The sequence below is a fragment of the Acartia tonsa genome, chromosome 12, assembly GCF_053477335.1.
Source record: "Acartia tonsa isolate MP-2025a chromosome 12, ASM5347733v1, whole genome shotgun sequence".
NCBI classification, from domain to species: Eukaryota; Metazoa; Arthropoda; class Copepoda; order Calanoida; family Acartiidae; genus Acartia; species Acartia tonsa.
Genome location: NC_137271.1, coordinates 25,260,832 through 25,513,547, shown reverse-complemented (window position 1 = coordinate 25,513,547; position 252,716 = coordinate 25,260,832). Strand labels below are relative to the sequence as shown.

Below are 252,716 nucleotides of genomic sequence, written 5' to 3'. Positions count from 1 at the left end.
TATACATACAGCCCCATCAATGTGAAACTTCCCTAAAATGGAGAAGTCAATCGGTTCAGTAGTTATTAATATCTAAAGCTTTAAACAAAAAAATCTTACTACTTTATATTATAGGATTTAACTTTTGTCTATTTGGACACAACCATTCTTGTTAGCATTAGTGATAAGAAAATTATAAAAAGATGTTATTCTAAATTTCAAAGGAGTGAAGCTAATCCATAATTAAAAGAAACATGATATGTGTCTGTGTGTGTTTCTGTCTATATAAAAAGATCTCGTTAACCACGCACTGGACCGATTGGGTTCTCAGCTCTTCTATGAAGAAGTTACCACTGAAAAAATCTGTACATTCCCAACGACGGATGGGCTGGAAAAGAAAAATCACCATTTAAAAACATAATCAAAATCATATAAGCTGCACTCACTTTATTTGTTTAATTCTTGTTGATTTTATTATTTATGCTTTTGTACATTATAACTCGCACCTGTATTATTTATTAGTAGCGAAGCCACTACATAACTTATATTGTCTTTGGCATCAAAGATTATTACACAATTGGGGTTTCTCCTTTGATTCTTCTTTGATTTCAATTGATCATTTAGAGAACCAAAGGGTAAAAATAATGGGATGCAATACACTAACGCCCAATGGTTGATATTAGGTTAATTAACATCCAATAGTTAACCAACCCTTTGACCTTTGTCTGAGAAATCCTAATTGTACATGGTAATGAGTTGTGCCTGTTTATGGGCCAAGGCATTCCCTATACTCTAACTATTTATATCGAGCACCTGACATACCAGCAGTAGGAAACAATTTTATTGTCTTTAGTTATGACGCAGTGTCGGACCGAGATTCGAACCTCCCTGACGACGAGCGGATGCACTACGTGTTGAGTTGAGCCACGGTCGCGGGTAAGCATCAAAGATACTATATTCTCTTATAACGGGACATTTTTATTTACTTGGATATCAAGCATAGATTTTTGTGTGCAAATTCTCATGAGCATTGAGTAATGAACATCTACTCACTATTTGGTCTGTCGGTCTATCTGTGATGCTCCGTGGGATAATGTGTTTTCTCAGTGCTATTTAATATTTACTGAAATTTTTAGTGATTTTTTTTATGACCACGAGCATCTTTTATATAACATTTTACGTTCGTTTGTTCGACTTTACGTTAAACATGGAGTTGAATTATTAAACTAATTTCTCGGCTGCTATCAAAGACAGATGTCTTAAATTTCGTGTAAAGATTCCATGATCGACCAATATAATTAATTATAAATTTAAACTATCTAATTATCGATTTTGTCGTCCTTGTTTTTATTTATTTAAATTTTTTACAAAGATTATATTTGAAATTATGTCAGAGCAAATTAAAATAAATGACAGGTTGTTTGTTTACACAAGGTCAATTATGTCCATAAATAGTATTATAATTAATGCCTCCATTTTATACAGATTGTATGGCAAGATATATATGTAAACAAAGATTGCAAAATGTATCTGGGATGATTATTACTACTTTAAATTTGTCTACTCCCATTCTCGATGATGAATTTGTAATGATTTAAAGCAAATTCTACCATGTGCTCCCATCATCTTTTCTAATGCTACTATGTCTATGATTGACAATAAAAGAATCATACATGATGTGTTTCCTGCAATTATGATCAAATTTAAGATTTTTCAAGATTTGTCTTATGATGAAGCTGTCCAAGCTGTTTAAAGCAACAAAGTTACTGGGGTTACTCAAAGGTACAAAGCACAATCAGGATTGTCCAAAAGTAGTGAGCCCACTTTTGATTCTCCAGGTAAAACAATTTCTAAATTTGGAGCAAAGTTTGATTTACAAAGTTCTATTCCAATTTTACTGACATTTTTGCTAAGTTTTATTAGTATTCATCTGGCTTCAAGTTCTTGGGAATCATATAAGACTAGCTGGATTTCGTTTTTCGACTTTGTTAAGCATAGAGGATAAACAGTATCTCTGCCAGTCTCTTCTCAAATACTTAATGGATATGTTAATTATTTAAAGAATTGGAAGTTGTTGAAAGCAAGTACAATTAAATCATATTTATCTGGATTGAAGAAACTCCATATACTTAATTACCGTTCTACTATTGCTTTTGAAGATCCTATTTTATATTCCTACCTCAAAGGTATTGAAAATTTTAAAGCCTGTAAAAATGAATTATGTCTTCAACGCAATGTAATTACTTTCCCCATTTTGAAAGAAAATTATTTAAGGTTTAAAATAAACACCTGTTCAAAGAACATGTTTGTCAAACATGGATAATAGACTATAAAAGTTTAAAAGAATTTTAATCAATATAATAGATTTGAAATCTGCATAAAATTTTAAGGTTTTTTTTTATAAAATTCGTTTTTTTATATAATTCTTTATTTAACGGCGCAAATACGATTTAAGTTAATTTATTTTGACCAATAGGAAAGCTAGATTGAAACCTACCCGCGCTCTAATTGGTTGAATGATGTACGACACTTAAGCTTCTCCAATCAGAGCGCAGATAGTTTTCAATCCACCAATCACAGATGTCAAAATTAATTAACTTAAATCGTATTTGCGCCTTTAAATAAAGAATTATATAAAAAACGAATTTTATAAAAAAAAACCTTAAAATTTTATGCAGATTTCAAATCTATTATATTGATTAAAATTCTTTTAAACTTTTATAGTCTATTATCCATGTTTGACAAACATGTTCTTTGAACAGGTGTTTATTTTAAACCTTAAATAATTTTCTTGGTGTTGTATTTGGGTTTTTTCCTTACATAATTGATTTCAATAAATTTTTTTTTCTTTTCTGCATAATTTAAAACAAAATTTTTATTCTTAAGAAGTTTTATTTATAAGCTGAGTAGGTACTTATTAAAGTTTATTTGAAATTTTTATTTCTCTCCAAGTAATAATAACTTTAAAGTTTTAGAATATTTAATATGGTACACCGACAAACGTCCTACTACGACAAACGTCCTAATGCGACAAACATCCTAATCCGACAAACCTCCTAAATGACAAACCTCCTAAGTGACAAACCTCCTAAACAACAAACCTTCCTAATGCAACATCTTTTAAGTAAAACCCCCTAAAAACTTTTCAAGTGATATCACTTTTATTAAGTGTGAGGTAAGGGTCGATATTTTAAATGCAAGGTTGTATCAGGTTCAAAACCATGCCGTTGGGTAGCCAACACAGACTTTAGGACAACTGTTGGACGGATTTTTAATTTTCACCCTGTGGACAAAGTTATTTAAGAAAGAAATTTCGGTTTTAAATTTTGCCCCTGTGTGTTTTATCGCCATATTGGATTTTATTGTTCAACTTTTTTAACAGCAGTGGTGGATTTTGTCCTTAAATTTTGGAAGATTTTTATATTTTTTAACTTTTGAAAAATTTTAGGACGTTTTACTTAAGAAATGTCGCATTAGGATGTTTGTCCCTTTAGGTGGTTTGTCGCATTAAGGGGTATGTCGTTTAGGAAATTTTTCGCATTAGGATGTATGTCGCATTATGAGGTTTAGGACGTTTGTCGCATTAGGACGTTAGTCCCTTTAGGAGGTTTGTCGGTGTACCTTTAATATAAGTTTAAAATAATATTTCTTAGTGAGTCTTACTGCTTTTTGGTTAGCAAGCCGTCTAGGCAAAATTTTAAGTTCAAATATCTCATCAATGGATTCTATAAGAATTTTAACATGGGAAAAAAAAAATTGTTTCAAACGATCAGTTATCTATTATGATTCTCCTTCCTAAAGTCACTGAAATAAAAAGTCCTAGTGGATCTGTTCTTGATTTATTTTCCTATGAAGATAAACGCTATTGCCCTGTAAATTATATGTTAAAACTTCATGAACTCTGTTGGTAGAAGAGAAAAGGATTTAATTATAATAATATTTTTCAGTGGGAATCTGGAAAATTAGTTACTATTTCTGTTGTAAATAATTATTTACGTGAATGGCTTCAACCAAGATTTTCGGATTTACAATCTAAATTTTCTGCACATTCATTTAGAGAAGGGTTGCTAAGCATGATGGCAACCTGCCCTGACGAATTTTCTGAGGAGGATTGCCAATTGGCAGGATGGTGGCGATCCAATACTGTCCGTAGATAAACTAGGCAACATGGTGTAGCCCAAGCCAAAATTATAAAAAAGTTTCAAAGTTTTCTTTAAAAACACTGAAATTATTGTTCTATTTTATCATGATTAAAATTTTAATTTTATAAGTTTTATCTTGGTTTTATGTATAGTTATGATTATTATTTATGTATTTAAGTAGTTTATTTATATTAAGATCTTCCAACATTGAGTTCGGATGAATTAAATGGTTCTTTATACAAAGCAAGGACGGACATTAATAATGAGAATGTTCATAACACAAAGACAAACAAAATTTCCACGCATGAAACTCTTCCAGAAGCCAGAGCTTGCATGAGTAATAATAAAATTTAAAATCATTAGTAATCCAACAAAAGAATGGTGATGAAAATACTTCCCAGGTCACAAACAAAGATCCATCTTTTAATTTGATTTCTTCCTTGGTTTCAAAGATACATGATGTTAACAATGATGATGAAAAGATTCAGATTTCAAATACTGAATTAGCTAAACTTCTTTCTATGATACATAAATCAGATATGAACACTGGCCAAGCTAAAACCCTTCTTTCCGGTATTTAAAGTTATCATGGTTGGCCCTAGAGGAATTTTCTGCAAAAACTAGGTTGTATAATCAACCTCATACTATTCAAGATAAACTTGAACTAAATAATAAGAAAGTTCAGGTTTTAAAGAAGTGGGATACGGATTATGATGACTTAAACAATACTCTTCATCCTATTCATTTTGAACACACCCCTATAACTCCTGCTACAAAGTTGTTTACCATGGCTGAGAGTAGAATACCACACCAACAGGGATAATTATATATATATATACATATTGGGGGGGGGGGGGATTATTTATTTATATTTTTGAAATTTGAATAGATATGATTATTTGAATTATGGGTTTTATTTCATTGGCAATCATAAATCTTTTAAAAAGTATAATTCAAAATTTTAGCCTTTCTACATTTGATGAAAAGTTGACTTTATTATATCAGTATTTAGGTAATTTAGGAATCTTAATTTTGAATACGTGTGCGTTTATAAATGATTCACTATATATACATATATTCATTCATGTAAGCACATTCATCAAATTAGTACTGCGGCCTATATAGAGGCACATAACGGTTTTCAATCATTTAAAATTGTGGAAAAACAAAATTCTGAAGGTGCAGATATACAATCTGGATCTGTTTTATCCCAAGTTAAGTCAATGTCTGAGTTCCATCAAGCCTTTTTTTGGGCCGCGAAATTGACAAGAAAAGTTTTTCCTTTGGATGAGTCATTTGATGCTTTGTTTTACTTTCTCATTGAGAGTGTTTTTTTCGAGGCCCCATGTAATGGAGATGGTTATGGTCGTGGTTCCCTCAGCCAGGGTTCTTTCTGCGCGAATTTTTGTGATTACCTCATCAGGAAAGCTTTAAACTTGACATTTTATGTTTTATGTTTCATGTAAAATATTTCTACTTTAAGATTTTTATCTTGGTTTCTAATTTATTTTCATTAATTTCTATGTTAATTAGGATTATATAAATATTTCTATGGTTAAGTTTTACATTTTATTTTTTTCTTTTCAAATTATATTTTTTGGTTTATGATTTTGTTTTGTTCATCTAGTTTTACTTACTAAGATCATGTTGATAATGTCATGTTTAAGTTTTTACAACTTTAAGGATAAACAATGATAGATTCGCCAAGAAGTTGCCTTTTGTCACTACAGAAGAAATGTTATCTGTGTATGTCAATTTCTGTTGCAGTGATAACTGTTTTTGTGATCACCGTTTTGAAGCATCCGCAACAATGCCAGTCTTTGCATTCCCAACAACCACAGATTTCGCAACAATCTTCTTCAGCAAGAAATAAGACTTGCAAATATTTTAATTCATCTACTCATACTTGTTAGCGTAAACAACTTGATGACAGCTCTGCTTGTACTGACAAGGGTGGAATACAATGGAGACATGTCTGTTCCAAAGTTCTTTCTGGTGGAAATTTTTGTGGTCAAGCTCATCCAAAATACGATCATCCTACTGTTTGATGATTTTACCTACGTTTTATTATTATAATGAAAAGGATATTCTTTCATGATGGATGTTGAATGTTTTATTATGTTTTATTAAATGAACATCCCACTGATGATGTTGTTTTTTCGCATTTGTAGTTGTGCCGAATATGACTTTTTACAAATATCCTACTACTTCATGTGTTTGTCCTCAGTTATATGATACTCCAGCTGAATTTTTGAGATTATCAATGTTTTATGTTATGTGTTTTATTTATGATGTTCATACAGATGTATTTTATGATGTTAATAAAAATGTATTTTTAAAAAAATTTTGTTTCTTTCTTAATTTTGCTACTTATAGTTTACTTGTTTGTTTTTTAGTTTTTCTTTTCCTTTTCATAAATTAAATTCCTGGTAAATTTTTTGAATTTTGACTATTAAGTTCAAATTAAGTTTCTTTTTCGAGGTATAAAATAGAAATATTATTTTTCATTGTTTTCAAAGTGGATTTTAAGTGCAAAAATATTAGTATCGTTTTTGTTTCCAGGATAAATTTTCAACTATTGAGGTTTGAAGTTGGTTATATAAATTTTGGTTATAATTATTATAATTGAATTTTTGTTTTTTTTAAGCGTAAATTCTACTATGCTTGGTTTTTCTTGTTCATCTTGTTTAACGGAATGGTTAAGAAAAGGCGTTTATGATAAAGAAATTATGGTTCCTCCGAGCAAACCTAAGAAAATAAAAAATCCCAAAATACCTGTGTTAAAGGCATGTAACAAATAAATTAATAGGATGACAACATTATGTTTTAATAAGTTTTCACGGCAAGTTTCAAATTATATTTTTAAATTTCAGTTAAGTAAGTTTTCTTTATGTTTGTTTCTAAAGTTAGAGTTAAAATAAGTTTTATTATTTGTTACTTTTCTGTTAGGATTATAGTTGTTCTCCGTCTTCGTCATTTTGGTCAGTTTTTCCTTTATGTAACTTACCTCAAGTGAATGATAAAAATACTCCAATTGATGTTGATGTCCTAGCGGATGAAATTCTGGCTGTTCATGATAAATTAGACGATGCTCAAAAGTTTAATATGAGACGTACTTTGGATAATATGCGTTTTGGTGCTGATGCTTTAATTGATATGTCAAAAGTTTCTCCTATGGTTGATCAAAATGGTAAAAGTGTTTTACAACCTGAAGTGGCCTGTTATTATACTGATCAGCTACCATGGTGAAAAATAAATTTGTTGCTGGTCCTTTTGATTCCAGTCCCATTCCTAATCTACGGATCAACAGTTTATTTGCGATAAATCAAAGTGATAAGTATCGTACGATACTTAATTTATCTACACTAGAAGGAAATAGTTATAACAAAGCCATTATACCTCATAAAATGCGTAAGGTTACTATGTCTACTGCTAGACAATTTGCTGATACTTTGTATAATACTGGCAAAGGTTCTTATATTAGTAAGCTAGATCATGTTTCGGCCTATAAATTGGTACAGCTAAGGCCGACCAGTTTTACTTAAAAGGTTTTATGTGGCTTGGAAAGATTTTCATTGAGCCCCGTCAAACTTTCGGTGCTAGATCATCTGTTCCTAATTATGATGATTTACATCAAACTGTGAGTGATTTGGTTAAGATAAAATCAAATACAGATCGCCAATATCTACACCGAACCCTTGATGATCAAATCACTGTTACACCCAATCTTCAAGAAAACATGGCTTTTAGAGAAACTTATTTGGAGTTAGCAAAGAAAATAAAGCTACCTTTAGCAGATACATCTGGCCAAGATAAAGCTTTCTTGTATCGTATGAAAGGAACAGTGTAGGGTGTTGTGTTTGATACAAACAAGATGTCTTGGTCCTATAATGCATCTATGAGACTAACTCATATGAAGATCCTACAGACTGCTTTATTCATGCCTAAGGTTACCCTAAAATGATGCAAAAAGTTTCAGGTGTAATTAACACCTTTTTAATGTGCCCTTTATTGAGTCTTTTGAGGGCCCCTATTATTGCACAACTGTCTGATGCTTATTCAACATCTCCCATATTTCTGGGTTCGGCCTCTGCTCGTTTTTTGAATTTATGGATGCATATTTCTGAAGAGTTAGAAGATGGTTTTCCTGTGGCGAATATTACCCGTTTTCCTCCTGCAATAGTTAAAACATTTGTATCTGATGCTGCTGGTCTTCCTGACATTAACAAAGACCTAGAATACGATATTGGTGTCGGAGCCGCTGGTTATTGTGGTCCTTTATCCAAGATTTTTTTGTAGGCCAAGCTTTATGGCCACTGACTTTTCTTAAATGAAGTGATGGTTCAAACAAGTACTTTGGAAGGAAAACCACTTTGCTTGAAGCCATTGGTCTCCTGGTTCCCTTTTACCATAATATTCAACATTTCATTAATTGTAATGTTGTTTTAATGGTTGATAACCTTGGCACTGTCTGGGCCTATGAAAAAGGACGTTCCAAGGAAGATATGTATACCAGTGTGATTATGTTTGCCCTGAATCTTTTGGCAATTCATTTCAGTTGCAGGTTGTATGTGCAACATTGTCCTCGTTTGTCCTCTGAGGCAGCTGTTATTGCATATCTCTTATCACGAACCAATCCTCAAGGCCTTGCTTGTGTTCAATGCAAACAATCTGACATTAGGAAGGGATGGCCTCCCTTCCTTCTTAAATGGATGGACGAACCTACTTTGGTCTCTCTCTGGTGAAAGATTTTAAAGAGAACTTCTAGGTAGGTTTTCCTTTTTCCCTTTTTGGTGGTTTTGAGTTCTATTTTTCCCTTTTTGGCCGGCTTTGGTACCTAGGACTAAATTTTAACATTTAAAGATAGTTTGTTTTCAATGTTTTTCTCTATGTTTTCTCCATGTATTTATATAACTATGTATTTAAAGGTCTTTAAATGTTAAATTTCTAGTTGTAGATTATGGGACTCATCCCCTACCGGAAAAAGGAAACCTTTCTTATAATTTAGGTTTGCATGAGAGACCCTGACTGGTTTTGGATTCTGGAACGGCAGCCAATTTTCCATAAAAAGAAAGTTTGCTTTTTATCAGGGATCTAAAAGGATATGACAATGGCCGATAAATAGATGTACATTCCCAATAGTTAAAAATGATAAAAATTTGTGGTTGAAACGTTTGAACACTCAACTTAATTAATCAACAAATCAAAATTCACTAAAGCCCCCAAAGTTGTTAAGATAACGCGTATAAGAAAACTGTATCATAGAACTTTGGGGAGTAGTGCAATAAATAGTCCATTGTCCCCTCTCTCTCACAGTTGCTGTGCCACTAGGCTCTAGGAACTCTATTGTGATGTATAGTCCCTTTCTTCCTGACTTGAGAGCAATGTATGTATTTTGTATATTAGCTTTTAGTTCTGGTATCCACGGTTTCGGAGCAAGTCATTGCTCTGCAACAGGATACGAACATAAAGTGAACAGTTGTCTTAATATTAATGTTATTATTGTATGTTAACCTTGTATTGAATTAATACACTTTATAAGAATATTTAGCTGTTTGTTCTTGCTATTACTATACGTCATTTTGGCGCAGTAGTGTAGTACGAATCTATAGCTCAGATTTTCTTTTAATTGTATTATTTCTTTGCTTTTGGTTTTTGTTCAGGATGTTTGCAGTGACCAGGATGGACATTGCTGAGTGGAGGAAGATGTCTCAGGAGGATAAGGATGTGTATATGGTTCATGCGATTAATGCTCTTAGGACTAAAATTGATAATGTGGCGGTGGAGCTGGGTGGGCGTATAGCGCCACTGGAGACGAAAATTCAAGAGTTGACGGATAATGTTGATACTGATGTTGCTGCGGTTACTGGACTGGCTACTCGGATGGACGATTTAGAAGATCGTCTTAATAAGGTGGTGGAGCCTAGTGTTGATAATGATATCAAGACTGAGAATGTGACTGTTGTGGATGAGTTTATGACTGGCCAGCAGCGAATTCTTGAAAAGATTGCCCAGCAGAATAGTTTGAATGACCAGCAGAATGGTTCGAATACCCAGCAGAATGGGTCGAATTACCAGCAGAATACCCAGCAGAATGGGTCGAATAACCAGCAGAATACCCAGCAGAATGGGTCGAATAACCAGCAGAATGGTTTAAATACCTCTATGCCGTGGCAGAGGACGGCTGGTGGATCTGGAGGATTTGGAGGATCAGAAGAGAGGCCTAAATTGTTTGCTAGTGGTTCTCGAACTATTTTTGGTGAAATGCAAGATCATGAAGATAAGATCGAAGCTCGAACTGCTAATGAAAAATTTTGTTTCCTTGAACAAGAAAGTTTGGTGGTGTTGCCAACACTTTCTATGGACAATTTCAAAGCTCCAATTGCTAATGAAAAATTTTGTTTCCTTGAACAAGAAAGTTTGGTGGTGTTGCCAAACAGGTTAGGGGGGGGAGAGTGTATAGGTGGAGAGGACCAGGTAACAGTCAAGGAGATGGTGAACCAGGTCGAACCTCTGGAGGAGGAGAGACATGTGATGCTGGACCAGGTCGAACCTCTGGAGGAGGAGAGACATGTGATGCTGGACCAGGTCGAACCTCTGGAGGAGGAGAGACATGTGATGCTGGACCAGGTCGAATTCCTGGACCAGTTATGCTTAAAGAATGGAGAGAGGGTGAACCAGGTCGAACCCCTGGTGAAAGAGAGATATGTGATGGTTAAGAACACCATGTCACCATTCTGTCCATTGAAGGACACCACGACACCATCCTGTCTAGTGAAGGACAACATGTGGGTGGAGGACACCAACATAATGTCCAGGGAAAGATATGTGCCGCCCTGGACATGTACTATGTTGGTGGAGGACACCATGAAAGGGGAAAAGGTGCCGCCATGGACATTGCAGGACAACATGTTGGTGGAGGACACCATGAAAGGGGAAAAGGTGCCGCCCTGGACATGTATCAGCAGGGAGAGAAGGATAGACATGTGTTGTTAAAAAATTATCCTTTTATAGTTTGTTTCTACAGGGAGACAGTTGAGTATTGTTAAAAATTGTTAAAAATGTATTCTCTCTATCCTTTTATAGTTTGTTTCTACAGGGAGACAGTTGAGTATTGTTAAAAATTGTTAAAAATGTATTCTCTCTATCCTTTTATAGTTTGTTTCTACAGGGAGACAGTTGAGTATTGTTAAAAATTGTTAAAAATGTATTCTCTCTACAGTTTATTCCTTTCTACAATTTGCAGGGAAGCAAGGATTACATGTATTTCTTTCTATAGCTTATTCAGGACAGACGTGTATTGATTAAACGAGTATTTCTTTCTACAATTTGCAGGGAAGAAGGATTTTCTCTACAGTTTTGGATTGTATCAACAGGATATACATGTACTACGGCCTACGGCGATTTGACGGCGGTGTGGCGGCGATCGATTTTTGTAGTTTTGCAATTAAGATATCTATAATTGAATAAGTATTGTATCTGATAGATTTGACGGCTTATAAAAATGTATAGAAGTTGTGCTTCTGGAAGTATTTCTATTTAGGAAATAAAACTCGCAGATGTTATGTTGACATACAAATCATAGATTATTTGTGGAGCAACTTTTTCTAGAATGAACGAAAATTTATCTGCTATTGTTATATCACTGTATATTACTGATCTTACTCGATTTTTTTGGGAATGAACGTCAATTTATTTTCCATTGTTGTATCCATTGCTAATAAATGTAGATCTCTGATATTATTCGAATTAGTGGGATAAATGTTAATTTATCTGCCATTGTGGTGTCCATGCATAAGGTTAGAATGTATAACATATAATTTGGAAAGCGCTGACATTGTTTAAATAATAAGAAGAGAAACGAAGCAACTCTATAAAGTTGTGATGGAAAATAATTTGATTTATGGTAATTATTTGAATTCTGGAAATATAACATTTTGTTAACTATTGAATACGAGTTTATGAGATTATGTTATTATGAAAATCAAAATATATGCATTTATTTTTTTTTGTGTTTTGTTACACTGGAATTGGATATATTTATTTTTGTTTCAGACTATTGTGGTGTCTAACAGAGATAAGAATAAAAAAAATGGAAGATGGATTAATTTCAACGAAAATAGGAATACAATTTTGTAAAATTGTTAATGGAAGAAAATTGATTTTATTAAATGTTAATATCGTGATTTTATGAAAATTGGATAAAAATTTGAAATTAGATACTTTAAAAAGTATTAGAATTTTGATGAAAGGCTGTAAATTGTTTTAAAAGTTGAGTCAGTTATTATGGTTCTAAGTATTTAATTTTAAAACAATTATATTGCGGTTTATGTATAAATAAGAGTAAAGCTACTTTTAAGCTTATATGAATGGAAACAAAATATTTTGAATATGGTTAAAATGTGCTATGAATAATAACGATTGTACTTGCGTGAAGATAGATATGTGATCTTTGATCTGTGATATATTATTCATAGTACGAAATTTCTATTATAGATAGAACAGAAATTTTGTTTGTTTTGTTTTTGAATTTACGTTGATTTGGATTGATACATACTTGTCATCATGATCAGTAGAATGTGATATTTGATATTTGATATTTGATTAATGGGCGGAATTTTTGTGGATTTAACTAGATTTATTTTAAACAATTAAATGGCGATTTAAGATTGGAATGCATAACTCAGCAAAAAATTTTTAATGAAGCAAAAATAGTTATTCAGTATTTGATTATGATGTGAGATAGAGAGAGAGAGAGAGAGAGAGAGAGAAAGAGAGAGAGAGAGTGAGAGAGATGATATGTGTGCAAAATTGAAATGTATAATGGACATATTATATATATATGAATTATGAATGATTATTGGAAATATTTGTATGGAGAGAAGAGAAAACTTGTTGATGTGTGTACAATGGATATATTATTTATGGATGTTTGTTGAAAATAAATCGGAAATATTTGTATAGTAGGAAATGAATGTTATTGGAAATATTTGTATGGAGAGAAGAGAACACTTGTTGATGTGTGTACAATGGATATATTATTTATGGATGTTTGTTGAAAATAAAACTTTGTGCAAGTTTTGACAATAGATCTAGTATATATAGGATTGTGTAGGGAAGAGATGTCTATTGTGTATATCTATATCCAATGATGGGTGATGCAATATAGATTAATACTAAATGTGTTGTTTAGACTTGGTGGTTAAATGTTGCAAGTTTAGTTTGACCTATATATGACTTCTATTGAAACGTTTTCGAATATGATGTATAAACCAAGGATATTAATATTAACTGAAAAAATAAGTGCATAAGAGTCGATGTAAAATTGTAAGTAAATGTGTTAAAAAAGAACTGATTGAAACAGATTGATGTTTTACTTACATTTTATGAACTTGCTTATAGAGTGGCTTCGCTTATAAACCGCTTAACACGTAGCACATCTACTTGTTGTTGGGTAGGTGATAGGTTTGAATCTCGGTCTGACACTGAGTCATAACTAACAAAGTTAAAAATGGTTCCTACTGCTACTATGTGAGATGTGTGACGTTAAAGTTAGAGTGGGGAAATGTTTTCTTGAAAAAGGTTGTGCATCTCAGAGTGTTGGTTGTCTGAAGGGTGATTGGATGCTTGACACTGTAATCATAAAGTATTGTACTTTGTTGTCCCAGGAATCAATATACATCAAATCAATCGGATAATTAGATCATATGAAATTATTGACATCGCAATCATAAAGTATTGTGCTTTATTGTCCCAGGAATCAATATACATCGAATCAATCGGATAATTAGATCATATAAAATTATTGGATAATTAGATATTTTAACTGCTTCGATTATAATGTTGAATTTTGTTGTTCCCGGAATTAGTATACAATCGGATAATTAGATCATAGAAATTTGTGGTCAAATCAACATGTTTACAAATGGAAGTACGGACGTCATAGAAATGATTATAGTGTTGCTACGTTTTTTAAATTGTACCTACCTGCTGCAGAAATCACCATGAAAAGTTCGAAATACAAAAAGTAGATAGATGCAAAGTATGGATGGGCGGACCGAATCTAATTATAGAAAAAAACAAATATATCAATAACACAGGGTGGTGAATCAAAATGGTCGTATGGATGGGCGGACCAAACCTAATTATAGGAGAAGAATTATATAAATAACACAGGGTGGTGAATCAAATTGCACTCAAACTTGAAATTGAAACATTATGTGTTGCTCAATTTTGGATGAATCAAATTAACGTGAATAGATGTGGGCGGATTTCAATCTATTTAAAAACTTGGAATATAATGAACGTATTGCGAAAGTTCTGGTGGATCAGAATAAAATGGAAAATATTGAGGGGTGGATTGAAATCTACTAAAACTTGGAATCATAATGGATGTGTTAAGTTTTTGTTTAAGCTTAAATTTTATTAAGGACACTCGATATAGAATAGTATATATTGCGATTTAGTGATGTTGATTCAGCAAAATTATTTATGAAGCTTAGAATTTCATGAAGCAAAATTGTTATAATGCATTAGATATTTGAGTGGAGCTGTCTCTCTTCATGGAGAAGGGGGGTGGGCAATAATTTGGCAAGGAAAGTTTGCACTGTCTCTCGGAGTTGGTATGCGCAAGATGGGGTGGTGCAGAGAGGTAGCTGCAATGATGAGCAGGAGTTGGGCGTTGTATGCGCAAAAGTTGAGCTGCGCAAGAAAGTGCTCTCAGGTATAGAGCAAAATAGTTAGTTGTGCTTCAACTTCCAAGATTCTAATACATAAAAATAGTTGTGGATGATATAAGTTATTATTCAGATATTTCATTGAATAATTAGGTAAATTTTTTACTGTATTAGACTAATATATTGTATTAAGAATTATTTTTATGTTGCTCGATTATTGACAAACATTTGATTAATATTATATTTCTTAATACATTTTTAAGAAGACATGTTGAAATTTTATTTGTTAAGTGATAACATTTAAGTATGGCATCTAAAATAATTGTATTATGTTTTAGATTGGTCGAAAAGAGGAGTAGTTGTGGTGGTTGAGATACAGTATTACCTGTTGGTGAGTTTTAGTTTGTTAAGATTTTAATGATGTTCAATATTGATATACATTTGATTAATGTTATATATACTAATACATGTTAAAGAAATTATTTTATTTTGTTGAGTGAAAATAAAATATGTATTAAATAAGTTTTGGCATCTAAAATGATTGTATTTTGTTTTAGATCGGCCGCAAGAGAAGTAGTTGGTGGTGACTGAAATTTAGTTTTGAATTTGGCCATTGTTTTGTGTTGACATTGATATTATTTGAGAGTGGAGGCTGGTACATGATACACTTTGATCTGACCGATTATATGTTGAATTAAATGTTGATGGAGAGAGAGTGGAGGCACATGATACACTTTGCTCTGACCGATTATATGTTGAATTGCTGCTGGAGAATCTGTTTATAGATTAGATGTGAAGTCTGTTGAAGTTCAGAATGCTAAACAGGAAGCTAAACAGGAAGCTAAACAGGATGCTAAAACTGTTCTCAATAATGCGGTCAAGAAGCTTGGAGTATCACCAGGAAGGTAGATATCAAGTTCAAGGTTCCTGTATTCTCTGGCAACTATAAGGAGATTTAGTGATCATGAAAAGTACCTGAAGCTAACAACTGAGTGCTTGCACAAAACTCCAAAGGAAGCCTGTGCTGGATTGACAACATATTTGGAATGTATGGAGCTGCTGTTTATGGATTTACTAATATTCTGTCTATTGTGCAACAAAATATGTTTCCTCATGATGTACTAGAGCTGATGATGTTACAGATTAAATACTTGCAAACAATGATTGATGAAGCTATCTTTGAGCTTGAATATGATATCTTGCAAACAATGATTGATGAAGCTATCTTTGAGCTTGAATATGATATCTCTATATATGGGAAGACTATTACTGATCTTGGCAAGAAGAGTCTTAAATCAACCAGTAGTGGCAAATCATATGCAACTAATGATAGTACTGGTGATAGTGATGATCATAATCCTACTGAAGCAAGTCAATCTGTTGGTACTGGTGATAGTGATAATCATAATCCTACTGAAGCAAGTCAATCTGTTGATACTGTTGTTGCAACCCTTTCTCAACCTGTTATAAGTACTCCAATCAACAGTCCAACTGCTGCCAAGGAGAAGAAAAGTAATTTAGATTTATAGATTGCTAGATTTATAATAACTGTTGAAAAGTTTTGAAGACTTGGAGGTGTTAAATTTAAGCATTTAAGCAACAGTTGTGGATAATAAGACGTCGGAGAGTAGTTTTGAAGCTTAATTTGAAAATTGAGGATTCGTATGTCAAGGATAATGAAATAACATTGAGTTAAATGAAATATGTTGATATTTATTTTGAACAGATGTGCACAGTGTGTCAGGATGATGCAAATAAATGCACAGTGTGTCAGGATGATGCAAATAAATGCACAGTGAGTCAGGTAGCTACAAAGAGACGTATTTACAGTTGTCAAAATGAGAAGTATTTAGTTGATAGATAATGATATACAGAGATATACACCATGGGCTAGAAGCTATTGTGAAGTTGTGCAGAATTTTAAAATAGCATGCATTGTATCTTAAATATATTTATGACTGATAAAACGGATATTTGTAAGTTGTTAATACAGTGGGCAGTCAAAGTATAATGCTGGTTAGTGAAATTTTAGCTGTTCTAAAGAAGGCGGGGCTTAAAGTTGATGTGGCTGTTGTAGATTTGACTGCCAGGTTGGATATCTTACTTGTCAATAGCTGGTGTGTTTGTCGATAGTTAGTATTGAAAAACAAAATGGATCAGATTTCGAATCAATCTATGGCGAAGGTTTTGGTTGCTTTTGTTCGGCTGCAGTTTTCTCTGTGTTTGTTGTTTCTGTTCATTGTTTTCAACGTTATCATTGGTTGGAGTGTCGACAGTAGCATCATTGTTAATAACGAAAATCATTGGCAGTTTCTGTATTTTGAATGACATGTCGATTTTTGGAATCTAACAGAGATGTTAATAGCAGTTATTGTGGTTGTCATTATTAGGCTTAAGTCATGCCTGACTATGCAATAGATATAATCTCCTGGATGATAAATGTGAACAGCAGTTCTGATTTTTGATCTGAGACCTCAAACATTTGGCAGGTTTGGTTACTAGTATGGTTGAGTTAGATGCTCGGTTGGCTAACCTGCAGGATCAGCAACGTATTTTGAATCAGGAAAGGGTGAATTTTGGGAAGTAGTTAGAGTCGATGCTAGAAAGGATTTGATCCCAATTTTTTGAAGAGATTGGAGGCTTCTTGTGGTGGAGGTGAATGGCTGTTGTGTTGTTTGAGAAAATCACAGTTGCTAAGTGGAAACCAGTTTATAACTAAGCTAAGGTCAACTGGTATAGTTATATCGTCTGTGGTGTTGTAGCATTGGTATGGTTATGTCATTTGTGAGATGTTGATGGATTGATGGATAATGATGGATTGATGGATATGAATGATACTACTATGGTTGGTATGGTTATATCATTTGTGAGATGTTGATGGATTGATGGATAATGATGGATTGATGGATATGAATGATACTACTATTATCAAGAAAAATCTGGCAAAAGAAAATGAATATTATGATCAAGAATAATTATAGTTTTACTGTGTATTAATTCATATTTTATTTTATTTTTATGTATTAATGTTTAAGTATTTGTTGAGGCAGTAGTAGTCTCGAAAGGTTTAATATTAATGCTTTTATAACAATGCATCTCTAATGACATGTTTTTAAATCAATGCATTCTGATGGTTATATGTTAATCAGTGTTTTTATTTATCATGCATTTATAATAACTATGTTAATCAATGCATTTCCAATGTTTATGTGTTAATCAATGCATTATATGTTAATCAATGCATTTTTCAATGATTATATGTTAATCAATGTTTTTTTTAAAAAAAAATAAAAAAAAAAGAAAAAAAAAAACACATAAAAAAAAAAGGAACATATAAAAAACATAAAAGAGTTCTAAGGAACCAAAACAAAAAGAAAAAAAAAATGTATATGAAATGTTTAAAGATCTGGAAATAAAATAAAAAAAAAAAAAATTATGGCAGGTGTCATACCAGATCAATTATTATCTATTTAATAAGCATTCAATGCTACTTATAATATATATGATAATTAACATGTAATAAACATATTGTTATATTCAATCTGAAATATTACAGTTTTGAAATCCATGTTCCTGTTAAAGCCAGGGAGAAATGTGATGTATAGTCCCTTTCTTCCTGACTTGAGAGCAATGTATGTATTTTGTATATTAGCTTTTAGTTCTGGTATCCACGGTTTCGGAGCAAGTCATTGCTCTGCAACAGGATACGAACATAAAGTGAACAGTTGTCTTAATATTAATGTTATTATTGTATGTTAACCTTGTATTGAATTAATACACTTTATAAGAATATTTAGCTGTTTGTTCTTGCTATTACTATACGTCACTATCTTTGGAGAGGAAAGAAGTTGCAGAAAATAGCCTAGAACCATGTGAATAAAATTGCATAAAACTATCACAGGACTTATGTAAAGCTTTCTTAATTGAAAGAACTCAATCAGTTCTGTCGTTATTGAGCTCCTAAGCTCAGAAAGAAACTTACTATTTTATATAACAGAACTAGCGGCTGCACCCCTAAACATCTAGAGGCTCTATATTCGAAGGGCAGAAAAATACCCTAAAACCATACCCAGACTTTTTAAAAAAAAATTATTATTAATTATCAAAGAAGGCCTCTTAACTTTTTATTTTATAGCTAGCCGGTGCTTTTAGTAAGTAGTAGATGTAAAATTTTTCATTGAATTCAGATATGCAATCGGTTTTGTTGTAGACCTCTTATTTTTTAAGTAATTTAAGTTTTTTTAAAAAATTAAGTCGATTTTAAGGTACTAAAATGCAACAAAAAAAAGAAAGAAAATGGCCATTATGAACAAAAATAGTAAGATCTTTAATTTGACACCTTACTTTTTGAATTTTGTCAGGTAATTATTGAAAAAATAGATTTTTTTAAACCCACGAGAATAAAAACTGTGAACTTAATTTTATCATTACACAGGTAAAAAAATATGGGTTCATATATACCTTTAGAATCAGAAAAATATTATGAATCCATTGTAAGCAATCCCTCTTCATCCCCTCTTTACCCCCTTCCCATTTTTATTCTCAATTCAAGAAATAATATGGTTCCCTGTATAATATAATATAATATATTCATATAATTCCTTTTATTGTAGTTTATTTAATACTTATATTTGCGATTACTTTTATTTAATGAAATCTTCCAATTTTTAACATTTACAAAACGGCCTGCTGTATTGCATCAAGATCCATGACAGATCTATATAGGAAATAAATGTCTATAAACAAACTCAAGTTTTCCAAAGGTCAGATGTTAAAAACTCATACTGGTTCAATAATCAATAATAAACTCTCAATGACCAGAACGATAAGACCCATTATTTTACTCTATGAAGAATAAATTAATTTTTTTTATTTCATGTTGCTATTCAAATTATATTGAAGTATTAAATTTCTATTCATAAAATAGAAAATTTAAGTTTATAATATAGTAAATCAAGGAAAACTAAGTTTTAATGTAATATGATACTAGCGACTCGCCCGAATGTGTTCAGATATTAAACTAAAATTTAACATTTAGCTAAATAGTTTAACCCTTTCAGGACGATAATTTTAAACAAAAAACATTAGGATCCTAAAATATTTTAAAGAAAGAGAGACAAAATTATAAATACGGTTTTAAATAAAAATAATGAAATGAAAATAAAGACGGAAGAAAAGGGAAGTGAGAGAGAGGGACATTAAATATTTAAAAAATGATGAATAAACGAAACTATAAAAGTCGTAGTAATCTTTATGATTAACTTGATTTGTAGTACGGTTCGGAGAGAGAGAGAGAGATTTAGGGATAGGTCAATGGAAGAAATAAGATTAATAGTCGGGGATAGGTCAATGGAAGAAATAAGATTAATAGTCGGGGATAGGTCAATGGAAGAAAAATGATTAATAGTCGGGGATAGGTCAATGGAAGAAAAATGATTAATAGTCAGGGATAGGTTAATGGAAGAAAAATTATTAAACTGTTTTTAACCTATTTTTAAAACGTATATAAAAAATATACTATGACACCAGTAGAATCAGACTGCAGAGCCTAAATTTGAATTAAATCCCCAATAAACTTTTTTGAGGGGATTTAAATATTAATTTTTACTGTTGCCGTGATCATTTTGACCGAAGCGAAACGTGTTTTTTTTATTTGGGTAAAATTCGTAGCTTTTAGAGTGTTTTGCTTCATAAATATTGTATTCTGGTATAGAGTAAAATTAGGCCTTATGATTTTACTATAAAAATTCACTAAAAAGTTAATTCTTTATATTATATCAACGAATTAACATTAACATGTTTGTGTTCTCTCACTTATTTTAAAAACAAAAAAAATGGCTGTAAAGGGTTAAATGACAACAAATGTTTATGCAATGCAACAAATTTATTTTTGTCACATATACAAATGCGTTATAAAATAAGATTATTCAAACTTATTTTTTAAAATAATTTTAAAAAGAATGTTTCTTTTATGTGTATGGTTTTCATTCTTTTCATTTAATTAAATAAAAATTATTTAACTACATTGGAAATAAGTCACTTTGTGAAAACACTCTTTTTATGAATTGTTAGGAATTGAAATAAAACAAGACTTCTTATTGGTTAGATTTCAGAATTATTTGTTTTATTGTAAATGTTAGATTTTTCAATGAAATTAATTGTTTTGGAAAAAAAATTATTTCCAATGAACAGAGTAATGTTTTTTTTATTGTATCAATATAAAGTGAATTATATAAAAATGTTCTGTAAGCCACAATATTACCCGAAGTAAAAAAAGAGCTTTTGCTCCAATCAAAATGATTACAGCAACACTAAAAATTAATTTTTAAATCCCCCCAAAAAAGTTTATTGGGGACTTAATTCAAATTTGGGCTCTACAGTCTGATTCTATAGGTGTCCTAGTATATTTTTGACCCCCCATTCAAAAATAGGTTAAAAACAGTTTAATAGTCGGGGATAGGTCAATGGAAGAAAAAAAGTTAATAGTCGGGGATAGGTCAATGGAAGAAAAAAAGTTAATAGTCGGGGATAGGTCAATGGAAGAAAAAAAGTTAATAGTCGGGGATAGGTCAATGGAAGAAAAAAATTAATAGTCGGGGATAGGTCAATGGAAGAAAAAAAGTTAATAGTCGGGGATAGGTCAATGGAAGAAAAAAGTTAAAAGTCGGGGATTGTCAGGAATAGGTCAATGGAAGAAAAAAAGTTAATAGTCGGGGATAGGTCAATGGAAGAAAAATGATTAATATTCGGGGATAGGTCAATGGAAGAAAAAAAGTTAATAGTCAGGGATAGGTCAATGGAAGAATAGGGTTAATATTCAGAAGTGAGATAACGTAGAATATAATATTTAGGTGCAAAACGTACAAAAAATAGCCTAAAACTTAGCTAAAACCATATTTTTGAAAAGATATTTTTCAAGATCTCAGGATGAAGGGCTAGACCTTACCCTTTGAATATCCTAAAACTCAGGGATCTAAAGGGATAAGACAAAGAACAATAATGTACATCCCTGATGTGATGTTCAACAAAATTACCATTTACAATTATCATTTGAAAAGTTTGGACACTTCTTTCGTTTGGAACCAACCAATTACAATTAAATAAAAGTACCAAAATCAATCTGCATCATGCAATTTGACTTGGACTTCTTTACCTTTATTTTTTGTTTTGGAGGCATTTTTTGCGTGAAAAGCACAAACTAATCGGTTGAAGAATTAGCAAGATATTAAGGAACTAATAAACATATGAAAGAAAAGACAGACGGACATCATTTGTGTAATAGATATTTGCCAAAAATAATTATAACTATCCTAGTATACTATATTGTAAACTTTTTATTTCAATTTTGCTTAGAATGGATTTGTAATATTTTTCTCATTCTAACAGTATATATAATGCCTATTTCTTATGCCTGGGTAATAATAAAATTAAGTTCAAAGTTTTTATTCTTGTGGGTTTAAAAAAATCGATTTTTTCAATAATTATCTGACAGAATTGAAAAAGTAAGGTGTCAAATTAAAGATCTTACTGTTTTTGTTCATGATGGCCATTTTCTTTCTTTTTTTTTGTTGCATTTTAGTACCTTAAAATCGACTTAATTTTAAAAAAAACAACTTATATTACTTAAAAAATAAGAGGTCTACAAAAAAAAAAACGATTGCATATCTGAATTCTATGGAAAAATTTACATCTACTACTTACTATAAGCACCGGCTAGCTATAAAAAAAAGTTAAGACGCCTTCTTTCAAAATTTTTTTTTTTTAACAATACCTTTCAAACTTCAACAGTTTACTTAGTTCACACCCAAATAAATATATATAATTATTAGTTGTTAATACTGCGCCAATACAAGACATTATTTTTCTTGCTGGTTGTTTTCGTGTGGTACCGAGCAGGGACATAAAGGGATAAGACAAATTACCTATCCTGTTAGTGGTTGAAACGTTTGGGCACTAAACTTATTGCACCAACCAATTAAAGTCCCAAAAAATTTTAAGCCAATAATAACAAAAATATTATAAAACTTTGAAGACTTGTGTAATAAACAGGTAATGCCCCTCCCTCCCTGGGTACCGAAATCTTCTGGTTGGTGTAACACACCTTAAATTTCTAAAACGCAAATACCTAAATTTTGCAGGGAGTGAGGGAGGGGACAATGGGCAATTAGTTCAATTTAAGAGTTTTCACTGAAAAGCAATGAAAGCCAGATTTATCAAAAAAATTTGACCAAAATTATACAGAGATCATGGTAATATAATTGAGAACAAATTTAGTTCTAAGAAAAAAATCATTTACTTGAAAATTTCACAATGCAGTAAACATTATGTAATTAATCACTAGAAAAATCACCCTTAGAATTTCGTCAACCCTTCTCATATATTTTTAACTGCTACCTAAATTCAAGGGGTTCTTAGATCGTTTAATACATAAATATCACAGTAGAGTTTCTATACATGAAATGACATTTTCTTGGGAAAAATATTTGTTAAAACCAGTCATCTTAGGAAAAATTTTTCTGTCTGCTTTATTCAAAACTAACTCAGCTAGTTAATGGGGCATTGGTGCGCTAGTACCCAAAGTCAGTCAGAAACTGCTGAATTCTTGCACATTCCTTTTAAGCCAGTACCCAAAGTCTGAGACTCTTAAAAATTGAATATTCGATCCATTGTCCCCTCCCTTACTCCCTGTAAATTTTGTATTGCCTCAGACAAAAGTTTACTTTGTACTCTTAAATTAGTTGTCTAAAAAAAACAGAATTAATTTTTGAAAAAGAAAAATATTTTTGAAGTTAATGTTTCATTTTTAGGTTATGTTAGTTCAATAAGGGGTTATATTTGAAAAACTAATATTTTACACATCAATTTATAAAACAATTTAATAAAAAAATTTTATTTGAACATAAAATACAACTAACATATTGATAGACAGACATATAGATATTTAGATATCTGCTTTTCCAGTATGACTTCGAAACCGATTAATTTCTGCTGGATTAAAACTGTTTCTAAGCCATAATCATGTGTCTTATCGTATTATATCCAGTTTCCGACGTCTATAAAAATGCAAAATCATAATATTAAAAGCAGTTTTGATTACAAGTGCATCTCAGAACTAACAAACTTGTTTTAATATTATTATTGTACATTTTTATATCTGCTGATTATCCGCGGATAGCTGTCTATAACATAAAGCGATAAATAGCTATCAATTATTAGGTTTACATTGAATAGTTTGAAGGAGAATAATGAAATATGTTAGAACCGCACCAAGGGTAGCAGTCAAGGTTTCTCGGTCAACACTGAAAAATGAAAACATGAAAAAATGGTGTAACATCCAGGTAATAATATATCCATTACTAAAAAGAACAAGTATAAATATTTGCATGGTACAGCAATAACAAGCAGTTGTTGTTTTTAAAACTCATTCTATTCTATTATTCGTGGAAAATAGTCTGTAATACTTGATTTTTCAGCAAAGCTGAGAACCGGTTTAATCCAGCGGATATTAATCGGTTTTAAAGCCATACTGGAAAATGATTTATTGATTGATTAAAATATATTTTTTAAATACCTGAAAAACCTTAGAGCTGTAAACGGTTGTAAGTTCTCTAATTCCTTAAAGATAATAATAGTAATTATCAAGTTACAAGTTACGAAACATAAATTAATGATAAAAACAAGGATGACAACATACATAAGTAGCAAATCACAAGAAAATCCAAAGATAATATTCTGTGAATGATTTAATGAGAAGATGTTATTGGGAAACAAAACCCATTCACAAGTACTTTTATAGATAGATAGTTATATGTATATTTTAACATAAAAATAAAAATTTTTAATAAAAATGATATTATTACAAAATTTATACATGGTTTGGTACTTTCATAATCTGGGTTGGCCGTTGCAAAAGCTGAAAATAACTTATATTTATAGTTTATACCATGACTGACAGACAGACAGATAAAGTAAATTACATCTGGGTGCTCATTTTTATAGACAATATTCACAAAAAAATTCAGCAGTATATCTTGGATAGCAGACGAGAAAATCCCATTTCCCCCTTAGTCTTACGGATGGGCTTTGGAATTATGGAGTAGCTTTGCTACTAAATATCATAGCTACCTGAATAAGAATAAGAACATCAATTTTCTTGCAAAAATCTACATTGGTTACAGTATGCCTAAATGATATAAACGAGGATGTAAACATACATAAAAGCGAAGCTCAAAAATCAAACAGTAGGACAAACGAACATTGATACTTTTAGTGTTTCACCATTTTATAACCAGAATATCAATTTATAAGTCTAAACAAAAGTGTATGCATATTTGTTGAAGATTGTTTACATACATGATGCTGTTTAAAGACATACTTATATTTTTAAGATTTGATTGTAGAGATGCTTTGCTTATATCCTGGTACCTTGTTGACCTAGGAATCGAAATTTCATAAATTTGAATCAAAAATTGAAAAGAACAATTAAAGTGTGTTGGCTTTTTATAGGTTTCATCATTATTTGGCCACAACTTGGTCAAAAATGCTCACAAATCAAACCTTTTTCGACCGAAGATACTCAAATGGAGGGATGGGTCATTTTTCTCGGGTGAGTTATTTTTGGAGTGAGGTGATAACCCCCCTCCCCCCTTAAAAAAACCTCAAACCTTCCCAGGAACTATGAGAAGGTATATTTTAAAAGAGAACCATGTCGGTATAGCGGTTATAGCCTTTATCCTTTGGTACAGACCGAAGGAGATCCTGTTGTTTTAAAACAAGGATGACAACATCTATAAGAATAATATATGGAGGAAAAGGTAAAAATATAAAAATAGCCAAAAACCTGCAAAAATGCAGTCTGACCGTCATTGTTGTTTTCTCCAAACGACGGAAAATTAAATTTTGATATCTTTAACTGAAAAGATTTTGAAAATCGTATCATAAACACCAAAGATATTGGAAAAATGTGGAAAATTAAAAAATAGCCTAAAACCTGATAAAAAGCCGTCCAACCACCATTGATGTTTAATAGTTAATTGTGCTCCTTAATGATGGGAATGTTGTCGAAAAATTTCAGCATTCCATCTTTTATAGGAGCTGAGTAAATCCCATTTCCCCCATAGCGTTACGGACGGACTGACGGACAAACAAAGTGAATTATAGAGTAGCTTCGCTACTAATAAGAATGAAAATATTTCTTATGATTCTGAAAGACAAAAGTACATGCAAATATTTATATTATATAGTAACTGCACTATTTATACTACCTTAGGACAGCTAGAAGACTTTTAACATGAGTAGTACTTCTATCGAGAACCATTCCAACATATAAAATCTTTCCAACTAATTACAAATAAATCCAAAATGTGAAAAGGAAAAAACTTAAATTGACAAATATTTTGGCTTCTATTCAAGATGAAAGGCTGATTTTGTAGCATGACAAGGTGTCTCAAAGATCAGCCATGTGACGTCATAAAAATGAGGGAGATGAGAGGAGAAGTAAGAAAGAAAACCATAAGATGATGTATGATGCCTCATTTTTATGACGTCACATGTCTGATTTTTGAGAGACTTTGTCTGAATTTTTTGTGAAGATTCCACACATCATTGAGCTGAGCATTTATATTTTACTTGGTCCGTCGGTCTGTTAGTTATAATCTGACGGGCGGACGGTCACTTCTCAGGGGAATATTTATTTATCGCGTCGTATTATAAACAGCTTTCCGTGGTTATCGAAAAAATACGACCAGTTTTTTGTTAGCCCGTAGACGACGGGCTAACAAAACTGATATTAATTTTTAGGATTTTTATTTTATTATTCCTTGAAAATTGTCTGTTAAATACGATGCTATACATAATTTTTTTAGTATGACTGAAAAACGGTTCCAATACAGAGGATATTAATCGGATCCGAAGCCATACTAGAGATGTGTTTACTCTATTACTATTTGTGTTAAAATGCTGTTTTTATTTTTTTTTTAAGTTATGTACACTACATTATAAATAACCTATCAATACTGGTCTTGAATACATTAAATTTTTACAGAAAATATATCTTTGAACTATCAAAGAAAGATTGTCGAAATTATATTTGTAGGTTCATTTGACCAATAAGCATTAACTTTACAACTAATTTTGTATGTCCATCTGTTATTGTTGCTCAACTTCATCAAAACATGAGTGTCCATTAGTTCTTAGATCTTTTTTTCCTGTAACTGCAAAGAATATTCCGTTTTCAACACTATAATCATATAGAGATATGACAATGGACGATAAATTAATCTTTGTTAAATTCTGCCTATAATGCAGGGATCTAAAGGGATAAGACAATGGCCGATAAATTGATGTACAGTACGACCCCAATGATGATACTCAAAATTACCTCTTTTGTAGATTAGAATTAGTAATTGAAATGTTTGGATACTCAACTCAATGAACCAATAAATAAAAATTCCATAAAGTTTCTAAAGTTATTAAGCCAACAAAAAATAAAATGTTTTTAATAAACTTTGGGTACTAATATAATAAACAGCCCAATGTCCTATCCCTCCCTGCTATAAAGGAATATGAAAATTTTATGAGGAAATGACCTTATATTCCCCGTCCATGTCCACTCCCTCCCTGATCATAATATCTCCATAAGGCATAGGTTCAAACAGCATTGAGAAGCAGCCATTGGCAATAATTGCCACTCCGTACAAGATAACAGTTGCCACCAGGGTGTTGCCACAATACGTCACAAAAAGTAAAGAGCTGGGGGGAGATATGGCACCTATCGTGAACTTTTCTGCCATTCATTAGACGTTCAATTTTAATTTGTATATATAATAATTGATGTTAACTATTTGGCATCACTCAGGGATCAAATAGACGATAGATGATATTCCTCCCAATGATAGCAAACAAAATTATCCCTTCTGCAGATTGAAATAATTGGTTAAAAAGATTGGACAACCCTAACTTGGAAACAAAAAATACAAATTTCATAAAAGTACCCAAAGTTTTTAAGCAAAAGTGTAAACTACAGTACAATGCTTCTCCTCCCTGCATTTACTAAATCTTTCCGCAGATATTAAATAAAAATTATAAGATAGTCACGAGTGGCCGAAGGCCTTAGCTATCAAAACTTGTATTATTTTTTTGTTTTTATTTTAATATTCGTAAAATTGACTGTATTGCAATGCTATACACGATTTTTCAGTATAGCTGAGAACTGGTACTAATCCACTGGATATTAATCGGTTTCGAAGCCATGCAGGTATAGTTTTTCTGCAGGTGCGATATCAAATCCTGGATAGTTTATTAAGCTTGTTATAACACTCAATGATTTCAGATACTTCACATAAAATTTCATCTGTGTTTCTTGCAGATTTTTGCACATTCGTTGATTTTTTGCAAAGATACGCTGATACCGAGCCTGCATAGTAGATATATTTTTAGCAACTCTATAATTTGGAATGTCCATCCGTTTGTCCGTCTGTGATAAAAGTGATATTCTTAATTGCTATTCAAGATTGATTTTTTTTGAAAATTTTGGCAAAAATTCCGTATGCCATTCAATATGTAATTTACTTTGTTCGTTTGTTTGTCCATCTACAATTTTAGTTTTAAAGATACTTTTTTGACGGGAGGGGCTTTTTTCTATGGGCGATTTATCTTATAACCTTTACCTTAAAACCTTTACTGGACCCATGAGAAGCTACATTTTAAAAGTGAACTATATCGGTCAAGTGGTTAGCTACATCCTTTACTACACACACAAAAAAAAACACTTTATATAATAGAATATAATAACATAAATATATCATTCCTATGATGAGAAAAGGTAAAAAATCCACAAGACAAGCCATAAAAGTGCCAATACTTAAAAGGATGACAGCATATAACTTTCCAGTAAAACCTTACAATTAAAGATTATATTTAAAAAGATATAGATTTCTAGTATTAATGACTCTTGAGATTTATACATATATCAGTCAAACAAGATAAGTTTCTAATCAAAGTGTTCTTAAATGCATTTGATTTGACAACCTGTGTCTAACTTTGAATACTATTTAGTTGCGCCTTTTTATGGCCCATGTTTTCCCATGCTTATAACCTATCCTTATATTTTTGTCACTTGACCGATATGGTTTTCCATTACAGTGAAGTTTCTTATGCGTCTAAATAGGTTCATAACTATTTTTGGGTAGGAAACTTCAACCCTCCTAAAATTATTTACCTTTTCTTTTAATAGCTAAAATCAAAATTTAAAGGTCAACTTCCCCCCCCCCCCTTCCTTGAAAAAAAACCAATTGTTATCTTTAATCTTTATACATAACCCTGTAGAATACACGTAAAAGCTAAAACAAAACAGTCAAGAGAGTAAAAAGTCACAAACAGTCCAAAATAATCTGGCACATATAGCTGATCACTAGGTTATCATAAGGATATGGTACCTCACAAAAGACTATTTGGCCTCCCTTTTTCCCGAAGTAAAATAAAGGGTACACAGAAAACCTACTAAAGGGTCAAACGTACAATTGGGACAGACGTACTAAAGGATAAAGGTACTAAGGGGACATATTTTAGGAAAACGTACTAGGATTTATAAAAGATTAGTCAAAATTTAAAAATTTTAAAAATCTTTCAAAATTTGAAAGTGGGGAGTAAATTGGGTAAAGGGGGTATCGTTATTTTAGCCCTCTGCAAGTTTCACTTTATAAGAGAACATGGAATTCTGGTATAACATCCAGAAAATAATAAATCCATTTCAACAAAATACTTTGATGAAAAGATAGAGGACAACTAATTTTTCTTCTGGGTACCATATCCCTTGGTAACTGTTTAACCAAATCTGTATAAAGATTTCTTGTTTTGGTGAAATTGAATGATTTGATGGCAAATGTGATTATAGACATGGCAGCAAATACTATTGTCACGAGTGGGTTGATTTTAGTTTTCATATTCAGTTCTGCTGGGTTCAGTATTGGTCCTGTTAAACAAATAATATCCATATTATAACCAAAGATAGAGGAACAGAAAGAACGATATATAATAAAAAAATATAAAATTATTTTTTAGTTTCAACAAAATTGCAATAAATTTGTTGAAAAACTGTTTAATGCAGTGTGTACTGTTAAAAGGGCACACTTACATTTTTAGAACTTGATTCTAGAGATGCTTTGCTTATACTATTGTACTTTGTTGTTCTAGGAATCAGTAAAATAGATTGATAGGATATTTATATCACATAAAATTAGTTGTCAAAAAAGTAAAAAATGGACATGATTGACAAGTAAACATTCTAGTAACGATTGAAAATTTGCTAATATTTCTAATTCGTACTTAACTGTTATTGAAATCATCATGCAAAGTTTATGATAGGACAATCCTAACATGTCTAAATTAACGTAAAGAGATAAACGTTACGGACAGACCCAAATTATAGAAAAGCTTCGCTTTTAAAAATCACAAAACCCTCATTAAATTTATGTAGTGAAGATAGTCTAACCAAAAGATCTATCCGAAGTAATTAACAACTACATCTTTAGATTTAAGTACATTAAGTAGATAAATTTCTTCCTTGTTTATTTGTTCTTCTTACTAAGCTTACAGATTTGTCCTCCAGTGGTTTATTTACACCTAAACTGTGTTATTGCTACGCTACGCCTGTTTATATAAAAATGCTTAAAACTGTCCTTGTTATCATATATATATTAAGGATATAATTTTCCTAGATTTAAGAGCAACATAAACACTGCATATGTAAAATTAACTGGTCTTATAAATAGTTTAAATTTGCTATACAGGTTCAGTAATCTGGAAACTTTGGTTGGTCTTTTGGGTAACTCTGTAACAAATTGGACATATTAGATTTAATTTTCTTGTTTCAAGAATAAATCTATAAATCTAGATGTATAACCGGACAACTACCTGGATCCCCCCGTTTTGGGACATTTTTCGTCAGCTACCAAATTACTTTTTGCTGTTTTGTAGCGACTTGGTGGTGTTAATATTCCCAACGCTATTGGTTGATTTTCAAGGACCCAATTGAAAGTCAAACAGGGTCCGTACAGTCATTTAACCCCTTCCCCATCTATGGTTTTATTCTAATATTTGATTCACTTGATTTCAAATGTAGGGATTATTTCGCCTGATGCTTTCAATTACAAATTCAACAAGTTGCAATTTTTAACAAAAACAAAAAAAGGATGATAACAGCCATAAGTAGCGAAGTATAAAAAAACTTATGGATGAGCAATCGGACAAATGTTTCTGGGTCACAAAATAGATTAAAAGAGAAAAAAAAATTGAAAAGACAGACCAAATAAGTTGTTTAATGGATGCTTTTTGGAAAAGGTTATCTTTAAACAAAAAAAATCAGCAGTCTATCTTAATTAGCAGCCAAGAAAGTCACATTTCCTCCATAGCGTTACTGAGGGACAGACAGACAAAGTGAATAATAGAGTAGCGTCGCAAATTTAAATATCTAAAAGAGAAAAAAAGAAAGTTGTTATTTATGTGAAAGGGGAAAACACAGATGTTTGTTACTGACAAACAGATAGATCAAGGAGAGAGAGGGGACAATGGACTATTTATTATTAATGTCCCAAAAGTTTTATGATAACTTTTTCTTTTTCGTTGACTAAACAACTTTTGGGACTTTAGGGAATTTTAATTGGTTGTTTTATTAAGCTGAGTGTTCTAACGTTTCAACCACTCGTCGTACGCTACAGAAGGGATAACTTTGTGCATCAGCTTTGGGGATATACATTGTACATTAATTTATCTGCCTTTGTCTTATCCCTTTATATCCATGCAGATAGACACTATGTCCATTTTCCTAATATTTGTAACTCTTCCATGATAGATAGACAAAGTTATTTGAAATACTGAATAACTATTTTGTTATATTTTTGTATTTTATTGTATATGTTCGATGTTGTTATACAAAAGTATTGCCAAACGAGCTTACACTTCTTAAAAGTATGTTTGTATATGATTTTCAATACGAATATTGTCAATTGTTTTAAAGATGTTAACTTTTTGAAACATTATTTTATTGTTCACTGTAATATGTCAAAAATAAATTATTATAACTTTGACAAAAAAAAGTATTTGACGAATTTTTAACGATTTCCAAATATCGTTATGTAAAAAAAATTTTAAAACGCTCTGCGGTTTTAAAATATGTTACTACACTTACATAAAGGTAAATAGTATCTTTTTCTCTGTTTGATTTGTTTTTATTGTATGTGTAATTATGTATGTAAAGTAAACCTGTGGCGTGCTCAGCGGTTTACCAAGGGGTGTAAATCCATTAGGGGTAAAAAAAAGGGCTAGGCAGGCGAATCAATTATCAACAGGATTATTGATTTTTTATGGACAAGCTTGTTACATATCTGTCTCGGCAGTTGGCCGAATAGATCTTAAGCTGCCTGCTAAACAGCGACGGAAGACAAAGCACCATAGCTCCCCAATGAAGTGATAGGACAGAGTTTATGAATACTATTTTATTGATAGTATGAAAACATACAGCTTAAAATAAAAGAACAAAATTAGCATAATCAAATATATAATGTAATACTAGTGATTAAAATTCTTTTTAAAGGATTTGTTTTCAAGTGAAATATAAGAGGTTTTGTGATCTCCTTGTTCTTTTGACTTTGGCAATTTAAGATTAAATTAAGCTCAAATGATGAAAAACGTTACTGAAATTGAATTGATTTGGCATGGATGGAGAGATCCCAATAACAGTTTACTATTAACGATATAACATATTATATAAATAATATTGGTCTTTGATAAAATAAATGATTGAAAAGAATACATGGACTTTTACTTCAAATAAAAGCTTAAACATTCTATAATTAGGTCCCATATACTTACGCATGAACAAAAGTTGTACCTGGTCTCGCATCCGTGCAAGCAGGGTAGCATAGAGGTGAATTTAAACACAAATGCATGATTCTTTTACAGAAGACAATATACACATCGCACATCTTTCATTTTCTGACCCAAATAAAAGAAAGCTCTCGGAGCGCGCGTTATTAAAAACAATGCCGCAACAAAACATCCCACAAATAGGAAGGATGGTCATCATCAAAACCAATAATAAGGAAATTAATTTATCACTAGGAGTGAACAACAAGAAAAACACAAAGCAGAATTACTGCCGGTACAATATCCTAAATACATAAGAAAGGCATGGCTTCATACCTAGCCTATGCCTTTGAATAAAATGGATTTTACCCCGCAAACAAATGTCCTCTCCCCCTTCTCTAGCGATTTGTGGTGACGGTTCTGAGAAGCCGCAATGTATAAAGAAAAATGAGATAAACTATAGATTACTTTATTGGCTACATATGAATGTTATCATTCTTGTTTTTATTTGGACTTATTAAAACTATAATTCATGTCACAACCCCCAAATCCCGCCTCACTAAAGCAACTAAGTCTAACAATGTTATGGCATTGGCCAAGGCAGGATTCTCCTTCGATTCTAGAGAATCCTATGTAATTGGATGAGTTAACAGCCAAGGATTATAGGTTAAGGAACATCCATCAGACAACTAACCCTTTGATTGCACAATCTTTGTCTGGATGTCCAAACTGTGCATGGTAATGAGTTGCGCCTGTTTATTGGCATGGGTATTCCCCCTACTCTCAATATAGTGTTAAGTGCTAGACATAGCAACAGTAGGCACCATTTTTAACGTTTCTAGTATGACACATTGTGGACAAGACTCAAAACCGACATCTTTCCGACTATCATTATTGCTAATGCCGCTCAGACAATCAAAAAAGGGATTTATAGATCATTAATCAGGGAAATTTTCAAATGGAGTCATAATTCTTAAAATTTTGAATTGGTGTGAAAGGTTAAATCTGTATACCTTTTCACTAGTGTACTAACAAAAGCTTAGTTATTAAAAAAAAGAAAATTTCAAAATATTTATTATCAAATTATTATAAATATTAAAAAAAAACTATTTTTAAACATCGATATAGCTGCACCTTTTTCCTGCTTTTCCATTGACCTGTAAAAATATAAATATTATTTAACAAAAATTAATTAAGGGGGGGAAGTTTTGACACATTTGCGTAAACCTGGCACCTAGGCTTTATCTTTGGACTGAGAGGATAGGTTATTAGTGATAAAATCATTCTTATATGATGAATTTCACAAAGTTTTAAGATTTTTTTGATAGGCCTCCAGGTTCCGGAGCTCCAGGCCTCCAGGTGGTCTCTGTACAGGTAAAAATGAAAAAAAAAATTTTTTTTTTAAAGTTACAGGTCAACTTATAAAACAAAATATGCATCTTTTTTAATATTATTCACATATTAGAAGAAAAAAGATGCATATTTTGTTTTATAAGTTGATTTGTAACATTAAAAAAAATTTATTTTTTTTATTTTTACCGGTATTATGCCCAGTTCACAAACAACTTTTAGAGGTATACCGATCTATTCTGTAGGTCAACCTAAACAAGTACAACTAACAAATGCCTTTATAAAATCGGTCAACCTAAAGCTTCTTTAGGTCAACCTAAAATTTCCAGAGGTCGACCTATGTCTTTTGTGAACTAGGCTTTAATCTTATGCTTTTTCATTTTAATATTATTAGAAAATTTTCATAATACGATACAGGATTTTTCAGTATGGCAGAGAACCGGTTCTAATACAGAGGATTTTAATCAGTTTAGACGTCATACTGGAAAATAGTTACCTTGTGTAAAATGGCCGTCAATGATTTGCCGGGTCCACATTCGTAGGTGTACGGATAAATGTCGTCGTTTCCCAAATTATACAGAGAACTAAAAGTATAAAAATATATTTTAACCTGATACAGATATGGCTCTATTAAAAAAATATTGTATAGTCCCTTTCGTAACAATTCTCTTAAGGGGCGTTGTCACGAAAAGGATTATACCCAAAAAATTCATGCTTTAAATAATAAAGTATGTTTAATATGGTCGTACTTTACATCGTTGTAAATATATCCTCATAAAATTGTGCCATATTATCGCACCGTATTATAGACAGCTTTCTGGGGAAATTAAAATAAAACGTTTAAGATTAAAACCAGTTTTGATAGACCTAAGGGACCGCAGACACGAGCTAAATAAAACTAATATTAATTTCAAAATTTTTAATTTCATAAAAGTAGAAAAATTGTCTGTAATACGACGCTATACATGATTTTTAAGTATGACTGAGAACCGGTTCTAATCCACCGGATACTAATCAGTTTCTAAGCCGAACTAGAAAAAGTATTATTACCTCATAGAACTTTCCCATTTAACTGAGTGTGTTAATTGTCTTGGCAGATATCTTATGATCTAAAACAAATTTTAATTCGTTTCAAATAAATCATTTTCTATCAGTTATTTATTAAAACAAAATTAAACATAAATGAATATTTACATCTCATAGCGTTATTGAATGACTGACGGACTGTCTGACAGACAGACACAGTAATTAAAAGTAGCTTCACTACTAATACAGAAATGTTTAATATAGATAGATGAGACAATGGGCTGTTTAATACACTAGTCCCCAAAGTTTTATAATAACGTTTGATTCGTTGGCTTAACAACTTTGGGGACTTTAGTAAATTTTGATTGGTTAATTAAGTTGAGGGTTCGAACAATTCAACACTAATTTTAATCTACAGAAGGGTTAATTTTGTGCATTATCATTAGGGATGTACATCAATTAATCGGCCATTGTCTTATCCCTTTAAATCCCTAAATGTTTAACCTGATCAGGTTTGGTATATATCTGATTCTTAACATTGCTGTACACGGGGATCCTGGGAGCCGACAGCCGCATCATCTTCAGAGCCTCGCGGAAGGGGTCAACCGCGGGCTCCATCAGCTTCGTGTGGAACGCGCCGCTGCAAAAATAATTTCACATTAGACTAAAGATTTAAAGATTTAATTATCTACCTATTCTTTCCTTGTACCTAGCTTCTGGTAACCTACCCTTGAGTAAAAAACAAACTAATAAAAAAAAACATCTTTTTATCAAAAAAAAAAAAGAGGAGGGGTTCTTTTAGGGAAACCGCCACAATGCCTTACCTGACAGGCAGTCTTTTTGTTCGTCTAATTTTGAAATCATTTTTATTTCTCTCCAAAAAGTCCAGGGCTTCAATATTTCCACCAACAACTTTGGCTCCGCAGTACAGATGATTAGCAATCTGTAATAACAAATATTATATAGGAGGTTATTCCATGGACGTCTAAAGGATGGGCACGCTTTTCCTCAACAGTTTAGCGGATTTAAAACCGACACGCAACTAGCGGCCAATGGATCCTATAAATAGACACATTTGCTGAAGCAAAACTGGTTTTACCTAAATTGTATCTGTTCCTTCTTCGCGATTATAGAATTTCAAAGATTTTAACAAAAAATGCGTGATGATTTGACTTTAAAATGGCCTTTGATGTAAAATATACATGCTGTATATTACCCTTAACACATGAAAGCAGTAGTTGTTTTAAAAACCTTTTTTTGTAGATTAATTATAACTTATAAAATTGTCGGCGGGATAACTTCTGACTTTATCTAATGCTTGTTTTTCTTCAAATTACCTTGAAATTTTAAACTTAGAAAGTAAAAACAGTAATAAAAAATAAACATATCATTTAACTAAAAATACTGGCACAATTGATTTACAACATATACTTTTTTTAAATTGAAGCTTTTCTACAATTGGGGTCGGTTAGTCTGTCCGTCCGTCAGTAACAGTTAGCTTTTTAGGTGGAACAATTACCTTTTTCATTAACTTGGACATGTTAGAATTTTCCTATCGATTTCAAACTTTGCAAGGTTATTCCTGTACTAATTAAATACGGTTTAGAAAGCGTATCAATTCTATAATCATTACCAGAATGTCCATACGCCCATTTTTAATATGTTGATTTTAACTTTTTTTAGCAACAAATTTTTATGTGTAAAAATGATCTAATTGATCTGATTTTTGGAATACTGATTCCTAGGACAACAAAGTTCAATGTTTAAAGCAAAGCATCTTTATAATCAAGTCCTAAAATGTAATTATGTCCTTTAACATTAACCTGTATTTAAACAGTTTTTTTAATTACAAACAATTAAACAAATTTACTTACACATTTGTTCCGACTTTTATAACTTTATATTCTGATTATTCACTTCTTAAACTGCACAATGATAATGTCAGTTTGTCCTATGGTTTCATAGCTTCGCTTTAAAGATGTTGTCATCCTTGTTTATATAGAAACAATTAGCATTGCCACTCGAATTTTGTATGTAAAAAAGACACGATAGTATTAAGTTATCAACCACATAAACAATAGATTGTTGAAGACATTAGGCCTTTAATTGATTATATCGATCAAAGGACTGTTATTAATAAGTATACCTAGTCAAATTAGTTAACAACTTAATAGTTCATTATACATTAAATAACAAGGATGATAATTTCCATAAAAGTGAATCTATGAAAGGGTAGGACAAAAAAACATTAACATTTGTAGAGTGTCATAACTGAATAAGCAAATATACATATATGTATATGTATAAGTCTAAAAAAATGTAAGTAAATTTGTTGCAAAATATAGGATACTGTTTAAGGACATTCCTACATTTTTGATATGCTTTGTTTATAACATTCTACCTTTTTGTAGTAGGAATATAAAAAATGTTTCAAATCAACTTTTTGTAAAAAGACAACGATTGTAGAATTGCTACGCTTTCTAAATCGTACCTTACTATTACTACAGAAATAACCAACCATGCCAAGTATAAAATCAATAGGACAATTATAAAATGCCTAAATTAACGATAAGATCTATCCTTTATGGACAGACAGACGAACACTAAATATAGAAAACCTTTACATGTAAAGGTTTTCTAATCTAACCTAAAGACTAACCTTTATTAGTTTGTTAACGTAAAATCCTCCATTATTAAAGATACTTGTTGTATGTATATGCTTCTATCCTTTATTCTTTATCTTGAAAGAGTCTTGTTTTTAAAAAAATATAATTATAGATCAACAAGGACCAAAATCTTTGACCTATTTAGATTATGATCACATTTTGAAAAAGGTTTTGCCATGTCTTAAATAAGATACAAAATTAAATAATAATCGTTTTCAATTGCTAAATAATCTTAAATACACAAGACAATAATTTGGTGTTTAATGAAGATATACTAGCTCAATATAAAAAAATAGCGATTGTGCCTATCGATTTCAAACTTTGCATGGTCATTCCTGTAGTAGTTTGGTACGATTGTAAAGCGTAGCAACTCTATATTCATTACCAGAATGTCCGTACGTTCATTTAAAACATGTTGATAACTTAACAACTTTTTTAACAACAAATTTTTTATGTGATCTAATTCTCCGTTTGATCTGATTTTTGGTATATAGATTCCTAGGACAACAAAGTACAGTATTATAAGCGATGCAACTCTATAATCAAGTCCTAAAAATGTAAGTATGTCCATAGACATTATCCTGTATCAAGCAGATTTTTTTAACAAATTTACTTACAATTTTGCTTCGACTCTTGTACTTTTATATTCTGATTATTGAGTTCTGACAAGTGTTTATGTCCGTTTGTCCTACCGTTTCATTGCTTCGTTTTTATGGATGTTGTCATCCTTGTTCATTATATCAATTATTTTATCCATATAAAATTCAAAATGGTTTAGAACAAAAATATTTACTTTTGTGTAATAAACGGCAAAGGATCTAAACAATTAGAATTAATAATTAAAAAGTACTTTTGATATGACTTTTTATATCACTCATAATGCATAAAATAACCATATTGTTATAAATCCTAAATATGCAGTGTTGAATTGTCTCTAGAAATATTGTTTTAAAACCTCAACAAATATGACAAACTTATATTAATAAGCCATGAACATTAAGATTAAATGCTATTTTAAAGTCAAATCATCGCACATTTTTGGTTAAAATCTTTGAAATTATATAATCCTGAAGAAGGAACAGATACAATTTAGGTAAAACCAGTTTTGATTCAGCAAATATGTCTATTTATAGGATCCATTGACCGCTTGTTGCGTGTTGGATTTAAAACCGCTAAACTGTTGAGGAAAAGTGTGTGGGGGGGAGTAACGGGTTGATAAACCCCCCCCCCCTGAAAAATTTGTGGGAAATTGTCCGTAATACGATGCTATACATGATTTTTCAGTATTGCTGAAAACCGGTTCTTATTCAGCAGATATCAATCGGTATGGAAGCCATATTGGAATTTGGAAATATGTTTAACCCAGAGGGATCTCAAGCGAAAGACAATGGCGGAAAAATTGATGTACATCCCAAATGATGATACACAAAATTACTCCTTCTGTAGATAATATTAAAATTAGTGGTTGACACGTATGAACACTTAATTTAATGAATCAACCATTCAGAATTAACTAAAGTGCCCAAAGTTGTTAAGCCAACGAATAAGAAAACTTTAAAAACTTTGGGGACTATGTATCACCTCACAAACAGGATTCTGAACATCATGTTCACGTCTACACCACTCCTCTGCAACCTGCAAACAATGAATATATAATACAGTGGATATTGTGACAGTGGAATTTTTGTCGCAAATTTAGGTTGCTAGTATAGTCTTAAGATATAGATCAATACATTCCTCCATGGTCAGGGGATGGGATGGGGTAAAAGTCATAAAATGGTTGGGTATAATTATATTAGCCAGCTGGAAAAAACACTTTATCGGGGTAAATGAGAATCTCATAGAAGTTACAATATCCATGTATTTAAATCTTTTCCAGTGGCAATAAAAAATACCTTTTTATTTATATTTTTTTTAATATCAGTGGATGTTTAATTTTAAACAGGGGTAAAAACACTTATTATTAGTAGTGAAACTATAATTCATTATGTATGACCGTTGAAACGATTAAAATAAACGGAATACTTTACCAACATAGAAATAAAATAAAATAAAAGGTATACTTTATCAACATAGAAATAAAATAAAATAAAAGGTATACTTTATCAACATAGAAATAAAATAAAAGGAATGCTTTATCAACATAGAAATAAAATAAAAAGAATACTTTATGAACATAGAAATTTTGTAATTTATAAGTGAAAATGAAACCTGTAGACCAAAATGAAGTTTATTATCCGCTCCTATGAAAACAGACATCATCCCAGATCTAAAAAAAAGTAAAAAATTTATTTATACTCAGGGGATGCAAAATTAATCTTGATCCCAAAGATTCTACTTATACGTATCAATCCTAACAACGTAGTGTAGGCCTTTATAGTAGGTCCCAGGTCACTAACACTATCGTAGACAATCAATCTATGATTGAATGACTTTCGTATGGAAGTACTTACTGTGCGCCTCTTTTGGGCCACGGCATTAATAATATTTAGTTGGCACGGAATCGCGGCCCCTCGGGTCTAATAAAACTTAAAATTTTTTTATTTTACTATGCCCGGAAAGCTGTCCATATAAAATTAGAATAAATGTTACCTAACAATCTCAGATGCCATTTTCATTGCTTCACCTCGAATTTTCACCAGACCAATACCCTAAATATTTTTTATCATATGTCTAGGTTACTTGCAGCTACGCCCCTAGAGGCTTCTAGGGACACCTGGTGTGAGGGGGTAAGTCGACCCATCTCTCCCCCGTTTTCAATTTTAGTTTCACAAAGAAAAGTAAAGAAGGTCTATTTGAAAGTGGGTAACATTACTAGGGGTGACTTTTCTTCGGAGGTTTGTGGTACCTTAACCGAAATTAGTTATAAAACAATCCCAGGACATCGGACTTCGGAGAATCTACATTGTAAAGAAGAACCATGTCGGTTCAGCGGTTAGCATGATCCTTCGGTACAGATAGACATACTGTTACTTTTACATAAGGATATGATATATACAGAAAACAAAATAATTTGAGTATTTTAGAATTAAGTAAAGAATTATATTTATAAACAGTATTAGTTACTATTATATAAACCACTGATATTTAATTCTAATCAGCGGCTAAGCCCCTAAAATTTAGAGGGAGAAGGGTAGTAAAATAGCTCCAAACCATCCGAAGACTTATATTCATAACTAAATTAGCCTAGAATCATTCCAGGACCTATGAGAATGGAGAACTTAAACGGTTCGATGGTTAATGAGATCTTAATAGACAAACATAAAAACTATACTACTTTATAGGATTAAATATCTATTATTAAATGTTGAAATTATTTTTACCTCCGAAAATGAAATAGCACCAGAAAAAATGAGGGCGGTTATTTCACCAACTGAAAATCCAGCAACAGCCGTACAGTTCTCAACAGCTGACGGCTAAAAATCAAACATTGAAAACTAGAAGTCATTTGTTAGATAAAAAACTTTGGGGTTCTAGTTTGATTTATGATTGGTCTGACCAAAGCAACTAACCCAACAATAGTTCTAATTTTCATAAGGGTAATTTTGTTTCTCATAATTGAAAAGTTGATTAACTTGATTGACGTACGGGCTTACAAATGTCAAGATGCTGACGTCCGTAGACCCCAATGTTGTTGAGCCAACAAATAAGAAAACGTTATTATAAAACTTTGTGAACTAAAGTAAACAAGGATGACAACATCCTTAAAAGCGAAGCACTGAAACGGTAGGACAAACGGACATTAACACCTATATAGTGTCAGAACTGAATAATCAGAATATAAATGTATAAAAGTCGAAGCAAAATTGTAAGTAAATTTGTTGAAAAACTGCTTAATACAGGATAATGTATATGGACATACTTACATTTTTAGGACTTTATTATAGAGTTGCTTCGCTTATAACATTATACTTTGTTATCCCAGGAATCAACATACCAAAAATCAGATCAATCGGATGATTAGATTACATAAAAATTTGTTGTTAAAAAAGTAAAAAAATCAACATGTTTAAAATGGACGTACGGACATTCTTGTAATGATTATAGAGTTGCTACGCTTAATAAATTGTATCTAACTACTAAAGGAATCACCATGCAAAGTTTGAAATCGATAGGACAATTCTAACATGCCTAAATTAACGGGAAAAGGCTATCCGTTTGTGACGGACGTACGGACCGACCCTAATTATAGAAAAACTTCGCTATTAAAAATATACATAATCTCTCTCTGCCAAAGAACATACAAATCATATGACAAATAAGCACTAAATCTATTTTGATTTGGTGAAAGAAGTGAAAAATACATACATTGTTTAAACAAAGGCATAAAAATAAGTATTACATTATCGTGATGAAGCATTTCAACCGCTGCTAAACTAGTAACCACTGTTGCGGCTTGGCAAAATTCTGTAGAATCTAAATAGACAGGTAGCTGGGTAAATTTGAATAGTTATTTATCGCACCGTATAATAGACAGGCTTCCGCGTATAGTAACATGAAAACTAATTAGATTAATTTGAGTTTAGTTTGCTGGGAAGAGGCCAAAGATTCTTGCCTACTAAACTGGTATTGTCTTTAAGATTTTATTTTCATTATTCGGAGAAAATTGATATATGATTTTTCTGAACAACTCAGAACTGCTTCTAATCCAGCGGATAATAATCAGTTTCGAAGAAATACTGAGAAAAATAAGATGAAAATCGACCAAAATGCAACAGAAATTTAAGGTGTGACGGACAAACATTATTTTAGAGGTCCTTGGGTGGGGGACGCGGAAATGACGAGAAGGTATTTTTTTAAACTACAATTTGTGAGAAGAAAAAAAATACATATATTTAATAATTTATGGATAAAAAAAATTAAATATTGTACCTAGCACAGATTGAGGTCCCTCTAAACATAACTTTAGCAGATCGTAATTCAATATATTACTGAAAAAAATAATGGCATCAACATTACAATTTTCGGGAATAGTCCCTTTCGTGGCAACGCCCCTTAAGGGGCGATTAGTCGTATTTTGAAAATGGCTTTTTATAGGTTATTTTAGGTTAGGCTAGGTTATATTGGGTTAGGTGATTGCCCCACAGGGTTAGGCAATTGGCCCCGCAGGAGCTAGAAATAGGAGAAAAGCTATTGTGAAAAATACGAAGGTGCGTTGCCACGAAAGGGACTATATAATACCCCAATTTTCTCGATAATTTTCCATTCTAACTTTTGCTTTTTACCTTTATACTTTTTAATATAAAATGTAAAACAAATGATTTAATCTACTTCATGAAAAACTAATAAACAGGGATAACAACATCCATAAAAGCGAAGTTCTAAAAAATCAGTTAGGACTAACGAACATTAACACCTTAAAATAATCATTTGTAAGTCTAAATAAAATTGTGAGTAATATTTTTGCGAAACTGCTTAACTACAGGATTCGGCATAATGACGTACTAACATTTTTAGGACTCGATTATAGAGATAATTCGCTTATATTACAATTGCACTTTGCTGTCCTAGGAATCAGTATTCCATAAATCAGATGAATGGGATACTTAAATTCTTTCACCAAAAAAATTGTGGTCCAAAAAGTGAAAAATTTACATGTTTTATAAGAACGTACGGACATTCTGGTAACGATTAACGAGTTGGTACGCTTTCCAAATCGTACCTAATTATTACCGATATCTTCATGTCCAGTTCTAACAATTCTAGGAAAATTCTAACATGTTTAAATTAACGATCAGGAGCTATTGGTTAAAGTAGGACGGACTGACCTTAATTATATAAAGCTTAGCTTTTAAAAATCTATGTATTTTTTCTTTACCTTGCATCATTATAAAGCTCTTTAACGGCAGGTACACCTAAAAAGGAAAAAAGTATTAACGACGAGACATTGGTACAATTTTTTAAATTCATATTTTGAAAGTCTTTGCCAACAGAACAATTAAATGAAATTTCCAGTATGGCTTAGAAACCGGATAATATCCGTTGGATTAGAGCAGGTTCTCTGCCATACCGAAAAACCATGTATAGCATCGTAATTCAGACAATTTTCCACGAATAATGAAATAAAAATCTTAAAATAAATACCAGTTTTGTTTGCCTTCGGCCTCTAGGTTCTAACAAAACTGGTTTTCATTTTATAATTTTTCACTTTAATATCCGCGGAAAGCTGTCTATAGTACTATTCCTTTAAGTCTTACCTAAAAGTTTCTTGCCCATGCCAACAAATTGCATACCCTGGCCGGGAAATAATATCACGGATTTATCGCTCAAATCTGATCAAACAAAAACTTAAATAATATTAAACAAGAATGACAACAACCACCAAAGCTAAGTTAGGAAACCAGGCGATTGAACAAACAAACATGAATATTTGTAGAGTATCAAAACATAATTAGCAGAATATTGATTTAAAGTTAGTATGTTTTTCAACCTATTAAAAAAATACACTATTCTAAGACATGAAGATATAAATATTTCGATTTTAGCAATCATTTTCAATTCATTTTGTCTCTTGTAGAAGTGAATCAAGCAATATTAAAAGTATAAACCAAATTTCACATAAACTTGCTGAATACAGGTATCTGTTCAAGGACATACTTATATTTTAGGAATTGATATACTTGATAAATCTAACCTAATTGCTACAGGAATCAACACTTTGAAATCGATAAAAAAAAATCGCACAGGCCCTAGTTATGGAAAAGCTTTACTTTAAAAAACAGGAATTAAATTAATCCACAACCCTTTCATCTCCCTGAATACAACAGACAGATATGATCTCAAAATTAATGAAAAAATGTTGATACAAAATAATTAAAAAGCATAACTCAATAGGTATTAAAATTAAAATACTCAATTTTAGTGGCAAAGCTACTTTAAGATTCACTTTGTCTTCGTCCGTCAGTTAGTCAGTCCGTAACGCTATAGGGAAAATATGATTCCCTCATCTGCTGTCCATGATATATGACAGGTTTTTTTGTGAAGATTTCTTTATTAGTAAGCATCCATGTAATTTACATTGTCCTTCAGTTTGTCAATCATCTTACAAAATATAAATATCGAATATTAATATACGAGAAAAAGGTTTAGTGATTTTTTCTGCAATAAATATTATTTATAGTGTTTCCTTGAACTGGTGGACCCTTTTTCTTTTCTGGATGTCTTGGCTTTCTTTTCTTTTCTCCTTCAAATATAAAAATCTATAATACAAAGTTGTACGATCTTTGTTTGTCCGTCGGAAGCTTAAAATCTCGGTAACCCTATAATCAATTAGGTTGCGCTTCACAGGGTATATACCTAAAAACTGGTCCTGTGGACAGGGGCGTCCAAGCTTTTTATTTTGGGGGGGGGGGTAAATTTTTTTAGTGGGGGGGGTAATTCGTTTTCGGGGGGGGGGGGGGGGGTAAAATGGCGCGCGAAGCGCGCCGCAAATTCCCCCCCCCCCCCAAAAAAAAAAAAAAAATTTTACCCCGGGGGTAAAATTTGTTGGCAGGGGTAAATTTAGTTTACCCCCCCCAAAATTTACCCCGGGGGTAAAATTTTTGGGGGGAGTAATTTAAATTTTATTAAATATCTATGCAGTATTAAAAATGAGCGCGAAGCGCGCAAAAATTTTTTTTATTAGAGATTTTTTATTTTGGGGGAGGGGGGGGGATTTACCCCCCCAAAATTGTTTGGGGGGGGTAAATACCCCCTCCTAAATGGTTGGGGGTGCCTACGGCACCCCCAGGGTAGGAGTAAATTTTAAATGGGGGGGTAATCGCCCCATTACCCCCCTCCTTGGACGTCTATGCCTGTGGGGTTTTGCCTGTGCCTTGTACATACTTCAACTTTAGATTAGAACCGCCTGACTCGCGTTCAACTACTGTTCACACGAAACCTTTCTCCACTTCGACTATCCAATCCCTCCTTGGATTATTCGCTACTTCCACCTCAGGGTGCCGGAGCCGTATAATTTTGATGCGGCTCCGGCTCCGGCTCCGCGGAGCCGTATTTGGAAATACGGCTCCCGGCTCCGGCTCCAGCTCCGGCTCCGGCTCCTACCTTAAAATTAATATATCAATTTTTTTTCATTGTTGAATTTGATAAAATAAAATAAATAATATAAAATATTTTGCTTTTATTTGATTAAAGCTATATAAAAGTAGAAGGATGTGTGTCTATTTGTTAAGTAACAATAGTTTTTCAGTTTATTACATGGAAATAGACCGTTGCCAAATTATAATATTACTTTAAAAAATCATTTTTAGCTAGTCCGGAGCCGGAGCCGTTTTTAACGAAAAATACGGCTCCGGATCCGGCTCCGGCTCCACCAAAAATGTTGCTGCTCCCGGCTCCCGGCTCCCGGCTCCGGCTCCGGCTCCGGCTCCAGAACACTGGACTTTTCATAAAGGCAAATATTTACTTTAAAAAATTATTACAACATATCAAAAAAAATTTGTTGTTTGTTGTAATATTAAAATTGATTTTTATTTTATGAGAGTTTAAAGTTTAATCAAACCTGCATTTGAATCTTCAGATAAAGTTGAGTCCTTAAAAAATAATACAATAAATAAATATTTCCCACAAAGTATGCAATTATAAGCATTACCAAAAAAAATTGCATTTTTGCAAAACATGTTTTTTTTAAAGTTGGTAAGTAGCTATTTTATAAAATATTAATATAAAACCTGTAAAAGCGAAGAAATTTGCTCCTTTTCTAAATTTTCGTCATTAAAACCAGAGTTACTAAAAAAAAACAAGATTTTATGTTACAGACAAGATAAATTGAAGAAGTCCTTAAAAATTATCTTAAAATTTCCTTTTTTTTGCAAATTCCCTCAGTCGAACACAGACTCCCCATCCCCTTCACCACTCCTTATCTGGAAATAAATAGAAAATTCGGGGATTGAGATTATTTATCGCAGTATTAGCCTTCCTAATTTTTCCAAATTAGCAAACAATAATTCCGAATTAATAATGATAAAAAAAAAAATTTTTTGTGAAGTTTATTGTAGGTGTGTGAAAAGGCCCTTTTTTGATATTTTCAACTAAAAGCTATATAAAATGTTCTGTAGAGTAGCTTCGCTACTAAAATATTATACCTTGATAAAAATTTGGCGCCTTTAATATATTTTGATATATTAGTTCTTTGAGGTAGAAGTCTGACAGATAACATTTTAAATTTCTTTTAAAATCTTCTGAAAAATGTTTTTCTAGTTGTATTTTCTATAATATTATTTTATCAAATGTAATAGTTATTTATCGTATCGTATTAAAGACAGCTTTCCACGAATATAGAAAGATTATACAAGTAAAACCTGTTTTATTAATCCCGAGGGGACAAAGACCCAAGCTGACACAACTAATATCAATTTTATGATTATTCGTGGGAAGTTGTCTACAATAAAATACGAAATATGATTTTTCAGTATGGTTTGGGACCGGTTCTAATCCAGCGGATATTAATCGGTTTCATAGCCATACTGGATCAGGAAGATGCATTAATATCATTGTCAGGGGCGTCCAAGCTTTTTATTTTTTTTGTGGGGGGAGGGGTAAAAAAATTTTAGGGGGGGGGGGGGTAAAATTTGCTTGGGGGGGGTAATTACCCCCCCTGAAATCTGTTGGCAGGGGTAAATTTAGTTTACCCCCCCCCCAAAATTTACCCCCGGGGTAAAATTTTTGGGGGGGGTAATTTAAATTTTATTAAATATATAGTATAAAAAAATTTTTTTACTAGAGATTTTTTATTTTGGGGGGGGTATTATTATTTGGTGGGGTAAATACCCCCTCCTAAATGGTTGGGGGTGCCTACGGCAACCCAAGGGTAGGGGTAAATTTTAAATGGGGGGGGGTAAAATGAAAATATTTTTTTGGGGGGTAATCGCCCTATTACCCCCCCCCTCCCCTTGGACGTCTATGATCATTGTCTATGAACTTTTCTCAAGTGTCTCTTCAAAGCACTCCTAAATGTGAAAGTTCTGCTGCAGACTTCACATTGAAAAGTGACATCAGTGTTGTGTGTCAACATGTGGTTTCTCAGGGTCACAGGACGGTTGTAGGATTTATCACATTGGTTGCATTTGTATGGCGTCTCTCCTGAAATTCAACAAGAACAAATTATAAGAAGACAGTGGCAGGGAGGGAGTGTACATTGGACTGTAAAGTACACTGGTACCCGAAGTTTTATCACCACATTATCTTATTGCTTTGGGACCTTTTTAAAATTCCGTTTGTTTGGTTTCATACTAGGAGTGTGCATTCTTTTCAACCAAAATATTTTATCTATAGAAGGGGTAATTTTGTTTATTATTATTAAGGATGTGTATCAGTTTATTGTCCGTTGTCTTAAATCTTAAGAACCCTGGATGGTAGGGAGGGGGGGTTGGAGTTAGGTTGATAGCTAAACAACAAGCCAAAACGGCCATTTCCCAAAAGTGTACAAACTTCCTCCCCCTCCCCCATCTTGATGAGAGCTTTCCCCATATCAAGAGGTATAAAGTTAGGTCAGTGATATGACAATGGTAAATAGTTTGATCTTACATACAAGTTAAATCCAGCATGATACTTCTATCAACAAGGCAAAAACACCATGCAAAAAAGCAGTGCTCAACAAATCAGACATATGTATACTACCCCGTCCCGGATTTGAAAAATTTTGTTAAAATTTTTGCCCCCAGCCAAAATATGGTTGATTTATGCATAAAAATGACCCATGCAAAATATTTTTTCTTTAATGCAAAAATTGCGACGGTACAAGCACTGCAAAGTTTTTAAAATCTGCAAAAAAACCCTGTTTTTATGGCATTTTTGGGGCTTTTGTACCATCCCAATTTTAAAGATTTTTACAAAATTTCAATTCAAGTGAGTTGATATATACCTGAAATTTACCAAAAAAAATGGGGGCAGTCTCAATTATAACATATGAAGGTGTAGCAAGTAATCTTCCAAATACAAAATTGTCAAATTGCATACATATATAATAGGATTGGGCCGGATACTTTTTTGGATGGATACTTGATATCTGGCTGATTTATAATGCCGGATATCCGGCAAATATATGTTATTTGGCCGGATATCCAGTTATTCGACCGGATATCCGGTTATTTGGCCGTATATCCGGTTATTCGGCCAGATATCCGGTTATTCGGCCGATGTTCTTTTATTTGGCCAGATATCCAGTAATTTGCCATATAACGATTATCTGTCATTAGAAATCAACCGGATATCCGGTATCCAGCCAAAAAAGTATCGGCCCAACCCTATTATATATGTATACAATTGTTTCTTCTTTACAGTAAAGTTACTGATAGATCCAGGGAATGTTTCAGTTATTACCACTTAAATAAATTAGAGGATCAACCCTTCTCTCAGGTGCCCAAGAGTCCTTTAGGAGCGATACCGCTAGAAAGTACTATGGAGAAGCTCTTCTTGTGAAAATTAGATAATTTTTAACATTATCTTTTTATGTGTCATTATTCATTGTTTATCTCTGTTAATTTTGTATTGACTTAATGAAAAAAGATGTCTTACCTTATAAAAGATGTTCGGTGCTTTCCCTCAAAGTGTCTTTTGATCACTGACAACCCCTTCCTCCTTATATTAACTTGCAAGGGTTCTTGGTACCCAATATAAACTATCCTAACCTGACCTTATATGATTAAGAAACAAACTAGAAAATATCCCTTCCTTTTTTCAAGGTCGGAAGATGGGGGGGTGACGTATGTGCTCGACTTGGCACTTGAGAAACTGGCAATAATTTGCATTAAACTTATGTCTTCAATATATCAAAAACTAAAGCTATAAAGCAAAAGTACCGATTGCAGAGTTGCTACACTTTCTAAACCCTTATTGTTACACGAATCATCAACCAAAATTTTAACTTGCTTAGATTAAATAAATGAACTAACCTTTACGGAGTTCGTTCAGACTCATATTATAGAAAAGATTTGCATTTAATAAGTATCAGAAATAGGTTGGACAAAATAGGCCGTTTAATACACTAGTCCCAAAAGTTTGAAAATAACCTTTAAAAAATCCCTCTCAGTTTACTTTTAACATCCAACTAAACTCAAGGTTGATCATATTATTTTCTTCTTTTTTTAGCAACATTTTCTGCCTTTATAGTTCTACAAATTTCTTTATTTTTACCTATCTTTTAATATGTAAATTAAATTAATATGATTTATGTCATTTAGACTGAAGAGGGTGCAATGTCCACCAAAATATATTTCAATAAATAGCTGGGAAGTATCAAAGACTTTTTCACTCAGTGAATTTATCACCTTTTCTTATTCGTTGACTTAATAACTTTGAGGACTTTCAAAAAACTTTGATGGATTGGTTTATTAATTTGAGTGTTCAATCGTTTCTATCACTAATTTTAATCTACAGAAGGGTTAATTTTGTGTATTATTAATGGGGATGTACATCAATTCATTAGCCATAGTCTTATCCCTTAGATCCTTCAGTAACATGTTATTTCTTGTTATGTAATATAAATGAGTGTTCTAGTTATTATTAGACTTTGAGGACAGGGATCTAGAGGGATAAGACAATGGCTTTTAAATTTATTTGTATATCCCTTGATGATACACAAACTGACCCTTTTTTGTTGATTACATAGTGGTTGAAACGTTTGATCACTAAACCTAATGAACCAACCAATTAAAATTCAATAAAAGTCTCCAAAGTTGTTGAGCCAAGAAATAAAAAAAAATGTTATTATAAACCTTCCGGGACTAGTGTATTAAACAGCCCTATGACCACTCCCTCCCTAGTTATTATTAGACTTGTGATACACTCTTGTATAGTTCAGGGAGGGAGGGGACATTGAGCTGTTTATTAAATTAGTCCCCAAAGTGTTATAACGGTGTTTTCTTATATTTGGGTTAAAACATTGGGGAAATTCAGTAAATTTTATTTGGTTGATTTATTAAGTTAAGTGTTTAAAAGTTTCAACTTCTAGTCTTAATCTACAGAGGGGATATTTTTTTGTATCATTATTGGGGATGTACATCAATTTATTAGACATTGTCTTATCCCTTTAGATTCTTGAATAACATGTTATTTCTTGTTATGTAATAAAAATGAGTGTTCTAGTTATTATTAGACTTTGGGTACAGGGATCTAGATAGAGAAGACAATGGCTGATAAATGGTCGTGTATACCCCATGATTATACACAAACTTACCCTTTCTGTTTACAATAGGTGGTAGGAACGTCTTATTAAACCAATTAAAATTTCAAACAATCTAAAAAGTTGTTGAGCAAACAAATGAAAAAGTTTTTAAAACTTCGGGGACTAGTGTAATTAACAGCCAATTGTGCTCTGCCTCCCTAGTTATTATTAGACTTTTGGTACACTCTGGTATAATTCAGAGAGGGAGGGGAAATTGGACTGTTTATTTCACTTGTCCCCAAAGTTTTATAATTGTTTTTCTAATTCATTAGGTTAACAACTTTTGAGAATTTTATTGAATTTTGATTGGTTGGTTTATTAAGTTAAGTGTATAAACGTTTCAACCGCTAAGTTTAATCTACAGAAGGGATAGCTTTGTGTATCAAACAAATTTCATACTTATATAATAGAGGTAGGCCGGATACTTTTTTGGCCGGATGATTTATAATGTAACATATTTGGTATCCGGCAAATTACCGGATATCCGGCCGAATAACCAGATATCCGGCCAAATTACCAGATATTTGCTAGATATCTGGCCAGATGTCGGATATACGGCATTATAAATCAGCCAGATATCCAATATCCGTCCAAAAAAATATCCGGCCAAACCCCATTATATATGGATGCAATTTGACAATTTTGTAATTGGAAGATTACTTGCTACACCTTAATATGTTAAAATTGAGACTGCCCCCATTTTTTTTGGTAAATTTCAGGTATATATCAACACACTTGAATTGAAATTTTGTAAAAATCTTTAAAATTGGGATGGTACAAAAGCCCCAAAAATGCCATAAAAACAGGGTTTTTTTCAGATTTTAAAAACTTTGCAGTGCTTGTACCATCACAATTTTTGCATCACAGAAAAAATATTTTGCATGGGTCATTTTTATGCATAAATCAACCATATTTTGGCTGGGGGCAAAAATTTTAACAAAATTTTTCAAATCCGGGACGGGGTAATGTATACATTACAAATAACCAATTATGACTTACCTACCATTTTAAAGAGCCTAAATAATTACTGTTATATAACAGGATTGGAAAGGACATTTTAAAAATATGTCTACCTGTATGGCGATTCATGTGAAACTTTAAGAGTTCCATTCTTTTGTAGGCCGCACTGCAAAGATCACATTTATATCTAAAATGAACATTTTTAAACAAAATTTCCAAAATATTTGCAAAAATCCTTTAAATTGTTTTTTTTTTGCTTTAGTTTTATGTTTACATCTGAATAGAGGAAATATGCTCGAAACAATTTTTAATGTCTGAATAGATATGTAACATTTATATTTTGTTTGTGAGTTAACCTCTTATATAATGAATATGGAGATGATTTTAAAAAGAACTAGCGGATACTAAACGCCACTCCGTATTTTGGGGTAGAGAGGGGCAAGAAAAAGGGCCAAATATAAAAATAAAAAGCCTAAATTCACCACAGGTCCTACGTGAAGCCTACCTAAATTAGAGAACCCATTGTTTTTAGTACTACTTGAGATCTTAAGCTAAAGACAAAACAACATGTTACTTTATGTAATAGGATATTTAAGTCTTGGCCATATAGTTTAGGAGTACAACAAAAATTATTAAAAAGTGATTAAACTTATTTTAAAAGATTTAATACTAGCGGATACACCCTAAAGGCCTCTACGGGCACTACAGGGAAGAGAGGCCTCTCCATTTTCAATAACAAGGATGACAACATCCATAAGTAGGAAAGCACAAAAACAATGGATAAAGTGATTTATAGAGCAGATGTTGAGTTGTCATAAAAAAAGTTGAGATATTATGCAAAAAATCCCTATATCTTTCGAAAATAAGTAATTTTGCCTCTAACAGCATGAACGACAGACATTCATTAAAAAAACAATGTAAAAACTAGATGCGCACAGGTTATAGGAATCTTCACTAAATATTTGAGATGTCTTTCTTCAATGGTAACCGAGAAAATCACATTTACCCCATATGATTACGGATTGAATGACGGACAAACAAAGTGAATTATATAGTAGCTTCTCTACTAAAAAATTACCTTTTTTCATGATTATGCACAAGATAAATATGATCACTCAGACTAATCACGTTCTTTCCACAAGTTGGACAGCTTTTCAAACTAAATAAAAATTGTTTCATACAAGTAGAAACAACAACATTGGATATATCATAATTTGGATGATAAACCAGATTTTCAGGTTCTCTAATAAAGTGAACCAAATGAACTCCTATTAGATGAACAAACTGGCCAATATGCAACCTAAATTGATGACTAATTCTATATCCATTACAACAACCTTTTGTACAAAAAATAAATCCTCTTGAAACTTCTAATTACAGACAAACAAAGATACAGAGAATTTGATAGATGATAATTTACCAAGGAAAAGTTTTAACGTATATCTCATATAGGAGTCGAGTAAATGGCATTTACATTTTAAAAAGACCATCCTTTTTAGTGCTAAAGACTGACAGAAATGTTATAAAAAAAATAAGTAGGTAGAAAATCTTTTCAATAACTTAGCCGCTGATTAAATGAAATTTTTTCCATTGAGTCACGGACAGATGGCAACAGAGGGATTTTGTAAGTTACAGAGAAGCGTTGCTATTTAAAAAAAAATCGAAATAGTTTGATCAATCTTTTACTTTTTCTCTTTAGTATGAGTTCTATAGTGATACTTCAATGACCTCTCCACTGCAAAACATTTCTTACACACATCACATTGAAATGGTTTCACAGTACTATGTTGCTCAACGTGCAGCTCAAAATCTTTTTTGGTTTTGTATTTTTTGCCGCATGTAGGGCATACTCGAAGATTTACTGTGGAAAATAATATTTTATGTCCTTAAAACATAAGGACTGTTACGTATTTAGGGTATTTTAGGCTATTTTTCTGTACATTCTTACCCCTATCAATACACAGAAGCTAGGGGTGTAGCCGCTAGTGTAGGATTGAAGTAAAAAACATATGCTTTATAAGCGCCTAATAGAACATTTTTGACTACTTTTTGTTTATGAGAAAAATAAGCCATCTGTAAATAAAATATTATTTTCCTAAATGGATAAGTTGAATGTGAACTCTAAGTCTTTTCTGGCTTTTAAATTCCTTGTTACACTAAAAAGAAACTTTTTTTTATGGAAATTAATCTTTTATCTATTAGTGAGTATTACACAATCATTTCTCAATCTTTTTCAACTTTATCCTTATATAAAAGTAACAGGATCTTTGTCTGTCTGTATGTATGAAGTGTACAAAAAGGATCTCGCTGAAAGCTATACAGATATGATTCTCCTTTCCATTGTAGGTTCTAATAGGTCTTGAGAAGGTCTATAGCTATATATTTTGGGTTGAGGGTACCACCACATTTGCAAGAAAACAAATGACCCCCACAACATAATTTGTTTATACTTTTATTTTTAAAATCAAAAGTGCCCCTGAAAGTCTCTAGGGGCGTAGCCACTAGTATAGTTTAAAGGAGAGAAGCAGACTAAAGAACTGTTGCTTCAGATTATTTCATGAAGACATAGAAAAAAAGTTTCTTTCCTGTTTGCAAGTGTAAATTTGGCCGGGATGTTCAGTATCACAGTGGTTTTCTAGAAGCTTCTGCAAGCTAAATGCCGCGCTGCACACTGAACACACGTGAGTTGGCGCATTTTCGGAAACTTCATTTTCACCTTAAATATTGTAGTTTAAATGTTCTTTTTTTATTTAGAAACAATAATATTAATATTTCTATTGGCAAATAAAAAATGCAAGAAAATTCTGAAATAGGTGACATACGTAGAATTTTATCTTTTTTATTTTTTGTTATTATAATTACCTACCTAAAGATATAGCAAAAATGTTATATTAAGAAATTTGCAATGAAAAAAAAAATTAATTCTTGAAAATATTAGGAGATAATTTAATGGAGAAAGGGGTAATTTTACTGACATTGGTTAATTGAAGAGTAATAATGTTGTTAAAATACAATACAGTGTGTTTTTATTTAAAGTAACAAAAGTATTGCTTAATTTAACCCAATTACCATTGACTGAAATTAATGATCAATATCTTATCCTATTATATAAAGTAGTAAGCGTTTTTTGTCTGTCCCGAAGGATCTCGCTAACCGCTGAACCGATATTGTTCTCCTTTACAGTGCAGCTTCTTATAGGTCCTTGGAATGGTTTAAACTATTTTTGGAGAGGGTGTATTCACCCCCTTCCTCCCCCCCCCATTAAAAATTTTTTTTCTCACACTTTTGAAACTCAAATTTAAAATGGGATGAGGTCGACTTTTCCCCCTCCTACCTTAAGTGCCCCTAGAGGCTTCTAGGGGGCGTAGCCGCTAGTATTATAAAAAGTACCTGGATGTGATGACATTGTGTTTTCTTTCTTCTTTAATAAACTTTGCCCTTTTCTTTTGATAGTTTTTACTTCCTTTTTGATAGATATTTTGTTCAAACTTTCGGAATTTGCATTAGGTTTAATTAAAGTATCATATTTAAGTTTTATTTCTTTGTTTGTTTTATCATTTATTTCAACATACACTGTTTTGACCTCTGCGGTTTCTGTTAGTTCATCATTTCCTAGACAAAAAAAAACATAGAAAACAGATAAAGTAAATTAAAATTGTCAATAACTTAAATATTACCTTCTTGATTTGCATCAACAGCAAGTGCATCACAGTCATCTGTTTTTAATTCACAATCAGTTTCTCTTTTGATGTCATCATTAATTTCAATAATTCCAAAAGTAGTTTCTTCATGGTCAAAACTCATTTCTTGTACAACAATATCATCATCATTGAAAGCCTTTTCGTTGTCACTTGTATAATTTGTACTGAGATTATCCTTTAGGTCTTCAGTATGATCACTTTTACAATATACTGATATCAATTTGTTTTCATGCATTTCAGGAGGTTTATCGTCATTTTCATGTACATTAAAAGTATCAAGATCAACTTTAATATCATCTTCATGCATGAAATAATTATGAAAATTACAACTATTCAAAATATCCACCACATCATTTACCTTTTTTGATGTATCCTTATCATTATTGTTTGATATATTTTTGATAATATCATTGTATAAATAATTGTTGTATGCAATTAATTGACAACATTTGTCAATGGCACTGGATGAGATCTGAAGAAGTGTTATGAAAATATCGGGTATATTTAGATTTTGAGCTTTGTCTTCGTGAATTTTTAACTGCATCTAAGAAAGCAAAAATATGATTAAACAAAATTCGTAAGTATGAATCACTGGTCGCCAAATGTGTTTTTCAGATGTAGGAAAAAATATCTCAGTTTTTCTTTGGGCTAGTAACATGTATTGGCATGTCAGAAATGTAAAAACTAAAAACAAAGAAATTTGGACTGTTTCCTCATAAGATGAGAAATAACCAATTTAAGTTAATTGATTATCTGCATCTTGTCTGATATTGGTATGCTGTGGTTTTTAAAGTCACAATATTTAGTAGAAAAGGTTGTCATCTTTGAAATTCATAAGAATCACCTGAATATTGGCCAAGAAACTGTAAAGTTCTTTTAAGAAATCATTTCGTATATTGTCCATTTTTTTAATTAGCTTTCCCTTTATTCTGAAATAATATACATAATATTTAATTTTAAAGTAAAAATGCAAATTTTTATTTTCAATAAGGTTTTAATAAGATATAAAATTAACAAGCAGGTAACAACTAGTAAAGAAGCTCCTGTTTATAAAATTAAAATGAATAAAAAAATATACAGTAAAGGTACTAAAAAAAAGTTAACAAACAATTTTAGGTACTTTGTTATTTTTTCATTTGATTCCACCCGATTGAAGTAACAAAATATTATTTTGTTTTCTTATGAACCCGTTGATAGTGCCTCTTCAAAGCAGACATAAAGCTAAATGATCTTGTGCAAATATCACATCTAAAATGTTCCGCCTTGTTGTGGATATTCTTGTGCTTGTCCAAAGTTTGTTTATCCTTGAAAGCTTTTCCACAAACATCACAAGAGTATGGTCTCTCATCAGAGTGGTGGTACATTTTGTGCTTTTGTAAACCATTTGGCCTTAAAAATAAAAAGTAAAAACAATTAAAATAAAAAATTAAAGGTTACATAAAAACATACATACTTTAGTTTCAATATCATAATCAAAATTATTGTCTATAACTCCAAGTCTTTATTTGAAAGCCAATAATCACCAGGGATCTAAGGGATAATACAATGACCGAAAACAGGGGCGTCCAAGCTTTTTATTTTGGGGGGGGTAAAATGGCCGCAAATTTTTTTTACCCCCCCCAAAATTTTTACCCCGGGGGGTAAAATTTGCTTGGGGGGGGGGGGGGGGGTAATTACCCCCCCTGAAATCTGTTGGCAGGGGTAAAATTTGTTTACCCCCCCCAAAATTTACCCCCGGGGTAAAATTTTTTGGGGGGGGTAATTTAAATTTTATCAAAAATTTAGTATTAAAAATGCGCGCGAAGCGCGCAAAAATTTTTTTTGTTAGAGATTTTCTATTTTGGGGGGGGTATTTACTCCCCCAAAATTGTTTGGGGGGGGGGTAAATACCCCCTCCTAAATGGTTGGGGGTGCCGTAGGCACCCCCAGGGTAGGGGTAAATTTTAAATGAGGGGGGTAATCGCCCCATTACCCCCCCCCTTGGACGCCTATGACCGAAAAATTGATGTACCATGTACATTAAGAGATATAAGTTTTCCGGAATTTTAATGTAGGGAGTAGATTTGAAATCTGCATCAAAGGGGGGGGGGGGGCGAAAGTGACACTTTTTGAAACCAAAACTAAAAGTCAAAGGAACTCAACTAAAAAAAGTGTTACAGGTCTGACATTTTGCATGGCAGTTGCTTTATAGGGGTACAATATGGAACTGTGAAGAAACGGCGGCGCAACCGCCGAAAACCGCCGAGAAAAGGCAACAAAAATTACGGCGGGAAACGGCGGTTTTCGGCGGTTGCGCCGCCGTTTCTTCACAGTTCCATATTGTACCCCTATAAAGCAACTGCCATGCAAAATCTCAGACCTGTAACCCTTTTTTTAGTTCAGTTCCTTTGTTGACTCTTAGTTTTGGTTTCAAAAAGTGTCACTTTCGCCCCCCCCCTTTTAAGGATTTTTTATAAAATTCGTTTTTTTGTAAAATTCTTTATCTAAAAGCGAAAATACATTTTAAGTTAATTAATTTTGACCAATAGGATAGGTGGATTTTAAACTACCTGCGCTCTAATTGGTTGAATGATGTACGACATCCAATCAGAGCGTAGATTTTTTAAATCCACCAATCACAGATGCCAAAATTAATTAACTTAATTTGTATTTCCGCTTTTAGATAAAGAATTATACAAAAAACGAATTTTATAAAAAATCCTTAAAATTTGATGCAGATTTCAAATCTACTCCCTACATTACAATTCCGGAAAACTTATATATCTTAATGTACATCCCTGATGATGATAATACTCAAAACTACCCCTTCAGTACATTAAAATTAGTTATTGAAACGTTTGAACGATTAGCTTAATGAAGCAACCAATCAAAAAGTTGTTTAGCCAACCAATAAGAAAACATTATTATAAAACTTTGGGGAGTAGTGTAATAAACAGCACATTGTCCCCTCTTCTGCATAATCACATGCAATGAACTTTGAAAAAAAAGAACCAATTAAGTTTAGCAATATTCTTACTATAAAAATGTTATAATCTGGATAGAAATAAAGATAGCAAGACAGCTAGATACCTTCTGAATGTCTGTCCACAGTGTTCACAGCTGTATGCCCTCTCTTCAGAGTGTGTTACCATGTGGTATTTCAAATATCTCTCATGCTTCACCACCTGCATTAGTTGAAATTGTAAATTGAATTTATTGCCTTTAAGAAAATGGCCTAAAACCATCCAGGGATCTATATGATGCTTGCATAAAATGAAGAACTCCATTAATTCAGTAGTTATCGAAATCTTAAGCTAAAGACAAAAAATTAAATAATAGGATAATATGAATTTGAATAGTCTTCACTTAGCTGGTTATTTAATTATAATAAATCAAACAAACTTACTAAAGAGTGATATACATACTAAAATTGGTTTACCTTTCCGCACACCGTACAGGAAACAGGCTTCTCCCCATGTACCATTTCCTTAAAAAGTGCCATTTTATAAAAATACCAGCGACTACGCCCCTAGAGGTATCTAGCGGAACCTCAAATGTTTTTTTTTTTATGTTAAGATCAGTTGTTTACCAAAAATATTTTCTCAGCCATTAGATGGGGTTAGTTAGTTTTTTTTGTAATTTCTCTTGTGAGGGTGGTTTTACCCTCCCTCAAAATAGTAATAAACCATCCCAGGACTATGAGAAGCTACCATGTGAAGAAGAACCATATCAGTTCAGTGGTAGGCGAGATCCTTCGTTACAGACAGACAGAGATCCTGTTACTTTATTATAAGGATTGAATAATTTACAAATAGAAATATTTTAATCAAAAAGAGATGATTTTTACCTTGTGCTTTTTGTCATAGTTCTCTGATTTAAAACTTATCCCACACAGATCACAGGAATAAGGTTTCTCATCTGAATGGCATTTCAAATGTCGCTCATGTGCCTTTTTTCTATAGAAACTTTTACCACAAGTTTCACATGTATACTTATCATGCACAAAAGTTTCTTGGTGTTTGATCAAGTTTTCTTCTTCGCGAAACAGAACACTGCATATGTCACATTTGAATTTCTTTTCAGTTTTGAATAACTTTGTTTTCTCACACATGCCTCGTTCAATATGCCTGTCAAGCGACAGCTGATTTAATAGTTTCTTTCCGCAGTTGGAACATTCTGTTGTTTTTGGAATTGTTCATTATAATTTTTATTTTAAGGGCTCATAAAATGACCTTTATTAGAGCAATTGGTTAAAAGTTATTCGAAAAAAAGTAAAAAAAAAGTTGGCTACATTTGATTTAGCTGTTTTTGCAGTGGCTTCTACAAAGTATCCAAAATTTTTAAAAAGCTGTCATTTTAACCCAAAGATATAAAAAATAATATTAATAACAGAAATAAAAAATATTATATGGATAATTCCAAACCTAACTTTTTTCGTGGGCCATGAATTTTAATGTGTCTTGTCAAGTCAATTCTTCGGCTAAAGCTTTTAGCACAAATATCACATGAATATGGTTTTTCGCCAGAGTGAAGCTTCTTGTGAGTCGGAAGATTGTTTTTGGTGATATATTTACCACAAATATTGCATTTTCCCATAACAGCTCTGTTAGAAATATCAATATTATACTCTATCATGAAAATGTAATAACTTTTATTTGGATACCATTTCTTATTAATTTAGGTCCTACCTACATATTACAGCAGAAACTAGAAGTACCACAGATCTAGTAAATTCCAGAAGTTAACACTTTTCCCTACATTATCCTTGTTTTTGATAAGGTCTCCAAGCTTGTATATAATACCAGAGAAAGAAGGGAATTTGGGCAGTTTAATACACCAGTCCTTAAAGTTTTGCATAAAAAAATAACATTTTATTATTTGTTGGCTCAACAACTTTGGGGACTTTTAGCGATTTTTGATTGTTTGGGTCATTAAGTTTAGTTTCAAAGCATTACAATCACAAATTTAAATTTAAATAAGGAGTAATTTTGTGTATCATCATTTGGGATGTACATCAATTTATCAGCCAATGTCTTATCCCTTAATTACCCTGGTATAATACACACATTTAAAAGCCAACTGTAGATGCAGTGGTACCATTTATGACACTGAATTGTAATTCTGTATGTTTTTTAGATGCCCTCCAGTCACCTACACATAATCATATATTTATGTTCTAGGGATTTCAAAATTCTAACATGTTTACATAATAAAATTTAAAATAAAGATCTTAGTTTTTTAAGTCAATGACATGTAATATCTAACATTCCTGTTGTTTGGAACATCCGCTTTGCTCTCTGAAACCTCCTCATCCTTGTCTGATAAATAATAAATTAATTAAAAGAAATTACCTACACAAGAAAATTATTTGTTATACTATATTTGTACGCGGTATGGTTACTTTAATCAGTATAACCTCAATTCATACTTTAACTTACTTCCTAAATAAATATAGAACGACCAGCCTAGAAGTTTACTAGATCTTAATGGGCATATTTTGACATCCAATTATATAATCTGTAAGATGTAGTTTATCCAATCCTTTTCATTAATTATGTTTGATTTGTAATTGATAAGATATTATTTTCATTATTACTTTCCTGTTTTTACTAAATCATCTTCAGCAACAATAGGATCATCTAGAAACTCATCATCTTGTTCAATATCATCATCAAAGTTATTATCCTCAACATATTCAACTTTTAGTTCATCATCTTCTACTTTCACATTGTCTTCTAATGTGTCAAGATTAGGCTCAACTATAGTTATAGAACTGACTAGAGTGTCTTTGGTATGGGAAAAATCTCCAGGATTATTGTCAGATAATGGATCTTTTAAATCTGAAAAATAAATTCATGTCATTAGAATTGCAAAGAAAATCTGGCAATAAAATGAAAAAGTAGCACAAAATTCAATTCACTTAACCTAACCTAATTTGAGAACAAAGAGATGAATATAAATGTAATCAAATCATCCCTGTATTCAAAATATACCTGTATCAAAAGAAGTTGTACTTTGGCATAAAATTTGTTTGTATTCTTGTGTAATATGACTTGTTTCTCCATAGATAACAGAATTATTTTGATTTATCAACAAAGTTACACTAATATCATTTAAATTTATAATTTCTTTATTAACTTGTTTTGTTTTATAAATTAAGTTTTTGGTTGTGTTTATTAATGCATTACTTGCTTTACTCAGGTTTAGTTTGTCTTCTTTATCTAGATCAAATTTTTTATCATTTTTCAGTTTATAGATTTGACTTTCCAAAGCCAAGACAATTAACAGACATTCCTTGTACATGTTAGTTTTGTCCATTCTCATTTTATTGATTCATATTAATCTGAAATAAGTTTTACGTTTCATACAAAAAAAATACAGAAAACAGGGACAATCTTAAAGAAGAATAAAAACTTGTCATTATTTAGGATTTATCAAAATTGAATATAGTATTTAGTGAATTAATATTATCCCTTTAAATATAAACAGAAAATGCATACTTTTGGGTCACAATTCTTTAAGTTTACTTTTTGTTAAGCTTTCCTTTTCAAGTTTATGAACCCTTATACAATGTCTATTCAAAGCTGATTGAAAACTAAACGTCCTTGAACAGAGTTCACATTTAAAATACAAATCCTTATTATGAATGATTTTATGGTTTTGTAATGTTGCTTTCTCTTTAAATGACTTATTACAGATATTACATGAAAATGGCATCTCGTCAGAATGATACTTTTTGTGCTTCAGCAATCCATTGGGCCAACGAAATGATTTCCCGCACAATTCACATGAGAATCTTTTCCCAGCCGAGTGTCCAATCATGTGATCTTTCAGGTACCTCTCATTCTTCAATACTTTTCCACATACTTCGCAAGAGATTGTCTTATCTTCATGTACAGATGTTTTGTGTAACCTAAAAATTAAAAAAATTATAAATGTTCTTATTTTAGATGACCAGAGGCACATCCATGAAAAGCAAAGCAAGTCTGAATAAATTGTTTCATTCCTGAGCATACCCCCCCCCCAAAAAAATTTTTTTTTTCCCAATTACTTAAAGTCTTGTACTTTAAAATAATACAAAATGATAGAATCTTAAAGCTCAGAATTAGAACAGTTTTTTTTCACATCTTTTTCTTATACTTTTTTTCTACTAAAGACTAAAATGAGTAGATAGTTGTAAAGCTACCTTACAAGGGCTTTAAGACAGTAGGATGAATTATCTGATTAATGAGGTTAGACATTATCAGGAAATATTTATCCCTGACATAGTTTAATGGGTTAAAGACAGCATTACCGTTAAAAAAGTATTTTTTTAGGGATTTCAGCCTTTTTTTGATGAATTATTAAAAGGTACTTGTTCACTATACATCTTTTACTAAAATATATAAAAAAATTATTTTTTTACATAAATTAAATGGGTTAAAGGATGCTTTTGAAAATTTAAAAAAAGTAGCTCTAGGTTTTATAATAATACTAGCACAAAATATAGATTATTTGCATGAATCTTATTTGGTGATTTAACATACAAAAATTATTGGTTGAAACGTTTGACATTTAACTTAATGAATCAATCAATTAAAATTCTTTAAAATTTCCCAAAGTTGTTAAGCCAACGAATATGAAAAGACTATTAAAAACTTTAGGGACTAGTGTAATTAACAGCCCATTGTCCCCTTTCTTCCTAAATAGGGTCAAATTTTACCTGACACTATGCTTCCACTTGAAAGTAACGCCACATATATCACATGAGAAAGGTTTTTCTGTTGTGTGAGATTTCTTGTGCCGCTCATACTTTTTCTTGTGTAAAAAGGATTTTCCACACTAAAAAGTTTTTAAATATAATTGATCAAAATAAAATCTTAATGTAAGTGTTTTTAGTTAAGTCTATTAAAGTAGCTATATTATTTCTAATTTTATAAAGATAAGAAATTTATTAGGTAATTAGTTTAACCAATTAAAATTTCTAAAATCTTGAAGTATGTGTCAAATTTATAAAAGGCATAAAACCTGATCACAAGTTGATTTTTCGTGTACGAAAGTTAATTTGTGTTTCTGCAGGGCATCATCAGTTCGAAATAAACAGTAACAAATTACACACTAAAATAATAAAATACTTTGTTTAAAACAAAAATTTTTAGCTCAATTTTAAAAACTTAAAACTAACCTTAAAATTCTTGTCTTTTGCAGCAATAAGTTTGGTTTGGCATCTTTCTTTCTTTAGGTGGTTTGATAGTGTTGATCTATTTAAAAACACTTTATTACATATATCACATGAAAATTGTTTATTTTCTTGTTTTTCACTTGTTAAATCTTCTGTAGCAAGTAACTTATCATTAATTTTATTATATTTATGTGTTGTCTCTATATTAGCAAAATTTTCAGTGCATTCAACTTTTATTTCTTCAAATTTTACCTTACATTTTTCATACGATAGATTTTTATAACTAGAATTTTCATTCAAATCATGATTTTCTTCATTGGAACAATCATTTTTAGATTCTGCTGGGTTATCTATATTAACATAATTATAATGCTTTACCTTAGTATTTACATTATAATTATTGGTTTTGTAGTCAATGGAAAAACCTTTATCAAAATTGAGTGTTTGTGCGATTTTTGATGGATCATAGAAGATTTTTGTCTCAATTTGTATTAATGAACTTTGAAAATCTACTACATTTAATTTAATATCATTTCTGCATTCATCTAGCAATTCTTTTATTTTGTTTAGGTTGGGTAGAATGTTTGGACTGATTTTGAGTAAGTTAGAAAAACTTTCAATCAAGCTTTCAATCTGAAATAATGAAAAAATGAAGTATAATGAAGCGGCTTAGCCTAAAGTAAGGGTGGTATTACTTTACCCATGTACTTTTATATGAATATAAGATAGAGTTGTTGTTTTTCCTATCAAAATGACCATTATCAATATGTTGGTTTTAGACAGACAGTAAAAAAATCAGGGGTGTACACACTTTTCCTCAACAGTTTAGCGGATTTAAAACCAACACGCAACAAGCGGTCAATGGATCCTATAAATAGACATATTTGCTGAATCAAAACTGGTTTTACCTAAATTGTATCTGTTCCTTCTTCAGGATAATAGAATTTCAAAGATTTTAACCAAAAATGTGCGATGATTTGACTTTAAAATAGCATTTAACTTTAATGTTCATGGCTTATTAATATAAGTTTGTCATTTTTGTTGAGGTTTAAAAACAATATTTCTTTAGACAATTCAACACTGCATATTTAGGATTTATAACAATGGTTATTTTATGCATTATGAGTGATATAAAAAGTCATATCAAGAGTACTTTTGATATATTAATTCTGATTGTTTTGATACTTTGCCGTTTATTACACAAAAGTAAATATTTTTGTTCTAAACCATTTTGAATTTTATATGGATAAAATAATTGATATAATGAACAAGGATGACAACATCCATAAAAGCGAAGCAACGAAACCGTAGGACAACGGACATAAACACTTGTATAGTGTCAGATCTCAATAATCAGAATATAAAAGTACAAGAGTCGAAGCAAAATTGTAAGTAAATTTGTTTTAAAAAACTGCTTGATACAGGATAATGTTTACGGACATACTTACATTTGTAGGACTTGATTATAGAGGTGCATCGCTTATAATATTGTACTTAAAAAGTACAAGAGTCGAAGCAAAATTGTAAGTAAATTTGTTTTAAAAAACTGCTTGATACAGGATAATGTTTATGGACATACTTACATTTGTAGGACTTGATTATAGAGTTGCATCGCTTATAATATTGTACTTTGTTGTCCCAGGAATCTATATACCAAAAATCAGATCAAACGGAGAATTAGATCACATAAAAATTTGTTGTTAAACAAGGATGACAACATCCATAAAAGTGAAGCACTGAAACGGTAGGACAAACGGACATTAACACTTGAATAGTGTCAGAACTGAATAATCATAATATAAATTCATAAGGGTCAAAGCAAAATTGTGAGTAAATTTGTTAAAAAACTGCTTGATTCAGGATAACGTTTATGGACATACTTACATTTTTAGGACTTAATTATAGAGTTGCTTCGCTTATTACAATATACTTTGTTGTCCCAGGAATTAATATACCAAAAATCAGATCAATCAGATGATTAGTTCACATAAAAATTTGTTAAAAAAGTAAAAAAAATCAACATGTTTAAAATGGACGTAAGGACATTTTGATAATGATTATAGAGTTGCTACGCTTTCTAAATCGTACCAAACTACTAAAGGAATCACCATGCAAAATTTGAAATCGATAGGACAATTCTAACATGCCTAAATTAATGAAAAAAGCTATCCGTTACGGACGGACGGACGTACAGACGTATGGACGGACCGACCCTATTTATAGAAAAGCTTCGCTTTTAAAAAGTTGTTAAGTTATCAACATGTTTTAAATGAACGTACGGACATTCTGGTAATGATTATAGAGTTGCTACGCTTTATAATCGTACCAAACTACTACAGGAATGACCATGCAAAGTTTGAAATCGATAGGCACAATCGCTATTTTTTATATTGAGCTAATTATATATCTTAATTAAACACCAAATTATTGTCTTGTGTATTTAAGATTATTTAGCAATTGAAAACAATTATTATTTAATTTTGTATGGAATAATACACGGCATTACACATTAATTTTGTATCTTATTTAAGACATGGCAAAACCTTTTTCAAAATGTGATCATAATCTAAATAGGTCAAAAATTTTGGTCCTTGTTGATCTATAATTATATTTTTTAAAACAAGACTCTTTCTAGATAAAGGATAAAGGATAGAAGCATATACATACAACAAGTATCTTTAATAATGCAGGATTTTACGTTAACAAACTAATAAAGGTTAGTCTTTAGGTTAGATTAGAAAACCTTTACATGTAAAGGTTTTCTATATTTATTGTTCGTCTGTCTGTCCATAAAGGATAGATCTTATCGTTAATTTAAGCATTTTATAATTGTCCTATTGATTTTATACTTGGCATGGTTGGTTATTTCTGTAGTAGTAGTAAGGTACGATTTAGAAAGCATAGCAATTCTACAATCGTTGTTTATTTACAAAAAGTTGACTTGAAACATTTTTTATATTCCTACTACAAAAAGGTAGAATGTTATAAACAAAGCATATAAAAAATGTAGGAATGTCCTTAAACAGTATCCTATATTTTGCAACAAATTTACTTACATTTTTTTTAGACTTATACATATACATATATGTATATTTGCTTATTCAGTTATGACACTCTACAATTGTTAATGTTTTTTTGTCCTACCCTTTCAAAGATTAACTTTTATGGAAATTGTCATCCTTGTTATTTAATGTATAATGAACTATTAAGTTGTTAACTAATTTGACTAGGTATACTTATTAATAACAGTCCTTTGATATAATCAATTAAAGGCCTAATGTCTTCAACAATCTATTGTTTATGTGGTTGATAACTTAATACTATCGTGTCTTTTTTACATACAAAATTCGAGTGTCAATGCTAATTGTTTCTATATAAACAAGGATGACAACATCTATAAAAGCGAAGCTATGAAACCGTAGGACAAACTGACATTATCATTGTGCAGTTTAAGAAGTGAATAATTAGAATATAAAGTTATAAAAGTCGGAACAAATGTGTAAGTAAATTTGTTTAATTGTTTGTAATTAAAAAAACTGTTTAAATACAGGATAATGTTAAAGGACATAAATACATTTTAGGACTTGATTATAAAGATGCTTTGCTTTAAACATTGAACTTTGTTGTCCTAGGAATCAGTATTCCAAAAATCAGATCAATTAGATAATTTTTACACATAAAAATTTGTTGTTAAAAAAAGTTAAAATCAACATATTAAAAATGGGCGTATGGACATTCTGGTAATGATTATAGAATTGATACGCTTTCTAAACCGTATCTAATTAGTACAGGAATAACCTTGCAAAGTTTGAAATCGATTGGAAAATTCTAACATGTCCAAGTTAATGAAAAGGTAATTGTTCCACCTAAAAAGCTAACTGTTACTGACGGAAGGACAGACTAACCGACCCCAATTGTAGAAAAGCTTCAATTTTTAAAAAAGTATATGTTGTAAATCAATTGTGCCAGTATTTTTAGTTAAATGATATGTTTATTTTTTATTACTGTTTTTACTTTCTAAGTTTAAAATTTCAAGGTAATTTGAAGAAAAACAAGAATTAATTAAAGTCAGAAGTTACCCCCGTCGACAATTTTATAAGTTATAATTAATCTACAAAAAAAGGTTTTTAAAACAACTACTGCTTTCATGTGTTAAGGGTAATATACAGCATATATATTTTACATCAAAGTCCATTTTAAAGTCAAATCATCACACATTTTTTGTTAAAATCTTTGAAATTCTCTAATCGCGAAGAAGGAACAGATACAATTTAGGTAAAACTAGTTTTGATTCAGCAAATGTGTCTATTTATAGGATCCATTGGCCGCTTGTTGCGTGTCGGTTTTAAATCCGCTAAACTGTTGAGGAAAAGCGTGTGTATATTCTGCACCAGATTCATTTTTTTTCCCTTCTTCAAATTTCTTTTATTTTTAGTTTTTTTTAAAGCAAGGAAGGGATAAAATGGAAAAATATTTTTAAAGTTCTTTATTTTATTCATATTATCCCCCACTCCACATATTCATTTAATTTTTTTCGCCAAAGAGGAGAGAAAAATGAAAAAAAAAATGCTGGATCATGGAAAGAAAACAAAGTCATTCCTTAATTAGGACAGAAGTCACCTTCCTAGGAAGGACATAAGTAGCTTCCCTTATGTGAGAATTTGTTAGATGAAGGGCATAACTTGTCTCCCTTAACAAAGATTTTGCAAGATGAAGGACATAAGTAGCCTCCCTTCACCACACAAAACCTAGCTTTTTGGTCCTTCACATAGCAAAATCTTGCATAAAATAGTTTATCTGTCCTTCACATAGCAAATTCTTGCAAAACATAGCATTTATGTCCTTCACATAGCAAATTCTTGCAAAACATAGCAAATTCTTGCAAAACATAGCAAATTCTTGCAAAACATAGCAAATTCTTGCAAAACATAGCAAATTCTTGCAAAACATAGCATTTATGTCCTTCACATAGCAAAATCTTGCAAAACATAGCATTTATGTCCTTCACATAGCAAATTCTTGCAAAACATAGCATTTATGTCCTTCACATAGCAAATTCTTGCAAAACATAGCAAATTCTTGCAAAACATAGCATTTCTGTCCTTCACATAGCAAATACTTGCAAAACATAGCAAATTCTTGGAAAACTTAGCATTTCTGTCCTTAACATAGCATTTTGGTCCTTCACATAGCAAAATCTCACAAAACATAGGTTTTTCTGACCTTTTTCTACCAGGAGATCAGAACTAAATCAGAACACACATAACAAGAGTTTTTACATAAAACATTAAGATTATCAATTAAGCATTTAACTCTGCATAAATTATGATAATTCATTATTATTACCCCTCCCCCCCCCCCCAATTTAAAATTTACCCCTGCATAAATTATGATAATTTATGCTGAGTTAAATGTACTGTTTGAACTTCTATCTAACAGGATATGAGAACTTAATCAGAACACACATAACAAGAGTGTTTACATAGTACATTCAGATTAACAATTATTTAATTGGCCCCTTTTCAGTCCATCCTATAACTTGGGAAGGAGGTTGAGGAGCATTTTATGCAGCCTAAATTCCACTATGCTATGCCACTTTTCCTAAAAGGCGTCATAGCTGGCCTCTTTTGTGTCCATCATATGACATGGGAGGTGGTGCCATGTAGGAAAAGTGGCATTGCATTCTTGGGAATTTAGACTGCATAAAATTATCCTCAACCTCCTTCCCATGTCATATGATGGACTGAAAAGGGGCCAGCTATGACGCTTTTTAGGCCCTAGAATGCAATGCCACTTTTCCTACATGGCACCATAGCTGGCCTCTTTTGTTATGTGTGTTCTGATTAAGTTCTCATATCCTGTTAGATAGAAGTTCAAACAGTACATTTAACTCAGCATAAATTATCATAATTTATGCAGGGGTAAATTTTAAATAGGGGGGGGGGGAGGGGTAATAATAATGAATTATCATAATTTATGCAGAGTTAAATGCATAATTGATAATCTTAATGTATTATGTAAAAACTCTTGTTATGTGTGTTCTGATTTAGTTCTGATCTCCTGGTAGAAAAAGGTCAGAAAAACCTATGTTTTGTGAGATTTTGCTATGTGAAGGACCAAAATGCTATGTTAAGGACAGAAATGCTAAGTTTTCCAAGAATTTGCTATGTTTTGCAAGAATTTGCTATGTGAAGGACAGAAATGCTATGTTTTGCAAGAATTTGCTATGTTTTGCAAGAATTTGCTATGTGAAGGACATAAATGCTATGTTTTGCAAGAATTTGCTATGTTTTGCAAGAATTTGCTATGTGAAGGACATAAATGCTATGTTTTGCAAGAATTTGCTATGTTTTGCAAGAATTTGCTGTGTTTTGCAAGAATTTGCTATGTTTTGCAAGAATTTGCTATGTGAAGGACATAAATGCTATGTTTTGCAAGAATTTGCTATGTTTTGCAAGAATTTGCTATGTTTTGCAAGAATTTGCTATGTGAAGGACATAAATGCTATGTTTTGCAAGAATTGCTATGTTTTGCAAGAATTTGCTATGTGAATGACAGAAATGCTATGTTTTGTGAGGTTTTGCTATGTGAAGGACAGAAAAGCTAAGTTTTGCAACTTGAAGGACATAAGCAGCCTTCCTAATGTAAGAATTTGTCAGACAAAGGACATAAGTCACCTCCCTTAAGTTAGATTTTGTTAGATGAAGGACATAAGTAGCCTTCCTTAGACCAATTTCCAGTGACTTCTGTCCTAATTAGGAATGACTTTGTTTTCTTTCCATGATCCAAAATGCTTTCATTTCTCTTAATTTTTACATTTGTCCACCCACATACTTTTTTTACCCCCCCCCCCCCCCCCAACCCGGTCAAATTTGCAGAATATAGACCCCTGAATCAATTAAAATTAAGATGCTAAGACATGGAGGAAAAAATAAACTTACATGAGATTCCGCAGCAATCAGATTTGCATAAAAATTTTTATGTTCTGCTTCGACCATTTTAGGACTAAGATTTAGTTAACATAATATCTAGCAATCTGTAAATAGTAAAAATTAAAGGATTATTTGTACTTAAGGAGTAAACAAATAGTTATTTAATAATGTAGAGTGTTATTGATTGATTTCTGAGTATTTCTTAACAGCTTTATGAATTCTTCTTATATGTTTCTGCAGAGCACTCTTAAAGCTAAATAATTTTCCACAATCTTCGCACTAAAATAAAAATAATTTTTATTTAGAAATGTTATTGGTTTAATATTTATTTTATTAAAAAAATAAAAGATTAAAGTAAAAATCTAACCTTAAAGAAATCATCTTTATTATGCTTTCTAATTTGGTTACCCAAAATTTCTTTATGCTTAAAACTTTTGCTACAAATATTACAGGAAAATGGTCGCTCATCAGAATGTGTCTTTTTGTGCTTTTTCAAAGATGAAGCAACGAAGAAGCTTTTACCACATTGCTCACATGAATATGCTCTTTCTCTATCTTCACTAGGATAGCAATTTATATTTTTATTTTGTAAGAATTATATTTTCACAAATGACGCTTTTCTATAATTAAGGTCCGTCCGTCGGTAACGGTTAGCAATTTTCATGAAACAGTTAGCTCTTTCTGTTAATCTAGACATGTTAGAATTGTCCTATCAATTTCAAACTTTACATGTTGATTTCTATAACAGTTAGGTACGATTTAGAAAGCGTAGCAACTCTAAAATTGTTACCAGAAAGTCCGTACGTCCATTTAAAACATATTGATTTTTAACCTTTTTGACATTATTTTCTTATCTGAATATTTAGTTCTGACACTCTAAATGTGTTACCGTTTCAGAGCTTTATTTTTATGGAGTTCATCCTTGATTTTGAAAACAATTTAAGAGCAGGAATCAAATATTGAACATGAAAAAATATATTCCTATGTGTCAGCATGTGTTGTTTCAGTGTATTCTCTCCTTTAATAGATGCTCCACAAATATAACACGTGCGGATATCAAGATGTGAACACTTATTATGTCGTTCCAGTTCTCCTTCCGTTCTGTACTTTCTGTCAAATAGGAAACAACAATTTTAGAATCATTCATACTTTGAGCATATCAAAGTTGGCTAGCTCACTACGCCATGATACAGTTTAAGTCCATGGATCGAAAGGGATAAGACAATTGCCGATAAATTGATGTACATCCCCAGTGATGATTCACAAAATTACTCTGTAGATTACAATTTGTGGATAAAACGTTTAGACACTCAACTAAATGAACAAACCAATCAAAATTCAACTAAAGTTAAGCCAAAGAATAAAAAAAGTTATTTTAAAACTTTGGGGACTAGTGTAATAAACAGCCCAATGTCCCCTAACTTTCTGGTTAAGTCTCCTTATAATAATACACTTAGTTGACGTTAATGATATCATTAATGATTAAGCCTCGACCAATTACCATTTGTTCTCAAGATTCCTATCATTTGATAAAGAAAGCTTCTCCCTTGGTAGTTAATTCTATTATATAAAGTTGTTATTGTCTGTCCGTTAAGATATCGATAACGAACGACCGAACCAATAGAGCTCTTCCTTTTAGGAAAGCTTCACATAGGTTCGATTAATATTATACTATTCAATTTCTCAATTAAATTTTGTTATGTGACTTGGCCAAGCCACTATTTATTCTAGTAAAAAAATATATAAAAAATTGTGGTTATATTTTGCCTGTTGCAAATTTGACAAGTGTAGATATATGGTCTCATATGTATTCTCATGTGGTCAGAGTGATTCTTTCTGCCGTTGCATACTTTGCCACACACCTCACACTGAACCTAATCAAACAAGGATGACAACATCCATAAAAGCGAAGCTCTTAAACAGAGGACAAACGCACATTAACACTTGTAGAGTGTCATAACTGAATAATCAGAATATAAAATTAAAAAATAAAATTTTGAGTAAATTTGTTGAAAAACTGCAGGATAGTGTTTATGGACATGCTTACATTTTTAGGACTTGGTTATAGAGATGCTTCGTTTATAACATAGTACTTTGTTGTCCTAAGAATCAGTATTCCAAATCAGATCAATCGAATAACTCTATCATTTTAAAATTTGCTGTTAAAAATAGTTAAAAAATCAACATGTTTAAAATGGACGTACGGACATTCTGGTAACGATTATAGAGTTGCTACGCATTCTTATTTGTGATTGACTACTACAAAAATCACCAGGCAAAGTTTGAAATCGATAGGACAACTCTAATATGCCTAAATTAACCTAAAGAGCTAACCGTTACGAACGGATGGACCGACCATAATTATAGAAAAGCTTCGCTTTTAATAAAAAGACTATAAAAAATCATGGAAGAAACGAAGAAAAAGAATGGTCGTATTTTCACAGTAGCTTTAGATAGGTTATTTTAGGTTAGATAAATGTTAATGATTGCCCCGCAGGGTTGGGAAATTTGTACCGCAGGGGCTAGAAATAAAAGAAGAGCTACTGTGAAAAAACGACAAAAACCCGCTACTTCGTTCTCTTTCCATGATCCGCTTTTGTTACTACCGATAAAAAAATAATAAAAACCTTATAAAAAAGTAACAGGATCTCTGTGTGTTTGTTTCTGTTTGTACCGAAGGATCTCGCTTACCACTGAGCCGATATGGTTCTCCTTTGTAATGTAGCTTTTCTTTGGACCTGGAGAGGTTTATAACAATATAGGGGGAGGATATCCCCCAATCTAAAGAGAAATCGCCCCAATAAAAATGAACCACCTCCAAAAACAATATTTTTTTTACTTTAACAACTAAAATAAAAAAAAAGGGGGAGGAGTCTAATAAACCCCTACCCCCTCAAGTGACTCTAGGCATCTAGGAGGCGTAGCCGCTGGTAATAAACAAAACTCTACCTTTATTGGTCGACAGGATTCAAAATGATGAGAAAATACTTCCGAAGGAAAACTTTTGTAACAATGCCGACATTGTTGCTTTAAAACTAGGTATCAATTTTAATGTCAAAATGTTTGTTGAAACTAAAGAAATGTTGTATGAATCAAGCAATAAAAGAATTTTTTCTTTAGTAATGGATAGAAAAGTAAAGATGATTTGTAATTACGTCCTAAAATTATATTTTTGTATAGCTAGGATTTAATGGTATAACTTATGATTTGCAGAAAATTGTCTAAAATCTACCTATTCCTGTAAGGATCTCGCTAACCACTGAACCGATATGGTTCACCTTTACTACAAGGTAGCTTCTATTAGGTTCTAGGAATGTTTATAACTATTTTGGGGGAGGGTACCATAACTCTTCCAAGAGATATAGCCCCTTAAAAAAAGTGGGTGCTGAATCCCCTTGAGGCATCGAGGAACATAGCCGCTCGTAATTATTATATAGAGACATTCCTTTGGTGGATTTATGTTTTTCTTCTTTATGTTTCTTCATTTCAAAATTTCTAACTGCTTCATCACAAAAGTTACAGTTAGATTTTCTGTTACAAGAATTAAATCAATGTTAAACTAAATTACTTGGGTTGCTTTGGCTTTATAGGAAGCTAGCGGCTGCGCCCCTAGCATCTAGGAGCTCTATATTTAAAGGGGTATGAAAAGGCAGAAATATAGCCTAAAACCATCTTATGACCTATAAAAAGCCTAATTGTAAAGGAGAACCCTTATCGGTTCAGAGCTTAGCAAGATCTTTCGCTACAGACAAAGAAGAAGCTTACTATTTTATATTTATAACTAGCGGCTTCGCCCCTAGCCTCTAGGGGCTTTGCCCCAAGAGGTGATAAAAAAAATTAAGGCGAAATTCGTTAAAGGACCAAGGAAATCTTCAGCAAAAAAAAAAAAAAAAAAAAAAAAAAATGGGGGGGGGATTTTTTTGTTTTTGGGGGGTTGGGGGTGTCCCACCCCCCAAGAAAATAGCTTAAAACCACCACAGGACCAATAGGTATATACCCTGAAGAGTAGAATCCGATCGGTTCAGTGGTTACCGAGATCTTAAGGGACAGACAGACAGACGGACAGACAGACAGACGGACAGACAGACATCGTTCTACTTTGTATTATAGATAGGATATCCCATTTTAAAGCAGAATAAATAAAATAAAGTAACATTGTGGGTGGGCGGTCGGGGTATGAAGGAAATTAAGCTAAACAGAAATAATGGGTGTACATTTCCTCCCTCCATCCCTATCCAATAAATCTTAAAATAAGATTTTTAAGATTATGATAGAAATAATACTATCACTGCCAAATCCATCTTAACTGGAACGAGATTTTGGGAGTTTCCCTCATATTAATCTGGACCACAAACACAACCTTTGTAAGAAGAAATTATGATGCTTATAATAGGTCAAATTAATTTGAGATTAGAGGAGCTTTGCAAGGTCAAAGCCCAGAACAACATTTAATAAAAAAGTAGAAATAAAAATTGGTCTAGAAATACAAACAACATAGATTTCTAAAGGAAAGAAAAGGAAACACATTGATTTCTTTCCTTTTATGAAAATTAACATGATTTACAATCTGATTTTTATTTGTTTTTCTTTTGCCACAGATTATACAGATAAAACTTGATTCACCATTTTCAAGAGTATTTTCTTTTAAAAATAATTTCACATCTTCTTCAATATCTTCTGATTCTAAACAAGTTAAAAACAAGTTCTTTTATAGAAATAGGACTAAAGAAAAACAAGGATGACAACAAAGCAAAGCAAACAAAATCATGGAATGGACAAACAGACAAAGATAATATATAAAAAAAAGTTTTATTTCTTTTGAAGCATGAATGACTGACAGATTGAAAAAAAAACAATGTATAGAATAAATGTGCAAATGTCATATGAATCTAAACTAGAAATTTCACCTGTCTGTCTTTAATAGTAGCCGAGAAGCTCACATTTTCTATTTATGGCTACGGAATAACTGACGGACGGATAGGCAAAGTTAATTATAGAGTAGCTTCGCTATTAAAAGACATACATTGCATACAGATTGACAGAGGAAAAGAATAAACTATTTACCATTTCTTAAGTTAAAATCTTTTGATTCTTGTTTTAAATTTTGCTTTAAGTTTGTATCGCTCTCTTTTCTAAATAAACAAGGATGACAACATCTATAAAACCGAAGCTCTAAAATCAAACAAACAATCATTTACAATTTTAGAGTGTCAGAACTTAATAAGCAAAATACCCTTTTATGAGTCTAAACAAAGATTGATATTAAATTGTTGCAAAATTACTTAAAGAAAGGATTCTGTTTCAGGACATGCTTACATTTTTAAGACTTGATTATATAGATATGCTTTGCTTATATATATAGTACCTTAATGTTTTAGAAACCATTATTACAAAAATGAAATGAATAGAATAACTATATCATACAATAAATATTTTTTTTCAAGCTAAAAAAAATTCTAAAAGTTGCACCTGAAATCTCCTTCAGTTTCAGATAGTTCTTCAATTTCGTCTATCTCTATCTTGGCTTCAATATCAATACTAAAAATAGGGTGTATTTTACCAAAGTACCGGTTGAGCATTGATTAACTCAGGAAATACCAAAAAAGACATCTAATGTAATTTGTATTTGTTACAGAAGGTAATTAAATAAAAAAATAAAATAAAATTTAGTACCTCGATTCAATATCAATACTAATTCCTTCTTTAGTTTCATTTTTAAATTCATCTTTTATATTTTCGAAATTATTATCAGTAGTAGGATGTTCAAGGTTTTTAATATTGTTATTTTCTTTGAAGATTGATATATTTGGATCATGGTGTTTATAGTTAATATGTGTTTCATTTTGAGTTATTTCAGGTACTTTGGAATCTTGTTGTAATATCAGTTCTTGAATATTCTTTAATTTATGAGAGTATGTTAGTTATTTATCGCATCGTATTATAGACAGCTTCTAACGGATATTAAAATTTAAAATCATAAAATCAATACCAGTTTTGTTTTCCCGGGCCTTCGGTACATCGCTGTTAACAAAACTAGTTTTAATATTATGATTTTTATTTTAGTATTTGTGGAAAATTGTCCTTAATACGATGTCAAACATAATTTTTCAGTAATGCTGAGAACCGGTTCTAATCCTGCGGATATTAGTCGGTTTCGAAGCCATACTGGAATATGTTATTGAAATATTTTAATTGTATTCAATAAACTCTCTAAATAAAGACCTAAATGAACTTTACATTGTATGAGAGATGTTTTGGCTCCTAGTAGATTTTCTTCTATTTTGTTTGATAGATCCAGAACTTTAGCTAGGCTACAGAGCTCCTCAATTTTAGTTACAACAGAAAACAAACTGAAAATTTACTTCTTAAATGAATGGATATTTGATTAAAAGAAAAGTTCTTTTTAAAGGATTAGAAAATATAATTCACAATTAAATGTGGAACTTTTTAATAAAAAAAAGTTGACAAAAGTACACTTTCTATACCTATTACTAAATATTATCAGATTGTCATTCATCTTCATCTATATGTTGTTTCTTTATTATGGAATATATCATTTTGATTTCATTCTGAAAGAGATATATTCTAGGCTTTACATCGATTTTATTGTTGTAAATTTTCATGTTTTCCTTTTATGTGCTCTTAAAGGGAAGAAGGAATTTTATATCTTTTACAGCAATTGCGTACATTGTATGTAAAAGTTGTTTCTTTATTAGATAATTTATTACGTTGCTATGAAAGTTTAAAAAATAAAATTTAATTAAAATACATTTAAAACAGGAAAAAATTTAAGCTAAGAAAATACTTTAGTTTCTTATTTGGCACAAAAATAATAGATATAAAAATAAAGTATCAAAATTTTATCAAATACTAGTTATGACTTCTCATATGTTTCTGCAAGGTACTCCTGTATTTATAAGTTTTACTACAAACAGAACATGAAAATGGCAGAGCATCAGCATGAACCATTTCATGTTGTTTCAATAGAGCTTTTCTGCTAAAACTTTTACCACAACTCTGACATGAAAATATTTTCTCTTCATTATGGCTTTCTAAATGTGTCTTTAAAAGTTGTGGTTTATAGAAACTTTTTCCACATGTTTCACATGAATATGGTCTTTCTCTATTTTCTTCATGGGTCTTAATATGATCTTTTAAAGCCCCTTTCCCTCCCCTAATGCTAGCCCCACAAATATCACAAGTTCTTAAATCAATATGGGAAGACTTTTTGTGCTTCAACAAGTCTTTTTCTGTCCTATATTTCTTTTCACATATTTCACATGAAAATTGTTTGTCGGTATGTGTGTGTAAAATCATGTGGTCATTTAATTTCTTTTTGTTGCTTAATAGTTTACCACATTCACTGCACTGAGCCTTCTTAGGTTTACAAATCTCTTTATGTTTTGAAAATTCGTCTTCAGAAATCTTTTTGAAGCAATTCCAACATTTTTTCTTATTAACTTTTTGATGATTTCTCTTATCACAAATATTATTCTTTGAATCAATATTGCTATCTATAATATCATTTGATTTCCAATCAGTTTCTTTATCTTTTAAAATACGTTTTTTGCTCTTTAACTTGGTGCTCGTTACGGGACATTTTATACTGAAAAAAAAGAGTAATGGTCAATTACATTGACATCAAAACTAAATAGATCATATGTTGTAGTAATTAAGAATTAAAAGCAAAGCCCAAGCACAACTTTTAAGAGAAAGGGTCAAGCGATGGAGAGTTGTTTACTTACTTGGTTGTAAAAAAAACTATAAATATAAGAATACAAACCTTGTTTCTTCATTAATATCCAACAGCTTCAATTCTTCTGAGTCCTCAATTTCAATCTTTGCTTCAACTACTTCTAGGGCAAGTGTATCAACAATTTTGGTGTCACTTGTAGCGTCATCAATACAATTTGTATTTTCAACAAGATCAGTAGTCAGTGTTTTATCATCAACTTCATCTTTAATTGTCACATTATAAGCAATTATAGAATTTTCTTTACTATTTGAAATTTGTTCTGTTATGGCAGTGTTGTTTTCTGTCTGAAGATCTTCACAATTGATGAAAATATGTTTTACCAATATTCTATCAAGTTACAAGTAACTTGTTTGTTGTGTGTCCTTTAAAAAAAGTCGATAACCAGGACATCCAAAAATTAAATTCAAACAGGGGGAAGAGCCCATTGTTTTATCAAGGTGAATCATTACGAGAAATATTAAAATTCTATCCAATATAGCAGCCTAGTAATTTCTGTTTCTTTCATAGCAGTTCGGACAGGGAACAGTTAAAAAGACATACAAAGTAAGCTATAAAGTTGGTAGCAAGATTAGAGTAAAACATTATTGGTAGAAAGGGTTAAATGATTGCAGGAATAAGGTATAACCAACAAGGGAAATAAATCTAAAATAATATTTGGGGGGCAAATGGAGAGGTCTTCAATTTTACGATATGTTGCCCCCCAACGACAGCTAAAAAACACGTATAGGTTTCGTGACTTTTTTTCAGAATTAATTTCGTTATTGGTATAAGCTGAAATGATTGTATCTCCCCATCACAATGTACTTGTGCCGGCTCTCAATTGGGTCATTGAAAATTGACCAATGCTGTTGGGAATATTAACACAGCTAAGTAGCAGAAAACAATTTGATAGCAGTCAAAAAAGGTCATTGAAAAAGGGAGGAGGCTAGTTATCTGTATGTAAATATATACTATAGATCTGTTGTAGCAAGATATGGTAATGGTTTCAAAATATAAAATGATGAAAAGAAAGCATAAAGGGGTGCTCTTGCTTTTAGAGTAAAAGATATTGTTATTCTGTTTTTAAAGTAGTAATGTTGTTTTTATCTAAAGCTGAAGATTTCAATAACTACTAAACCACAGTGTGATCCAGTGGGACATCCAAAAAATTTAAAATCGACTTTTATCTATCCTAGGACCTAATAATAGCTATAAGTAGACAGCTAGAAAATTTTTAAAAACAAGGATGACAACATCCATAAAAGCGAAGCTCTGAAACGGTAGGACAAACGGACATTAACACTTGTATAATGTCAGAACTGAATAATCAGAATGCGAATGTATAAGAGTCAAAGCAAAATTGTAAGTAAATTTGTTGAAAAACTGCTTGATACAGGATAATGATTATGGGCATACTTACATTTTTAGGACTTGATTATAGAGTTGCTTCGCTTATAATATTGTACTTTGTTGTCCCAGGAATCAGTATACCAAAAATCAGACCAATCGGATAATTAGGTCACATACAAATTTGTTGTTAAAAATGTAAAAAAAATCAACATGTTTAAAATGGACGTACGGACATTCTGGTAATGATTATAGAGTTGCTACGCTTTCTAACTCGTACCTAACTATTACAGGAATCACCATGCAAAATTTGAAATCAATAGGACAATTCTAACATGCCTAAATTAACGAAAAAAGCTATTTAAAAAGTAAAAAAATCAACATGTTTAAAATGGACGTACGGACATTTTGGTAATGATTATAGAGTTGCTACGCTTTCTAAATCGTACCTAACTACTAAAGGAATCACCATGCAAAATTTGAAATCGATAGGATAATTCTAACATGTCTAAATTAACGAAAAAAGCTATCCGTGACGGACGGACGGACGGACGGACGTACGGACGGACGGACCGACCCTAATTATAGAAAAGCTTCGCTTTTAAAAATATATAAATTTTTGGCGGATTTATGCCATTTTTAAAAAAGGTAGTGGAAAACTTCTTTTCAGTTTTGATGATTTTCCAGATTATTGTGGATCAGTAATATTTGACATAATATCATTTCACATAAATTCATTTCACATAAAACATTTGACATAAAATCACTTCACATAAAGGTACATTTGACATAAAAACATTTGACATAAAGGTACATTTGCCATAAAGGTACACTTCACATAAAAACGTTTCACATAAAGGTACATTTGGCATAAAGGTACATATGATATAAAGGTACATTTGACATAAAGGTACATTTGACATAAAGGTACACTTGACATAAAGGTACATTTGACATAAAGGTACACTTGGCATAAAACGTTTCACATAAAGATACATTTCAAAGTCTACCCGAGGTTGTCATTTTTTTCCCCGAGCATGGCAACCGGTGAACAGAACCTCAGTTCTGCACCACAAGCCTCGCACGACTCAAGTTCCCATGTCTATACAGTCATATTTATATGAAAATATTTTTAGAAGATTTTTGAATTTTTTTTTGAAGATTTTAGAAATTTTTATTTATTATTAAAAGAAAATCTTCAAAAAAAATTCAAAAATCTTCTAAAAATATTTTCATATAAATATGACTGTATAGACATGGGAACTTCAGTCGTGCGAGGCTTGTGGTGCAGAACTGAGAAACTGTTCACCGGTTGCCATGCTCGGGGTACCTTTATGTGAAATGTACCTTTATGTCAAGTGTACCTTTATGTGAAATGTACCTTTATGTCAAGTGTACCTTTATGTCAAATGTACCTTTATGTCAAGTATACCTTTATATGAAATGTATCTTTATGCCAAATGAGTTTATGTGAAACGTTTTTATGTCAAATGTACCTTTATGTGAAATGAGTTTATGTCAAATGATACTTTATGTAAAATGTTTTATGTGAAATGAATTTATGTGAAGTGATTTTATGTCAAATATTACTGATCCACACCCATTTTTTTCAAAGCAACAAAAAATACATTTAGCTTATGCAAATAATTTTTGATTGAGGTACTTTTCAGATACCTGTAATAATGTCTAATTAAAAACCGTTTCGCCGTTATTTGTCGCGGTTTTAATGTACATTTAAGGGTTAAAGGAGTCGTTAAATAAAGATAACTTATAATTACTTTCATTTTAGCAATTGAATTTGCTAAATTTCATATTTTCTAGAAAAAATTGTATTTCTAACTGGTTTCGGTCCAGCCGAAATTCAAATTTGGGGATTTTTATAATATTTGCTAAAACCTTATAATATATGCGTGTGTGAGAGAGAGAGAACAATATGCGTGTGAGAATAATATAAGTAATTATGTTTATATTCTTTTACAAACTTTAAATGAAGATAGCTAGACTTAGAATAAAGCTATTAACACAAAATCAAAAGTTCTAAAAAAAATATGTTAGGTATTATTGTTTATATCTGTAAAAAAAATATTTAAAATATGCCTTATAAGTGTCCTATTTTACTTATACTGGACCTACCTAAAAATGCCGGGACTCGAACTTGGTGCACCTGACGCTATATTCTTGTTCAAAAACATTGTTTGCATTGAAGAAATATTCTAGACGTTTATTTTGTTAAAATATTCCTATCCTAACTAAAGTTATGAAGGTTTATAGATTTTTTAAAAATAGGGTAGCTTCGCTCCTCAAAAACAACAAGACGTACTTACATAATGCACATTAGAAGTTAACAGAGGCAAAATTTAAGTCATTTTCTGACTAAAGCAAAAAAATTACATAATTTCTTCAAATACAAGCCTATTTATGGAAGTTTACTTTTGTCTACTCTTAATGTCCCGATTTTTGGCAAAAGATCGCACTGTGTGAACCATTGAGTTCTCCATTTATGGAAGTTAACATAGGCAAATGAATGGTTTTAGTCCGTTTTATTTTTAGATTTCAGTCTGAAGATGGTTTTAAGCTATTTTTTGCTACCCTTTCATACCCCAACCAATACAGAGCAAAAAAATTCCGTGGGCGCAGCTGCTATTAAGAAATTAAAATGAAACATATTTTATCCCTGATGATTCTTGAAGCATTAAAACTTGAATTAAAGTATTAGTTTGAGCCAATGAACTCTTAGCAGCAAACAGACTATTAGTAATCTCTTTAGAAAGATTAAGATCCAGAGATAAAGAATAAACAGACGCCATTTTGGAGGCAAGTGCTGACACACTTTCACAAAAACTTTTCAGTCTTAAATCCATGGTACACATCTCTGTCGAATTAGGTTAGCCTTTTAACATAAAAAGTTCTCAAACATATTTAATTTAATTCTGAAATTATTCAAATTTGCTTTCTAATTCTAAAACAACAAAATTTTAGTATATTATAAATGTACAACAACAATTTACATTAATTTGAACAGTGTTGTAGAAATATCACAGGTAATTTAAGTATCATATCAAAAATGTGTTGATTATAATGAAATTCTACTATAGTTTGTTTTTGTATTTCTTTTTCATTTATCTTGATTGACCCTCTTTTTGACTGAAGAAGTAATCTTTCTTTCACAAGTATCATTCTAAAAATAAAATCAAGATTTCAACACATAAAATTTCAAGATGCAAATACCGGTTAAAATATCCAGTGTTTCACAATTTTTAACCAACGTTTAAAAAAAGCGTTATATATGGGGAAAATTTTAACAATATAAAAATAACCAAAAACCTGCTAAGTTCTATATTAAGCAGACCGAACGCCACGGATGTTGTATAGTTAATTATGCTCCATAATGTTGAGAATATTGACACGAAGTTTAAGCCTTCTATCCGAAATAATTGCATAAACCCCAATAGCTTTACAGATTGACGGACGGACGGAAGGTCAGACATAGTGAATTATAAAGTAGCTTCGCTACTAGAAATCCTCTAGTGTAAAAATATAATTCTAACTGAAGTTGATAAAAGGATAATAGACATTTATCGCACCGTATTATAGACAGCTTTTCGCAGATATTAAAATGAAGAATCATAAGATTAAAACCAGTCTTGATAGCCCTGAGGGGCCGAAAGATGGGACTAACAACACTGGTATAAATTTTATGATTTTTTACTTTAATATTAATGGACAACAGCGTTGGTCTGTTGGGCACTTTGAGCGATAACGGGCGGCCCAATTGCCCAAAAGTGGTTTTGGGCACATTAGATAATAATGACAATAAAGAACCTCCCAGTTAATCAAGATGTAATATAGATTGGAAAATGGAGCCTGGATAAGTATTTACAGGGGTGTATATTTTTTTCCCCTGCTGCGGATATTAATCGGCTTCGAAGCCATACTGGAAATACCTTTACGTGTCGTCTGAGGTTGGATATTTGGGAGAAATACCTGCCACATGTAGTACAAGTCTAAAAAATATATCTAATGAAACCAGTTTAATTGAGTTTAAATGAAGTTTTGAAGTACCACTTGTTTAGTGATTTAGCAATGAAAGAATTTTGTTGAGATCTTACCAAAAATTCATTTATATCCGGTTTATGATTTTTCAATTGCTGAATGTATGCTTCACAATATCTAAAATTGATATTTAAAATTTAATTAAAACTTATTAAAATTATTCATAGAGCAGCAATAACTATGATACAAGATTGCTCTCTAATAATAATATCATTTTGCACAGGAATCTAAAGGGATAAGGCTATATAATTACTTTGTTTTGATAAAAATAATCAAACCTTAATTTACATCTTTTCTTGTGTTGACAATTCTAAAACATAAAGTAATATTTTTTTTCACGATAAAAATTTAGAAATTTTTTAAAAACTAATACTAATATAATATCTAGGTACCTAGTAATATTTCAGTTTCAAATAATTTGGTTAAAAATACGTTTTAAATGTATAAAAATGTTAAAAATCTTGTAATCATTATTTACCGTACAATTTTTGCAGTTAGGTCTGTTACAAATCTCACAATCAGAGCGGCAAAAATTGTTGATATATTTTCTTTTTCTTTTAATACTTTTTGCTTCTTTAACATTTTCTTTGGCAAGTATATCTTTAACTGGGATAAATATTTCTTTAACTCTAATATTAGTGATATCTAGTGTATCACTATCAAGGGGAGTCTCATGAGCTGCAGAACTATTGGATGCTTTTTCATAAGTTTCAAGGTTTTTGACATTGGTTTCATTAGTACTTTTTTTCATTGGAAATTTTTTTCCTTCAGTCTCATTTTTATGTTGTTTGATGTGTCTAAAATTATTTTTAAAATTAATATAAATAAACATTGAATAACCGTAGCAAACATTAATTTTTTTTTTAGTTAGACAAGATAAAAAATAATCGAAATAATCACTCCAGTCTTTAAATCATCGCCAATCTACCTTCTCCCTATTTTAGGATAAGAAGAAGATGATTTATATATTAATGACGACAACAAGAGGGATATGTTAATTGAAGATAAATAAGAAGATTAATAAGAAGAATGCTGGATATGAGGTCATATATTTAGATCTAATTTCTGTGATGTTATCTTGCTGTCTATGTCAATGTGCAATCCAATAAGAATACTAATGGTCTGATGTGTTTCAGAGTGGATCAAACTTGTAATGCCCCAAGAAAGGTGAGCACCATTCTTTACGTGGTGGCAGCGAGGTCGAGCCCCGGAACCCCGAGGAGACGCTACCTGGAGTGATCAAATCAGTGATATAAACATTCCTTTTTATCTATCCTTATCGGATTTTTATCTTTTATCTCATTTTAAAAACATTTTATTTATTTTATTCATTGGAAAATTTTCCTCTGCACCCCCCCGGATTTTATCCTCTTTAAACAAAAAAAAAACTTGGAAAAATAGTGTTAACAGTGAAAACAATTTTATGAAAGTCCCCCCCCCCCTTTTTAATTTAAAAAAAGAAAAGATTTTTTATCTGAAACACAGTTGCACATTGACATAGACTATAAAGTGATAACATTGCAATGGCGACCATCAAGATCTATCCCCAACAACAGCTGCCAGCCGAAGGAGTTACTGATGTCCAATTCAAAATATGGACAGAGGAGCTGGAGGTGTATTTGGACATCGACGACCGCTTCCAAAAATTTCTTCCCGGCGGCCGATATGACAACTGGCTAGCCGCAGAATCTAATCCAGACAGATTGATCGCAGCTAAAGCTCCAGACAGGGATGATGTTCTTCCAAAATTCAGAAGAGAGTTGAGACAAATGTTAACCATCATTGCAAAACTTATTCACACTGACTATTATAATCCTATCCTTCGACAAAGTACGAGCTTACAATGGATATACACCCGTCTACGTCAAGATTATGACATCCTACAGCAAGGTGTATATACTAGATGTCAAGTATGACATCACAGCCTCTACAACACCAACTGGTCTATACAACAACTACAGAAGCTTAATTATGGGCAGCTTAGGTAAGAAAGGAGACAAAATAGGATGGCAGAACAAAGAATTATCACAGGATGAAAATTTATCTCCTACTTTTGAGGATCTGATCCTCTTAAATGTACTTAACATTCTCCATCCTCGCCTACCTGCCTATGTAAAAGACCAGTATGCCCATAAAATTGGTGAAACTAGGAGAATCATGGATTACAAAGTTGAAATTCTAACAAAGGCAAAACAATATATTGAAGAAATCAAATCAATTGAATCTCAACCAATAAGTGTGAACAATCATGTTGAAGTAGGTGAAGACCCACAAGAACCAGATATTAACTACATCAGTACACGTGGCAGACAAAGAGACAGATATCAAAGATCTAACTATCGGCCGAGGAGATTCCAACAATCAAACCAACGCCAACAACCCAACAGAAGCAGTCTTCCACCATACTGTAGACTTTGTCAACTCTCAGGCCAACCAAGATCTACCTTTTCGAGCCACTATGTTGGAGATGAAAGTTGTCCATCAATGTCAGACAGAGACAGATCTCAACTAATTGAAAGGGTATCCTCCCAACTGTCAAATGTGCAACTACAAGAAGAACCTGACCTGGAAGCCGAATATGGTTATGCCTCCATCTATCATCAACATGAACAGGTGGACAATGCATTTTTAAAAAATAATGATAATCTGAAATCTGATAATAATTGTAATTTTAATTATTTCAGTGATTCCAAACTAAACTTCATCAAACCAGTTCCTTCTCAAATATTAACTGTACAAGATGCCAATGGTTTAAATGTACACCTAGACCTGGACACTGGTGCTACCTGTTCTTATGTAAAATATGATGCCGCAAAAAAACACAACTTTAAAATAATGCCAAATACTCAAACAAGCAAACTAGCAGACGGCGTTACAAAAATGTCAGCCGTCGGGGAAATTAATGAAATCTTTTATAGAAATGGATGGGAAGTAAAATTCTGCGCAATTGTAACAAGAGAACTTCATACAAATTTTGTAGCTGGTAACAATTTTTTCAAGAAAATGAAGTCACTCAAGATATTAGCAACAAATCAATTACAGTACACAAAAAATATACTGTACCTGAAACCAATAAACTACTAATTCTACCAACCTCTGCAAACAACACCATCCTGCACAACAATCACATGAACATGGTTCTTCCTGGACAATCTGTATCTTATCCTACCCAACAACAAGAGGATCAAGTTTTAGCAGTACAACCATGTCCACAATCAAAATCAGGATCCTGGCCTCCACCACAACTCTGCAAGGTTTCATTCATGTTGTTAATAATACTGATGAAGTTTTCACTTTAAAAAAAGCCAATAACAAGATTACAGCTCGTACATTAGATTCTGCCTCTAATCCTGAAAACAAATGTCTTCTTTCAAATGTCTCTATGCCAATTGTCCAAAATGATAACTATAAAAACGTCCAAATTAATTGTACCAATATTGATAAACAAGTTGTGGATTATGTCAAGTCTGTCAATGAAAAATTTAAAGATGTTTTTAATGATGATTTGCAGCAAGGTTATAATATGAAATTCGGTCGCCACGTCTGTTCTCTGAACTGGGCCAATGACACAAGACCACCTGCAAATAAGGTACACAATATAAATTATGACCACAGCACTAAAGTCCTACTTCAACAGGTCATTGATGAATTTACACAATCTGAGGTCTTAGGCATCCCTCAAGATCATAATATTCATATTCAGCATGTTAGTCCTGTTTTTTTAGTCCGTAAGCAAAGAGCAAAAAATAAGCCAAAAAATGAATTGACCTCTAGGGATGTAAGAATGGTAGTAAACTTTGGAAATATTAATGAACACCTTAAAAATATTCCCACCCCCATCACAAAACCTAAAGACATTTTTACACACCTAGGACGTTGGAAATATGTTATTTCTATGGATTTATTTCAGGGATTTTTCCAAAATCATATCAACCCAAATGATAGCCAATGGTGGACTCAGATTCATGAGAAGAAGCGGCCAAGGACTCTTGGGACAATCAGAAGAACTGGATGAACTACTTTCTAAGGTATTATGTAATGAAATGAAGCTAGGAATTGTCGCCAGAATTGCAGATGATATTTTCGTGGGAGGAGCGACCCCTTTAGAAACAGCTCAAAATTATAAAATGTCCTTGAAAAACTTCATGCAGCCAATTTAAAAGTCTCTGCTGATAAAACAAAAATTTTCCTTGAATCCATAGATGTCTTAGGTTGGGTGTGGAAACATGGTGGTTTCATTTCTCCATCCCCCCATAGGGTCAATTCACTTAAAAACACATGCCACAATGATATTACATGTGTTAAAGACATGCGCTCTTGGATAGGACTATTTAAAACTTTATTACCTGCCACTAAGAATCTAACTATGCTATTAGACCCGTTTGACAAAGCCGTTGCTGACAAACAGTCTAAAGAACCCATTCAATGGGACGAATCCTTAAAAATTAGTTTTAACAAAGCAAAGGAAGCCATTGATTCCATTCAAACATTGTATTTGCCACATCCGAATGACCAACTAATGATTGTCGTTGATGCAGCTAAAGCCAAACCAGGTCTAGGCCACATTCTTTATGCAATTAAAGATAATCATAAATTGCCCGTCTCACTTCACTCAACAAAATTGAGTGAAAATCATTCTAAGTGGCACAGCTGTGAACTTGAAGCTTTGGCCTTTGCTACGGCCATAACAGCTGAATATAATATTCTTAAGGAAAGCACTAAACCCATCCTGATCACCCCTGACAGCAAAGCAGTCGCAGATGCTGTAAATTTGATTAAAAAAGGCAAACACAGCTCCAGCCCTAGAATACAAGCTCTTATGACCAATGTTAATAGGCTTCCATTAATTGTACAATTAGCAAATGGTAAAAATAACCTAAACAATTGTGCAGATTTCCAATCAAGAAATCCTTCAACTTGCCTTGTAGAACATTGCACTATTTGCAATTTTGTAAATGAAATGTCTGAAAATACAATAAACCCACATGCTATCAACGCCATAAATGATCATATGCTTGACAATAAATTGGCCTGGAAAAAAATCCAAGATGAAAGTAAATCTTGCACTCAAGCCAAATTTCATATTACAACTGGCAAAACACCCTCTAAAGTTAGTGGAAAATTACATTCTGAAGTAAGAAGACTTACATCTGTAGCTACTAATAGCAAAGATGGTCTATTGGTAGTTTTGTCCAAACCAACGTCATTTTCATCTAAAACAAATGAACTTATAGTCATACCTTCCTCACATTTACCAGCAGTATTATGGCAAATACATAATTCTTTACATCATCCAACAAAGAGTCAGTTAAAAAGTCAATTTGAAAAATCTTTTTACTCTGTTGGTTTACATCCTGAACTTGACAAACTTTACAATGATTGTCATTTTTGTGTAACACAAAAAAAATACCATCCATTGTTCCACATTATACCAAAGATGACTCAAATGTCCCAGGGGTGAATTTTCATGCTGATATAATCAAAAGACGCACTCAATGTATTCTTACTATAAGAGACAACTTTTCATCATACACAGTTGCCAAAATTGTAAGATCTGAGCAAAGCAAAGACTTAAAATCAGGCATAATTGACCTCCTAACCCCCATTAAATTGGCGGGAAATATTACAGTAAAAGTTGATAATTGTTCTGGATTCAAACCTATTCTTGATGGAAAAGACCAAGATCTCAATAAATTAGGCATTCTTGTTATTGCAACAGATGTATTCAATATCAACGCTAATTCTGTCGTTGATCGTGCTTGTCAAGAACTAGAGCAAGAATTAGTAAGATTAGAGCCTGATGGCCGACAAATTAGTAACACAACTTTACAAATAGCAGTTCAGCTATTAAATAGCAAACTTAGGAGAAATGGAAAAATTAGTGCATTTGAAATTTATTTTAATAGAGATCTCAAATCTGGCGACAATTTAAACTTGAATTATCAGAAAATTAAAGACCAACAAACAGCCAGCAGAGAATACCATAATATCAAACACAATGATAAAGTCAAACTGCCTATAATTACTCCTCTAAAAACAGGCTACATTGTAACTGTTAAGACTCATAAGCATGACAAGCATAAAGCCAAAGATATTTACATGGTAACATCTGAAAACAAAGATAATGTGAAAATCCAAAGGGTGATCCACTCATTTAACAGTAACTCATCTATTAGATCTAAAACCTACACTACTTCCAGAGACAGATTACATGTTGTAAAAAGTAATCTTCAATACAACCTCAGACCAAGAAAAAATATTCTGAAAACCTCAACAGAATGGAATCCTATTCGTGAATATCAAGATTCTGATGATGAAGATAATTATGTTGTTCCACCTGTTACAGTTTCTAAAACTTCATCATCATCATATCCTACATCCACATTGACACAATATCAACCAGAAATCATTCATGATTCCTCGGCAAATGATGATAACCTAGTTCCAACACATACCATAGAAACTGCCGACGATCGTCCACAACTTTATCAACAACTTGATAATTGGTTAAACAATCAGAGACTTCAAGCAACACAACAATTAACAGCATTAAATCAATCTGTAAATGAACATTCAGACTCAGACAGTCCCTCAGAAACAGATGCTACAGACAAACGTTCCATTATCAAAGCCAGAGCTAAACAGAGAATAGCAGCCACTTATCATAAAAACATTCCTCAAGTAGATGGTCATGTAACCGATAATTCAAATCCACCATCTGTTGTACCTTCTGCTGCTACTTCTGTAAATCCTACTCCTGATACCAGTCCGGTTAAACCAGTCATACCGCCAGCTTTTTTGGATCAGCTTAGAGAATATCATTCTTCACTTGAATGGGATTATCAAGACGTGGACGTTCTTGAAAATGCAGCTGATCTTGATGATGTTTTTGATCTGCCCTATGCTGACGTGGATTTCATGGCGCGTCATGCCTCCATTTAACCTCCTGTTCTCACTTCAAAGAGGGGGGACGCCAATCTACCTTATCCCTATTTTAGGATAAGAAGAAGATGATTTATATATTAATGACGACAACAAGAGGGATATGTTAATTGAAGATAAATAAGAAGATTAATAAGAAGAATGCTGGATATGAAGTCATATAGATCTAATTTCTGTGATGTTATCATGCTGTCTATGTCAATGTGCAATCCAATAAGAATACTAATGGTCTGATGTGTTTCAGAGTGGATCAAGCTTGTAATGCCCCAAGAAAGGTGAGCACCATTCTTTACGCATTTATTTGTTTAAAAAAGGGCTATAATATGTTCTATAATAGTTTCCTATTTTTCCTTATTATAGAAGATTTAAATAATTTTTTGTTTTAATTTGATTAGGTATTTTTCATAAAAGTAATATAATTACCTTTTAATATTATTTGGTAAATACATCAGGGGACATTTTAAACACCTACACAAGGAAATTTTAAAATAATTTTCAGTTTTTAAATTATCATTTCCAAAATTATTCATTTAAACCCAAAAAAATGGTGTTAGCTTCTATTCTTATATAAAAGTTAGGAAGTGAGTGTCTGTATTTCGGTGTGTACTGGTAGATCCTGCGCTAACCGCAGGACTAATCTGTGAAGCTTCATTTAGGTCCTAGGAAGGATTTAAAACTATTTTGAAAGAGAGTATCTCAACTATCCCAAGATAAAACGCCTATAGAAATTTTTCCTTAACAAACTTATTTCTTAGTATCAACACTAAGCTGAAAGTTATTATTGCCAGCCCCCCTCCCTTTATTTAAAAAACTTCTCGAGTTCCTTGCTGCTAGCTTATTTATAAAATAAAGCTGTCAATTTTCTTACTTGTATTTGAATTTTTTGTGCTGAGGATTTGTAGAAAACTTGTGCTTCCTGAATTCTAAATTAAATTAAAAAATTTTTACAATTATTTACAAAACATTTTACAGTTGATTATTGCCAATCCATAAATTAAAATGTCTTGCGACCTATTAAACATAAAAGACATTTTGTACTAGTCAATATAGGACATTAGGTTATAAGAATAAGTCAAATTTCGTTTTAGCCTGCATTGCAAATATAATATTTCAATGGATATAGAATATGCGTGGATATATTAACATGAGAAAATTTGTCATCAATTTAGCCTGCTTATACAGACCTCATTTATTGGTAAGTTCGTTCAACGATAAGGAGAGGAGTGGATGGAGTAAAAGGGGTGGATTGGGGGGTATAATTATTTTAGCAAGTTGTGAGTTTCACTTTATCAAAGCACATGAAAATCTGGTGCAACATCCAAGAAATAATATATTGATTAATAATTCTACATTAATATTAAAAAGATTATAAAAAATGGCAATTTAATCTTTACTCCCCCTCCCCTCTTCAAAAATAAACTTTGAAATATTTTTACCATCAAAATTTTGAAATGATCTGGTGTCGCAATTATCTTCTACACAAACAACTGGATGCTTCTTATACATTTGAGCTTCTTTGTAACAGCTCCCCTTCTAAATAATATAAAAATGATAAGTTTATGAAAACATTATCGGCTTTTTTGATTTACAATAATGCAAGTCACAGTGGTGTGTAATCTGTCAGTTTTCCCCGGTTCCAAGAAGTAAATCTGTGATTTTCTTAATTCAATATATAGATCCTCGTCAAATAAAAAGTTCTATCTTAATATAATTCTTACCATTTTGTGTCTTTTTAAAGACGGTGTACTAGAAAATGCTTGGTTACACTCATAGCAAATCTAAAAATACAAGATCAAGAGCGATGAACATGTAAGCAATGAAGAATTTCAGCAAGGAGAAGAGAGACTAAACTAGTCGGATTTCCAAATGGTAAAATAATAGAACATAATAACCGCATCTTTTAAGTTGTGTAAAAATCAAATTCTTTAAGTGATACTTAGTACTTTGAAAATTTAAGCAGTTTTCTAACCAGAACATACATATATCCAATGCCAATTTAGATATCAAATTGAAATAATATACACAAACATAAATATTTCACTTACTCTTTGTGTTTGTGCTCTGATCATTTCTGTGTATTTCTCACAATATCTATTTAAAATAATAAGAGGTACATTACTATTTTCAATAATAAGTGATATATTATCAAAATTTTCCTTATCCTAACATTCAATGAAATAGCACTGCCTTAAGCCTAAATGTTTAGTGCTACTCAATAAATATCAAACCCGTAGTTCTATTCAAAAAAACAATCACCAAAAATATTTATGGAAGTTAGCTTTATAATATTTGTTCTACTTAAAGAATACCTACTCACTTTTATTAAACATAAATAAATTCAATACTTTTTTACCTTTCAATACATCGTTTGCGACTCAAACATTTCTAAAAATAACAAGAAAATTACAGCTTTAGGACTTTATAGAGCTAGGAAAGGCCTAAATGGTCTAAGTGGAGACGTTGGTCTATGATAAATGAAGAAAGTGAACTCTTGTGTTTTATGCTGACCCTCAGTCTAATGTGTGAGTGTCTTAGCAAGACTTTTAAGTTTCATTATGTTGTTCCGCGCGTGCGTAAGTCAGAGGGTTGTGTACATCGTTAGAAATTCTTTCTGCCTAAGAAGCACATCTTCATATACCATTTACTTAGAATAAAGAGAAAGAATGACGCAAGTATCTGTCGTTGTTTGTCTTTGAGAGAAAGCAACGTTTAGCTTGGGCGGGACTCAAAGCCAAATGTCTTGAACTGTGGAAAAGTTATAAACTTATTATTACCTTACATTTTCTGCATGGTGGTTTAAGGCAATTATCACAGCTAGGCCCACAAACCTTTAGTTTCATATTTATTTCAGGTACAGGAATGTCTACAATTATTATCATCATAACTACATCAATATGAATGATATAAAAAGTTAAGCTACTTTAGCAATAATCTTAAATTTTACCAATCCAGCCTTTTAATGATATTTTGCTTGATTTTTTATTTTCATCAGGAGTCAGCTATTGAGAGGGTGATGAATAAATTTTAAAAATAGCCTAAAACCACCGATTTGAAAACTGTAATTCACTTAAAGCAAATCAGATATGTATTTGCCCAAATTATATATTTTAGTTTTTTTCTTGTGAAATTCAGAGATATTTAAAAAAAATATTATTACCTTCAATATCATTGGCAAAAGTAAATGATTCTTCATCATTTATTTTCTCATCTAGCATCTCTTCATTGTCACTTTGTAAATCCTCATTATAACTTTGAGATTCATCATTTAATCCTTCAAAATAAACTTCTTCACCATCAAATATTTGATCATAATCAACTTCTTCGACATTTTTATTGATAAGCTCATTTATTTCATTTTCAGAATTAAATTCATGCTTGATATCTATTTGTTCATTATTTTCTAATTCTTCATTTGGAAGTTCTGTGTTGTTTTGGTCTATTGTTTCCAGAGAAGATTTATAATTCAAATTGTTTATAGAATTAAAACTTTCTGAATGGATTGATTTCTCAATTTTTTCTAGGTTCCATGGGATTTTTTCAATATTTACTGAACATTTTTGCATTTTAGCTTTCTTCTCATGATCCTTTATGTGTCTAAAAGAAAATACCTGGAGAGATGTGCTGTACTTAAAAAATTTTTATTGAATAAAAAGAAAACCCTTATTTTCTTTAGGTAGGTAATGCAATAAATAAGTGTTCTAACCTTGAAATGTTATTCGGTTTTATGAATTTCTCGCATGTCATAAGCATTGGACACCTGAAGTAATTATTTTTTTAGATTTTTTTTGTTGGGGTGGGGGGGGGGGAGGAATCTCTAAATAATCGTGTAAGGAAGAATTATCTAAAATTAATCTTCCACCTTTACACATCATTGATGTGGTTAATTTTTTTTGTTATGAAAACTAAATAAATTTCTTTAATACTAGCAATGCTTTACTAAGAAACTCACACACTATATAACTTCGAGACGTCATATTACTTTTTTTTTGTCAAATAGTAAAATTGACTTACCTAACACTGTACCGTATCTTCCCACTGTGGGTAATGTTGGTGTGGATAATAAGGTCTAGGAAAAACAACATCCATAAGTTGCAAAGTAAAAATTAAAGTAAAGGAAAACATATATGAAAGGATAAGCATGATATAAATTAGGAGGACATGCTCGTTAGACAGTCATCTAATAAAAGCATCTGGGAAATCAAATTGCCTGTCATTCCAAAGACTATCAAAAAATAATAATTTCTTGGCGTTACCCCCCCCCCCCCCCCCGAAAACAACGAACAACTATTTTAGGTTAGGTTAGGTTTTAGGCTAGGTAGCCGAGCGATGCGGCCAGAGTTCATAGTTCGCTGTCGGGGCCGGAAGAGGGGGGGGGGGGGGGACTAAAATTTTCAAAATTGAAAAAAAAAATTTCTAAGAGGATAATACCAATTTTTTTAATACTTACGTGCATGGTTCTCGAACAACGGTGTCTCTAAACACAACAGACACTTGTGGGGAAGATTGCCCCATTTTTTGGCAAGCCTCCCACAGCTGGATTTGGCCTATAAAAAAACTGGATCAACTGTAGTTCTAGGTAAAGTATTCCTAGTAAAAAATATTTCAAAAAATCTATGAATTTTAAAGGCTGCTAGCCGCCAAACGGCTGAACGTAGCAGCCTATAAAATTCATATTTGTTACCAGGAATACTTTACATTGAACTACAATTGATACAAAAACTTATTTGATTGCAAAAAGGTGATGTTATTTATTTACCATAGTATAGGAATTATGGAAAAAACAGGGGTACTTTAATTCAATTCAAATTTGATTTGTAGTTCTGACTTTTAGGACAATAAATGCTTCTAAATGAAAACGCTATAGCTTCTTTTATACTCTGCCCCCCAAAATAACATACATGTTGCACATTGATAATTAGTAAATGTGCATATTATTCTTTTTCTCCTTACCTCATGACGTGACAGTGAACCATGGGAAGAAAAAGTCCGATGGCACTTGTTGCACTTCTTAACAAATAAATTACAATCACTCATTTTTATATCTAATCTTATTAAATGTGAAGCTTTTCTATAAGGGGCAGGGCTGTGCAAAACCCGGGTTTTTTAAAAATACCCCGGGGTCGTGGAAAATAGGGGTTTTACCCGGGTTTTAGGGGTTTCTTGGGGGTTTTTGGGGTATTTTGGGTTTTTATAGTTTTTATACTGTAATAGCTTGAATAATATATTATATATAATTATATAATATGTAATAGACGATTCTTTCTATGGCGCAGCGAGTTTCATAGTATTTTCACAGTAGCTTTTCTCTTATTTCTACCCCTGCGAATCAATCATTACCCCTTAACTAACCTAACCTATTAATAGCTACTATAAAAATACAAAGAAAACCACTGTGCCATGAAACCAATTAGGTCCATTCTTTTAATATTTAGAAACAGGCTAGGACATAAGAAAGATGAAAGTTGGCTGCTATTTACAGGAAAAACAGAAAAAATGCAAAAATCTAAAGATCCTAACACTGTACGTGCTTTTCTTGCTGGCATATCTCTTCCTGAGCCCGTGACAATGGCAAAATCAAGCACAGCAGTCTATTCCTTTGTTAAATACATGCAAGGGGTCAATGAAAAACATATTTTTTTGTATATAAACAATGAAAAATAAACTTTTTTAAAAAACAATTTTACTTTTTTTTAATAAAACCCCAAAAACCTAAAACCCCTTAGGTTTTTTAAGGTGGGTTAAAGGGCAAAAAACCCGGGTGGGTTTTGGGGTGGGTTTTTTTTATCTGCCAACCCTGATAAGGGGGGGGGGGAGTTCTGACACATTTGCGTAAACCTGGTGTATAGGCTTTATCTTTGGACTGAGAGGATAGGTTATTAGGGATAAAATCATTGTTATATGATGAATTTCCCCCAGATTTAAGATTTTTTGGATAGGCCTCCAGGTTCCGGAGCTCCAGGCCTCCAGGTGGTCTCTGTACAGGTAAAAATTAAAAATAAGATTTTTTTTTGAAGAGTTAGGTAGAGGTTAACTTATAAAACAAAATATGCTTCTTTTTGATTGTTATTCAAATATTTGAAGAAAAAACATACATATTTTGTCTCATAAGCTGAAATCTAACTCTTAAAAAAATTTTTTTTTTTCATTTTTACCTGTACAGAGACCACCTGGAGGCCTGGAGCTCCGGAACCTGGAGGTCTATCCAAAAAATCTTAAATTTGGGGGAAATTCATCATATAACAATGATTTTATCCCTAATAACCTATCCTCTCAGTCCAAAGATAAAGCCTATACACCAGGTTTACGCAAACGTGTCAGAACTTCCCCCCCCCCTTATGGTCAGTCTGTCATCCTTCTTTCTTTGTTTCTATGAAGGATTTTGCAAACCGCTGAACCGATATGGTTTATCCAAATCATATTGTGGTGAGGGATATCTATAATACAAAGTAGCTTGATGTCTGTCCGTCTGTCTGTCTTTCAGTCTGAAGCTTAAGACCTCAGTAACCGCTGAACCGATTGGGCTCTACTCCTCAAGAAATATATACCTACTAGTCTTGTGATGGTTTTAAGCTATTTAATGGGGGGGGGGGGAGGGGGACACCCCCAACCCTAGATATACCACACTTTTCTGGGATCTTACTGTGTCAAGTATCAACTGTGGGGAATACCAAAGGATGACTCCATGCAAAATTTGAGCCAAATCCGGCCAAAACAGGCCGTGAATTTTATAATTATAATTATAATCTTTACACAGAAAAATGGCACGAGGTGAGGGTTAGAGGGGGCAAAATGAGCCGACCAGCGATTTTTGACGGCGCGCAGCGACGTCGTGCTTCATCCAATCCGGGATTTTATTTCTCTCAGACCTCACAAATAACCAGACTTAGGTTGTGCAAAAGGTCCCGTGAGATTATCTCAAACCGTTTGGGCGTGGCGGACCGAAAACCGCAAAAAATGGCCTAAAAATTGACCAGCCTGTCATTTCATCAAAGAAATCCATCAAAAAATCACAATTTGAAATTTTAATTAATTAATAACTTTTTTCTCATAAGAGATAATGACTCAAGACTTTTACTTGGTGAAAATTCAGCATTGTGGGCCGACTAGACTTTATATTTGGTGACCCTGGGGTGGCGGGTTCAGTGCCCCCCACACCCACAAAATGGCATACTTTTGAAAATCACGTTTTTTTCAGTTTTTTCCCTTAAAGGAGGGGAAGGAGTCGTTTTAGAGACTTCAAGCATCTCATTGATGTTGAATACCTTTTTGAGGCAGACATTTCTTTACTTATGTTTTATTCGCCTCTGGCTGACCGTTAAGCCGTTATTCGCCGCCGAAGGCGTGATTTTTGGCGATTTTTGCCGTTTCTGAGGTTTTAATGGACATTTAGGAGGGGAAAGAGTTGTCCAATCAAGTTGATGATGAAGTACATTTTTATAGGCAATTGCATTGGCTAAATTTCATGTGAAGTAAAATTTTTTGTACCTCCAACCAGTTTTACTCCAGCTGAATCGATTTACAGATACCCTCTCAAAACCGGAAAAAAACCGTTTTTTTTAATAAAATTCACGGCCGGTTTTGGCTGGATTTGGCTCAAATTTTGCATGGAGTCATCCTTTGGTATTCAACACAGTTGATACTTGACTTGGCAAGATCCCAGAAAAGTGTGGTATATCTACCCAACCCCCCAAAAACTAAAAAAAAACACCTCCCTAAAAAAAATTTATTACATTTTTTGTAAAATCTCAGTAACCGCTGAACCGATAGGGCTCTACTCTTCAGGGAATATACCTACTGGTCCTCTGGTGGTTTAAAGCTATTTTCTTGGGGGGTGAGACACCCCAACCTCCCCAAAAATTAAAAAATCCCACTTCCAAATTTTTTATTTTCTTTTATTGTCGTAAACAAAACCAGTAATTGGGGTGGGGAAACAATGACTTTATCTAAATTCTATTTATAACCCGCTTCTCATGATAACAAAAGGCAAATAAAACAGGGTAGGAGCGTAGCTATTCTGGGAAGAGTAGTGCCCAATTGGATAAGCGGTTAGTCTGAGATCTTAAGCTTATGACAGACAGACATACAGACATTGTTCTACTTTGTATTATAGATAATATACTGTTTTGTAATCCTTTTTGTAAAACATATACAAATATTTTTTATAATAATTGGTTCTTTTTCTTTAAAAAAACGTATATATAGATGCACAGAAGGAACTCAGAGATTAGCGCATTGTACCATAAACATTTTCCTGGACAAAAATTCTAAAAGGACTTTCCCTCGTGTAATTTAACCACGTTAGATAAAGACCATATACAATCTAAGGTTTATAAATTTTCTCTCCACTCATGCTACTAAACTGTTGGACAATATTGCCGCCTCCATTTTGTGTTCGCCTCCGCCCAATCTATCCATCTTTTGCCGCCGTCGTCGCATTCATCGACTTTCACCGCTGCTACTCTCCTATTCATTGCGCTACGTCGCTCGCACAACACCCCCAGCCTCTATTTAATTTCTGAACAAGGAGGAGGGGAGCATGTATTAAAAAGCGATGAATAGCGGAGTAGCAGCGGTGAAAGGCGACGACGGTGGCAAAAATAGCAGCTAAAACTCAATAAAGGAGCACAAATTAAATGGCGGGAGGATTCACTTAAAGGAGGTCAAAAATTTCAAAGGGCTTTGATCGCGATGCCACAAAAACAAAAAATGTCTATAATTAAACAGAGAATAATAATTTCAGGTTAGATTTTTTAAAAACAAATATAAATTTTCCTGTGGAGAGTCTTTTTAAGAGAAAAAAATAAGCTTTTTTAATAACTGACTCAGACGTTCAGACCCTTGTTACATAGTAGCCTGCGCTACTAAAATATAAATTTACTCACATTTTTCTCCATGGTTGTTTTACTATTTGCTTTCACAATCTCATTGTATTTTTCACAATACCTAGATATATTTCTTTTTAAATTTTAATTCATAAAATTATGCCTTTGCTACTTGTGAAATTTGATCCTGTTAAAAATATATATTCATTGAAAAAAAAACTATATTTATTTACCTTTCTTTGCATCTCCTTTTATTCTTACAATTCTAAAATAAAATAAAAAATCAGTTAAAGAAAATGAAAAATTAATATCTAACATTTTTATTTATAAAATACCGCCTAAATTGCCTAGTTATTAAATCAACACAGATTTAGTAGTGAAGCTTTTTTTCTATAATTCTTTGAGCATATAATATAACGTTGGGTCAGACCTGTTCAATTCTAACATCCAAACTATTGTAGACAATCAAACCTATTTATTGCAAGACTTTTGTCTGGAAATACTAGCTATATACATAACAATAGTTAAGCTTGTTATGGGCCAAGGCCTTCCCACCAGGTATTAGATTGTATTCTGACATACCAGCAGTAAGTATCCACTTTTAAAGTATTAAGATACTACTTGGTAAAGGTCGAGATTTGAACCAATCACAACGTTCAATGCAACGGTTTTTGCTGCACTACTTAAGTATATCCTTATACTAAAGTAACAGGATGTTTGTCTGTCTGTCTGTCTGTGTGTACCGAAGGATCTCGCTAACCGCTAAACCGATCGGGTTGTCCTTAACAGGGTAGCTTCTCATAAGTCCCGGGAAGGTTTATAACTATTTTCTTGGGGGGTGGGACACCCTCAACCCCCCCAAAAATGAAAAATATCCCCCCCCCAAAAAATTTTTTTTTAAATTTTTTAACTAAAATTAAAAATAAGAAATTGGGTTATCAAATTCGACTCTCCCCTCCTCAAGTGCCCCTAGAGGCCTCTAGGGGCGTAGCCGCTAGTAAATAATATAGCATTGCTTTCTTTGAGTAATTACCGAACAATTTCTGCAAACAGGTCTCAGGCAAGCACCACAACCAGGTCCACAAATTCTCTTTTTCTTTTTATGGCTTGGTTTTCCTATAATAATAATATAATTGGATATTTTACTTCAGTTTATCTTTATTTCACAAGATGCTCTATAACTCCAACAACGTTTGAATACGTTAGACAAATAAAATATTGAAGTTTCCTTGTTTATTGACGGATTTAACAGTAAAAATAATATATTGCAGTAAATTAAGTCATTATTTTTACAAAATAGTCAAATGAAGTGGTTAATTTAAATATTTCTTGATTAATGGGTGATTTTTAGTAGGTATTGGAGCTACTTTATAATTCCCGTTGTCAGGCCGTCCGTAACTCTATGGGGGATATGCGATTTTCTCGGCTGCTATTGAAAATAGACGGCTGAAAGTGTATAATTTACTTTGTCCGTCAGTCTGTCGGTCTTGCATAAAAGGCATTGAAATTTTTTTATTAATATTACAGAAAGGTTTCATGATTTCTAAGAATTATTGCTCATTTATTAACTGAACATCTTCTCTATAACTCATGTTGTATGTTAGTCCTTACATGAATTCAGAGTGCTTCGCTAAAAAGGGATGTTGTCATCCTTGTTTTGTCAGCAAATTGTATTATCATTATCTGAGGAAAATGTTTACCTGCTATATTACTTGCAAACACAAATGAGTCTACCTCAATTAATTCATCATCTATCTCTTCTTTAATATTAGCTTCAGATATTTCATTCTTTACATTACAACTATCTTCAGTTTCAACGTTTCCATTGGTATTTATAAGTTCTATTGTAGGTACATTCACCGGCAAGTTATCAATGCTTTCATGTTGATGTTTAATTGATTTATGCTGTGAAAATTCAAAATCTATCCAGCTTTTAAACTCGATCAATGCTTCTCTAACAAGTTGAAGCTTTGATTTTGCTTCATTAGACAAATCATTATGGTTAATTTTCTTACAAAGAATATCTACTTTGTTTATTATTAACCTTGTTCTCTTTAGAATGTTTTGATGTTTCATTTTATATTATTCAATTTTATTATACTTAATCTGAAAGGTCATTCATGAATTAATACTGTTTGTTGTATTTAAATACATTTTTAAAATCTGCAATACATCACATAAAATGTTAAATTTTTCTTAATATTTAAACAAAACATGAGAAATAAAAAATAAATGTCGAAATACAAAATGATTTTTATTTAAAATAACATTAATTGATAAGGTTAATTAAGTATTCATGTCCTCCACTTTCTGCTCTTTGATTGTGTGATATCTTTTCATGTGTTTGGAGTGGAGATCCTTCATGCTAAAAGTCTTGTCACATACCTCGCACTAAAAAAGTACAATTTCTCAGGAATCTGAAGGGGTAAGACAATAGCCATTAAATTGATATACATTCCTAATGATGATTTACAAAATCGCCCGTTTTGTGGATTACATTTAGTTATTAAAACGTTTGGACAATCAACTTATGAACCAACCAATGAGAATTTATTAAAAGTCCCCAAAGTTATTAAGCCAACGAATAAGAAAACTAGTGTAACAAACAGCGCCCTCCCTCCTTGATAATAAAGAATTTCATATATAAATAATAAATCTATAATAATACCTTATAAGTATTTTTACCCATGAGAACACCATGCGTATTTTCTTTGTGCTTTTTCAGTGAACAATCAACCTTAAATGATAGAGTACACATGTCACATTGATAAGGTCTTTCTGAAGTGTGCTTCACTAATTTGTGCTTTCGCAAATGATTCTCCCTGAAGAAGGATTGTCCACAAATGTCACAAGACTTGGTTCGCTCTCTATATTTGGATATGTTCTTTATTTTCAGAGATTAAAAAACACCATTGAAATTGTTTACTTCTGCTAGTAAGTAAGAAGCTTTACATTAATAAAAAAAAACAGGAACAAAAAGCATAACACGACAAATACAAAGAGTTGGTACTAAGTAGTCAGTCGAAAGCAGAATAAAAATTTTAAGAGGATAACGCCAAATTTTATTTGTTGCTTCGCCCCTAGCCTGTAGGGCAGGGCGAATATTATATTAGGGAAAATAGCCTAAAACCACCCAATGACATGAAAAGTGCAATCAATTTGGATCATGAGTTTCCGAGATTTTTAGCTTCAGACAAAACAACCCTACTACTTGATATCATTTTTATTATTTATTTATTTTAATGTTTCTTATAAAAGTTTGTTATTAGACACTTGTTATTTTTGCTAAGAATCATTTACCCCTTTTAGAATCAAACTAATCAAAATTACATATCCATTCCTATTAGCATCATGCGTCTTCATGTGATACTTAAAATTGTTATTAGTTCCTTTGATAACCATTCCACAAATGTGACATGTCTGATTTCTATGGGTCATCTTGTGCGCCGCTAGTTCAGCCATGTTGGCCAATTCTTTGTAGCATATATCACAGGAGATTCCGGGTGTTTGGGTGTGATATCTTCTGTTGTGCTTTAAAAGCATGCTTCTGTTCTTCATTGTGGCGTCACATAAACTAAATAATTATCAAATGAAATTATTTTTTTTGTAACTTTTAAACATTAAGAAACACGACAAAATAAATCATGCTGTATGATTTATAAATATAATATCTTACTAAGCATTTGACTCCTGTCCATTTTTATTTCAATTTAAAGGAAAAGTTGAAAAAGTAGAGGGTGGGGGGTCAATTTTTCTAGGTGAGATTTGTCTTTGGGGGTTGGTGATTAATACCCTCCCTAAGAATAATAGTTACATTGTAAAGGAGAATCATATCGGTTCTAAGGTTAGCGAGGTCCTTTGGTACAAACAGATATACCCACAAAGACAGACAACAGTCATCCTTTTACTTTTATATAAGGATAGACTTACAAACCCTTCATAATAAATAGAAAAGTTTACTAAACCTTTTAGGAGATTTTGTATAGGTGGTCATATTTTAATATACATAAAAAATATTGCGTTAGGTATAGTTTTAAAAAAAGAAAAATCATATAGTTTAATATAAGCAATTTATGTGATTTTTTTGTAATTCTAATTTCACTTTATACATTCCTGCATTGAACAGGTCCTCCATTGCGACATCTCAGCTGGTGTGCTTCATAATTTCTTTTCAAAAATAAAAACTTGCATCCAGTACACTGAATTTTATCCTTCTTTTTTCTGTCCGGCGCTTCTCCTTGCAATTCACCATCACTATTTTCATCATCGCTGCCATCATTATGTTCAACTTTGTTGACTACATTATAATTAGGGTTGGTTGCAAGATCTTCATTGTAATTAAAATTATCCTCACTCTTTACAACGATGTCTTCAATTTCATACTTTGCAAAGATATTCTTGCAATCATCAGCAGAATCGTTATCAATGCTAGAAAGGTGTTTACTTTCTGTTTTGACATCACAGTTAAGTTCACTTTTTATTGGCTTGTCAAATATGTTATTAGGTGTAAATAATTCATCATCTAAAATATTTTTGAATTCTGTAAGCGCCTGTCTTGCTATTTTAAACTTTTCTAAGGAATCAGTTGATAGACTTAGTTCCTTAATAACCTCATGGATTGATTCTATTTTCAACAGAGTGACGTACAATTTGTTTTGAAGTGATTTCAACTTGTTTTTCATTTTTGCTATCTAAGTTTAGATTTTTTACATATGTAAATTAATCTGAAATTTTCATATTATTAATATAAGTATAAAAAATGACATAAAAAAGTTTAATTAAATTGTAAATAACAACATCTAAATAACAATGTAAAAAGTATTATTTATAATGGAAGATCATAATTACAATTAATTTTTTCAGGTACTCTTAAGTTATACTAGTTGCTTCGCCCCTAGCTCCCTAGCGAGGAAGGTCAGGAAAAATAGCCTGAAACTATCCCGAGACATTTATATAGCTTTCCTGAAAAAAAAAAACATTTTAACCAACTATTTTTGAGATCTTTACTTAAGATAAAAATCCCTTACTTATTGTATAAATATTATGTACAATTCTTAAGGTATTTACGTATATGGATGTAAATTTTCCATAGTGTATATTTTCTATATATAAAAATATATCTATACATTTTCAACTCCTGTTTTATTTTGTAAATAATCAGAAAACTTTTTGAAAACAATTTGATGAATCCTTTTCAAATGCTTGGTAAGGGCTGATTTGAAGCTGAAAGTTTTTCCACATTCGCCACACTGAAATGAAAAACAATTTTTAAGTATAAGTTTTTCTGAATTTTGCAGGCATTAGCTAAATGATAAAGGAGAGAAGGATTCTTGGGCTGTTTTTTTTGCTAGTGTCCCCAAAGTCTTACAATAAGTTACTAACGTTTTCTTATTTGTTGGCTTTAAAACCTTGGGGACTTTAATTAAATTTTGATCAAGGGATAATTTCTGTATCACCTTCCTTTAAGGATATTGGCTATTGTCTTATCTCTTTAGATCACTGTAAAATGATTCATTCTTGTTTAATATCTTAGGTAAGTGTTTAGTTTAGATAATTATTTGGTAGGCGTATAAGTTAAAATCTTATAAGCACCAACACCAAGGAAATTACAGTATCAATAATACTACTATTAAACTAATTTGTAGCAACACAATCAAAGACGAAGGAACGGCAGACAAACTCTAGTTGTAGAGTGGCTGAGTTGTTATTAATAATTTACACTAGAAAGAGGGAAGTCATTTTCTAGTAAATCCCGTAAAGGTGTGTGTTATAAGGCCTAAAAATAGTAGTAGAACGATAAGGTGCTCTATATATTTGTATTCCCTATTGAATAGAACAATAGGTAAATTTTTTTTTTTTTTGATAACCGTACCTGGAATATCTTAAAAAAATAAGAAATTTCTATCAAACGCTTTGTTTGGCTCAAACTGACAAAAATTTTAAAAAAATATAATTATAATAATAATGTTTTCTATAGGTACAAGGTAAAGGTTAAGAACAATCTATACCATTAAACAAAGGAAGAAGCCATTCTTTACAGGTTGTACGAGCAGTGAACATTAAAATGAAACTTTAACAAATCATTAATACAATGACTTAGTGAAACAAACCAACACAACAAGTTACATACAAATCCTATTTTAAAGCCAGAATATTTTTTTTTATAATAAAGATTGACCAAAATATAGTTGAAAAACAAGTTAGTTTTTTGATAATGAAAGTTTAATTTACAGAAAAAAATGTTCTAAAATGTAGTTGTTCGCTGTAGTGATATTGAAATGAAACAATGCACATTGAAACCTTCTACTTCAAAGCAAACAAACATGAAATTCCACAAACATAAAACTAATTTTTGTCACCTTGAATAAATCAACCTGTAGTAAAGAATGGCTTCTTCCTTTGTTTAATGGTATAGATTGTTCTTAACCTTTACCTTGTACCTATAGAAAACATTATATTTATAATTATATTTTTTTTAAATTTTTGTCAGTTTGAGCCAAACAAAGCGTTTGATAGAAATTTCTTATTTTTTTAAGATATTCCAGGTACAGTTATTAAAAAAAAAAAAATTTCCCTATTGTTCTATTCAATAGGGAATACAAATATATAGAGCACCTTATCGTTCTACTACTATTTTTAGGCCTTATAACACACACCTTTACGGGATTTACTAGAAAATGACTTCCCTCTTAGTTGTTACATACCTTAAAATACATTTCTTTGTTGTGACTCCGTAAGTGTTTATTCAAATTATCTCTATACTTAAAACTTTTGCTACAAATATCACAGGAAAATGGACGATCATCAGAATGACTTTTCTTGTGATGCTTCAATTGTCCAGCTCTAAAGAAACTTTTACCGCATTCGTCACATGAATATGAACGTTCCCTAATATTTCATAAACCCATTATATTTTTAAAAGCGAAGATGTCCTATAATTAGGGTCGGCCCGTCCGTCCATAACGGATATTATCTCTTATCGTTAGCTTGGGTATGTTAGAATTGTCCTATTGATTCAAAACTTATGATAGGGATTAATGTAGCATTTTGGTACGATTTAGAAAGCGTAACAACTCTATAATTGGTACCAGAATGTCCATACGTACAACATTATTTAAAGTATGTTGATCTGTGATTCTAGAGCTTCACTTTTATGGATGTTGTCATACTTGTTATACAATATATATTAACTTTTGAATTTGATGATTGACTATATTAACTAGGTATATTTTTTTTATTTTAAAATCAATTTGGTTATACAAATAAATTTGAAATGGATCTATTCCTGTTTTCATCATGAAGTTCCATGTGTTCTCTAAATGATTGTTCACCTTTGAGCCTCGCCCCACACATCTCACATGTTCTTGTTTAATCAACAAATGTTGTTTTATATTTTACTAGCTGTGCCCCTAGCATCTAGGGGCTCTATATTCAAAAGGAATATGGAAGGGCAGAAAAATAGCCTACAACCAAACCCAGACTTACATAAAAAAAATACCCTAAAACCATCAAAACCATCACGCGACCCATAAGAAACCCGCTGCCCTACTGAAAAGAGGACCACATCGGTCTTTTTTTAAAGGCAAAGCTTTTCTATAATTAGGGACAGTCCGTTAGTTCGTTCGTCCGGAAAAATAAATTTCGTTTAGTTAAACAGGTTATAATTGTCTTACCTATCGATTTGAAACTGTTGTCATCCTTGTTAAAACATAAAACAACAAGCTTGCCTGATATCAAAATGCGAGGCCTTTTTGTGGCGTATCAAATCCTTTTCATACGGATATTTTCTTTGGCATAAATCACATTCAAAATCTAAACTTTGCTTGTGCTTTCTAACGTGGTCGGAGTGACTTTTACGGCCATTGCAAATTTTTCCACAAAAAGCGCATTGCATTGGCACAGGAAGACAGGTTTCTAGTGAAAAAATGCATCGTTGTATATTGATTTATTTTTGCAGATTTTTTTTGCTAATTTTTTACATTAAGTTTCTTTGTATAGGAATGATTTTTCTCAACTTCAACAACTTCCTATTTCAACACATTTTAGCATTTTAAGTAGCACAGTATGAAAGTATGTTCGTAAAGTTGTTCCGTTTTATTTGTATGATGATACGATATATGATGTGCGCATGCGCGCATCAATGAAAAAATTTAAGTTTAAGCTTTATTAGGCTAATTCGGTTATGTTATGTTAGGTTAGGTTAGGTTAGATTAAGTTCAACTAACTTAATAAAAATTAACATTCATGGATGCGCGCATGCCGCGTAACTTCTCAAATAGTTAATCATATCATCATACAAATAAAACGGAACAAAGCAATTATGTCATATTCAGAGATTTATTGCCGAAAAACTATCTAAAAAAAACGTACGGCCATTATTGTCTTTATTTGAATTTCAATTTGTTTATAATCAGGAATAAGGTATAACCAACAAGGAAATTAATTCGAAAATTGATTTGGGGGGCAAAATAACGCAACCTTTATTAAATTGCCTTTTTCAGCTGTCGTTGGGGGGCAAAATTTGTATTTCACCATCAAGAAATCAAAGGAAATAGCGGCATTTTCTTAATATTGTGCTTTATTTGTAAACAAAAAATCTGATTATTGCAGACAATGGTTTGTAAAGTTTTAAAAAAGGACTGTCTACAATGAGAAATTTTTTTAAATAAGATTTTCTTTTGACATCTTCAAAATTAAAATTCTGAACTATTAAGTTAACCCACTCTTTTTTGAGCTCCTTTTGTGGTATAGCTTTGTAGTTTTCTTTCCTATTTATGCCTCTCACAATGCTAAATGCGCCCAGTGCAGTGGGAGAATAGTTAGAGGTTTAATTTTTAAAGGGCTTCAATCACCATGCTGTCATATAAGATCTGCTTAAAATTAAATAGAAAACAGTAGTTTTAAGAAGAAAAAAAAGATTATTATAATCTTATTTTTTAAAATTGGACACTCCTTTAAAAATAAAAAATCTAGTTATAGTTAGAATAGGAATAGTAGATCTAGATGGACAATCTAGCCTTTTAACCCATCAAACTCAAAAACCTTTTTGTTTATTTATACATATATATATGATTCGTTCCATTAATACAAACAAGGAAAAATTTATGTCATATGCCCAATATTATACGAGGAAAGAAATATTTATATGATATATATATATCCAAGTAAAGCTGTATCCTAATAAATGTTAATATTTACACTAAATGAAATTTAAAAATTAATTGTCTTTTTATATCAAAATCTGTACACTTTTTAATCATTAATATACCCTGATTGTCCTTTATCTTTTTTCCTATTGTCTTATTTAGAGATTATGTATCTAGAACATATCCAATATAACAATTCAACCAATAATAACTTAACGCGTAATCATAAAATTAATGGTATATAGTATATGTGGATATATTGACAGGAGAAAATTGTCGTCAATTTTGTTTTTTTTTAGAGTAGATTAGATTTAATATTTTTGGGTGTTGTACATACGTAAAAAGAACAACAATGATAAATGAATTGAATGAATATTATCTACGTTTATATATACAGTCAAATTTTATTGATATGGTTATTTTATATGAAAATTACATCTTTTTTATATGGTACTCATTTATTGGTCAGTTCCTTCATTCAGTGGGAGTGGAGGGGATGGGATATAGGATGTGGATAGGGGGTATCGTTATTTTAGCAAGCTGCGAGTATAATTTTTTTTAGAGTACATGAAAATCTGGTGCAATATCCATGTAATAATACATCGATTACCATAGTATGAATGTTTTGGTACTAACAATTGTATCATCGAAAAAACAGGTTTTAAGCAAGTATTGTGAAATAGGGTTAAATAATTAATTCGCTTGTTGGTTATAGCTAGCTGGTTTATAATATTTAAAAATAATTTATACATTTAATGAAAACATATACACTCCTGAATGTATTTTCAATTCATCCCTTGGAAAACATTTGTAGCATTGTCTGCAGGCAATTTTAATAACTTTACTGTCACTTTTAGACCTGCTATGAACTTCTTTTCGATGTTTCTAGTTTTAAAATTCTGTTTTTATGTTTTTATTATAAAACGTTATTAGCTTAGCTTGGAAAATAATCTACCTATTCTATGGCTTTAGTAATAAACATAAAAATGATCATATGAAATAAACTTAATAAAACAGAAGTTTCCTTTAGCTCAAAGGCATACAGTGTCAAATCACATGAAGGACATTTCTTTTTTCTTTTGTGATTTCTGACATGGCGGTCATAATCCTGTTTGCTGGGCCTTGTTGAACCACAGATTTGGCAGGTTAAATTTTTATCATCTAGGTTAAGTAAAGGTTAGAAGAGCCCAGCAGTAGCTATTAATATAGGGATAAGGAATAAGACAATGGCCAAAAATTAATGTACATCCCCAATGATGATACACAATATTACCTTTCCAATATATTAAGTTTAGTGGTTGAAACGTTTGAACGCTCCACTTAATGATCCAACAAATTAAAATTCACTAGTCCCCAAAGTTGTTAAGCTAACGAATAAGACAATGTTATTATCAAACTTTGGGGACTAGATTGATGTGAGTTAAATCACCTTTAAGATCTAAAGTACAACATGAAAAAAATATGTAAAAGAAAATAAGTAACTATACATATAAAAAAGTTTATTAAATTGAAATACCTTGAATTTCAGCTTCTATATCATTATCACACAAATCAGAATGTTTATCTTTCTCTAACCTACTGGCGACGCCATCTACAGAGGGACCAATGGTAGATTTGATGGCAATTATTGATTCCTTATTTTCGTTGACTTGCATGCCTTTTTTTCGCCTATAAAATAGTCAAATTTTATACTTCATAAACTAGACGGTTGTAATAAAAGGTTCTACCAAAAAAAAAACATTAGAACCCTCTGACTAAAATGTGTAAACATTCTTTACAGGAAAAAAATATGCTTTTCTGCATGTAGATTTAAAAAATGACTATTCCTTGTTTTTCTACGAACCGCTTTTGAACCAAATTCATTATCATCTGTGAATTCATCAATCTCTATTTTCGCCTCAACTATATCTTTTTTATTTTCATATAGATCAATTTCATCAACGGGCAAATTTTCGAAATCATTATTGGAGATTTCATTTGTATCTAAAAATACTAATTTCGCATCTTCTTCATTCTTGACTGAGCCTTCAATTTCTTCTTCTTATATATTACAGTTAATAGATTTGAAAGGGGTAGTTAAGTTGCATGTAGTGCAATAAACTTGAATTTATTGACCTGCATATTTTTTTCTGTTCAATAGTTTAAACTACATCTAGGTATAGATAATAGGACATAGATATATTTGAAATAAATTAAATTTTCTACCCAATTTTAAAAATATCAAGACTTGAAAATAATATTTTTTGGATTTATGCAACTTATATGGCTGTCCTGTTTTCACAAAAACAGCATGATAATTATTTGGGTGGTGCCTCATGATTGCTATTTATTGTAATACAAAATTATATATGTTAGATGGTAATTTTGTAACTTATACTTGTAATCAAACTTATTAAATGCACTTCCAACAGCCTGTCCTTTTTTTCCATTTGTTTTCAATACAATAACTATAACTACAACCTTCCTTTATATTTTATCTTTAAAGAAGCATATTTCAACCTATTCGGGGCACTATCCCTACTCAATATCTCTGCGCGACTCATCAAATCTTTACTTGACCTATCCTAACATAAAATAAGCATGATAAATGCATCATTCAATGACATAAAAGTTAAAAGTTATTTATAAATTTATTTGTAATATTCCTTTGTTATAAGTTTTTAATTCTTCTTCAGCGCTTTCTAAATATATTTTTGTATTTTTATTCGGTTTGCAAAGTAAAATAATCAAGGATCTAAAGGGATAAGTCAATGGCCGATAAATTAATGTACATCCCCAATGATGATAAACAGTATTACACCTCATGTAGATTTTAATTAGTTGTTGAAACGTTTGGCCATTCAACTTTATAAACCAAGCAATCAAAAATTTAATAAAAGACCCCAAAGTTGTTAAGCCAACAAATATGAAAACGTTATGATACAACTTTGGAGACTAGTGTAATAAACAGTCCCCTCCCTCCAAGGTTATACCATATGAAATTCTAGAAAAGCTGCACTTATAAAAAAAATACAACAAATCCCTGAAAAGCCAGGTAGAGAATCAGCCAGCTGTATTAGTCTTATTTCTACCAGCATTTTACAATCTGATAGACAATTTTTAGCCACTTGTAGATTATCGCTCATTTCTGAGGAGAAATCTAATCATAATTACAACATCTTATTTTAATAATCAATCAAGCAAAAGGGGGGTGTATGGTAGTGTAAACAACCCCCTTAAAATCAAAATTGTAGTGGTTTGCCTTCTCCTTTTTCACCTCCTCAAGAAACACACCCCTCTGGCAAAGCCATTGTTTTAAAAGCAAATTATATCCACTGCACTTTTAAGTTTCATATGTTACTAGTAGCTTCTCATATTTCCTGGGAAGATTAGAACTATTTTGGGGGAGGGTAACACCACCCTCCCAAGAGAATTCGCCCTTAAAAAATTTCCCTCTCTAAATATTTAAAAACTTTTTCTTATTAAAACTACAATTAAAAGTGGGGGGTCGACTCCACCAGAAGCATCAAGGGACGTACCCGCTGGTTTAAAAAATATGAGTATGATGTTGAAATTTTCCTAGGTGCAGTGCTAACTTGCTGATTACATCCATTGTGTCCACAACTAAAGTCAGGTTGTCACATAGTTCTTGCAATTCTAAATCCATCCTGAGCGCAAAATTTAAGGGTAAATATCTCAGGGATCTATATTATAAGGATAAGACAATGGCCGAAAATTGATGTACAGCCCCTACTGTAAATTTCAATCAGTGGTTAAAACGTTTGGACACTTAACTAAATGAATTAACCGATCAAAAGGACCCAAGGTTTAATTATTTGAGACTTTGAGGACTAATGTAATAAACAGCCCAATGTCCTTTTGATAATTGTACAAAAAAAACACTTAGGTATTTAAGATTGTTTACCTTAAATGAAGATCTGTCATGTTTCATTTTAATTCGGTATATTCAACATACATTTTTCTGAAATATATTTTTATCAACAAGTTATTTAGGTAGGCAACTATCTATTTTTCAATACTGGAATGTAAAACAAATTTATAAGCTGTGTAAAATACCAATTTATGTGTAAAAAATACAAATTATAATATTTCAATTTATTAAAATAAGTACCTAGGTTATAATTCAATAGGTAATGACTTATCATCAAAAAAGTGATGTTCTTTTACAATTTTACATTCTTCTTAGTTATTTGATTACAATGAAGGGGGGGGGGGAAGTTTGTACAGTTATAGGAAATGAAATTCAGTACCAAATTTTGCCCTGGCCGTTTGGGCTTGTTTTTATAGTTATCAACCTAATTCTTTTTGTAAGCGCTCTTATATGATTGGATCTACCTGTAAAACTTTAAAACTTGAATTTTGGGACTTTCCCTTAAAGGGGCTAGTGGAGCAAAAGACCCCCTAACACTAAAATTTTAAGTTCTGAGCCTATTTTCAGAGATATTGTGACGATTTTTTTAATGAAAACACTTTTTAACAAAACCGAACTAAGTAGCCAATACAAATTTCATTTTGGGACTTTCCTTCTAGGGGCTAGTGGAGCAAAAGGCTCCCTAAACACTAAAATTTTAAGTTCTGAGCCTATTTTCAGAGATATTGAGATGATTTTTTTTATGAAAACTTTTTTCACAAAACCAAACTAAGTAGCCATTACAAATTTCATTTTGGGACTTTCCCTTAAAGGGGCTAGTGGAGCAAAAGACCCCCAAAACACTAAAATTTTAAATTCTGAGCCTATTTTCAGAAATATTGAGACGATTTTTTTTAATGAAAACACTTTTTAACAAAACCGAACTAAGTAGCCAATACAAATTTCATTTTGGGACTTTCCTTCTAGGGGCTAGTGGAGCAAAAGGCCCCCCAAACACTAAAATTTTAAGTTCTGAGCCTATTTTTAGAGATATTGAGATGATTTTTTAAAATGAAAATATTTTTTGAACAAAACCGAACTAAGTAGCCATTACAAATTTCATTTTGGGACTTTCCTTCTAGGGGCTAGTTGAGCAAAAGACCCCCCAAACACTAAAATTTTAAGTTCTGAGCCTATTTTTTGAGATATGAGATGATTTTTTTAATGAAAACATTTTTAACAAAACCGAATTAAGGAACCATTACAGATTTTATTTTGGGACTTTCCTTCTAGGGACTAGTGGAGCAAAAGGCCCCCCAAACACTGAAATTTTAAGTTCTGAGCCTATTTTTAGAGATATGAGATGATTTTTTTAATGAAAACATTTTTAACAAAACCGAATTAAGGAACCATTACAGATTTTATTTTGGGACTTTCCTTCTAGGGACTAGTGGAGCAAAAGGCCCCCAAAACACTGAAATTTTAAGTTCTGAGCGTATTTTGAGAGATATTGAGACGATTTTTTTTAATAAGAATATTTTTAAAGAAACCAAACTAAGTAGCCATTACAAATTTCATTTTGGGACTTTCCTTCTAAGGACTAGTGGAGCAAAAGGCCCCCAAACACTAAAATTTTAAGTTCTGAGCCTATTTTTAGAGATATTGAGATGATTTTTTTAAATGATAATATTTTTAACAAAACCGAACTAAGTAGCCATTGCAAATTTTATTTTGGGACTTTCCTTCTAGGGACTAGTGGAGCAAAAGACCCCCAAACACTAAAATTTTAAGTTCTGAGCTTATTTTTAAAGATATTATGGCTGATTTTTTTAATGAAATTTTTTTTCAAATAACTGAAATAAATAATCAGAAGATAAAATTTTAGTGTTTGGAGGGTCTTTTGCTCCACTAGCCCCTGGAAGGAAAGTTCCAAAATGAAATTTGTATTGGCTACTTAGTTCGGTTTTGTTAAAAATATTTTCATTAAAAAAATCATCTCAATATCTCTGAAAGTAGGCTCAGAACTTAAAATTTCAGTGTTTGGGGGGCCTTTTGCTCCACTAGCCCATAGAAGGAAAGTCCAAAAATGAAATTTGTATTGGCTACTTAGTTCGGTTTTGTTAAAAATGTTTTCATTAAAAAAATCGTCTCAATATCTCTAAAATTAGGCTCAGAACTTAAAATTTCAGTGTTTGGGGGGCCTTTTGCTCCACTAGCCCATAGAAGGAAAGTCCAAAAATGAAATTTGTATTGGCTATTTAGTTCGGTTTTGTTAAAAAGTGTTTTCATTAAAAAAATCGTTTCAATATCTCAGAAAATAGACTTAGAACTTAAACTTTTAGTGTTTGGGGGTCTTTTGCTCCACTAGCCCCTTTAAGGGAAAGTCCCAAAATTCAATTTTTAAGTTTTACAGGTAGATCCAATCATATAAGAGCGCTTACAAAAAGAATTAGGTTGATAACTATAAAAACAAGCCCAAACGGCCAGGGCAAAATTTGGTACTGAATTTCATTTCCTATAACTGTACAAACTTCCCCCCCCCCCCCTTATTAGGTAGGTAAGTTTTGTAACAAGTTTTGAACTGTTTCCAGGTTTATAAAAAAAATACAATATACAAGTGATCTACACCTCTTTCTTTCTCCCCTTTGATAATAAAATATCAAAAATATGAACTCCTTGGCCTTTGTTTTATCCCTCTTCAAATATTAAAGTATTTCTTTGCGAGAAAATCTTCTGAACCAATTCTTAAATTTTATAAATATAAACAAAACAAAGATTAATATTTGTAAAATTGATTAAGAAAAAAGTATCCTTCAAAGAAACAATCCCTTTCACAATCAGTGATGAATCTTTAAGGCCTTTAGCAACCTTATTTTCATTATAATTTTTTGATTTTAAAAATCACTAAAAATCTACAAAAAGAGAGGTTGCTACAGTTTATAAGATTTAACTAAGAAGGAATCAGTTTGTAGATCGTTTGGCTCTGACACTACTGAAGGCAATTTTATGCACTTGTCGTTGATGTTTTCTCAGGTATTTCTTTATTGTAAAGGCACGCCCACAATGCTCACACTGAAATAAATAAAAATTAGGCAATTCGTAAGAGTAAAACAATAGAGGGGGAAGGGGTTAAATAACTGTATCCCTGTGAACCCTGTAACGAATTTCAATTGGGTCTACGAAAATCAAACAATAGCGTCGGGAAAATTAACACAGCCAAGTCGCTACAAAATAGAAGAAAGCAATTTACTAGCAAACGAAAAAGGTCACCAACAGGGGGATCTAGGTAGTTGTCTGGTTATACATCTATATTTATGGATTTATTGGCAATACCATGAATCATTACTATCCATCAAGAAGTTTTTATGAGTGTATGATCTAATTCTGTGTAAATCTTGTTTTTCTGTTTTATATTTGAGTAAGAAAATTTCTGGTACTAGTTTGCCTTATAAAAACTCAAATTTATCTATTGTAATTCTCTATTATAATAATAAAATAAAAATTATTTACCTTAACTCTTGGCTGTTCTTCATTGTGAAGTTTTAAATGCGTCACCAGGGAGTTTTTATATTTAAATGCTTTATTGCAAACATCACATGTAAATGGTTTGGCTTCGGAATGCGTTGACATATGCGCCTTTATACCACAAACACTTTAGATTTTGTACTAATCAAAACCTAAGGATAGAAAACGTAACACAAGATATTGAAAGTTGCTTTGTCGCAGTTGTGTCTTTGCCCAGAAACAGGCACTGCTTATAAACTGTTAGAACTTTCAAACAATGGCCTAAGAACAAAAATTAGTCAGTGCTTTAAAATGTATTATTTAACTTTAGATTTAATGGTGCATAAGTGGTAAAAATACAACCTTACAAGGTAATGAAGGTACTAAGTCTTAGTTAAATAATCAAAATATACAAAGGATTAATAGCATCATCATAAAGTGTTCCTTAAGGCCATGAATCTTGTGAAAACTCATCCCGCATTCGTCACAAGAGAATTGCCGTTCCCGATTTTCATCGTGTATTTTCATATGATGTTTCAAATTGTAAATAGACATGCCATCCTGTATTTTAGATACATAATGTATAGTTATTTAGGACATTTGTCCACGGATACAAAAATTAAAAATTACATTATGTGGACAATGGACATATTATGTAAAAAAAACGTGGGGAAAATGAGTTTTATACAAATTTCTGAGTAAGTTTTTATACATTGGAAAGTATACTAAGTTGCACATTTGAAATTGCTAAAAAGGCGGCGGGAGGTGATGAAACATAACATAATGCTTACTTTTTCCTCTAGCTTTTGAGTTCTCTAAATGGCATCTATTCGTTTTTTAAAAAATGATCTATAATGACATATCTAAGAGTATGCGTAAGGTCAGACCCTAATAGTAGGCCCCAAAGACGCTAACACCCCAATTTATGCAAACCCTTTAATTGCCTTACTTTTGTCTGGCAGTTCTAATTGTGCATTAAATTAGTAATGCGTTGCACCTATCTAAACCCAAGGCAATATAATTTTCTCCATTGTTACGCATCTGTCATTGCAGCACTAGGTAGATAGTTACAACGTGGTAAGGGCCGATATTCGAATCCTCCCTAATGACAAGCGGATGTGCCACTAATGTAACGCTAATCTATCTAAATTATGCATCTTTTTCCTGTCCACAAATCTCGCAAGTTTTGAGGTCAATGTGTTTGTGGGTTTTGTGACGAGTCATCTCACCAACTAAAATAATTAAAAATAATAATTTTGAGAAAATGCATGCTTAGTTAGTGACTTTTAGTTTATTTCATTGTTTTACTATTCAATTAATTCACATTTTTTGCTGTTAATGGATATAAAATACGTGGATATTGTAAGAGATTCTCGCATACCCTGATAAAATGTTTCTCCACGATTCGATACGACTCCATTCCCACCTATGACTTTACCCAAATCCTTTCTCTGATCATGGAGGATCGTATTGACCGATATCTGAGGACTATATGGTAGGATTGCCTTTTCCTTTATTCCCCATTCACCCCCATAAGGAATCACACCCCCCTATGTACGGCACGGTAAAGTAGGGTTGTAGAAATAGTCCAAAATAGGCCTAAAAAGGCCTAAAAAACCCATTTCCCATGGTATTCTTACCTAACCTAAAAATAAGATTTAGATGTAGAACTTATTGGACTAGGCTTATGTACCAAGTTTCAAGAATCTAGCTCAATATTTACACTATTTTGCTCACTGTTTAAGTTTAGATGTCATTACGCCCCCCCCCCGGGCCCCACCCTCCCCCTTAAATTACAACCAAATTTTATTTATTCTTTTTAACAACTTGTCATGTCCTAATTACAGTATTATGCCAAATTTTGAGTCAAAATTAAAAAAAAATAAGTTAACTACAACTACTACACAAAGTTAAATACATAGTAATATTTGTCTTTGTCTTTTTATCTGTATAATCATATAATGACTTGTGCTTGCTTACATTTGATTCTTAATAAATATTATAACTGTACACTGTACAGTACATTAGGGTGGACCGAAATAAACTGCGTTTTCCGTTTTTAAGAAACAACCAGTAGGATATATATCCATATTTTCTATAAAAATATTCATCGAATTTATAACAGTGTTTTTTAAAATCTCTTAAAACAACAGTGCATTTTAGAGCCCATAGTTTATAAAAGGTACATGTGTTACTCTATTCATATAGAATTATGCTATAACGTTGAATTAAAATCTTTTTTACTTGAGAACAACATTATAGCATGGACAAAAAAATATTCTAATAATTATAGGGTTAGTTGCATGAAGTGCATTTAACGATTTTGATTACAAGCATAAGTTATATCTAGAATATTTAATTTTGTCTTACAATAAATAGCAACACTAAATTATGCACCACTAAAGTAGTCATTATGCTGTTTATGTAAAAACAGGACAGCCATTTAAGCTGCATATATCCAAAAAATATGATTTTCAATTTTTGATATTTTTAAAACTAACTGTTAAAAATGGAAATTCTTTTAAATATAGGTATGTCCTATAGATGTAGTTAAAACTATTTAACAGAAATATGCAGTTCACTAAATTTAAGTTTAAATGCATTTCGTACAAGTACCCCTTTAAATGTTTTTTTTTTAAACAAAAAATCAATTTTCCTTTGCTTAAATATTGATTCTTAGCATTAGAAATTCTCATATTTGTTCCTCTCCCCTCCACCTCTAATTTCTTAATCTCTTAATTTTGATTGGCAGGTCATAACAAATTAACTCACAAACATAAGTAATTATGAGCATTGAGCAACCTAAATGACGACAAAAATCCCCTGTCACAATATCAACGTATTCAATATACATTCTCAATTTTGTTAACCTAAAATTGACCTGTTCTAAATTTCTTATCACACAAATCACAGGGATAGATGGCAGGACGGTTGTGTATTCTCATGTGATCCGTGTGATTCTTTCTTCCATTGCAAATCTTCCCGCACACGGCACATTGAACTTGTATTGGACCACAAACGGTTTCGTGAACTGCAGATTCATTGTTTACATTTATTGTTGATCAGATACTTTTAATACAGAATTCTGTTCAAGGACTTGCTTACATTTTTAGGACTTGTTAATAGAGATGCTTCGCAAAAAAAAAATTGTACCAAATTGTCCTAGGAATCAATTTCCAAAAATCGTATGAATAGGATGATTATATCAAACCTCCGAAAAGTTGTTTTCAAAAAAAATAAAATTCAGCTTGTTTTAAATGGACTTGCTGACTTTCTAGTTAAGTTTATAGAGTTGCTGCGCTTGCTAAATCGAATCTATCTGTTAAAGGAATCATTGTCCAAACTTGAAATGGATAGGACAATTTTAACATGCCTAAATTAATGTAGAGAGGTAACCATTACGTACGGACGTACAGACCCTTATTGAAGAAAAGCCTTGCTTTTAAGAAGGAGATGTAATTACTAAACTCAATCGTAAAACATAAACAATGCCTTTAAATTCCTTCTCTGGAAAGCTTTTATAACAATGCCTACAAAATGTTTTGGGAACTTTGGGTGGGGGGCCACCATGCACCTCGTTCACATGCTTCGACATCTCATATCTGGCAACCATGCTGGGACATTGTAAACATTTTATCTAAATAATAAAAATAATCCAATGTTCGTTTTGTTTGTTTTTCATGAAAACTTTTGTTCCAATGGATCATGGAAAGAAAACGAAGTAGCAGATTTTTGTGATAGGTTATATTAGGTAAGGTTAATGATTGTCCCTCAGGGTTAGAGCACTCCACAGGGGCTACAAATAGAAGAAAGGCTACTGTGAAAATATGACGAAAACCGCTACTTTGTTTTTTCCATGATCTAAACTTTGTTTCTATTATTCACATGTTTTTTGGATTTTAACAAATAAATGTTAATTGGTGTTCATTACTTTCTTTTTAAAAATACTTATCTTTCTTGAATTAATAGTTTAACATGATAACAAGGTTAACAACATCCAAAAAAGCAAAGGACAGAAATAATGGACGGACAGTAAGGGATTTTTCCCCCCACCTTTTTTTATATTCAAGTAGTGCGAAAGAAATTGATTATGCCTTTTGATGAAATAACACTTATGTAAAAATTTGAACCATCTTGGACAAGTATTATGCCCAGTTTTTTCACCTTGAAATTAGGCGGGGTAACAAATTTATTGCATCACAACTATGGCTTCACGGTGCTCCCTAAAGAGGCCCTGAGGAGTGAAATCAGGAGTTTTTAGAATTTTCGAAATATCTCGTTCCTAGCTTAAGAAAATCTCAAAAACACTCTAAAAAAAATTACCAAGGGGGAGGTCATTTTCTAGTAAATTCCGTAAAGGTGTGTGTGTTATAAGGCCTAAAAAAAAATAGTAGTAGAACGATAAGGTGCTCTATATATTTGTATTCCCTATTGAATAGAACAATAGGGAGCACCTTATCGTTCTACTACTATTTTTAGGCCTTATAACACACACACCTTTACACACTTTTACGGAATTTACTAGAAAATGACCTCCCCCTTTTTAAATTTGACTTCCATAAGGGTGGCCTAGAAATTTAAAAGTGAAATTTAGGCATCTATTTTTTTGGCAGACAAGTAAATCATATATCTTCACTATGACAAAGGACAAAGTGAGTTTTAGAGTAGCGTCGCAACCAAAATTATTAAATCTAACCTTTGTTTTATGAGCTCTGACATGGTCTCTAAATTTAATTCTTGTTTCCTTAGTTTTACCACAGATTGGACACAAATAATGAGCCTCATTTTCGTCGATTTCTCCACCATCTAGAAAACAAAATTAATTTTTGCTTTGGAAGGAAAATCATATTAAGGAAAATTTACTAAAAGTACCTAAGGATTTACCATTTTTTTAATGTTTAATATAAAGCAATAAAAACATATAAAATTGTAATTTTTCATGTTATTTCCGAAATGTAATAACTTCTACTATATATGTATTAGTGTATTATTTCTTTCTTAGAATTTATAAGATACTCAACAAAGGGAGGAGTAGGTTGCACTAAAAATCCGTAAAGGTTGTGAGTTTTAAGTTAAAAACAGTAGTAGAACGATCTATGTTAACTTTTTAAAAAATTGTCTATAATTCTTTTCAATAAGAAACACACATACCTATTTAGTGAATATTATCGTCCTACTACAATTTTTAAGCCTTAAAACTCACACCTTTAAAGATTTTTAGCGCAACCTACTCCTCTCTTTTTAGGAATTCGGGACTTGATATAAAGTAGTAAACTTTTAGTCTGTAGCAAATGATCTCGCTGAGCCAATATGGTTCTCCTAAACAATAAAGCTTCTTATAGGTCCAGGGTAGGTTTTTAACTATTTTTGGAGGGAGGGTATCTCCCACATTAATTGCCAGTAGAGGCTTCAAGACATTTTACCTGGATTAAGCATGTGTTGACTAAAATCTTCGTCATCTTGGAAATCCGAGGTGGCAGCAGCAGCGACTATTATTGGCTCAATGATGGTTTTAGGCTTTCTGCCTCGTTTCTCAATGTGTCCATTACTCTTTTTACTTGGTTTTTCTGTTTGTCCGCCATTACTTCTTCTAAAGTGTCGAAATTTCATAGTTATTATATAGAAAAGTTATATTCTATTATGTGAAGTAGTAGGTTTTTATTGTTTCATCTCTCAGGATCTCGCTAGATAATCATTGAACTCATTAAGTTCGCCATTTAAGGAAAACTTTAAAAAGGGTCTGGTATGGATCAGGTTATTTTATTTATATATTTTCTTGGAATGGTTTTAAGCTATTTTTCCAATTCATAACCTTTCAAAATACAGATCTCCTAGATGCTAAGGGCGTAGGAGGAGCTCTTGTATAATAGCAATCTAACAGTACTGTTGATGAAAAAAGAACAGTATGTTGTAAAACATTACAGACATAAATAATTTAGCAAATGCAATAGTAATATATATGAAAAGTAAATTGTTTTTAATGTTTTGTCTAGGTATTTTTTTTTGTGTGTGTGTGTGTGTCATGGATGCAAGGGCATATATTTAGTAATAGACTATCGGACAAGCAGCTTGTAGAGTAGCTGCGCTAGTAAGAATTCCAAGTTTTGCAACCTTTTTCTTTTCCGTCTAACAGTTGGTTCTTCTAACAAATCATCCAAAGGCAAGTCGAGATCTGGTAAGTCTTCTTCAACCTTCATAATCATTAGAACAGCGTTAAAAGGATAATTCAAGAAAGTGCATCAAACATGTAGTAAAGTAAGGGTTTAAGGGTTTAATGCAACCATCTCGTAATCAGTGAGCAAATGACACTTAGAATTCGAATTTCGATCTGAACTTTTGCATGAGTAATCCTTGGTAGGTCTATTTTCCCTAAATCGAACAAAAAGTTGGAAAAGTAACGGCTAGCGGCTCAGCCGTTCAGCCGTTTTTAGCCTATTTTCAGGGTAAATTCATCATCAATTACGTAGGAATAAACTTTTTAAAACATATTTTTGGTTTAATTCATGTTAAATAATAGCAATAACCATTTTTAAAACTTCTAGCACCAACAGCTACCGTGTAGAATCGTTTGATAGCGTTTTGGAGTAGAAAAGAGTATTATGTTGAGAGAGGTTTCGTGACTAATTTGCAATATAGATATCAAAAAAATGACAAAACAGCTGAGCCGCCAGCCGTTAGCCGTTACTTTTCCAACTTTTTGTACGATTTAGGGAAAATAGACCGACCAAGGATTACTCATGCAAAATTTCAGATGGAAATTCGAATTCTAAGTGCCATTTGCTCACTGATTACGAGATGGTTGCATTAAACCCCCCCCCCCCCCCCCCTTTATTATTTGTAGAATATGATAAGTGGTTAGGTAGTTATCAAGATAAGTGGTTATCAAATAAGCAAAAGAAAAAAAATTCCCCAGTTTTTTATTTGAGTAGGTATAATAGAAAACATATGATTGCAAAAGTTAATATTCTGTTAGAAAGGATTGTAGGCATAACCTACAAGAATACAATTTAACATTGCATATATCCCAAGATATATGGTTTTTAAGTCTTGATAGGTAGTAATTCCGAAAACTATATGGTAGAAAATCTTAATTCTTTCAAATACATACATTATTGTTAATGTTATTGTTGTCATTAAATATGTAAAATAACAGAAAACAAAATTCGTAACTATAACAGACACAACATAAGCGGAATTGAACTAGAATTTTCAGTTACTTTATAAGGAAATTAGTTTACCTCAATTTTAGTTTCAACCAGTCTGGAATCAAGCTCGGCACTTTCAAGACTCTCTACGGCACCGTCAGGCTCGTAGCTGTCCAGGTTATCCAGAACTTGATGGACAACACTGTCCAGAGATTGGTGCTGATTTTCATTCTCTATCTTCACATTGTTCTCCTTAAAATTTAGAAAAAAGTTGAAGTTATCAGATTTACTCAAGAAGATTTGTTATTTAAATATCCTTAATTGGTTAAAATAGTATGGTCTTTACAATACCTAACAGATTTCCTTTTTTTGACAATCCTTGTATAAAAGTAAGAGAATGTGTGTCTCTATGTTTGTAGCTGAAGTTAGATCTCTCTTAGCGCTGGACTTAAATGATTCATATTTACAGTGAAGCTTCTTATAAGTCTAGCAAAGATTTATTACTGTTTTTTAGAAGGGGGGGGGGGGGGCTGGCTCTATATTTTCAAGGGATTAAACAGATTCCTTTTAATCCTACCTTTTTCAATGCGTGAACATGAGCTGCGCCACTTTGATCAAGATCATTGTTGACAACAAATATTTTGTTTGTTTTAATATCATCTTGGTCTATGTTCTCAACGAAGGTTATTGTATTGCTGGTGACTTGGATCAACTGAACTTGGATCAATATTTTACAGTCGGATAAAGAGTTTTTGGCGGATTGCAGAGATTCGCTGATTTCCTGCATTTTTATTACATGTAATTTCACAATGATAAATAAAAGAGTTTAAAAAAAGAACAATGAACTGTAATTATACTAAAGTAAGAAATCCTATGACAAGTTCAGTTAATGACATACCTATTATCTAATCAGTAATACAGCCGCAATATCTGTGTATACATACATACATACATATAAAGAAGGGTAGAAGAAATTTAGAAAATTTTAGAATTCAGATGACTTAGCTACTGGAAATATAACGCGTTGGCCAAACAAAACGATGTATCAATATTAAATAGTAAAAAAAGACAAACAGGTATAGGTCAATGATAGAATACATAGTTCTGTACTTTGTATAAAAAATTATTAGTAGATATTAATATTTCTTATTCTTAAAAGTAAAACGGAGTTTTACTCCAACACAGTGGCGTACCCTGCATGCACAGGGTTTTGCCACTTCCCAATTTCAATTTTTAGGGATATGTTTACTTACAACCATCTTCAGCACACTTATAATGATCCTAACGCTTATTTTACTTATTTAAAATTTCCCTTTACAAATTCATTTTAGGGTGTTCCCGTGAAACTAATCCATTAATATTATCATCTTGAGGCATGTAATTAAACCTGAGAAAGTTGAAGTTCAGATGCTAAGGAACAAATAAAATCCATCTTATTGACCACTAAGGCCACACTGTCAGATAAAACTTGTAACTTTGTATCCATTTTTTAAATCTAATATTCTTTAACATACAACTATAAAATAAAACAATCCTCCATTTTATTTATGACAAATCTGAAAAAAGAATTTACTATATAAAATGTGAATAGGTTTATTTGAAAAAATGACAAGAAAATTATTACAAGTTTGGATATGAAAAAATTACATCATTTAAGGAAAGGATAAAGAAAGGAAACAAGTTATTAAAAATGAATTTTTTATCATTGATAAACTTCTACTAATATTATAAGAAGGGAGAGAAAAATAGTAAAAATCATTAAATCCTTTTAATAACTTGTTTCACTTATCCTGAATGATGAAAAGAAAACACAATATTACTTAATATATTTATCCATAAACTTTTTGTGGAACTCATTACGGAGGCTGTCATTGATAAAGGTTGCCTCTTTCTTGTCAGGTTCGGCTCTACTGCAATTTTTAAAGACGACATCATCGTCCCATCTACGCTTCACCTTCATATCTGTTTTACTAGCTGTGTCAGTGTACTTCTCCTACAATTAAATAATGTGTGTATGAAAAATTATGAATAATATGTCAAATAATATTTCTAAACGTAATGTCATATTATCTACTAAAGTAACAATATTTTGTATGAAAATAAGCCTATAAATAATGGTGGTAGTTAACTTTAGAAATATTTTATTATGCATATAAGGTTGTAAGGTTTGTTTTGCTTGTCAGTTAAAATCTCGTTATCTATAAAACAGATTAGGGATGGTTCACCACATAGCCACTATAAACTAGTTTATAAAAATAATAAAAAATTAGACTAAAGCACTTTATAAGAGAAGCTTTTCTACGATTGTGCTCGGTTTTAAAATATCGATCATACCATTTAAAAATTAAATCTAATATCTACCTATCCATTTTTTTGTACCTTAAGTAGAGGGTTGCCAGTAAGAATATTTTCCATTCTAATTCTCTCTTCTTCATCTCTCCTGGCGGCTTCTTTCTCCTCGTCCTCCTGGGCTTTCTCTGCCTTTATCTAAATACAGAGGTGTATATTCTGCACAAGATTCATTTTTTCCCTGCTACAAATTTTTACAAGAGATATTGAAAAAAACAGATCATTAAAAAATACCTTGTTTAATTCAGCCATGAGCATAGCAGTATCATCATCACTGTCATCGTCCTGACAACACAAACATTGTTTTCCCGCATTTATTTATATGAAATAATACCCTAAATAAGATGATTCAAGGCACTTTTAACTAAGAGATAATAATATTTTACATTAATAACTAGGTTACTTAGGAATAGAAAGTTGTTCATTTTAGAAGTGAATTAAATTGGTATAGGTAATTAAAATGAAATAAAATACGGGAAAACATTCCTCATCGCTATCCGAGGCGTCCACAGGATCGTCCGCATCAAGATTTGCCATAGAAATGGCCTCATTGCGAGATCTACACAAATAATTATCCAATTTATCTATCCTTATAATAAAGCAACAGAATGTCCGACTGTACCGAAGGATTACGCTAATCGTCGAACCGATATGGTTCTCCTTTGCAGTGTAGATTCTGGTAGGTCCTGGGAAGGTAATACCACCCTCCTACGACAAATGGCAAAAAAATCAATTTTAAAATCAAAATGGATAATTTCCTTTTGACTGGTGGCGGCGAGTCCAACGCCTTTCCCTCCTTTCTTGCTTTATCCTTCTGTGCTTGTCTGTATGCAAGTTTCTCACGTTCCTCCAGCTCTCTCTTGAAGTCTTTGTTCTAAAATAAAATAGTAATATATTGTTTATAATGAAGATTAGTTAGTTAGGTAGTTACTTAATGCAAAAAAATTCAAAACTTAATCTAGATTAAAAATGACAAGATGTATCTTGACTTGTTAGTCCCTAGCCTAGCTAATTTAGTTCTCCTTTCTACGAAAATAGCATGGGGCAAAAAAAACCTACTACTGCATATATTAATTTAATAGAGTATATCAATAAGCATTTTAATCAATCAATCAATTAATAAGCATTTACATGTATTTAGGCAGGAACATTAGTGGAGGCCTAAATTACATTTCCCCCTTGTTGAAAATCACCTTTAACTCATCCGTAGTTCCTTGTCCGGCTTCCCTACTCTTCAGTGAGGTATGAGAGGGCAGATCCCTGCTACTGTATTGCTTGGACAGGGCTGACAGATCTCTTTCTCTGGTGCCGGTACCACCCTTTGCGGTGTCCCAGGTCGGTCTTGCAGCCGTAGTCATGATTTACTTTATACGTTTCTGAAAATTTACACTTGTTTATTACTAAAAATAAAAAAAATAAGTAGAAAATATTCCAAATCTCCTTATAATTAACAACATTTACTGAAGTAACATTACTTTTATTTTGTATTTAAACTCTTGTCAAGTGAAAAATAAACAAAAAAGTAGATATTCTTCAAAAGGGAACAATTATTACATGGCTTTTAAATGTTAAATTAAATATAAAAGAAACATGAATAGAAGGTTTTATCGTGTACATCACTGGCCTAAAACCATCAAATATCTTTATTTTACCAGAACAGAAAAGAATTCTTACTTCATATATAATAAAAATGTGATAGGATAAGCGAAAAAATGAAATTCGTTTATTTTTTATTTTGTTTTGTTTGTTGACAAATGCTGGAGCAAAGTTGATGCCGCGGTTTCGCGCACATACAAATGTCGTTTTTCTTTTCCATTTGAAAAATTCCAAATAAAACCTCACATTATTTCTTCATAGCTATATTTTTCAAAATTTGCTTTGGAATGTGTCCAACCTCGCGTTCAATAATTGTCTGAAGCACGTCGAAATAAAACGAGGAAAGGCTCGGAACGAATATCTGATCCTATTATAAACAACCTGCAAGTTTCGAGAATGGAAATTTTAAAATTTAAAGGAACAGAATAAGTTCTTTGCCTCTACTTATATCTTATTTCGAAGAATGAAAAAACTGTATTTATCTTGCCTCGAATACACGTATTCGTAAAATCTTATTGAACAAATTTCTTATAATTGAACGTCTATTTCGTGCAATTTAATCGCTAATTTTATTGATTTTTTACGAAAAACGTGCCCTAATTGTGAATCTTTGATTTATCTGATTTACATTACCCCGCGCTGTTTCGAAAAATTTTTATCCCTGGTTCTGTGCTTTTCTGTTTCCATATATTTTGAAATTTCTTGGCGAAAGAATACCCGAACTGTTTGTGTCGAATTCGCCGGTTGGAAGAAAGAAATATTGCGACAATATGCGAATTTCGTGTTTGACTCGATATAATTCGAACTTATTTCAAGATGTTCGGTGATGCAAAACAAATAAACTATTTCGGGAAATCTTCTGAATCTTCGATATCGAGTTTAACGTAACAATAAGTTGTATGAATGATCTTTTGAACGTAAAATTCGTCGCTTATTAGCGAAAATTCGTAAGAAACCATAAAACTATATCCCGGAATTGTTGATCTCTGTTTTAACGTTCGGATTAATTCGAATTTTTGGTCATGCTTGAAAAACGATTAAAAATAATGTAACAAAACCATTGCTTTTAACAAGTATATTCAACAATTCTCATAACATGAAAAACAACTTCTATGATAAAATATATAATGATAACTATCAAATATTAAATAAATGCTGTGATAATGTATTTTGCACTGGTATAAGAGACATTTGAAACGCTTACTGATTGAATTACTATAACCGAAGACTTATATTTCGGATATCACAAAGAATTTTCGTGTATATAAAAGACTTTTGTCAAATATGACTATCAAATATTAAATAAAATCTGTGATACTGTATTTTGGCACTGGTATAATAAGAGACATTTGAAACGCTTACTGATTGAATTACTATAACCGAAGACTTATATTTCGGATATCACAAAGAATTTTCGTGTATATAAAAGACTTTTGTCAAATATAAAAATGACTATCAAATATTAAATAAAATCTGTGATACTGTATTTTGGCACTGGTATAATAAAAACACTTGAAACGCTTACTGATTGAATTACTATAATCGAAGGTTTATATTTCGGATGTCATAAAGAATTTTCGTGTATATAAAAGATTTTTGTCAAAGAATGAATTTTCGTGGTTCAAGTTGTTTTATCCAAGAACAAGTGTGGTGAAAAAACATGAAAAAATCATTGTACTATATTATCGAAGTGATCTTAAATATGATCCGTGATCCTGATATTAAATTCTTATAAATAAATTATCTAAACGAAATTCTTTGATTTTTTGTTTTTTAGAAAAAATCTCACACACTTTCCCTTGGAAAATCAACTATCAATGTAGTCAAAGGTCATAAACAATACTTTAAAAAATTGAGACTAATAGGTTAAACACTGGTAATAAACTTAATTACCCATATTAAATTTGGACCTGAAGGTCTCGTTGTCCCTTGTGAAATGGGCATTTACAATTTCGTCGTCGACGAATTTTGGCTGCTGCCTGCCGCCCGTGAACGGCGAATTTATCACGATGTTATGAAACAGGCCCGGCCTGGTTGGTTGGCCGTTCGTCGCTGGTTGGAAAGAAAATCGTTTCTGGGCTGTTGGGATTGGACGACTTTGTGGCCGCTGTATCGTGATATCTCTATGCCTTCGTTGGGGCGAATGAACGACAATTCTGGGAATGGCGGTCGGATGTCGAGAACAATTATTTTTGCACCAATCACGTTGCGCTCCGTTGTCCCTGTAGATAGGTTGACCGGACTCTCGCGCAAAGTTTGTTACATAAGGATTATCTTGCATGGTGATACATCTTGACAATGCCATTTGATACGGCTCCGTCATCTGGCGGTACATTCTCGACATTTCGACCGACCGCCATTTGCCCTTGTCGCGCAGGGCTTCGTCCGATAGGCCAGCGTCGCAAGCGGCAGAAACTCCTGCCATCTTGCAACTTTTTCGGCCTACCGGACCGAAGTACCCTGCTTGGCGACAAATGTTCTTGATATCATTCAATAATGTGTTGAGGCTCAGCATATACTTGCCGTCTGAGACAGTTTGTTTCCCGGTTGGAGTCCATACTACACTCGATCTGCAGAACAAATAATTCTCATCCAACACGCCTTCGCCCATAAAACTAAAGCCGCATCGTTGATAATATTTGTTTATCAGCAGCACAGGACACGTCTCTCCTCCCTCAGCTACGAGTAGATTCTGCACTCCATCATGTTCTTGGTCGTTTTTGCGCTTTGGATAGATGACGAGCAAAACATCCACCCCGCCGATCGTGTCCTTGCTTATATGACACGCGCGGACTTGCTCTAAATCGGCGAGGCGCGTAAAGGTATGGAATTGCAAAATGATGGCTACTGCTGCTCTGAAGATTGGTAATGGGATCTCCCAGATGTTTCTGTAGCCGTAGGCGATGCGTTGCATTATTGTTGTGAGAGTCGCTTTGGGTATGGGAGTAGCCTTCTTAATAGGTGCGCGTTCGATCGCGGCGCGCCTGGTGGCTCCTTCCAGGAGCCGCGATACTTGCTCAGAGAATTCTGTGACCGGCTTGCCTATGATATAGGACCAAGCTTTCAGTGATCCGTTCACCTGAAAAAATAAAAAACGTATTCTTTATTTGTTCATGGGTTGTTAACATACTGCTCCGAATTTTACCTAGATTTGTCAATAATACGATATTGCTTGCCATATATTTTCGTGGCTATCAACTGTTAACTTAACGTTCAATTTGAACCTAAATTCATGGGTAATAAGGTATTGATTGCCGTGTTTATGTTACGAGAGAATATCTGGACATTTCAAACGGAAAGACGAACCATCTTTTATTTAGTTTGGAAAGCCAGAAACATAAACTTTGATAAATCTGATGCCTAGTTGACAATGAATTTGAACGTGATATAATCCTGATGCAAATTACGACAAAAATATAAAAGGAGGATCTTATGTGTAAATAATTTAATATTGGCCTTGGATCCTAATGGTAGATATCTAACAATCCTGAAACGCATTTCAGTTTCTTATTTGAAAAAACTTACTTGTTTTAAAAAGGAATACGGCTTTCGGATATTCTCCACGTGATGTATGAAATCCTTCAGAATCCTCTCAGTGAACGTGGTCGCTGGTAGATTCCTCTTTCTCAGGTATGCCATGTAGACTTCGACTACATGAGAATGCACACTAGTGGTAGACTGCGCTCTTGCGGAAGAATACAGGAGAGCGTCACGGTTCTTCTCTGGTGATAGGTTTAAAGCTCTGGCCGCCTTCATGAGCCTCAGCGCCGGCCTGTGTGAGATTCCGGCGGGTAAACTTTCACCAACTAAACAAAGTTTAAAACAATTAAACTGGGGAAATGAAATGTTTTCATTCTTATCGCATGTGACCTTCATGTTCCCTGAGACATGGATGATTTAAAGCATTCGTCAAATTAAACGATTAAATATGATGTTACAATTATTGACTACTAAGAAAAAAGACGCTAATGCAAAAAAGACTCTACCCTGTCTATCCTGGATCTAACTAAACTGACTATACTTGCCTCTCATAGGTCTCTGTTGTCCTCTAGCACGAATCCCGGCATCATATCTGGCTCGGCCCATTTTAACAAAATCTGTGAGGGTACGTCCGGTAATACTCTAGGAAAATGGTCTGAAATGGGTATAATAAGTTAGAGTTTCTTTAAGAAAGATGTTTTATAACAAATAATTTATAACTTATCAAATTTTGTAAAATTAAAAATTTTGGAAAAAATGTGCCTAAAGAATGAAACAATTTTTTCAAACCCAACCTATCACATCCCATTGCTTTTTTATGTGGCTTTAACAAATATAAATTTTCTGATATCACAGACTAGAATAATTTTCAATAAGCGTATTGTTCCGAAAAAGGAAATGGTCTAAATTGATAAATCTGACAAACATATAAAAACAAACGGTCGATAATAATAGACTTTATCATAAAATGCGTTTTTTGGTAAAATTCTTTGTACAATTTAATGTGTGGACTAAAACACAATCTGAGATCTTAAGAAACGAATTTCTTGCTTCCTTTTAGCGTCGGCCAAAAAGGGTAAAAAACATATTTGAAAAATCAGTTGGACAATTACTTTTTTGTCCGAATACAAAAAACATAAAAATACATATAACATTTTGTGTGGAAAGAATATATTCCAGATATACCGGCCTCATGATAAATGTCATCAATAAATGTGTTAAATTATAGAATTTTTCTATAAAAATTTCTTAAGCAACCAAAAAATCTATTTTGGAATCTACGTTATATAATTATTCTTAGATTACAGATAAGGAGGATCAGGTATTACGATCATACAAGCTTCCCACACAGATAATAATAAATTGAAATATCATAATAAATGACTAACAACATAATACTTGGCATATTTAGGTTTTGATTAAAAAAGCAATCATGGAGAAATTGCATACCCCTTTAAACATACAATCAGATGCCTCAGATGAAAACTCTGTCTTAAATACAAAAATTCTTTTTATAAAAGATCTGAACCTACCTACCTCCATGAATTGTGACCAATAACAGGCAGATTGCCAAAATGGTACTACAAAAACAATAGTGGCTGCTGATAAGCTTAAAACCTTATGCAATACTGGTATGATACATTTTATGGGGGGGCATACAAACATAACTTGATCGCTATTCAACTGCTGTATGAAAAAGTCCGTTCCAGCAGCCGCTTTATCTGGCAGCTTAGAAAAATACAAAGGGCATTTAGTATTTGTGGCACTTGCCATTAAGTCTATGACGGGTTTAACTTTGAATTTTCTGCATATTAAGTCATAATCCTCCATTTTGAAACCCCATTCGTCCGTATTTGTCACCTTTGAACCTTCGTCTGCGATTTTGAGAAGGAGTGTACTGCGCCTCTGCCATACGGGCAGGAGATTTATGTCATATCTCATTTGGGCTAATTTGATGTCAATGACATGGCGCTGGAGAATCTCAACCCTGGATCCGCGGTTTAATATGCTTACCATTCCACGATTGTCACTGCACCAGGCTACGGTTTTATGCCTGTTTTGCTCCAGGAAAGCCTCCTGTTGGAACATCTTGGAGACGGCCAGCAGTTCTCTTAAAGTACTGGACTGTTGGATTTCTGACATCTCAAATGGGAATTCCTTGACTATGCGCAGCTGTTCCGCTTCATAAACAAAAGCCCTGGAATCGCTCGAATCAGAAACCATAACGGATTCCAGTCGAGCAATTTCCAGGGGATCAACTGCCTCTAGAAACACTGCCTGTTTCGCTGGTTGAATGATGTTGATAGTGACATTGCAGCGATTCACAGGTTGCCCGTTGAAACTAAAACAAAAAGATTTTTATTGATTACTACAGCAATGTTACAATTACTACAGTAATGTTAAAAAATTTTCTTTCTGAGGTGATAATAACGAAATTTATGGATTGAAAAAGTGTAAAAAACTTATGGCTTAATAACTTGAAAAATATTTTGAACCCCGAAACTACTAGTTTCCCGTCGATTAGAACTTATGTACACACCTTATTAAGAAAGTCTGGAGCATGTCGAACTCTTGGAGCATTCTAGCGTTAATGACAAGTGATCCCTTCCATCCCTCTTCTTGGACAGTCTGTCCTAGTGTCTGCTGACATGCTCTTGTGACAACCCTCATTATGTTTCCGTGGGAACTGATCAAATGGCAACACACGCCAAGGATGTGAGCGAGTTCCTTGGCGTGTATGAATCCCGTTTCATTGAACTTTGACACCGCTTTGTTGATATCATTTGTTAAAATGATTATTTTCATTTGTGGGACACTTATCCTCATTGAAATAGAGTTGATGTTAAAACCCAGGTAACAGAGAACGGTAGTAGGACCAACGCATTTCAAAATGTTGAGCTCCCACCCTGTGCATTCAAACATAAATTTGATGAACTTTAAGCTGGCTGTCCCTTTTATCTTGGATAATGCGCAGTTGATAGAGTCATCCACGAAGGTCGAAATATCGACACCTCGTGAATGACAATATCTCCTGATCGGTAAGATGAGGGAATTCATGATGAAAGTTGCTGGACCTAATAAAAATAATTCTAAAAATTGTTGTGACGAAAAAAGAATGATCCCATAAGGGTTTTTTTCGAAAAATGAACTGCATAAAACCAAAGGAAAAACGATAAACATTTTGCGTTTTGATTCGCCGAAATTTAGGGTTCTTAAGCCGCAAAAAGATATATGTGTCAATAAATTTTGCAACATTTCATTATGCTCTTTAAGCATCCCCTCGTCGAAAAATATACAAAAATGTAAAAAATGTAAAGAATTCCTACCTGTTCCAAATGGCAGAGTTAAGCATTCATAAAACTCGCGGACACCAGAAGGATTTACAACTGCGAATCCAAATAAGCTGCGGAACTGGGGATGGATCCGTAAGTGGCAATACATACTCGAGATATCTAAAACTGACATCCAACAGCCAGGTGTAACTCTGGGCAAAACCGCGCCGATATCCTCCATCTTCATTTTAACTTTTCTCAAGCAATCGTTGAGTGTCCTGGACAAGTCGACACACTGGCGCAACTTGAGATTCCCTTCACCGTCGAGTTTTTGTGCGACGGTGATGGGGTTAACAAAGTAGGGTTTATGATTAACTTTTGCCACTATGCGCTCTTTAATCCACTTATCAGTTTTCGTATATACAAACTGAATATTTTGTAAAGCGCTTAGGTTATTTCTAAGGTCAGTTGCCTCTGGCAACTTTGTCACTATGTCCGGCTTGTAACCGTTATGTAGTAAGTCTAAAACTGAATCGTTTGCCTGGAGGACTTTATCGTAAAACATGATTGCTCGAGGATCATGTATTCCCCCCGAGACAGGACCAAAACCTTTCGAGCTGAGTTCATTTATTTGGTTGTCGATAAAGTCAGCAAAATCCTGATCAGATATGTCACTTAAGGATTTTACTAAAGAGTCACTGAGAGTAATGTTTAATTTAGGATTAAAAACGTCAGTATGAATTTCACCGTCGATATCAAAGTTCTTGCTGTCCTGGTCAAAGGTTGGGCTTTGGCTGTCTTTGGTCGTGTCTTGAAAGAAAATTTCTGACTTATCGAGCTCCTGGAACTTAATAGGCGACTGCGGAGCAGAGGAAGCCGTAAGTGTCGGGCTCGATGCCTCGCCCTATTCTTTCTTTTTCGGGGCATTGCATTGGGAGGCTCTGTGTCCTTGCTTCTGGCTGAAAAATATAGGCCAACGATAAAATCAGAAATATTTTTGTATGCATATTATGGAAACAAAACTTGAGAATCAATACGGAACTTTCACCCAAAATTGCTTGTGAAGATGATTTTATAATGAAAACGCAATAAAGCGGCAAAAAACAAAATATTTGTAAACAACCTAGACCAATAGAACGGCCAATGTGAAAAAAATTTTTTTTTTTTTTTTTTTAAAATCTGAAGGATAACTGCCAAAAACTAATATATATATTTCTTTTTATGGAACTATAAAAAGAATTTATAAAACATTACTCACCAATTGTGGCATATGCCTGTAAAGCGTTTTGCGGCTGGCCTCTGATTAGCCTCGCGCTCCCTCTCTCTCCTGCGCTTCTCACCCTCCTCGTGCTCCTTGCGGAGATTATTGAGTCGGGTGAGGCGCTCACCATGGAGGACCTCACGGTTATCGTTACAGGCGAATCTAAAATATGTATTTGTGACAATTGACTTATAGTTGAATATTGGAGCTCATGGAAAGGGAAATTCCCATATTTGACACTGCAATGGCTATGCTATAAAAGATCTAGGAGCATGACCAGCAACTTCGTTTCCTTTCTATCGTTTAATGAAAAACAGCCGATGTGCTGACTGCTCAGTATTTAAAAGAGATGTCGAGGCTCTTGTAGAAATAACAAAAACTTACTTGACTATAACTGAGGGGGAGTTCGTAAACGCCAAGCTTGAGTACAGAGACATGAATTTCAACAGTTCCACAGCCATTAATGCGAACTCCATAGCCCGATGGATGGAACCATGTGCCTCTGGGGGTAAATGCATGTTGTATAACTCTCTAACCGCGTCCTATTATAAAATAAGAAATTTTTTACCTATAGGTCTCATAAAGAATTGACTATTATGTGTAGGAAACGTTAAAATGTCCCGTGGAGTTTTAAATAAATTAGTAAAAACTGTGTGATTTTAAAAGGTTTTTCAAAAAACAAAATGATCTTTATACGCTGAAATAAATTTTGAAAAAAGTTATGTAAATTTTACCTCGACGTTGTTCTGTACCGACAATATGTCTAATCCAACTTTCTGCATGAGTTTTAAATAACTGGAGTCACGGCAGCTTTGCGCGTTGACTTCAGTTATTTTACCCAGCCTTGATTGTTGGATTACGGCATAATGTGCGAGACAGAACGACGGCGGCTTAGCTTTCGTGAGAATGCCCCCAATTAATCTCCTGCTAGGTAGCGCCACAATTGGCCATCCATCGGGGAATGGAGTGGCCTGAGCATAGTTCTGTGGTAAGGCCATTTGTGCGGCCGGTCTCTGGAGCTGCTGGCTTGAAACGGCAACGCCGCTGGTCGAGGGCTGGGGGGAGTTTGTGGCTTGTTGCCTGCTGCCAGCCTGGTTCCTGTTCTCTGCCAACATCCGGATGACATCAATGAGGACGTTGTTGGGAACTTGGTTTGGGTGTGTATCTGGTGCCTGTGGCCTGTCCGTCGCTGAACCTCTGCTTTGGGCTTGACTTCTTGGCGGGATAAAAGGCTGAGCCAAACTTGTGGGGACTCTAGCCGTCTCCTCAGATCTGTGCCGTGCGCGACCATTTGGAGCACTACTCTGTGGCCTGGCTCCTGCAGCCCCAGGGAAACTCGAGGGTGCATGAATGCTGACATGGTGAAAGTTTAGCGCCTGGTTTTGAGAGGGTTGGGGAACGGGTCCAGAGCGGCCAAGTGGGACATGTTGAGGATGGGGTTGGGCTGTCCTGTACTGTTCCTGTTGCTGCCCATAACGCTCCCTTTCCTGTTGAATGTACGACGCTGGAGCTGGAATGAGGGGTGTAGAGGCTCTTGAAGGCCTAGGCCCGAAAGGGGCACCGTCGGCCACCATTGCCAACAACTCGGCTGGGTCTCTCTCATTTCCCACATTCATGCGGTCAGCCTCCGCTATTTCATCTATAAAAGGGGGCTGCTGTGACACATGTGGTGATATGTGCGGTGGAGCAGGGTGACTGTTGTGACTGCTGTCGCTGTCATCGTTGCTGGCCGAGTCCTGACCGTCGTCATTATCTCCCGCTAAAAATATAAAATTTTATTTGAGCAAAATAAACCTTTGAAGATCGCAATTTTCATGCGAAAAATTTTTTAGGGTAGGAAAAACATAACTAAAATGGTGCTAGGAAAACAAATATAAATCACGAATAAAGAAAATTCTAATAAGCAAAAAATAATCTTACAATAGAAAAATTTTTTGGTGGGCAAATGAAGAGGTCGGCAATCATACAATGTGTTGCCCCCTTAAAACGGTTGCAAAGCATACATGGGTTATGTGATTTTCTTTCGAATTAAATTTGATATTGGATGTACGTTGACTGAAAACAACAGTAATAAACTAGAAATATGCAGTCAAATATCGTCACGTAAATTATACTCCTTAATTTATTCAGATTTCTTATTATTATCATTCCTGTTCTTTATTATCTTCTGCAAATGTTTGGGCACTGCCGTAAATTTTAAAAGAATAACAATACTTCCGCAGCTAATTAATCACTATGCTTACCTGGAGAAACAGGCTCGAAACCGTTTTCCTCATCAAACACTGGGAGGTCTTGGACGATATCGCCAATATCGGGCAGTTGCACATCATCCTCAGCGTCAGCCATATTAAAGAAAAACGGCAAAAAATCAAGGCTTGTGAAAAGGAAAAATCTGAAAATATATAAATTCATTAAAAATCGAATGAAAGAAAATCTAAATTTGTGGGAAAATTCTTGCAAAAATAAAGGGAAGTAGCATTGTAAATCTATAAACTTAAAATTGGAAATTGGATAGAACCAGGCGTAGAAAAAGAACTAAAATGTGCGTGAAAATACGTATGGAAATCAAAGAATTGCGGCGAATGAAATATTAAACAAAAATTTTATTTTTCAAAAGATTTACAAAATAAAAACTTATCGTTAATTGTCAAATGTTTTTATCGGCGGAAAAGATATAAGGAAAAATTTATATAAAATTCTTCGTGGAAATAAGAATGAAAAAAGAAGTTAAAAAAGGGATGGGAGGGTGGGTGAAAAAATATTATTAAGCTTAAAATCCATATCACAAGCGAAAAGTTTAAATAAATACGTTCAAACTCTTTTAGGTTTTCTTTCACTGTTATGTTTAGATGTTGCTCGTTCCGTGGTTAAAATAAGAATGATTGAATATACGGGCTTTCCTTTAGCCCCCTCTCTCCCTCGTGGTATACTATAATTGTACCGGTCCGACTAAATTCCGTCTACCGCAATTGCAAACTTGAACTTGGCCCGTACCGCCTTCATAGAGTGCTCCTCTATTATTCAAAATGGCCCCTGCCATTATTCTTGCCTGCCGATGGGGCCCAATTTACAAATATTTCAAAATTAATCCGTAAGAGGTCCTCCCTGTTACGTCACGTCTCTCTACTGCCACCTAGCGGCTGTAGCTGACAACTATTAATTTTATAGGCATCCGTCTGCTAGCTACGAGCTTTCACACGTCTCTCTACTGCCACCTAGCGGCCGTAGCTGACAATTTAATTCTATATGCATTTGTCTGCTAGCTCTATGAGCTTTCTCTCTTATTAATATCAGGCCAGACAATTCCCAATGAATTTCAACAAAATTCACCCTAGGATCTCAAAAGCTGGTTGTTTATAATCGTCTGTACGCGAAATTCTAATCCTCCCCTGTCCACGTTTTCTTTCGACGCTCTGAGCCGCTTATTGAACTGCTCCTAGAGACACATTTAAGCAAATTTATAGAAAAATCCTACCATATTCCGCAACAAATATCAACTTTTCTAGGATAGTTAATTTTACCCTGATATTTTTTACCTCGATTCTGAGCAAGGAGTTAGGAGGACATTTGGCTGTATATTACACTAGTCCACAAAGTTTTAAAATAACATTTTCCTATTCGTTGAATTTAAAACTTTGGGGACTTTTAATGAATTTTGATTGGTTGGTTCATTAAATTGGGAGTCCAAACGTTATAATCTGAATATAACACCTAACACTCTACAAGCGTTAATGTCTGTTAGTCCTACCGTCTGATATTAGATCTTCTTTTATAAATGCTGTCATCCGTGTTTTCAAGGCATTTTTGAGCAGTTTTTGACTATCCCTTGACTATCCCTTTTTTCAAGTTGGGAGAAAATGTCTGAGAAGTAAAAATGCAATGTAAACAAAGGTTAGCCTTGAGCTAAACACAGAGCGAGCTCACAAACAACAACGACAGCAGACAATTACGTAGAAAAGATTAAAAATTATGTTCTAATGACGAATTTATGTGATTTTTAACGGTAAATAAATATTTTTACTCATTTAACTTGAAGTTTGAATCATAATTCATTTGCTTCAAAAAGTTTTTATTTGTGTCATTGAAAAATTATGCTCTTTTTGACAAAATTAACAATCAAATTTTGCGTAATCATTAATGTAATATTCTAATTAAAGGGAGCTAGCTTTTTAAGCAGAGATCTCAAAGGATAAATTGTGGTCGATAAATTGATGTATATTCCTATTCATGTAACACAAAATAGCCCTTTTATAGATCACAATAAGTAGTTGAAAGTTTTGGATACTCAACTTAATGATTTCATTTTATGAGTTAGTTCATAAACTAACGTAATAAAATTTCATTAAAATTTTAAAGTCCTCAAAGTTGTTAAGTCAATTAACGAGTAAAAAAATGTACATTTAGGTGATCAAGACAAAGATTGCGCTTGTGTGTTTCATTGTCGCGTAAAAACTTTTCAAAATTTCAGAATTTACGATGTCAATCTTTTTGATTAAATAGATTTCCATTACAATCCAAAGAAAAGAAACTTTTAGACATGGCAGAATTTACAATATCACATCCAAATGTGAAGAAACAGCAGAGTTATGCCCAAGAAGGGAAACAGTTGATTGTTGAGGCGCTAACTATTGATGAAGAGGCCAAAAGCACGAATGATCTCGGCAAAAGACTTAAGGTAATACACATGATGCACTGGCAGGGATAGGGAGGGGGTTTGGCCATAACAACTTTACTGTGGGCTGAATTGTAAATTTTCCTATATCATTTAAGTTCCATTTTCTTCTTTAGGCTTTTTGTCTAATGAATGATCCGTTTACAATACTAAAATATCTTACTATTGTTTGAAAGGGTGTCTACACAACAGCTAATTTTTTGTAGACTAGAAATTGTTTATGTTTACTGGCTAGTTATTTAAACAAAATCTCACTAAAGACCGAACGTCAATTTTAGATTTTTTTATGGGTCAACCTAAATAACATAATTTACGAATTTTAGGCCGTCCCATTGTACAAGGAAGGTATTATCCTACTGGAGGCAGCTATAGAACTCCACCTTCCGCCTAGACAACACAATACTCCCGCTCTTAACAGGGCTCATGATCTCAGGAATACTTTCATTAATAGTTATCTTTTTGCTTACTAAATTGCAGTTACAACATATATAGGCCCTATAAAGAAAAACATTGCTAAAGCATGATCAATTTAATTCAATTCAAATGAAACTCGTTTCACTTATTCTGGTCATAAAAAACATCAATAGTTTTACTCCTTAAGTTTTGCTATTAATTGAAAGGATTTTTAAAGATCGAAAGTAAAGAAAAATCTTGTTGATGCTAAAGAAAGATTAAGGTACCTATTTGATTTGTTTAAAGCTTAGATTTTTACATTTGCAGATGATTCCTGTAACATTTAGGCGCAATTTAGAAAGCTTAGCAACTCCATAATCATTGCTAGAAAGTCTGTATGTAAATTTTGAATATGATGAATTTTGACTCTTATAAAAAAATTTTTAATGATATATGCATCCTTCTTCTATGTATTTTTAGAATTTAGATTTTAAGACCATTAGGCTTAATTTTATAAGCGAAGCATCTCAATAATGAAGAGTGAAGACTTGTTATTTTATTTTGTTAATGTTTGTTTGTTAAGACTTTTTCATACTGGTTTGTGTACCTAGGTCTAAAGTAAATTTTTATGTAAATTGGGAATGTGTAGTCTGCTTTTAGTACTGTAAAAATCATGATATCATCCATCAAAAGAAAATATCATACATTTTATGTAGGTTTTTTCATATGATTATTTGCTGTTTATTTAGGTTTCTTGAATCAGAACAAAGAATACAAGAACGAAAATCTGCAGAATATCATGGAAACACAACAAGTAGTCTTATAAAAATCTATGACGAAGACAAGCCTTCTTATTCGACGAATAGGAGTCGAACTCGTTCCCCAACTAAACCATATCTACCTGCCTTGCCCGGTCAAAATAGGAATGTTTTCTCATTGTAATGAAAAATCAATGTTTTTTAACATCCATCTAAATATTAACTTATAGATACGTAAAGTTTTGGCTGTTTTATTTATTATTTATTTATTTCCCTTATTATTACAAAAAAAAGGTATAAATAAACTCGCACGGCTAATCAAAATATTTTTTTTTTTAACGAGAGCTAGGTATATAGTTTAAGCGATATCGTTCGGTAGAGACAGATAAACAGGCAGACTCTATGTTACTCTTTTAAAAGGTTAGGAATAACCCTTTCATTATTATATGAGAAAAATAAGAACCCCTCATTATAGAGCCGCAGAGCTAAGGGCATTGCGAGGAGAATTACGGTCTACCAGTAACAATACTCATAACAGCAATAACTTAACCAGTCATATTCGTGACAGCTCACCAGCAACACTCACACAAAACAAAGCTGACAGAGAGAGAAAGAAACTTCTGGATAAATGTTTGTCAATGAAAGGTAAAGATTTAAATCTTGACAAAATTCTCATAGTGTTTGGAGTATTTCCTATTGACTTATTTTCAAAAATATTTTGTAAAAGAACAAGGGTATATTTTCTACAAGAAGCTTCAGTTTTTAAGGAGATTTCTCGTCAAAGACAGATATAAGTTACTTCCATACAAAGATTTTATATGAAACTATGCTGCATATATTATATAATTAGCAGCTTTACATTCTCATTACGTTTAATGAAATACCTTTTTAGGTTTGGATCCGAAGTTTGTTGAGTCAATAATTGGGGAGGTGATTGTAAAGAATTCAGCTGGAGTCAAATTTGCTGATATTTCTGGGCAAGACAAGGCTAAATCAGCCCTCAGGAAAATAAATATCATTTGTACATTTTCTTTTAGAGAATTTAGATAAAATGAATTTCTAAAAAATTCTAATCTGCATGTTTAAGCCCTTCAATCTTCATTAATTTGCTTGTCATATTCCACTAGATCTATGTCTTATGTCATGTTCTTGCTATTGTCTTAAAGATTGAAGCTGTAACTCTTGATATTCAAACTGTAGAGAAATGGTTGTTCTTCCTGCTTTGAAGCCAGAGCTTTTCACAGGATTAAGATCGCCTGCTAAAGGTAACGCTCATTTTGTATTTTTATGTATAAAATTATTAAATACCTTTACAGTTAGTCCTTTTGTCCTTTGAACCTTCCCAGGACCTATGAGAAGCTACACTGTAAAGGAAAGCATGTAGATTCAGCGGTTAGATAGATCCTTTAGTACAGAAAAACAGACAGGCAGACAGAGATCTTTATACTTTATTATAAGGATTTATATATAAAAAAAAGTTACCAATAATGTAGTTGGATAGCTTCTGCGCTGTGTTATTGAACCACTTAAAAGATTGATTTTTTAGACTTTCTAAATTAATTTTAAGAATAAATGTATTTCTGTACAGGTTTATTGTTGTTTGGACCTCCTGGAAATGGAAAGACATTGCTGGCCAAAGCTCTGGCAACAGAATCAAGTTGCCACCTTATTAATATCAGGAATAAGATCTTGTATAGATTTAGATATTAATCACCAGAAATAAAAAAACAACAACTTTAAAAAATGTTACCTACCTAAAGAACACCAAGAATATTGCATGAAAAATTTCTTTTCTTGTCTGACTGTTTAGGTTAAACGCCTGATATTACAGCATTAGAAAACATTTTGTCATCACATTGATTAAGCCAAGATTCGAACCGATAACCACTCAATCATCAATACTTGCTGATCTAATGAAAATAAACAAGATTTTGTATGATAGTGCAAGCAGCTTAACAAGTAAATGGGTGGGCGAAGGAGAAAAGCTTGTAAAAACCTTATTCAGGTAAACATTAAAACTTTTGGCAAGTAGCAAGTAATGGAGAGGTCAACGAGGGTTAGATTAATATACAACATTCTCTTCCCTCTAATATTTACAAGTTGTTAAAAACATGTGAATGGATGTGCAAAGTAGTGGGCGAGAGGTATCCTCCCCCTAAAATACTTATAACCTTTTCTGGACCTTCGAAAAGCTTACTGTAGAAATATATCGGTCAGGCATTTTCCAAGATCTTAATCTACATACAGACAGACATACTGTTATATTTGTACAAGGATGTGTTACTGACAATTAACGTTTGTAACAAAGATTGACAGTTACTAGAGCATTTCATTGATAACTATGGAAAAGAAGGTTAATTTGAGAAAATTCATAAAATTATTTATTTTATTTAGTGTTGCTCGAAAGATTCAGCCCTGCATTATTTTTATGGATGAAATTGACTCCCTCTTGTCTTCAAGAAGGGATGGAGAGAATGAATCGTCCAGAAGAATTAAAACCGAGTTTCTTTTGCAATTTGAGGTCAGTTTAATTACGCATACCTAATAATTATGTTTTCTAAAAAACGTTCATATTACCTATTCTTTTTTACGTGATTTTTGTAGTTACAATTGATGTAGGTATTGTACTATATGCTGTACCTAAGAAGTTTTAAACTAATGAATTTAAATTTTCAGGGTATGTTAACAGAATCTGACGAAAAATTGGTCGTTTTAGCGGCAACAAACAGACCACAAGTAAGATCTATTTTATCAAGAACAAATATTTGTATTTATGTAGAAGAGCAATCATATCACACTATTTTTTAAGTGAGGTTTGTCGTATGAAGCTTAAGATTTCCATAACTACTGAATTTAGAATATTAGGTTTAAATAACATCTAAAAGACTATTAACCCTTTGATTTTACGACATTTGGAAGTTCTAACTGATATTAATATATTAATGAGTTTCGCCTTTGATAGGTCAAGCCATTCCCTTTACTCTTACTTTAATGTCACGTGCCAGACATAGCAGCAGTAGGTACCATTTTACTCTCTATTATGAGTATGACGCGATGTAGACCAGACCTGTCCCTAACACCTCCCAGACAGCAAGTAGACATGCTATCATTTTAATAAATGCTGCGGGTTTCTATCTTCGATTGAAATACACACAAAAAAAAGAAAAACAGAATTGAAAAACTATTTAGGAACTAGACGACGCTGCTTTGAGAAGATTTACAAAAAGAATTTATGTTGAAATGCCGGATTTTGATGGGAGGAAAGGATAAGCTATGAAATTTAATAGTCCTATTTATATATCATGTAGTTTTCACAAGAAGATACTAAAATAATAAAACAAGGGAGAAAGATCATTTTTTAACGCCAAAATTAGTATTTTAACATTGACTGAATATCCTTATTATAAAGTAACAGGATGTTTGTGTGTTTGTCTGTACCGAAGGATCTCGCTAACCGCTGAACCGATCGGGTTCTCCTTAACAGGGTAGCTTCTCATAAGTCCCGGGAAGGTTTATAACTATTTTCTTGGGGGGTGGGACACCCCCAACCCCCCCAAAAAATGAAAAATCTCCACCCCCCCCCCCAAATTTTGTTTTTTTTTTGAATTTTTTTAACTAATATTAAAAATGAGGGGGGGGGGGGCACCCCCCCCAAAAAAAAATATTTTTCGCCCCCCCCCCCCTAATTTTTTTTACTTTTTTCTTTTAAAATCTGAAATAAGAAATTTAATTATTAAATTCGACTCTCTCCTCAAGTGCCCCTAGAGGCCTCTAGGGGCGTAGCCGCTAGTCTTACATAAGTTGTAATCTACTTGAGTTAATCTTAAAATCAAAACTACATGGTAAAAATGTATTTCTCTTTTTTGAAATGCATTGTGTAAGTACACCTAAACTAATTAAATAGTTTCCTTTTCTCTGTGTACATGTACCTATGCAATTGGCATGAGGTAAAATGTTTTACCGATTTTAAAAACTCAATTAGTGAAAAAAGACATTTAAGATTTAAGTTTTAGATTTGAAAATATTATTTACATGTAAGTTAGAAGTAAATTCTAAATACTCAATAAAACACAATTTGAAAAATAAAATATTAAATTTATGCTTAAACAGAAAATCTTTATTGGCTGCTCTGCTGAAGAAAAGTGGATCACCTTTATCAAATAGTGAATTAGGAATGTCAAATATGTTTAAAAAGATGATTTATATTTTTTGTAAGAAATAGCATTTGACTATCTCTCTCCCACTAGATTCTCATTCTAAATAATTTTTTTCTTATCTAAAAACTGTCATCAATTTTGAGCCTGTTAAAAAAGTGGAATTTTTTACCTTTTTCCATTAGGTTTCTCCACATTTGGCCTATCTCTGCTATGATTTTTTTTTAAATGTAAGAAATTAATTTTCAGGGTACTTGAATTGGTTGAATGTCATGTGTCGCAGCAGTAGGATGTCAGTTTGTATGAAATTTTATGTTTCTCAGCGGTTGTCTTTCCATTTCTAAGTATATACAATACAGGGTGAGTCAGAAAAAACTGAGTTTTCCGATTTTCTTATACAGCCAGTAGGAATATGGAAAAAACAATTATAGGTTCTTGTTCTCTATAAAAATAGGTGTTTTTAAATATCTCTGAAAACAACGGCGCTTTTTAGAGCATAAAGATTTCAAAAAGTGTGTGTGATGACTTTTTCGGCCATTATTTTGTACTTTTTAGGTAGATTTATTTATAATAAAAAATGTCTACCATTCTAAAAAGATAAACAAACATATTTTTGATTATTAGAATTTTTATTCAACAAATTCTAAATATTTAACATCTTAAAAATACAATTTATCTAAATTAAATTATCACATTATAAATCAAATGTTTTGTTGTAATCTATTGTTAAGATTTAATACCCCATGACCGGAAAACCAGCTAATGACCGGAAACATTTCATCTTGTTACCTAAATTCCTTCCCCCTCCCCCTGAATTTCCTCTATATTTGGTGCAAGACTGAATTTAATCTCCAAAATCTCCGCCCCCTTTTGACAAATTATACTTGTGTGTTATAATCCATCATAATAACTTCATTTAAATAGGGTGGGGTTTCTGAAAGGCATTTTCATTTTAAAAATTAAAACCTTGATAACTTTTTTATCTTAAGAGATTTTTTTGTCAAATAAAAAGGTTTTTTTCTTTTTACTATAAGCTACGTCATTATAGAAGATTCTTTTAAACCACATGCATCACAATCAAGAAATATGAAAAAATGACAAATTGCAGTATTCTAAAAATGCTTGTGTGAGGGGCCAAAAAGTATTTCACCTTTAAAACTCATTAAAGTACTTTTCTTAGACCTTTTTCTAAATAAATATTGAAATTTTAAGATTTTTTTTATACAAAATAGATGAGTTATTTTGATTTTTCTTAATCAACAATTTTCACACAAGGCATTTTTTGACACCATATACCTATCATAGAGGCCGCAGTTTTAGAGATAATGAAAAACACCTTTTACAAGTTTGATTTGCTTTTGTACAGAGAACAAGGACATATAATTATTTTTTCTGTATTCCTTCTGGTTGTTTCTGAAAATCGAAAAACTCAGTTTTTTCTGACTCACCCTGTATCTTTAACTCTATTTTTTCTAATATCTGACAATATGATGTAACAGAGAAGTTATCCCGTCTGACAGATGGATATTCCAACAGTGATATAACAAATCTAGCAAAAGATGCGGCAATGGCTCCACTCAGAGAAATGTCACAGGTAGGACAAGCTTCCCTGACATGCTTAATTTTATTTCCGTTTAAGTTATATTAACTTACAGACAACACTTTTATTGTTACTAGCGGCTACGCCCCCTAGAGGCCTCTAGGGGCACTTGAGGAGGAGAGAGTCAAATTTAATAACCCAATTTCTTATTTTAAATTTTTTTTTGGTGGGTGGGATTTTTCATTTTTCGGGGGGGTTGGGGGTGTCCCACCCCCCAAGAAAATAGTTATAAACCTTCCCGGGACCTATGAGAAGCTACCCTGTTAAGGAGAACACGATTGGTTCAGCGGTTAGCGAGATCCTTCGGTACAGACACACAGATACACAGACACACAGACATCCTGTTACTTTAGTATACGGATTATTAGTAGATGTGTAGCCACTCCCAGTAGTCAATGTTTCTAAAAATAAGGGAAAATGGATATTACATTTTAAAGAGCCAAATATCATCATATTTAAAATTGATTTACGGACTCTGGTAATGATTTTAGGGTTGCTACGCTTTCTAAATCAAACCTTACTTAGACAGGAATCAAAATGCCCAAATTAACGATATCAGTTATCAGTTGCGGACGAACGGACGGTCCCAAATTAAAGAAAAATATTTCCTTTGAAAATGTAGGATTTTTCATGATCTCTCGGATAAGTTTAGAGGCATGTTTTTATTTAGGAAGAAATACTGAACATGAAACCAGAAAATATGAGAAAGTTGAATTTGAATGATTTTGTGAAATCCTGCGAACGAGTGAGAAAAAGTTTGAATCCCGCTTCCTTGGCCCAGGTCTCGATCTTGTAACGTCATGGCATTATTTAATACTTTATACCTACAATGTTTATGTTTAGTTTATATCAAAATATACGTTCATACCATAAATCCAAGACAAGTCCACTAACAGTAGAGAGAACAACTTTAATATTTGTATATAAGACTCAAGGACGTTCAAAGCTTTTTTTTTGGTGTGGGGAGAGTTGAAAATTTTTTTTTATGTGAGAAATCGAATGTATTTCCAAAATTTTTGTTGCGTCGTTGTTTATTAGGGGGAGTTAAACACCTCTTAGGTCGTCCTTGATAACTGTGGATAAAAACAGGTTTTTAGACATAACCAAAGGAGCATGATTTAGGAAAATAGGCTGAAGGGGATAGGAAGAAAAATATCATATATGTAGAATTTGTCATAATCCAGGATCTTTTATACCTTGTCAGATAGTAACATATAATAATTTAATATCCCGAATTTCCTAAAAAAAAAACAGTGGTTAAATTAATAATAGAATATTTTCTTAAAATTAGACAAATTGAAAATCCTCGAAATTACATGATTGAACTTGTCTTCAGTATGTTAAATGGAACAGAGACTATGGAGATATTTCTACTTGATGCAAACAAACACAGGAATTACAATAATGACTTTTCAATGTAATCAAAATAATTGGTACTCAAATTTTCAAAATTGAAAATAAATTCTAAGAGGATATTACCAAAAAGGAAATACCTACCAAGTTAATTTCATATTTATAGCGTTGTTTTCAAACATAATAAAAATCGTGTAATTCTCAATATTTGGATTATACTTGGCTTGATTTTGTTTAAAAGTGCTTTTTTTATTAGCCAAATTGTAATAACAGAAACTTCCACCAATACGAAACAGCAGAAATAAAAGAAAAACCAGTTGTTTCTTTCCTGTAATCTGGAAACTAAGGAGCCATCTGTGAACAAAAATTAGAACTACAATTGTAAATTCCTACTTCCAATCCGTCCAAGAAGGTTAAACAGTGATAATATAAAATTATGATGCCATTACTAACATTTTTAACTAATATTATTTATTTTTTTGTGATATTTAGATATTTTAGTATTTTCCATTAAGCCCAAGAAAACTATTACGCTTTTGTACTTTGATGTGTCAAACTCTAATATTAATGAGTTTATTATAAAGCATTTTTCGAGATATTACTAACTTTATTTCGATTGTAATCTTTCCCTTATATTTAGGTGTCATAATATGAGGATAAGTAGTTTTTTTAAACAACATTTTTTTGTATTCTTCAAATTTTGAATATTGTTTCCTTTGTCATATCGCCAAATAGAAATATTTATATGTATTGGTTTCTTAGAATATTTTATTTATATATGTATTCACCTAGAAATTAGCACAAAATACCACTTACTGTGACTTATTGATGTGATACACTTTTTCCCTTCCATGCAAGATTCTTTCTATGTAAATTAGGGTGGGTCGATTTTGGAATTTCACATAAGTAGACATTGGCAAGGGTTACTGGGCCAATATAAAACTCTGTGAAGCTTGAAAGGGGTTTTGTAATCCAAAAACAACGGGCTCGCGGGTGGTATAAAATGTGCCCGCTCCCTTTAAAACCCAAAATTTAAATTCCTTCAAACACAGGCATGTTTCATATTAAAATGACCGCCTTGAAATGCTGATTACGAATCTAAAAACTATTTTTATTAATAATGCTCCTAGTTCGAATAAGTTCTCATTAAGTACCTAAAACAGCTGATTTAGTCAAAACTATAGGTTTTTTGCACATCATTTAAGACAGAATCAATATTTTTCAAAACGGTTTTCAGATTCGTAATCAGCATTTCATTGCGGTCAATTTGATATGCAACATGCCTGTGTTTGAAGGATTTTCAATTTTTGGGTTTACAAGGGGGCGGGCACATTTTATACTCATCGCACCCGTTGTTTTTGGATTACAAAACCCCTTTAAAATTTCACAGGGTTTTATATTAGCCCAGTAACCCTTGCCAATGTCTACTAATGTGTAAATTCCAAAAAGATAGCAAATCGACCCGCCCTAATGTAAAAGTAAAGAAAGAAAACCTGACTGTTAAAAACTAAATGTGATTTCAGATGTAGCCTATAAAAGCCCTCATCTTTAAAGATGAAAAAAAGTCAGATCTTCTTTAAGAAAGAAACATCATGAAAATGAAGATAATGAAAACCTGGAGACAAAGGCTGGCTACATCAAAAAGAGGAAGCAGTTATTGCTTGTGCGTTTTAGGTAAGATTTTGATAATACCTTTTCCCCTATGTCTTGAAACCGATTAATATCCGCTGGATTAGAACCGGTTCTCAGCCATACTTACTGGAAAATCATGTTTAGAATCGTGTTAAAGACAATTTTCCATGAATATTATATAAAAATCGTAAGATCAATTCAGCCCCTCAATCTTTGATTGTTTATTTACTGTTAATTTTCTTGTTTATTTCAGACTACTGCACCGTGGTAAACTATGGAGGGAAGGTTATTTTGGTGTCCGCTCTGTTTCTGAATTCAGATTTATACACCCTAGTACCACCATATGTTTATAATTAAAACAGTGCAGGTAATGAATAATGAAAATTATTTTATATTCTAATAGGTAATATCCACCTTTTAGGAGTGATGAAAAACTATTTTGTTGTTTTTGTTAAATAGTAAAATAAACAAAAAAATCTAATCCAGTTTACCTAGTGATTAAAAATGAAAAAATCTAGTTGGAATTGTCACTATAGAATCATAATTTTTTCCCATAAAACCATAGTCGAGCTGGCATTCTTTCCTAATTTAACTTTATTTAACATAAGCCTAGTTCATTCTAAAAAAATGTGTAACAACTAGGGTTGGCAATCCGAATCCGAAATCTGCCCAAATTTTAGCCAATTTTTTAATCCGAATCCGGAATCCGTTTTTCAATAGCGGATTCGGATTCTTAATTGGTAGGCTAAAATTAGCGTCTTGAGTTTTTTCTTTCAGCTCCGCCTTTTTGAAGGCAAAGATTATCATCATTATTTATATCTTAAAATTTGGTTTTATTCTCGGAAGTTAATTATAGAGAACACAAAGAAAATTAATTTTTAGGACATATTAGCACTTAAATTTTTTAATTAAAAAAAGCCTTTAAAAAATATTACTAGAATCAGGAATCCGCGGTAATCCGCCTTTTTTTTGACGGATTCTTTTAAGAATCCGAATCCGGTCCAAAATTTTGACAGATTCCTATACCTAGTAACAACACTGCTTGAAGTTGCTTAACATCACTTGCTCTCGTTGGTGCTTAGTCCCCTTTAAACATTTTTTTTTTTACAGGTGAAAACTCTGTCTGGCCGTAGTAGTAATGCTTTAGTAAAGGAAAGGATACTTATATTAATAGAATATTTTTAATAACAAGCTTAGTTTTATTGTAATTTTCATAGGTACCTATCCTATTTAGTAAAAAAAAATCTTTTTTATTGAGCTCCTCATTATTGGGAGACTTGACATATATCGCAGGAGGGTTTTATGCTATTTTGTTTTTATTAAAGTCTTGTGATTTGTCTACCCCCTTCCTTACTTTTCAAATACCTAAATGTTATTGATAATATTCAAGATAGCTCAATGCACTGCAGCCAGAACAATAGACAGACAGACCAACACATTACACTTGTAGACAAACTTTACATTTAAAAATTCAAGTATCTAAATTTACAGACATCAGACCTCTTAATGCTAGAGTAGTATTGCTGTGGTAGAGAGAGATTTTCAACTTTATTAACACCTTAGGTCAGTAGTTATTTTAGAATTCTTTTTTGGTAAAGATAATTTAGAGAATATTTATTTATTGCACAAATACAACTGTTTTCTTTTATTTCAACCAATTGGAATAGTAACGGCTAACTGCTGGCAGCTTTGTCGTTTTCATTTACTTGAGTGTCTAAACGTTACAACCACTAATTGTAATCTACAGAAGGGGTAATTATGTGTGCCATCATTGGGGATGTTTAATATCTGCCTGTTAAGTGGCTAAAACCTAATTGGGTTGAGCCAAAAGTTTAATATTTTAATTTTTTCAAGATTATACTAGAATATTATTTGAATTATATAATATATATTTACTTATTTGCTTAAGGTTTTGTATACGCCTGATGCTTGCTCCATACTGAGACACAGTATCAACCCCAAGTATACACTGGAGCAACTGCACGCTTCAGATCATTTTTATAGCAGAAAACACTAATACAAGGAATTTATATATTTGTCAATTTATATTGTCAACAACTAACTTTAACAAATTAACATATGGTTATTGTAGATGGGGTGACTTATGACTATGATTTCGAAACCGTTTGATATCCGCTGGATTGTAATCAGTTTTCCGCCGTACTAAAAATTATGTAAATCATCGTATTACAGACAGTTTTCCACGAGTATTAAAAATGATATCATAAAATTAACACCTACCAGTTTATTTAGCCCTCTCATTCGTCCCCTGAGGGCCAAGAAATTTGGTTATAATATACAATTTTTAATTTTAATATCCGCGGAAAACTGTATAATACGATGCAACAAATAACTGTTATAGACTAGTTTAGCATTGAAGGCAACCAACCCTCTGATTAAATGACCTTTGCCCGATGATGAAGGTTCTATAAATAAAATTACACAATTATGTCCGGCCAAGGAATAGTTGATATTTGGGCAAGTCATTTTATCTCTCCAAAAATATCAAAAGATTGCCCGAACCAATAACTTACCAGGGGTGTATATTCTGCACAAGATTTTTTTTCCCTTCTAGTTTTTTCTCACCAAGTAGGGGGGGAAATAGAAAAATATTTAAAGAACTCTAAAGGTATTTTATTTATTTTATCCCTCCTACCACACATTTTTTTAGTTTTTTTCACCAAGGAGGGGGGAGGGGGATTGGAAAAAATGTTTTAAGTTTTCTTAATCTTTAAATTTTTTTCCCTCCAACCACTTATTTTTTATTTCCACCCTTCCCCCCCCCCCCCCCTAAGCCGGGGATCCCATGTAGAATATACACCCCTGTAACTTACCCAATTGGGATGCCTCATACTGTTAAAAATGACGATAATCCTGTTATACAATTTTCTTGGGAAATTTCAAGTGAATAATAAAATTTGTTGTACTTAGAAGTTGATTTTATTAAAAACGTCATTTTTAAAGTTATTGTACCTTTCATATTTTGAACGTATTGTATTTGAAGTTGTACTTTAAAACGTGAAAGAACTTTTTTGTCAGATTTTTAACAGATTTTATTTTCATATTCTTACATGAAAAGTTCTGCAATTAATTCTTTTACATTTTTATGGTAATAATGTAGGTAAGGAATGCCTTAGTACAAAATAGGCGTAACTTATTACCATGAACAGTTAGAACTTCCTAACAAAGATCGTCCTATCAAAGTGTTGGTTGTATGCAATTTTGAGGATGTTATCAACCTTCCCAAAGATATTAATCAGTACATGTTGAAGAATTTTTTAATCTTGCTGACTTATGTTTTCTAAGAAGCAAAAATTTCAAAGTATTTGGGGTTTTTTCATATCAAATTATTCGGTTTTTTGTTTAGTGTGAAAGTTCAATATAAACTAATGACAAATATATAGGTTTGCTTTTTTAACAGAGTAAAAACAACATAAAAATCAAATAAAAGAAAATCGTCTGGTAGTGAAAAAAAAGAATATATTTTCATTTCAGGCAATTTTTGTTCATAAAAAAAAGGTTAATTATTTTTCATCAAATATGCCAAAATTATTATAAAAACTGAAATTAAATCTCATTTTAAAAGGGTTAGGTACTTTATGAATTAGCTTCCTTTTATTGTGCACATATATTGCTACAATAGATCTATTTATGTTGCTTTTAATACTAATGGAAATTAGGTTCCTTGTTTAAAAAGATATTGCGATTTAATTTTGTTATGAACAAAAGTTATTACAGGCCAAAAGAATATTGTTTGTTTACAGATTTTAAAGAACTTAGTTGGTTGACTAACTGTCAACATACAGGGAAGCGTGTTTGTTATTCTTATAAGATATTTTCTCGTATTCATTTGAATCCGGTGGATAGGAACCGGTTCTCATGAATACGAAAAAACTATGTCTAGCATCGTATTATATCCAGTTTTCTACGAATATAGAAATGTACAATTATAAGATTAAAACTAGTTTTTTTAGCCCCGTGGTGCCGAAGCCGTTTATAATACGATACGAGAAATAACTATTCCAGTATGGCTTCCAACCCGATTCATATCCGTTGGATTAGAACCGGATCTCAGCCTAACTAAAAAATCAAGTAAAGCATCGTATTACAGACAGTATTCTAAGAATATTAAAATAAAAATCAATAGATTAACACCAGTTTTAAAAGCCAAGGTCTTTGGCCTCTTACGGCTAACAAAACTGGTTTTGATCTTATATTACTTTAATATCCTCGAAGCTGTCTATAATACAATGCGATAAATTTTTGAATGTATTTTTCTCAATATAATGAAGAATAACAAACAAATCTTGAAAGGTCTTCCTAAATCTTAAAGAAAGTAAAACATCCAATATCCCTCCGACAATTGAAAGAGGGTAATACTGAACAACAACAACAACATGTCAGCTTCTGCACAATCAAGAGATGCGTGTTGACTAAAAAGCTACTGCATAACAGAAGTTAGGTCTGCACCAAAGAAAGAAAAAATATGGTTATTAAAACAAGATGCTAAATGATGTTCTAGTAGAAACAAGGTAACATTTAGAAGGGTTAGCTCTTTTAATCAATTACTCTATAATCGTTACCAAAAAGTCTGTACGTCCATTTAAAACATGTTGCTTTTTAACCTTCTTAACAACATTATTTATGTGATATAACTATCCTATTCATATGAATTTTGGAATACAACAAGGTTCAATGTTATAAGCGAAGCATATCTATAATTTAGTCCTAAAATCTAAGTGGGTACTTAAACAGTATCCTGTATTTAAGTAGTTTTGCAACAAATTTACTTACAATTTTTTTTACACTTATACATTTTTATTCTGCTAATTCATTTCTGACACTTGAAATGTTCGTTTGATCCAGGGCTTCAGAGCTTCGCTTTTATGGATGTTTAAGTAGAATATGGAGAATTTCTTGGCCCAGAACAGGCGCCAAATAATTAAGATGGATAAATAGGACATGCAGGCTGCTAAATAAGGACGTTAAAAAAACAATTGTTTTAAAAGAAGTTTTTCATAAAACTAAAAAAATTTAATGTTAATGTACTTTTGCTTAGATATTTTTTTTACTTAACACACTGAGAGAGAATTTCAATTCAAATATTAGATTAGCTGTAAAATAATACCTATTAGATTTAATTCACTTTATTCTAGCATGAATGAATTTGAAACGTCTTTGTGTTATGCAAATGTACTTTCAAAAGTTTTCAGGCTCATTGAAATAATTTTAGATGTCCGACATTATTGGCAAACAGGGATCTAAAGTGATAGGACAATGGCCGATAAATTGATGTATACTGCACATCCCGAATGATGATACACAAAATACCAGTGTAAATAACAGCCTAATGTCCCCTCTCGCCCTCTAGAATAGGGCAAATGCCTTGGTCCAAAACAGGCACAACTCATATTAATACAATTACACAGAGATTATGATTGATTATTATATCAAGTTGAGTGTTAAAATGTTTCAACCACTAATTGTAATCTACAGAAAGGGTGAATTTGTGTACTATCATTGGGAAAATACAAATATATCAATTATCAGAATTGTCTTATCCCTTTATATCCCTGTATATAAAAAAGATAACCAATTAAACAAAAAATATTATTTAGATCCTGGTTCCAGCAAACTTAGTGTGACACAGCACCCTTGACCCGAGTTGACCTGCTAGAATAATGCAGCTGTTCCAAGCCAACCTGCTGGTCCGTCCATGGAAGAAAGTCTGGAGGCACAGAGTAATCTCCACAGGAAAGGATGGAGAGTGTCGTCCATGTGTTAAATGTTTGTGGCAGCAGAAGATAGTTGAGATCTTAAAGGATAATTGGATTGTGATCCTTTGTTGTGCTTTGCTTTGTGGGGTCTTGTGGATTATAAAGGAAGCCTGTGTATAATTGGAACATGCCTTTTAGAGAATTACATCTGTTGTGCTAGGAGAAAGGTCACTAATGAATGAAAGTTGACTTTCTCAAAGGAAAACTAGCAGCAGTGTTATGTAAGGATGTGCCTTAGATAAAGAGACAGGTTGTAGAAATATTCCTTGAAATTTGCTGTGGAACAAAATATCAAAAGTGGATGAAATGTGGAACTGGTTTCTGTAAGGATTACAACATATCTTGTTAGGAAGAAACACCTAAAAGATCTTTTTTGGTTCAAGAAAACTGATGCTAGACTTAATGACTTTTTGTAGTTTTAAAAAGTTCCATTATGAAGAAAAAATTCCTCTGTGGACAAAGAAAAATTCCCTTTTGTGGGTTGAAAAAAATTCCCCTAAGTGGGTGAAAAGATATACCCTGTGGGGGTTTAAAATGCCCTTCCCAGTTGTGGGTTGCGATAACTCCAGTTTTGAGTTAGGATTTGTACTCTTTAGTAAGTAGTACATGAGAATAAATGCTCAGTTTAGCTGCGCTGAGAAGAATGTGCCCTGTAGTGGGCAGTTTGACCTTTGAGTGAAAGGTCAGGATAGAAATTTTGAAGGTCAGGTAAATTTGACCTTTAGAATTGAGAATTGTGGACTTTGTAGTGGCGTAGAAGATGGATTTTTCTAGACAGAAAAAAGTTCTAAAATGGACGGCGACCATTTTAAAAAAGAAGACGATCTTTGGATTTACAATGAAGACGATTGTTGCACTACAAAGTTCATGGATATTGTCTATTAACGACAATGGTAAGACAAAGAAAACACATAGCCGCAATGCGGGTGGCTGGATCGAGTCTCAGCATTGTGTCATCAATGCTTTGAAGATCAATTTCCTCATTTGAATGGCAGATGAGTGAGAGTTTCTCACAGGAGAAGCCCTGTTGGGTTTTTCTTAGGAGGAACCTTGACTTTGGAAAAAGTCGAAAAATTTGATGAAGAGCTGAAGAGGGCAACATTTATTTACAGTCATTTTATTCAAAATTATCAATAGAATTTTTAATTAAACAATTCATAAATATTTTAATAATTTAGCAGATTTTTAATTTTTTTCATAAATCTTAATATTTTTTTAATGTAAAATAAAATTCAAACTTCTATTTTAATTTTTCATAAGCTTTATGCATCTGTTTTGTTATAAAATATTTTTGTTTACAATATTTAGATGTAATTATAGGCTTGCTGATTGTAATACTTTGCTTAATTTAGCTTGAGGTATCTCCCTATAACAGATTTCAGAGACGTGTACGACACAGTAAAAAAATGTAGAGTCTAGTGAATCAAAGTTAAAAACCGAATTAGATCTAAAAATGTCCACCACTAATGATGAGGAGATTGATTGGCAGGTAAACAAACCAAAAAATTGGGGGGGGGGGGGGGGGGTGCCCTACCTCTTAATAGTTACAGACTATGAAATTTTGCATGAGTAATCCTTGGTAGGTCTATTTTCCCTAAATCAAACAAAAAGTTAAAAAAGTAACGGCTCAGCCGTTTTTTGGCTATTTTTAGGGCAAAACTGCCATAAATTATGTAGGAATCAACTTTTTGAAACATATTTTTTGCTTTAAATCATGTGAAATGATACAAAAAAAAACATTTTTAGATTTCTTGTACCAGCAACTAGTGGCTAGAACCGTTTAAAAACGTTTTGGAGCAGCAAAGAGTATTAAGTGGATTCGTGATGATTTGCCTTGAAAATAGTTTTAAAAAATGGCTAAGCGGCTGAGCCGCCAGCCTTTAGCCGTTACTTTTCCAACTTTTTGTTCAATTTAGGGAAAATAGACCTACCAAGGATTACTCATGCAGAATTTCAGATCAAAATTCGAATTTTAAGTGCCATTTGCCATTTGATTACGAGATGGTTGCATTAGACCCCCCCCCCGCCCCTTAATGAGCGATAAATAGACGTAATTTCCAATGATGATTGATGACAAAGAAATTGTATATCTCATTATGTTTGTTTAAAATATTTGTTGAAAAGTTTTAACACTCACAGTTTCAAACAAACAATTAAAAGATAGTCTTTTAAACAGTGTTTTTAAGCCAACGAACAAGAGAAAGTGCAGACAACAGCATGTACACTGTACAGACCGACTTGTAATGCCATGAAAGTAGTTGAAACCTATATATAAAAAAAAATTAACGACACGATATGTTATAGGTGGTGAAGACACTCATCTTTGGAGAAGGTATTCATGAAACTGTATTTGAAAGATGGCTCCAACCTTTTCAATTCTTTAAGGTAAATAATTTTATTTTAGTAGTAAAGCTACCCCATAATTCACCTTGCCTGTCCGCCAGCAAGCCCGTAACGCTATGGGGGAAATATGATTTTCTCACCTGATATTCAAGATAGGCGACTGGATATTTTTTTGTGAAGATTCTTTATTTTCCAATGAACATTCGGTATGTAATTTACTTTGCCCGTCAGTTTGTCAATCGTGCTTCATATTAGGGTGGGTCGATTTTTTACAAAAACAACGGGCGCGCGGGGGTTATAAAATGTGCCCGCCCCCTTATAAAACCAAAAATTGAAACATCTTCAAACACAGGCATGTTGCACATCAAAATGACCGCATTGAAATGCTGATTACAGATCTGAAAACCGTCTTGAAAAATATTGATTCAGTCTTAAATGATTTTGAAATAACCTACCAAAATGAACATTTTTGACTAAATCAGCTGTTTTTAGGTAATTAATGAGATCTTATTCGAACTAGGAGCAATATTTTTCAAAACGGTTTTCAGATTCGTAATCAGCATTTCAATGCGGTCATTTTGATATGCAACATGCCTGTGTTTGAAGAAATTTAAATTTTTGGTTTTATGAGGGGGTGGGCACTTTTTTTACCCCCCCCCCCCCCCCCGCGCGCGCCGGCAGCCATAAGAGCCAAGTCACTTTCGAAACTTGAAAGGGGCTTATCATTGATTGATTGATTGATTGATTAGCCATAGTTTCTTAGGGTTTGGGCCTAAGTAGTCATGGAGTAGGCTGATTATACATATATATGACTTGCGCAACTTATGATAACAGTAAAATCTAAAAAAAAGGGTGCAATGGACCCACCCTACTTCATATACATAAAAAGTTACCTATTTTATTTAGGAATATTCTGATTTTTAGATTTATCGCAGATTCTTTCAGTTTCTTTTTAAGACAATTTAATATTTGCTATATAATTCACTTTGTCCTTTTGTGAATCTATGTTATTATGCTTCGCTACTTATGGATGTTGTCTTCCTTTTTTTGAGTATTACTTCTGAAGTTCTCTCCCTCTATACTTTATAGATATTATTATTCTTGTTCATGGTTTAGTATTAATGATTGAAAAAAAAACTAGTTTTGTTATTAAAACACAGCATATCGCTGATTGCAAAGTTTTGGCTTTTAAAAAAGCTGATTATTATTTAACTTTGCACTTTTTCATGCTTGTTGCTATCTTGATATTCATCTTATTATGAATAATGTTCCTTTGTCTTTAAAAATTAAAGTAATAAGTATAGTTAGGTATAAAATTCTATAAACAATAGGTAAGCAACTTTTTAAAGGGTTTATTCATTTCTTTTTGTAGCAGATATTCATTTTAAAAAGTGATATCTTTGACATAAAACCATTCAGACATATTCAAGGAGATATCAAGAATGACAATAATAAAAATAATTGTTTACACAAGAATGGTATTTCAAGCTTTTTATTTGGTAAATCAAATAGGTAATTTAAGTTTAGATGGAGGGGGATGGAATAACCAACGAAATATTTTGCGTGGAAGACGAAGCCTCCTGCCCCCATTTTTTATGTGAAATGTTAATAATTTCCCCAATTTTGAATAAATAATGAAATTGAACCTTGGCGCGAAGCACCCAAAAATTTTTGAAGAGGATCAGAGGCTTTTGTTTTTGGGGTTTATTACCATTTATGAACAGAAACAGTTCACTGTTGTAGTGTATGTACAAACAAAGTTACCCCTTTTTAGATTAACGGCCAATGAAAATGCTTTAAACACATAGTTGCTACGCTCTAGTTTTATAATTTACCTCTCTATTCTATTATTTGTTGTTCTTTTTGCACTTGAAAGAAAACGTTTCTATTTACTGAACTCGTTTATAATCTATTTTGAGAAAATAAAACTATGTACCTTTGTTAGCCTATGTAATACACGCAGGGATATAATGGGATAAGACAATGGCCGATAACTTGATGTACATCCCCATGATGATACACAAAATTACCAAATTTGTGGATTACAATTAGTGGTTGAAACTGTTGGAACACTCAATTAATGAACCAACCAATTTAAATTCATGTTAAAGTCTCTCAATGAAAACGTCGTTATAAAACTTTGGGGACTACTGTAATAAACAGGCCAATGTCCCCTACCTCCATGGTATGTATGTAGCTCTGATTTTCTGAAGTTAGGATTCAGATGCACACAGAGATTAGAAGTGAATGGGAAAATATGACCAACCTTAGATTGGCAAGTTTAGAGGGCATTGCTACAAAAGACCTAATTACAAAGTTCTAGATTACACAAGACCTAATCCTACAAAAGACCTAAATTACATAAGACTTAATCCTAATTAGGATAAGGATTGGGTCTTTGACAGTTTTTATTAGTTTTCAGACCATTTCAGAGTTAATATTGAAGTTATTTAGCTTGTAAACTTTGTGTGTTTTTAGACGAAAGGAAAATAGCCTTTTTTTAATTTCTAATAGGCATCAGTTTTCAATAATACTATCTTGTTTATTGCAAGTGTTATTTCTTAAAGTGTTCTGGAAACCAAATATTTGTTTACTTGTATATCTACATATAAACATTATACATGTTTATAAAGGCTTATCTTGTTTTTTTTTGCGCACTTTAAGTTATATAAAATTAGTTTTGGTTTAAATTACATTTCACACTAATACTAAGCATATTAATGCAACAACTAAAAGCTAATATTTTTAGTTATGCTTGCTCAAGTACAATCTGTATTGATGATTGCTGACAGTTTAAAGTAAGGTTAGGTTGGATAAAGGAAGAGGTTTTCGGTGGGGTTTGGGCAATGATTTAATCCATATATTTCTTGGTCATTAATTTGTGCCGGTTTGTAAAATGATGTGTATCTAGTTATATTCTTAAAAGAAAGTTGCTGCATATAGTGAATTTAACGAGTTAAGGTAATTTTGTATATGCAGTATAAGATAAATAGTTAGTAATGAGCTTTTACCGGAACATTTTATTAACGCCCAAAAAATGTAAAATTTTTGATAGTAAAGTTTAAGAAATATTATTATTAGCATAAGTTACCATGTAACATTTATTTCATACAGCAATAAATAAAATACATAAATATAGTTCAATGCTTTTAAGGAAATGCGCATAAAAAGTACAGGGTGAGTTAGAAAAAACTGAGTTTTCCGATTTTCTGATACAACCAGTAGGAATATGGAAAAAACAATTATAGGTTCTTGTTCTCTTTAAAAATATACATTGAACTTAGAAAAGGTGTTTTTGAATATCTCTGAAAGCAACGGCGCTTTTTAGAGCATAAAGATTTCAAAAAGTGTGTGTGATGACTTTTTCGGCCATTATTTTGTACTTTTTAGGTAGATTTATGAATAATAAAAAATGTCTACCATTCTAAAAAGATAACCAAACATATTTTTTTATTATTAAAATTTGTATTCAACAGATTGTGAATATTTAACATTTTAAAAATACATTTATTTAAATTAAGTTATCACATTATAAATCAAACATTTTGTTGTAATCTATTGTTAAGAAAAAGAACGGAAAACCAGCTCATGACCGGAAATATTTCATCTTGTTACCTAAATTCCTACCCCCTCCCCCTGAATTTCCTCTATATTTGGTGCAAGACTGGATTTAATCTCCAAAATCTCCGCCCCCTTTTGAGAAATGATACTTGTGTGTTATAATTCATCATAATAACTTCATTTAAATAGGGTAGGGTTTCTAAAAGGCATTTTCATTTTAAAAATTGAAACCTTGATAACTTTTTTATCTTAAGAGATTTTTTTGTCAAATAAAAAGGTTTTTTTTTCTTTTTACTATAAGCTACGTTATTATAGAAGATTCTTTTAAACCACATGCATCACAATCAAGAAATATGAAAAAATGACAAATTGCAGTATTCTAAAAATGCTTTTCTGAGGAGCCAAAAAGCATTTTACCTTTAAAACTTATTAAAGTACTTTTCTTAGACCTTTTTCTAAATAAATATTGAAATTTTAAGATTTTTTTATACAAAATAGATGAGTTATTTTAATTTTTCTTGATCAACATTTTTCACACAAGGCATTTTTTGACACCATACACCTATCATAGAGGCCGCATTTTTAGAGATAATGAAAAACACCTTTTACAAGTTTGATGTGCTTTTGTACAGAGAACAAGGATATATAATCATTTTTTCTGTATTCCTTCTGGTTGTTTCTGAAAATCGAAAAACTCAGTTTTTTCTGACTCACTCTGTACATATTCAAGTAGATTTATTTTTAGCTACAAAATAAACTAACTAACGTCCTAGGTAGAAATACAATGATAGGTAAATGAAATATAGAAAGATAAATACATATATATTTTTATTAATTTCAAGCTATTTTGTTTACTTATAATATTTCATGTTATTTAGGTACATAACGATATTTAATCTAAAATTGATACCTATTGTCAAATAAAATGAACTGAAATAATAAACACCCGTTCTTCCATACTAAAATGTAGTTGACTTTTTATCAATACATTTCTTGCTAATGTTCTTTAAAATTTTTGTATAAGAAAGATTTTTATTTTAAAGAACTATCCCTGTACCCTGTATAATTTTGTTTGTCATATTGATGAAATTTTGAACTTAAGATGTTATTATAAAATTCTAGAAAGATAACAATTTTATATTGAAACATATTTTATGCAGTTTTATTGAAAATATATAAGTAGTTTTTTGAACTAGTAAAGTGGGTTTGCGGGTCGGGGGGGCGATGGTTGCACCATTTTTTGAATAGCAAAGAAACACGACCAAAAAAAGAGTTGCAGCACTGAGATTTGGTATAGCAGTTGCTTTAATCCTCATACTAAAGAGATAGAATCTCTGTCTGTTTGTATGTACCGAAGGATCTCGCTAACTGCTGAACTGATATTATTCTCCGTTACAGTGTAGCTTCTGATATGTCCTGTTGAGGTTTATAACTAATTTAGGAGAAAGTACCACCACTCTTCGTTCATAGAAATATTGCCCCCCCCCCCCCAAAAAAAAAAAATATATTTTCTTTTTCTGTTTATCTACCCTCATCTCTATCCAGGATGAACCTACAGCCCTGATCCAAGAGTCTGGAGGTCCCTGTGCGGTCCTGGCCCCCATTCAAGCCTTTATCATCACAAAGTGCCTTCAGGAATGCATACAATTGTAATATTAAGGGGGAATGCCTTGGTTTATGAAGAGGCAAAGTTTATTAAATTGCTTAATTTGGACCTCCAATTAAAAGGTTGGATGCCACAGAAATAAAGAATTAACATTAAAAAAATATCAATTTTCAGTCCAAGTTTCTATCAACAACTTTCTTTATTTATCTTCTTTATAACCAAACAAAAATTTACCCTAACAAATTTAATTTCAAGTTTATTTTAACCCCTGACTAAAAAGTAGGGTTGGGCCGGATATCCGGCCATTTTCAATATCCGGCCGGATACCGAATATTGAAGCTATCCGGCCGGATACCGGATATTGAAACTATCCGGCCGGATATCCGGCTATATAATTTTTTATACTTTACACCAAAAATCTCTGCTTTTCAAAATTTTTAATGGCTATGACTTTCTTATTATTGAAGCTAGAAAAACATTTTTTATCTTTATGTTTATCTTTATGTAGATTTACATAAGATTTCTGAAGAAATTTTTTTTGCTACTTTAATATATGGTAATTTGGCCGGTTTTTCGGCCGGATGTCCGGTAATTTGTCCGGATAACCGGATATTTGCCGGATATCCGGCGTTAACCGAATATACGGCCGTATACCGGATATCCGGCATTTGAAATCAGCCAGATATCCGGTATCCGGCCAAAAAAGTATCCGGCCCAACCCTACTAAAAAGAAGGTTATTTTTTAAGAATTTAGTTTTTTTTATATAATTTTTTATTTATTTGTATGTATTACTTCAGGACAAAATACACAACATTAAAGATCTGTCCAAAGATACGGTAAGATTTTTATTTTGTAGCAAAGCACAAAAAAATGATTGATGGAGAAGTGGACAAAGTGAGTTATGGAGCACATGTTCAGTTGTCGTAAAAAGGAAGAGAGAAAATATGAAGTAATTCTTACAAAAATAAAGCTAAATAAAAATTTTTGTAGTATTAAAGAAGACCAAGTAAATTATATACTGGATGCTCACCTAAATTTTCATCCGTCTATCTCAAATAGCATCCGAGAAAAATCACATTTCCCCCATAGCGTAACGAACAGAGAGACAGACAGTGAGACAAAATATATTAGCTTTGCTAACAAAAAAAATCACCAGATTGTTTTTAAGAAGAAAAAATTACAATTAATTGTGAATTGTTAAAGATTAAAATTTGACATGTGAGTATAATATTGTATAACCATCAAATTCATGATTTGTTAAGCACTGTAATGAGACACTAGGTAGTTTTTCTAGATTATTTTGAGTAGTGGAGCTGCTCTATAACGCGAAAATGTCCGTAAGTACATAACAGGTCCAAATAAAAAACTTCCATTTGAATTGCAAAAATGGATTTAAAAATTCTAATAGTTAAAACTTCGTAATTTATATATTTTCAACTTTTCTCCATTCATTGTTCTAAATCTTTATCCTTGTTAAAAAAAAGTAACAGGATGTTTGTCTGTCTATATGTGTTTGTTTTGATGGAACCCGCTAACAGCTGGACCGATATGGTTTAAAGTGAAGTGCTTCTTATAGGTTCACGAAAGGTTAATAACTATTTTGGGTACCTCCACAAAGACATAGTCAATAAATTGCACTTCAATAAAAAAAAAGATTTAAGAGAAATAGCATTTAGAAAAAAACAGCCTTCCTCCCCCAATTTTTTTTCTTTTCCTTTTTATTAAAACTTAAAATGTAAATTGAAGGGTCGACTCCCGCCTCACCTTCCCTATAGTGTGAATTTGAAAATATTGTTTGTAATGATCTTTCCAGTATGGTTTCGAAACCAATCAATATCCGCTGGATTAAAAACAGGTTCTAAGCCATACTAAAATATCTTGTGTAGCATATAGGTATACATACTTCATACAATTTTCCACGAAAATTTAAAAAAAATAATAATAGTTTTGTTTGTCCGGGCCTTCGGCCCCTCGTGGCTATAAAAACTGGTTTCAATCTTATAATTTTTCATTTTTTTTATCCGCGGATGATGTCAATAATACGATGCGATAAATAACTATTCTTTTATCACCAACTCTTTTATAGCAGCACAATTTATTGACTTAGTTTTGTATTGTATTGAATAATTCTCAGGATTCTCGTGTGAGAATATCGAGGAGAATGTCTTTTAATATGCTTCAATCCATTTTCACTATTTTCACAATAATTAGTCTAGCTGATGAAGCCGGTCATAATTAGGTTTAAAAACAGCAACAATTCCAGAATTTTTAACATCAGTTGGTAAACTGTTCCATGTTGGAACAACTCTCATACTAAAAAAGTATTTTCTAATGTCACCATTACATCTTTTTGAATAATATTCAAAGGTTCATTGCTTAGTCTCGTGTTGGGTCTGATATTTGAACTTGTATCACCATATATCTCAAACCAGTTTTTATAATCAACATTATCGATTCCTTTCAGCATTTTGAAAACTTGAACCATGTCAGCTTTTTCTCGTCTGTATTCTAAAGTTTTAAGTTATGATTGTTTCTGCCAACATGAATAATTTTACATTTTGAAGTGTTGAATGACATGCCCCATTTTAAACACCATTCAGTTATTTTTAAAACTCTGAGATTCACATGATTATAATTGACCTAGAGGAAAGCTTCTGAGCTTAGTTTATCCAAAAAAAAAATGATGATTTCCTTATATTAATAAGATTCAGCAAACGTTTTTCCTTTTTTAGAATTAAATAACAAAATTTAGACTCGAAGCTACTCTATAATTAAAAATGTCCGTTCTTTTTAAAATATTGCTCTGAAACTAACTTTGTCCGTTTGTCAATCATAGATTTTTTGTGCTTCGTTACTTATGTATGTTGCCATTCTTTTTGTTCTTTTTTAATTAAGATATGGTATGTATTATATATGTATTCATATTTAAAATTAACACTTAGATTTTTTTTAGTATTTGATATTTTAATTTCATTTTAAAAAACCTGATTTTTAACAGTATCTTTTAATTTTTAAAATTTAAATACTTATGTAAACGATTTTTATTTAAGAATTAATAATTAAATATTTTATATTGATAAAATGCAGTCAAATTTGAATTTTAAATTAGTTAATGTATTTTAGAAAGATTTAGTTTTCATTACTTTATGTCAGAGATGGGTTTTTGAAAGATGAATGTCGCGTTTTTTTTAATTCGCGAAATTTAAACAGAGTATACAACTATTTATTTAATTATTTCGCTTTTGTTGGTACGGCCATCGAAGAAGAAAAACAAATTATCTTTTTGTTGCATATTATTTAATGCATCTTTTTAGAGCTGTATTAGGCATTATACAAATGGCTAAAATGATAATTTTAAAAGGGGGGAGGCGGATGTGCCACTTTTTGAAACCAAAACTAAAAGTCAAAGGAACTCAACTAAAAAAAGAGTTGCTTTATAGGGGTACAATATGGAACAGTGAAGAAACGGCGGCGCAACCGCCGAAAACCGGCGAGAAATTACAAAAAAAATTCGGCGGGAAACGGCGGTTTTCGGCGGTTGCGCCGCCGTTTCTTCACAGTTCCATATTGTACCCCTATAAAGCAACTGCCATGCAAAATCTCAGACCTGTAACTCTTTTTTTAGTTCAGTTCCTTTGTTGACTTTTAGTTTTGGTTTCAAAAAGTGGCACATCCGCCTCCCCCCTTTTGAATTCTTAAGTTGTAGTATACTCTGTTGAAATTCTATCGTATTCGTTCAATCAATCAATGTCGAAAAAACGCGGCATTCATTTTTCAAAAACCCATCTCAGGTCAGGATAAGTCCCAATCCCTAGGACCCTGTGCCGACTTTTTATCTGGGTCTATGAGAATCAGCCAATAGCGTCGGGAATATTAACACAGCCAAGTCACTACAAAAGAGTAGAAAGCAGTTTACTAGCAGACAAAAAAAAGGTCCCCAACAGGGAGATCCAGATAGTTATCTGGGTTATACATCTATAATTTTAATATTTATTTGTTTAGGTAAAGAAGCTGCTACACTGGGCTCTGTGTGAAATACTGAGTCGGTGTAGAAACCCAGACAGGAAATAATTCAATTACAAATAAACCCAGGGATCTAAAGGGATAAGACATTGGCCGATAAATTGGCGTATTGTACATCCGCTATGATGATGCACAAAATTCCCTCTTTTGAAGATTAAAATTAGTGGATGAAATGTTTAAGCACTCAACATAATGAATCAACCAATCAAAATTCACTAAGTCCCCAAAGTTGTTGATAATAAGAAAACGTTTTTTTAAAACTCTGAGGACTAGCGTAATAAACAGCCCATTGTCCCCTCTCTCTCTTACTCTCTCTGACTAAACCGCTATATTTTCAAGAATTTATTCATAATTTGCTTTCAAGCTATATTCACATTAATCTTTTTTTTAAATTCTTAAAGGTAACTATTCATTACAAGAACAAAATATTTTTTTACAGTATTTCTATTATGGCTTCGAAACCGAAGAATATCCGCTGAATTAGAACCGGTTTTGAGACATACTAAAAAATTATGTATCGTATAATAGCCAGTTGTCTCCAAATATTAAAATAAAAATCATAATATTAATACTAGTTTTGATTTTATTTTCATTCTGATCCAAGGAAGCTGTCTATAATACGATGTGATAAAAAGCTATTATCCAACTATGGTAAATTTATTAAACTGAAAAAAAATTTCATCCTATAATTGTAAATTTCATTCTACGGCATTTCATTTCATGTGTCTTAAGTTTTATTTTTATTTTTACATGAATATTCAGATTATTTGCGCACCTCCCCTCACCCCGACTTTAGACACACAAAACAATTTTAAGTAGGTAAAGTATAAACGAGAGGTTAAAAATCTAGTCTTTACAGTTACACCCCTTCTTCTCTCATATTACATTAAATTAATATTATGAAATACCCACGAAGTAGGAATGGTGTGTCAACAATAAAAATTGTAATTATAAAAAATTGGTTATAGTGTGATAACATTGGCCCGGATATCACCAGAAGTTGTCAGCGTTTGGCAGGATAGCTTACAGGTAATCATATATTTTAAGGCTAAGCTTTTCTATAATTATGTCGTTTTGTAATGGTTAGCTTTTATCGTTAATTTTGGCTTGTTAAAATTTTCATAACGATTTCAAACTTTGCATGATGATTCCTGTAACAGATAGGTGCGATTTAGAAAGCGTAGCAACTCTTTAATTGTTACCAGAAAGTCCATGCGTCCGTTTAAAACATGCTGATTTATTTTACTTTTTAGACAGAAATTTTATATTATTTAATTATCATATTTATCTGATGATTGAACAATATTTAAAGCGAAACATCAGCTTTATAATCGAGTCCTTAAAATGTGAGTATGTCCTTAAACTATTAAACAGTATCCTATAATTAAGCAATTTTGCAATAAAATGTATTATTTTATCATTCCTTTAAATTGATATTCTGCTTGTTATATTCTGAAACTCTACAATTCATAATGTTCGTTTGTTCCAACTTCTGAATTGGTATTCTTTATCTATTTTATCTAAACTTTTAGAAAAACAGCAAATAAATTTCCATTTTTATAAAGATTAATACCAACTTATCAATTTTAGTGCAATTCAAGTAAACGTATGAGATGTGAGGCGACGGTGGATGTAGAGACTCTCCACACCTGTCTCTCACTAGAAACATTCCAAACTACAACAAATCTCAGCAAATTTCTAGGAATAATTTTCATTTATTCTAAGAATATAAAGGGGTTAAGTCAACGGACGATAAATTGATATACACCCCCCCCCCCCCTTTAATACTTGATGTTTATTAGTACAGAGAATCTTGCATCAAATATCAAGTTATATTACAGCTAAGAAAATCACATTTTATTACGGACGGGTGGACAAACCATGTAAACTATGTAGTTGCCTACAAAGAATATTAGTAGAAACATTAGACAATACATTTACAAGTTCGTTCAATCCAATCAAGATTTTAATTACCTAAGTCTGCAAAGATTTAAGGCAAAGAATGAGAGAACGTGTACATAAAACTAGGGTTGGGCCGGATATCCGGCCATTTTCAATATCCGGCCGGATACCGGATATTAAAACTATCCGGATACAGGATATCCGGGTGATTTTTTACGCCGGATATCCGGTTATCCGGTAATTTGCCGGATATCGAACGTTGGCCAGATATCCGGCCGGAACCGAATAACCGGGATTAGAAATCAGCCGGATATCCGGTATCCGGCCCAACCCTACATAAAACTTTGTGTGTCAGTTTCTTGTACCCTTCCCTCTCTTTAGCTACCCTATAGTATGAGAATAAATGTTGAGATAGAGAGGGGACAATGGGCTGTTTATTACACTAGTCCCCAAAGTTTTCTTATTCGTTGGCTTAACAACTTTGGGAATTTTAGTGAATTTAAATTGGTTAGTTAATTTAGTGTTCAAACGTTTCAACCACGAAGGGAAAGGTAGGTTGCGGGTAAAATCCTTTAAGGTTGTGTGTTTTAAGTTAAAAACAGTAGTAGAACGATAAAAATTTATATTAAATTTTTTTTTTAAATTGTTGTCTAGTTCTTTTCAATAACAAATACACATATTTAGTGAATGTTATTGTTCTACTACTATTTTTAAGCCTTAAAACACACACTTTTACGGATTTTACCCGCAACCTATCGTTCCTTTTTAATCTACAGTAGAGTAAATTTTGTGCAATATCATTGGGGATGTACATCAATTTATCGGACATCGTCTTATCCCTTTAGATCTCTGATTAGAATAAATGAAATATTGTTATCAGAGGATAATGAGGTGTTTGGTACAAAGTATGATATTGTCTGCTTCCTTTATTCAGTTATTCTTACCAAGGAAAAAATTACATCATTTATTATAATTAGTAACTTTTAAAAGTTATAATCAGAATTAGTAACGGAGCTACTCTATATTCCTGCTCGTTGTCTTAGTTTGTTATTTCCTTGTACGGAGATGGGTTCTTAATAAAGAATGCCGCGTATTTTCGACATTTTTTAGACATTGATTGATTGAACGAAGACGATATCGTTATACAGAGTATACAACTTAAGAATTCAAAATTTTAAAATTATTATTTTAGCCATTTGTATAATTCGCTTTTGTTGGTAGGGCCTTCATAGAAGAAAAACAAATTATCTTCAATCAATTTTTGCTGCATATTAATTAATGCATCTTTTTAGGGCTGTATTAGACATTGTACAAATGGCTATAATAATAATTTTAAAATTTTGAATTCTAAAGTTGTATACTCTGTATAAGAACCCATCTCCGATGAGGCTTCTGTTCGTGACACTATTTACGTCATGTTCATCAATTAAGGAGGGTCAATCTCCCCTTCTGTCCAAATATCAGAGGCATTAGGTTAAGTAACACCTAAAAGACAACCAACTCTCATTGCACGGTCTTTGTCTAAACGCCCTTACTGTGCATATCTATATTAATACTGTGGATGAGTTTCGCTTGATTATTTCTAGGCCTTCCAAAAGTTATACCCATGTGTTTTGAACATTAAAAAAGATGTTTAAAATTATTATACGTACTAAAAATAAGATTTAAAAGTAAACAAAATGAATAAAAACGCTAAAATTCATGTGATTTGTAATTAGGGTGCCACAAGAGTCATAGATGAAAGACAGGAAAATAACTTTAAATAATTATAAAATAATGAACGATAGATGCAATATTAATTAACCCTAAAGTTTTAAAGCTACATAATGGCGGTATGAGTTGGGGGGGGGGGGGGGGCAGTATAACCTATAGTTCAATGTCTCATCTCCTTTAAATATGTAGAAATGATTTAATTAAATGTTTTTTAAGAGGGTTCAAAATTAAAATATTACAAAACAAATGTGCCTTTCTAAATTACATGCTTTAATTTAGTGTGAAAACTAAAAAATCAAATTGAATATTGACGTCTCGACTATTTTAGATTTTAGTTTTCATTAAGTTTTATTTCGGAAAATGTATTGGGTTACTGAAGGTTATACAAATAAAATTTGAAAACTCATAGGTCCCGGGAAGGTTTATAACTATTTTCTTTATAACACCCCCCAACCCCCCCAAAAAATGAAAAATACCCCCCCTCACTAAAAAAAAAAAATTTATTTTTTAACTAAAATTAAAAATGATGGGGGAGCACACACCCCCCCCCCCCAAAAAAAAAAAAAAAAAAAAATTCCACACCCCAAAATATTTTTTTACTTTTTCTTAAAATCTAAAATAAGAAATTGGGTTATCAAATTCGACCCCCCCCCCCCTCCTCAAGTGCCCCTAGAGGCCTCTAGGGGCGTAGCCGCTAGTTGCTTCATAAAGTACTCTAGAATTTTACGTGTTATTCCTCAATTTAAGTTACAAATATTTTAATGTTAATTAGTTGTTAATCTTAAATTTGAAAATGTTGCTTAAATATAAGTTTTATAACTTAAAGGTTCGTAAAGAACAATTCTATTACTAACCAGTAACCACCTAATTATCAACCATTCTTCTCCAAACTAAATTATCTCTCACAAATTATCTTACAATGTTTGATCTTAATGCATTTTAGTATTTTTTTTTGTTAATATGTATAGAGTTTAAACTAATATTTTTATTAACCCCTAAAAAATCAAACAATCGAAGAAAAACCTCCATTACTGATTAAATTCTATCATTAGGTATCTAATGGTCCTACAAATAAAAGTGCTCAATTGACACAAATTCCTATAGCCCAGAAGAAATTGAGAGATGATCATTTTTTTAACCCTTACAGATCGGGCCCCAATTCCCACCTTAATAGTTCGGGGGGGGGGGGGAGGCTCAAAGAGCCCCCCCCTCTATCTCGGCTCCTGGTACAGATAAAGACGTAAAATTTTTTTTCTGGTGGTTCATGTGTATTTTTAGAGAAAATTACTTTTTCTAGTCATAGCCAGCCGCTAAATTTTAAAACAGCTGTAGAGCGGCCAATTTTGCAGCTAGGATGACCAAATTTTAGGACGAACTTTTATTTTTCATAACAAAAAAAAATACTTTTTCTTATCATCGCCGAAAAACGGCAAATAACGGAAACCGCCATTTTCGGCGGTTACGGCGGTAAATCGGCGGTTGGCGGCGCAAATTAATATTTTTATCTGTTTGTTATTGCTCAAGGATTTACCAAAAAAAATTATAGGTCTCTAGCTGTGATAGAAGCCACGGTATTCATGATTTATATCTGTAGTAAAAGCCGGACAAAAATCGGTCATAAAGTCGGTCAAGGAGCGGTCAAACGGTCATAACACCACTTTTCTCAGAAGGTCATTGATATCTAAGTATTCACCAAAAAAATTTTAGGTTTCTACCTTATACACAAAAGTCATAATGTAGAAATTAAGATTTATTTAGAATTTTTTCAAATTTTTTTTGCTACCCAACCGATTTTGACTGGACACCACGACCGACACAGACCAGATATCCTAATAAAATCAACTCTTGCCGACGTATAATTACTAAACTTAAAAAGTCATAAAGTTACAGCTCTCTATCTTACCTACAAAAAAATGAGATTAAAAAAACCAGAGGGGGGAGGCTCTTTGAGCCCCCCCCCCCCCCCCCTCCGATCTGTAAGGGTTAAAAAGCCAGAACTTTTGTTGTTAATAAAATTATCAAAATAAATACTTATTCCAATAAACAGTCCAATACAACCTTAGGCACTTCTAATTCATTTTCTATTTTTCGGGTTTTTTGAAAAATGTTGCTTGTTACAAATATTTTAAAAGTAATTTTCTTTAGTAAGACTATTATAGAATTTTAATCATCTCTTATGTAAAGCATTTTATGTGAAGCATATTTTAGATTTTAATTTATTGCTAATATGTAAATTTTATCAAGTAATTGAATTCCTTTAATTCGAATTTAGAAATTACCTAAGTAAACGCCAAGATTTAAATTATATAAGGCTACTTGTATGTGTTAGTGTACTTTGAATACATTATTTACATTAAGACGGAATTTATTATTTGTAGCCATTTTAAAAAGTTATTTGAAAAGGATATGGACGAAAGTCTAATAGATCCTGTTCATGGACATGGCAGTCAGTCACTTATCAATCTACTAATCACGGGTCATGCAACTCAGGTAGATAGATAGATGGATAGATAAATAGGTAGATAGATAGATGGATGGATAGACAGGTAGATAGATGATATATATCTCCATGGACAAGACATAATAGTCAGTCTTTTATCAACCGATTGATTTCTCCATTAAAGGGAAGCTTAATATAGGTCCTTGGACGGTTTTGAGCTTTTTTATAATTTAGAATTAAGTCTGAGGATGGGTTCAAACTATCTTATTTTCATAGAATCCACTTCTGAAGGGTGAACCTGCTAGTTTATCTATAAAACAAAAGATATTTTCGGATGATATCTACGGATCTAACTAGTATTATCTATCTATCTAGAATGTATTTGATGGTGTACGAGACCTATGTGGTATGGATCTGACTGGAATTGCCCAACAAAATCAAGTCGGATTCCTCTCCTACCTGGAGTGTCTTAGATATCTTGAGGTTAGTCTTCTTCTTGCGTAGCCAGGGACAAAAGTCCAGGATTATGACAAATAATTATAATTGAAAATTTCCCCACAACCCACTTTCTTCTCTACCACCACCACCCTCCCCCTCCTACCCACTTTCCATTAGTTACAGAAAAAAAAACAAGTTTTATGCCAATTACGCCACATAAGTATACAAATTTTGCTATCTTTCATAAAAAAATGACTTATAACTAACCCTGCTAATTTTTTATTTTTTTAATTACAGATATTCGCATATTAATGTTTCCTATTACTTCTTTTAGAAGCTTAGGTCTAAGTAGTGGAGCGTGATACTTTTTTCATTTGGGGTTTGTAGGTAGATGCTTTTCTTTTGTCATATCTCTTAAGGGAGCTAACCCACCCCTAATCCCGACAAATTAAGCATAAATGATCAAAAATTATGCTTAGCTATAGTTATTATTCTATTCTTAAAGCTCATTTATTAGCCAAAGCTAAAAGATAAATAGCTATTTTTCCCCAAAAAATTATTGAATTTAACTTAAATTTTGTTTAGGTTGGAGAGAATCTAAAATCCCCCAAGTATCCAGTGTGGTTGCTAGGATCTGAAACTCATCTAACATTGTTATGGTCTCAGGTATTAAGCATTTTCTAGTATGGCTTCGTAACCTATAAATATCCTCTGGATTAGAACCGGTTCTCAGCTGTACTGAAAAATCATGTATTGTATAGTATTATATCCAGTTTTCTACGAATATTAAAAAAAATCATTATATAAAGCTGTTTATATGTAATACGATGCAATAAATAATCTTTCTTATATCAATCTCTCTGTATATAGATATCTAGGTATTAACTATTTAAACAGGATTTAAAATTCATCTAACATCATTTCGGGTTTCGATCTTTCTGTCTACTTACTCTATAGACAACTAGCTGTTAGTGTTTATTTATTTAGTTTTTGGATCACCAAGAAGCCACTTTACTGGCTTTTAGTAAATAACTCATCGTTGACAGCGGAAAATAATTGATTGATAATTGATCTAGGACATGAGATTAGTAAAGCCAAGATCTCCCCGCGAGCTTGCCATAATGGCTTTCAATCAAATTGACAAGGTAAAACATTTTCCAGTATAGCTTCGAAAATAAATAATATCCTCTGGATTAGAACTAGGTCTCAGCCGTACTCAAAAATTTTGTTAGAGCTGGCTAGGCCACTCGGGGCGAACAATACTGGTTTTAATCAAAAAAAATTTCATTTTAATAACCGCGGAAAGATGTCTATAATACGATGCAATAAATAACATTGAAACGCGTCCGCTTATTTTCATTGAGGTGTCGGGTTCCGAATACCAGAGTAAAAAAACTATTAGATTTCCGGTCAACAGGTTTTTTTTATAGATTTAAAAAAGACTTCGATCCTGGTATCTTAATGGACAGTAGACGTACCCTATCCAACTATTAAGATAACTAGATTTTAAACTCTTACGGACTTTGATCAGTTATAACTTTGAGACTAGAGTCTTGCAATCAAAGGGTATAATCTTTACACTTTAGAGATACATTAATGGAAACATTGCTAGGTCGGGCGGATGACATGAACTTGAATGGTACAGTAAATGCTTATATTAACATTGGCAGTTAGAACTACAAGACAAAGGTCTAGGTTTCTGAATTGAATGAATGTTCTAATAAATATCTTAAATTAGGACACGAGTCAAAACAAATAGTCAAAGTTGTTTTATTCAGGATCGTTCTGGATTTATCCCCGGGACTGAGCTAAAGAATCTTTTGGATAAACTGGAACTGTTTGCTGAAGATGAATATGTCAAAATTATGATGGAAAAGGTTTGTCTTAGTTTGTTGTTTAAAACTATTTCTTTTTTATTATCTATCAAAGGAGGCGGTATATGACTCAAAATAATGGGGGGGGGGGGGGAGAGGCAAGAACGTCAAAACCTTTGAAGACCCATGAACGTCCCTTTTGGTTGGTTGGGGGGGGGGGGGGGGGGGGTAGATATACCACACTTTTCTGGGATCTTGCTGAGTCAAGTATCAACTGTTGGGAATATCGAAGGATGACTCCATGCAAAATTTGAGCCGGATCCGGCTAAAACCGGCCGTGAATTTTATGAAAAACCGGTTTTTTCCGGTTTTTAGGGGGTATCTGTAAATCGATTCAGCTGGAGCAAAACCGGTTGGAGGTACAAAAAATTTTACTTCACATGAAATTTAGCCAATGCAATTGCCTACAAAAATGTACTTCATCATCAACTTGATTGGACAACTCTTTCCCCTCCTAAATGTCCATTAAAACCTCGGAAACGGCAAAAATCGCCAAAAATCACGCCTTCGGCGGCAAATAACGGTTAAACGGTCAGCCGGAGGCGAATGAAACATAAATAAAGAAATGTCTGCCTCAAGAAGTTGTTCAACATCAAAGAGATGCTTGAAGTCTCTAAAACGACTCCTTCCCCTCCTTTAAGGGGAAAAACTGAAAAAACGTGATTTTCAAAAGTATGCCCACTTCGTGGGTGTGGGGGGCACTGAACCCGTCACCCCAGGGTCACCAAATATAAAGTCTAGGCGGCCCACAATGCTGAATTTTCACCAAGTGAAAGTCTTGTGTCATTATCTCTTATGAGAAAAAAGTTATTAATTAATTAAAATTTCAAATTGTGATTTTTTGATGGATTTCTTTGATGAAATGACAGGCCGGTCAATTTTTAGGCTATTTTTTGCGGTTTTTGGGCCGTCACGCCCAAACGGTTTGAGATAATCTAACGGGACCTTTTGCCCGACCTAAGCCTAATTATTAGTAAGGTCTAAGAAAAAAAAATCTCGGATTAGATGAAGCACGACGTCGCTGCGCGCCGTCAAAAATCGCTGGTCGGCTCATTTTGCCCCCTCAAACCCTCACCTTGTGCCATTTTTCTGTGTAAAGATTATAATTATAATCTTTTGCGTAAGTCTGTTTTTTTTCCTAGACCTCACAAATAACCAGACTTAGGTTGGGCAAAAGGTCCCGTGAGATTATCTCAAACCGTTTGGGCGTGACGGCCCAAAAACCGCAAAAAATGGCCTAAAAATTGACCGGCCGGTTTTTCATAAAATTCACGGCCGGTTTTAGCCGGATCCGGCTCAAATTTTGCATGGAGTCATCCTTCGATATTCCCAACAGTTGATACCTGACTCAGCAAGATCCCAGAAAAGTGTGGTATATCTAGGGGGGGGGCATTTATTGTCACCTCGATCCTTACATTTTATTTTTGAAAAAAAGACAAAATTAATCTATAATTTCTCTTCCTTAACAGTTACACGTTTTATTGAATTCTATTTTCATTCACTGATTGCATGCTCTATTGACATAAACACAGAAAAGAATGATTTGAAGAATTTTTTTAAAAAGCTAGAAAAGAGTACCATATTTATAACCACAAAACGCAATTGGATTTTTATAAGTCTTAAGTCTTATAGAACAAAGATAGCGCATAAAAAAAGATAATTATTTTTAGGTTGACCCAGACGGGTTGGGTATAGTGTTGTTACCCCTTTTCTTGGAGGAATTTTTCCAAGAAATTGGAGAAACTGCGCCGGATACCTTCACTCTGTGCCATTATAATGGACTTAGAAAGTCTAATTCAGCTGGAAAATATATCAAAGGTTAGATATTAAAAAAACATTTTTAGCCAGGGGTCCAAAGACAATGGTCGATAAATTGATGTACATTTCCAATGATGATACACAAAATATTTTGCTCTGAATCAACTTGCTTTATATTTAGGAATAATCAATATAATTTTTAGAAACATAACCTTATACTAAGAAATTGAATCATTTATAACTAACTTATTATGCGGTTTGTTTTACCTATGATTCACATTATACGAAGGAAGAAATTAAGCTTTATCCTAAGTTATGCGACAATTTAGATCTGATTTAAATATGAACGAAATAAAAAAATTATGCCCTTACGTACCAAAATCTGTAAAATGTTTCAACCAATATAATGTTTTGAATGTATCTTTAGTCTTCTCCTACTGGCTGATTTGGACACAAGATTATCTCTATTTTTTTAGGGAATGCAATATTGTTGGAAGGAGTGCACGGGAAAGCTGACGGAAATCAGATGTTACAAACATTACAAACTAAGGTACATTTATTTTTTTCCGTGATACCATAGAAAATAGCTTAAAACCACCAAATTACTATAAGAAAGCTTCTAAAAAAATGTAAAGACTTTAATTTGAACAAGTAAATGAAAGAATATTAACAATAATGATATTTCTCGTATTCATTCGAATCCGGTGGATAGGAACCGGTTCTCATCCATACGAAAAAACTATGTCTAGCATCGAATTATATCCAGCTTTCTACGAATATAAAATGTATAATCATAAGATTAAAACCAGTTTTTTTAGCCCGTGCCTACGGCACCTAGGGGCTAAAAAACTGGTTTTAATCTTATAATTGTACATTCTATATCCGCGGAAAGCCGTTTATAATACGATGCGAGAAATAACTATTCTCGTATTCATTCGAATTCGGTGGATAGGAACCGGTTCTCATCCATATGAAAAAACTATGTCTAGCATCGTATTATATCCAGCGTTCTACGAATAAAAAATGTACAATCATAAGATTAAAACCAGTTTTTTTAGCCGGTGCCTTCGGCACCTCGGGGCTAAAAAAAGTAGTTTTAATCTCATAATTGTACATTCTATATCCTCGGAAAGCCGTTTATAATACGATGCGAGAAGTAACTATTCCAGTATATATGGCTTCAAAACCGGTTAATGTCCGCTGGATTAGAACCAATTCTCAGCTTTACTGAAAAATCATGTGTAGCATCGTATTACATACATTTTTCTACGAATAATAAAATTAAAATCTTAAAATTTTAATCTCCCGAGGCTAACAAAACTGGTTTTAATCATATAGTTTTTCATTTTAATATCCGTGGAAAGCTGTCTATAATACGATGCGATAAATAACTATTACAACAACTGTTAATTTTATGTTTATTTGCAGTGGCCAAGCATAGCAATAGATTGGGATACACCTCCCTCCCTCAACTGAAATTTCAACATACGTGTCAGGGATAGGGAAACCTGAACAAAAATTTATCTATATCCAACTAAATATTCTTTAAACAGAACTTTTGATTGTGAAAGAAATAGATTTTCTCTGATTATAATTCAGTATCCTAAACAATAAACATCATCACAAAATATTATTTCAAGAATCTATTTTATACTTGAAATAGGTTCTTATAAGAGAGTTTTTACTTGTTATATTTTCAACAGTTCACATTTAGTGTATTTTTTGAAATGTTATAAATTGTAAAAGTCATTTTTAGTCCATTTTTAGGACTTTTTGAATAATGTATAAATTTTTTGTAGTGTAATTTTTTGCCCTTTTTTGGGAAACAAAAGTATTTTTTTGTGATGTCGCATTATTTGTTTTGTTTCAGAAGCATTTTTTGGCACAAGCCTATTTTTCAAATATGACATGAACACCCCCCTCCCCTACCCCTTTTTTTTATTAAGGGGGGGGGGTTAATGCAACCATCTCGTAATCAGTGAGCAAATGGTACTTAGAATTCGAATTTTGATCTGGAATTTTGCATGAGTAATCCTTGGTAGGTCTATTTTCCCTAAATTGAACAATAAGTTGGAAAAGTAACGGCTAACGGCTGGCGGCTCAGCAGTTAAGCCATTTTTAAAACTATTTTCAAGGGAAATACTCACGAAACCTACCTTCACATAATACTCTTTGCTGCTCCAAAACGTTTTTAAACGGTTCTAGCCACTAGTTGCTCGTACTAGAAATCTAAAAATGTTTTTCTTGTATCATTTCACATGATTTAAAGCAAAAATATGTTTCAAAAAGTTGATTCCTACATAATTTATGGCAAATTTGCCCTAAAAATAGCCAAAAAATCGGCTAAACGGCTGAGCCGTTTGCCGTTACTTTTTCAACTTTTTGTTCGATTTATTGAAAATAGACCTACCAAGGATTACTCATGCAAAATTTCAGATCAAAATTCGAATTGTAAGTGCCATTTGCTCACTGATTACGAGATGGTTGCATTAACCCCCCCCCCCCTCCCTTATTTTTTGTGGTTTTTTAGTGTTCTATCTGTGGAAAATAGGGGTTTGCCACATTTTTAGATGGCTTTTACTCCATTATTTTAAAATGGAGGAACATTTATGTATTTTTTTTTCTTGAATTTTTTTTAGAACTTAAAGTAATCCTATTATATAAAGTAGTAAGCGTTTTTTGTCTGTCCCGAAGGATCTCGCTAACCGCTGAACCGATATGGTTCTCTCTTACAATGAAGCTTTTTATAGGCCCTGGGAAGGTTTTAAACTATTTTTGGGGAGGGTGTCTTCACTCCCCTCCCCCCCTAAACATATTTTTTTACTCTTTTGAAACTCAAATTAAAATGCGATGAGGTCGACTTTTCCCCCTCCTACTTTAAGTGCCACTAGAGGCTTCTAGGGGCGTAGCCGCTAGTTGTATAAAATTCAATGGCATTTTTTTAAAGAGCAGTATTGACTTTTTTCATGCGTTAATTCAGTAATAAATATGTAGTTAAAAATACCATAATAATTTAAGTTTTTAAGCCATAATATTTTTATTAAGAAATTGTAAATAAAAACTTTATGAAAAAGTTTAAATATAACTAGCACCTTAAAAGAAAAATAATAAATTTTTGTAACAGAATTATTCATTTACAAAAGTTATCTCACCAAAGTTTATTGTACAATTCATTATTATAATTTATTGTAATCAACTAATAGTTATTTATCGCATCGTATTATAGACAGCTTATCGCGGTTAGTAAAATAAAAATAAGAAGATTAATTACAGTTTTGATGATAGTCCGAAAGCCCTTGCCAACAAAAATAATATTAATTTTATGTTTATTATTTTAAAAATGGTGAGAAATTGTCTATAATACGATACATAATTTTTCAGCATTGCTCAGAACCAATTATAATCCAGCGGATATTAATCAGTTTTGAAGACACACTGGCAAAATATTTACTAATGAAATAGTAAAAAAAAACGACATAAAGATCAAAATAAGACAAAACACCTCAACTAAGATCAGCGATCAGCCAAAAGTTTGGATTTTTTTGTCTTTTATTGATTAATACTATTATATTTAATTTACAACAAAATTATTATCATATAATTATCGCCGAGCTACTTAAGAACAAAATCATCCTTATTTCACATAATTTGGTAATTGAACACATGAATATATTAATCTAGTTACACATCTAATCTATGCAATATTCAAATAAAAATATCTATTTGTTAACAATCCTTATAATAGAAATTATTTATAATCATTAAAAACACACAAAACAATATACTCTTCAAATTAAATGTGTGTTTTTTTTTATAAAAACAAGGCTGTCAACATCCTTAAAGGCGAAGCTCTGAAAAAGAAGAAAAAAACCAACATTAATAAACAAAATTTTAAGTGAATTTGTTGCAAACTGCTTAAATACTGGATACAGTTAAAGTGCATACTTACATTTGTAGGACTTTATTGTAGAGAAGCTTCGCTTACAACATTGTACTATGTTGTCCTAGGAATCAATATTCCAAACATCAGATGTAAAGATAATGAATTATATCATATAAAAATTGTCACAAAAGTAAATAATGAACTTACGGACTTTATGGTTACGATTTTAGAGTTGCTAAGCTTTTAAAATTGTACTTAACTGTTATAGGAATCATTCTGCAAAGTTTGAAATTGAGAGGTTAATTCTAACATGTCTAAATGAAAGCGCTAACCGTTACGGACGGCCCGAACCTAATTTTAGAAAAGCTTTTAAAAGTTGTTTGAAGACTTAAAACTGACAAACAAACAACCCAATGATAGCTCAATCTTTGTATGCAAGTCCTAACTGCGCATGATAATAAGTTTTTTAACTCTCTTACATCTAACACTTAAACATGTAACAAACACCGCTTGCATCGCAGCATATCTATTTACCTAAAGGGATAAAGAATGGCCGATAAATTGATATACATCCCTAATAATTTTGCACAATATTACCCCTTTATGTTGATCACAATAAGAAGCGACGCTTACATTTAGGAACAGTCCGTCCGCAATGACAAAGTTGGCCTGGTGATTCATGTAATAGTAAGGTTAATTAAAAAATCTTAGCCTTTCTACAATTAAGGCTAAAAGTATGTACATATTAAGCATCAGGTGTTTAAGTAAGTTAGAGATAGATAAATTCATAAAAGGGAATAGTGCCTTTCGCAATTCTGCGTAAAGGTGTGAATAAGATCCCAGTCAAATGCGCTTTTTAGGTCAAACTGTTTTGAAATATGCGTTTGATTATACTATGCGCTTGGTCAAAATTAAGAACAGCTAGACTTAATAAGCGTATTTGACTGGAAGCTTGTTCACAATTTTACGCAATATTGCTACTATTCCCTTTGGTCCAAAATTTTATGTTGTGTATTATATGCTACGACGTATTTCTTAATATTTGATTGTCTAACTTTTTGCTCTGCTAATCTTCCTTCTTACCTGCAACCTGGATTTGTACTTTATCCTAAACTGCTCTTTTTTCACCTCTACTATCTTTCGTGGGTAACCTTACATTTAGGGCTCGGCAATCGCCTGTAAGTCTCCGGGAAATGAACCTTTTACGGCTATAGTCCCTTTCGTAACATCGCACCTTATGGGAGTAGATTTTCTCCTATTTCTAACCCCTGCGGGGCAATCACCTAACCCAATATAACCTTACCTAATCTAAAAAAGCCATTTAAAAATACGACGAATCGCCCCTGTGGGGGCGATGTTACGAAAGGGTCTATTCCCCCTTTTACTATTTTAAAAATCAGCCAACAAGCGAAATAAATCTTAGACAATATTTTGGTTCAAAAATTAACAAACATGTTTTCAAAAAAATTTTAATAGGTACAAAACTTTAAAGTATGTTTTAACAACTAATGCAAACAACCAAACCTTTGATTGCACGGCCCTTGTCGGGAAGTCTCAACAGTGTATGCTAATGAGTTGCGCCTTTTATGGACCAAGGTTTGAGTCAAAATTCAAACCGATCACCTTCCTAACGACAAGTGGTTGCCCTACTGTCGCGGGTTATGTATTTATTTTCAAAAGCGAAGCTTTTCTATAGATAGGGTCAGTCCGTCCGGAACGGATAGTTTTTTTTGTTAATTTAAGCATGTTATAATTGTCCTATCGATTTAAAACTTTGTATGATGATTCCTGTAGAAGTTAGGTACGATTTAGAAAGCGTAGCAACTCTATATTCATTACCAGAATGTCCGTACGTCCATTTTAAACATGTTTTGATTTTTATTACTTTTTTAACAACAAAGTTTTCTGATTTTTGGTAAACTGATTTCTGGGACAGCAAAGTACAATATTACAAGCGAAGCAACTCTACAATAATGTCCTAAAAATGTCTATAAATATTATTCTGTATCAAGCAGTTTTTCAACAAATTTAATTACAATTTAATTCGACTCTTATACTTTTATTTTCTGATTATTCAGTTCTGACATACAAGTGTTAGTGTCCGTTTGTCCTCTACTGTTTCAGTGCTTCGCTTTTATGGATGTTTTATGAATTAAAAGATACAAAATGAGAAATCCATTAGATATTTATAATATAATTGATATAGTATATAGGTGAATATATTAACAGTGAATTTGTCGTCAATTTAGCTTGTTAATTTAGTCCTCATTAACTTGTCAGTTTGTTCATCCAGTAAGAGGGGATGGGGGGGGGGGGGTATCGTTATTTTAGCCAGCTGCGAGTATCACTTTATCAAAGTACATGAGTCAGTCAAAAAGTTTGACAATTATAGAGATGCTACACATAAAAAATTGTGGAATTTTCGGAAGTGTTGTTTATTTGTTGATAAAATGGGTGTTACATATTCAAGCTGTTTAGTATTGACGTGTTGGTTTATAGATAACAAAATTGAAACTAATAGAGACTGTTTTTTTATCGTATGCTTTTTTGTCTAGCGAAGGATCTCGCTAATCGTTATAGTTCTCCTTAATAGTGAAGCTTCGTATAAGTCCCTAGTTGGTTTTAGGCTATTATTTTTATCAATAGGTCTGGGTAAGGTTATAGGCTATATTTTTACCCTTCAACTTTAGAGCTCCTTGATGACAGGGGCGCAACCGATAGTCCTATAATACAGTGTGTTTTTTTTTGAGAACTTTTTTGAAAGCAATTTTACCCCACTTATAGTTATCAGAATTTAATGATTAATGGCTTATTTTTCTTTGTTTTTTAAGGCAATTAATAGAACAACAAAAAAATATTTCAGTTTTTATTTAAATAATACAGTAAAATCTAAATTTCAAAACTTAGGTGTCAACATATAAAAATGGTTTTAGCGCATTTTTCTTAAAAAATGAATTTTCTGTAATCGACTTTGGGGGGCCAGTACTCCCTCCCTGGTTGAGATATGACCTTCAAACTTTGATATGTTCTAGTACATGTCCCAAATAGTATCTGTATATCTCTATATCTCAACTTTGAAGTGTTTAGCAGCCATTCTTGCAAAAGGTTGATTATTTGAGCATAAGAAAAATACGCTAAAACCATTTTTAGATGTTGACACCTAAGTTTTGAATTTTAGATTTTACTGTACTTTTTAAATAAAAACTGAAATATTTTTTTAGTTGTTCTAATAATTGCCTTAAAAAAACGAAGAAAATAAGCCATTAATCATTAAATTCTGATAACTATAAGTGGGGTAAAATTGCTTTCAAAAAAGTTCTCATAAAAAAAACACACTGTATAAAGTAGTAACATTCCGACCATATTACTGATGAGAATGTGTTCACAATTTGATACAAAAGAGCAGTTACTGTTTCATTCATATAAAGTTTTCTTAGGGTAAAGAAATTATCAAATGCCATGGTAGAGTCAAAGTGACATAAAATAACCTAGGTGTTGAATCGGCTATTTGTTTTGCGCAACTAGATCTCTAAAATAAAATTCCTGTAATAAAATGGTTGATTTTTAACAAAACCAAAACTGTTTTTAAATCTCTGGCTACGAATCATTAATAATATGTACACTGGATTAGAACCGGTTCTCTGCCAAACTGAAAAATCATACATCTCATCGTATTTTAGACAGTTAAGTTTTCTACGAATAGTGAAAAAAGAAAATCATACATCTCATCGTATTATAGACAATTAAGTTTTCTACGAATAGTAAAAAAAGAAAATCATAGTATTAATACTTATTTTTCTATAATTTATCCGTGGAATGCTGTCTATAATACGATGCGAGAAATAACTATTATTCCTTAACTTTCGTCAGAGTTCTTTGCTTTCTAACTATTTAATCTAATTTTTGTTTTTTAGAGAATTTTTAATACATTCATATAAATTTAATTATTTTGTCAAACATTGATTGACACTTTTGGTGACGTTTAGCAAGAATTTTCAATCAATTTATAATAATATACCATAGGCACGTTTTTACATTAAAGTATTCTTATAAAACTTTGTTATTGTATAACAATAAATGTTTAAAAGTACGAGCAAAAGTATACTCCTAGTTAAACAAAAACTCCTTTTTTATGTTAAAAATAGATTTTAAGTTTTTCTTTCCTTTCCTCTACAGACTATTTTTCTCCATGATAAATTCAGATTTTTATTTAAAAGAACGTGTCCTAACTTTTTGTGATTTAAAAAAATAGCTAGTCGGTGCTTGTAGTAAGTAGTAGATGTAAAATGATCCATAGAATTTAGATATGCACTCGTTTTTTTTTGTAAACCTCTTATTTTTGAAGTAATTTAATTTTTTAAAGATTAAGTTGGTTTTATGGTACTAAAACGCAACAAAAAAAGAAGAAAATTGCCATTATGAACAAAAATAGTAAGATCTTTAATTTGACATCTTACTTTTTGAATTCTGTTGAGTAATTATTGAAAAAATCCATTTTGTTGAAGCCCGGTTAATCAAAACTTGGAAGCTTGTCATGAATGAGTTAAACAAAAATCACAAAAATTCTTTGAAAAAATCCTCCAAAAAGATTATTAAAAATCTTTCAAAATAAATTTGAAATAATCTTTTGAAAAATATTATTGCTAAATTTAGAGCTAGGATTGTTTCTTTATTGTTGTCTGTTACTTAAGATATCAAGAACCACTAAACAGTCGGATTAGTTTCTTTGAATAAATACTAGACAGTTTTTTGTTTATACATTAACATCCACAAAAAGAATTTTTCAAACGAACATTAAAACTTGTACAGCATGACCCTCGAAAAAGTATTTTTAAGCATCTGCAGCCCTTATTTCTCAATGAATTATTAAAAAATGCATATGTCCTTGTTCTCTATAGTATTCCACATAAGTAGATATAAAAATATTTTTTTTACCTCCATTAACACCGGAGATTTTTAGTGCTAAAGTTTTGAAATAGTGACTGAGGAAAAAGTAACTTTTAACATGATACGACTTTTTTAGCAAAATTAAGCTAGAAATCCTTTATTTTTTGTTACTAGCAGAAACTTTATACAAAAATGAAATAAAAAATTTAGTTTTTGAGTAAAAAGCATTTTTTACACATATTTTTTGAGTCTTTTTAGTTTAATGATATTTTGAAAAACTTACTTATTAGGCAAAATTGTTTAAGATTAAAAAACCAAATAAATCTCTATGAATATAGCAGGAATATTGTTTTTGTTTCACAATCCTAACTTTAATAACAAAAAAGTTATAAAGAAAATAAAAATAAAACATTATGATTTTTTAGCCTAAAAAGCTTAATTTACCCCTTATTAGATAATTGAGATGTCAGAAAAGTAGGCGGAGCAACTGTCATAATTAATCCTTTTCTATAAATAAGGGTTAATAAATAACCTAAAATTTGCAAATAATCAATTCATTCAGTAGTATTTTTTGCCATTAAAAATTTATATTTTTTGGTGGAATAAAAAAGAAATCTTTAGTTAACTTGTTTTTCTTTGTGTCTCATTATTCAATTGCCAGAAAAACATAATATAACCATCCAAAAAATAAGAGAAACAAAAAAAAATTCTTTTTCTCAGTCACTTTTTCAAAACTTTAGCTCTAAAAATCTCCGGTGTGAATGGAGGTAAAAAAAATATTTTTATATCTACTTACGTGGAATACTATGGAGAACAAGGACACATGCATTTTTTAATAATTCATTGAGAAATAAGGGCTGCAGATGCTTAAAATACTTTTTCGAGGGTCATGCTGTAGATTATCAAAACTGAAAAAGTAGAATATAAATGTAAGTTATTTGAATATATGATACTGTTTAAGGAATACTTACATACAAGATTACAGATATGCTTTGCTTGTAACAATATGCTATTGTATATACCGTAAAAGGTTAAAATCAACATGCTTAATCGACGCACGGACACTCTGGTAACGATTATAGAGTAAAGAAAGAAAAAATTACTTTTATTTTTTTTAATGTCTAAAAATACGAGAATTGAAACTAGATAGATATATTTGTGTTACCAAAAACAAATCTTTTTTCAACTCTTAATTAAAAACAAGCAAACTGGAAAAATCTTAGCAATCTACTCTTTGACATTTAGTTTTTTTCTACCCTGGATTGTAAACCAAATTAAATTTTATGTTGTTGAGATTTTTCTACATAAAATGTCTGTTTAAACAATGATTTTGCAATATTTTATATCATCTTTGAACAAACAGAATAATAAGTTTTTTATCTAAATTCATAATTTTATTTGTCACATCTAATGGTAACAATAAAAATATTATAAATAATCACATATAAATCAATCACATTTTAAAAATTAACATTTTACATAAACATTTTAATTGGTTCAAAAATTAAGAAGACTTTTAAAAGCAAAGTATTGTCGGCTACGCCACTGGAGGCCTCTAGGGTGGGAGAGTAGGGAGACGAATAGACGCTCCCCAATTTTTGAGGTGGGGGGGATTTAGGGGCGATTCCTTGGAAGGGTTGTGGTACCATCCCCTGGAAGAACTATGAGAAGCTATACTGTAAAGGCAAACCATATAAGTTTAGAGGTTAGCAAGATAATTCGGTACAGTCAGAAAGGAACACACAATTAAGATCCTGTTCAGTGAGTAAGGGAGGGGACAATGGGATTAGGCAATCAATTCAATTAAAGAGTATTTGCTAAAAGACCTTGAAATCCAGATTAATCCAGAAAATATGGAGGAAATTATAAAGGGAGAGTTAATACAATACAGAAAACTATAAAATAAGAAGAAAGTTCCAAGAAAAAAGTATTCATTTGAAAATTATATTACCAGCACATCAGACTGGCGTAACCATTTTGTAATTAATAACTAGAAAAATCTCCCTGAAATCCATGCAACCCATAGCCCCATAACCCAAAATTTAATTGGATTGTTAGATTGTTTATTAAACAAATATCACAATAAAGTTTTTATCTATGAAATGATATTTTCTGGAGAGAAAACAATTGTTAAAACCAGCCACATCATAACAAATTAAGTTTATTGATACTTGTCTGCAATATTCATAACTAACAAACGAGTTAGCGCGCTAGTACCCAAAGTCAGTAAAATATGCTAAATTCTTGCACATTCCCTTTAAGCCAGTACCCAAAGTCTGAGACTCCTAAAAATTGAATATTCGATCCATTGTCCCCTCCCTTACTCCCTGCATCCTGTTCATTTTATATAAGGATAGATAGAAAATCAGAATAATAATCTATTTATGTTTTAGCATAACTTTGTTAGTAAGAGTTGAGTAGATGAAGGGTATTTGTTTCTTCTGATTATACTCTTTGTAGGAGGAGCTACTCTCATACTCTCGTGCTATTACTCTAGACACCTAAAAGATACATCCGTATAATAAATTTAAAAAATCTCTGTCTGTGTAGAACCGATATAGTTCTCCTTCACAGTAAAAATTTATACTGGTCTAGGGAAGGTTAAACACTGTTTTGGGGTAGGGTATCTTCATCCTACAAGAGAAATGGCTTCTAGAAAAATTTCCACCATCCTTTTCAATTTGCCCTACCCCCCATTACCTTAACTGTCCATAGAGTCTCTAGGGCCGCGAGTATTATATAAAGTATTTATTTGCCTGTAGCTTAAGATTAGGATAACTATTGAGTTCTCCATTTAATTTAGGGAGGCATGATATAGGGATGGTTTTGAGCCAATTTTGTTTTATGATTTAAGTCTTGGGATAGTTTTAAGTCATTCTACTAACCTTTCCTACCCCTTCGAATATAGAGCTCTCAAATGCAAGGGGCAAAGTCTTATTATACAAAGTATTAAGGTTTTTATGTTGATCCGTTAAGATCTCGCCAACAACTGAACTGAATGAGTTCATCCCTACAGGGATGCTTCATATAGGATGGTTTTAGGCTATTTTACTGCCCTTTCTCCCCTAGATGTAGCCATTAGCAACTTTTATTGGAAGTTCATGAGAGAAAAAAGCCCTAAACCTGACAAGTAAATTTTATATCTATTGATTCTGATATCTGCAGATACCTACACACGACAACTTTCTAAATGAAAATTACCTTTGTTAGAATAGTTAGGAGATCATATTTGTATGCATTCACAAGCAGGCTTGCTCCAAGCACCTGAAATAAAACATTTAATACACTTTTAAATAGTCCAAAAATTATTTATTATATGTAAACCAAACATGTGAGGTAACAAAATATTTTTATTTGGATTTGAAAAAAAGTGGGCATGGAACATTTTTGGGATAATGAAATTCAGTATAAAACTTGTTGACCCTCCCCCTTTATTTGTAAAATAAATTGAAAACAAACAGTTGTGGGGGGGGGGGGTTGAGAGTTTTTTTTTTTTTTCTTCTTTAAGTCAAGATTGGTTAGGTTTTATAAGGTACTGGGTAGCCCCTAAGGGTTAGGCTTTAGAAATACTAATAAACTACACATCCCCACTTATTTTCGAGAAGGGGGGGGGGGGTGTGCTCTACAGGTACTTTGTGAGAAAGAATCAGTATTTTTTGTACTGTATCTATACCTGGATGAACCAAGACCCTTGAACAGTATTTCTCCAGCTGTAGAATCCATTCACTGTGCTGTGAGCAATCAGAAAATCTATAAAAATTCAAGTTAAAAATTTTAACAACCATCCGATTTTCCCAGGACTACAACAGGATATTAAAATTTAAATTATTTTGGTACCCGAAGTTTTACAAGCACACTCATTTTGGTACTTTTATCAAATTCATTTGGTTGGTATTAACTAGCAGGGTCCAAACTTTTAAAACTTATTTTAAACGAAAAAAGGGTACCTTTTGTTTACCATCATTGGGTATTTACATCAATTTATTGTCCATTGTCTGATCCCTTAAGAAACCTGATTTTCTTAAATAACACATTAAGCCTTAAGGGGATACAAAGGACCAAGATTAAACTCAATATAATATCTTAGCCAGTATCACAATTTAAATTTCTGTTATTCGAAAATGAAAATTTCTAGCTTGTTATTGCTGCGATGCTCATGGACACAGTTAGCCTTGTTAATAAAACCTGAATGTAGAGGAGTACGGTAGCTGGCGAATCCGTCAGTCTGAGTGCGACCACCAGACGGCGAATCTGTTTCGTCAATTTTCACCTCAACTCCGTGGTCAAGGTTGCTGCCCTGACAAGCCTAGAATTTCAAATATGAATGAATATAGTTTTTTTTGCATGTTTCCCCCATTGTGCTTTTTTACCCTTATTTACATTTTTTTTCGAAAATAAGAAAGGGGGTTTCACTATTCTATGGGCACTTTAAGGCGAAAAATGAGTGTTTTTCCCCAGCCAAATCTATAGCCTAAAACTTTTCGTAGTGCAATAAGGAGTTTTTAAGAGAATAGTGAACGTTTATGAAATCTTACTTGACTTTATCAATTGATAGAAAACAACGATGACAACATCCAAGTAATATTTGATATTTAACATATTTACAAAAATCATTAAAAAAACAGACAAAGTTTATTATACAGAAGCATCGCTACAAAGAGGAAACTGTACTAATTAACCTGAATAAAAAACATCTTTGGTTTTCCCGCCAAATCTTCGCACATATCAGCTGTGAAATTCTCCCAGAGTCTGCTGGTTGGGTAGGGCTTGTCGTACCCGTACACAATGCCTAACCAAAAAAGCTTGTTATTATTCTTAAATCTTACACATATTGATATTGTATATATTCTAGTAGTGAGGCACATTTTTACTGTAAATATTGGCAGGTAAAAGTAAAACAACACGTCGCTTAAGTTATGGTATGAAAACTCCTGTAGAATAATTAATGCCAAAAAAGTCATGTTTATAATTGGAATGCTTAGATTTAACTTCCCCCCGCCAATAAAAATCTATACTCCATGTTAGGGGATACAAAGGGGTTGCACGCGTGTGTGTAAATTGTTACCTTCATTGCCATGGCTAAGTACTATAACTGCCAACATATCTGAGTGTCTGTGGTCTTCAAATCTTAACAAATATTTACATGATTAAGATATCAATAAAAATTAATAATGTAGAATTTTTTTTTAATTTTTAAAGCCCCTAGTTATAAGCCCCTTTAGGTTCCAAGAGGGCTCTCTAACCCTTACTTAACCTACCCTTTCATTAAAGAAGACTACAAAATATTTGCTTTCATTAAAAAATGAAATGCTGTAAAAAATGATAAAGTGAATAAGACAGCCTTGGTATTTTTTTTTTACTTTAAAGGAACCTTGGAAAAGGATTCTCATTGCTCATGTTAAAAACTTTGAAATTTAACTACGTAGCCTAGAAACAAAATTATAAGCTTATTTTTGTCATGCATTTAGGTTGCCAGTAACTAATTATATTTTGAAAATAAAAATACCAATTTTTATAGTCAAAATCATTTAAAAAATTAAGTTTATTAAGTTATCCCTGCGTAACTCTTCCAAACCTTACTTAACCAATTGTATTCAAATTTGTTGAAAAACTGCTCAAATACAGGATATTGTTTAAGAACATACTTAAATTTTGGTCTTGATTATAGAGATGCTTCGCTTATAACATTTTACTTTGTTGTCATGGGAATCAGTATTCCAAAAATCAGATCAATCGGATAATTATATTTTGGTAACGATTATAGAGTTGGTAAGCCTTCTAAATCGTACCTAATTACTACAGGAATAACCATGCAAAGTTTTAAGCTGATATGACAATTCTTATATGTCTAAATGAACAAAAAAAAGTATCCGTTGAAGGAGTGACCGACACTAATTATAGAAAAGCTTTGCTTTTAAAAAAATACCTTGTTCTTTCAAGGGTGTCCAAAATTTCTCCGGTGGTGAGATTTTGATACACCCTGACCTCAAACTGAAGCTTGGAGAAAACGTCAATCATTAGACCTCGGTCTACAGATGATCCTGCAGCGAAGAAAAGGAATATTTCTTTTTTATGAGTGACGCCTTTACTCTATAGTAATGTTTAGTTGATATATTAAAGGAACCTTGTAAGAAATAACACGCTTTAATTGCTGAAAGACTGCCACAAGTAGAATTAATAACCCAAATTTGAAGCTTTCAGCTTCAATAACAAAACAATTCATTTTATCTACAATGAAAATTTTGAAAGATTTTCATTGCTAATAAAAGAAATTACAATATTAAATTACTTCGCCTAGAAGCAAAATTATAACCTTGTCTTTGTCAGAAACTTAGATTGCCGGTAACAGATTACTTTTTTACAATAAAAACACCACTTTTCATAGTCAAAATCTTGGGAAAAAAATTCGGTTTGATATGCGTTTGTAAGCGTAAAATCATAGCAGAAACAAATGAAACTAAATTAAGCTCAGCTGTGATTGGTCATTGAGCTGATTCAGCCTTCTGATTGGCTTCAAATACTACAGTACTCTCTGTACGACGTAAGTTAAACTTAATTTTTTTCAATGATTTTGACTATAAAAATAGGTATTTTTATTTTAGAAATATAATTAGTTACTGGCAACCTAAATTTGTGACAAAAATAAGCTTATAATTTTGTTTCTAGGCTACGTAGTTTAACTTCAAAGTTTTTAACATGAGCATTGAAAATCTTTTAAAATTTTCATTGTACATTAAATGTCATTTTAAAATGCCAACAACTTTTTCGTTATAAAAGCTGAAAGCTTCAAATTTGGGGTATTGGATCTACAGCTTGTGGCAGTCTTTCAGCAGTTAAAGCGTGGTATTTCTTGCAGGGTTCCTTTAACACTTATTGTTTGATTTACAAGATTTGTCTTTAACTCAAAGGGATAAAATTATTAGATGTACCTTAGAAGGCTAGCGGCTACGAGTCTTTAAGCCTCTAAGGGCACATAGGGGAGTAAGTCGACCCCTCCCTTTCTATTTTAGTTGTATGGGGTGGGAAACATTTTTTTAGAAAGGCGATTTTTTTAAGGGTTTCGGTACCCTCTGCCAAAATGGTTAGTAACTTTCCCTGGACCTATGAGAAGCTTTGCTGGTAAAGGCAAACATACCGGTCTAAAAGTTAGCGAGCCAGATAGACATTCTGATACTTTAATCAAAGAATAATACAAATAAAGGAGTAAAAATAATAACTTTTGACGATCAGCGCATACACATTAAGAGATATAAGTTTTCCGGAATTTTAATGTAGGGAGTAGATTTGAAATCTGCATCAAATTTTAAGGATTTTTTATAAAATTCATTTTTTGTATAATTCTTTATCTAAAAGCGGAAATACAAATTAACTTAATTAATTTTGGCATCCGTGATTGGTGGATTTAAAAAATCTGCGCTCTGATTGGATGTCGTACATCATTCAACCAATTAGAGCGCAGGTAGTTTAAAATCCAACTATCCTATTGGTCAAAATTAATTAACTTAAAACGTATTTCCGCTTTTAGATAAAGAATTATACAAAAAACGAATTTTATAAAAAATCCTTAAAATTTGATGCAGATTTCAAATCTACTCCCTACATTAAAATTCCGGAAAACTTATATCTCTTAATACACATACACACACACACATATTCACAGAAGAGACAAAATAACAGACGGACAAATTCTAATCATAAGGAAATTGAAAGAAATAGAAAAAAAAGGAAAAAAACAAAGATCACAATCAAATAAGTTATAAAAGTTTTTAAAGAAACGCGAAAAAAGATATTTTCCCTAGTTACAGAGTAGCTGCGCAACCCTATAAAGTAAAATATTCCTTTTCTCTTTGATAATCCCAGATCTGTATGGAACATATCATTCTCAAATATCAAGCACAGTCCACGTTTCTTTTCTTAATTATTACATTTTTCATTAATTTGTTAATTGAGGCCCAGCAGCGTTTAAACGTTGCTGAATCGTTTCAGGAATCCATATCTAAAGTTTGAAATCGATATGACAATTCTAACATGACTAAATTAACGAATAGAACATATACTAATTATAGAAAAGCTTCACTTTAAAAACCAAAATGAAAATAATTGTTTTTTGATTTTTAATATAAAAAAAAAGTAAGACGCCAAATCAATGCCTTAGAAATTTTAAATAGGGTAATAAAGGACTGTATGTTTGCTTCCTTAAATAGCAAAACCTGATCGATCCATGATTAAACAATATCTTTGTTAACAAGTGGCTACGCCCCTTGGGCTGGAGGAAGTCGACCTCTCCTATTGTCAATTTTAGTTTTAAAAAGAGTAAAAACTTTTTCTTTTGGAGGTTTGGTAGGGGGGGGGGGGGGTTCTAGGAACGACTTCTCTTGGCAGTGTGGTGGTACCATAAAAAAGAGGCCAGGTCCTATGAGAAGCGTATCGGTTGATCGGTTAGCGAGATCCTTCGGTACAGACAAACAGACACAGCTCCTGTTAGATATTACCTTTCATAGAATACAAATCTCCCTCGTCTTGAATTCTAACCAACCGAAGCAGTTTTGCTTCGTCCGATTCTCCTGTTTTTAAATTATTAAAATAACGATATTGGCAGTCCAGGAATAAGGTATAATCAACAAGCAAAATAAATCTAAAATAATATTTGGGGGGCAGATGGAAAGTTCGTCAATTATACTATTTGTTGCCCCCCCCAACGACAGCTGAATAACACGTATAGGTTTTGTTGTTGGTATAAGCTGGTAGTACAAAAACAATAAAAAAAGGATGAAGTAAAAAATCTTGAATATACCAACAGACCTATGAGTTATAAAGCAGGTGTTCAGTGGTCATAAAAACAAATTTATGTTTCTTTTGTAGCACTGACAGACCAAATGACCAAATAAGTTATATAAAAATGTCAGCTGTCATTCTTGAATAACAGCAAATCACATTTCCTCTATTACGCCAAGGGCTGACGGATGGACATACAGATTAAGTGACTTATAGAGTAGCTTCGCTTCCTATTTAACTAATTGTTCAATGTTTTATTTTCACTTTGACAAATTGTGGACAAAATGGCCTGTGTTAACATCGAAATGAAATGAAATCTATTTTTAACTTTCCTAGGATAGGTTCTTCTTTTACTGGCATTGCTTTATGATGATCAAAATGTGGGTGATGATGCTTTTCCTCTTGCTCTGTCTTGTGATGGTTCGTCTGGTGATAAGTCTGAAACAGTGAACGATGATCAAAATGTGTTTAATGATATTACGAAGTTTGATAAGATTAAAAAAGTAAGATATAATTAAGTCTGGTTCACATTCTGCTCTGTCATGTTATGAATTGTCTAATGATATGTTTTAATCAATATAATGGTACTTAGATATTACACCAAATTTTCATTTACTGCTCGCAGCGGGCTAAAATAATGATACCCCACATCAACCCACTTTACCCCGTCTCCTCCCATCCTGGATAAACAAAGTGGCCAATAAAAAAGGTCAATATTAGTAACCAAATTTTCTGCTGTCAATATATCCACGTATTCATTACTCATATAGATTACAGTGGTATATTATAAGCATTAGGGTATTATTGATTCTCTATAATTTGATTATTTATATGAAGAAAGTTAATTTAGATCAAAATGTTTTATCTTCATAAAAATCTAGAAGATATTATTTATTAATCATTTGGCATTAATAATTTTGAAAACAGTTGTTCATGAGGTTCCATATTCCTGGTCCCTGTGAATTTTACCTGGAAGAGATGAGCTAGGCTTCTGGCATCCATCTCATCCTCCTGGTGGACTTCATCTGTCTGGGCTCCCTGCTCTTTAGCATACCTGGAAAGATATATAATAAGATAGATAGATAACTAGCTAGATAAATAGCCTCATCCTTAGGTGGACTTCATCTGTCTGGTCTCCTTGCTCATTAGCATACCTGGATAGACATATAGTTAGATATATAGATAGCTAGACAGATATATAGTGAGATAGATAGATAAATAGATAATTAGTCTCATCCTTCTGTTTGATTTAATATGTCTGGGCCCCTTGCTTTTTAGCATACATAGGTAGATATAGTGATATAGATAGATAGCTAGATAGATATATAGTGAGATAGATAGATAAATAGATAATGTCTCATCCTTCTGTTTGATTTTATATGTCTGGGCCCCTTGCTCTTTAGCATACATAGATAGATAAAGTGATATAGATAGATAGCTAGATAGATAAATAGCCTCATCCTTAGTTGGACTTCATCTGTCTAGGCTCATTGCTCTAGCATACCTAGAATCTAGATAGATATAGTGGGATAGATAGATAGCTAGCTAGATAGTTAGATAGATAATTAAATATGTTGGTTATTAGAAATATTTATTCTAGTGTCTGTGTGTATTGAAGGATCTCATTAACCGCCGAACCGATATGTTTCTCTGGGATATGTTTATAACTATGTATTTTGAGGGAGGGTGTCATCCCAAGAGAATATGTCTTTAGAAAAATGACACACCCCAAAAATAATTTTAGGTGGGGGGGGGGGGGGGTCGACCAGATTTTTTAAAAATTCCAAAGATAATTTTGTCTGTTTTTTTTGTTTTAATTAATTGGAAGGGAGCAAAGAAAATTAAAACTTTGAAAAAATTCAAGCAAGATCCACACGTGGCTAAAACTTAGTTTGAAGTGCCTTTGTCATAAATGACATAAAATTTAAATTTAGGGATGGTTATCTCTTGAAATCTAATGTATGTAATTATGAAATACTCACGTTTTTATAAGCATTTTTCAGCATGGAAAAAATAGATAAATGTTTATTTTTAACGTATCCTTCACCAGTGAAGAAAGGAATAATGACAATAAGATATTAATCTACACATCTTTCTTTTCCCAAAATACCAAAGGAATGACAATAAATACGGAGGATCAATTGAGAAGTAGAGTTTGTCATCAATTGTCCTTTCCCTGAATGCCTAAACCTAACCTATTTTTATTAGCTGTGTTTTTCCTTAACTCAGGGATCTTAAGGGATAAGACAATGGACGATAAATTGATATATATATCCATAAGGATGATACACAAAATCACCCCTTCTGTTGATTGAAATTATTGGTTAACAAATTTGAACACTGCTAGTTTAAAACCACAAATCAAAGTTCGATTAAATTACCCAATGTTTTTGAGCCAACTAATAATATAACGTGTTTAATGCTTATAAAACTTTTGGTACCAGTGTAAATTATAGTCAAATGTCCCCTCCATTCCTGCCATAACCCTATTCTTAACACGACAAACGTAATAATGTTTGTTTAGTCTCTGTACTATTAAAAATAAGTAGTAAGTACAACATTCTTATAAAAATATAATTTTCATATATTCATCATTTTGATTCTCTCCTAATCTATGTTGTGCTTTGCTTTGCAAGGGCCTGTTTGAACAGAAAATAGCCTTAAACCATCAAGAGCTTAGGCATTTGAGAAGTTGGAAAAATAGCCTAAAACCACCACTAGACCAGTAAATATATATACCCTGGAAAGTAGAATCCAATCGGTCCAGTGGTTACCGAGATCTTAAGCTTCAGACGGACGGACAGAAATCATTCTACTTTGTATTATAGATATTTCGGTGAACATGGCACCCTCTTCAGTCTAAATGACATAATTTAAATCATATTCAAAGAAAAACTCTTACTTATAAATTAGATAGATTATTGTCTATGCCAGGGAGGGAGGAGACATTTGCCTGTAAATCATACAAATACCAAAATTTTTTACGTTTTTTTATAAATTAGCTCAAAACTTTTATTGGTTGAAAAATTTAGCCACTGCTTTTCTAAACCGTCCAATCAAGACTTAATAAAGGTACTTTATGTTTTAAGCCAGTAAATGAGAGATTGTGTTTTTAAAACTTTGGGTAACATTATTATTTCCAGTCCAATGTACCTTCCCTCCCTAGTGATGGATGGAGAAAACCCATTTATTCATGAAGGGAGGAAACGTTGAACTGTAACTTTTATAAACTTTTCATGTGCTAGTTTTAATCTATTAAAGTGGTACTTTATTACTTCCAATTACCTGCTTTTAAAGAACTTTACAGTTGAAGGAACAAAAATTTGGCCATCATTGTTTTCATTAGAAGAATCATTTCCCTGATTTTCTTCATCAACTACATTTGAATTAGTGTTATCCTTGTTTTCTATTTGTTCTACATTTTTCTCTTCTTTTGACTCCATTTTAAGCGAAATTTAAAGTACAATCTAAGTATATGTAGTATTTTGTATAAAATTGTTAGCACAAAGCTTTATAACTTGAAAATAACTAATTACTTCAATGTTAAAATCTATCTAATAAAGATATTTTTTCTTATCTCCAAACCACAAATTTCTGCCTTTGTTGAAATGTATATCTTATTTCACAATTGTTACAACATTATAAAAGTTATTCAAGGAAACTTGAGGTGGAGGAAGGGGGTATTAGTTGACCCTACAATATCTATTTAAGTTTCAAAATTAAAGTGAAAAATATAATTTTGGTTGTTTTTTTTCAGGGGCGATTTATCTTGGTATGGTGGTAGTACACTACCCCAAAATAAATTAAAAATCTTCCCTGGACCTTAAAAAGGCTTCAGCTAGAGAACCATATAGGTTCAGTGGGGATCTTAAGCTGCAGACACACAGATGACCTGTAACTTCATCTATAATACAAAGTAGAACGATGTCTGTCTGTCTGTTTGTTGGTAGCAAAGGATCTCGCTAGCCGCTGAACCGATCCGGTTCTCCTTTACATGGTAGCTTCTCATAGGTCCCGGGAAGGTTTATAACTATTTTCTAGGGGGGTGGACATCCCCCCCCAAAAAAAATGAAAAATACCCCCCCAAATTTTTTTTTCTTTTTAAAACAAACATAAAATAGTGGAGTCGACTACTCCCCCCCCCAAAAAAATTTCTGTAATTTTTCTTTCAAATCTAAAATACGTAAAATTAGTTTGATCAAACATCTTGGGGCAAAGCCCCTAGAGGCTAGGGGCGAAGCCGCGAGTAATTATATAAAACTATCAAAACTATATAGGCATTATGTAAACTAATAAAAAGTTTTTAAGGATAATGTCGATTATATGACATTTGATTATATTCCATTGGTTTACAAATTTATTATTTTCTATATGATTTATAAGAGGGTTTGTGTCTGACGTTTGAGTTGACATTATGACCAATGCTATACATTGCTAATAGACTAATCTATAAAAAATTACAAGGATGAAAACATCCATAAAGCGAAGCACTGAAACGGTAGGACAAACGGACATTAACACTTGTATAGTGTCAGAACTGAATAATCGGAATAAAAATGTTAAAAAGAGTTAAAGCAAAATTGTAAGTAAATTTGTTGAAAAACTGCTTGATACAGGATAATAATTATGGACATACATACATTATTAGGACTTGATTATAGAGTTGCTTTGCTTATAACATTATACTCTGTTGTCCCAGGAACCAAAATTCAGATCAATCGGATGATTAGATCACATAAAAAGTTGTTGTTAAAAAAGTAAAAAAATCAACATGTTTAAAATGGACGTACAGACATTTTGGTAATGATTATAGAGTTGCTACGCCTTCTAAATCGTACTTATCTACTAAAGGAATCACCATGCCAAGTTTGAAATCGATAGAACAATTCTAACATGCCTAAATTAACGAAAAAAGCTATCCGTTACGGACGGACGGATGTACGGACGTACGGACGGACCGACCCTGATTATAGAAAAGCATCGCTTTAAAAAAGAATCTACAGAGAGAAGTTGCAAATAATTGTCTTATCTTGTTTTAAATACTTTGAAATTATTAAAGAAATATGTACTTAAGTATGTGTCATCATATAAAAAATCCTATTCCATCATGTAAAATAATGAGGTATTTTGTCTGTATCTTAAACTTTTAAAAACAATTTAGGTTCTCTGAGCTAGAGAAGCTCCATATAGGTTCTGGTATGGTTTTAGGCAATTTTATTATCATATTTAAGTTTTTGATAGTTTTAGGCTATTTCTATGTCCCTTCCTACCCCTTCGAATACACTATTCCAAAATGCTAGCGGTGTAGCCACTATGTAAACTGAATACACTATATATATAAACCTTTTCATTTCCTTTTCATTGCACTACCTTTGTCTGGAAGTCCAGCTGTGCATGGTAATGCGTCTGTTTTGGGTAAGGACATCCCCCCCTGTTCAAACTACTAATATCGGGCACGTTACATAGCAGCAGTAGGGACTAGTTTTAACGTTTTTAGTTATGGCGCGGTTTGTACAAAGCACCTTCTTGGCAACAACGGATGCGCTATCGCAGATTATCCTCAAAATAGTTGCTGCACCCCTAGGCCTAGCCCTAAAATGGGAGCTTGTAAAAAATTTAAGAGGAAAAAAAGTAAAAAGAAGAAAATCCATTTCCCTTTTCTTGGTTTTTCTACCCTCCTTTTAATTAAAAATTACTCAGGTCCTTTATTGCCCTAACCCCTCCCCTATCAAGATCAATTACCCCTGATTTCAGGTAGATTAAGGGGGGGGGGATTCAACAAAGTACCCCCTCTTAAACTGATTAGGATGCCAATGAAAATTATTAACCAATTAAAGTACAAACTAATTTTCTTTTTTAATCAAATAAAACTTCATCAAAGTAAATTTTACCTGATTTTAAAAACTACATAATTAAATCAGGTTATCTATCTTTGATTTTTTAACTGGTGAAATAAAATTATACAAATTTATTTTATAGATTAATTTGCAAAAAGAGATTATTAAAATCATGTTAAACACTTCATGGGCAAATTATAAACTATGTACAAAAAAATTATGTAAAGATGTTAAAAAAATTTAAAAAGAAATGTATACAGCGCATCAAGGTTTTTTTTATAGTTATTTCTCGTATTCATTCGAATCCGGTGGATAGGAACCGGTTCTCGTCCATACGAAAAAACTATGTCTAGCATCGAATTATATCCAGCTTTCTACGAATATAAAAAAGTACAATCATAAGATTAAAACCAGTTTTTTTTAGCCCGTGCCTTTGGCACTTCAGGGCTGAAAAACTGGTTTTAATCTTATAATTGTACATTCTTTCCGCTGTTTATAATACGATGCGAGAAATAACTATTATTGCATCTTATTATATACAGCCTTTCTCGGATAGCCCCCCCCCCAAAAAAAAAAAATATCTGTAATATAATGCTATACATGATTTTTCATTGTGGTTGTGAACCGTTTCTAATCCAGTGGATATTAATCGGTTTCGGAGACATACTGAACAGACGGATATTAGACAGACGTAGAAGTTTTGTTATTTTAGCTAAAGCTATTGAAATTTATTACTTCCTAACTAATGACGTTCATGAGAGGGTTATAAATTAAGGAAAACTCCCATTATTTATTATGTTATATAATGTATGTAGAATATACGCGAATATTAAGATAGGGGGGAAATTGTCAAACATAGACATCGTCTATTGGTCAGTTCGTTCATCCAGTAGGAGGGTATGGTATATGGTAAATGAGGGGATCATTATTTTAGCCAGTAACAAATTTAACCTCATTCGAGTACATGATAATTTGGATCGAGTAAGATTTAAGTAATAATAAATCCATTGGTATTATGTCATTTATATTATACTAGCAGCTTCGCCCCTAGCTTTTAGGGGCTTTTTTCCCCAAGAGGTAATTAAAAAAAAAATTGAAAAAAATTTGGTATTTCTGGTGCTGCCATTTATTTTGATGTAACTGCCTGAAAAAAATTTTTTTTTGGGGGGATTAATCATTTTTTGGGGGGGAGGTGGGGGGTTCCCATGCCCCAAGAAAATAGCTTAAAATCACCACAGGACCAATAGGTATATATCCTGAAGAGTAGAATCTGATCGATTCAGTGGTTATCGAGATCTTAAGGGACGGACGGACAAACATCATTCTACTTTGTATTATAGATAAATAAACAACACTATATCTATACTGCAAAGTAGAACAATGTCCATACGACCGTCCCTTAAGATCTCGCTAACCACTTAATTGATAGGCTGTGGTTTTCAAATAATTCACCTGAATTGTTAGCGCAATGGGGCCGAAGCCCCAGGCGTACACAACTGGTATCAATATTATGATTTTTATCTTAATAATCATGAAAAATTGTCTGTAATACAATTCTAAACATGATTTTTCAGTATTGTTGCGACCCGTTCTAATCCACCGGATATCAATAGGTTTCGAAGCCATACTGAAAACTAAAGATATGTATTTGTAAACATACCAACACAAAAGGCTTGTACAGGATCTTGCTTATTCATATTCATGAATTAATATTGAAAAAGTTCAAAGAGAGAGAAAGAGAGAGAGAGAGAGAGGACAATAGGCTGTTTATTTCACCAGTCCCCAAAGTTTTATAATAACTTTTCCTTGTTCGTTGGCTTAACAAATTTAAGGAATTTTGATTGGTAGGCTCATTAAGTTGAGTGGTTAAACGTTTTAACCACAGATTTTATTCTACAGAAGGGGTAATTTTGTGGAATCATTATTGGGGATATACATCAATTTAACGGCCATTGCCTTTTTCCGTTAGTTCCCTGAGAAATTCTCTTATGAGATAATATAAAGTTTGGATCGCCGCATTTATGGTAAAATTGAGCGACAGGTTTTTCCAAAAAGACAACTGAGAAAAAAAAAATGTTCATAAAAAGAACGGTTTGGTTGTGAGTTAGGGCGAATCTTATTCATTTAGGAACAGACAAACAGACAATGAGAAAAATAGGCGGAAACCTGTAAACCTTACTAAAAAAATGCGGCTGCTTCACCTCAGATTAAAATCCTTTTCAATATATTCTAATAAATGGATTTATCATTACTTGGATCTTACACCAGGTTATTATATGTACTCTTATGAATAAACCTTGTAGATGGCTAAAATACCCCTACTGGATGAACGAACTGACCAATAGATTTTTTCAATGTTAGCAACCTTAATTGAACATAATTTTTTCCCTGTCATAATATCCACGTCTACATTATCTACATCCATTTTCTCTTAATTTCTAATTTATTACTTTCAATTATGCCCTTCTCTGGAAAATATTAATTATGGCTCTAACCACTCTGGAAGAGGACCCAATGGGGAGGGGGGGCAGGCTATGCTCTTTAAAGATTTCAAAACTTAAAACTGTACTATTAAATCTGCGTAGCATTAATAAAGTGCTTTCCAAAAAAGTTCAAATTACTTGTTGCAGACGTTACATATATCTTAAGAAACATATATATAATAAATGTGCCATTCCCTATTAAAAATTTATGCCAACATTAGTCAAGTAAGTATAGTTATTTATAGGCCAAATCTTATAAATTTCCTCGCCTAGCCTACGGGTTTAAGGTTTCCTTAACCTTGCATTATGTATAGGGATATATAAAGGGTGTGCAAAAAAATGCGGACATTTTTTAACTTGAAATTTCGCGGCTTGTGTTACTAGTAGAAAAATGTTACACATACCGTTAGAACCGCTAAGTCTATTTTTTGGAAATAAGAACGATTCCTCTGCTACGTATAGTTACGGAGCTACGTGTTAAAATGTCCCAACTGATGTAAAACTTGACTTGCGAGTAAATTTTAAAATATTACTAAAAATTAGAAAAGATATTTTGCAAAAAGAGATGCCTACATTTTTTAATTTCAAATTGCGCGGCTTGTGTTAATAGTAGAAAAATATTACGCATACCCTTAGAACCGCTATGAACTGTATTTTTTATGAAAAATGTACTCGCAATTCAAGTTTTTAGTCAGTTGGGACATTTTAACACATTGCTCCTAAACTATGCGTAGCACAGGAATCGTTTTTATATTTCATAAAAAGACTTCTTAGCGGTTCTAACGGTATGCGTAGTATTTTTCTACTAATAACACAAGCCGCGTCATTTTTATAGACACTATAAAAAGCTTCATACGAATGTAGATTTCTTCAGTCGAAATTGCAAATCGGATGTTTATTTTATCATACTTTATACCTAGAAATATCAATTTACCAATTGGCTAGCCTCGAAGTTTTCTAAGTCTTGAATATTCCTGTTCCCACCTCCAAGAAAATAGCTTAAAACCACCACAGGACCAGTATATTCTATATATATACCTTGAGAAGCACAACTTTATCGGTCAAGCGATAACCGAGATCTTAAGCTTCAGACAGACAGACACACATCGTACTACTTTATACAGATGCAAATAAAAAAGATTCTGATAAAGAAATAAAAATTTATTTGATTTTAAAAACAATAATAATAGTTATTGCAAATATTATTTATTAGAATTAGAATATGGACAAAATTATAATAAGATGGCACTGCCATTATTTTAAAAGAAAAATATCTATTTGAAAAATCAACCAAACTTTTGCCAATGTTTTATTGATTACAGCCATTTCAGTACTAACAAAAGTATTTATAAGTTTCTTAATATTTTTTTGAAAACAAAAAGTTTCCTTCATCGAGAACTTATTCAAAAATATTCTTTTAAAAGCTAATATTAATTTTATGAAAGGTTTATTAGAGGCTTGCCTAAGGTCACTGAAAAAGTCCAGAAAATGTGGAGGGGGGGGGGGTATTATTGAATACTCACTGGTCAAAAGCTGATTTAAATCTTATTTAGAAAAAAATACGCCTTATGCAATATGCATCTAATTTAATTGTAATTTTGATGCAAAAAATATAATACAACTTATTCAATTTATTATAAGTAAGTTTCATTACCAATTGCAATTGAAATAAGATCGTTGGCCAAGATATTTAAATTTTTATCTTAATTGTTCTTGATACAAAAAATGTAAAATCCATAAGCTATAAAACTCAATTTTAAACATTTGAAATTAAGATTTAGATTTATAAATACTAAGAAGAGAATAAATATCATTATCTGTTTTTGAGTTAGTTAAGCCTATACAAAATAAAATGATGAAAAAAATACTTTTTGGAAAACAATTAAAAAAAATTAATCATCTCGATGAGAATCACGAGCCCCTTTCAAAATTCTTAATCTTCCATCGTTCGATCTTCGTGGTTCCCTGAAAAACAAGTTGTGAAATTATACAAGGATGACATCATGCATAAATATAAATAGTAAGATTCATTTCAATAGGCAGACTGTCTTATATAGCAGCCAAGTTAATCGCGTTTTCCCAATCGTAGGATACACAAACAAACTGATTGACAAATAGAAGATTATTGACCAGAGAAAATCTTTATTATAAATTTTATAAGTCAATCTAATATAAACTTTAGAATATATTTCTTTTTCTTATAGATAAGCGACAGACAATTAGACATTGAGAATTATAGAATATTTTTGTTACTAATAAGGATGAAAACATTTATAAAAGCGAAGCTTTGAAACGGTAGGACAAACAAACATTAACACTTGTAGAGTGTGAGATCTGAAAAAGCATAGCATAAATGTATAAGTTTTAACAAAGAGTAAATTTGTTGCAAAACTGCAAAGTTTAAAATCGATAGGATAATTATAAAATGTCTTAATTAATGAAAAGAGCTAACCGTTCCGGACGGATGGACAAACCTACTCTTACTATAAAAAAGCTTCGCTTTTAAAAATAACATTTGATAGGATGCATGACATGTATTCATGCGTTATTAGTGAATAAAATTTGCCAATATGAATGCATGCAATCTCGTAGATTTTTAGATACTTAATATTTGAAATATCACAGTAGAATCAAATGCTTAGAAATACAGTTAATGCTGTTATATAATTATCAATGGACTATGGACGAAGACTTTTATATTGTATCAATGAAAAGAACCTTTTTAGTAGCAGTTAGGATACTCTACAATTAACCCCCTATTTTCTGTCTGTCTGAATTTCTAATTTGGGTTGGGGAGAAATCTACAACCCTTACGTCTCCACAAAAACTAAAAATAACGCATTGAGGGAACTTGAAGTGTTAATTTACAGGGAGTGAGGGGGCATTGGATCGTAAATTACACTTGTACCCAAAGTCTTTCATTAAGTTATCTTATATGTTGGATATGTTGGTGCTTTTCTTGAATTTTGATTGGTTGGTTCCAAAATAATATAGTGTCTAGTCTTTTCAACCAATAATTTTAATCTCCAGAAATTTTAATTTTGTATATCATCATTGGGAATGTATACTAATTTATCATCTATCAAATTTGTTAAAAGTAGCCCTGATTATAAAACGTTGAACTTATTTTTTAAAGTTATTCAACTAAAGAACATTGTCGTTCTTGTTTTATTTGCGAAGCAAGAAGAATATAAATATTAAGTAAATGTCTTTTCCCCCAAATTTTTATTAATATTTTTTGCATTCATTTTGACCTTAACAAAGTGTATGAGATAATTATTAATTTGGCTAAAATCAATTAAATATGCCGCGTTTTTTATATCTTCATCCGCCAATTGGCTATTGGTTGATACAATACAAGCCGATTCTTATTGGTTTAGAGCAATAGCTACTTTGGAGCGTCCGCCAGTGACGGCATTTAATTAGGAATTGGTAAAAGTTGCAATATCCCTTTCAAATCTAGGCAGGGACCTAACTAATGGCCAGATTTCCTATCCCTTATCCCTGGCTAAAATACTTCATTTTGATTTAAGAAGATAGGACATTAGAAGTACAAGGATGGGGTGGTTAGTTGGAGTGATGATTTCCTCTTGAAATTTGTGCATACCGTAGGCACCCTCAAAATTTTTGTAAATATACTAGATTTTATCACACATATAGGCAGGCACCACCAATTGTTTCTGAGCCAATTGTGGACATAATTGTCATTGTTTTGTTAAACTTGTATAAAAATAAAGTAAAAAACTTTTAAAACTGCCATAAAAAATATTACCTTATTGTTTGTTGTCCTCGCTTAGTTTGATGGAAAGTTTGGCTTATTATTCTTCCATCATTTAGTTCTCTAAAATAAAGAAATAATTAGATTCATTGTTTAATCGTTTTGTTAATTGAAAAGTAACAAGGATATCAAAATCCATAAAAGCGAATCTCTATATGTCGATGATGACAAACGAACATTAAAACAGAACAGTGGCAGAACTAAATGAGCATAATATTATTTTAAATATCTATGCAAAAGGTAATGTTCAGCCAAATTATCTAAATACAGGATACTGTTTAGGGACATACTTGTATTTTTAGGACTTTGTTATAGAGATGCTTCTCTTTACTCAATGTACCATGTAGTCCTATGCATCATTATTTCAAATCAGATAAATAGGAAAACTATATCATATAGAAATTGTGGTCAACAAAATGAAAAATCAACCCCTTTTTTGAATAACCCTATGGACTTTGAGGTAACGATTAAAGAGTTGCTATGCTTTATAAATAGTATCTAAATATTACAGGAATCATCAAGTTTAAAATCGGTAGGACAAATCTAACAGGTTTAAATTAACTAATTATCTAACCACTACGAACGTACTGGCGATATTGTCAACTTATTTTAATAGTCTATTATCGTTTAACTTATCTATAATACAAAGTAGAACGATGTCTATCTGTCTGTCTGTCTGTCCGTCCGTCCGTTCGTCTGTCTGTCTGTCTGTCTGTCCGTCCGTCCGTCCCTTAAGATCTCGGTAACCACTGAACCGATCGGATTCTACTCTTCAGGGAATATACCTACTGGTCCTGTGGTGGTTTTAGGCTATTTTCTTGGAGGGTGGGACACCCCCCCCCCAAAAAAAAAAAAAAAAAAATCCCCCCCCCATCATTTTTTTTGTAAGGGATTTCCTTGGTCCTTTTACATATTTCGCCGAATTTTTTTTATCACCTCTTAGGCCAAAGCCCCTAGAGGCTAGGGGCGAAGCCGCTAGTGTCCTAAATATTACACAAAAATCGGAAATTACATCATCATACCAATTAGAAAAAAAGGATTTTTTTTAAAGCGAAGCTTTTCTATAATTAGGGTCGGTCAGTACGTCCGTAACAGTTAGCTCTTTTCGTTAATTTAGGCATGTTAGAAATGTCCTAGCGATTTCAAACTTTGCATGATGATTCCTGTAACAGTTAGGTACAAGTTAGAAAGCAAAGCAACTTATAATCGTTACCAGAATGTCCGTACATCCATTTTAAACATGTTGATTTTTAACTTTTTTAATAACAAATTTTTATGTGATAAAATTATCCGATTGGACTGATTTTTGGAATACTGATTCCTAGGACAACAAAGTACATTGTTATGAGTAAAGAATCTCTATAATCAAATCCTAAAAATATAAGTGTGTCCATAAAAAATATCCTATATTTAAGCAGTTTTTCAACAGATTTACTTACAATTTTGTTTCGTTCGACTTTTTTACAAATTTATATTTTGATTATACAGTTCTGACACTCTACAAGCGTTAATGTTCGCTTGTCCTACCGTTTCAGAGCTTCGCTTTTATGGATGTTGTCATCCTTGTTATTGTCCAATGAATAAATATAAAAATTTTTGAGAAACAATTATATAAACCGAAGTAATTAATGTTATTATAATGATCTTGTATAACATTAATTTATTATTCCTCTGATTAATTAATTCTAACCATGGGCGTGCGATGGGTGGGTACGTTGCCTTCCCTTTTCATCAGATCAACCCCACTCCGGCCCCCTCTATTAAAACCCTGTGCTGATTCTAAGAATTTATATTTTTTTGGAACAAAACTTCTCTCGTGCCCGTGCCTGTTCTTAACACAGTATCTTTGCCGTTCTTAATTTACCCGCATTCATAATTTCAATTTTAGTAGCGAAGCTTCTCTAAAAGAGTGGTCGCTATTTCACTAACTCTTATCATATCTTACTATCCGTTATCTCACCAGTTTTCTATCTAACTTTTTTATTAATTATATTATAACACATAGCTTTATTACTCTTGGAAATTGCCGAATAAAAAAAGTAAATAGAAATTATTAATGTTATTTATTTACAATGAAGAAAAATAAAGAACTGTTTTCTGTTTTTTCAAGCTTTTACTTGCGTATGATAAGTTACAAGTGGCTACGCCTCTAGAGGTTTCTCGGGGCACTTGAGGGCAATTCAACCCTCCTCTTTCTAAGTAAAATAAGGTTGTTTTTTTTAGAGGGGGGGGGGGGTTATCTTTTTTCTCTTGAAATGGCGAGGTGGACTTATCCTTCCTAAAAATGTTATACACCTTCTCCTGACTTAAAAGAAGCTCCACTGCAATGGAGAACCAAATCGGTTCAGCAGTAAGCAAAATCTTGGAGCACAAACACACAGACAAACGCCCTATTTCTTTTATTTAATGATGACCGTTTGTAGCCTTGTTTATTAAAATCATTACCTGTTATGAATCTGTTTATTTTGCAGACTCAAATATTTTGTTCTCAACAGAAAGTCTAAAAACTTCCACACTGGAAAAAAAGACAATATACATGTATTTTAATAAGCGAAGCTATTTTATAATTTAGTTTGTCTGTCTCTCCGTACGTCAGTCCATAACACTTAGGGGGGGGGGTATGTTATTTTCTTCGCTGTTTTTTAAAGATAAACGGCTGAATTTTTTGTGAATATTCCCTATAACAATGAGTATCCAGTATATAACTTGGTCCACTGATCTGTCAAAAAATATTTGAAAGATTTTCTGATTTTGACCAATAAATTTGTTATTGTTTTATGAGCACTTAACATGACTTAACACTGCTTTTTAAATCAAATTTTCTATTTTTCACCAATTATATTCGTGTTTCGCCACTTATTAATGTTGACATCCTTTTTTTAGTAGCGAAGCTACTCTATTATTCACTTTGTCCGTCCGTCCGTCAGTCCGTCAGTCCGTCAATCCGTAACGCTATGGGGGAAATGGGATTTACTCAGCTCCTATAACATTGACAACATTCCCATCATTAAGGAGCACAATTGACTATAAAACATCATTGGGGGTCGGACCGCTTTTTAGCAGGTTTTAGGCTATTTTTAAATTTTTCACATTTTTCTCCATATCTTCAGTGTTTATGGTCCAATTTTCAAAATTTTTTCAGCTATAGATATCAAAATTAAATTTCCCATCGTTTAAAGAAACATCCATGAAGGCCAGACTTCCTTTTTAACAGGTTTTAGGCTATTTTTTATTTTTCACAATTTTCTTCATATCTTCAGTGTTTATGGCCTGATTTTCAAAATTTTTTCAATTATAGATATCAAAATTAAATTTCCCATCGTTTAAAGAAAACAAACATGACGGCCAAACTGCCTTTTTAGCAGGTTTTAGGCTATTTTTATATTTTTCACATTTTTCTCCATATCTTCTGTGTATATGGTCCATTTTTCCTAATTTTTTTAAGTTAAGGATATAAAAATTAAATTTTCTGTTGTTTTAAGAAAACAACCATGGCGGCCAGGCTGCCTTTAATCAGGTTTTTGGCTATTTTAATATGTTTTACATATTTCCCCATTTCTTGGTTTTTTTTTATCTAATTTTCAAACTTTTTTGGGATATCAGTATCAAAATAAATTTTCCCATTGTTATGAGCATCTTTTATTTAATTTACTTTGACCATCGTCATCATACATAAAACAAGGTTTCGTGTTTATTTTTTCCAATAAATCTATTCTTGATTTTAATAAATACCCTTTTAATCTACTTGTACGTATTCCAATCTACAATTTTTTGTGCTTCGCTACTTATGGATGTTGTCATCCTTGTTTTAATATAAAGATGTATAAATTTGTATCTTAATTTAAAAAGAAATTTTGATAATAGTTATTTGATGAGAAATTAAATCTTAGCAGAATATTTGTGTGCTAAACTTTTCAATGCTTTCAGGGACTAAGGATTGTGATTCAGATAAACAATTTTAAGTGAAAATTTCCCCACAGCCCTCTTCCCTTATATATCCCCTTCTTATCCACTTCCCTTCAGCCACATTCAAAAAACAAGTTTTACGCCAACTCTACGCCAACAAAATATTTAATTTTTGGCAATTTCAAATGGAATTATTTGGCTGAATCACAGCCCCTAAATTCTTTAGGAGAATTGGTTGGGGGGGGGGGTGGAGGGGGGGGGGGGGTTGAGATGGAGCATTGTGATATAATCGACATTGCCCCAACTAAAAATTTCTTTAAAAATATACCTTCCAAATTTTGAAGCCTTGGTCGCAAAACTTCTTTCTCTTTTACCTCCCTTCGTGGGGACTCCTCTACCCCGAGATAATTTCTTCTGGGGATGCCTTCTGACAATAAGACGCTCCTCTGGGGGGATATACCCCGGAGGGGGCCATCTCCCAGTCTTTGGGGGTAAATTGGCCAATCTCTGAAGTTTCTGTTGGTGGAACTGTAGCTAGTGTACGGTAATATTTGTTCCAGAATATTTCTAAACAATTTTAAAATTTAAGCATTTTTTGCTGGTTTATAATTTAAAAGACACATAGATTTTCCAGTATTTTCTAAACTTAAGACTAGGACATATATGAATTAAAATTGCATTATAGTTTATTTTATATTTTCAAAGACCTAATTTTGCCGAACATATTAACAGACACATTAAGAAAAATAATAGGTTATAATTCTTTTCATTTCATTATAGCTCGAAATCCGGTTTATTTCCAACAAATTAAAACCGGTTCTAGGCCTAACTGATAAAAAACATTAATCCTTTAATTCTTTAATTTTCCTATCCTTGGATCCACGTATTAGAGACAGCTTTCCACGGATAACAAAATGAAAAAGTATAAGATTAAACTGGTATTAATTTATTGGTTATAAATATTTTAATATTCGTGAAAATTGTCTGTAATTCAATGCTATACATGATTTCTAGTATGTCTGATAACCGGTCCCAATCCACCGGATATTGGTCCGTTTCAAAGCCATGCTGGAAATAGAATGTCTAACCTTTGATATTGTTGATACTTGTCTAGGTCAGGGCCCTGCTCTTCCTCAACTTCTCTTATTGGGATCATACCATGGTGGAATGTTGGAATACCTAGATATTAGGATATATAAGTTGGAAACAATCTTAATGTTAGAGGGAGATTTGAAATCTGCATCAAATTTTAAAATTCGTTTTTTGTATAATTCTTTATCTTAAAGTGGAAATACAATTTAAGTTAATAAATTTTGACCAATAGGATAGGTAGATTGGAAACTACCTGCGCTGTAATTGGTTGAATGATGTGCGACACTTAAGCTTCTCCAATTAGAGCGCAGATAATTTCAATCAGATGTCAAAAAGAATTATACAAAAAAAAACGAATTTTATAATTTGATTTCAAATCTCCCTCTAACATTAGAATTCTTTCCAACTTATATATCTTACTAGATATATCTATTTATGAGTTGAATGATATTTAAAAAAATCAGGAAAGCTCTTTATTGTGCATATAAAAAATGACGTTATATAAAAAAAAGAACCAATGATAGGCAGTTACATAGACTAAATCACCAATGGAAGGCCAGTATACATTTTAACTGGCCAATGGTAGGCATGGATGACGTATTTTTTTATAGGCACCATAAAATGCTTCACCTAGACACATTTATAAAAGCTGAAGTGATTCTAAGCTAGTTATAAAAAAAGTTGCGTGAACAGCCATTCGGCTGGTGGGTATAGAAAGGGGAAGAGAGAGAGACCTTATTAATTTTAATTTTAAGGGAGGTGTTGACACCCTTCCCCTCTCTACTGCACGCCACTGTTAAAAACTACCAAACGCTTCGCCCCCAGCCTCTAGGAAAAGGCTAGGGTGTCAAGAAGATTTTTATAACGTTTCCCTGAAAAGTAAAAAATATTTGGTCCACTTATCGAGATCTTTAGCTTTAGCCAAAATCCTTAATACTTTATAGTTAACTAGCGGCTTCGCCCCTAGAGGCCTCTAGGGACATCTGAGGAACGGAGAGTTGAATCCCAAAATACATTTTTTTAAATTTAGATTTTAAGAAAAGTAAAAAAAAAATTTTTTTGGCGGGAGGGGGGGGGGTTAAATTTTTTCGAGGGGCGATTTTTCTTGACAGGGTGTTGGTACGCTCCCCCAAAAATGTTATAAATCTTCACGGGACCTATGAGAAGCTACCCTGCTAAGGAGAACATGATCGGTTCAGCGGTTAGCGAGATCCTTTGGTCCAAACAAACAAACAAACATACATACAAACAAACATACAAACAAACAAACAAACAAACAGACAGACAGACATCGTTCTACTTTGTATTTTAATAAATAGTTTTTTTCGTTATGTTTTAAGCTTTAAAGTAAAAAAAGACAAGACGCTGATCTAATAGACTTTAAAATACAACACAACAAATTTTTAAAATGAGATTAATAAAATTATTTCAAAGTAGATTTGAATAAAACAATTACATAATTGTAAAGCATTGTTAAATCAAGTGTAAAAAGTTTTATCATATTTTATGTATATACCAGTTGATTCTCTCCAAGCCTATAAGGGCCCCTCCTTTTATTTATTTTATAAAGGATTCTGTTTGCTGTAATCCAGGGAGGGAGGGGACATTGGGCTCTTTATTACACTAGTCCCCAAAGTTTTATAATAACGTTATAATAATTAGTTGGCTTAACAAATATGAAGGTTTTTCTTGAATTTTGATTGGTTGGTTCATTAAGATGAGCATCCAAACGTTTCAACCACCAATTGTAATCTACAGAAGGGGTAATTTTGTGTATCATCATAGGGGTTGTACATTAATTTATCAGCCATTGACTTATCCCTTTTGATCCCTGGTTGTAATCTGTGTAGCTTTTAATTGAAAAAAAAGTTAAAACAGTCAAAAACCAATCCAAGATTTTCATGATATCTTAATGAAATAAACACCCAACTACTTTGGTATGTATAAGCCTATACCAGGCTCCTCCAAAAAATATGAACTTACTAGCCTAATCATAATTAGCTACAATGGATTATATTTTGTAAGTGAATTTTAGAATTCAATAATTAAAGATCACAAACCCATATCAAACGCTTTGTTTTAATCAAACTGTAGTAAAATAATAGGGAACACTGTGGGCTACAATTGAATCAAGACAAAAGTAAGTGCCGAGCCCTGGGACCTATGTAGGGTGAAAAAAGACATAAATCCTTGATGATTCCAGGTGGAGACAAAATATTTTAGCGGGGTCTTTTGGTTTTTTTTCAATTTTAAGTTCTGAAAAAAATAAAAAAAAAATATGAAAATCTTTAATAAAAAACAAACAAAAAATAATTCTTAATATTTTTTTTCATTTAAAGATACAAACAACTTATATAAATACTATAAGCTTTAAAAAAATCACAATTTTCAAATTTAGACTTTCAATATAAAGATTTGTAGAAAAAACCTAACAACAAATTCTAACATATTTCTGATCAACATAGCAATAAAACGTCTTTTGCAAAATCTTTATCATCAAAAATAAATAGCACTTACTAAAGACTTTTTTTCATTTAAACTTATACTTTTCACATTAATTAACTTTAAAGATTTTTTTTTTAACAAGAAAGGTTGCGTGATTTTTTTATTCATAATTAATTGCCTAATTTTGAGATTCAGATAAAAAACTTTACTGTTATACTCTACTAGCAGCGGTTTACGCCTCTAGAGGCATATAGAGGCCCTTAGGTTGGGGGGGAAGACGAACCTCCCTTACAATTACAGTTTTTTTTAATGAAAAAGTTAAAAACATTTATTTTGGAGAGTTAATTCTCTTGGGAAAGTGGTGGTACCCTTCCCCAAAATAGTTATAAACCTTACCAGGACATATGAAAAGCTACCATGTAAAGGAGAACCATAGTTATCAAAGACTCACATAGAACCTGTTACTTTATTATAAAGATATAATATACACAGAAACTCTACAATCAGAGTATGTCTGTTTGTTCATCCGTCTGTATAAAAACAATACAGAATATATTTATTTTGCTATAGCGGCTACGCCCTTCGAGGCCTTTAGGGGCACTTAAGAGGGGGAAGAAGGGGTTGAATTCAACAACTATATTTTTATTTTAGGCTTAAAAAGGAAAATTTTTTTTGTGTGTTGTGGTCCTTTTTTAAGGGGCGATTTCTCTTCTCTTTCCCAAAAAAAGTTATAAACCTTCCAAGGACCAATGAGAAGCTACATAGTAAAGTAAAAAAAGAACCATATCAGTTCTTAAGCATCAGAAAGATAGATAAACAGACATCAATCTATTTTGTATCATAAATAGTGCTTTAAAGCAGGGAGAGAAATATCATCTAGAAAAAAAATTTCCTATCGTTTAAAAGTTATATCCCTGTATAAAAAAAATAGGATGTCCGTGTGTTTTTTCTGTCTGTGCCTAAAATTCTTGCTAACCGCTGGACCAATTTGGTTCTTCTTTATTGACCTATCTTTTAGACTGATATTAGGATCAACATATTAAGGAGTAGTTTAGTGTCTATTAATCCTTATATAAAAGTAACAGTTTCTGTGTCTGTCTGTTTGTGTGTGTGTGTGGGTGTCTGTCGGTACCGAAGATTCTTTGTAACCGCTTAACTGATATAGTTCTTCTTGGTTCCAGCTTTTCATGGTCCTGAGAAGTTTTGAGTTTAGAAAAAATTAGTTCCTACCCAACATTTAAAAAAAAAAATTTCTTTTACATACTATAACTGAAAGTAGGGGAGGGGTCAACTTCCCCCCACTTATCAAGTGCCCTAGATGCCTCTAGGGGCAAAATCGCTAGTGATAAAATAATTTTTATCTTGAATTATGATTAAATTGTTCTTTTTCCATTTAATAAAATATAATTGTAATTATCAACCACAAAGAATATTCAGAATTAGGTAATTGAATTTAACAAGGGAAAAAAAGAAGACAACATCCATAATTAGTGAAGCTCTTAAGTTTAAAAGAATACAAATATAGAAAATAGCAAGTGTAACATACAGATACAAAAATATATTAATCAGAGCGAATGGGACAATGGGCTGTTTATTAGACTAGTCCTCATAGTTTAATATAGGAATTTGTTATTCGTTGGCTTAACTACTTAGGGGACTTGTTGCAATTTTTGTTGGGTTTGATTATTAAATTAAGTGCCCAACGTTTCAACCATTAACTGAAACATACAGAAGGGTTATCCATGTATCATATTTGGGAATGTAAATCAATTTAGCGGTCATTGTCTTATCCCTTTAGATCCCTGAATAGTAATTAACAATGATCAATGGTTCTTTTTTTTGTATGTAGCTTCTCATTGGTCCTTGGAAGGTTTATAACTTTTTTTGGGAGGGTACCTCCACCATCCTAGAAGAAATCACCCCCTAAAAAAGGACCCCATTTCACACACAAAAAAATAACTTTTTCTTTTTAAGTCTAAAATAAAAATCTAGTTGTAAAATTCAACCACTTTTTCCCCTCTCAAGTGCCCCTAAAAGCCTCTAGGGGCGTAGCCGCTAGTACCAAATAAATATATTCTGTAATGTTTTTATACAGACGATTGAACAAACATACATACTCTGATTGTAGAGTTTCTGTGTATATATGTATCTCTATAATAAAGTAACAGGTTCTATGTGAGTCTTTGTGCACAAAGGGATCTCACTAACCACTGAACCAATATGGTTCTCCTTTACATGGTAGCTTCTTATATGTCCTGGTAAGGTTTATAACTATTTTGGGGAAGGGTACCACCACTTTCCCAAGAGAATTAACTCTCCAAAATAAATGTTTTTAACTTTTTCATTAAAAAAAACTGTAATTGTAAGGGAGGTTCGTCTTCCCCCCCAACCTAAGGGCCTCTATATGCCTCTAGAGGCGTAGCCGCTGCTAGTAGAGTATCACATGATATAAAGCAGTAAGGTTTTTTGTCTGAATCTCAAAATTAGGCAGTTAATTATGAATAAAAAAATCAAGCAACCTTTCTTTTAAAAAAAAAAAATCTTTAAAGTTAATTAATGTGAAAAGTATTAGTTTAAATGAAAAAAAGTCTTTAGTAAGTGCTAATTATTTTTGATGATAAAGATTTTGCAAAAGACGTTTTATTGCTATGTTGATCAGAAATATGTTAGAATTTGTTGTTAGGTTTTTTCTACAAATCTTTATATTGAAAGTCTAAATTTGAAAATTGTGATTTTTTTAAAGCTTATAGTATTTATATAAGTTGTTTGTATCTTTAAATGAAAAAAAGTATTAAAAATTATTTTTTGTTTGTTTTTTATTAAAGATTTTCATATTTTTTTTTATTTTTTTTCAGAACTTAAAATTGAAAAAAAACCAAAAGACCCCGCTAAAATATTTTGTCTCCACCTGGAATCATCAAGGATTTATGTCTATTTTCACCCTACATAGGTCCCAGGGCTCGGCACTTACTTTTGTCTTGATTCAATTGTAGCCCACAGTGGGAACAGTCCCTTTCGTGGCAACAACCCCTTAAGGGGCGATTCGTCGTATGGCTTTTTATAGGTTATTTTAGGTTAGGTTAGGTTATATTGGGTTAGGTGATTTCCCCACAGAGTTAGGCAATTGGCCCCGCAGGGTTAGAGCCCCCCACAGGGGCTAGAAATAGAAGAATATCTACTGTGAAAAATACGAAGAATCGCCTCTTAAGGTGCGTTGCAATGAAAGGGACTATACCCAAATAATACAATAACTTTCAGGGATCCTGAGTCTTATGACAGTGATTTATACTCCCAATTACGACAAACAATTTCCCCTTATGCATATTAAATTAATGGTGGAAATGTTTTGATACTGAAGGTTTTTTTAGAGCTTAATTAATATTTATGTTTCAAACTTAGCATGGCATTTTATAATTAACATATACTTTATATTAAAATCATCATGTTTATATATATTTTCAGCATTCTGTTATACTTTAAAGTTTACATTAAGCTAAATAATGTCGAATCATTCTAAGAATTTATCCTAAGTATTTTTGTGGTAACAATCTAGCACAAAAAAAGTAAAAAAATGACACCTGTAGAAAACTGTAACTGTTGAGAAATGAAAAGACTTGCTAGGATAATTGTACAGAGGGGTTGCATTAGTGTTGGTCTTTTTTTAAACTTTAAATTAAAAATGTCTTTGTTTTTTTATTTAACTGCTCCCAAGTTTCTTTTTTGTGTGATAAAAATTGGATGTGGATGGTTTGGGGAGTCTGAGACGCGAGTGAGACAGAGTCGGAGAATTTGGCGCCTTTTATACCAACCACCCAACCTCGGAACAACTCTCATTTCTCCCGCCAATTTCAACCGCCCACGAAAATTTCGCGCGCTTTTTTTCCCCCTGTTAAAGAGCAACAGGCGGCATTGTGGTGTGATTCTTACGGAGTCAGGTGTCAATTTCAATTTCTCTGTTTGGTTGAGCAACTTTTGTCTTCTGAACTTAAAAGGACTCTCCACAGAAAAATCAACTTTAGATTTTTGAAAATCTAACCTGAAATTATTATTCTCTTTTTAATTTTAGGCATTTTTTGTTTTTGTGGCATCGCGATCGAAGCCCTTTGAAATTTTTTACCTCCTTTAAGTGAATCCTCCCGCCATTTAATTTGTGCTGCTTTAGTGATTTTTAGCTTCTATTTTTGCCGCCGTTGCCGCATTCATCGCCCTTCTCCGCCGCTACTCCGCTGTACGTCGCTTTTTAATACAAGCTCCCCTCTCCCTTGTTCAGAAATTAAATGGAGGCTGGGGGTGTTGTGTATAGCTACGTACGCAATGTATAGCGGAGTAGCGGCGGAGAAGGGCGATGAATGCGGCAACTGCGGCAAAAGATAGTTATATTTGGCAGAGGCGAACACAAAATGGAGGCGGCAGGATTGTCCAGTCAAGGAAGAGGATAAATCGTAGAGCGGCCGGTTGCAATGGAGCAAATGTTCTTTAGCGGCGAACACATATTGAGTGGAGGAAAGTGTAGTATATATTGTTATAGCGGCAGTACAAATAGGCGGCGGACAAAATTTTCAAAGGGCTTCGATCGCGATGCCACAAAAACAAAAAAATGCCTAAAATTGAACAGAGAATAATAGTTTCAGGTTAGATTTTCAAAAATCCAAAGTTGATTTTTCTGTGGAGAGTCCTTTTAAGGTTATCAAAAGAAAATTTTTCTCAAAATCACCCTCTAATCTTAAGTAAAGGCTTTCTCCAGAGACATAAAGGGATAAGACAATGGTCGATAAATTGATGTACATTGTACATCCTAGGGAGGGGACAATGGATCGAATATTCAATTTTTAGGAGTCTCAGACTTTGGGTACTGGCTTTAAGGGAATGTCAGGGGTGTATATTCTGCATGGGATCCCCGGCTCAGGGGGGGGGGAAAAAAAATAAAAAATAAGTGGTTGGAGGGAAAAAAAATGTAAAAATTAAGAAAATGAAAACATTTTTTCCATTTCGCCCCCCTCCTTGGTTAAAAAAAATAAAAAAATGTGTGGTAGGAGGGATAAAATAAATAAAATATAGAGTTCTTTAAATATTTTTATATTTTCCCCCCTACTTTTTAAGAAAAATCTAGGGGGGAAAAAAAATAAAAAATTTTGTAGCAGGGGAAAAAAAATAAATCTTGTGCAGAATATACACCCCTGGGGAATGTGCAAGAATTTTGCAGTTTGTGACTGAGTTTGGGTACTAGCGCATGAAATGCCGCTACTCGCTGTGTTAGTTTTGAATATAGCAGGCAAGTATCAATAAAGGTTTAAAAAAAATTTCTCCAAAAAATATCATTCCATAAATAAAAACTCTATTGTGATATTTGTGTAATACACAATCTAAGAACCCTAATCTTACAACCTTAATAAAATCTTGTGTATATTGGCATTTAAAAATTTTCAAAATTGTAAAATAATATTCTTAGAGAAATTCTTTTTTGTTCTGTTCCATATTTTCGGCTATTTTCTTACTGATAAAAAGAGATAAATATTCGCGCTATGCAAAGACCAATATATTCTTGTAGAGTACCTTTGCTCCTAAATTTAAAATAATCTGGATGGTACATAAGAATTTTTATTCATTTCAAATATCAATAAAATATAATTTTATTTCAGAATAGAAATATAATTTTAATAAATTCAAGTACAAGGGCGAATTGCCCTATGAAACTAAAACCTATGAGTAAAAATAACTTTCACATTTTCTTTAGAAAAAACAATGTTTACAAATACAAATAGTTTTAATGAAAAAATCTTGTTTACATTATCTAACTTAAATGAGTTTTCTTTGGAATAATTTAACAAAAACTTATGAAATGTTGCTCTAAAAGTAAGTTATATAAAAATATTCAAAAATGAGTAGGTAGGTAGAAAAAAAATATGTAATATTTTAGACAAGGCTCGGCAGCCGCGTGAAAACAGCCGCAGGGCAACAACGATTAATTTCTGATATGGTAACCAGTACCTACAGTAAATAGGCGGCTAATTAGCGGCTGCTAAGCATTTCTAACTGTAATAAATAAATTATATTCTGAATTCTTATGTTTTTTTTTTTAACATTAAGGCACAATTTGTCTCATATAAATTGATTTGACTAAAATATATTTATATTTATAAATGTGATGAATAAATAATCAATATTGCAATAAAAATAGAAAAGCTAAATTGTTTAATAATCTAAATGTACATAATAATTGATTTACAATATATATATATATATGAGTTGATATTGTATAGCTCTGAATGAATAGCAAATCACAAAAATTGAAACTAGAACTTTGCATTATAAAAATAACATTTAGTTTTTTTGTATCATTAAGAATAAACAAATTTTGAGTCAAAAGGACTTTTACTTAAGTATTACAAATACAACTTGATTTTTTTTGTTTAACCAGGGGTGTATATTATAATTCAAAACAAGGAATTTTTACAAATTAAATTGAGGAATGAGATAGAGGGGTGGGGGAATACTTATTTATCGCATTGTTTTATAGACAGTTTTCCGCGGGTTTTAAAATGAAAAATTTTAAGATTAAAACCATTTGTGTTAACCCCAAGAGCCAAAGGCCCGGGCTAACAAAACTGGTATCAATTATATAATTTTTATTCAAGGATTCGTGTAAAAATGTCTGTAATACGATGCTATACATGATTTTTTAGTATGGCTGAGAACCAGTTCTAATCCAGCGGATTTTATTCAGTTTCTAAGCCATACTGGAAAAGCATTTGAAAAATTGAAAGTAAAAACGCAAAATCAATATCCAACCCCAGTTATCTGGTATTGTAAAGCAATTGAACATGTGTAAAAAAAAACTTTCTTTCTAAAAATCTCACATTTTAAAAAAATGTTAATTAGTTACTAAATTGAAATAACTATCCGCTTGTGTTATTATCACTGCAACAAGACTTGGTGCTAGTTGTCTGTAATCTTTGATAAACTTTGTCTCTGTGTTCTTTAGTAAGAATGGGTGCCAACAATCTTTCCCTTCTTTCTTTGTCTGCCTGGCGACTTGGAAAATCACTTATTCTCGCCTGAAAATAAAATTATTACATCGGGTTCTTCTTAAAAGGGTATATTCTCGTAGGTCCCGGGAAGGTTTATAACTATTTTGAAGAAGGGTACCACCACCCTTCCCAGAGAAATAGACAAAAATATAGTAAATAAAAAAAAACGCCCCCCTGCGGCCACTTTTTGCAATTAGCTAAACACATAACTAACACCATTTATCGGCGAAAAAATATTTTTTGGTAAATAGCTGATTTTAAAATAGGTTGAAAAGAAACAACTTTACGTGTCACTAAAGGCCTATAGGGGCATAGCCGCTAGTTGTAATATAAAGGTAAAATAATGTCTATTCTAAATGTTCCCGATGACTTCTGAACCGATATAGCTGTCCTTTAGTTGTCAAGGGGTATTGGGCCGAGATTCGAACCTATCACCTCCCGACAAACTACCGAACGCGTTACGCGTTGCGTTACAGTGTAGTCGCGAGTTCAATTGAAGGGGACAATTCTATTTCAAGTATTTTATGTTAAGTTGGGTGTGGACTTTTAGTCAAATGCTCTTATAAAGTCAAACAGTTCTTGGTTATGACCAATCGTATACCTGTTTAAGCTCCTCTGCCAGATGTTCCGGCTCCAGGTGAACTGTGACTGGGCTGCAGCTAAACTGGACCACTGGATCACTTTTCCTAAAACATTTAGATCAGTAAATAACAAAATAGCTGTTGTTGAATCGACTAGGTATAGTATTAAAGAATAAAATAAATAAATATTTGAAAGGTTTTTTTTCCAGTGGCGATTTCACTTGTAGGTGCTGTCCCCCAAAATAGTTTTAACCATCCCTGGACCTATAAAAAAAGGAGAACCATGTCGGTCCAACGGAGAGCAAGAACTTAAAATACACACAGACATCTTGCTACGTTTACAAAATGAATAGCGGCTTCACCGCGCCCCTCAGAAAAATACTGTAAAAAGGATTAATTTGAAATCAAGAACATAATTTTTTTATTATTTAAAGTGTCTGTTTTCTAGATGAAATCATTTCTATCTTATCTTTCCTTAAATTATTGAATTGTTGAAAATTTCAATATTTAAAGTTATAAAACGTTAGATAACTAAAAATTAAGCCCTCTGCAAATTTTAGATTACTAAACTGGCTTAGACACATCAGTATTTTAACTATAATTTTGAGTACATTTTGCACAACTTATTTGCAATAAAATTTTGATGATTCATGCTACTTTAGACTGTCTGGGTATTGGACAATGACATATTTCACAAATTGACCTTTTCCACTTTGATTTGTTGTTACAAATAATGAAATCCTGGCACAAAAGTAACAAGAAGTCAGTCTGTGTGACCTATCTGTACCGAAGGATCTCGCTAACCAACCGATATTAGAAATGATAAGTTCTCCTTTACAACGTAGCTTTTTGGGTAACACCACCATCCAAAGAGGAATCAAACAACGCCTAGAAAATTTGACATGGTCGACTTCCATCCCCCGACATCAAACGCCCCCAGAGGCCTCTAGGGGCGTTCCCGCAAGTAAATATTCAAGAGAAGAAAAAAATTATTACTTATTTAGTTCAAAAAACAAAATTATTAGAAACTGTTTTTTAATAGGTATTTAAAACAACAACAGTTATTGAATATTTGTTCTACTTAGTTTAACTCAATTATGTTATTTAGTTAGTTAGAAATTATTTTTTAAAGAGTAGAAATATATAATAACATTATAAAATAGTTAAATTTTGGATACTTGTGACTTCAATCTTAAAACCTGATTGAAGCTAATAGGAAAATGAAAATGAAGTAGCTTACGTCAAAATTGAGTTTCATGAAGAATAAAGTCTAATTCAGTGGCGTGCGCAAGGGGATATTCAACTGTAACAGCCCTCTAAACAAGATATAAGAAATACCCTCCATGGTGAATCGCTTTGCTATCGTAAATCATCAATTTGAAATAGTAAATTTCTTCTAATTAATTTGGTATATGAAAACTTATTTCATATAAAATTACCTTTTAACTTCTGGAACTGAACGCCATTTGTTGTTTACTTTTGCTAGATCAACCGTGCTTTCATCCACGTTTTTGGCGCCAGAATCAGATCTCCCGCCAAATACATAATCACAGCTAGAAGACGACATCTGATGGCATGGCGGTGCAGCAACACAAATGCTGTTTATCCTGGCAATGCCTGGAGGAGGTGGAGGCATGAAGGGTCTAGGGCCACCAGGCAACAGACAGGCTGCTGGCATCTGGACGGCCATTGGCAGGCACTGGACAGTAATGCATTGAGTTGTGGTTGGACGTAGATTGGATATGCATAAGCCAGTTGGAAAGAAATCCTAAAGATAAAAAGGAAATCATTACCTAAATTTGAAACATATAAAACTATCGGCAATATATTTTAGTGTAATTGAATAAAACACAAAAAGTAATGCTCTTTTAATATTTTTTTTATAGAAAGGAACCTTAATTATTTAATATTCTTTATTAGCTATATGATTTCAACAAAATATTTTAAAAATAAATAGGTATCAAATATTAATAGTAAACATTAATGCATAGACAGAAGGAAAATAATAAATTAATTAAATTTACTACTTGAATAGTACTGCATAATTAATTTTGAAACCTAATTACAAATTAAATCAATTAAATTGACATTCCAAGTTTAACATTAGCTCAGAAAATGCGTCTTAATTTATTTTTGTTATTGTTGATAAAAAGAGTACCTATTATTTGTGTATTGTCTGTTTTTAATTTTCTATGGACCTTATTTAAAGTTAAGAGGTGATGGATGCTAAATTAATGTAACCCCACTCCCCCCCCCCCCTCCGTACCTTTAGAATAAACAAAATAACCCCCTTTCGTCCTTATGTAGTTTTAATTCCTAAACACTGTTACTTTGTACAACCTAATTAAAATTCAATATTAACCCTACAATTTTTTAAGCTGACGATTAGTAAATCAAGTAAACTCTTGGTATCAGTAGGATTTATATTTTCCCTGCCCCTTTCCTTAAATATTTCAGTTTATATGAGAATTATTGTCAGAGCCTCTATACCATATTATTACATCTGGGGACGGTTGAAAACAACGTAGGGTCACCCTTTTAAAGTAGGTCCTAAGGCACTAACATCCTATCTATTGAAGACAAACAACACTTTGATTGCACGATCATTGACTGGAAGTTCCTCTGCTTAATAATGAGTTGCACCAATTATAAACCTAATTTTGACTGAGAAGCAAGCCTATCGCATCCCCAACTACGCGCGTATGGGCCACGTGTTTTGCTGCAATTGCGGGATTATGCCAGAGGTTAAAAATAATATATTACCAGTAGTCCGGCTCCAGCCCAATCAGCTTGGTCCCCATCATCCACCTCATCCCAATCACTATCATCCTGAATATAATAGAGAATTGATACAAAACCTAACAAGACAGGGATCTAAGAGATAAGACATTGGCCGATAAACTTATGTACATTCCCGAATATGATAAAACAAAATTACCTCATCTGGATATTACAATTAGTGGTTGAAACGTTAGGACACTCAACTTAATGAACCAACCAATCAAAATTCAGTAAAAGTTCCCAAAGTTATTAAGCCAATAACAATTAGATAACTTTAATGTAAACTTTGCGGACTATTGTAATTAACAGCCAATTGTCCCCGTCCTTCCAAAACCTGGTAAATTTTCGAGGACGGGAGAGACCATTAGGACTTCTTTTGGTGTATCTCTGAACCGAATCTTGCGAGTAAAGTGCATACTAATTAAGTTAATTAAGCGGCAAACGGCTTTTGTGTGAATGTTTGGTAATGAGACAAGGCATCCCCCTAGTCTTACTATTAATATCAAGAACTTGACATAGAAACAGTAGTAGCATGTTTAAAATTATACTGCTTATAGAATATAATGCTAAGTCAATTTTAAACGGCATTAATATTTCTTTTCATATAAAAGTTGCGTCATAAGTAGAATGTCAACCCATAACAAATGTGAGTGAAATTGTGGAGATATTGATAAATTGCTAAGGCAAAGAGAAACATATGGAACATTTAAGTTCAAGAATAGTGGGGCACGATCTATTTATAACTATACCCACAGAGTGAGGACCCTGTGTCGACTTTTAATTGGATCGTCAAATATCAGCCAATAGCGTCGGCAACATAAACTCAGCCAAGTCGCTTAAAAAAAGAACAGAAAGTAATCTGCTAGCAGACGAAAAGGGTCCCAACCACTTGGGACATCTAAACTTATACATTTGTTTATGGAACAATATGAATTAAAGTTTGGATAACAAGAAAAAAAATTGATGAAAATTAAAAAGTATCCTAATTGGACATAATCATTCTTGATATATCATCTCAATGTTAATTATGACTTACCTCTTCTTCACTCTGATCATCCGAGGAATCATCAGAGACAGGTTGGGCCACCTCGGTGGAATCTAAGCGAACTAACTTTGGCACACCAACTGAAAGAAAACAAAATATTTAGATTCCTATACATTCAAGTAATAGGATGTCCGTCTGTCAGATATCTTGACGGTTGAACAATATTTCAACAATTTTCAAAAAAGAATTTTTTTGTCAAGAACAGGTGTTTAAGATCATAGACGTCCAAGGGGGGGGGGTAATAAGGCGATTACCCCCCCCAAACGAATTTGAAAATTTTTTTCATTTTACCCCCTCATTTAAAATTTACCCCTACCCTGGGGGTGCCGTAGGCACCCCCAACCAATTAGGAGGGGGTATTTACCCCCCCAAACAATTTTGGGGGGGTAAATACCCCCCCCTAAATAAAAAAATCTCTAACAAAAAAATTTTTGCGCGCTTCGCGCGCATTTTTAATACTAAATTGTTAATAAAATTTAAATTACCCCCTCCAAAAATTTTACCCCGGGGGTAAATTTTTTTTTGGGGGGGGGGGTAAACAAATTTTACCCCTGCCAACAGATTTCAGGGGGGTAATTCCCCCCCCCCCCCCAAGCATTTTTACCCCCCCCCCCAAAAAAAAAAGAATTACCCCCCCTTAAAATTTTTTTACCCCCCCCATAATAAAAAGCTTGGACGCCCCTGTTTAAGATATTTGAAGGGGATACACAAAAAAAAGTGTAAGTTATCCAAAAGGGTATCGAGAGAATATTTAATTCAAGAAAAATCTGCAAAATGAAATTATTTTTCAACAAAATTAAAATGCAACTTTCCATGCATTTTTAATACAATAAAAATATGACAGCCAACCATCAATGCTTTGTGTTAAAAACATCAATACAGAAAGTCAATATTATTTCAATAAACAGAAAGGCTGAATAAAGGGGGGGGGGGGAGTTTTGACACATTTGCGTAAACCTGGTGTATAGGCTTTATCTTTGGACTGAGAGGATAGGTTATAAAAGATAAAATCATTCTTATATGATGAATTTTCCCAAGTTTTAAGATTTTTTTGGTTAGGCCTCCAAGTTCCGGAGCTCAACCTAGAGATCAACTTATAAAACCAAATATGCATCTTTTTGAATGTTATTCACATATTTGAAGAAAAAACACGCATATTTTGTTTCATAAGCAGACCTCTAACTCTTACATAAATATTTTTTTTTTCATTTTTACCTGTACAGAGACCACCTGGAGGCCTATCCAAAAGATCTTAAAACTTGGGAAAATTTTATCTTTTATAACCTATCCTCTGAGTCCAAAGATAAGGCCTATATACCAGGTTTACGCAAATGTGCCATAACTACCCCCCCCCCCCTTGTATACATGTGCTAAAAATAAAACTGTTCTAGGTCAGGGAGGAAGGGAGAGGACATGGGGCTTTTTATTACATTAGTCTCCAAAGTCTTTTAATAACATTTTCTTTTTCTTTGGCTTTGTGACTTTTGGACTGTTATTGGTAAGTTCATAAAGTTGAGTGTCCAAAGGTATCAACCACTGAATGTAATCTACAGAAGAGGTATCTAGTGTGTTTTATGATTGGAGATGTACATAAATTTTATCGACTTTTGTCTTATCCCTTTAGATCCCTGGTTCTAGTCTATTTTTAGAAATTGGAATAATTTTGAATAACAGAATATTATATGTAGGTATAGTAGTTATAATTCACATTTTATTATATTAAAGAAATTAATTATAGGTAATAAATCCGTTGAAAAAACAGATTTTGTATATGAAGTTCAGACATATATTAAAATCAATAATCTAGTTTTTTTTCTGGTGGTTTGTCCCTGCTATATCCATAGTTAAATAGTTTTATAGGAAAACAACTGAGGTGGTTTCTTAAAAAAAATTGCCCCACTAATCCTTAGTGGGGCAAAATTGTTTTCGTGAAAAATCCACCAAAATCACATTAAAAATCTACAAAAATTAAACAAAATCATAGAAGGGTTATTAACATAAGATTTAATTTAATTTTTGTAGATTTTTTATGTGGTTTTGGAGGATTTTTCACGAAAACAATTTTGCCCCACTAAGGATTAGTAGGGCAATTTTTTTAAAGAATCAACCTCAGTTGTTTTCCTATAAAACTATTTAACTATGGATATAGCCTTCTCCAGGGACCAACCACCAGAAAAAAACTAGATAATTTTTTTTTTAAATCTACCTCTGATCTAATACCGTTATGAAATTTTTTTATAACTTATTTTTTTTCTCTATAATAGGAATATTTTTAAGGTTACATAAATGTGAATTTTACATAATAATACATTAAGTACATCACAGGAATTAAAACAGAGCAAACAAGTAAATGTAATTTTTTTTCCATATTTTGACAAAGACGAGACTAAAATATTGTTTCGTAGGTGGCCACGGGTTTGAAAATTGAATTTAGGTTACCCAGAAACATTATATGATCCCCTGTACTGGTTTTGTGCACCCCCCCAACCACCACACTAAATTAAATCCATGGAGGTGGGGGAGGGGGGGGGGACACTATTTACGATTTCTAAGTATGCGAAAATTCAATAAACATCTTAGAAAAGAACTTTATAAATGTAGAAAACAACGTTGAAGTTTGAATTTAATTTATAACTATTACATAAACTAAACTTTAATATGAAATTCATTACTTTCTCTCTGACAAAGACATATCTAATGATATTTCCAATAAATTTGTGTGAAATTATTTTCTTTTATATTGACTTTACAAAATGTTTATGTTATAACAAGGTTATATTTTTGAATAAAATGCGAAGCTTGCATTCTCGTGGGAAATAAAAAATAATTAAAGAAATCAAATATTTATACAAAATGAAATCGTTATATGTATAATTGGGATTTTATAGTGGATTTCATAAATTGAATAGGTATTCTTTTTGTCCATTAAGATATATAAGTTTTCCGGAATTTTAATGTTAGGGGGAGATTTGAAATCTGCATCAAATTTTAAGGATTTTTTTTTATAAAATTCGTTATTTGTATAATTCTTTATCTAAAAGCGGAAATGCATTTTAGGTTAATTAATTTTGACCAATAGAATAAGTGGATTTTAAACTATCTGCGCTCTAATTGGTTGAATGATGTACGCCATCCAATCAGAGCGCAGATTTTTTAAATCCACCAATCACAGATGCCAAAATTAATTAACTTAAATTGCATTTCCGCTTTTAAATAAAGAATTATAGAAAAAACGAATTTTATAAAAAATCCTCAAAATTTGATGCAGATTTCAAATCTCCCCCTAACTTTAAAATACCGGATAACTTATATATCTTATTGTCCATATCTTAAGAGGGGTGTGTGTGTATCCAATAGGTTGGATCGATTTTGGAATTGGGTTGTGATACAAACATCTAAATGTTACCTCCTACACGCGAGGCTGCTATCCGTGAAACTTTTAAATGCCAGGTCTAACAACCAGGAATAACTATGAGGTCCCCTTTTCTGTCCAAACACCCGTGTTATTAGGAAACTTTTTCATGCATTGCACATGACACAGCAGCAAAGGGAATCTTCTAAATGTCTCTAATTAGGACGTGGTGTTGAGCCGAGAATCAAACCTATTTCCTTTCAGACAAAGGTGCACTATATGTTACGGCACAGTAGCAGGTTCCCTTCTCTTCAGGGATATAAAAGGATGAGACCGTGGCCAATAAATTGATGTACATCCCCAAAAATAATACACAAAATTACCCATTCTGTAGATTAAAATTAGTAGATGTAATGCTTTGACACTCAACATAAATGAATTAATCAAATTCTATAAAGTCCCCAAAGTTGTTAAGACAACGATTAAGAAAACGTTATTATGAAACTTTGGGGACTATTTTAATAAACAGCCAAATGTCCCCGTACTCCCTGATAGTTACCTGAGTTTTCTGGAGACTGGTGGTTGAACTGGACAAGTGAATCGTCAGAACTTTCACTCAGATTGCGACTAAAACTGAAAAAAATAAAAAGTTACTAAGAGGGAAGTTTTTATGAATAAAAAGCGTACCCAATGACCTAATGATACTTGCAAATTAATTGAATATTGCAACCAAAGATTGTGAAAGTCTTCATGTTTTTTTTTGCCAAATGTGTCATGGTTAAAAAAATCACGATTGACTATAGACTATGTTTACTATGTAGGGGTGGACTTTAGGAAGGGGTATCTATCCACTCCCCTGACACTAAAATAACACCCCCTAAAGCTCGATTATAGCTAAAGAGGGATATCAAAATTTTCGGGTGCGCTTCACGCAACCTCCTGGCAAAACTCTGTGCAAGCCACGACTTTGTTTAATACCTTCTTTGTTTCATCAATAAAATAGTTTTTCGTCCGTTGGTATTTTTTAGCCTACATACCAGGGATCTACAGGGATAAGACAATGGCCGATAAATAGATGTACATCCCCAATGAAGTAGAATACAAGTATTAGTTGAAACGTTTGGATACTCAACCAATAAAAATTCATTAAAAGTCCCCAAAGTTGATTAGCCAACGAATAAGAAAACGTAATGAAAAACTTTGGGGACTAGTGCAATAAACAGCCCATTGTCCACTTCCTTCCTGCTATATACAGAAGAATTGTGTATGAGGTAATACAAATTGAAATATGATTACTGGACTATCAAATTATCAATATATTGATACCTCTTCTATATCTATAAGTGGTGTGCCATAGTTTGCGTTAAATCACATAAGTGCAAATTCTTTAATATTCGCAAAAATATGGCAATTAGGATAAGATATTCATTTCAATAAAGAGATTTTTAGCAACAAAAATTGCTAGTATGGTGTTATACATTTAGCGGAAGTAATGGAACACCTTTATAAAAATATATATATATGGGTAGGCTTAAGTGGGTTATATTGTTATCCAATACATTCATCATTATTCAAAACATATATTTTTTTGCAATGTTTTAACAATATAGGTAAAATATGGTATTTAGCAGATAATTTTTCAATTAGGGTAGCGTGGGGTAATTGCGGTAGGGGCGGGTCAATTCCGGTCACCCCTACCAACTTTTTAAAAACCGTTTTTTAACGATGTTCTAAACGTTTGCGATCTTCAGCAAAGCAAAGTTGTAGTTTATTGCCTATACTTTTATTTGTTACCTACTTCAGCAAATTTTTGTCAGATCACTCCTTCTAAGATTTTTTTGCCCTCAAAAATAGACCAAAAATTTTAAGAAAAAAAATTTCCAAATTGGCCGTGTTAAACCTAAAATTGAGAAAAAATGGTAAGTCCTAGCGACCTCAGGGTTTTTGTAAATGAAAACTATGGCATTCAGTTATCGTTTGGATTTTTTATGTCAAATCGGCTAGGATTGAGCTAGAAAGATGTTTAAGGTGTCTATAGAAAGCTCCTTGCATGCCCTAACAAAAACTCTACAGGATATGGGTTTTATCTCCAATATTTAAAGTACATATTCAAGATTTTGTATTTTTCAAAACTCCTGTTGCATAAAATGTGTTGAAATATTAAAGTTAGATTCCATATCACTTCGAGTTTATTGTCAGGCATGTAATTCTACATCTTTAGACACCTTAACATCCTTGTAGGTAAATCCTAGCCAATTTGAGACAAGAAAAAAACTGGCAGGATTTTTAAAATTAAAAATTTGTGGGGAAAAATCACTTTTTTCAAAAAATTCCAAAACCTGCGAATCAGAAATTGCCTCTTATTTAGCTGTTTTATTGATAGTTAAGACACCCCATCCCAAAAAATAAGGATATTCAATTATAATATTTTTTTTTTAATTGTGGACTTTGAGTAGATATGCATTCCAATGTGTGAGGATGAAATCCCTAGAGGATAGGGGCGATGGCACAAGCAACTCATGTTAGAATACAGCTTCATTTAGTTTTATCTCAATAATGATTATTAATTTTTTTATATATATTTCAGTTTGTTGCTGTTTGTCTATGAAGATTTATTTATATGTGAATTTTATGTTAATAAAATTAATATTAAATGTTATGTTGTAGTTGTTTATTTTGTTTTATTTCTTACTGATTGGTTTTAAATACATCTTATGATTGCAGACTATAATCTCATATAGGGTTTTAATATATTTTGTCTAAATAATGCTTTTGTATTTCAAAGTTAAAATGGCCTGAAACCTGTAGAATGAGGTGTTGCTTAAATAGCGTCTGATTGGATGATCTTAGGTATATATCACTCATACAATTGCCCTTCTATCCAATAAAAATATAAAATAATTGTATCTTGAAGGGTTAAGATTCTTACTTTGTTGTTTCCATAGACAACCAATAATCACTCTTATATGTTTATATATAATTCTCCTGTCATTCTTAAAGCAGGTGTTTTATCAAACATACATTAGGCAATAAATAGCAATCTCTTTGAAGATTCGCTTTCATAATAAACACTGCAAAACAAGTAAAAACTTATTGGATGACCTATGAAAATGAATTTTATGCAAACTTAATAAGTGTAAACTTAAAGGGGGGGGGGGGGGGGGCGAAAGTGACACTTTTTGAAACCAAAACTAAAAGTCAAAGGAACTCAACTAAAAAAAGAGTTACAGGTCTGACATTTTGCATGGCAGTTGCTTTATCGGGGTACAATATGGAACTGTGAAGAAACGGCGGCGCAACCGCCGAAAACCGCCGAGAAAAGGCAACAAAAATTACGGCGGGAAACGGCGGTTTTCGGCGGTTGCGCCGCCGTTTCTTCACAGTTCCATATTGTACCCCTATAAAGCAACTGCCATGCAAAATCTCAGACCTGTAACCATTTTTTTAGTTGAGTTCCTTTGTTGACTCTTAGTTTTGGTTTCAAAAAGTGTCACTTTCGCCCCCCCCCCTTTATATCATAACAGAGGTTTATGATATATAAATCTTTTGATGATTGGCTGGTACTGTCAACAAATCACTGCATATGACATTTTAATTTTTAATTTATTCAAAAACTCATTCTTTCTTGGTTAATAATCATTACAGCATCACGAAGTAAATTTTGCCTTTATATTGATAATTTACAATAAATCTGAAGGTTTAAGGCAAAGTAGTTTTTCTTCATGTTAAATACCCCTACCGGGCCAAGAGTATAAAATATAGGTACCTTTATCTTAAAAGCACAATTTTATAACAAGACAGGAAAATTATTCCCACAAAAGGCGCAGTAAACTACAAGCTCACACTTCAGATGAAAAAAGAATTTGTAGAACATTTTCTAGAGTAGCGAAACTACTCTATAATATAAAATGTCCAACCGTCTATAAACCCCCCCCCCCATATTTTCAAGAATAAGATCAATGATAAAAAAAATCACCGAAAATTCAATTCTGGAGGGAAATACTTTAGTAACTTCCGCAAAAAAAAACAAGAATCTTACACTTAAATCCAATATTTGATTTTTGAGACAAACTGACATATCACAATCTAATTATAAAGTAGCTTCGCTACCTAACAGCAGACAGAAGCATTATTGTATTGAAATTAATAATTCAATACTAATTTATGTTATTGCTAGTTACAAAATATAATCTTTATTGTGTTGGAAGCTAAATCTTTCCTTCTTTTACACAGTACTACAGGGTGTCCTATGAAAGATTTTGAATTATTCATTATCTTGTAAATTTTCCCATTTTTTGTGGAAATATAAATCTATTATACATATATCAATAGCTAAAAAGTAAAAACGCCAAATAAAGAACGCAAATAATAGAGTAAAAAAATAGCAATAAGTAGGCTTAGAATATATATTGTACAACTATAATACATATACCTCTTCAGATATTGCGCATTTACTCGGAGCTAACAATATTATATCAAAACAAACCTATATATTCATAAGTTTTTAATAGAACAGCTACTCTAAATGAATAAGTCCAACCAAAATCATTTATTCATGCTAGAGCAGCAAATTAAAAACTAGAAATACTTTATCGAAATCTTTCTCAATTAGGTGCAATTTTAAAACAAAACAGAAGAACTAAGCCAAAAATGGCATTTGGTTTAATGAAAAACCAGTAAATTCGTCGAAAACAACATGTCCCATTGTAAAGTTTAGACTAATATCACCACAAGATGGCGGTTTTTAGTGGCAGATATGGTAATCAACATATTTTCTCAACAGTTCCATTTAAACTTCATTAAATAACTGCAAGGTCCTAGTGAAGTCCAGGTATACCATTATTATTTAGGTAATGTTACTTTGTTGTTTAAAAAAATACTCCCTTCCCTTTTGAAATAAGTCAATAAACAAGGAAAATAATGTTGTGGGAGTAATTTTCAGTAAAAAAAATCGTTTACCTCTTACAATTCTCAATGAAACTTGAATCGCTGCTACTCTCGCTGCCACTACTACTCGACAACAAACAGCACTCAGGGTCGAGAAAATCTTCAAAAGATGATTCTTTCTTCGCCGGACATGATATTCCTTGCAAAATGTCGTTTTCCTTCTTGTGCAAGTCGTCTTTCTTTACTGGAATATCGTCTTCGAACACTGTAAAATAGTCTCTGCTGCACGAAGCGCTAAGACTTTTCCTCCCAGAACTGACTGCTTGGCAATTGTCATTTTTCTTTGGAGCATTAATAACACAGTTGGAGCTTGAGGGTGTTTGTTTGTCATTCACACTATTCCCGCATATTGGCGGATTTTCTTGGCTGTTGCATAATTTTTCTTGCATCATTGATTGCACATTAGTATGCCCTAATAAATAAAATACTATGTAGATCATTTAGAGTAATGGAATATACGTGGAAGAGATTATGACAGAGGAAAAATGTCGTCAAGTAAGGTTGCTATTTCCGCTGTCTTTTATTGGTCAGTTCTATCGTCCAGTAGGAAGGGAGGGGATGGGGTAAAAGGGATGGAAGAGTAAATCGTTATTATAGCACACTACGAGTTTTTACTTTCTTTAGGAGTATGAAAATCTGGTGTAAGATTAAGATCCAAGTAGTAATATAAACATTGTTAGGGCATATTTTTTTTCACTTACATGCCGAAGATAGGTTTATAAACGAGAATTATTAGCAGCAAATGTTAAGCCAATTTTTAAAAAGCTTAGGCCTTTGTAAATTCTTACCTTGATCTAATAAGACTTTGTTATCACAGTTTTGTTGCCTAATATCTTCATTTGATATACTAGTACTAGTTTTCTAAAACAAAGAGAAAAATATTTTAATACAAAATTTAGATCTAAAATATTTTTGTTGCGCAGTAATTTGTAGCTAGGGTGTGTCCACTGTCCACGCATCCGTCTGACGGTTTATGACTTTTTTTTAATGATATACTAGCGACTAGGCCTCTAGAGTTTGTGGAACTTAAAATGTTTTTATTTCCTCCCCCTAAATAGTTATAAACATTCCCAGGACTTATGAGAAGCTATCCTGTAAAGGAGAACAACATCGGTTTTATGGGTTAGCGAGATCCTTCGGTATAGTTATAATTTTAATTTGCGCAAAATTAAAACCTTTTACTAAAATCAGTCAATAAATAAGGAAATTATGCCCCAAAACATGAATATCCCTGTAATAAGGTTTCCCCTCTGGTATACTGGATTTTCTTGATTTACCTCACTCAACTTTCTGGCGTGTTGCACAGTGAAAAAACTACCCCCCCCTTATTTTTGATTTTCTTCAAAATTAAGGGGGGGGGGGGGGTTAAGTCTTTGCCTTGCTGAGCTTTTTTCCTCCTTGCCGTTTTCCAGACATTAAAAAACTACCCCCCCCTTATTTTTGATTTTTGTCAAAGCTAAGCGGGGGGGGGGGTTTCGGTGCTCCAGTCTACAACATGTAAGCAAGTACCTATTAAGAAAAGTAAAAACTAGTTTAATAAACGTTTACATTACATTAAAATTATGTCTTTAACAAAATAACAATATTCTTATAATAAAGTAACAGGATGTCTGTATGTATGATATGGTTCTCCTTTACAGGGTAGCTGCTCATAGTTCCTGGGAAGGTTTATAACTATTTCGGGGGAGGGTAGCTAAAAAATAACTAACACCATCTAGCAGCGAAAAAAAACTTTTTGTTAAACAGCTGATCTTAACATATCTTTGTAGCCACTAGTTTTTTATGAAAAAGAACAATAAACTTAAATACAGCCCTAATAATGAATAAAATTCAAAAGATATGTCATTTTTACCTCTGTACGACTTTGATCTATATTTTCGTTGTTGCTGCAGTCTTTATAAGCTTCAAGAGAATCCATCACATGTTCAGGATCCCTAAAAATGAACAAATGAAATAGCAGTAAGATTTTAATATAATTTTTCAATTTCTAGGTATAAGGTATGAGTACCGTTTTTCATTTCGATTTTGTTGAAGTAGAGTGAGAATGATTTTTTTAGTGATATGCATTGGATAATGAATCCACCTTAATAAAGTAACAGGATGTCCCTCTGTTTGTGCTGAAGGATCTTGCTAACCGCTGAGCCGATATGGTTCTCATCCAGGCAAGGTTTATAACTATTTTGGGAGAGTGTATTTCCACCCTCCCTAGATAAATCAACCCTAGAAAAAAATGAAAATCCCTCAACAATGAGAATAGTAGCTTTTGTAACTTTCCGTAAAGGTTTGAGTTTTAAGGCTTAAAAACAGGATTAGAACGATACTATTTACTACACTAGCGGCTTCGCCCTTATCCTCTAGGGGCTTTTTCCCAAGAGGTAATATAAAATGTAGTACATGTGGTGCAACACAAAATAGTTGGTATCATCTGCAACAACAAAAAAATTATTGGGATTTTTTTTTTTTGGGGGGGGGGGGGTGTGTCCCACCCCCCAAGTAAATAGCCTAACACCACCACAGGACCAGTAGGTAAATTCCCTAAAGAGTAGAATACAATCGGTATAGTGGTTACCGAGATCTTAAGGGACGGACAGACAGACATCAAGCTACTTTGTATTATAGATTACAACAATTAGAATACTCTCTAAAAAAGTTGCATTTATAGATTCCAGGTAAAAGTACTTTTATGGGTAATCTATAAACTAACTTTTAGATTAAAATTAATCCCTCTGCCACTCCCTTCCTAGCCCTCCAGAGGCCTCAAACACCCTAAAAAGAACCAAACCTTAACTATCTCCCTTCCTAGCCCTCCAGAGGCCTCAAACACCCTAAAAAGAACCAAACCTTAACTATCTCATAAACCATTTGATATTCAGAGCAGTTTTTTGGACTCAAGCTTTTATGAGTATAAACTAACTTTTAGTTCAGAAGTCACCCCTGCCACCATCCCTAGCCCCACGGGGCCTCAAAAAACCCTAAAAATGAACCATTTGATATTCAGAGCAGAATTTCTTAACTTAGTTTGGAGTTTATTTCCCTGCCTACACCACCCCCCCCCCCCCCTTACCTCTCTGGGCCTCAAAAAACCCTAAAAATGAACCTAACTTTAACAATCTCATAAAATATATTTTGACGTACACACACAGACCCCAAGTTATAGAGAAGCTGCTCTACTCCATACATTTACCATACCTTTCAGTTTGGAAGCTCTGGGATAATTCTAGAGTTTGTTTATTTTCTGATTTTTCTAGCTCATTGATATTTTCATTTTTCACCAGTAACTTTTCACTTTCAGTTAACTTTTCATTGAAACACGGACTAGATAATTCATTGTTTAAAATCTTTTTGTTTTTATCACTCTCATATATTATATCACTTGCAATATTGTCTTGGCTGACACTGTCACGTTTATTCCTAGCAACGTCGGCCATAGAGCTTTTTATAGCAGTCTCTAACATGGCTTTGTTCAGATATTCACTGTTCTGAAATATTAAAATTAACATTAAATGAAGTTGTCATATGTATAATAGAAAGTAGAGCAATGTCTGTTTTAGGGTCTCATTTACCGCTGAACCGATTGGGCTCTACACTACAGGATATAAAGATACTGATCCTGCAGTAGTTTTTAGCATTTTTGTTGGTGATTGGGGATGGGACATCGCCCGAAGAGAAATAGAATCCCCTACTCTTACAAATAAAGAAATTAATTTTACTTTTTCTTATAATAACTTAAGTTGAAAATGGGAGGGGGGGGGGGGGACTTCCCTTCCCCCACTTCAAGTATATCTAGGTACGTAGCCGAAAGTATTAAAAAATAATAAAACTGTAATACCTGATTGTTGACAAAATGCGCCATCAGATGTTTGGGAATAAATTCTTTTGCATCAGGATTTAGATTTGATTTCTTGGAACTCATATCACTAAAATAAAATAATAAATAAACATAGCATCAAATTTTATGGCAGATGACGCATGTTTTCATTAAAAAAATATTCAGGTACCTGGGTATAATAATATTTTATTTATTTAAAACAATAGGTATCTAATGTTGTCTTAACCTCTTTTCGAGGAAGCTTTGTGTTTATCAAGTACGAAATTAATTCCTTATCATTAATCCTAAAACTAAGCGCAAATGTCGTCTTTTTTGGCTTTCCCTTCATAATGTGACGCAGCATGGATTGTTTATATGCGCCCACGTTTTCCACTTTTGAATGAGATATGAGAGTGTGAAGATTTCGGAGAACAAAATTGGGCCTATCATTGGTCTCATTGTGTGTGAACGACCCTAGTATATCAGGGATTTGAAACCATAAGAGCTTCAGGTAGAATTTGTTAATTTGATTAAGAAGTATGGTGTATAGGACGATTATATGTAGTTTTTAAAAAAAAGGCTTTAGCCAGCTAAGCATGAAACTTAATTATGTTTAATATATGTTTTAGTAATTTTTATGTGCCTTATTGTTGCATTTAACAATGATTTATTAAACCAAATAATTTTCCTTTAAAGCCAAAGTTTCCAAAGATTTTTACCGTAGAGAAAAATGATTTTTAAAAAAGCAAATAAGATTACGTGGTTATAAATAACTGGAATTATGAACTAATTGATATTGTAATTTCAGGTCTTTGAAATAATTTCATCAATAAATCTATATTCAAACCTGCTGTTGAAACTTGATGGTTCCTGGTATTGGGGGTTTGTATGTTCGCCAACTGATCTCGTGAACTTCCCGCTAATTCGGAAGTCAAGCTCAACCAAAGTGTCATGGTTGAGACAATTTCAAAGTATCTGATGAATAGGCGTTAGCATTCATCAAGAGATCAATAGCATCTAGATTATTGATGCAAAAAAGAAAGAGCTGCACAAGCAATTTCAAAGGAATGGAGTTTGAAGGAGCTGCACAAGCGAATTTCAAATAACCTGATGGTTGAAGGCGCTGCACAAGCAATTTCAAATGGTTCTGAGGAATAGGCATTAGCATTCTCCAAAGAATCTGAAGAATAGGCGTTAGCATTCTTCAATAAATCAATAGCATATAGTGTATTGATGAAAAAAAAAACATTGACAATTTTTCTGTGAAATAATTACCTAGTGAATCAATATGGTGCTCACTAAAAAGCAGAAAATTGAGCGAGCTATCGCTATTGGCAATGAAAGGCTAGAGGTGTTTGACGAACAGATAAAAGTGTTTTATGAAAATCTAAAAGCCTGCCAAAGTTTTAGTTCATGTGAAAATGTGAATTTAAAATCAATTCGTGACATTTTTAGTGAGGTCAAGGACCAATCTGACCTAATAAAAAGTCTAAAACCTGCCGTGGATACTAGTGAGCTGCGCGAGTTCAAGCGTGATTTGGATGAAGCTAGTGAGCAGAAAACTGTTGCAGATAAAGTTTATGCGTCGTTGGAGCAGTGTACAAAAATTCTGTACTGGCTTGACAATGATTCAGACGACGCGAGGTCAAGCACTGTCGCCAGGAACCTCGACGTCATTGAGAAGGTGAAGATGGACATGGGAGTGCTTAAAATTTCCATGGAGTTGCGCCAAGAAGTACGTGATATGTACCGAAGGCTTAGAGAGATGGAACGTCGTTCATCTAATTTGGATGAGAGTGGGACACCTGCCATTCTCTCCAGAAGTATGTCTGCCGTGGATATTCGGAGTTCCAACCCGCAGTATGGGCGCTGGGACAACAGTTTGTTGCCGTCGTTCGACGGTACTGACACGGATTACCCAAACTTTAAACAGGTCTTTAAGGATCTATGCTCTGGTTATGGATTTGCTGACCAGAGGTTAAGTCTGATGTTGTGTATGGAGAAGGTGATAACCAACCCGGAACTACGCAAGCAAGTGTCAGCGATTAGAGATCATAATGAACAATGGGCGTTTCTTGATCAGATGTTTTTATCAAACACTCGCCGGTTCATGAGGATTTTAACTAAGTTGAACAAGATGAAACCTGTGGATAAACCTGTGGACGTGGTTAGCGCAATTGCTACCTTCAAGAGCATGATGCAGGAGGTAGAAGCCATCGTTGGTTCTGCAGCTAAGGATTACAATCACTTAACTCTTATTCATATTTTTAAAGACAAGTGCCCTGAAAATTTGAGAGACAAAATTATGATGGAGCTAGGTAGCATGAACCAACCAAACATCCAGAAGATTGTAGAACTGCTGGAGAGGACCAGGGGTGCCATGTTGGCCGGTGATATGTCCTATGACAATGGCGCCGGCAAGAGAAATCGTGATAGAGCTGCCGCCGCGCAAGTGTCTGGCCGCAGTGACAATGAGAATGGAAAGGCTGGAAAGGACAAGGCGTCCCAGTGGAACAGTGCATGTCCTGTTGAAAATTGCGAGGATAAACATCCTATTTTCCGTTGTCCCACATTTAAGAAGATGGATGTTGTTGACCGAAAAAAAGTTGTCCAGCAGAATAAGTTGTGTGAACTCTGCTTGTGTGATGGTCATGCTGCTGACAATTGTAATAAATCGGATAAGCTTGGTGTCTGTGGCACCAATAATTGCGACGGTTATCATAGTCGTATGTTGCATGAGGCTAGTGCTAGTGTGAATACAGTCTACAAATCAAGTTCTGCGCCTAGCACCTGTACCTTCCTGCTGCAAATAGTTCCAGTTGTAGCACCTGGCGGCGGCGCCTGCCATGCCGCCGTCATGTTTGATACTGGTGCGAGTCTACCACTTATATCTGAGAAGATGTCCCACAAGTTGAAGCTGAAATCTACCGGCAGATATACAAACATTTCTGTTGCTGACGGTAGTGAATCATCCTGCCGCAATGTGGTGTTCTATCTGAAGGACAGGGATGGTAACTTGAGAGAATTTGAGGCAGCTGTTATGCCTAACCTCGGAGGTGGCAACGAGATGCGCTCGGTCCATCCGGAAACCGCCGCCAAAATATTTAAGATGCCGCCAGAAAGATTTACATATATTAGTGGAGGCTTAGATATCATCATTGGAAATACACATCCTGACGTGTTTCCATCAACCTACCAGAAAGTGGGCCAGTCTATGTTGTGGCGAACCATTTTTGGTAGCGGTTTTATCTGTACAAGTGCTGACTATGGAGCTGGTCAGCAGAAATCTGCATATAAAGCTGCCGTAGCGGTGGATAATGAACCGGTTGGTACTGCCGTAGCTGTTGATAATGAGCCGGTTGGTACTGCCGTAGCTGTTGATAATGAACCGGTTGGTACTGCCGTAGCTGTTGATAATGAGCCGGTTGGTACTGCCGTAGCTGTTGATAATGAGCCGGTTGGGTCTGCCGTAGCTGCTATTGATAATGATGTTAGTTGTGCTGCAGTTATTCCTGATGATATTGGTAACGATACTGTAGCCGTTGAGAATATTGTTACGGCGGGTATTGAGCCGCTGAATGATTCGGTTCCAGCCGGACAAGAGCCGACGGGAGTTTCGGTTCCGGCTGGACAAGAGCCGATCAGAGTTTTGGTTCCAGCTGGACAAGAGCCGACGGGAGTTTCGGTTCCGGCCGGACAAAAGCCGGTAGATGATTCTAAGTTTTATGACAGTCACACTTTTATTACTTGCCCTGGTGCTGTCATGAATCAAGAATCGACTTGGCTGCTGCCAACCTTGCCGCCTGATACAGGGTAAGAGGCCTGCAAATGGCGAGTGGAAATATGGCGGGTGTTGCCGCCAGAAAGTCATTGAAAAATTTCAAACCACACATATCTAATCTACAACACAAACTATTTATGTGAAAATGATCTTTAAAGAAAAAATATTACAAGTTATATATTAAGCTTGTGAAGGGAACCTAAAAAGGTTCTGCAAAGAATAAGTATTCATTATTCAACTAATTTTATTGTTCATATTTAAGCACAAAAATTCTACAAAATTGTTTAGACTTTTAAAGCAGATTTTAAAAGATTTTGTTTCTTTAAGTATGATTTTGAAAAGCAAAAGTTTGTGTGTATTAACTACCAAATGATTTGCAGATTTTTTTAGATTGAGAAAAATAGATTTTTTAAGAATTATTTTTCGAGGTATTTTTTTTTCATGGTTCACGTTTGCTTAAAAAATGTTATTTCTCAGATTCTCGTATGAGATAATGCATTAAAGTAAAGAACACAACATGTAAAATTATTATGATAATGTTTAAAATATTTCTTATTATTATTTTAAAAAGATTATCGCAAAAAATCAAGATATTTGTTTTAATTTGTAAGCAAATAAAGTTTTTTCTTTCACTCCGGAGGCAAGGATTCCTAATAATCCACGCGTAAAGATTTTCTTCATTCCGAGAGCAGAGATTCGTAGTAATATATGTACCTAGCGACTTCGGACAATTTTAAACCTTGAGAAAGTATTTATAGCAATTATTTCCTAGGTACATATATTTTCGTTCATGTTTAAATATAAACTCTATTTTCTATGAGATAAGCATTTATAATAATGAACACGATGTATGATATTATTAAATTATTGATTATTATTTATATGAATATCACAGAATTAATTTAAGATAAACTATGCATATTTTAAATTAACCTTTCCTTCATTTTATCGCAGATATTAAAATAAAAGCGGTTATTAAAAATTATGATTAACAATTGATTCTTATTTTATGGAAATTGAGATTTTTTTAGTAAAAAAAGCCACATTTTTCATATGCCTATTTTTATGCCTAAAATAAGAATCAAAAGAAATGCGATTAAAGTTTATTCTATTTCATATGCTCAAATTTAATTTTATTGAGTTTAATTTCTTTTCAAAAGTACAATTCATTATAAAACTTACCTGAAAAGTTTGACAAAAAGGAATAAATGTGTCGAGGTTGCGTGATTCGATATTTATTCTAAGAAAAAAAAATCAAGTATTTTGTTTAGCAGATTTTTTTTAAAATTATATATGAATTTCAATCAAGTAAACATTTTTTATTCAGATCAAGGAATGATTGAAAATTCATATTTTAAGTCTCATAATTTTTACAAAGAAAAATTGGTATTTTTTTTATAATTCCGATGAAAATTCTAACGAAGATATTATATTTTGCTATTCTTTAAGTATTAAAAAGTTTTATTGTTGATTAAGATATTACAGTTCTTATTCATTAGGTTTGAAAAACTTTCTGCCCAAGGATTTTGAGAAATTTTTTCTTACTACTCTTTTTGATGCTTAACATATTTAGTTTTAAGTACCTATAAATCTTAATTTTCTTGTATAAGATTTATTTCGTTTTATTTTTACCATTATTTGTTTACATTTACATTTCAACCTGATTTCGTAGGTACTTATTGATTTATTATTAATGATTTATTACCTATTGATTATGAAATGATTATTATTTAGTATAGTTGTTATATTTACAACATCATGATTAATAGGATTATCCATTTTAGGATTTGTGTATGTGATCTTGTGATTGTCATGTGCATGGAATGTTGTATGGTACAAACCAATCCCCATCCTTCTATCCTAAAATGTGAGGTATTATGAGTCCTAGTGAGGAGTATAATATTGTGTATGCATTTCACGGGGTTTCATTTAGTTAGGAGCAAAATTGTCACGTTTTCGGGATGTGGCCATTCTCATGTGATTATGGTGAGTTGAGTTTAGTGAGAAATGTTGCTAGTGCTCAGCGCAAAAAAACCTTGAATCTCGTTAAGGAAGTTAATTTGACTTTCAAACGGGGGGTGTGTCTTAACCTCTTTTCGAGGAAGCTTTGTGTTTATCAAGTACGAAATTAATTCCTTATCATTAATCCTAAAACTAAGCGCAAATGTCGTCTTTTTTGGCTTTCCCTTCATAATGTGACGCAGCATGGATTGTTTATATGCGCCCACGTTTTCCACTTTTGAATGAGATATGAGAGTGTGAAGATTTCGGAGAACAAAATTGGGCCTATCATTGGTCTCATTGTGTGTGAACGACCCTAGTATATCAGGGATTTGAAACCATAAGAGCTTCAGGTAGAATTTGTTAATTTGATTAAGAAGTATGGTGTATAGGACGATTATATGTAGTTTTTAAAAAAAAGGCTTTAGCCAGCTAAGCATGAAACTTAATTATGTTTAATATATGTTTTAGTAATTTTTATGTGCCTTATTGTTGCATTTAACAATGATTTATTAAACCAAATAATTTTCCTTTAAAGCCAAAGTTTCCAAAGATTTTTACCGTAGAGAAAAATGATTTTTAAAAAAGCAAATAAGATTACGTGGTTATAAATAACTGGAATTATGAACTAATTGATATTGTAATTTCAGGTCTTTGAAATAATTTCATCAATAAATCTATATTCAAACCTGCTGTTGAAACTTGATGGTTCCTGGTATTGGGGGTTTGTATGTTCGCCAACTGATCTCGTGAACTTCCCGCTAATTCGGAAGTCAAGCTCAACCAAAGTGTCATGGTTGAGACAAATGTATGTATTTCTGTAAAAAAATAATACTGAAATATGCAGCACAATATAATCGACTCGTAATGCATAAGTAATCCAACATTTTTTTTTTTAAATTTCGCTTAAAATAAGACAAGACTATAAATCGCATTTTTGTAATAATGCATATTACATACCTACGGGAATAGGTATGCAAAGTTTTTTTTTTAATGCATCCATCTCGTAATCAAAAGGCACTTAGAATCCGAATTTCGTTGTGAAACTTGGCAAGAGTGATCCTTGGAAGGTCTATTTTCCCTGAATTAAACAAAAAGTTCGACAAGTAATGGCTGGCGGCTTAGCCGTTTTTTTTGGGGTATTTTTAGGGCAAATCCATCATTTTTTTTTTACATAGGAATCAACTTTTTGATACATATTTATTTCATGTTAAATGATATCAAACTGAGCATCCAGCCAATACTTTCCCAACTTTTTGTTCAATTTATGTAAAATAGACCATCCAAAGATTACACATGCCAAGTATCATAACAAAATTCTAAATATTTTATTACCCATTCCAGCATGATCAATAATACAAAAATACGACAAATGACTTTAAAAATGGCAGATGTACCACATTTATTACCTGGAATTTGGATCAGTTTCTTGACGAATATATTCTACCAGAATATCCGTAGCAGTATCCAACATAGTGTCAGCAACCCAAGCCGGATCCCAAAACATATGTTCACCGCCACCAATCTAAATTAGAATGCTAAATTAGCATTTTCTCTATATAAAGTAACTAGCGGCTTCGCCCCCAGCCTCTAGGGGCTTTGCCCTAAGAGGTAATTTTAAAAAAATACCTGAGTAGGTATTTTAGTTGCTCCCCTTTATTTTGAAGTAGTTTCCCCAGAATTTTTTTTTTTTTTGGGGGGGGGGGGTTTAAATTTTCATTTTTGGGAGGTTGGGGGTGTACCACCCCCCAAGAAAAAAGCTTAACACCACCACAGGACCAATAGGTTTATACCCTGAAGAGTAGAATCCGATCGGTTCAGTGGTTACTGAGATCTTAAGCTTCAGACGGACAGACATTTGTGTGTGTATACATGTAGCTCAAGATCTCGCAAACCATTGCTGGACCGATAGTTACCACCTTTTTACTATTGAGTATGTTTATTAGGTAGAGGATGAGCTTAGGGGGGAGGGGGGGGGTGTCAGATTTTCGCGCAAAAAATCCTGTTCACGCCTCTGGATGCATATTCCCAATTATTACCAGTATTATTCTCCTCTATATAATCTAAAGTGCTAAGTAATTTTGTGACCATTAATCATTTTTCATTCATAATTTAAATTAAACATTTTGCAAGAATTTCTCGAGGTAAAATATTCAGTTTCTAATTTACAAGACGTAAGCAAGAGTTTTTCATTAGAAATTTAAAGTTTTGTTGTGTAGAAAAAGTATCTTTATGTAACTCATAAATATAATACAAAGCACTAGATAAAATAAAAAGAACCAAAAAGATTTGATAATCACTTTCTAGCGGCTTCACTCCAACATATCCTTAATTTTAAGCAAAAAATGTGACTAAAAGCCTGCCCAAGAAATATATAAAGCTCCTTTAAACGGAGAACTCAGCTGGATCTTTAAATCATTTTAGTGGTGAGCCAGATCGGGGTGAGCCGAATTTCAGCCAATCACAGCGCGGCATTTCATAAAATACTGTGCTCTCATTAATGGAAAGTTGGCTCACCCCAATCTGGCTCACCACTAAAATGATTTAAAGATCCAGCTCTGAATTATTTCAGACGTTTGTGTGATCTTAACGGACAGACAACTTTTTTTTTCTTTATACAATAAATGCAGGTACTAGAGGTATTAGAAAAATACCTTAAAACCTTCCATAAACTTTAAAACTGAAAATAAAATAGCCTAAAACCATCACTGGAGCTAAGTGAAGCTCACCTAATATAAGAACCCAATATGTTTTCAGTAGTAATTGAGATCTTAAGCTTCAGACTAAAAAAAAACCTTATCTATTTATGTAATAGGGTAAATCTTGTCACCAGAGCGAGAATATAACTTTTTGCCTATATAAGAAAACTCATTTGCTCTAAAATAAATAAGGATTTGTAGAAAATTGAACTAAGTAAAACAAACTGTTCAAATAGTATTTCTAAATTTAGCACTTTTTAGGTAATAGGGTATTGAAACTTGAAAGAAATCACAAAGTACATATTTCTAAAAATTAAATGACCCGTCCGTACGTCACGCTGTCTAAAAAAAATGAACAATTACATTTTTTTGTTTGTTTGCGTATTTCTAAATTACCTGCCACTGTTGATGTGGAAATGGATAGTTGAACTGTTGTTGTTGTTGTGTGTAGCCCCACCAGGAGTTGTTGCAAGCTGTTGCTTCGGCGCCCTAAAGGAGGTTACATTAGATATTGCTTTGCTTATAGATACGCATCTACAGTAATTTAATATATATATATATATTTCGATAGATGTACTTCTTTGAGCACAATTAGGAGGAAAGCCTTTATCATAGTGTTTTCTTCCCAATACGAATTCGGGGGTGAAGTAAACCCCCTCAAAATTTTTAAAAGAAAAATACGATTTTGGCATCCCTCAGATTTTACCTCAACATCAAAAACTTTTTTTAAGTGGAGGGGGGGGGGGGGAAGAAATGACCATCATACCTGATTTTACTTAAAGCCACCAACATATTGTTTTTTTTAGTTCATATTATATTTAAAGCTAGGATAAATCTTCTACCTGAATTCTGTTCTATGGGTACCTACTTATTTTTTGCATTTATTAAATAGCTATTTTATCATTGTTCATATTTACTAACTAGTGCGCCTTAAAAATAAAGAAATAGGTATTGAATAATATTTTGCCACGTTTCCCATCCCTTATCCCTAATAATAGCATAAATAATATAAAAACATGCCTTAATGAAGTAACCACTGGGAGTTTTCGGAACAAAACTTTTGCTACATCCACCAAAACCAATAACACGCGGACCAGATGACTTGCTCGGGCCAACAGTAGAAGTAAAAGCTTCCGATTGTGTTTTCGGACAGGTTTTGTCCGGATACGACGACTGGGGTGGTTGGTGAGAAGGCTGTTTCATTGAAAACGGCGGTGGTATGCTTGCGTCGAATATCACATTTCCCTGAAAAAAAAAAAATTTTTGAGGATAAACGAGGGAAATATCCTATAAAAGGATATTTATAAAGAATAAAATTATCTTACTTTTCTGCGACTAAAAAAAACACCTATCCTTTAACATATACCTTTGTTATTAATTTTGTTTGGTAAAAAATAACTATTTTTTACTAGCGAAAAAGTTATCGACTAACTTTACTATTTGACCTTGTGTAATAACCTATCGGTTAGTAACACAAGTACAAATACTCTACAAAAAATTTTAAAGTTAAAAAACACAAGAAAATGAAAAGATATATCAACAAGAATTAAATCCTATTTTTAGGATTACAGACAAGTAAAAAATTTTCATTTGGATTTCCTTAAACTAATGAATGAGATATGATCAGCACAATTTTTGTCAAGTGTTTGTAATAATTATAATAGTTCCAGGTTAAACAAGAAAAAATTGGAGAAATGAAAATTATTATTTCATTAACAAGGACATGCTAGTTCATCAAAAAGAAACCAACAATCTTCCGAGGCAGAAAAGTCAATTTTAGCTGCAGAATAATTTTTTTCAAACACCTAATCTTTCTTATTTCATTAGCTTTTCATTTACAGGTAAAAAGTTTGTAGAGTGGTGTATATCCCCTTTTCCTACAACTTTATTTTGTGAAAAAACAGGGATGCAGAGAAGAGACATTTAAATATCAGTTATTATTCGCATCTTGTAATATAGAGCTCTCCGCGGATTTTAACATGAAAAAAAGGGGGGGAGGGGGGGTTTAATGCAACCATCTCGTAATCAATGTATAAATGGCACTTAGAATTCGAATTTCTATCTGAAATTTTGCATGAGTAATCCTTAGTAGGTCTATTTTCCCTAAAACGAACAAAAAGTTGGAAAAGTATCGTCTAACGGCTGGCGACTCAGCCGTTTAGCCATTTTTGGGGTATTTTAAAGACATATCAATCACGAAACCTATCTCCACATAATACTCTTTACCGCTCCAACACGTTTTCAAACGGTTCTAGCCGGTAGTTGCTGGTACTAGAAATCTAAAAAATGTTTTTTTGTATCATTTCATATGATTTAAAGCAAAAATATGTTTCAAAAAGTTGATTCCTACGTAATTGATGACAAATTTGCCCTAAAAATAGCCAAAAACGGTTAAACGGCTGAGCCGTTAGCCGCGACTTTTTCAACTTTTTGTTCAATTTAGGGAAATCAAGGATTACTGATGCAAAATTTCAGATCGAAATTCGAATTCTAAGTGCCATTTATACATTGATTACGAGATGGTTGCATTAATCACCCCCCCCCCCCTTTTAAGATTAAAACTGAAAGCTCGGGTAAACAAAACTAGTAGGTATTAAGTTTATGAATTTTATTTCAATATTCATGGAAAATTGTCTGTAATTACATGCTATACATGATTTTTCAGTATTGCTAAGAACCGGTTAAATCCACCGGATATTAATCGATTTCGAAGCCTAAAACTGGAAATCTAATTTACCTTGTTCTGAACAACGTTCACTGGTTGCTGACTTCTTGTTGTCACATCATATACGTACTGGTTGTACATACTAAATTCAAATAATATCTATATATTAGTCAGCTTTCCGCGAACATTAAAATTAAAAATTTTAAGATTTAAACGAGTTTTGTTAGCCCAGAGAAACCAAAGGTCCAGACTAAAAAAATTGAACTCATTTTATGATTTTTTTATTTTAATATTAGTGGGAAATTTCTATAATCCGACCCTATGCATGACTTTTCAGAATGGCTGAGAACCGGTTCTAATCCAGCGGATATTAATCGGTTTTGCAGACATACTGGAAATTAATTTAATACTAACCTGTAATTGTTTGCATCAACCATATACGAGGGACAACTTTCAGGAGGAGGGGATTTTTCCGTCGTACCCTAATAAAATATATTATATATGAAAAATAAGGGAGGGACGTAAGTTATACTAGTCCCCAAAGTTATAGAATCAAAATTTTACCTATTGGCTTGCAATACTTTGGGACCTTATACCTTAAAATTATTGGAAAAATACATTTTTGAAATCATTAGGATATGAAATGTAAAAACAATTATTTTCATATGACAAAAACTACATGATAAAGCAAACAAAAGAGTACAAAGTTTTTTTTATATGATGAAATACTACATAATGAACTTTGAAACTTAAAAACATATTTTAAATGTTCAATTAACTATAAAATTGTCATTATTTATACAAAACAAATATCTTATACTTTGGTACTTTAACATTTCTCGAAAAATAAACTTACTATGCACGCAAAAATTTTCTCACCTTTGATTTCTTAGGAGGTTGAAAGTAGCAGGTCCCTAGTGTGTTGGACCCAAATCCAAAATTTCCACTCCAATAGTCGGCAATACTTGACGGTATGTAATTCCTTAAATAATAATTTTGGTAAAATCGATTATCCTTTACCTTAATTAAAAAACTTCCTCAGTAAAGTCAATTATTTTGAAAAGTTTGAGTAAAAACCAGCTATTCTTTTCCTATCTCTCTCTATCAAATTGTTTAAACTTTAATACAAATTCTATTTATTTTTTCATTCCCCCACCCCCCACCTTATCAGTGGATCCCGTGAAGAATATACACCCCTGCATTAAAATAAATAAATCAAATAATGGGATAAAGATAAAATCATGAGTTACAAACTCAAAAATTAATGAAACGGACTTCTTGGTTATAATTTTAATAGTTGCTACTATTCGTATTACTTAGAGAAGTCTTATAGTAATGTTTCAATTAAATGGACAGATATTCTTAGATTTAGAAAAGTTACGTTTAATATGATATACCTACAATTTCATTTTCCATATGTACCTACCTACCCATTAATTTTAATATTAAAATGAAAATAACCCAGAAAAAAACGAGAAAAAAATATGCATACTATGCGTCAAGGTTAAAACATTGCATTGGACCGCTCACGTTTAGAAACATTTTTCTAAAGTTCTTTCTAAACTTTGAAATAGATGTGATTGGTTATATAAGGTATTTTGTTTACTATTTCACAGACAATCTGAGAATTTGCGTAATTTGAGATTGTTGTAATCAAATTCTTTGTAAGTAGTCGAGAAAACTCTTGAAAAAGGAGTTAAATTTTTTCAAGTTTGTACTTTTATTGATAAACAATGTTTAAAACTAACAATAGGTCACGGAAATTAGAATCCAAACATTGAGAGATGAGAGGGGGTAAGAATTGAATTGTTTTTTTAAACACGTTCATTTATTCGTTGGAATAAATATTTATAGAGAAATAAATCTTCTTTGATGGTTGAAAAACTAGCAGTGTCTAAGATTTACCAACATTTTTTTCTGCGTGATAATGAGTAAAAAGGGGGAGAATCTTTCAACAGCTGTTAAACAGATAATAAGCATAATCGAGAAGGTATAAACAGGTATAAACAAAGGTCGTGTAATGAAAGGGTGTCGCTCTTATGGCTGAGTGATACTTAACCTAGACAGCTTATCAAGGAAAATTAAACTTGAGCAGGGATATATAGGAAAAGGACAATGGACGATAAATTGATGTAAATCCCTAAAGATGATAAACAAAATTCCCTCTTCTGTACATTAACCATTAGTGGTTGAAATATTTAGACACAAAACTTAATGAATCAATCAATCAAATTAATAAAAGTTCCCCTAGTTGTTAAGCCGAAAAAGAAAACGTTATTTTATAACTTTGGGGACTAGTGTAATAAACAGCACAACTTTCTTACCTGACTTGATTAAGCATTTGTTTGGGAACATCATAATAATTTCTCCAGCTGCTGTTTGATCTTTTAAAATAAGTTATCACCAAATTATTCATCTAAAAGGCTGGTAAACTTTTGTAGGCATAAATTGCGAGAACTTAAAAAAAATAACTAAAGTTATAAATTACGAAAAATGATTATAACTTTCGTAAGGCAAGTCGTTAATCTGATGAGTAATACTAACCAGGGATCTAGAGGGATAAGACAATGGTCGATAAATTGATGTAATTCACCAATGATGATTCATAAAATTACACCTTCTGTAGATTACAATTAGTGGTTGAAACTTTTGGACATTAACCTTAATGAACCAACCAATCAAAATTCAATAAAAGCCCCCAAAGTTGTTAACCAAATGAATAACAATTCATTTTTATTAAACTTTGGGGTCTAGTGTAATAAACAGTGCAGTGTCCCTTCCCTCCCTGTATTATTGTATACTAACAACAAATAATTTGAGGACAACATTATTTTCCTTGGGTTGGAAGATGTTTCATCAGATTTCTGTTTTAGGTTCATTTTGATTGTTGATGATGAGCATTGAAGCACAAAACACTCTCTGGATGGATAATAAAACCTTGTATGTCCGGCATGTTTCGATCTTTACGTTATAAATCTAGACATGTTCGAAATATCCTATTTATTTAAAACTTTGCATGGTGATTCCTATAACAGATAGGTACGATATTGGAAGCATAGCAACTCTATAATAGTCACCACAAAGTCCGTACGTCCATTTAAAACATATGTATACTGGTATACGCGCGTTTATCACAATCGTTCAAGAAATATTATTATACGTTTTTGAGGTGGTTTTAGTGTATGTTTCTTGACCCGGCCCATTCCCTTCGATCGACTACAGAGCCCCTAGATGCTATATGAACAACCGATATTACTTTTAAAAGCAACCGATAAATACTATGACAATACTTATAAAAAAAAATAAGGTTTTATTCCTAAATTATGAATCAATTTTGCCATCTCATTCTAAAAATGTCTTTTTTGTAACAACAATAAATAATTTTCTCCTCCGAATCCATCATTTTTTCACTAATTTTAACATATTCCATATTTTTCATCGTTATTTCACTCAATTTCATTGATTTTTCACTTAAATTCATTATAATTTACACGTGTATATTGGCAGAAATTTGTATTTTTAAATGTTATTTTCGTCTGTTAGAATATTAAACTAAGGCCTCTCTCTTTTTCCTTGCCCCCTCCTCCTTTCCTCCATGTTTGTTTTGGTTTGCGTAATGTGATCACGTGATCATTAAGAGCCGTGTTCATTTTAAACATTAAAACATATAATTAATTTCTTAAAATTATTTTTTTTTCAAATAACAATATTAAACTTCTTTATTTTGTTTAAGCATTATAAAAATATGAGGCAAAGTTTCATATTTTTAAAATGAACTTGTCCTCTGTGACGTCATTCCTTATACAAAAGGCACTTTTTAATTCCAAAGCACAAAGGGCCCAAATA

The 252,716-nt window shown here is 32.4% G+C and overlaps 23 protein-coding genes and 1 long non-coding RNA gene across 41 annotated transcripts; 7 read left to right on the top strand and 17 right to left on the bottom strand.

Moving 5' to 3' along the window:
- Positions 1–9,735: 9,735 nt before the first annotated feature.
- On the top strand, positions 9,736–11,743 carry LOC145334183 (uncharacterized). The gene is made up of 2 exons (XM_080179550.1): positions 9,736–11,003; positions 11,064–11,743. Exons 1-2 carry the CDS (start codon positions 9,786–9,788, stop codon positions 11,115–11,117), a joined length of 1,272 nt encoding a protein of 423 aa, XP_080035676.1. The 5' UTR covers positions 9,736–9,785; the 3' UTR covers positions 11,118–11,743.
- Positions 11,744–14,518: 2,775 nt separating this feature from the next.
- LOC145333634 (uncharacterized) lies at positions 14,519–18,620 on the top strand. Of its 3 annotated transcripts, none has more exons than XM_080178805.1 (3): positions 14,519–14,844; positions 15,136–15,188; positions 15,355–18,620. In XM_080178805.1, the coding sequence occupies exon 3, from the start codon at positions 15,844–15,846 to the stop codon at positions 16,324–16,326; it is 483 nt and encodes a 160-aa protein (XP_080034931.1). In that variant the 5' UTR covers positions 14,519–14,844; positions 15,136–15,188; positions 15,355–15,843; the 3' UTR covers positions 16,327–18,620. The 3 variants fall into 3 exon arrangements, with proteins under 3 accessions (XP_080034931.1, XP_080034930.1, XP_080034929.1); XM_080178804.1 differs by lacking the exon at positions 14,519–14,844 and adding an exon at positions 14,875–14,950; XM_080178803.1 differs by lacking the exon at positions 14,519–14,844 and having other exon boundaries at positions 14,893–15,452; positions 15,519–18,620.
- A 5,134-nt stretch (positions 18,621–23,754) lies between these two features.
- Orco (odorant receptor co-receptor) lies at positions 23,755–26,133 on the bottom strand. Its single transcript, XM_080180232.1, has 4 exons — positions 26,062–26,133; positions 24,923–24,980; positions 24,369–24,412; positions 23,755–24,096 (listed from the first exon to the last, which is right to left on the bottom strand). The coding sequence occupies exons 1-4, from the start codon at positions 26,112–26,114 to the stop codon at positions 24,003–24,005; spliced, it is 249 nt and encodes an 82-aa protein (XP_080036358.1). The 5' UTR covers positions 26,115–26,133; the 3' UTR covers positions 23,755–24,002.
- A 7,587-nt stretch (positions 26,134–33,720) lies between these two features.
- On the bottom strand, positions 33,721–47,216 carry beg (malonyl-CoA-acyl carrier protein transacylase beg). The gene is made up of 17 exons (XM_080180230.1): positions 46,785–47,216; positions 46,371–46,428; positions 46,202–46,232; positions 44,830–44,884; positions 43,899–43,975; positions 43,520–43,556; positions 42,574–42,632; positions 42,044–42,117; positions 41,025–41,117; positions 40,294–40,352; positions 39,913–39,970; positions 39,283–39,336; positions 35,860–35,978; positions 35,540–35,675; positions 35,060–35,118; positions 34,506–34,593; positions 33,721–33,816 (listed from the first exon to the last, which is right to left on the bottom strand). The coding sequence occupies exons 1-17, from the start codon at positions 46,856–46,858 to the stop codon at positions 33,772–33,774; spliced, it is 1,176 nt and encodes a 391-aa protein (XP_080036356.1). The 5' UTR covers positions 46,859–47,216; the 3' UTR covers positions 33,721–33,771.
- Positions 47,217–47,474: 258 nt separating this feature from the next.
- Positions 47,475–56,461, bottom strand: LOC145334664 (uncharacterized). Of its 2 annotated transcripts, XM_080180213.1 has the most exons (9): positions 56,369–56,461; positions 55,501–56,068; positions 55,214–55,435; positions 54,411–54,539; positions 53,921–53,981; positions 53,510–53,686; positions 52,902–52,982; positions 51,937–52,010; positions 47,475–47,781 (listed from the first exon to the last, which is right to left on the bottom strand). In XM_080180213.1, exons 1-9 carry the CDS (start codon positions 56,426–56,428, stop codon positions 47,606–47,608), a joined length of 1,548 nt encoding a protein of 515 aa, XP_080036339.1. In that variant the 5' UTR covers positions 56,429–56,461; the 3' UTR covers positions 47,475–47,605. The 2 variants fall into 2 exon arrangements, with proteins under 2 accessions (XP_080036339.1, XP_080036340.1); XM_080180214.1 differs by lacking the exons at positions 47,475–47,781; positions 51,937–52,010 and adding an exon at positions 52,314–52,374.
- On the bottom strand, positions 56,448–60,146 carry LOC145334667 (uncharacterized). Its single transcript, XM_080180217.1, has 5 exons — positions 59,928–60,146; positions 59,351–59,679; positions 58,943–58,990; positions 58,594–58,688; positions 56,448–56,913 (listed from the first exon to the last, which is right to left on the bottom strand). The coding sequence occupies exons 1-5, from the start codon at positions 60,136–60,138 to the stop codon at positions 56,691–56,693; spliced, it is 906 nt and encodes a 301-aa protein (XP_080036343.1). The 5' UTR covers positions 60,139–60,146; the 3' UTR covers positions 56,448–56,690.
- Positions 60,147–60,726: 580 nt separating this feature from the next.
- LOC145334665 (uncharacterized) lies at positions 60,727–74,098 on the bottom strand. Of its 4 annotated transcripts, XR_013884904.1 has the most exons (10): positions 74,044–74,098; positions 73,546–73,633; positions 72,364–72,470; positions 71,581–71,706; positions 70,964–71,159; positions 70,606–70,875; positions 63,668–64,297; positions 63,511–63,600; positions 63,206–63,324; positions 61,846–62,416 (listed from the first exon to the last, which is right to left on the bottom strand). XR_013884904.1 is itself a non-coding variant. In XM_080180216.1 (8 exons), exons 6-8 carry the CDS (start codon positions 61,825–61,827, stop codon positions 60,742–60,744), a joined length of 651 nt encoding a protein of 216 aa, XP_080036342.1. In that variant the 5' UTR covers positions 61,828–62,416; positions 63,206–63,324; positions 63,511–63,600; positions 63,668–64,297; positions 70,606–70,875; positions 70,964–71,154; the 3' UTR covers positions 60,727–60,741. The 4 variants fall into 4 exon arrangements, 2 of the variants coding, with proteins under 2 accessions (XP_080036342.1, XP_080036341.1); XR_013884905.1 differs by lacking the exons at positions 73,546–73,633; positions 74,044–74,098 and adding an exon at positions 73,224–73,319; XM_080180216.1 differs by lacking the exons at positions 71,581–71,706; positions 72,364–72,470; positions 73,546–73,633; positions 74,044–74,098 and adding exons at positions 60,727–60,824; positions 61,107–61,343 and having other exon boundaries at positions 61,497–62,416; positions 70,964–71,154.
- A 934-nt stretch (positions 74,099–75,032) lies between these two features.
- LOC145334668 (uncharacterized) lies at positions 75,033–77,187 on the bottom strand. 2 transcript variants are annotated; one of them, XM_080180218.1, is made up of 6 exons: positions 77,082–77,187; positions 76,819–76,946; positions 76,270–76,483; positions 76,066–76,134; positions 75,661–75,728; positions 75,033–75,279 (listed from the first exon to the last, which is right to left on the bottom strand). In XM_080180218.1, the coding sequence occupies exons 1-6, from the start codon at positions 77,117–77,119 to the stop codon at positions 75,074–75,076; spliced, it is 723 nt and encodes a 240-aa protein (XP_080036344.1). In that variant the 5' UTR covers positions 77,120–77,187; the 3' UTR covers positions 75,033–75,073. The 2 variants fall into 2 exon arrangements, with proteins under 2 accessions (XP_080036344.1, XP_080036345.1); XM_080180219.1 differs by lacking the exon at positions 75,033–75,279 and having other exon boundaries at positions 75,661–75,768.
- LOC145333274 (uncharacterized) lies at positions 77,164–78,687 on the bottom strand (the record flags this gene model as incomplete). Its single annotated transcript, XM_080178406.1, has 2 exons — positions 77,164–78,202; positions 78,380–78,687. Coding segments are annotated over 2 exons (1,044 nt in total), but the record flags the coding sequence as incomplete, so codon positions are not given.
- Positions 78,688–82,606: 3,919 nt separating this feature from the next.
- LOC145334663 (uncharacterized) lies at positions 82,607–101,617 on the bottom strand. Of its 4 annotated transcripts, XM_080180209.1 has the most exons (21): positions 101,196–101,617; positions 100,529–100,611; positions 99,729–99,760; positions 99,556–99,616; positions 95,624–95,680; positions 95,121–95,217; positions 94,685–94,739; positions 94,377–94,430; positions 93,831–94,267; positions 93,448–93,536; positions 93,027–93,058; positions 92,719–92,764; positions 92,392–92,451; positions 92,110–92,206; positions 91,542–91,596; positions 91,097–91,141; positions 84,210–84,528; positions 84,010–84,041; positions 83,788–83,848; positions 83,623–83,682; positions 82,607–82,856 (listed from the first exon to the last, which is right to left on the bottom strand). In XM_080180209.1, exons 1-21 carry the CDS (start codon positions 101,569–101,571, stop codon positions 82,794–82,796), a joined length of 2,211 nt encoding a protein of 736 aa, XP_080036335.1. In that variant the 5' UTR covers positions 101,572–101,617; the 3' UTR covers positions 82,607–82,793. The 4 variants fall into 4 exon arrangements, with proteins under 4 accessions (XP_080036335.1, XP_080036337.1, XP_080036336.1 ...); XM_080180211.1 differs by lacking the exon at positions 83,788–83,848; XM_080180210.1 differs by lacking the exon at positions 92,392–92,451.
- Positions 86,874–90,710, top strand: LOC145333505 (uncharacterized). Of its 3 annotated transcripts, XM_080178660.1 has the most exons (3): positions 86,874–86,985; positions 87,243–87,759; positions 89,678–90,710. In XM_080178660.1, the coding sequence occupies exons 2-3, from the start codon at positions 87,616–87,618 to the stop codon at positions 90,671–90,673; spliced, it is 1,140 nt and encodes a 379-aa protein (XP_080034786.1). In that variant the 5' UTR covers positions 86,874–86,985; positions 87,243–87,615; the 3' UTR covers positions 90,674–90,710. The 3 variants fall into 3 exon arrangements, 2 of the variants coding, with proteins under 2 accessions (XP_080034786.1, XP_080034785.1); XR_013884521.1 differs by lacking the exon at positions 89,678–90,710 and having other exon boundaries at positions 87,642–88,231; XM_080178659.1 differs by lacking the exon at positions 86,874–86,985 and having other exon boundaries at positions 87,196–87,759.
- LOC145333273 (zinc finger and BTB domain-containing protein 41-like) lies at positions 101,601–103,053 on the bottom strand. Its single transcript, XM_080178405.1, has 3 exons — positions 102,826–103,053; positions 102,164–102,379; positions 101,601–101,886 (listed from the first exon to the last, which is right to left on the bottom strand). Exons 1-3 carry the CDS (start codon positions 103,051–103,053, stop codon positions 101,782–101,784), a joined length of 549 nt encoding a protein of 182 aa, XP_080034531.1. The 3' UTR covers positions 101,601–101,781.
- A 1,165-nt stretch (positions 103,054–104,218) lies between these two features.
- On the bottom strand, positions 104,219–110,715 carry LOC145334662 (zinc finger and BTB domain-containing protein 41-like). The gene is made up of 8 exons (XM_080180208.1): positions 110,470–110,715; positions 110,158–110,311; positions 109,662–109,802; positions 109,417–109,522; positions 107,223–107,411; positions 106,783–106,858; positions 106,200–106,385; positions 104,219–104,744 (listed from the first exon to the last, which is right to left on the bottom strand). The coding sequence occupies exons 2-8, from the start codon at positions 110,294–110,296 to the stop codon at positions 104,616–104,618; spliced, it is 966 nt and encodes a 321-aa protein (XP_080036334.1). The 5' UTR covers positions 110,297–110,311; positions 110,470–110,715; the 3' UTR covers positions 104,219–104,615.
- A 4,127-nt stretch (positions 110,716–114,842) lies between these two features.
- On the bottom strand, positions 114,843–124,698 carry LOC145334660 (uncharacterized). Its single transcript, XM_080180206.1, has 12 exons — positions 124,528–124,698; positions 123,718–123,921; positions 123,234–123,392; positions 122,107–122,186; positions 121,419–121,585; positions 120,692–120,801; positions 119,488–119,632; positions 118,877–119,026; positions 117,164–117,227; positions 116,443–116,560; positions 116,002–116,130; positions 114,843–115,563 (listed from the first exon to the last, which is right to left on the bottom strand). Exons 1-12 carry the CDS (start codon positions 124,624–124,626, stop codon positions 115,453–115,455), a joined length of 1,536 nt encoding a protein of 511 aa, XP_080036332.1. The 5' UTR covers positions 124,627–124,698; the 3' UTR covers positions 114,843–115,452.
- c12.1 (spliceosome-associated protein CWC15) lies at positions 124,696–126,868 on the bottom strand. The gene is made up of 6 exons (XM_080180207.1): positions 126,683–126,868; positions 126,250–126,363; positions 125,978–126,050; positions 125,724–125,776; positions 125,520–125,627; positions 124,696–125,133 (listed from the first exon to the last, which is right to left on the bottom strand). The coding sequence occupies exons 1-6, from the start codon at positions 126,845–126,847 to the stop codon at positions 124,957–124,959; spliced, it is 690 nt and encodes a 229-aa protein (XP_080036333.1). The 5' UTR covers positions 126,848–126,868; the 3' UTR covers positions 124,696–124,956.
- Positions 126,869–128,243: 1,375 nt separating this feature from the next.
- Positions 128,244–131,795, bottom strand: LOC145333678 (uncharacterized). The gene is made up of 2 exons (XM_080178887.1): positions 131,111–131,795; positions 128,244–130,891 (listed from the first exon to the last, which is right to left on the bottom strand). The coding sequence occupies exon 2, from the start codon at positions 129,997–129,999 to the stop codon at positions 128,971–128,973; it is 1,029 nt and encodes a 342-aa protein (XP_080035013.1). The 5' UTR covers positions 130,000–130,891; positions 131,111–131,795; the 3' UTR covers positions 128,244–128,970.
- Positions 131,796–133,515: 1,720 nt separating this feature from the next.
- On the bottom strand, positions 133,516–138,593 carry LOC145333677 (uncharacterized). The gene is made up of 2 exons (XM_080178886.1): positions 137,342–138,593; positions 133,516–136,857 (listed from the first exon to the last, which is right to left on the bottom strand). The coding sequence occupies exons 1-2, from the start codon at positions 137,508–137,510 to the stop codon at positions 135,818–135,820; spliced, it is 1,209 nt and encodes a 402-aa protein (XP_080035012.1). The 5' UTR covers positions 137,511–138,593; the 3' UTR covers positions 133,516–135,817.
- A 976-nt stretch (positions 138,594–139,569) lies between these two features.
- On the top strand, positions 139,570–141,986 carry LOC145334656 (spastin-like). The gene is made up of 6 exons (XM_080180203.1): positions 139,570–139,773; positions 140,094–140,203; positions 140,402–140,446; positions 140,913–141,086; positions 141,397–141,566; positions 141,814–141,986. Exons 1-6 carry the CDS (start codon positions 139,636–139,638, stop codon positions 141,969–141,971), a joined length of 795 nt encoding a protein of 264 aa, XP_080036329.1. The 5' UTR covers positions 139,570–139,635; the 3' UTR covers positions 141,972–141,986.
- A 46-nt stretch (positions 141,987–142,032) lies between these two features.
- Positions 142,033–149,552, top strand: LOC145334658 (spastin-like). 4 transcript variants are annotated; one of them, XR_013884901.1, is made up of 12 exons: positions 142,033–142,186; positions 142,510–142,600; positions 142,864–142,926; positions 143,316–143,442; positions 143,598–143,657; positions 144,111–144,181; positions 145,032–145,093; positions 146,575–146,669; positions 147,346–147,456; positions 148,012–148,068; positions 148,302–148,907; positions 149,508–149,552. XR_013884901.1 is itself a non-coding variant. In XM_080180204.1 (11 exons), the coding sequence occupies exons 1-10, from the start codon at positions 142,126–142,128 to the stop codon at positions 148,051–148,053; spliced, it is 783 nt and encodes a 260-aa protein (XP_080036330.1). In that variant the 5' UTR covers positions 142,033–142,125; the 3' UTR covers positions 148,054–148,068; positions 148,302–149,552. The 4 variants fall into 4 exon arrangements, 1 of the variants encoding a protein (XP_080036330.1); XR_013884900.1 differs by having other exon boundaries at positions 149,482–149,552; XR_013884899.1 differs by having other exon boundaries at positions 149,478–149,552.
- A 1,593-nt stretch (positions 149,553–151,145) lies between these two features.
- On the top strand, positions 151,146–151,683 carry LOC145334659 (uncharacterized). The gene is made up of 2 exons (XR_013884902.1): positions 151,146–151,223; positions 151,570–151,683. It is a non-coding gene; the product is annotated as an uncharacterized LOC145334659 (long non-coding RNA).
- Positions 151,684–153,975: 2,292 nt separating this feature from the next.
- LOC145334655 (ubiquitin carboxyl-terminal hydrolase MINDY-3-like) lies at positions 153,976–180,894 on the top strand. Of its 3 annotated transcripts, none has more exons than XM_080180202.1 (19): positions 153,976–154,192; positions 155,279–156,926; positions 157,742–157,822; positions 162,887–162,978; positions 163,748–163,784; positions 166,951–167,012; positions 167,940–168,000; positions 168,562–168,673; positions 169,754–169,822; positions 170,593–170,623; positions 172,992–173,076; positions 173,402–173,509; positions 174,050–174,130; positions 174,541–174,609; positions 175,243–175,341; positions 177,009–177,156; positions 177,573–177,646; positions 178,525–180,298; positions 180,478–180,894. In XM_080180202.1, exons 2-18 carry the CDS (start codon positions 156,891–156,893, stop codon positions 178,570–178,572), a joined length of 1,293 nt encoding a protein of 430 aa, XP_080036328.1. In that variant the 5' UTR covers positions 153,976–154,192; positions 155,279–156,890; the 3' UTR covers positions 178,573–180,298; positions 180,478–180,894. The 3 variants fall into 3 exon arrangements, with proteins under 3 accessions (XP_080036328.1, XP_080036326.1, XP_080036327.1); XM_080180200.1 differs by having other exon boundaries at positions 178,525–180,313; XM_080180201.1 differs by having other exon boundaries at positions 178,525–180,335.
- Positions 180,895–188,228: 7,334 nt separating this feature from the next.
- On the bottom strand, positions 188,229–198,171 carry LOC145334654 (caspase-3-like). The gene is made up of 12 exons (XM_080180199.1): positions 197,927–198,171; positions 195,611–195,695; positions 194,976–195,079; positions 194,359–194,432; positions 193,707–193,779; positions 191,793–191,909; positions 190,932–190,993; positions 190,546–190,655; positions 190,052–190,172; positions 189,540–189,616; positions 189,068–189,130; positions 188,229–188,367 (listed from the first exon to the last, which is right to left on the bottom strand). Exons 1-12 carry the CDS (start codon positions 198,082–198,084, stop codon positions 188,245–188,247), a joined length of 1,167 nt encoding a protein of 388 aa, XP_080036325.1. The 5' UTR covers positions 198,085–198,171; the 3' UTR covers positions 188,229–188,244.
- Positions 198,172–204,753: 6,582 nt separating this feature from the next.
- LOC145334653 (uncharacterized) lies at positions 204,754–217,960 on the bottom strand. Its single transcript, XM_080180198.1, has 6 exons — positions 217,761–217,960; positions 211,734–211,824; positions 210,974–211,212; positions 209,185–209,254; positions 206,734–206,802; positions 204,754–204,926 (listed from the first exon to the last, which is right to left on the bottom strand). The coding sequence occupies exons 1-6, from the start codon at positions 217,825–217,827 to the stop codon at positions 204,854–204,856; spliced, it is 609 nt and encodes a 202-aa protein (XP_080036324.1). The 5' UTR covers positions 217,828–217,960; the 3' UTR covers positions 204,754–204,853.
- Positions 217,961–219,764: 1,804 nt separating this feature from the next.
- LOC145334556 (uncharacterized) lies at positions 219,765–251,338 on the bottom strand. Its single transcript, XM_080180031.1, has 18 exons — positions 251,195–251,338; positions 249,750–249,852; positions 249,285–249,352; positions 248,943–249,012; positions 247,226–247,450; positions 246,602–246,694; positions 244,916–245,031; positions 237,746–237,833; positions 237,106–237,395; positions 235,769–235,850; positions 234,705–234,777; positions 233,929–234,328; positions 229,529–229,602; positions 225,609–225,697; positions 224,555–224,620; positions 223,231–223,559; positions 221,812–221,896; positions 219,765–221,237 (listed from the first exon to the last, which is right to left on the bottom strand). Exons 1-18 carry the CDS (start codon positions 251,284–251,286, stop codon positions 221,079–221,081), a joined length of 2,502 nt encoding a protein of 833 aa, XP_080036157.1. The 5' UTR covers positions 251,287–251,338; the 3' UTR covers positions 219,765–221,078.
- Positions 251,339–252,716: the final 1,378 nt, after the last annotated feature.

Excerpts from the sequence above, each read along its gene's own strand:
- LOC145333634 (XM_080178805.1), top strand. The coding sequence starts at position 15,844 with ATGTATGGAGCTGCTGTTTATGGATTTACTAATATTCTGTCTATTGTG.
- LOC145333678 (XM_080178887.1), bottom strand. The coding sequence starts at position 129,999 with ATGCAACGCATCGCCTACGGCTACAGAAACATCTGGGAGATCCCATTA.
- c12.1 (XM_080180207.1), bottom strand. The coding sequence starts at position 126,847 with ATGACTACGGCTGCAAGACCGACCTGGGACACCGCAAAGGGTGGTACC. Across the intron at positions 126,051-126,249 it reads ACTCGCCGCCACCAGTCAAA|AGATCTCGCAATGAGGCCAT; the intron begins AGGAAATTATCC and ends AATTATTTGTGT. Across the intron at positions 125,628-125,723 it reads TCATGGCTGAATTAAACAAG|ATAAAGGCAGAGAAAGCCCA; the intron begins GTATTTTTTAAT and ends CTCTGTATTTAG.
- LOC145334653 (XM_080180198.1), bottom strand. The coding sequence starts at position 217,827 with ATGCAACCCCTCTGTACAATTATCCTAGCAAGTCTTTTCATTTCTCAA. Across the intron at positions 211,825-217,760 it reads ACAGTTACAGTTTTCTACAG|GTATTCCAACATTCCACCAT; the intron begins GTGTCATTTTTT and ends CCTAATATCTAG. Across the intron at positions 209,255-210,973 it reads AAGGCTTCAAAATTTGGAAG|TGTGGAAGTTTTTAGACTTT; the intron begins GTATATTTTTAA and ends CTTTTTTTCCAG.
- LOC145334183 (XM_080179550.1), top strand. The coding sequence starts at position 9,786 with ATGTTTGCAGTGACCAGGATGGACATTGCTGAGTGGAGGAAGATGTCT. Across the intron at positions 11,004-11,063 it reads ACACCATGAAAGGGGAAAAG|GTGCCGCCCTGGACATGTAT; the intron begins GTGCCGCCATGG and ends AAAGGGGAAAAG.
- LOC145334655 (XM_080180202.1), top strand. The coding sequence starts at position 156,891 with ATGTCCACCACTAATGATGAGGAGATTGATTGGCAG. Across the intron at positions 156,927-157,741 it reads ATGAGGAGATTGATTGGCAG|GTGGTGAAGACACTCATCTT; the intron begins GTAAACAAACCA and ends GATATGTTATAG. Across the intron at positions 173,077-173,401 it reads TCACGGGTCATGCAACTCAG|AATGTATTTGATGGTGTACG; the intron begins GTAGATAGATAG and ends CTATCTATCTAG.
- LOC145333273 (XM_080178405.1), bottom strand. The coding sequence starts at position 103,053 with ATGAAGAACAGAAGCATGCTTTTAAAGCACAACAGAAGATATCACACC. Across the intron at positions 102,380-102,825 it reads ATGCTAATAGGAATGGATAT|AACATATCCAAATATAGAGA; the intron begins GTAATTTTGATT and ends CTGAAAATAAAG. Across the intron at positions 101,887-102,163 it reads TGGGTAAAAATACTTATAAG|TGCGAGGTATGTGACAAGAC; the intron begins GTATTATTATAG and ends GTACTTTTTTAG.
- LOC145334660 (XM_080180206.1), bottom strand. The coding sequence starts at position 124,626 with ATGGATACAAAGTTACAAGTTTTATCTGACAGTGTGGCCTTAGTGGTC. Across the intron at positions 120,802-121,418 it reads TCAACACATGCTTAATCCAG|ATGGTGGAGAAATCGACGAA; the intron begins GTAAAATGTCTT and ends TTTGTTTTCTAG. Across the intron at positions 119,027-119,487 it reads TCCAGAGAAGGAATTTAAAG|TTCACGAAACCGTTTGTGGT; the intron begins GCATTGTTTATG and ends ATGAATCTGCAG.
- LOC145334663 (XM_080180209.1), bottom strand. The coding sequence starts at position 101,571 with ATGAAACATCAAAACATTCTAAAGAGAACAAGGTTAATAATAAACAAA. Across the intron at positions 93,537-93,830 it reads TTTTGCCAATGATATTGAAG|ACATTCCTGTACCTGAAATA; the intron begins GTAATAATATTT and ends TAATAATTGTAG. Across the intron at positions 84,042-84,209 it reads CTAACTGCAAAAATTGTACG|AATTGTCAACACAAGAAAAG; the intron begins GTAAATAATGAT and ends TTTATGTTTTAG.
- LOC145334658 (XM_080180204.1), top strand. The coding sequence starts at position 142,126 with ATGGTTGTTCTTCCTGCTTTGAAGCCAGAGCTTTTCACAGGATTAAGA. Across the intron at positions 144,182-145,031 it reads ATGCCGGATTTTGATGGGAG|AAAATCTTTATTGGCTGCTC; the intron begins GAAAGGATAAGC and ends ATGCTTAAACAG. Across the intron at positions 146,670-147,345 it reads CACTCAGAGAAATGTCACAG|GAAGAAATACTGAACATGAA; the intron begins GTAGGACAAGCT and ends GTTTTTATTTAG.
- LOC145334667 (XM_080180217.1), bottom strand. The coding sequence starts at position 60,138 with ATGATAGAGTATAATATTGATATTTCTAACAGAGCTGTTATGGGAAAA. Across the intron at positions 58,689-58,942 it reads CCTGTACGGTGTGCGGAAAG|GTGGTGAAGCATGAGAGATA; the intron begins GTAAACCAATTT and ends CAACTAATGCAG. Across the intron at positions 56,914-58,593 it reads TGTGGACAGACATTCAGAAG|GCCAAATGGTTTACAAAAGC; the intron begins GTATCTAGCTGT and ends TTTATTTTTAAG.
- LOC145334664 (XM_080180213.1), bottom strand. The coding sequence starts at position 56,428 with ATGGACAATATACGAAATGATTTCTTAAAAGAACTTTACAGTTTCTTG. Across the intron at positions 56,069-56,368 it reads GTTTCTTGGCCAATATTCAG|ATGCAGTTAAAAATTCACGA; the intron begins GTGATTCTTATG and ends TTGCTTTCTTAG. Across the intron at positions 53,982-54,410 it reads CCAAATTTACACTTGCAAAC|AGTGTAACAAGGAATTTAAA; the intron begins AGGAAAGAAACT and ends AAGTTTCTTTTT.
- LOC145334668 (XM_080180218.1), bottom strand. The coding sequence starts at position 77,119 with ATGAAGATGAATGACAATCTGATAATATTTAGTAATAG. Across the intron at positions 76,135-76,269 it reads AGTATTGATATTGAATCGAG|TATTGATATTGAAGCCAAGA; the intron begins GTACTAAATTTT and ends CCCTATTTTTAG. Across the intron at positions 75,729-76,065 it reads GAAACTGAAGGAGATTTCAG|AAAAGAGAGCGATACAAACT; the intron begins GTGCAACTTTTA and ends TTGTTTATTTAG.
- LOC145334665 (XM_080180215.1), bottom strand. The coding sequence starts at position 70,662 with ATGGTCGAAGCAGAACATAAAAATTTTTATGCAAATCTGATTGCTGCG. Across the intron at positions 64,298-70,605 it reads TGATTGCTGCGGAATCTCAT|ATTGAAAGCTTGATTGAAAG; the intron begins GTAAGTTTATTT and ends TCATTATTTCAG. Across the intron at positions 62,417-63,205 it reads AAGTGGAAGCATAGTGTCAG|GTTACACAAAACATCTGTAC; the intron begins GTAAAATTTGAC and ends TTTAATTTTTAG.
- LOC145333505 (XM_080178660.1), top strand. The coding sequence starts at position 87,616 with ATGTTATTTCTATGGATTTATTTCAGGGATTTTTCCAAAATCATATCA. Across the intron at positions 87,760-89,677 it reads TGGATGAACTACTTTCTAAG|AAAATTAAAGACCAACAAAC; the intron begins GTATTATGTAAT and ends TTGAATTATCAG.
- LOC145334656 (XM_080180203.1), top strand. The coding sequence starts at position 139,636 with ATGGCAGAATTTACAATATCACATCCAAATGTGAAGAAACAGCAGAGT. Across the intron at positions 139,774-140,093 it reads ATCTCGGCAAAAGACTTAAG|GCCGTCCCATTGTACAAGGA; the intron begins GTAATACACATG and ends TACGAATTTTAG. Across the intron at positions 140,204-140,401 it reads AACAGGGCTCATGATCTCAG|ATCGAAAGTAAAGAAAAATC; the intron begins GAATACTTTCAT and ends GGATTTTTAAAG.
- LOC145334556 (XM_080180031.1), bottom strand. The coding sequence starts at position 251,286 with ATGAATAATTTGGTGATAACTTATTTTAAAAGATCAAACAGCAGCTGG. Across the intron at positions 234,329-234,704 it reads CAAAGTCTTATTAGATCAAG|GGCATACTAATGTGCAATCA; the intron begins GTAAGAATTTAC and ends TTTATTTATTAG. Across the intron at positions 223,560-224,554 it reads GGGCTGGAGCCGGACTACTG|GATTTCTTTCCAACTGGCTT; the intron begins GTAATATATTAT and ends TTTTATCTTTAG.
- LOC145333677 (XM_080178886.1), bottom strand. The coding sequence starts at position 137,510 with ATGAATTTATATATTTTCAGATTTTTCCTTTTCACAAGCCTTGATTTT. Across the intron at positions 136,858-137,341 it reads TTTCGAGCCTGTTTCTCCAG|CGGGAGATAATGACGACGGT; the intron begins GTAAGCATAGTG and ends TTATATTTTTAG.
- beg (XM_080180230.1), bottom strand. The coding sequence starts at position 46,858 with ATGTTATCTGTCAGACTTCTACCTCAAAGAACTAATATATCAAAATAT. Across the intron at positions 40,353-41,024 it reads GTGCTATTTCATTTTCGGAG|GGTATTGGTCTGGTGAAAAT; the intron begins GTAAAAATAATT and ends AAAAATATTTAG. Across the intron at positions 33,817-34,505 it reads TGACGGCCATTTTACACAAG|GTCAATGGAAAAGCAGGAAA; the intron begins GTAACTATTTTC and ends ATATTTTTACAG.
- LOC145334654 (XM_080180199.1), bottom strand. The coding sequence starts at position 198,084 with ATGGAGTCAAAAGAAGAGAAAAATGTAGAACAAATAGAAAACAAGGAT. Across the intron at positions 195,080-195,610 it reads GCCTAGCTCATCTCTTCCAG|ACTTATCACCAGACGAACCA; the intron begins GTAAAATTCACA and ends TCACTGTTTCAG. Across the intron at positions 191,910-193,706 it reads CTGGGATTATCAAAGAGAAA|AGGATCATCTGTAGACCGAG; the intron begins AGGAATATTTTA and ends TTTCTTCGCTGC.
- Orco (XM_080180232.1), bottom strand. The coding sequence starts at position 26,114 with ATGGTTCTCGATAGAAGTACTACTCATGTTAAAAGTCTTCTAGCTGTC. Across the intron at positions 24,413-24,922 it reads ATGTTCTTATTCTTATTCAG|GAATTAGAGAACTTACAACC; the intron begins GTAGCTATGATA and ends ATTATCTTTAAG. Across the intron at positions 24,097-24,368 it reads ACAGCTCTAAGGTTTTTCAG|TGTTGACCGAGAAACCTTGA; the intron begins GTATTTAAAAAA and ends TTCATTTTTCAG.
- LOC145334662 (XM_080180208.1), bottom strand. The coding sequence starts at position 110,296 with ATGCAAGTCAACGAAAATAAGGAATCAATAATTGCCATCAAATCTACC. Across the intron at positions 109,803-110,157 it reads TATAGAAGCTGAAATTCAAG|ATGATAAAAATTTAACCTGC; the intron begins GTATTTCAATTT and ends TACTTAACCTAG. Across the intron at positions 106,386-106,782 it reads TGGAACTTCATGATGAAAAC|AGGGAACGTTCATATTCATG; the intron begins AGGAATAGATCC and ends TTATGAAATATT.